Raw genomic sequence first — 288,358 nt, 5'->3', positions numbered from 1 at the left:
TATAAAACTGAGTCTGCAAGGGATGAAGAGGAAGCAAAAAAAATAAGTCCAAAAAAGTTTTCTTGGAGATCCCTGGATTCTCCCTTACCGAGAATATAGCAATTTATCCCATAACAAGATCCTGAAGTAGAAGGGCCATAGCATGATCTAGTTGAATTTGTCATCAGAATTGTTACTTCCAATCTTATAATGATATCCAAGGCTGGTGGCTAATAAACTTATCAATATTTCCATATAAAAACCAAAGTCAAGAATCAATTAAAACCATAGGTTTTCATCCTCAGGTTCAGAATCATTGGAACCATTGATTTTCATTCTCACACTAAACCTGTGTTGCCTGAAACATACAAGAACCATGCAAGGGTTTTTTTTTTGGAACAAAACATTTGACCTATTTTCTTTCTCCAAGTTAAGTTGTATAAACAACTACAGGGGCTGCACACAGAATCTCCAAACAGCATTTCTTACACATGCATAAGCACAATCATCCAATAACAACTAAGTCCTTCCCCATTCAGTAAGAATTTCCCATATGTATTGCAACACCTTTCCACCTCTTTAAATTTTAAAAAGAAAAGAAACATTATTCAGTTGTATGAAAAGTAAGACTCCGGAAAATATTTTTCTAATTGAAAAATTCTAACAAATATTGAGGACAAATTTATTATTTGAGACTTCCCCTGTCTACATAAACATGGTTTTGTACCAACATCCTCTATTTGTTTTCTTGCTTTAAGAAACAAAATCATTTCACTAGTGCTGTACTATGTTGCTTGGGCTTGAGTGCAAGCATCCAGTATGGGCATGGATCGAAGTGCCTAACTTACATATTCATAGCAACAGATATGGGGAGTTGGTTAGAAGGAGTCCAAAAATTGGTTACAATTACTTCAATTCTTTTGATATAGGAAATAACAGAACTCATATAAGCCTATAAGAGGCCAGGGCCATCTCATGTATACAACAAAATACAATCTTTAGCACAAACCAAAAAAGAAAGATACAGATTCATATATAAAAGAAGATGAAAAGAAAATATTGATACGAAATTAGTAATACAACAAATATAAGAGAAGATGAAAAGAAAATGTTGACACAGAATTAGTAATACAACATATATTAAAGAAGATGAAAAGAAAATATTGATACAGAATTAGTAATACAAGTGGTTTAAGTGTGTCTTGCACAAAAAGATCCAAAATTTAGACATCTGGTACCCAGTTTTTTCATTTTTATATTCTTTTTGAAGTCCTAAACTAGGAATCTTAATCATTTAATTGACATTAATATATATATATATGTACATATAATCTCCAGTTTTATACCATCATGTGACTTGACATGCACATCAAGTATCGGAAACAAATCTCATATCCCCAAATATCTTGTGTTCGACACTAGTATGGCACTAAAATTACAGAGGCTGAGCAACATAGGTTCCATATTAACATTGCAAAGAAAAAAGGAAATTTGTGCTGAAGATATAAACCTGATTGATGTGTCCATCAATAATATGGGTAGATGCCATCCCATGTGAGAGGTCATTAGCAGACAATATATCTTTCAAAATGTTGCTAATGTTAAGATCATAAAGAATCCTGAAAGCTAAAACTGAACCAGAAGAGAGTTTTGCAAGTAATCCAATCAAACCCTGCCAAATTAACATAGAGGGGATTATCACTCTTGAAGGCAGTAAGACATAGAAGCACTAACCTTATAAATAAGGTTCCAAGAAAGTAGCACACATTGTAAATTAACTGGGATACTGTAGTTCGGCCATTCAAGTTAATAAGATGTGTTGTTTGCTGAATTAGCCCATGCCTGCAAAGTTCATCCAGCATCTCTGATGACTGGCTGACTTGATCTACTATTTTAATCAAGCAAGTAACTACACTTTCAACCAGCTGAAAAATTGAGGAAAAAGAAAGTCAAGGTTTTGAAACTTAATTGATCATCTGAAAAGAAGGTTTTACTGAAAATTTCATAGAAAGCATAACTCCACAAAATTCACACCTGTCGATCCTCATACTGGAGTAGATTGCAAAATATTGGAACAGCCTCCATGAAACAGGAAGAGCATTCAGAAGGAAACCTCTTGCATATGTTCACCACAGTGGAAAGTGCAACTCTCTATTGCAAGAGAGAAATATAATTAAATAAAATTCTTGTAATGTATCATAATGCTTGAAGCTAGAATAAGAGTTCTTTTTCCGGGGAGGAAAAAAGACTCAAACATGTCTAAAATGTACGAGCACGTCTCTGTCGAAAAAAACATGAGAGTATACCACATATATACTAACCTGAACACTTGTTGAGAAGAAATCAACAAAACTCAAAACAGCCTTAATTGCACCAGCCTGTAAACATGCTAATGGTTGCTCCCTAGATATTTTCTCTAATGCTTGTAAACACTGCAGCAATAACATGAATATATACCATCTATTAAGGTCTTTGCCAGCATGATAAATTACTCACTCAATTGGAAGAAAAATTAACCATATTTAACAGTACACCTGCTCTGCAACATCTAGGTATTCGATAGCCATTAACCTTTGACAAAGAGTAGGAACTGCATCATGTCTAACAAGGAAAGCTGATGATCGAGGAAATACATCACATAGATAAGTTATAGCCCTAATGGCTAGTAGCATCACATCTGCATTATTCTCTTGCTTTGCTAGCTTTACAAGAACTGGAGACAACAAGTCGGCCATCATACTCGAGAGCGAATCCTCTGTACAGAATGACAACACTTCACATAACTCTGAAAGTGCAGCTAACTGCCCAGAAACTTCAGTTTCTCCACTCAAACTTGACAAAATACTCTTCACTTTTCCATGATCCCCAGACGACCTCCGCCTCTGAAAATCACGAAGGCTTCTATGTCTTGGCTCTTCATCATCAGAGTCACATGACCCAAATGCCGAATCCTTCTCTGGCTCTTCCTCTGACCGGGTTGAGGCGGAAACAGATGATGAGGTTTCCATATCAGCTTCGCAAGTTTCAGCTGTGGAGTTTGTAGAATTGATTTGGGATTGAACCGATGAATTAGATGAACTCGGTCTAAATTCCAAGGAACTACAAGCTCTCTTATCAGCCGGCAGCTCGCCCATATCTGTACGCTTTTGGCCTCGATTTCCCATTAATTAATCAGTCACCCTAAGTTTTCAACAGAGAAATTCGTTAAGACCTTCCATTCAATAAAACAGAGCATAGAAAAAAGTTTTCTCAACCAATAGATTTGATAAAAACAAACAAACAGTTCTAGTTATCGAAAGCAAGAAAACCAAAATTTATCATCAGAAGGTAAAATGAAGATTAAGTCAAATGAAATTGTTGTACAGTCATGCTTTTCTAGTCAGACTAAGAATAAAAAGGAGAGGAGGAAAAGAGGAGCAAAAAAACCGACATTCTAGTGAATTATCAAAATCCGTAACTTCCACACTCATCAGAGACAGTGCCTCAAAGTACACACTCCGGAATTTCAGCCGAAACCAAAACTTTAACACTGGAAAAGAGACCAAAAGATATACGTTTATACATATACACCGCAAAGAGGCTAGGGTTACTACGAGATCAACCGACCGATTAACAAAAATTCACCAATATACGCAAAAGTATCCCATTCCTCAACGCTTAGGAAAAGCTTTAGACCAATCAGAGACACTCACACACGAGAACTTTGCAGGTAAGACGCATAGAGGAAACAAATAACGAAAACAAGCGAAATGATATCATGATCACATTGAAAATACAAATAACATTTCTCTCTTCAGTTTTAATGGACCTTTTATCTTATTATGATTGACGATGATCAGTCTCGGAAAAATCCATCGAAGAGCTGAAAACTCAATTGAAGGAAACCTAGGGCTTACTTTTTTGTTTAGAGAGGGAACTGTTATCTTCTTCTATTTCATAATTTCTTCTTAGACGAGACCGATGTTGATGGCAACTGTTTCTCGGCGATTAAATTATAGAGTCGCAGTAGAAGAAGAAGAAGAAGAAGAGGAAGAAGCAGCAGCAGGAAAGGTGAGAGTGAGGGTGATGATATAGCGGTGGTGAAAACAGGGGCGTGACTTTATATAACTTTGTTGTTAAATTCTACCGCTGCCAAAATCTGCCATGTGGTCGGGATTCGGTGGATGTAAACTCCATCAGAAATGATAAACCCACATCCATCAAGGATCCCAGCCGTTGGATTAAGTGACTTTTAGGCAGTCACCACCGCCTTATAAGTTCGTTTTGGTGGGCCTTGATCCGGGTCGGGTAAGTAGGATCTCGTTATTCAAATAGATCCGAGTCCGATTCCACTTTCAAAATACATCAGATTTATAGATGAAATTTTGCTGGTAAATTTGAAACTAGCGAACTTTTCTAGTAGTTATCTTCTTTTTCCTCCTCCAGAAATTCTGATTGTTATCTCTATACAGAAAATTTTGTTAAGAATTATCAGCTTTATAGTTATAATAATTTTTTTATTTTAAAATTTATTAATTAACATGGAAAAACATTATAGAAATATTATTTATTTTTATATTATATTACTAAAATAGAATTTAAATTTACTAAACAAGTTATTAGATTTTTGTATCATTTATATCATATTATTGATTTATTTTTTATATAAGTTAATATTTATTTTATTATTTAATTAAAAACATTATTTATAAAAATTTCATAAAATATATCTAAATCTAACTAATCGTATTCATATCAAATCAAAAATATTATATCTGAAACAGAAGCGTTCATGAACCCGTAAAAAAAAAAAAAATCTGCACGTTTTGTATTAAATATTATAAATTAACACACAATACTTTAGAGTTCTCTTATTAATTTAATATTTTTACTAATTTAATATTTAATTAATAAATAAATTTAATATTGTATGATAAAAATATGATGATTAACACATTTTAAAGATTTTAAGTTGAAGATAAATACCAGTTGTTAAGGTATTAAGTACCCATTCCATGACATATCTTAATTAATGATGATTAACATGCATCATTTACATATTTGATTTTCTCTTATTACTGTTTCATTTTAATATTATTTATTATTATTACTATTTTTTTTATTTACTCCTAATGTGAGATATGTGATGTGACCAATCCATTTATCTTTAATTTCCTACATACTTTTACAAATTAAAAGGGAATGAAAGATTTAAAACACACCAAAATAAAAATAATAAAACTAAAAACTAAAGAGAAAGAAGGAAAAATTACAATATAATAATGTTTCCAAATGCTTATTTCCTTCAAAAAATCTCCACCATTTCGAATTCACGATAACATAATCATCATATAAAATTTAAAAAATATCTTTTATGATCTATATAATTTTAGTTTTGTCAATTTTTATTATATATATATATATATATTTTTTTTTTTTTTTTACTTTTACTTTTATTTGACTTTAGTTAAAATACAATAATTATCTTATTTATTTTCAATTTGTCGTACAAACAATACATTTTCATCTTTTGTTAAATTTAGAATAATCGTCATTAGATATTTTTCCTCTTGCCATAGGAAAATCATAATCCAAATGGTAAACTCTAAGTTAATGAATTTGAATGTGAGTTATTTTGTCGAAAAGGAGTAACCCGTCATATCTTTTTTATAGTATCATAAAAAATTTATAACTATATAACAGAATACTAGAATATATATTGGTTACAACCTTAAATAAATTACTAATATCAATATTAATTTATAATCTTAAACATGCAAAATTCAAACACCAAATAATAGATAAACTAATTTTTTAACACTATTATTTATGAATTTTAAACATGTATAACTATCTATTTCAATATATTATGCATCCTAATCCTATTTTCATCATAGAAGAGGCTTTCTTCTTTCCTTTCTTCCTCTTTTTTATCATTTTCATTTCTATTGCTTCTTTTTCCTCCTCTCCATCTTTTTTTTTTTTTTTACATTTCATTTCATTCCTTTTTAATTCATTTTTAACACTCTCCATTATAAAAAAAAATTATGTACAAATAAATAAAAACAAATTAATTTAACCCCTAAATTATAATAAAAATAATAAAATTAACAACTCCAAGAATAAAAATAATAATATTTCTCGTAGTTATAGGTTAATTCGATTCAATTTTTTCAATTATCACTCACTGAATTTTAACATTAATGTTATTATAATAAAAATGATATAAGTGTTCTCCCTCTTTACTTGAAACTTGCCAAAAAATACAAGTAAAAACTAAAACTACCCTAATATGTCCGTAAACTTCTCAGCTTTGCTATGAATCTCACTTGTAATATCCTTAATTAATTTTAAAATATTTAAAATTAGAGTATAAATATAAGTTTTAAATTTTTCAATTTTTTATTTAATGTATAAAATTTAATTTTTAATTTTATAAATTATTAATTAATGTAAAAATGAAGAAAATTAAATGGGGCATGAAATTGAAAATAATTTTGAGAAAAAGTAGTGAAATTTTGGGTTCTGTGGGTATTTTTGAAAGAAAATTTAGAACTAAGGATCGAAATGCAATTTAAGAGAATTGTGCCATGTAGGATACCCAGTCAGCAGACTCAACGAACCAGAGCGTACTGTGTGGCAAGGGATACTAACACGATGCCACGCGGGCGATCTGCATGACCACAATCGGAGGGTTCATATTCGTTCCCGTGCGCATAGACGGTCAAATTTAAACGTGATGAACGGTCCAGATCTATTTCGTATTTAAACGCGATCGGACAGTCCAGATTAAATCGCAACGGACGACCTAAATTCATTCCCTATTTAATCGCGATCGGACAGTTCAGATCAAACACGATGAACAGTTCAGATTAAAAGATGATGAATATAAATAACCATCTTCACACTAAACCTTAACCCTAGCCACCAGACACCTCATCGGAGAAGAAGAGCCAGCTGCTCGCCGCCAGACCGAAGCTACTTCCGACTGTCAAAATAGGTAAAAATTTTATAATTTGCTCGAAATTTGATTTTAAACACTCCCATGGCCAAATGAGAGTAAAAGGACAAGTGGATTGGCCGAAAACGTGGGAAACTGCAAAAAAAGCCTTCGATGAGACTCTACCCGATTCCCGTTGTGCGTAATTCTTTCACTATTGTAATCACCGTTTCCTTCTCTACAGGTTTATTGAAGCAAAACACCAAACCGCAAATGTGAGCTGGTGGAGCCACTGCACTAGAGAACCCCGTCGTCGGTAAGTTTTTATTTTTCAATTTTTTTCTGCTAACTGAGACCCCTTAATGTATTTTTTTACAGGAATTGATACAAAACTGGCCGAATTCGGCCGAAAACAGCTGACCCGAGGCAGTGGTGCCGCTGCTGGAGCACGGCAAAGCTGCCATGCTGGAGTTCCAGAATTGGCCAAAAAGAGTTTCTAATGTTGATTTTGGATTTTTTTGGGATATTTCTAAGTAGTTAAAGCGCGTTTTAATCTCCAAGAAAAAATTCAGGAAACCCGAAAATGCTAGTAGGCGCAGTTAAAGGTTTAGCATTTTGGACATCAATTTGTGTAAGAATCTCTTACCTTATTCTCTTTTATAGAATTGAAGTCTAATTAATAATAATACGGTATTTTGTGTAATTTAAAAAATATCCATAATTAATTACAGGTTACTAATGAAGCCAGAACCCGAAAGTTATTCATTGTTAATTCTGTTGATTTATTGTACAGTTTAAATGCATGATAATACCTTATTGATTGATCTTATAGTTTGCATGCATGTATTCCTTACTTTATATTATTACGGTTGAATTGAGAAACTTGAAAATAAAAGGTAATCAGGAGATTGTTTGATTAAGTGAATAGATAAAACAACAGTTTTACTGGATATCCTAGGAGATGGTGGACGGACTGGGTACATAGAAAACTCTACCGTGAACATTGACTCATACCGGAAGTGGTATCGAGGTTTGGTAATTTAGCACTCATACCGAACGGGGTATGGGGACGACCCTTTCACCCTCATATCGGATGAAATATCGAGATTTAATAATTTGGTACTTATACCAGACGAGGTATGGAGACGGCCCATTAATTAGAAATGTAAAGAAAAGGGTTTATGCGTTGCAGGAACATCCTTATGGACCCCCATGGATACCAGTAGGCTAATAAAAGAGAAAATTATTGTTCCAGCCGATTGCATATGAAATTATGATATGTGTTATATTATTGCCTCTATAGGTTATTTTTTTTACAAATCTCGCTACGGTAAGTATATGGTAAATGGTTTTATTTATGATAAACGACTTTGCTTAATTAAAAGCTCCATTAGTTATTTTTTTGATTTTTACCAACCTTCATTTCTGTGTCGATAAATAGTGTGATATTCTTACTCGGCTAGTGTGACTCATTCTTTCATTAACCATTTCATATCAAAAGGACCAGGATCCAAAATCCGATCCACAAGAGGGTTGCGAGTAGGATGTTCAATTTGTTTACTTTTAATTTATTTCTTTGGTTATTAGTTATTCTTTTAGAAGGATTATTCCCGTAAGCCCTATTTGGTACTTTCAGTTATTGTGTAAGGAATGTAAACCCTAACTATTTATCTCGCTTCTACACTAAATTTATAATTTATCTCCTTTAGAGTTCCGAAGTCGTTACATCACTCATGCCATGTTTGCATAAAATTTAAAAAATGAAGTTTACTTGAGTTCAACTATGGATTTCATTCACAAATTACTTATGTAAAATTGATATTGACTTGAGCTTTTGTAAAAGATCAAAAATAGTTAGATAAATAATATTGAAATTTATCAGTTTTACGGAAGCAGTTTAGGATTTAGGGTTATATTCTATGCACAATTTAATTGAAATGCTCAATAGGATTATGTGAATGCCCCTTAAGAAAATTAAAAGACAGACAAGTGTCATTCAGAAAACCTATGTAATCAACATCTGTTGCGCAACTGGGGAAATATGAGGCAACCTCTTTGCTAATTTTCTCGTTGTTCAGGATATAAGTTTTGGTCGTCCTAATCTAAAATGGTTAATAATAAATGGGTGAGTTATACTATCTCAGTGAGAATATCAACACTTTACTACCGATACAGAAAATCAAAGGTTTGTAAATCGTAAATAACCAATGCAGTTCATTTTTAAATAAACTTATTTAACTAAGAATGTTACTTTCTTAACTTAACTATAAGTTTCTAAATGTCATTTATGAATATAAGAATTAGAATAATGTTCCACACTGCACATTCTAAACGATCAATAGTAATTAACATTTATCATTTTCACTTACTTACCGGTACCTCTAAGGTTCTATAGTGGTCCCCACTACACATAGACCAAACATTCATTCTAATAATCAACTGGTCATCCCCATACCCTGTCCAGTAATGGGCACTAAATATACAACCACCTCAATATCTCGTCTAGTATAAGCGTAATCAAAATAATTCTCAACCCCATCCAGTATAGAACTTTTCAGTCTCATTCGACTGAGGGTAATGTCTACGGTAGGGCTTACCCTATGCACCAAGTCCGTACACTCTTTCCTTGAGCACCCGGTAAGCCCTGTTTATTAGACACTATTATTCATGCATATGCTCTCCATTATCTACTACTTAGCCTTAATGGGCCCATATGTCACAATCATACGAACGTACATTCTTAAGATAGGTACATGAATTAAGGATGCATCAAACCAATAGAAATATATTATACACATAATATAGTGATCAGACAATATAGATTGAGGAACCTTACCACGTTAGTAATAGATTTAAAGCAAATAAATTACAGTAAGTGATATAGTAAATAAATTAGAAAAATAAACGACTGAAGAAATAAATACTGCAATTAAAACTCAAAACAGGTATAGACTGACTGGTTACTTGCTCTATTGGCCACTTGTACTTAATTAATTAAGGGACTATATATTAACTAAAAACTCTATTTATTATTAGTTTAGCTTCAATTTAGCCATAACAAGGGAAAATGGTGAGAGATTCTTACCCCAGGTCAGCGTCTAGAATACTGTCTTTTTTACTATACTTTCCGGTAGTTTGTGGTTCCTGGATTTCTTAGGTCTTTTTACTAAAACAAAATATACATCAAATATCACAGAAATACGTGAAAAAGGGCCAAAAAGGATCAAAAATCTCACCAGGGGCCGATTTAGGGTTCTGGCATAGTGGTGCTATCGTGCTCTGCCACTGGTTCCACTTTCTACGGCAGCTCCTCCTCTCAGTCAGGCCAGTTTCAGCCGGTTCTAGGTGAAAACTTGTGCAGTTCAGGGATAAGTGGCTTCTGTTAGTAGAAAAAAGAGGAAAATCGAAACTTACCAGTGGTTCTGGTTTTTTAGTGCGGCGGCTCCGCCGCTTCTTCCTCATCATCGCGGTCCTCTTTCGATTGCTTTGCACCGAAAACATGTTAGATAGCCTATGGTCGAGAAACGAAAAGGAACGAAAAAAAGATTCGAGCTCACTAGAGAAGTTTTTCGATTTCAGTTTCAGCTGAGCTCCACCCTCCATTTCTGGCTTTCCCTTAGCCTTTGCAGCATCAATAAGGGTTTTAGGTAGTTTAGAATAAAAAAACAAAACAAACAAAAGAAAATTTCACTTCTAGCGTCGATTTGGGTTACCGGTGGGGTAGTGACGGTGTCCGGTCTTCTTTTACTGCGACTGGTTTGCTTTCCGTCTGCCCTTCTTCTTTTTCTCTGGTGATCCTTGGAGGCTAAGGTTTTGGAGAGTTCAGGTAGAGAGCTTTAAATACCTATTCGCTTTCGATTTGAGTCGTCCGTTCGTGCCGCATGAACCAATTTTGACCGTTGGATATCACCTATTTAGAAAGCAAATTATGATCGTCTAACTGAAAGCACATGGATCTTTCGATCGCACCTATTGGGAAAATGGATCTAGGTCGTTCATGTGCGCAAGAGTGAATCCAGGCCGTTGGATCGATTAGCACACGAATTGACCGCGTCGCCTCCTGTGTGGAACGCATACCAGCGTGTCTGCAATGTAACGCATGGGGAATATTCCTGCTACTGACGTGGCCATCATACGTGGTCAATTTTTTTATTTTTACACTTTGGCCTCAATTTTTAAATTTTTATTTCAAATGAGTCATTTTTTATTTTCAGTTTGGCCCCTCCCTTTTAAAATTATTTTCAAATATATCTAAAATGCATATTTGTTCAAAAATTCTATAAAAAAATTAAAATTAACAATTTAAAATTATTATTAAAATAAATTTTGTCATCCCGAGCCTAAATTCTGGGCTCAGGATGTTACAACTCTCTCCCTTTAAGAAAATTTGGTCCCTCAAATTACTGTCCTCGCACTAGTCGGACAATTGAGGATATCGGGCCTTGAAGTCTGATTCCAACTCCCAAGTGGCCTCGTCCTGCGAGTGACTTTGCCATCGGATCTTGATAAAGGAAAATTTTCTATTGCGAAACATTATACTATTCTAGTTCAAAATACTAACTGGTACTTCCTCGTAAATAAATCCTTTTGAAATGGAAGTGACCTATAATACAAGATATGTGAAGGGTCGAGTTATACTTGAATAGCATTGATACAAGGAAAAAGTTATGAACTCTGGATAGGTCTTGAGATAATGCTAGCCTATAGGCAAATATCCCAATTATGTTCAAAATCGTAAACAGTCCGACGAATCAGAGGTTCAACTTCCCTCTCTTTCCAAACCTGGTGATACCCTTAAAAGGGAGTGACCTTAAGGAACACTCGATCACCTTTTTCAAATTTTAAATCTCTCATTCGGGTGTCCGCATAATTTTTCTGTCTACTCTAGGTTATATGGATGTTTCTACTGATTTTAACAATCTTTGTTTTAGTCTCATCTATAATATATATACATATTAATTTCTTATCGCCCACCTCTTCCCAACAGATTGGCGATCTACAAGGTCGAACATACAATACCTCATACAGAACCATATCAATACTTATCTAATAACTGTTATTATCGGCGAACTATATCAGGAGTATATGGTCATCCCAGTGCCCTTCAAAATCTAGAACACAAGCCCTGAGTATATCCTCTAGTGTGCGAATGATTCGCTCTGACTGTCTATCTGTCTAGAGGTGGAATGTTGTACTAAGAGACAATTTCGTCTCCATTACTTGTTGAAAACTTGTCCAAAATTGAGAGGTGAACCTGGAGTCCATGTCTAATACTACTGTTATCAGAACTCCATGTAATCTGACTATTTTTTGAATATAGATTTTAACTAGTTTGTCCAACGGATCAATCATTCTAATGACCAAGAAATGAGAGGACTTAGTGAGTTGGTTAACAATCACTCATATCGCGTCATGTCTTGAGTATGCCCTAAGCAACCCTATTATAAAGTCTATGGTGATATGTTCTCACTTCTACTTTAGGATTGGTAATGGCTAAACTAGTCTATCTGGACGTTGATGCTCTGTCTTGACATGTTGGCATATAAGGCACTTGGAGACAAAATCGGTAATTTTCTTTTTCATCATGTTCTACCAGAATTGGGGTCGCATGTTTTGGTACATCTTAGTACTTTTCAGATGTACGATGAACTTTGAACTGTGAATCTCTGTCATGATATCCTTTTTCAGTTGGCTATCACTAGGAACACATAACCTATATTGGAACCTGAGCAACCCATCAGCAGATGCTCAGAATTCTGAGTTTAAACCTTATTCTGTATCATTTCTAAGAGTTACTAGAGTGGGATCGGTCAATTGAGCATCCCTTATTCTATATTAATTCAGGTTTAATTGCTAGATGGGCCAGACATGTGGTCTTTTGTAAATTTTAGAGCTTTATCTATTGCGTAGCCTTTATCATCCTGCATTTAAAAATCATTATGTGAGCTAACATACCTGCATTCTTCCTGCGGAGGGCGTCAACTACCACATTACCCTTACCCAGGTGATACAAAATCTTACAATCGTAATTCTTGAGAAGTTCTATCCAACGCCTCTAATGCATATTGAGATCCTTTTAGGTGAATATATATTTTTAACTTTTATGGTCTGTATAAATTTTAAATGTTTTCCCAAATAAGTATTCAAGGCGTGAAAAATAGCGGTAAACTCCAAGTCGTGGGTGGGGTAATTCTTTTCAAGAGTTTTCAACTGCCTGAACCCATAAGGTATGACATTCCTGTGCTGTATTAAAATGCAACCCAATTCTTGGTAGGACGCATCACTATATATTGTATATCCACCCATTCCATTCAGTAAAGCCAAGACTGGCATAGTAGTCAGTCGTTCTTTAAGTTTTGTAAGACTCCTTTTACATTCATCATTCTACTCAAACTTGACCTTTTTTTTATAAGTCGTGTCAAGGGGGTGGCTATACTTGAAAATTATTATGCAAACCTACAGTAATAATCTGTCATACCCAAAAACTTCAAACTTCCTTAACCGAAGTCAACTACTTCCAACTCATCACTTTATCAATCTTATCGAGATTTACTAGCACTCCATCCTTTGATATTATGTGCCCCAATAAAGAAGTTTGTTCATACTAAAACTCACACTTACTCAATTTTGTATATAGTTTCTTTTTCATGAGAACCTGTAAGAACTGAGTCAGATGTTGAACGTGTTCTTCTCTATTCTTTAAGTATACCAGGATATCATCAATAAATACTATAACGAACTGATTTAATAATGCTCCGAAGACCATCTTCATCAAGTCTATAAAGATCGCAGGCCTATTAATTAATCTGAATGGCATGATAAGGAATTCATAGTGTCTATATCAAGTTCTGAAGCCCGTTTTAGAGATGTCTTCTGCCTTGATCTTCACCTGATAGTATCTTGAATGCAAGTCAATCTTGAAAAAAATCTGGGCATCCTGTAATTGATCGAAAAGATCATCAATCTTGGGAAGAAAATACTTGTTTTTTATTGTAATCCTATTCAGTTCTTTATAGTCAATACGCAACCTCAAAAACCCATCACTTTTTTTGTGAACGTGACCCTGGCATCCCAAGAGAATATGCTATGTAAGATGAACCCATTATTCAGCAACTCCTTGATCTGTTTTCTCAGTTCTTCCATCTCGACACGGTTCATTTGGTATGGGCCAACCGAGATGAACTATGTGTCAAGCTGAAAGTCTATGGCAAACTCGACTTCTCGATCTACTGGTAATCCTGGCAGTTCATCAGGAAATAAGTCTGAAAAATCTCAGACAACAAGAATATCTTGAATACAAATCTTTTTTTTAGGTTTCTCTAACATGAAAAAGAATAGTTGAGTTAAGGGCATTTGATAAATAATACAGTTACCACGTATGAATAATATCTAATATTTTTATTAATTTGTGAAAAACTCTTCATTAGGAATGTTGAATATAAACTTCTTATAAAAACAGTCTACAGTGGCATGATACGCTGCTAAGTAGTTCATTCTCATAATTACATCAAAATTTTCTATGTTAAGTGCTATCAGATCTACGCTCAATTTTCTACCTATTATTTCTATTATACAAGCTTTATATATAACATTCCTCAGTAGTGTCTCGTTATCAGGTGTAGACACAAATAGTATAGAATAAAAACTTTTAGGTAATACATTTAAATTTTGAGTAAAAGTATGTGAAATAAAAGAGTGTGAAGCACTAGTATTAATTAAAACATGTATAAGGTGGTTACAGACAGTGTACGCACTCTGTATTAGTCTAGGTTGGCTTCAGCATCCTATTTTGTGAGTGTACAGACTATGTCCTTGATTGCGGGTCTTGGCTGATTTTGATTCCGCGGACATTCTCTCGCGTAGTGTTGGGCACTTCCGTATATGCAGCAGATTTTGTTGAGACGATAGTAAGGTCAGTATCCATGATCCTTGCCACAGTGCTGGCAAATCTTGTTGCATCCTATTACCGGGGCCTGAAAAAGAGCTTGAGTTGCAGATTTTGGTCTCTTGTTCTGCTGGTTCAGTGTAGTAGGTGCTAGTATGCAAAGTGGAACCAGGGGCCTGAAGTTGCCCACTGCTATAGAAAAAATGCGGAGGTTTTTTTCTATCAAATATGCATTAGTCAAAACTACTGAGTAAGTGCTGAGCTCGAACACATACAATTACTATCTGATTTCAGGATAAAAACCCCATTCAAACCTTCTTATCTTTTTGCCTTCGTCTGTCATGCTCTCAGGAGAATATCAACCTAACTTAAGGAATTTTCGAGCATACTCTGATACTAATAAATCCTCCTGGACCAGGTGTACAAACTTCATCTCCTTCAGCTGTCGGAGGTGTTCTGAAAGGTACTCAGTATTGAAGACTGTCAGGAACTATTCTCAAGTGACTGGAGTGGATAGAGTAGCCTGCTTCAGTTGCCACCAACGCCTTGCCTCACCCACGATTATGTAAGTGGTAAGAATAATCTTATATTCGGGAATTACTCTAAGGGTTGCGAAGGTCTTCTCTGTCTCTGCTAACCAGTATTCAGCTTGTTCAAAAATGGATACCCCTGCAAAAGTATATGGATTAAGTCTTTTGTACCTCTCGATGTAGTTTGCGTCCATCACGGCTGGAGCAAGGTCTTGCTGAAGGGGAACTAAATTATGCAGGGGAGGGACCGGGTGGCCCTGTGACGGCACCTGATTATATGGTGGGGGCACCAAATTATACTGTGGCGGTACCGAATGATACGGTGGAGGAATAAGGTTGTATTGTGGTGGCACTGGATCCTCTCGATGTGGAGGTGGCTCATACTGTGGCGGTGGTGGAGGGGGATCAAGCAACTCCTTTTTCTCCTCCCTAGCCTGCTAGGCAGAGATGAGCATTACCAGCATCTCGAAGAGCCGATCGACATTCTCCTGAAGTGATCCCTCCCGGGCTGCCCTATTTAGCGGGGGTCTTTATCTCCTCATGTCATTGTACCTATATTTTACAACAAAATTTTAAGATTTGGGTTATATTGAATTATTCTAATTTTATGTGCAATGAATGGTTCTAAGGAATGCAGCTCTGATACTAACTATAAAAGCCCAAAAATAATTAGATAAATAATCTTAAAATTTATCAGTTCTGTGGAAGTAATGTAGGATTTAGGGTTATATTCCTTGCATAATTTAATTAAAATGCCTAATGAGGCTACGGAAATGTCCCTTAAGAAAATTAAAAGATAGAAAAATATAATTCGAAAAACCTATATAATCAACATCCGCTGTGCAATTAGGGAAACAAGAGGTAACCTTGTTGCTAATTTTCTTACTGTTCAGGATCCGAGTCTTGATCATCCTGATCTAAAATGGTTAATAATAAAAGGGTGAGCTAACGAGTTTAGTGAGAATATTGACACTTTACCACCAATATGAAAAATTAAAGATTTGTAGTAATCATAAACAACCAATGGAGCTCATTTTTAAATAAACTCATTTAACTGAAAATGTTGTTTTCTTAACTCACTTGTAAGTTCCTAAATGTCATTTATGAAGATAAGAATCGGAATAGTATTTCACACTATGCATTCTAAAAGACCAACAGTAATTAACTTTTATCATTTTCACTTACCTACCGGTATCGCTGGGGGTCCATAGGGGTCCCCACTACACGTGGATCAAACATTCATTCTAATAATCAATCAGTCGTTCATATACTCCATTCGCAAAATGGGCGTCAAATATACTATCGCCTCAATACCCTGTCCGGTATAAGCATAATCAAAATAATTCATAACCCCTTCCGATGTGGAACTTTTCAGTCTTGTTTGACTGAGGGTAACGTCCACGGTAGGATTTATCTTATGCACCAAGTCTGTATACTCTTTTCCTGGGCACCTGGTAAGCCCTGTTTATCAAACACTATTGTTCATGTATATATTCTCCATTGTCTACTACTCAGCCCTAAGGGGCCCGTACATCACAATCATACGGACGCATATTCTTAAGATAGATACATGAATTAAGGATGCATCAAACCAAAAAAAAAAAACATGTTATACACACAATATAGTGGCCGGACAACATAGATTGAGGAACCTTACCACATTAGCCATATATTTAAAGTGAATAAATTACAGTAAGCAGAATAGTGAATAGATAAGTAAAATAAACGATTAAAGAAATAAATACTGCAATTAAAACTCGAAATAAGTATAGATTGACCAGTTACTTGCTCTATTAGTCACTTGTACTTAATTAATTAAGGGACCGCAGATTAACTAAAATTTTCGTTTATCATTAGTTTAGCTTCAATTTAGCCATAACAGGGAAAAATGGTGAGGGATTTTTACCTCAGGTGGGTGTTCGAAATACTAACTTTTCTACTACGCTTCTTGATAGTTCCCGGTTCTTGAATTTTTTGAATTTTTTTACTAAAATCAAAACATACGTCAAATATTACGGGAATATGCAAAAAAGGCCAAAAAGGGTCAAAATTCTCACTAAGGGCCAGTTTAAGGTGCCGACACGACGGCACCGCGTGGTCAGCTGCCCGCTCCGCCTTCTATGACAGCTTGGTCAGGTCGGTTTCGACCAATTCTAGGTAAAAACCTACATAATTCGGGGTTATGTGGCTTATGTTGGTGGAAAAAGGAGGAAAATCGAAACTTACTAGCAATTCTAGTTTTTCGATGCAACAGCTCTGTCGTTTCTTCCTCGCAATTGCGATCCTCCTTTGGTTACCCTACACTGAAAATATGTTAGATAACCTATGGTCAAGAAACAAAAGTGAATGGAAAAAGGATTCGGGCTCACCAGAAGAGTTTTTCGGTTTCGAGTGCAGCGACTCAGCCGAGCTTCATCATTCGTTTTTATCTTTCTCTCGGACTTTCCGATGTCGATAAGGATTTTGGGTAGTTTAGAATGGAAAAACGGAACAAACGGGAGAACAATTCACTTACCAACATCAATTTAGGTTTCTAGTGCGGCGACGACGGTAGCCGGTCTTCTTTTTTAGCTACGAGTTCGCTTTTTGGCCGCCCTTCTTCTTCCTCTCTAGTGATCCTTGGCAGCTAGGTTTTTGGAGAATTTGGGTAGAGAGGTTTAAATAGTTCTATGCTTTCGATCTGGGTCATCCGTTTAAGCCCGTATGGGCCAATCTCGACCGTTGGATCTCACCTATTTGAAAAGCAAATCAGGATCGTCCGATTGAAAACAAGTGGGCCATTCAATCGCGCCTAATGGAGAAATGGATCTCGTCGTTCGTGCGCGCGGGAGTGAATTCGGGTCGTTGGATTTATTGGCACGCGGATTGCATGCATGGCCTCCCGCGTGGAATGAGTATTGGTGTGTTTACCATGTGGCACACGACGACTGGACATGCTACTGACGTGGCTGTCTTACGTAGCCAATTTTTTTTTATTTTTGCACTTTGGTTCGAGTTTTCAAATTTTCATTTCGAATGAGTTATTCCTTATTTTCAGTTTTACCTCTATTTTAAAATTGTTTTCAAATATATTCAAAATGTATATTTCTTCAAAAAAAATTAAAATTAACAATTTTAAAATTATTATGAAAATAAATTTTGTGATCCCGAAGTTAAATTCTGGACTTAGGGTGTTATAGCTTTAATATACAGTTCACTGCCTATTCATGCCAAATTGGAATTAATTTAGATTTCGGTTGTGCATATATCTCACAACCTATTTATATAAAATGGGAACTAATTGAGTTTTGCTATGTATCTCACTTATAGTCAGTTCATGAGAAATTGAAATTAATATAAATTTAGTTGTACATTACTCATGTGAAATTGAAAGTGAATTGGATTTGTTCTCAATCTCACTCATAGTCTACTCGTATAAAATGAAATTTCATATAAATTTTACTACATTTCTCACTCATCACCTGTTCATAAAAAATTGAAATTGAGTTTAATTTTACTATGCATTTCACTCATAGCCTAATAATACAAAATTTGAAGTGAGTGGAGTCTTACTCACAACCTACTTATGTGAAATTGAAATTGAGTTGCATTTTGCTATGTACTTCACTCATAGCCTAATCATACAAAATCTAAAGTGGGTTGAATTTTACTATGCATCTCACTCACAAGATACTCATGCAAATCCGAAATTAAGTTCGGAGTCTTAAAGTCCATCCCATTTGCAGCTTATGTGAAATTTAAATTAAGTTGAATTTTACTATACATTTCACTCATAACCTAATCATGCAAAATTCAAATTTAAGTTTGCTGCGCACATCACTCTCACAGCCTATATATAATATATAAATAAACAATTGAAAAATAATATTTTAATTCATAAAAGGGTTAAATTATTATCTTTTCAAAACAAAAAGATATAGTAATAATGATATCTAATAATCAATTACCCACGTTAATTATCTTTAAATGACATAAAGTACATAACTTTGAAAAATTGAGTCACTTTCTGATTCATTAATCTAAACTTACGGTCACACTCATGACCAACCACGCCGAGCTGTTGTGACAAAGCTCATAAGACTACAAAAATATACCAAGGTTATGTTTGTAACATATTAATAAGTAACTAATTTCAATTAATTGATATTTGGTTCAATTATTTTTTTTTTAAAAAACTATAATTTATCTTTCGATAAGAAAACATTAAAATATATATATATATATGTGAAATTTAATGTAGAATTACAACAATATCACAAACTATAATTTCATTCCACATAAAATACTGTATAAACTCCATTTTCATCATTTTAAACAGAACTTCTGTTGTCTTATATTAAATAAGAATAAATTTATAAACATGCTTATACTAAATCCATTCCAACGTGTCATTGTGTTTAAACTAGAAATATATTGTATTAACTAATATTGACTGAAAGAAAAAGAAAAGTCAAAGTTTATAGAAACCCCAGAACTATCATGTTTGCTTCTGTAAGGAAAAAAAGTATATTCTAAGAGGTTTTTGGCAATACCTACCTTATAACAGGGGTTGCAGATCTCCAGTAACAAGGGCAAGTACCAAGGTCTAGCAATATCTGGAGACAACTTTGACAAACACCCAAAAGAAAAGCGGGCTGGGGGGACCTCCACAGTAACGAAAAGTTGATATTTCCAACCATGACTGGTCAGATCAACCAGTTTTCGATAAGTCGCTTGGGTATTGATCCTGCTGCAAGCTCCTCCTCAGAAAAGCAGACAACTTTGAACTTGCAGCTTGCCCTCGCTCTACACAATAAAAATAGTCGTCCACTACAACACAAATTAATCAATAACTTTGTTAGGAGGAGATTGAAGCCTCAGCGAAGAGAAGCATGCATTCAGGAGAAGAGAATATTCTTTAATCTTAAGATTTTTTCTTGTTTAGAAGTGTCACCTCAAAACTGTTTGATTCAAGGGCTATGCACCACTAATAACCAGTTGGCAGACTTCATATTGGTAATCATTTTAGACCAAAATAGAGTCCTGTCCTCTGTGATTTGAACTTCTTCGAATTCAAACCCTTTTTTTGGGAGTTTAATACCGAGAGTTTGTAACTTTGTTTTTTTATATAAACAATTTCTTGATTTTTCTAAATGTATTTATCTTTAAACTTACACGTATACGTTTTAAAAAACTCAATTACTGGTATACCTTTTCAAAAACTCAATCACGCGTATGTCCTAATAGTGTTACATAAAATGACTAATAGCAAAAGTAGAGATATTAAACCTCACAAAACAAAAAGGTTTGAATTTGAATAAGATCAAAGCACAAGGGGTTAATCCTAGAAGTGTTATGTAAGACAATTGATGGCTAAAATACAGGGACTGGATTTTCACAGAAGTAAAATACAGGTTTGTATTCTGAATACACAAGTAAATTTACAAGTTGGCCCTAGTTTTACACAAGTCTAACCATCTCAAAATCTTGTCAAGAGAGAAGAAATCAAGCATGGAAAAACTAGCTAGTATTCTTCACTAACTTCACTACCATTCTTGTTAAGTTGGATACAACTTTATATTTAAAAGCTAAAATTTCAGTTCTTTATGATTTGTGCCAGAAACTAGAACATTTCCTATATAGTCCATTAAGAAGGAAAGTTATAACCCCATATAGTCATGTATAGTAGGTTTTATTATAGCCAATGTCATATTTCATTGGATTCTATTCTTAATTTTTCTATTATTATTCACAAGCATGTCCACAAAACATGAACAACGTTTCACTATTGTTTTAGAATTATATAAGAGAAATAGGTTACAAAACTTAGAAAGTCCTACACTCTAGATCTCTAGTTTCTATTTTCTGAATTTAAATGTTTATGTTCAAGAAGGTATGGGGATGATGTGCTTGTGAAGTAATCAAGTCAAATGAAAAAAAAAAAATCTATAAAATACTAAAAATTATATTTAAAAATTTTTCAGACTTCATTTCTACCATCATCTTTTACTTGTTATTAACACGTCTTTAATGTACAAAATATATGAAAACATAAGGAACAAAAATTAGAAATATTTTCATGTAGCAAATGGAACCCTAGTATTTTTTTCCCCACTACTCCTAGCCATTACTAACCATCAACCATGAAAAAGAAAAAGAAGTAAGAAACAAAAACAGCCTTGCTTTTCTTCAATCGCAAAAAATGTAGCCATCAACATTCTGTCTTTTTCTTTCCTTCAATTTATGGATAGGCTGATCTTGCGTCAATTATGGATAGGTTGATCTTGCTTCAATATGAGTTAAGTAATAGCTATTTTGTTAAATTGCATCACTCTAGCTTATAAATATATATTTTTTAAAATATAAATGTTGTATATGCCATTAGATACAAGCACCAATAAAGTGTTAAACCGTTATACAAATATTTTTGCATGTCAATTAAAAAGTTAATAAGATCCCCTAAATCCTCCAAAGAAGATATAGGATGACCCATAGCTAAAACACCCGGGCCTGAAACCATCTTTTTCTACTCCTATCTATATTCTCCTCCACCTCTTCAAAACTCTCATATTTCTCTCTTTCCATACAGCAAGAAGATAGCAAAGGGAATGAGGGGCACATGCTTTTTCACCCAATAAATGTCCTTCTAAGCCCGGATCTCATCCTTAACCGTACCAGGCATAACCCAACTAATCCCTAAGAAGCCATAAGATTATACACTACTGAACATACAAGCAAAATATGATTACAAGTCTTCTCTGCCCTCTTACATAGAAAAAAATCATTCATCATAATCTTACCTCTTTTCCTTAACTTATCAATAGTGAGAATGTAGTTTCCACCAGACTCCCAAGCAAAGAAGAAGATTCTAAGAGGTGCATTTATCTTCAAGATTTGCCGGTCAGGAAACTTGGTCTAAATGAAGTCATTTTTGGTTAGGTAATTATAAAACGACATAACCATGAAAGTCCCTGCGGCATTGAGGCTCCAAATTGGTTGGTCATCACTCTCAGTCAAGGAAACAGAGGCAAGTAAACTCAGGAGAGTTCCATAAATCATCAACTTCTCAGCTGTTGAGATTTCTTATTACCTCCACATCCCATTCCCTTACCCCCTTATTGTCTATGCAAAGACCATAGACTAAAATATCTCTGTGTCATGCAATTGCAAAATTCTGAGGAAACTTATCTCTGAGTGCTCCTTCCCCAAGCCAAGAGTCCTTCCAAAAGCATGTTCTCATCCCATTGCCAACATACCACCTGATGCAACCCTGAAAATTATGCACGTTTGCACACCCCTTTCCTATGCGTTCTTGACACTTCTCAAAGACTTATAAATAAAACCAGAAAAACACTAAATCAAATAAAATTTTAACTTATTCTTTGAGAAGTTAAAAGCTTTATGAGTTCACAAGTCTTACCTACTTATAGGCTAAAAGTAAATATAACATATTAAACAGCCCTACTTTTGTGAACCTTAAAGCTTTTAAATCAGAGAGTGAGGACTTGTTGTCCTATAAAGTTGGGAATTAGAACTTGTTGCTCAATGGGTATTCAGGAGTCTTGTCTTACTTTAAAGAAGAGTTTTTTTTTCCTAAAAAGAATCATTTTTTGACAGTTGTTGAAGTTAGTGACAAGTTGTTGCTAAGGTTTGAGGTTGCTTTTCATGGAAGGTTTGTAATTGTTGTTCACGCTAGCTGCTGGTAACAAGTATCAAGTTGATACTTAGACAAGCTATCGCTATTCAATTGAGCTGCTGTTCAAATATTTTTGTTGAAAGCAAGTTTTAGGTTCAACTTGTTTCAAGAGATGACTAGTGCAAAATAATGTCGTTCCAAAGCAGTTCATGGAATCTGTCAAGCTACAATTTCAATTATCTGTAAAAAGTTTACACCATATACAAGTTTCTCTTACCTATAAAGAATTACTAGGGAACCTCATTGATATTTTGTGTTTATAGTCTAAACTAGTGAAGTTTCTTTTGTACTTAGGTAGCACCCCATTCATGCCTTGTTATTGATCCTCCTACCTTTTTCCTCTCAAAGAAAAGCTTATCTAAGCTTCAGCTTGAGCAGAAGCGTTAGAGAATTTATATAGTCTATTAGAGAATAGTAAGTTATTTCTCATATAGTCATGTCCAATATATGTCATATGACATATAGCCAATTCAATGGCTATCCCAATCTCCATCACAAGTATTTAAATATAAGAATGAAGGGATACGGAGAGGAAAATTTTAGGAAAGGATGAGAAAATCAAGTCAGAAAAATACCTGGCATAACACCATGGGTAATAGATGTGATGAGCCCATGTTCCAGGGGTTCACCTTCTCCCAGTAATGATCCTTTACCAAGAATGGAGAGAATGGAGTTTGGGAACACTAAATATGCAAACGCCTTCATTTGCTGCATAAGCCCATTCTTGGACATGAATTAGAGGATAAATCATATGAATCTAGTTAACATTTTTTGACATATCCATGGTTTAGCTGCTAGTCCCAGAAGAATTTGTTTGATGATAGGTTTGAAGAACCTACAATAAGAAAATGTAACTAACCTGCTCTTCCAATTTGGTGGGATCCAGTATGACAAAGCCATTTTCTGTCAAGCAACAACATGTTGCCACTGTACTACCCAGTATATAAGCAGTCAGCAAACACAGTTATTATCATATAGAGCCAAGAAAAATATAACTTTAGTCTTAATTCAGTACCGGCCATATGCTTCATAGGAATTCCGGCGTCTACAAGGGCAACACATGCTGCATTTATGGCACAGGGAAGCAGCTAAACAAGATTAAATCAAGGAATTTCTAGTATCTTGGTACTTAGAAGTGAAAAAAAAAGGTTAATAAAGAATGAGGAAAGGGAGAAACAGACACATCTATTGCATAAATCAAGGCAATGGGTGCATATTGCATAGCATTGAAAACACAGTGTTGTTCTATATCACTGGTAAGAACCAAAAGGAGAATTCTTGACACAAACTTAGAATAAAATTAGTGGCCATACCTCAGATTCTGTATACCTAATAATTCTGGTAGTATATACCAAAGCTCCCCGAGATGTATATCACATGCAGATTGAAGCATAAAATTGGGAAGCAAACATTTGAATAACTGATGTTTGCAATGTTCTCACCTCTCTTTGCTAGATTAAATGCATTATATCAAAATAAATCATTGTAAGGATACAGAACCATCATCATGAACAACCTGCACAAAATATAAAAAATTCAATGTCAGACCTGCACAAGGACAGCTGTATAACTATAATCTAATTTGCAGAACACAATAGCCAAAAGCTAGCAACTATTATGCAAAACGTATGAACGCCAAACAAAAGTATAATGCCTCAGTATTCTTCAAGTACCAAAAAGGCCAAAGTTTCTAACATATAGATATATTATGCATACACAAAACAACTCACCTGTACTATAACTGAGGTCGTTGTGTTTGGATTAACGGTTAAAATGCAGATGCTCTGCAAAGTCCTCTTCAATATCATTTCATACTCCTTTTCAAGTTTCCCTAGATAATGCAGAAATATTTTACAAAATTAGAATAAAAAAGTTTTCAACAAGCCACATTTCTATCAAAAAATCTATCCTAAGTACTTCAGATGTCATCATAGTGACCTTCATAAAGCCAAGAAGTTATATATATATACACACACACACACTGATGGTGAGCCTTCGAGTGTGAAAATGGTTAGCTGCTCTCCACCTAAGTGTGGTCCAGAAGAGAGTGGAAATATCGATGTGAGGGTGGTGGCCGACGAGGATGAAGGAAGAGAAGAGGATAGCAGAAATGGGGAGGAACTGATTCCTGCTGGAATGTTCGACAAAAACAGAACTGAGATGAAATGTGACCTTTACGGAGGAGAGAAGGAAGTGGAAGCAAATGGGTATAGGGAAAGTGAGGCAGGCGAGGTTTTCTTTACTGTTAGCTCCCAAGCTTTGGTTCAGATTGAGGAGGACGTCCAAACTTTAGATGCGGTGATGTTAACTGAGCAGGGAGAGCAGTTTTGTTCCATACCCAGAAAGAGGAAGTGGACTGTGATGTGGATGATGGATACTCTGTGGGTTCTACAAAATATTCAAAAATTCAACAAGATGATGAGTGTCCCTAGATGGCATGGAAAGCCAGGTACTCTTTTTCTTTACTGAAATTTACAAAAGGTGAATGACGAAGAAAAGGAAGGAAGAGAATGTCCCTAAAGGGAGGAAATCTGGTGGATCGGGTATGTTGAGAGAACTGAAAAGACCGGAGTCGTCGATCAACTATGAGGGAAGGAAGAAATTGAAGGAAGGAGGAGGAGATAGGGAGATGAATACTGTGTAATGATAGACAAGATTATTTTGTGGAATGTGAGTGGGATTAATGACAGGAATAAGAGGACTGTCATCAAGGGATGCCTGGGGAGATGGAAGGCAGATCTTGTGTGCCTTCAGGAATCCAAAGTGGATGCATGCGATGCCATTGGTGAAAAGTCTGTGGAAAACGCAGAATATTGGGTACCACTTCTTGCCTGCCAGAGGTACTGCTGGGGGAATTGTGATGATATGGAATGAGAATCGATTGTAGTGCATGGACGTGTGGTATGGGAAAACTTGTATTTCGAGGAAGTTCAAGTGCACCAGGGGAGGGGAAGAGTGGGTTTTTTCTGGGGTGTACTGCAGGGTAAATAGTGGTGAGAGGGATTTACCATAGAATGAGTTAAGAGCCTGTAAAATGAAGTGGAGTGGGAATTGCATTGTGGGGGGGACTTTAACATGTTTATGGAGAGGGATGAAAGAAATGGAGGAAACTTTAATGCGGTGGTGGCTGAGGAATTCAGAGAAGCTGTGGAGGAGTTAGAGCTTGCCGATCTCCCATTGATTGGGGGCTCTTAGACATGGACAAACCAGAGGATTAATCCATCGTGTTCTAGGATTGATCGTTTTCTCATCTCACCTGATTTCTTGCTACAGCTTGCAGGGGTGACTCAATGTATATTTTAGCACCCCATCTCTGATCATTTTCCTATCAGTTTGACTTTCGGTGGAATCTATTGGGGGCCGGTTCCTTTCCGACTGGATAATAGGTGGTTGAAGGTGCTGAAGTTCAAAGAATTGGTCGAGGAAAAATGATTCTCTTCCAGTCTCGATGGGACAGCTTCTTTCAGAGTTGCAAGCAAACTAAAATTGCTGAAAAATGAAATTAAAGCTTGGACCAAGGAGGAAATCAAAAAGGAGGGTGAAGAGATGGATTGTTGGCTTAGTGAATTGGTGTTGTTGGATGATATGGAAGGCAGGGAGGGATTGGGGGTTGTTGATCAGCTTTGTAGCGATGAGATCAAGTTGCTGATGGCCAGAAATTCGAAGATGGAGGAAGTGAATCGGAAGCAGAGGTCAAGAGAGAAGTGGTTGTTGGAGGGTGACAGAAATACCAAGTATTTTCCTGCTTTAGCAAGTCACAAGAGGAGATGTAATTACATTGAAGAGTTGGGGGTGAATGGAGTGATTTATAGAGGCAATGACCGGATGAGGGAAGCTGCCAAGATTTATTTTGAGGATGTGTACATGGAGGAATTTAGGCTGAGACCGAAACGGGATGGCTTAGACTTTAGAAGAATGCTGTATAAGCAGGCAGAATTTGGAAGCGGTGTTTACTGAGGAGGAAGTGCATGCTGTGTTGATGCCTTGTAATGGAGATAAAGTCCCTGAACCGAATGGTTTCAATATGAGATTCCTCCAAGACTTTTGGCATGTGATCAAAGATGATGTGATGATGTTATTTCATTATTTGCGTAATAATGGTAAGTTTTTGCGGGAACTTAATTGTATCTTCCTCGTATTGATTGCAAAGAAGAATGGTGCAAAGAACATACAAGACTTCCGACCCATTAGCTTAGTTGGGTGCATATACAAACTTATTGCAAAAGTGTTGGCAGCGAGATTTACTAGAGTTTTGGGGGGAGGTGGTGGGCGAATGTCAACATGCTTTTGTGGAGGGAAGGCAAATCCAAGATGCTATACTTGTGGCCAATGAGGTTGTGGATGATTTGGTGCACAATGGAATGGAGGATTGATTTGTAAACTTGACATGGAAATGACTTACGACCATGTTAGTTGAGATTTTGTGGATTACATGTTATATAGAATGGATTTTGGGATAAAATGGAGATTATGGATGAAAGCGTGTTTGACTACTACTTCTTTCGCTGTTCTAGTCAATGGCGGACCTTCTAAATTTTTCAAGGGATCTAGGGGGCTGAGACAAGGGGATCCACTCTCCCCGTTATTGTTTATTGTTGTGATGGAAGCTTTGAATGGCTTGTTGGAAAGGGCTAAAAAACTGTAGCTGGTTGGCATGCAGGTGGGAAGAGGTGATAATTCTGTTGAGGTATCTCACTTATTCTTTGCAGATGACACGTTATTATTTTTGCAGCCAAAAAAACAATACTTACTGCATCTTAAGTACATCCTCCTTGGCTTACAAGGAGTTTCGAGACTCAACATTAACTTATCTAAATCGGAATTAGTAAGGATGGGAAGTGCGGGTGATGATAGCAGTTTGGCTAAGATCCTTGGGTGTAGGACTGTGCAGCTTCCCATAAAATATTTAGGGATGTTGCTAGGGGCGAGATACAAAGATAAATAAACATGGGAACCGGTGGTTGAAATGTTTGAGAACTGGCTTGCGACTTGGAAGAGGAATTTCTTATCAAAAGGTGGAAGATACACTCTAATCAAAAGTACACTTGTTAATCTCCCAATATACTATCTTACCACCCTAACTATATCGGTTAGCATTGTAAAAAGATTGGAATCAATTCAATGTCGCTTCTTATGGGAGGATGGTATCGAGAAAAGAAAGTATCACCTGGTGAGATGGTCGAAAGTTAAAAAACCTCATATCATGGGCAGTTTGAATATCAGATCCTTGGTTCATATGACTAGGGCTCTTCAAGGCAAGTGGCTATGGAGATTCTTTAAGGAAGCGGGCAGATTTTGGAGAAATGTTATAGTTGCTAAATGGGGCAGGCTTGATTTTGCTGAGGAGGGTTTCCGTGACTGCAGGGGCCATGGCCTGGCTTTATGGAAGAATATCAAACAGGGCTGGCCGAGATTTAAAGAGTGCATCAATTAGAAATTAGGTAGGGGAAACTGTATTAGGTTTTGGCATGATGAGCGGCTGGATGGGGGATGCTTGAAAACCAGATTCCCTAGAATATATGCCATTGCACAATCTAAAAACATGAGAGTTGAGGAGGCATATGCAACGGAAAATGGAAGTTTGTCTTGGACAGTGAACATCTCTAGAAATCTAAATGATTGAGAGGTCTTTAATTATGAAGAGGTCTTGAGGCTGGTCTCACAATGTCAAATTAGTGGTGAAGCTAACCAGATTCATTGGAAACCATACAAAAAAGGTGAATTCACGGTTGATTCGCTTTATCGGCAGCTGGTAGGGACTGGACAGGAAAACATTCCCCTTTTCCCTTCAAGACAGATATGGAATTCCAGGGGCCCGCCTAGAATTGCTTTTTTCGCGTGGGAGGCTTGTAAAGGAAGTATATTGACACTTGATAAGCTGAAGATTAGAGACCAGATTGTGGTTAATGAGTGTTTTATATGTAAGAGGGCTGAGAAATCCTACTGCAACTTACTCCTTCACTGCGAGGTGGTCCATGAGTTATGGTGCCAGATTTATAGACTGATTGGTATCAATTGGGTCATCTCTGTTTCGGTTTTTGATGAGATCTGGGCTTGGAGTGGGATTGACCTGAAAAAAAATATTGTTAAAATTATCCCTTTAACCTTTTTTGAGGCCATTTGGAAAGAAAGGAATAAGAGGGCGTTTGATGGTATTGAGAGGGATATTAATAAACTAAGAGAAGTATGGTTTAATTATTTTGGTAACATTGTGTTGGGTCATGACATCATTAGAGATGAAAATTTTGGGAATGTTATTGTCACCGTAATAACTTTGTAAATTTGTATATGATTGGTACCTCATTAGTACCTTGTTTATATATATTTACATTTTTTATCTCGAAAAAAAAAAATTTATATATATATATGGATAACAGACATTCTGGTGCAGGAAATAAGTGAAATTCGACCATTTGTCAAACATTACGAAAATGTACAGAGAAAAGAGAAAGGAAAGCTGAATAATACATAATTATATTCTCTTTTGGCTAATGGTATCCAAATAGTTAAGTCCAGCATCATAAAGGTTTATGCAGTAAGGTAAAAGGCTCACCAATCTGCCCGGTTTTAGGCTTCCAGATGACTTCAATGCAAGCCTTCTCAGGGTTCTCATTCTTCTTTGTTCCAGCTTTAGGTCCATAAACAGCAGCAAGCACTTTTGTGTCTCCTAAAACCAATTAAAATACATCTATAAACATGATTTTCTTATTGAATGGAAAAAATACCCAAGCGCTCACTGGATCTAACTATGCAAGCAAACAAAAACTCAAAATTTATGGAAACAAGAAACCAGAAAATAAAAATAGCATCAATACTATTTGGAAACACAAATATAAATGAGGGGATGAAACAACTTAAAACACAAAACCACCTAAAAGTAATGCAAATCTACTCACTGTGAGGACAAATTAAAAAATAAGATCACAATTTAAAACGAAAGAGAATATGAACAAAAGAATTACAATTATAGTTACATGGAGGAGAGAAAGCCAGATAGACAATTATTGAAAAATACCTTGTGTCCAACTAGCTGACCCATGAGCACGGTGCAGTATGTTGCGAGAACAAGCAAGTGGTCTCAGCTGATTCGGTGTACGTCCATCTTCCCTGTCGATCTCCATTGCTCTCCCAAAAGGTAGCCCGTGATTTTCTTTTCTGCTTTTCCTTTAAATCAATGCCAAGAAAGTTGAGGTTTTTGTCGATTAATGATAGGAAATTATGAGCTCTTTATAATTGGCCAAAAGCCCTAATCTGCCATTCTACTACTGAATTTTAAATCAACCCTCCATAAAATTTGCATTCAGTTAGGTCTAAAACCTTGCGGTTGCATTCAAATTAACCCCCCTGGGGAGGAAAACCATTGTGGCCATTAGTTTATAGTTATGTGGCAGATGACATGAATGTTTTGCTTATGTGATATTTTTGTGCATGTGGCGGCTGACAGAGGCAGCAACATACAAAGCCAAGCTAAGTATATGAGCATTTGAACTCCGTTTGTTTGAACAATGTCAAGATCGAGTTAAGATCAAAGCTCAAATCAAGTTTTATTTTGGGCTCAAGCTCAGGTCATTTGAAGCAATACAAGGTTTAGGCTCAATTGATTCGGAAAAAGCTCGGAAGAGACCTAGCCCCAACAAACCCATGCTCAGAATCAAGATTGAACAGGCTCAAAAATGACAAATCCAAGCTTGATTGAGCTCAACAAAGAGCTTGATCAAAACATTCCTTATTACCTAATTTTTATCTATAATTTTATACCATAAATATATCGGAAATATATAGTTAGAACATAGTCATCCACAAAACTAAAAATCCATCTTATATACATAATGATTTATAGAATCACCTAAACTTAGAATCTAATTACATATTGAACGGCTACATCTAAAAATTGAACACTAAACATAAACTTGGAAATATAAATTACTAATCATCATCCAAATCAACACAACAATTTCTAACATATGCTAATCTTGGTGAGTCTTTGTCCTGTGTTCTTTCAACTTTCAACCCTCTTCCTAACCTCTACACTGCTTCCCATTTCAGCTCTTCGAGCTCCCAAGATAAACTTCAGAAATTAAAGTAAATGTGATATTTTAACAGCAAATTTAAAGATCAACATCTAACAGCTGTATCAAACAGCAAGAACAAACAAGAAACCATGGCAAGAAAACCAAAGCTTGATATAACTCATCATACAAGTACATTTACCAAGCAAGAAGAAATAAGAGAGTATGGCAAAATAAGCAAACCTCGACAAAAATATTATGCTGGTAACTAATGCCCCTCCTTAGCTCAACTAAACTTTAGATTTTAATTTCTTATAATACCCAACAAACGCCAACCTCATAATAAAATTTGTCATCTTTTCTATCACTTACACAGCATCAAGACAAAAATAGAAACATAAACCCACCATCTTAATCATACAAAATATAATCAAAATAAATAAAAGCTTAATAATAAAAAATACAAAAGCTTTATTCACTCAAACTCGCAAGCCGTATGCCATCTGTTCTTTTATTTTTTGAAAGACAAATGAATGAATTAATCACCAGCCAAAGACTGGTATAATACAACCAGAGCAGATCAAATCCTCATACAGAAACAACTTCAAGACTGCAAACAAGGTCCTAAAAAGCAGAATGCAAAATCAAACATCAGCGCACTGAATATATTTTCACCTGATTCAATATTAATAACTATAAAAAATATGGAACATAAACACAGGAAGAGAAACGCAGCATTGCTTCGGCATTGAAACAAAAAAAAAAACATTACCAATGCTGACCCGTCAAAAACACCTACTCACAACCTTATTCAAACGAACTCCATTAGTCGATCTCTGTTCTCTAGAGATATGCATATATAAATTAATAAAAACCAGAGCAAGAGAGATCAGTACCTTGAGTTGAAATCAAGATATCGGAGGAGAGGACTTCTACTTCTATCGTTCTAGTAAGCAGTTGGCACAGAAAATCCTTGAGCAGACAACCAAGGACAGCCACGCTTCGCAAAACTATAAATGAGTTCGTTTAAGATGATACAAAGTTTTCCTTGTATCGGTGAGCAAAATCCAAACACAATCCTTAATTTTTCCCACAATTTACATTTTACACACTAAATATACTATATTAAAATGGAACCGAATGGGAGAACCACAAATTAAACAAAATAAACACAACGGAAAAACATAAGCACATTAAAATTTAAAAATGTATTACCAAAATGGAGAAGCACTAAAGCAGAAGCTAGGTTTCTGAGAGAAGCAGAAGCTTGTTTCTTCCTAAATGTGAAGGAAGAGTCGGGAGAGCGGAAAGAGAAGCTCGTCGGCGCCCAGCCGGAGAGGTCTGGAGGAGTTGGCTGCGCCTACTCGTGTGTGGCTGCGCGCTGCCACGTGGTTGGAGTTGGAAGAATACCGGAAGACGTGGTGGTCGTCCCGTTGTGGCTGACGGCCTGGTGGATGAAGACCGCCGGCAGCGAGGGGGAGCTGCTGAAGTCTCTGCTAGAATATCGCCCGTAGCCGAAATACATATTCTATTTAGTTTCTTCAGTTTAAATACTTCAATTTTTTTTTATTTTTTTTTTTTGGGTTATATATTAGCCTTCATATTTTCAAATTATTTATTAACGACTATTCTCATTTGACCCTAAAGTATTTACTTGCTACATAGTGCTGACGTAATAATTGTTTTTTTCTTTTTTGATTAAAATTAAGAACTTCAAAGTAATATCTTTCGCATCTATCTTTAATGTGTATTTTATCAACAACTTATTCAACTTGTACATTTTTGAATTTCGTATTTTTTTAATTTAATATTTAATTTATTAACAGTAAATTAATTTTAAAGCCAGAATAAATCAAAATAAATAACACAAAATTTTATCTAAAAAGTAGTATAAAACATGATGGTACAAAAGTTTAAATTCGCAAAAACTAATTGGTGTGGGAGCTTGCACTGCCAAAGTGTGGCAGTTTCTGCGAGAGTTTGTGATGTGGTTTGGATGTTGGTTGATTGGGACCTTCTTGGAGTTGGCAGGGGGTGCCATTGTCAACCATTGTTGGGTAGTGGATGATGAACAGACTTGATGGATATTTTAGGGTTTCTGTTAAATTTACTTTTGGTGATTTTTTTCATGTAGACCTCAGCCCATCTAAGTGTAGGGTTTTAAAAGTTTGTGTGTAGGATTCTCTTAGCTTTGACATCAAATTGATGTATGACAAATACGATTGGCTTGTCCGACTAGGGATTTGACATTAAACTTTGGTTTTTATTAGACATCACGTGCGAGAAATCTTAAGCATCGTGTTGAAAAATTTGATTACGGCACAATTAAAAAATTGAGAAACATTTAAAATATTATTGAATAATTGAATTTTTAATAAATGAAATTATAAAATTATTTTTTTACTTGGTTTTTAGATTTCCAAATAGTATAATAATTTTAATTAATATAATTACAAGCTGTTAATTATTTAAGAAATATAAAACTCATAATGATTAGATGAAGGCTTTTTGAACTAATATTCCCAATAAAAAAATTACCCTAAGTTGGATTTGGAATTTGAGATTAAAAATAGAAGAGATTTTAATTTGGAATTGGGTTTCGGCTTGCTGAAAAGGTTAATTTGAGTTTAGGAATTTGGTTGGAAAATATTGATTGGAATTTCATTTTTAATTTGAGTTGGGGATAAAAATAATAAAATTAAAGGATTTAGATGATGGAATAATAACAATATTTTTTAAATTTTAAAAAATTTCTAAAAAACTGAATAAAATTAAACTACTAGGCTACTTTTAATTTAAAAAATTAATTATTTTATATTTTTTAATCAAACTTATATTTTCTTAGAAGTGAAGTAGAAATCTTATTAACCAAACACTGAACTAATGTTGTTAAAATAAGTTTTGTTGTGCAAGCCAAATTCTTGATTACTACAAATTCACGAAAAAGAATCCATCAGATGAGATGGAGATTATAGATCTACACTTACTCCGGCACATAAAAGGAACAGAGGATAAAATCGTTTGAAATGAAAATCAGGCAAATGTTCAATTATACAAAGGTGCTTCCGATATCGAGTATGAAATATGACTATTTTAAGTAGAAAGCTCCTTTCAGTTTCGTATTTACATACAATCAATTTGATAAACTGTTTTATTTCATGATGCATATAAAAGTTGTATGAAATCAAACCAAATGACTGAAGTAACTAGTTAGGATCATGGTGCATTGATTAAATATCCCATGAAACCGAAGTGATAAGACCAGGCAAGTGCTTAAAGCAAGCTGTGCCTGCCCCTGATTGTCACAAGCTGTCCCCAAGTTCACAATTCCTGTCTCGTTCAGAAAACACTACTCATGCCATTTCACAGGAACTTAAAAGATACCAATGGCACCACCAGACAGTAGCACATGAAAAATTAACAAATCCGTTGGGACAAAAGAAGACGTACTAAACAAAAAACTGGGCAAAACAAATACTTCCAGTCCATTCATCCTTACATTGTCCAAAATCATATTCAAAGTGATATTGAACATGCAGTTTCAGAACAGAGTATTAGATGGCTTGCAAAGTGCCCGTCTACAAATCCTAGGAAAAGAAATCCTCCCAAGATGTACAGCACTTCAAATTTTCATCCTATAAAGTATAATATACATAACTTTACCAGTAATGAACCTGCGGACTCAACCAGAGGACAGAAACTGTCTAGGACGTCAGCAGCGAACCATATCAAGATTTGGATACAATATTTGCTGTGGGCACTAAACAAGCTTCTTGAATGGGATTAAGTAATAAAATAAGCTGGAGGAGCAGATTCTACTCTGTGCCTTGCATAGGAACCATAAGATGTTGCGCCTGCGACTACAACCACCAGTCCAGCAAATAGAATATCAGAATTAATAAACCAGAAAAGAACATATCTCATTAATTAAATGTCTTCAACAAACACAAATCAAACTAATAAAGCAAGAAACAAACGTCCAAAGAGGAAAGGATACCAAACACAAATCTGAAGCACATTCATCAGAGTGGCCTTCACAATCAACATATGACTCATTTTTCTATAGGATAAAAAATCTTATGAAGAGTGAGAAGAGATAAAGTACAATGGCAGAGAATAACATATCCACCTGGAGCCATCAATAGGAGAACTCCAAACAAAAATGCACTATAAAATTAAGTGACAACTGAACTCCAAGAGATCAAAATATTATTGTCTCAAAATCACAATACCGATCATAAACCATCAATAAGACAGTTTCTTATATTCTTAATTTTTAACCCAATTGAGGACCAGTATGCATGCATGGAACTGCAAGACATCCTCATATTAATATAAGGCATGTTACACCCGGTAGATCTTTGGTAAGGCTATGTTTGCAACAAATGAACTTGATTTACAGAATTTATTTGGAAATCAATCATTAGTTTAATTATAAAAGGATGGAATCTCTTAAAAAAATTAAGCAAATTAACATCCTCAAAAATTTTAAGCAGAACTTAAACAATACATTTCAAATTCCATCAACAGATTTCAAAATTAATATCACATGTGTTCATTTGTTACAATGTCACTGCAAGACATCATAAAATAAACCACCATAGTCCTTATATCTCACTAAGTCATCTCATCTTTCACAATTTTTTCCCTGAAAATTATAATGATATTGGCACTCAAAATTCTTTCTAGTCAGCACACTCAATAGCAAAGTACATAATGGTGAGAAGTTGCAATAATGATAACAGCAGAATGGTGGTGAAAGATTTAGCAATGAATCGTGGCATAGTGTGACGCGGTCTGCAGAATCAAATTCATGATGAGTGTCCTTCATTTTTACAGCAGATTAATAAACAATAATCAAGCCTCAGAGCATGCTCTCCAAACAATATATGGGATCCATAGTCATCCTAGGTCACTAGCCAAAAGGAATGCTGAAAACTTGAACTGTTCAAAAAATATGGATAGGTAAATGTGAAAAATATGATTACATGTATATTTAATGAGTGTGACACTAGCAAGCAATCACAAATTAATATGAAATACAAGTTATGAAAGCATGATATCAGGCTAGGATAAAACTGCAACATCATTTTCTCTGACATCATTCCAAATCAAAAGACTCAGAAACTATGCAGACTCAGAAAACTTTAAGCAGAAGAAAGTATTTGGTAAACTTATGAATTAAAAATTCCTGAATCTAAGAAAACTTAGCAGTGTTATGAATTCATCTGAAACTAGGTGATTTTTTTAACATCAAAAGATGCTCTTCTGCACTGCCTATACTGTGGTAATTCTACTGTTCACATTGAACTTCTAAAAGTGGAAACTAATAATTGCTTACCTGGTCTGTTACATTTTTTGTTATTTCTTGCTTTGGTCATATAAGAGTGCAACAAAACTTCTGTTACCCCAAGAAAATGCCCATTAAGAATTATGTATGACTTAGATTAAAAATTCATTGGGATAGCTTCCTTTAAGCACTAAATTGGATGAAATTATAGTTTCCTCATATTACCAAGCAATATCCATAAACTGCTAGATATTACAAATTACTGGAAACTGCCTACTTTCAACTTTATCACACGTGATGTCCCATAACACGTGTCCCATGATATCATATCATGTTATGTTAGAACTGCATGGATACAGACCAAAATAGAAAAAAAAAATGAGACTCAGGTAACTTCCTTCAAGTTGCAGGAATGAGAAGAAAGAAATAAAATGTATTCCTGAATAGCCACCGATCCTTTTATCATCATTCTGTTGGAAAAAGAAAAGAAGAACTCCAGGCTGTGTTAGGGTGCAACTAAGATGTACGTAATAAGGAAAGGAGAAGACTTTCTGAAATTTGTCAGAATATTCTGTCTTTTTTTGGTATTTTATTTCCAAAAACAATTGTAGGAATGTTAAGTGAAATACAGGTAGTTAGTAGTAAGAAATTAAGGGGATTAGAGAAGGTTTTTTTTTTCGAAATAAAGGGGATTAGAGAAGGTAGTTACTAAATTCTGAAAATAACATCTAGATAACTACCCTCTCATTGCAATAAAACCAGAATTGCTGTCTTTACGACAGATTATGTATGAAGAATAATTTTAAAGCAGAGTACTTTCTTACTCTAGAGATTGTAGGGTCTCTCTTCCCAACGAGCTCTTAATTTCAATCTACAAATAGGTAAAGGCAGAAAATCAAAGAAGAAGGTTGTTCTTCCTACTGATTTATGTGTTAATCGTCCTATAACTAGATCCATTAGTTGGGACTATAACAGGCTGATTGTGACCTTATCCCAGATAGTACTCCATCCCAGAAATGATAGCATATAGAGAAGTATGACAGTATCAAGATATTAGAATGTTTAAGCCATGTTATGCATTTATATCAGCTCTTGAAGCGAAATATACAGTGTGTAAAAGGGGATGTGAGCACCAGGGAGCGTGTGCCACATGCATAAGGAGAAATCTAACCATCTATATAAGTGTATACAATATATGAGAGAGACAGAGAGAGAGAGAGAGAGGTTACTTGGGAATTTCCATAATTAACACCTTGTGAGAAAGAGGCTTGATGAGCAAGCTGCAAGAATTACCAGAAGTGCAGAAAAGCACGTGTTAGGATTTTCAGCTGCACACATTTCCAGTTAAAATAGCACAATGCATAGCTCAATAAAGTAATTATCTTGTATATGGGTGGTACCTCCTTGATACCTATGTTTATAATAATATACTTCTTTTTTATTTCCAAAAAAAAAATGCATAACTCAATAAAAAATTCATAACCAACCTGTGTGTTCGAACTTGGTTGAACATCTTTCTTAATGGATGAATCACCACCCTTTGCAGATCCCTTTGTGTCACCCTATTGAACACATTAAATGAGTATACCACCAAAAGAACTTAGCGAGTTCCATAAGAAAAATGGAGAAGTTTATCAAAACATGAAGCATAGAAGATATATTAAGAAAAGCAAACAAGTTAAGAGGGGAAGAATATTCACTCACCTCCATCTGCAGCATGCCAATCGACCAAATACACAACCAAAAAACAAAACAAGGAAAAGAGAAACATCAATTAATCAATGGAACATAATTCAACCAAACATAACTATTCCTCTACAAAATCTCATAACTTTGACATTTTAGTATAACCAAAAGAACGTAATTCAATTTCTTAATTTTCTCCCACTCTATGCTACTGTTTCAGCAATGAACCAGAGCAAACATAATGGAGTAATGTACTTCAAATGCAAAGAGCAAGTAAGGCACCTCTCTGTATCTAGTGAGGTAAACCTTGAGTGGATCAATATAATCTTCGAAACCTAAAGTCACCATGGCCCAAAGCAAGTCATCCCCATTAATTGTCTTCCTCTTCTCTCTCTGGCACTTATCACTTGCCCTGCAATCAGTCAGCCACCCAAGTCCTCCATTAAGACTCAAAAACAGCAATCAGAAAACAATTAATAACATAAATAAATAACTAAAAATTGATATCTGATTGTTATGTGGGAAAGGATGTAGATGGTTAGTTAGGGGTTTGAGATAGTTAGTTAAGCAGTTGGTAGCTGATGATTGTATTTATAGGGATGAAACCCAATTGTAAAGGAATGTCAGGCATAATAGAAATTATTCACTCCTCTTCATATCTGTCTATACTCTCATCTACCTCTCTTCTTTTGTATTTTTTTCGGTCTTCTCTTTGTAGTTCTTTCTCCTCCTTTACACATGAATAGTATTAGAGCACATGATCCACTTTCTTCCTTGAAGAAAAATGAAACAAAACTTACCAATCATTAAATACTTCTTCTTGTCTCCATAAATTTTTCCTTGAACCCTAAACTCATCTCAGAAAGAAGAACTTAAGACACTAAAAGAGGACATCAAACCCTAGCTGAGTGTTTTGCAGCTTTGGCCGATAAATTCAACTGAAGATTTGCAAGACAATTTGTCCGAATCAAGTGTATCTTCGGAGAAACCACCAATGCTTAAAGAGAAGTTGGCTCCCACCAACTTGGCGCCAACAACAATGAAGATGGTTGGAGCGTACAAGAAGCTGTGGATACAAAGAGGGTACTTAATATGTATCTTGGATCAAATCTTGGCAATTCCTATCTTTAATAGGAATTTTCTGCTGTCAGACCTAACAAGACCTGTCGAACAGTATCAGAGATCAGAAAGGTTGTCTATAGAACTTGGAATAGGATGAAGAAGATGGTGTTCAATGAAGGTTCAGGCTTGCCTTTCCAATCAATCATTTGCAAAAAAAAAAAAAAAAGAAAAAAAAAGGTTCTCTGTCTCAGTTTGCTTGGAGTTCCTTCTGATGCTTCGCTATATAACAAACTTCATCCAAAAAATCATTTGGTCCAGCTACTAGTTGGATGCTTTGATTAGGCACAGTAAAACACAAAAATGGCAGATTTGAAGCTGAAGGCAATTAAAATTTTTCAGTATGATTAGAGAATTACCAAAAAAAAAAAAGTTTTTTCAGTATGATAGCATACCTATTTTGATTTGATTCAATTTTATGGGATGTCCACAAGAGGACCACTTTGATCTCCCTGAAGGTGACTTTTAAGCGCAAGTATTGAAGATATGTATGAAATGATGAAATAGCTGGTTAGTTACGGTTCTGAGATAGTTACAGGCAGTTAATAGCTGACAATGGTATTAATAGGGATGGACCAGTAGAAAAGACATGTGAGAAATGATAATTATCAGTCTTTCTTCTCCCAGTATTTCTTTCTTTTTCTTCTCTATGTATTTCTTTCTTCTCCTCCTTCACAAATATACTTGCGGATAATGAAATTAGTGACTAAATATACGTTTAATTCACCACCAGAAAGTATTTTCTTTTTCCAGGGCAAGCGGGATAAATAGAACATACTGAAGCTAATAACGAAGCTAAGAAATTAATAACCAGTTCTCAGAGCACGATCAATAAATTTGATAACCAAAAGCGTCGAGGTCATTAAAACAGACAAATGAAACCAAAAAAAAAAAGCATACTCGCTGGTGATAAAGCTAATGAACTCAGAAACGCATTCCTGGACGGTCTCCTTAGCATCCTTTGCAATCTTGCCGTTAGCAGGAAGTGCCTTCTTCATGATTCGGCTGATGTTAGCAATAGGCAGGTACCTATCCTGCTCGCGCACGTTCGATCTCGGACTATGGTCGCCGCTCTCGTGACTTCCACCACCGGGGCTCGCCGGCGCCCCTTGTCCCTGAGCCTGCTGCTCCGCCATCTCCCAAAACCTGCATAACCACAATAACAACAATAAGGAAGATTCGCAAATCCATAAACAGAAACCCTAGGTTCACTCAAAAGCGAAAGAAAATTTTTCTGGAGAGAGAGAATCGTAAGAAGGATATGGAGAGAGTGGTTTGATTTGAAGGAAGGAGGTGAAGAGTGTGGTACTGGTGGTTATTTACCTGGTGATTTGTAAAAGGGCGGGAGAGATTGGGATTGGATTGAAGAGGAAAGAGAGGGGATCGGACGCTGGAGAACGGATATGGGGGAAGACGTCTGAGATGAGAGGATAGACTTTATCAACACCGTTGGTTTTTGTTTTTTTTTTTTTTTTTTTTTTTCTTTCTTTTCCTCTTTCTTCTCTGATCTGATCTGATCTCAGACTCTCTTTTTTACATATATATTCGTTTTTAATTTTCTTTCTTGACCGGCTTTGTTAGATTGCTGCTTCTTGGTTTTATTGGAGCAATCCCATTGGACCACGTGTTGCAATCTTCTCTTCCCACGACGTCGTTTTGTCTTTCTTTTTTGTCTTTTTGTGTTTTGGACTTTTTACTCCGTGCCAAATGTAGGCTTGACAGCTTCATAATGTTTCGCCCTTAAATTAATTGAAAATATATTATAAGTCTTCTCTTCTCACGACGTCGTTTTGTCTTTTTTTTTTTTTTCCTTTTATTTCGTGTTTTTGCCCTTTACACTCCGTGCCAAATATAGGCTTGACATCTTCATAATCTTTCACCCTTAAATTAATTAAAAATATATTATAAATCTTTATTTTTTCATATAAGACAATAATAATATAACGTTATAAAATAGAAACAATTGCCTTCTTTAAAATCCCAAGCATTCAATTTGTGTTTTTTTCCTAAATAAATTTCACACACATATATATGTATATATTTTAAACTGATGAATCATTATTATTGAACAAGCTTATTGTCCATAAAACAAGTATGTACTGGGTATCCTTCTTCCTAAACCTCGAATTTTATGTTCAATTAAAAGTTATAATATATTTTTTTTCGATTTTGATATTTTGATGTTAATTATTTCTTAATATTTTTATTTGTCATATATCAACTTTGTCTGACAAAAAATAAAATAAAATAACAATAATAACAACAATAATAATATTACTAATAATAAATAATTAAGTGATATAATAAAAATAATAATTAGATTAATAATAATAACGATAATCCGTTGTTAACTGAAGATTGAGATTAAAATCACTTATAATTGTAAAATTATTGTGACTTTTATTATTTATAAAACACATTAATCAATTTATTAATTTTGATAAATAATATAAATTTATCTTCACGTTGACAATACCACATAAGCGTTTGACTAAATATGAAATCCATGACTAAAGAAAGTTGAACATTCATGGAAGATCGTAAGAGCATTAACAATAAGAGAAACAAAATGAAGACTAAAAGTAAATATATTTTTAGATTAAAAAGATTAGCAAACTCATGATTGAAGATTAAAAAGATTTTATTTGAAAAATCTCTTCAAAATTTTTTTTTACTATTTTAGAAATTAACTTTTCATCATTTTTAAATGATAACTCTATCAAAATAATTATTAAAATTATTTTAAAATGAGTTTTATATATTGGAGGAACTTAGAAAGCAAAAGAGCTTAAGAAAATATTCATTTTATGTCAGTAAATATAATTCAAAGAATCATTTATATGTATTTATAGTATAGTATCTTGAAGAATAGTGTGACATGAAAGGTGGATCAGAAAAATATTACTAACACATACTTGAATGACACTTTATTATTAAATATAATTGGTTATATGTGTATTTTATATCTCAGTATAAATCACATAATTTTTAAATTAAAATATATTTTTTTTAATGTTAAATATGTTAGAAAAAATATTTTGAGAATATTAGTCAAGTATCACTTAATAGTTAGAAAAAAAAATAATATTTCAAAAAAATTATAATAGTTTTTATAAGTAAATCGGTCTTTTAAGGTTAGTAAATCGGTCTTTTAAGGTTAGTTGCTAGTAAAAGCGATTTTTACAAAAATTTTCTGCAAATTTGGAAAATATTTATGCACCATTTTTGTATATCAAAACTAAATTTAAATTATTTATAATGGTTATTTTGAGACTTCTATATATAATACAGTCCTCCAATAGGTTTTGAGTATGATTTTTTATACATAAAATGAGAAAATACAGAAAAATAAAATATTTTATCATTTTTCTTGAGCCTTCATTATGTCATAAGTAAGTTATTCACTTATAAGTCAACTATTTGAGCAAATCTTTGAAAATTTTTTGTATAAAAAAATACAAGTTATTGGTGAATTAAACATCAAAAACGACTTGTAGATTGGTAAGTTAAATACAACAAATAGTATAACAAATGTGTAAGAAAATTTTTACGAGTTCTTGTGTGACAGATTAACGATTGGTGAATTGGTTATGACGACAACAAGTGTATTACAATACTTTAAAATAAATAATATAATATCAAGTAGTTGACTTAAGAAATGAGATATGACATAAATACTGTGGACAAAATTCTATAAAAGAGTTTATACTCTCGTCCATTTCTTATTTTATTTACTTATCATTATCATTTGGTATTACATCCTCACTTATATTTTATATATACATTTGGATATCTGATCATAAATAAAACATGTTGTTAGCACTTGTTATACTATCATTATCATTATTGAGAATTTAATCAAAAAGTGTAAATTTCACCATTACTCGATAACTATATACATTTTAATTAATTGAGATATTGATACGATAAAATTTTTCTACCACAGGTCGAATATCACATAAAAGAAGAGAAGTTGAGAAATTTGTTTAAAAGTCTAAAAACTTAAAAACTCAATTAAACTCTTCTTTTAAATTGTCTTCGACTTTGAACCCATATTATTATTATTATTATTATCATTATCATTTTTGTTATTTATTATTATTATTATTGTTTTGTTATTGAATGTTATTTTTAATAAAACAAAAAAAAAAAGAATGGGTTTGGGTTCAGTACAACCCAAGCCCAAAGCTCAGGAAGGATTAGCAGCTTCGGAGCTGCCCAGTTCACTGATGCTCGTGGTCCAACCGCCCAGTGCCCAAAACGATGTTGTTTCAAGCCAACCAGTTAGAAATGACGTCGTTTTATTCACTAATCAAAACTACGTCGTTTAGATTAAGATACAGAAGAAAGAGGGAGAGAAAAACGTGCACATCTCTGAGGAGAGGCGATCACGCACTGATGAGGATAAATATACTCTGATAGGATTTTCAGTGAGAAATATCGTCTCTCTTTGCCTATAAAGAAGGCGAAGCCGAAGACGGAAGTAGAGGGAGGAGAGCTCGCACAGGGACAAGAGAGAGAGGGCTGAAAAAAGGAGGAAGCTGTTGAGAAAAAAAAGCTTGGAGATGGGAGTTCTCAGAGAGAAGCAGATAAAAGAGAGATCCCACGGAGATGATGAAGCTTAAGGCCGAGAAAAAGAACAAAAAATTTGCAAAAAGGAAGAAGAGTTCACTTTTAGTGGAGTCCAGTGAAGAAAAAACGAAGAAGGTGGATATTAGATCCTTCTATTGTTTTCTCTTTCCTCTTTGTAATTATAAAAGAAAATTAGACACAACATTGAATTTTTGGTAGTTACAGAAAGTATTGAATTTGTGTTGCAATTACAGGAGGAAGGAATATCTGGGTGGTTGGAGTTGTCCAGTATAAAAGATGTCATATATATAAATATACACACACACACACACACACACACGTACACACATATATGTACCCACCATTTTATCAATTGAAATTAGAATGAGAGAATTACAAAATTACAGAAGAAAATTAGAGATGATGATAGGATAGAATATTAATGAACTATGCTGCGACACATTGGGCAAGTTTTGTGGTCTTTCAACCAGCAGAAGATGCAGGAGTCGTGAAAGATATGGCGGCAGGGCATGTCAATGAGGTCTTTGCAGGCCGACATATCGTTCAGACAAATGGCACAGATACCCACGTCACTACCATCAAGATCCTCAAACCTTCTTTCTCTTTTCAACTTCTTTATTATCCTTGCTGAATCTTCTTCATCTTCTTGATCTTGATGATCTTGATCTTGAATAAGTTGATCTTGACGATGATGATGATCTCGATGCTGAGAATAACGCACAAACCAATTATTGAGCCATTCGTTTATATGTGCATCTTCGACGATATCAGTCCATAACACCTTCGCGTCAACCGAAACCAGGAAGCTGGTGTGGACGGAGGCAGCAAGCCCGCGTGCATAAGAGTAGATATTGTTTGCCATGAAATTGCAGAGACGAATATCGCCATTAACGTAGATGATCAAGTGATCTAGAATGTAATTCCAAGCACTGGCTTCAGAGATGAGGAAGTTTATTGGAACGTGGAAGGAGAAGACGATGGGTGGTGCCGCTGGTATGCTATTCCAGATCGTCTCACGACCTTGCATATCACGTCTTAGGATTTGCCTGATGTTGGTCACTCGGATGGTCACAGATGCAATGTTTTGGATATGTTGCGGCCATGGTCGTGCGCTTATGCTCGTCTTTGCCTTCGTTAAACCCGTATTCATCTTTGAGGAAAACAGAGAAATAGCATAACAGAGAAGAGAGCAGCTAGATTGCAGAGAAGAGAGAGCAGAGAAGAGAGAGCAGAGAAGAGAGAGCAGAGAACAGTGTGTTTGTAACAAGGGTTGATGTTGCCGGTCTTTATTTATAGAATAAAAACCAAGGTCCATCCCTACAAGGAGTCGGAAAACCAGGTTGATTCCTGAAAAAATTTAGGAAAATCATATTCGATTTTAATTAATTACAGGATTCCGGCTTTGAATCCCGGCAGGGTTAGGAAAAACAAAGTTTCGACCGTTGGATCTTCTTATATCAGACATGGGGTTTCCTGGTAAATTCCTAATATTGCCTTAAGGTAAAGCAACAAGACGACCACATAATTTTAAGTGTCAGCCAATTTTCCTTTTACGTATATTTTCCATTTCTGCTGTCTTTAGGTCTTCCATAATGCAATTTTCCATGTTATGAAAGGTGGAAACAGAAAATTAGGGATGATCACTAAATTTCATTGGAGCATGATAACTACTACTTCTTAATTCACATCGGCAACTAAAAACTTCTATAAAGTTTTATGTAACAAAACATTTCTTACACAATAACATTCTATCTATTCCTTGTTTTTTTTTTCAATCTTAAAAAAAAATGCAACAAACTTAAAGTTAGATATTTTAAATTTTTTTTATGATATTATATTTAGATTCAGTTATAAAAAAATGAGATAAATATATATAAAGTACATCATCAATATATATATATATATAAATTATAGTAACATCATCATTATCTTATTTCTTCGAGTCAAGCATGGGCTCATGTTCACTTTTTTTTAACCTTATTGTTGAAAAATATGAGTCAATTTTGTTATACCACGCTCGTGGAGCTTATTTCAATACGTATAGTAGTTTCTAAGTTTGTTCACCATTGCTTCTTTGTAACTAGCCATAAAACCTCGAGGCAGTGTGATGTATTATATTTTAATCATATTTTTAATATCTTTTTTTACTTAAATTTTAAATAATTTTGAATTAAAAATAAATTAATAAATAAAATTTAGATATATGTTGAATTGTTGAAGAAAAGAGAAAGAAGGCCAAAACCCACATCTACAGCACCCAGGCCCAGATCCATTCAAATCCCGTTCCTGCCCTCTAAAACGGCGCCGTTATAAAAGCTGGGAACCAAAACCCAGCAATGATCAAAGCGGCATCGTTTTGGATAATGAAAAAGGAAATTTGCAGTAAGCAGAAAGGGGATGACTAAAAGGGAAAAGGGGAAGCCTAAATAGAAAGGGCGCGCAAAAATCCAAGATACATTCATGCTTCCGCCTACAAAAATAGAGGAGACCTGAGAGAGGAGGAGGGAGAGAGCTAAAGCAGAAAATCAGATCTGTAGGAAGCAAAAAAAAAACAAAAAATGCAGAGGTCGGTAGAGATTCAGAGTCGCATGATTGCAGAGTAGAATTACAGAAGCAGAGAAGAGTAACAGAATGAGCTTATTTGAAAGGAGAACCTGAAGCGGAGAAGACGAAAGCGCTGGTGGAGAAGCAGATTCAGTGCGACGCCAAACACAAAAGAAGAGAAAGGGAGAAAAGCTGAGAAAAATTAATAAGGTAATATAATTATTGAAATTTCAATTACAAATAGCTGGATATAAATTTTCACAAGATTTTTTTATGATTTAACCGAATGCTAGGTTTTTTTTGGAAAGTTTCATAAATTTATTTCTTTAAACCTCTTCAACCTTAATATGGTATTTGATTCAAAACTACTTTTCTGGGAGAAAATTCAAAAAATATGTTGAAGCTGCAACTTAATATGGTTAAACCTCTGGTAGTTGATTTTCTTTCTATTTACATTTGGAATATTAGAAAAGAACTGAATTTTCCAAATTTTAATTTGATAGAAAATTATATCATCTATTATTTATATACTAAGTTTGAGTTTTTTTTTTCCCCCCTCAATTTTGTGGAATAAAAGTATGATTATACTATAAAGAAGATAGAAATTTTAATGAAACTAAATTTCATTTTTAATTCAATTCAATATCTTATTTAATTTTGCTTCAGTAAATTATTGATGTACTATAAAAAAAAAAAAAGAAGATAAAAGTTGAAGGAGAAAATTTAGAGCAAGTGAAGAATACCGTCAATGTGTTAATTAAGTTTTTTAAATTTGCTCTTCTCCAGTGGACGTAGACTTGTGAGTCATACCATGCAAATCCATGCATGCTTAATTAAACGATTAATTAATTAATCATCTAATGATGGATAAATCCATGATTAATCCATTTATTTATTCATTTTTGCTTTAAGAAAATTGATGATTAATTGTTTTTTTTTTTTTTTTGTGCCATTTAGTTTCAGCAGCATTATATCGCGACGGAGCAGATGATCAACTTCAGGAAAAACCCACGTGTAATATAAGAAAATCGAACGGTCGAAATTCTATTTTCCTAATTCGGGATTCAAAGCCGGAAACCTGTAATTAATTAAAATCAATTCATAAACTCCATAGCGTCGAATATGATTTTCATGAACTTTCCAAGAATCCACCCTGGTTTTCCGACTCATTCCAGGAATAAACCCTGGTTTCCTTTTTTGATTTCTTCTATAAACAAAGACCGGCAACGAAAACCTTTGTTTCCCAACGCTTTGTTCTCTACTGTGTCTTCTCTGCAATCTACCTGCTCTCTTCTCTGTTCTGCTATTTCTCTGTTTTCCTCAAAAATGGCGACTGGTTTAAGAGAGGTAAAGATAGGGTTGAGTACATTGCCATGGCCGCACAATATCCAAAACATCGCAACTGTAAGCATCCGAGTGACCAACATCAAGTTAACCCCAAGGCATGAGACGATCTGGATTATCCAACTAATGGGACATCCCACCATCTTCTCCTTCCACGTTCCGATCATCTTATTCATTTCCCAAGTCACTGCTCAGAATCACATTCTGGGGTCACTTAATGTTCAATGTTAATGGAGACCTTGATCTCTGCAACTTAATGGCGCGTAATATCTACTCTTATGCACGCCGCCTTGCTGGCTCCGGCAGCAACAGCTTCCTCGTTTATGTTGACACGGAGGTGTTGTGGACTGATTTAATCGAAGAAATTAACTGAGACAACCGATGATCTAATCGACTGGCTCCTGGTGAATCCTGATTATGAAGATCAAAATCATGACCATCTTCAAGATCAAGATGAAGATCAAGAAGATGGAGGTGCAGAGCAGGAGAGGTTTATAATCCATTGGCTCCATACGTCGGTGATGCATCCTGATTATGGACATCAACATCATCATCATCAAGGCCAACAACTTCAACATCAAGATCAGGATCAAGATTCAGAAAGGGTAATAGAAAAGTTGAGAAGAGACAGAAGGTTTGAGGATCTTGATGGTAGTGAGGTGGGTATCTGTGCAATCTGTCTGGATGATATGTCGACTTGCAAAGATCTCATTAACATGCCATGCCGCCATATATTTCACGATGCCTGCATCTTCCGCTGGTTGAAAAACAAGAAGACCTGCCCAATGTGTCGCGGCATAGTTCAGTAATGTTCCATTTGATCATCATCTGTAAAGTTCTTCTGTAATTCAATACAGCTAGGTTAGGGTTAGTTTGAAAAATTCTTCTGTAAGTTGGTCTTGTAAGGAAAAGGGAGATCATCCCGATTTTCCAGTTTTGTATTTCTCTCATTCTAATTGAAATTGATATATGTGTATGTGTGTATATATATACATGTCTTTTATACCGGACAGCTCCAGCCACCCAGAAATTCTCTCTTTCTCTCATTCTTGTTTTGTTTGGTGGCAGATGATGGGCTTCAATTAACTATCTGCTGGGACAGGCTTTGATGAATTTGTAAGTTCTCGTTTTGAAATTACTTGGTTTTGATTTTTTGGGCATGGGCCTTTTTCTATTTTTTTCCCAGTTTTCTTTTTGAAAAACCATAAAAATACTATAGTATAATAAAAATAATAAATAATTTTACTTCTTATGATTCAAAAGAATGAATTATAATTATAATTATAATAATTAATATTATTATAAGTTAAACTATATTAGCCCTCATAATTTATTCATTTATGCGTCCTATGATTGGATTATGTCTCTTGATACAACTCTAGTTTCTCTTTAAATGTGTTCTTAAGAGAGCTGTGTTAAGTATTATAGAAGTATGCGGAGATGAATAATAAAATATAACTTCTGTTATTTATAATATTAATGGAAGAAATTTTTATAATTTTAATATAATCTTGATCTAGAAAATCAAACTACAATTAGACCAACTTTTGTTTTACTAAACAGAATTCTTGAAACGCAGGACGATTTAACTCAATCGGTATGTCCTCTATATGAAGTTCTTAATAGCTCGTTTTTAAGTTTCTACAACGGCCTTTTCAAGGGTTAATGAAAAATAGAATTCATTTTTATCTTGTGGAATCTAATAACAAGAATCAATTATAATTTTAACAGCTTTGTTATCAACAATTTCCCAATTTTCTTTATGTTCCAACTTCAAAATTCCAGCTACAACATAATCACATAACAATAAGTCAAAAAAAAAGAAGAGAAGAACAATTTTGCCCTTTTGAACAGAACGTGATGTTTAGGAGGATAGAAACCAAAAAAAGGTTGAGCAAAGAACTTATCGAGCAGTTGGCCGGACAATAGACTCATCGAGCGACAGGTAATTCTCAGTTCCAACCAAATCCAATGAACCCATGTTGAGTGAAGAATGAATAGAATTCCTTGACATATCATCTGAGTTACCTTCTCTTGCAGCTAAGGCTTCCTTTTCAATTGAGATTGCATCCTGGATCTCCTTTAGAACATCAGATATTGATGGACGCATGTGTCCATGAGGTTGAACACACATCAAGGCTTTCTCGGCTATCTTCCACATGGATTGGATATCATACTCATCGTGTAACGAAGGGTCAATTATTCCCTGTATGTCACCACTTTCAATATGTAACTTTGCCTGCAACAAAATTACAGAAGGAAATTTAACAGGTGAGACTAAGTTCATGCATGTAATAATACCAGATTTCAAAACCATTATTGCATAAAAGCTTGTAATTAACAGTCCACATAGAAAATGGTACTATTCTGAACTTTTACACAACCTACATCATTTCAGATTCATGAGCTCTAGTTTCTTATTTGACTAACATTGGAATCTTCAGATAATCAAAAGACAAAACTTCGAGTTAGAAATTTCATCCTGAGTATTTACTCTAGAAGAAGTTGTTTAATGAACCTTTATGGTTGTATTTACTATATTTATACATTTTCTAGTTCTTGAATTCTGAATTTATATATATTTTTTCACATGAAATCATATTAGTTATGAAATGAAAACAATATATAGAAAATAATAGTGAAACTATAAGTTGTTTTCTTCATCATGCCATATCCTTGCTATCAGTTTCAAAACCTTGTTTTTGTTTCCAGAGTTGCAGTGCATAAACATATAGAGAAAAAGAACATATAAATTCATATAGTAAGTAGAACCCATAATTCTTTGGATTTGTAACCAAACTTACCCATTGGACAATGTTGCGGCAATTTACGCCAAAGCTTTCATTAGATATGGCTTCTTGACCAGACATCAGCTCAAGAAGAATAACACCAAAGCTGTACACATCACTCTTGTCTGTTAATTGCTGTGAGATATAATACCTGCATACCATATGAAAATTAATCAATTCAATGCGGACAGGGCATTTGATTCACTTAGCAAATCTTTTATGAGATAGTCTCCTGCTATTTACAACTAAAGTTTCACAGAAATGTATACAGTATGACGTACTTGGACTATCAAATAAGTAAATTAACTCAGCAGTGAAAAGTCCAACACAAAAAGACAAATCCCGATCCTATCCATCTATGGTAGAAAAAGTGATCAAATAATAAAAAACACTAATCACAACTCAAATGCTCCTAACTTAAAAGAACTTCTCTGGAAGAAGAATAGAATGACAGAAGAACCGTTAGTTTTTTTTTTTCAACTTCCCTCTTCTTATGAAGGGTGGTTGATCATCTCAATGTAATGTTATATTTTACTTTTCCTCTAAGCATCAAATACAATACATATTATATAATCAGAATCAACTCTTATTTTAGCCACTCCCTTTTGGTGAGATTTTAGATGCCTAAGCCAAAGTTCGAAACCTATATTTTACATAACATGTCCATAACTTCAGAAATAGAGAAGGCGGTGCCAAGAGCGATATGTGCATTATGGACAGAATCTCAGAGTAAAAAATCATGTATGCCCATAGTCATTTTTTTCCCCATGTGTAGATTAACAGTAAGTACAAGAGGTATCGTATATACATAGAAAACTGAGAAACACAACACAATTTAGTCATATCAATTGCAGCCAATAGCTTTAACATTAGCAAAGTAGGAGGTTTCAGTAGAAAAGTAGCCTTACTCAGGGTCCAAATATCCTACAGTACCCCGAACTATGCTTGATACATGGGAAGCCCCATCTACTGCAAATTTTGAAAGACCAAAATCTGAAACCTTTGCCCTCATATGTTTGTCAAGAAGAATATTACTAGTTTTTAGATCCCTGTGGATAATAGCTGGGACACAACCCGTATGAAGATACTCAATCCCTGAATAAGCAGGAGAAAAGAATTAATATAATTGCTCAAAGTGATAAACCTTTGTATAAAAGAAGATAATTTATCCTTCACATACCTCTTGCAGCATCTTCAGCAATCTCAAGGCGTTTAATCCAGTTGATACTCTGCTCACGTGTTAAAGGACCTAACAAAAGATTTATGAATAACTATTTAGAGTTTATTCAATTTTTTTCTTGTTGGTGGGCTCACTTGCGTCCAAGCAGCTGGTCTTCGGTCTTGCTGTGAATATTAAATTTACTACGAAAAAGCTTAAATTTCATATTGCTTACATTTAGAAACAGAGGACTTACCATAAAGATGTTCTTTGAGAGTCCCATTATGCATGAATTCATAAACAAGTATACTTCTTCCTTCTTCTTGACAGTATCCAAGAAACTGAACAAGGTTCTTATGATGTATCCGTGAAAGCAGTGTCACCTATATCAAACAGGAGAATATTTTAATTCCCTAGATTGTCAGGGTCTATTGCAACTATAAACAACTCTCAACCATGAACAGCATATGAGTTCTTCTACTTGTTGAAGCAGCATATGCAAAACAAAGGGTCTTTACTCCAATTTATTCTACTGTTATATTAATTGCTAGATTTAAAATGTTATTTTACGGTTTGCATTTTGATTCCTAATCTTATCATGATAGTTCTAGAAAACTATTCTTAAATACTCCATTCATCCAAGTTTTTCAGACTAATTCATAACTTTATTGTCCTATCTACATAATCAGTCCCAGAAACTGACAGAATTCTTGGAAGCAGTTAGAAATGGTTTTGTTCTACAGAATTGCCTGTGAAGAAGGTAGAACTGCTAAAAAGATTAACGAATTTAATCTTAACTGACTTTACAACGACTCCAAGTGTCTATATCTGAGCAGTTCTCCTTTCAGAACTCTTTAGAGGGAGAAAAACTGTGACCCAAGTTTCCTGTAGAATATAAATGCAAGACATGATCTGGGTTCACTTTTTCTTTAAAAGAAGATTTGGAACTCAGTAGCTAGTCCAGTAAACACACTTTCAGTTCTTCTCTACTTCACTGGTTAAACATCTCCAACTAGTCTATTGAGTATTTTTTATTGCTATCATGAAATAAAGTCTTAAAAAGCACTTAACTCTCTCTATCTAAGTCATAAGTATATATGGAATAATACTGACAAGCTAGAGAACTTAAGCTTCCACAACGAGGGCAAGAAAAAAGAACATAAAACCAAAAAAGGACAGGCTAGGATATATTACAGAAGTAGGTAAGCTTACCTCATTAGTAAACTCCCGCTTTCCCTGGTAAGAATTACTTGTAAGAACTTTCACTGCAATTTCCTTCTCATCTTTCATTTTTCCATAATACACGACTCCAAATCCTCCAGAACCAATTTTCTTCTCAAAAGATTTTGTAGCATCTTCAATCTCATACAGCGAGAAGCAATGTGCAGCTTCTGCAGGAGCGTCATTCAAGGTAGAAGCTAGGCTTTGAACTGGCAAGGAATGTCTAAGTTCATCTGAAATAAATCAAAGAAAAAAAATGTTTGAGCGAAATGATAGATCAATGTCTGCAACATAAATATTAAAATTATTAAGAGCCATACCCCGATTATTATATCTCCTCTTCCCTTTGCGCATAAATATGCAAGATGCAATAGTAGCTATTAGCAGAACAGCAGCTCCAACTGACGAGCCAATGATGATACCAATGTGTTTCCCCCTTCCACCACCTTCACGAAGGTTAATGTTCCCAGAGTAGCTGTTGGAGACAAAAGATGAGGGAAGAAAAAATTCAACGTAAACATGCAGGAGTGCCAGGCCAACATAGAAGTGCAAGTTAATAAACAAATGAGAGATTGTAAATTCAGTATAAATTTATAAATTGATCTAGAAACAAAATTTCAGCTGAAAAAACTAAAACATCAACTGAAATTTTCATTTAACAGTTTTATTAAATAATTCTGGATTGTGGCCCTTACATAATTAGGTACAAACTAATATTATACTTCCTCAAAATAAAGAATTCATCGGAGCTTCTGCATAGCCTTCAATTGCTGATAAACAAATAGAGATTTCAATAACGTTATTTATTTCGTCCTATTTTTCTCTCTGTGGTCCACCAAGTGAATGAAGTCAAGGATAAAATACAGTTTGATAACCTATACTTGGGATATTTTCAGATTCAACTCATGGGGTATATTTTTATCAGTTTCAGTACTTGTGGTTTGACCTTTATTCACGTAACATAACAATCTTAGTTTAAAAACATGAACGGAATGGATTTTGCATAACAGCTTAGTTAAGACCTAAAAGATTAAAAACCAAAAAAGAAATTGAAAGTTTTATTAGCTAAATTTAATATAAAACTTCCCTAAAACTTCTCTAATTTGTCTTTCTTTTCTCCTTTTGATATTTCGAGTTTTATTTTGTTTTAACTTTTCGACATTTTTAAATATCGGTTTTTCTAATAGTAGAAAGTCTAACTTGAATCATTCACGTGTCAAACATTTTAACATCCAGACCATCCATGTATAAAACCAACAATGTTACATTGGTTGATTAACATTCAATTACGAGTACCAAAAAAGCAAAAATTTGAAAAACCTCAAACTACAAGGTACTAAAATTTAATTTGTGCTAAACTCAAAAGCTAGACATTAGTTTCCATCAACAGACACTCTCCAAAAATCTCACTTGGACTTACAAGACCAAAATAGGGTGCTATATAATATCTGTATAATCTGGAACAAATGCATGCAGTAACATGTACTGCACAAAGCAACAAATATACGTGAGTTAAAATTGACATAGACATTTCCACTGCACCACCGTAACTGAAAGTTTTGTATAGCTTGTAAAGTAGAGTCTTAATCGCTTTCGCCCATTTTTTAACACATATAATGGGTATTAATGCTTTTAAAAAGGATACTCACTTCAGAACCAAGTTTTTACTGAGAAGACCAGATGGTACTGTTCCAGATAACATATTATTCTGCACATAACTGCAACCATCAGATGCATCAACAATATAAGGTGGAGGATGATTGAAAAAAGAATCGGAAAGAAAAATACATAATAAACCAAAATTCTCACTTATGCCAGGTTTAGTTCATTTCCAATTCTATTGGTAGTCAATTCAAGTTCTACTCCTCTTATCAGTCCCAATATGCATAATCAGCTTGTAATTTGTTGTGTTTGAGTTACCAACATCCCCAACTTGAATTCTTTGATGGTGAAAATCTAAGTTCTAACCTTGAAGAATAGGAATTAAATTTCCACCACCAAAGAGTTGAATGTGGGCCTGGTACTAAAACACAACAAAAAAATTACGTTCTTATTATGCATATTAAGAATAATATTAAAAGTGCTTTTTGAAAAAAAAAACTAATTTGAAAATTTGGAAAAGAAATTGAATAGGAAATTAACCAAATGCATCCTTGGAGTAATAAAATAATTAGTGGTCATTGCTCATCACTTTCAAGCATTAGTTGTAATTAGGAATATATTTGATTTGTGCTCGTACTGATATAAAATCTTCTTAGAAAGGTACAGCAGTTACTGTATTCATACTCGGATAACTTACAGTTCCCTCAAATTTGGTAGATTCGATAGAGAGGAAGGCAGTTCACCCGTCAACTGATTGTTCTCCAGATGACTATTTCAGAAAAGATTTTAAGTCAGTATATTTATTTTAATAATATATATATATAATTATGAAAAATGGAGGAAGAGTTTTACATGATCTTCACATCGGGGCATCCAGTAAAATCAGGTATTGGGCCGGTCAGTGAATTCCCATCAAGCCATCTGCAAAGTAATAAATTGAGTGAAAATACAACATGCTTAAGCAATTATAAATGTGACTTACATTAATTATAACTTACATTTCAACCAAACCGCTCAACTTTGTAAAGTCTGCAGGGATATTCCCTGTCAAATTTTTGTAAGACAAAAAGCTGCCAGATACCAGGCACACAAAAGTACAGGTATCAGTGACATTTCTTTCTAGATATAGTCATTATTTACATCTGAACATAAATAAGGAAACATATCATATACATGATATAGAACTATGAAGTGAAAGAATCTTTACATTGAAACTATCCTTGGCCGCTCATCCTGGTTGCATTGCACCCATGACCATGGAACTGGCAAACAGGGGTCACCACCCTCTTGTGCCCACTCTGATGACGAGTAAAGTAATACCACATCATTAATGACATTTCCTGCAAAACGTATAAACTTAGTGCCAGAAACAAAAGAGTCAGAAACTCGAAACATTCAGCTAATTGCATAGTTGTGAAGGAAGAATTAACTACCATACACCAAAATGCATAATAAAGACCCGTGAGGAAAAACTTAGGACTCAAACTAAAACACAAATTTCAATTATAGTATGCACCGAATGAGCATGCATCTTACTTACCATCTAAAGTACCATCATTCTTCTCCAGATATTTATTTATCTCCATAGCATTCAGAAGCGGCCCCCTAGAAGAATCAGATGTCTTCACAAATTTAAATGACAATACAAAGGGGAGGGATATGTTGGGATACCCAGGCTCATAGACACGATATTTCCCTTGAGCATTTTCTTCAATGTTAACAATAGGTTTACTATATTCGGGATCATTCTGAAGAACTAGCCTGAATTTTCTGGATTCATCTGGAGCCAGATCTTCTATTTCTGCAAAATAGGAGAATGCCCATCCAAAACCAGGAAAACCATCCAAGTTCACCCGATAAGTTAGTGAACCATTTGTACCAACTACAGCAGTCTGCATCACCTTTTCAGGCGGTCTATCATCACTGTTTATAATAATAGGCATTTTGGTCGACACCTTCTTGGTGCCAGCAGCAACATCAACAAGGTAATTTGCCTTTTTTATAGAATCAGACTCCCATATTCTATCAAATGGATCATCTGGATACCTGAGACAATGGAATATAGCACATTCTTATTTCCAAATTAAGGAAAGATTTGTTCCAGAATAGTAGCAGTTAAGTTAACAAGACAACTGATCTAATTCATTCTACAGCTTTTCCAGCTCAACTTCTTTGATTATAATACTTGAAAGGCATTTCAACTCATGAACCACAAATAACATAAGAGTAATGCTATAAACACACATGGTTCCATCGAAAAGTCATTTACAAACTGATGTGACAGTATAGATACGCAATCCATATCAATTATATGATCACATTTAACTGATATCCGCAATATTCACATCAGCTAGCATATTAGTTTGAACAAAATTTTTTTAAAACCTTCTTATGTTTAGCCTTTTTCATTACGTGGTTTGTTTCTCCCTTTCTTTTCTCTTTTTATTCTTAAAGCTTTTAATTTTTATGGTTTAAAGTTCATAAAGATCACAAATATATGCCTCACTTAATAAGATTGTTTAGGCAAACCTGATTGGAGCTTCAGAATCGGCACCGAAATTAATCCTTGCAGAGACACTGAGAAAAAAACGATCTTCAAATGGAGTATAATAAATTGAACCATTGAATTGTCGGAGCTCAAGGGTAGATATGAATGGTTGCCCAATTGTAGCATTTGATAAACACACACTGATAGTTGGACTTGAAGCCAGGAATATTAGCTCTAGCACCTCCACAGAATTAGCATCCGATATGACAATAGTGGACCAGTGAGTAGCTCCAAGAGAAATATCAAATTTGGGATAAACGTTATTGTTGTCAAAATTACCATACAAGAATGTTGCTCTCACAAGATATCTAGTCCTACTGGTGACATTAAAATTGTAGCAGTACTTCTTTGAATCAGCAGGAAAATGTCTAAGTGTCACATATTGCCTCCTTGTCTCATTAGAAACAGATATTGTGGCTTTTTCTCCATAAACAAGATGATCATCAGGAACCCATTCAAGTCCAAGTTCATCAATATAAGTTACTGTTCCCCCGCAGTCCAGACTTACAAAACCTGTATTACACATTGAAGTTTTGTTATTACCAATGAAGTAATTAATAGCAACACCTTACAAATCCCAACCCCTGACTCCATATAAGTTCTATGAGGAAGCAGAATGTCTAAAGAGATCTTGCTGCAAGAGGGGACTGATGAAGCCATTTTTGTAAAATTTTGATCTTAACAACCTCATTCAAAGAACAACAATTTCTGCTCAATAGTTGCAGAAAGTTGGAATGAAAATTTTTGTACTTTAAATCTCTGCATGACCAACAATATGATAAAGCTGCAGAAAGTTAGAACAAAAGTTTTGAACTTAAATGTCTGCATGACCAACAATATGATAACTGAAACCAGACACAAAGAACTGGCAGGTTCCATCAATTCTGTTGTTTGGTTCAAGTTGTCCATCAGATAGTATAAGAAATATGAATATTTGATCTTTTTAACCCAATTTTTAGTTCAAGATTTAAGTTTAGATTATCCTTGAAGGTGGAAAATGTCAGATACATTGTAAGGACACGGGTCCAAGCACCACTAGCCTAACAACATTTTAAATTCAAACTATTGGCCCTTAAAAGTTTAAACTCGAGTTATTAAAAGTTCGTGACTTAAACTCTTGTATGAAGTTCAATAATCATATATCATTCTTATGTGGGACAAAATATCCACCACTTAAATCCTTAATATCTTCATCAAGACCACACATCAACAATCACAAATCACAATTCCAAATCGCACAAGTTCAATAATCATATCAGCCGAACACACCAAACTGACATGTGCTCTGAAACCATTTGTACCAATATCTCCAAGCACCACTAACCCTAAGAACATTTCAATCTCAAACCACTTGTGCTTAAAAACTTAAACTTAAATTATTAATAGTGTATGATTTGAGCTCTTATATAGAACTCAACAATCACATATTTTTTGGATGTAGAACTGGAATATCAAATACTCACTCTCGAAGAGAGGTATATTTTACTTAATAATACTCTCTCAAGCCTTACTTTCAGAAAAAAAATACTCTCTCAAACCTTGTTGGTTTTTCCACTCTTTTCTCTATTTCTTGTTCTTGATCCTTTTGGGGGGGATATCTAGTAGCCTTCTGTTGTATCTACCATTTCTTTTCTAATAACAATCATTTTTCAAAATAATAATACTGACAAATATTATGTAAGTATTAACAGTTTTAATCAGATATTATTAAAAGAAATTAGCAAATGACAGAAATTTTTTTTCTTTATTTCACTAACTCTACTCCTCTTGACTTTCATAATTTAGAAATATTTTTATCTTGTTAATTATGTCATTTTCTTAGTAAATATTTTTTATCAGTACTCAAATTATTAAAATTAGTTACTGGTATAAACTTATTTGATTATTATCATGAATAAAATTAAATCTAACTCATTTTAGCGGTAACATGAGATTTTTACTTTTATTTCTCTGTAATCTTTTTGACAAATCAAATATAATAATTAGATACTCCCAGTATTCTCATCATTTTAACCAAACACTAATTATGGTTTCTAATAATCACATTCCCTCAAATCTAGTTTTTCTAGTAATATACTTATTTGCAGAAACAAATCTTGAAACAAAATAGAATCTAAGGTACAACCATATCCTGAAAAGGCAGGGCATTTGCATATGCACCACCAGCCACTCGATATCTCTCATCAAGTCTGTAGTCATGATCTATTATACAAACCAGCATCCCAAACAGCAGAATTATGATAAGTTGACAACCTACTTGTCCCTAGCCTGATTCAAGAAACTAGATGAACACCCAAAGACAAATTATGAACTGCATACGAAACTGATCGCTGTCCAAAATTCAACCTTGTACTCCATGGCAGTGCCCCTCCAAAAAACAGAAATACCTTACTAGTGTTCAGTGAACCTCTATGATTTTTTCAAGGAACTAAAAATCTCTATCGACAATCAAAACATTAGAAGGTAATTGGAGACTAATTTACCAATTTCAAAACAAAATACTGTCACTAGTCACTACAAAGACATTTAAGTTTCTCAACTGTTCAAGAACCAGGGTTTTCGATTTTGGTTCTACAATTAGGTTGAATATACTGATTGAGGTTGCTTCAGCTTATTCTGTATTGGGCCAAAACAATTTCACCCACGAACCTTACTTAACAAGCCAAGGAAAAATTAAATGCTCCAACTTGGATGTTATCTTTTGCCCCTTCACTTTCATTTTCTATTTCTTCATCTTCTCCTACTTTACACTTAATTGCCAGGCAAAAATTCTCGAAAATTTCTCAACTAAGGAGAAAACAGATTAGAACACAAGGACTGTTTTTGGCTATAGCAATTACCAAACACAAGCTCAGAGGAAAAAAAGAAAGAGTTACAAAATATAAAAAGGTCTTGATAAGTTAAGAAGTAACGAGATAGGCCATAAGAAGCAAAGCGGTTAAAGATTATCACAGATAAAACCGTAAATAAAAGATCCCCAACAAAACAGAGCAAGTTTACATGCCTCAGTTACATATAGATATTTTTCCCACATACACATATCTATGCATATATAGAGGCAGAGAGAGAGAGGGTACCTGGCATTTGAGCTGAGGAACATCTAAAGAGAAGAAGAAGAAGAGAGAATACGAGAAATAAAAACGGGAGGGAGAAGCTTCTCTCCATCTCGTGGGTGAACTTGTGAAGAGGAAAATCGCTGGTAGTTCAGAAGATGAAACCATAAAAATGGTGACCCAAAAGGGAAAAGAAAAAAGAAAAGCCAGAAGATGAGAAAAGCCCCTCGTGTAGAGAAAGTAAAGTAGAGATACCAGCGAGGCCCAGAACAGTGGGTGGACACAGAGGTTAGAATAAGAAAATGAAAAAGCAGTATATAATAAGTATATATATTTTACATGGATTGAAGAGAAGAAAAATGGTGATTTCAGTTGTAAAGAGATTGAAAAAAAGATGTAAAGTGTTCGTAGATGATGGAGGAGTCTGTAGATATGTATAGTGTTTGTATACGCGCTGCTGCCTGACTGATATTAGCTTTTTCTTTTTCACATTTTGGAGAGAGAAGGAGAGGCAAAGTGTGGGACCCACAAGATAATAGTGGCAAGTGCTTTCTGCTTTTTGATCAAATCAAAAGTTTCTAGCACCCCTTTTTTTTTTTTTTAATTATTTCAAAATATTTATTTATTTAAAAATTTAATTAAGATAAACTTCTTAATCACTTATAATTCTACTAATATATAATTAAGTTAAGTAATTAGTGATAAATTAATGATCTTTCTAAACAGAGTGAATCTGACGGTTAAGATTCGTCCACCAAATACTGAGTTGTTTTTGGTGGGACCCACGGGGTGGTCTTATTCTTGTTTTGTTTTCTTACTCTTTTTTCAAGACGTAGCACATTGCACGTTCTTTTTTGTCAGCGGGTTGGTCCACTCGGGTCAATGTGGTCTTATTAACTTATATGTTTATTTAATTAATAAAATAATAAATGGGTAGTTTAAAGTTTTGAAAATTGTTTAATTGTGGATTAGATAAATATTACCTCAAAAATTCCTAAATTTTTGTGTTTATCTTTTTTTTTTTCAAATTTTTGGTAGAATTAATCGTTTTGATTTGTATTATTTATTTTAGTATTTACACATTTTTCATTTAGAAATAGAAAAAAAAATTATAAAAAAATAGTTTGTAAAATAATTCTCTGTGAAATTAAGATAATATAATTTAATTATTTATCAAATTGTATTTATCTAAAACTTAATTTTGATATCTATAAAAATTTTATATTATCGTAGTTAATATAAGTGTGATTTTTAAATTATATTTTACGGATAAATCTTATTTATTTTAAATAGAGTTTAGGAAAAAAAAATTGTTATTTATTATAAGCGTATTAACTATTAAATTTATTGAATTTTTAATAGTAAATAAGCTGATATTGTTTAAAAAAATATTGTTAAAGCTGAGTTTATAAGCTATCAATTTTTAAAAAATAATCAAGAATAAATTTGACAAATCTACAAGTGTATAAGTTGGTACGATCTAAAATTTAATGATAAATTTAAATAACATAAGTTTATAATTTAAATTAGTTCATTTATATATTCAATAAATATATAACTAATGATAATATTTTATTGACAAATTAAGTGAATGATAACATTTTATTTTGAATCTCTTACTAATTAATTTATTTTAATTATTGTAAATTTATTAATATATTATTAAATTAAATTATTAATTTTATTAAATTAAATATTATAAATCAATTATTATTAATTTATAATATATTTATAAATTGATAAATTCTATATATTTAATAAAATTTGAACCGAGTGAATTTCAAAAAAAAATATATAAAAATCTTAACTGTTACTATTTTTATTTTATTTTTGTACTTATTTGACTTAATTATTATGTTATAATAATTTGAGAAATATATTATTGACAAGATAAAATAATAAAAATAGTACCTATCACTTACTCAAAGAGTGATTTCATTTGCAGTAAAAAGTGAAAAAAAAAGGATGGATAATAAATAATTAGGGGTTATGCTTTATGAGAGAGAGAGATATATATATGTATGTATGTATATATATGTTATTAAGTGATAATTCAAGCTTTTATCTAATCAATAATATTCTTTGGAGAATTTATAACCTTTTAAAAAAAAAGGGTCAACTTTTTTTGGCAATATTGTTATAAGAACTTATAAGCTATTTAATTTTTAAATTTCCACTATTTACCACAAAAACATATATATATATATATATAACATTATTACAAAGCTTACAAGCACACATTGACAAAAAATATATATATATAATAAGTCAAAGACTCTTTGGTTTTACAAACTATAAAAATGTGACAAGTATATGGATATATTCTTCACTACATTAAGTCACTGGTAAAAAAATGTCAATTATTCTTGTAATTAGTTTCACATATCCATAATATACATATAAATTTATTAAATAATATATTTTTTATTTAAAATAATCTGACAAATATAAAATATATTAAATATATATTGCACGTCGTATATTTAATTATAATATTTTAATATAATCTCATTATATGTTATACATAGTTGTCAATGTTATTGAATTTAATATCTTAAAAATAGATGTTCAGCGATTGAAATTTGTCATATTATCTACCGCTAAATATGACTCTGAATTTATTTATGTCATCTAATATTACAGAATCTTACTGAATCAATAACTCGACATAATATTTAGTTTGATTAGATGATAAGGTAACGACCTGATACACAGACTAGCAAAAACAATGAGTTATTATCTTAATGTTCGAGTGAGTCCGGAAGTCTTTATCTCTGAATATTAACATATTACTTTTAAAAATTTTAATAAAATTAGTTATTTTTTTTTAAAAAAAATTATAACGTTTTAATAATAATAATAAGCAATAATAACATTTTAATTATATAGAGTAATGTATATGCACATTACTCTATACATGTACATTGTATATTTAAATTATAAGGCATTTAATAAAGATTAAACTATCTTTTTGAAAATAATAATATTTGAGAAATGAACCTTTCATATCCAACATTTGGAACCCTAATAATACCATCTTCGTTTTTAGTTAGTCTATAGTAGAGACTTGATCTAACACTTTTTTTTTAAGATTTTTGTTTACACCCTAAAAGGTTGAGGAGTGAATGAAAATTAACTCATAATTGGTTTGATGATTCCATAACCGACCTTGTATGGGAATTACTCTTACGTCAGTCAATAATTAGGTTATTACGACATTATCATGTAATAGTTTTAAAACTATGATTTTGATAATAACAATATGCATTTGATTTTTTGTCATGACTTGCTCATTGGGTTATGTAGCAGCCCCGGAAATTTAAATGGAAATTATATTATAAATATCAAATGCGGAAGCGAAGTCAAAATTTGAATAACATCCCTTACACTAAAACCAAAAACGTGCTCATAAAATATAAAAGATTAAACTACCAAAAGGAGAAACTTGAAAGTAAAAAAACTACGAATGTGACTAGGGAGTCTTTAGGCGTCCCCTTCGTCGTCCTCATGCGGAACCGGCTCGGGAACGATGTCCTCTTGATCTGAAATGATTAAATAAGGAATGAACTACACTAACCCAGTAAAGACATCACGATATCTCACTGTCACGGAGGTAAATGTGGGTACAAAAGACAAAAAGACCAATGGAGCATAATTTACAACAAATCCTTTTATTAATAATAAAACATTTACCATTCACTTACCTCGGTGAAATTCATAAAACAATATACGAAAGCAATAACATCATCATCATCATGAAAACATATATATGAACTGTATAACATAATACCTATCAAACTTTTCGTAATTCAATCGTTACACAACATATTTTCCTGATTCACCAGCCCACTAGTATCCATGGGGATCCATAGGGGTCCCGCTACCCGTTAATCCTTAACACTTGAAATCCATTCCAGGGCCGTCCCCATACCCCGTCCGGTATGGGCGCCAAACCATAGACCTCATTACCCCGTCCGGTATGAGGGTGAAACGGGCCGTCCCCATACCCCGTCCGGTATGGGCGCCAAAACATAGACCTCATTACCCCGTCCGGTATGAGGGTGAAATGGGCCATCCCCATACCCCGTCCGGTATGGGCGCCAAAACACATAAGATCTCCATACCCCGTCCGGTATGGGAGACCACAATCCCGGTAGGGTTCCCTACGGATCCGGTCCGTCCACCATCTCCCAGGATATCTAGTCAGGCTGACCACATTATACCATTACCCATTTACATAATTTTTTATTCTCTTTTTCCTCAGTCAGCATCATTAATCCACATACAAGCAAGCAAACAGTAATTTATGCTAAACAGGCAACATACAGCATCAATATCCCGGTCATTTAATCCATAATCAATAAAACAGTAAAATATGCATACGAAACTATAAAATGAAAACATCGAACCTCATGCTGCATTTAAAACTGTAAAACAGGCCAAATAACAGTTAACCGACAAATACACTAGACTTGGGCTCCATTAGCGACCTTAAGCAATTTCACACATTCGTTGATTCATGAAATACCGTTTTATCATTTATTGAACTTTAAAACCGTGATAGGAAATAAGGTGAGGGGTCCTTACACGTTTCGGGGTTCGAACACGGCTTCACAGTGCGCCTACAGGCTATCCCTAATTTTCCCTGATTTTTTCTCGGGAAACTGAAACGCACTACTGGTACCTGCACGTGTTCCAAAAAAATCCCAAATTAGGCCCAGGGCCCCTTTCGGCCAATATTGCAACTCCGGCACGGCGGCTCCGCCGTGCTCCAGCGACGGCACCGCCGCTGGCGGCTGTGATTCGCCTCGGGCTAGCTGTTTTCGGCCGATCTGGCCGAATTCGGCCACACTCGCATCGGTCCCTACGAGAAAACAACCCTAGGGTCCTCGGGGGGCAAAAAAATCACGAAAAAACGGAGCTTACCGGCGGCGGCGCTCTCGGGTGCGGCGGCTCTCCGGCGAGGTTCGTGTTTTGGTGATTCGGCTCTAGTCAACCTGTAGAGAAAAGAGTGGTGATCACGGTGATATAAAAATTGCATCAAACGGAGGCCGGGAAGGGCCTCATCAAAGGCAAAAACCGAGAAGGGGCGCGGCGGCGCTGCTGGGCTTCGGCCGTGTATTCCGGCCGTTTGGCCAGGATTTCGGCTCCGATTTGGCCACAGGAGGAATCAACGTGGAAAAACGAGTCGGAAGTACGAAATTTACCTCGATCGGCGGTCGAAAATTTCCCCGGTGCGGCGGCGGGTGGCGGCGTCCGGCTTCTGGTTCGTCTTCTCCGGCGAGTGGCAGGCGGCTAGGGTTTGTGGTCTGGTGTGGGGGTTCTATTCATAACCCTTTGCCTTTTGATCTCAGCCGTCCATTTTGTTTTAATCTGGGCCGTCAGTCTTTGATTGAATCTGGGCCATCCGTGCGATTTCATCTGGGCCGTCCGATCGCACGCTTGATCTGGGCCGTCTGATCTCGCCTACGTGGATCGCCAACGTGGTCCGTTCCAGAACGACGTGGTCTTGCCACGTGGCAGGTCCCGGTTGGCCGGGACTGCTGACCGGGCCTGCTGACGTGGCTGCCGACGTGGCTTTTGTTTTTTTTTCTTTTTCGGCCCCTTTCCGGGCGCTACAGGTTATGTAATGACCCCGGAAATTTAAAATGGAATGTATATTAAAAAATATCAAATACAGAAGCGAAGTCAAAAATTCGATTAGCATCACTTACACTAAAACCAAAAACGTGCTCACAATATAAAAGATCAAACTACCTAAAGGAGAAATTTGAAAGTAAAAGTTACGAATATGACTATGGAGTCTTTAGGCGTCCCCTCCGTCGTCCTCCTGCGGAACCGGCTCGGGAACAATGTCTTCCTGATCTGAAATGATTAAATAAGGAATGAGCTACACTAGCCCAGTAAAGACATCACGATATCTCACCGTCACGGAGGTAAAGGTGGGTAGAAAACACAAAAAGACCAATGGAACATAATTTACAACAAATCCTTTTATCAATAATAAAATCTTTACCATTCACTTACCTCGGTGAAATTCATAAAACAATATACGAAAGCAATAACATCATCATCATCATGAAATCATATATAAACTGTATAACATAATACTTATCAAGTATTTCGTAATTCAATTGTTACACAATATATTTTTCTCATTTACCAGCCCACTAGTATCCATGGGGATCCATAGGAGTCCCGCTACCCGTTAACCCTTAACACTTGAAATCGTATTCCAGGGCCGTCCCCATACCCCGTCCGGTATGGACGCCAAAACTATAAACCTCATTACCCCGTCCGGTATGAGGGTGAAACGGACCGTCCCCATACCCCGTCCGGTATGAGCGCCAAAACACATAAGATCTCCATACCCCGTCCGGTATGGGAGACCACAATCCCAGTAGAGTTCCCTACGGACCCGGTCCGTCCACCATCTCCCAGGATATCTAGTCAGACTGACCACATTATACAATTACCAATTTACATAATCTTTTATTCTCTTTTTCCTCAGTCAGCATCATCAATTCACATACAAACAAGCAAAACAGTAATTTATGCCAAACGGATAACATACAGCGTCAATATCCCAGTCATTCAATCCATAATTAATAAAACAGTAAAATATGCACACGAAACCATAAAATGAAAACATCAAACCTCATGCTGCGTTTAAAACTGTAAAATAGGTCAAATAACAGTTAACCGACAAACACACTAGACTCGGGCTCCATTAGCGACCTTAGGCAATTTCACACATTCGTTGATTCAAGAAATACCGTTTTATCATTATTGAACTTTAATACCGTGATAGGAAATAGGGTGAGGGGTCCTTACTCATTTCGGGGTCCGAACACGGCTTCACAGTGCGCCTACAGGCTGTCCCTAATTTTCCCTGAATTTTTTCCGGAGAACTGAAACGCACTACTGGTACCAGCACGTATTTCAAAAAATTTCAAATTAGGCCCAGGGCCCCTTTCGGCCAATTTTTTTTTTTTTCTTCTTCAATTTCCCAGGCGCTACAGGTTATATAGTTGATGATTCCTATATAAGAAAAGATCCTTAGGACTTTAGAATAAAAATTAGTGTTGTAATAGAAATCATAAATTTTAGACTTAATTTCTAAGTTCTTGAAATGCCTAGCACAAATTTGGAGCATTTATGATCCATATTAAATATATATACAATATGGTTAATCTTAATTAACCATATGCAAATATGGTGCATTATGAAATGTATGATGAAGCATTTTAATGAATTAACCCACATGGATCTTAAGCATAGAAAGTTCCTCGTCAAACTTATCAGATGTATCCTTAACTAATCCTTATACTCGAAGTTTATCACAAGTCACCTTATAAGTATTCCATCATACTTCGGTATCACTTACTTTTACTATTAAAATTTATTGGATCCATCATTAATAGGTGCCGAGTTAATTATTGGACTCAATGGTTATCACAAATCACATCATGAGTGTTTCATCATACTTTTAATTACTTATAGCTAAAAATTAGTTATACGTAGGTAATGGTGGATTATTACGGTCAATTTATGAGCATTTAAGATTTTTGTTTTTCTATCGCACGAGCATAAGAGATTATTACATAACTCATACTTAAAATTTATCTAATGTTTTCATTTCAAAATATTTTTAAATTATAGATTTATGAGCTTATTATTATTTGTGATACACATTAGTAATTTCATAATATTTTTTTTTTCCTGAAAAAAGGAAGAAAAGTGTTTGTAAATATTACTTTATAGCAAATATATATGTGGATATTTATACACATACTTATAGTTTCTATCTCTAGCCCTTATGAAAAGATAAAAGCTGGTGTAACAAGAGGAATGGAGAACCCACCATAGCTAGTGTTCTTAAAATTATAAACTAACAATTTATATTGAACTAAATCAGAGGGTGATTTGCCAGGTGGTTCTTTTGTGGGATTTTATTTAAGGCTTTTTTGGCTTTCGGCTTTAGCCCAAGCTTTTCAAAAAGCAATTTTTTTCCAAACTTGAGGAATGCCCACTCTTATATTTTCTTTTATTATTTATTTATAGGTCTCCATTATTGAACATGACTTTCTTAATGCTTAAGCATAGTGAGGTCAAACAATTTGATTCTCCCATTCTGCCATCTCCCTTGCACTGCAAAAAATCAAATAATAGCACCAAAAGTTATGTGGGTTCTAATTATATTTCAAGTTTAATTTTATTTGATATTTTCAAATTTTATATAACGAATAAAATTTAAACTCGTAATTTTATTTTTATATAAAAAATTTTAAACTCGTAATTCTGACATCTTCTTTGTGTCGTAAAAAAAATTGAATAATAGCACAAAAGTTTATGTTGATTCTAATTTTATTTCAAGTTTAATTTGACATTTCCAAATTAATTTTTAAGAGAAAATTTAAATCACAATTCTTAATACATTAATAAAGGGATGACTTTCGTATTTAAGTGAAATTCAAATTGGCGATGTTTAAATTAAATATAATAATTTTAATTATTAAATTATTAGATTATTGATAATTTAAAATTTTTATTTAAAATATGAATTTTTGAACAAAAAAATAAGAATTTTTTTTTTTATTTTTAAATCTTAAAAAATATGAAATTTCCACATATCAAATTACATAACTACACTTTCTTTTTATAAATTATTCCAACTAATTTATTTTCTGTATCATGGTCTGTCTCTTTTTTTTTTTTTTTCTTTTTATCCCTTTTTAAACTATGAACATTCGTTTGTTCATCTTTTTTAGATGGCAGAGTTTGTCACGTTGTGTAGCTTCTGTATAGAACCATAATTTCATGTCTACGTGTGTGTGTGTATAATATATAATATAATATATATATATATATGTATATATAATTTCCCTATTTCTTACCCACATTTTTATCACATGCCGCTCTCAACATAATTTATTGTCCTGGATTTTATATACATCTTTCCTTGTTTACAACAAAACATAAAATGATTAATTGAATATGCAAATATATATACATAGTGTTTGTAGCATAATAGTAATTGCTAAAGTTTTTACAATAAAAATCTCTTAGAATTTGTTCTTATGAATTTTAAACAGATAAATTGTAGTTTATTTATGTAACGCCTCGTTTTTTTTTTAATTTCTAATGGCGTAGTTTACAACAAATCAATGATCAAATATGAAAATTTCGTTTCAAGTCAATCATGCATATAGAAACACTATTACAATCTATTGTTCATAGTCAAAATAGTCTGACAATCATACATGTAACATCACGTGAAATACAACCGTATACACTATCAACAGACATACTATCAACTCTACTACCAACTTTTACACATTCAATTTTGTCAATAAAGATCCCTATTCTGTTGCTCCATACGCTAGGCTCAGAAACCAGCAACTCCGATCCCGACTCCATTCCTACATCGTCTATGAATAATAGAGGGTGAGTTCATATAACTTAGTACAGTAAAAATTAAGTTACAAATATGATATGCACAAATATGAAATCCAATATTTCTATATGTACCCCATCACCCAACCTAAGCCTACCTTGTTATCACTATGGGACTATGCAGGACTAAAACGTACCCCGGTATCTTAAATATCATACATACCATATGTGACCGTCCCCCAACGTCACCCCAAGCATACAAATATTCACACCCGTCACCAGTATCGGCAACCACCAATAAACCGCCTATCTCTCGACCCCTAATAGGCCACACACACACATAGATACCATTCTTTACCATCATCAATATCGGTGACCAAATCCATTCCCGTCGGAGTCTCCCGACCATCACCATCATCGACGATCAACTTATTTTTTCCTAGGTAGCGACAACCAATATCGGCGTCCCCCGATGCTACCGACTCAACACAATATCATCTTGTTCTTACTCTCCCACCTTATCTTGAAGCTTTCTTATACCTTTAACCTGTATACCTAAACTACACTCGTCTCCCCATAAAACATGCACTAACACTTAACACACTCACACCTGTAACGTTTCCTTGCCAACTGCAAAATTTACAGTAGTTATACCAACCTATATACAACCCACACCCTCACACCATACAGCTACACCACTCATCCCCTCGTCTTACACAAAGACACCCCCACACCTCTATTCTAACACTTCATTCCTACGGTCTACGGCCTCTCTTTCCTCTTCCCAAATCTTCTACATCCACACGTACTACTTCCTCCCTTACATACATCTACCTTACTCACCAAATCCCTTCTTTTCTCCCCCTCCACGGCCTACACTAGATACTCCACTCTCAAATCCCGAAATCACCTCACTATACTCCCGTGGTCCCCTCCGCAAACCTCCATTTCTACTCACACAACATCTCCTTCCTCTCATGAACCTCACTCACCCTCTACATATCTTTTTTTCCCTTCTACCGTGGCCTAGCCTCCTCCATACGCCCCCGTTCACACACAACATCTCCTCTCCCTCACAGACCACACTCACACACACCGCACTCCTTCCTTTCCCTCTTCCCGCGGCCTAGCCTCCTCCATACGCCCCCGCTCACACACAACCTCTCCTCTCCCTCACGGACTCTACTCACACACATCGCACTCATTCCTTCCTCTCCTCCTGTGGCCTAGCCCCTCCATATGCCCTCACTCACACACAACAGCTCCTCTCCCTCACAGACCGCACTCACACACACCACACTCCTTCCTTTCTCTCCTCCCGCGGCCTAGCCTCCTCCATACGCCCTCACTCACACACAACAGCTCCTCTCCCTCACAGACCGCACTCACATACACCGCGCTCATTCCTTTCTCTCCTCCCGCGACCTAACCTCCTCCATACGCCCCCGCTTACACACGACCTCACCTCTCCCTCACAGAACTCTCTTCCACGCCACATTTCTTTTTCTCACTCATTCTGCGATCTAACCTCCTCCATACGCCTCCACTCACATTCACACAACTCCTTCACTTACAGCAAATTTTCAAATCTACATCAACTAACAGGAACTTAAAATTACTGTACCTCCCATTTCCATCTTCCTTCCTCCCGCTGATCGCATTGTCACCGTCCTCTTTCTTCTTCTCTCTCCCTTCTCGTTCCTCTCCGCTCCGATTCCTCCCTCTCTCTTTTTCGAACCTTCTTTTCCCTCCCCGCTCTATTTCTTCTCTGTTTTCTCTTTTCTCTTTCTTTTTCCTCCCTGCTCTCTCTCTTCTCTGTTTTCTCTTTTCTTTTTCTTTTTTTTTCCTCATTTTTTTTTCGTCTTCTATTTATACATCACCTGCCTCTCAAAATGACGTCGTTCCCCCCCCCCCCCTTTTTTTTCTTTCTTCAGTTACTACAATTTAGTCATTATTTTGAATCATTATAACTCTTATTAAAATTTTTAAAAATATTAGGCTTGAATATATTTTGGTTCATGTACTACTTCATTTTATTCAATTTGGTTCTTATGGTTTTTTTTTACTCTTTTGATGATCATACCTTTAAATATTATGCATATTAGTTTTTTTTTGTTAGTTTATGCTAATGTTGTTAAGACATTTACCATGTACTACTAAACTTTATAAGTAACATTATTTGATTAAGTATATTTTATGTCAAATGTAAAAGTCCAAACTCTTATTAGGGATTCCGAGCATATAACTCAGTAATAGTAAAATAAATAATATCAAAATTTATCATTTAGCGGAAGCAATTAAAGTTTAAAAGTTATATTCCTTACATGTTTACTTAAAATGCACAATAGGGACTATAGGAATGCCTTTGAAACTTAAACGAGAAAATATAAAAGCAAACAAATATGGTTTAACTCTATTTGAAACTGACGAAGTGGAATAGATAATCTCTTAACTAGTCTCTTACTGTTCAGAATCCTAGTTTTGGTCATTCTGATATGAAATAGTTAATAAGAAATTGATGAACATAAATAAGAATATCAATGCCTTATCACTAATGTAACGGCCCCGTAAATATTAAAATGAAATGAGTATTTAAATATATCAAATGCGGAAGCGAGATCAAAATTTCAGTTAACATCCCTTACACGAAAAACCAGAAACGTACTTAAAATATAAAAGATTAAACTAACTAAGAGAGAAACTCGAAAATAAAACTATGAGTATGACTACAGAGTCTCTAGGTATCCCCTTCGTCGTCCTCCTGCGGAACGGGCTCGGGAACCATGTCTTCCTGATCTGAAACGGTTAAATAAGGAGTGAGCTACACTAGCCCAGTAAGAACATCACGATATCTCACCATCACGGAGGTAAAGGTGGGTAGAAAAACACAAAAGACCAATGGAGCATAATTTACAATAAAACCTTTTATCAATAATAAAACTTTTACCATCCACTTACCTTGGTGGAATTTATGAAAACAATATGGGAAAAAAAAACAATAACATTATCATAATCATTGAATAATCTAAGCTGTAAAACATAACACTTATCACGCCTCTTGTAATTCAATCATTGTACAACATATCTTTTTCTCATTTACCAGCCTACTAGTATCCGTGGGGGTCCATAGGGGTCCCGCTACCCGTTAACCTTTAACATTCATAATCAGTTTCCAGGGCCGTCCCCATACCCCGTCCGGTATGGGCGCCAAAACCATGAACCTCAATACCCCGTCCGGTATGAGGGTGAAACGGGCCGTCCCCATACCCCGTCCGGTATGGGCGCCAAAACCATAAACCTCAATACCCCGTCCGGTATGAGGGTGAAACGGGCCGTCCCCATACCCCGTCCGGTATGGGCGCCAAAACCATAAGATCTCCATACCCCGTCCGGCATGTGAGACCACAATCCCGGTAGGGTTCCCTACGGACCCGGTCCGTCCACCATCTCCCAGGATATCTAGTCAGGCTGACCCCCATAATACAATTATCAGTCTATACAATCTTTCATTTTCCTTTTCCTCAATCAACATCATCAATTCACATTTAAACAAGCAAATCGTAAATCATACCAACAGACAACATACAATATCAGTTTTTTTTCAGTCATTCAACCCATAATTAATAAAAACGTAGTACATGCACACAAATCTGTAAAATGAACACATCAAACCTCATTTTGCATTTAAAGCTGTAAACAGGCCAAATAACAGTAAATCATCAATCACACTAGACTCGGGCTCCATTAGCAACCTTAAGCAATTTCACACATGCGTTAATTCAAGAAATACCGTTTTATCATTTTGAACTTTAATACCGTGATAGGAAATAGGGTGAGGGGTCCTTACTTGTTTTCGAGATCCGAATACGATTCACAGTGCGCCTGCAGGCCTTCCCTAATTTTCCCTGAATTTTTCCCGGGGAACTGAAACACACTAACAGTACCTGCACGTGTTCCAAAAAAAAAAATCCAAATTAGGCCCAGGGCCCCTTTCGGACCAAATCGCAACTCCGGCACGGCGGCTCCGCCGTGCTCCGGCGACGGCGCCGCCGTTGGCGGCGGCGAGTCGCCTCGGGTTGACTGTTTTCGGCCGTTTTCGGCCGAATTCGGCCACACTCGCATTGGTCCTTGTCAGAAAACAGCCCTAGGGCCCTCGGGGGGCCAAAAAATCACGGAAAAACGGAGCTTACCGGCGGCGGCGCTCTCGGGTGCAGCGGCTCTCCGGCGAGGTTCGTGTTTTGGTGATTCGGCTCCGGTCAACCTGTAGAGAAAAGAATGGTGATCACGGTGATATAAAAATTGCATCGAACGGAGGCCGGGAAGGGCCTCGTCGGAGGCAAAAACCGAGAGGGGGCGCGGCGGCGCCGCTGGGCTTCGGCCGCATATTCCGGCCGTTTGGCCGGGATTTCGGTTTCGATTTGGCCATAGGAGGAATCAGTGGGGAAAAACGAGTCGGGGGTATGAAATTTACCTCGATCGGCGGTCGGAAATTTCCCCGGTGCGGCGGCGAGTGGCGGCGGGTGGCGGCGGTCGGCCTCTGGTTCGTCTTCTCCGGCGAGCGGCTGGCGGCTAGGGTTTGTGGTCTGGTGTGGGGGTTCTATTTATAACCCCTTGCCTTTTGATCACAGCCGTTCATTTTGTTTTAATCTGGGCCGTTCGTTTTTGATTGAATCTGGGCCGTCCGTGCGATTGAATCTGGGCCGTCCGATCGCGTGATTGATCTGGGCCGTCGGATCGCACCCACGCGGATCGCCAACGTGGCTCCTTTTGGAGTGACGCGGTCTTGCCACGTGGCAGGCCCTGGTTGGCCGGGACTGCTGACTGGGCCTGCTGACGTGGCTGCTGACGTGGCCGCCCTCTTTTTTTTTTTTTTTTTTTTTTTTTTTTTTCTCCTCCTTTCCGGGTGCTACAACTAATATGGAAAATCAGAGAAATATAGAAAAAATATAAAATAACCAATGGAGCCCATTTTTAATAAAACTCGAATGCTAGTGCTTATTATTTGTTTAACTGAAAATGTTAGCATTTTCTCGACTAACCTGTAACTTTTCAAATGTTATTCCTTAAGATAAAATTAGAATAATAATATAACGATATACATTCCAAAAGACATATAATAATTGACCCTTCGCTTTTTTCTAAAATCGGATTCTTTACCATATTTATCTCTAATCTATCATTTTACCATTTCATACCGATGTCATTGAGGGTCTACAGGGACCCCCACTACACATGGACACAAATATGTTCTTTGTAATTAAACAAGTTGTAATATCCTAGCCCGAATTTTAGCTTGGGATAATTTAATATTAACAAAATAATAAATACGATTTATTTTTCTATTTTTTTGTTAATTTTTGGAGAAATATGGATTTGAGATGAAATTGAAATTAATTTTAAAAAAATAAGGTGAAATTGTGAATAAGGGAGGGTGTGTTTAAAAGAAAAATTTAAAACAATGGTCAAATTGTAAAAATGAGAAATATGGCCACATGGGACGACCACGTTAGCAACAATAGCAAGACAGAAAGTGCTGCGTGGCAGACACGCTGACACCAGTTCCACACGGGAGCCACGCGGGCGATCTGCATGCCTGGGCAATCCAACGGCCCAGAGTGCATCTCGCGAGCAAGATGTTCTAGATTCGTTTTTTCTTCAAACGTAATTGGATAGCTAGATTTGATCGCATGTAATGGCCAAGATTTGCACACATACCAGCCTAAACGGGTTTCAAATCAGATGACCCTCCTCGCCCCACGTCGACGGGAATAAACGACCAGGATAAGGAGAAGAGAGATATTTAAACATCTCATCAATTGGCTCCCAAAACCCTAGTCGACTGGAGAAAAAGAATGAGGGTGATCGAAGGGAAGCTCAGTCACTAGAGGTACACCATCACCCGGAGCCACTACCGACGCCGAAAAAAGTAGAATTTTTTCCCTTCCACTCTGAATTGAATTTCGAACCTTCCCACACCCATATCGGAGCAAAAAGTGAATCAGATAAGTATAAAATACGAGCGAAGATCAACTGAGCCGCTGCAGCCGCAACCCGAAAACCTCTTCGATGACCCCCTTCCCGTTTTTCGTTTCCATTGATTTTTTGACCTTTTTATTTCTTGTTTCTTTTTTGTGTATGTTAGCCGAAAAAAATCCAAACCGTAAAGGAGGAACGACGGAGCAGTCGCACCCGAAGACCCCTCTACTAATAGGGTCTTAATTTCCCCCTTTTCTAGCCGATAAAGGCCCCTTAACCTTGTTTTTTGTAGGTTTCAATACAAAATCAGCCAAAACTGACCAAAACTAGACGAAAACGGCCAGGTTGAGAGGAACCACCGCTGTGGGCGGCGGAGCCGGCACCGGAGCATGACGACGTTGCTGTACTAGAACCCTAAATTGGTCGAAAAAGTTCAAAAACACTTATTTATTCCTTTTTGATGTATTTTTGGATACGTGACGTGCATTCTTAATTCTTGTAGGAAAAACTCATAAAATCCAAGAACCGCCAGGAGGCACAATGAAAAGAACAGTGTTTCAAACACCGATCCGGGATAAGAATCCCTCATCATTTTTTTCGTTATGGTAAATTAAAATTTAATAACTAATAATGGTGTATTTTGTAAAAATTAAAAAATTCTAAAATTAATTACTGGTAACTGGTCAATACGAAATTACCCATTTTGTTTATATTCTTTATCTATTGTTAGAATATATTTATTGGTTTGCTGCGTGCACTTTCATTTATAGATTTATTTGTCATCTTGTTATTGATTACTTAACTATTTCTCTTATTTGTTCATTGATTGAAATAAATGTCATAATCACGTTTTATTGATTTACGCTTTAGCTATTTGCATGACTTATTATTGATTGGTAAAACTGAGGTGTTGGTGTGTGATTGGTGATTGGTTGATGATGTGGAAAATATGAAAGGGTTATTGGGCACCCTGGGGAAGGGTGTACGGACCAAATGCATAGAAAAAATCATACCGTGGACATTATCTCAGTCAAACAGGGTTAAGATATCTCATACCAGAAATGGTTGGGAGGTATAAGTCACTCTCATATCGAATAAGATATTGAGGCGATGACATGTTTAGTGCCCATTACAGAACATGGTATGGAGTTTGTCGGTTATATTGGGTCCATGCGTATGGGATAAGCATTGATGGAAGATGAAATTGAAAACAATTTTGGGGAAAAAAAGTGAAAATTTAGTTCTGAAAGTATTTTTTTAAAAAAAATCAGAAAACGGGAGTCAAAATATAATTAAAAAAACTTGTGCCACGTAGGATGCTCAATCAGAACCCTCGACAAACTAGAACGCGCTGCGTAGCAACAGACGCTGACGCGGTGCCACGCGGGAGGCTATGTGGGCGATCCATGTACCCGCGATTGAAGGGTCCAGATCCGTTCTCGCGCGCACGGTCGACCTGGATGCGTTCCCTCCCCAAACATGATCGGACGGTCAGATTTAAACGCGGTCGGACTGTTCAGATTAGATCGCGATAAACGATCCACATTAGATCGTGATGAACGGTCCAGATTCACTATTTATTTAATTGCGATCGGACGGTCTAGATTAAATGGAGACAAATATAAATAACTCTCTTCACACCAAATCCTAACCCTAGTCGCCAGACACCCTCACCGGAGAAAAAGACCCAGTCGTTGGGAATGAGAGTCGTGGCCACCCGTTGCCACGCCGGAGCTACTTGCGATCACCAAAAGAGGTTAAAAAAATTTCTTTGCTCGAAATTCAATTTTAAACATCTCAATGACCAAATCAGAGTAAAAGGGTTGGCCGATTAGTCGAAAACCATGGGCAAAGCCCGACGCCGCTGCTGCGGGGAATTTCACAAAATGCCTCCGATGAGGCCCTTCCCGATTCTCGTTCTGAGTAATTTTTTCACCATTGTGATCACTATTTCCTTCTCTACAGGTTGACCAAAGCAAACCACCCAATAGCAATGTGAGCCGGAGGAGCCGTTGCACTGGAGAGCCCCATTGTCGGTGAATTTCAGTTTTTTTATGTATTTTCGGGAAACCAAGGCCCCTTAAAGTATTTTTTTGCAAGAGTTGATGCAAAATCGAACGAATTTGGCCCAAAACAGTTGAAAACAGTTGACCCGATGCAGACCGCCGTCGAAGCATGGCGGAGCCACGATGCCAGAATTTTAGAATTGGCCAAAAGGGGCCTAGGTCTGATTTGAAATTTTTTTGGGACACGTGCAGGTACCGGTAGTACATTTCAGTTTTCCGAAAAAAATTCAGGAAAATTAGGGACAGCCTGTAGGTACACTGTAGAGTCGAATTCAGACCCTGAAACAAGTAAGGACCCCTCACTCTATTTCCTATCACGGTCTTAAAGCTAAATAAATAATTAAAATGTACTGTGTGACTTTATAGATGTATAATTGATTTAGGTTGCCAATGGGGCCCGAGTCTGATACAGTGTTGGTCTGTTATTGTTTGATCTAATTTTCAGTATTAAATGCAACATGATGTTTGATGTAATTATGTTGTGGTCTCGTATGCATGAATCATGATTTCTTTTATTATGGTTTGTATTATGGTGAACCCGATACTGTGTTGTTTTCTTTGGTGTGAATTAGTGGTTTACATGTTGTGTATGATTGGATGATTGAGACTAAGGAAAAAGGGCAAATAGGTTATATGAATTGATAAGTAAAAAATGTAAATAGTCTGACTAGATATCCTGGGAGATGGTGGACGGACTAGGTCCGTAGGGAACCCTACCAGGAACGTGGTCTCTTATACCGGACGGGGTATGGAGATCTTATGTGTTTTGGCGCCCATATCGGACGGGGTATGGGGACGGCCCGTTTCACCCTCATACCGGACGGGGTATTGAGGTTCATGGTTTTGGCGCCCATACCGGACGGGGTATGGGGACGACCCTGGAATCAGGTTGTAATGTTAATGGTTCACGGGTAGCGGGGACCTCCATGGATCCCCATGGATACTAGTAAGCTGGTAAAAGAGGAAAATATGTTGTTTAATGATTGAAATGCAAAGGCGTGGTAAGTGTTATATTATACAGTTTATATGATTTCATGATGATGAAAATGTTATTGCTTTCATATGTCGTTTTCATGGATCTCACCGAGGTAAGTGAACAGTAAAGGTTTTCATATTAATAAACGAGTTCGTTATAAATTATGCTCAATTATTCATTTTTGTTTTCTATCCACCTTTACTTCCGTGGCGGTGAAATAGTGTGATGTCTTTACTGGGCTGGTGTAGCTCATTCCTTATTTAACCATTTCAGATCAGGAAGACATTGTTCCCAAGCCCGTTCCGCAGGAAGACGACGAAGGGGACGCCTAAAAACTCTATAGATATATTTATAATTTTTATCTCGAGTATCTCTTTTAATTAGTTTGTTCTTTCATGTTTTGAGTACGTTTTTATATTAATCAAAATTTTTATTTCGCTTCCGCATTTGACATTTTTAATACATATATTTCATTTAAAATTCCGGGGCCGTTACTTGTTTTGATTTTCTAACAACCTTCATTTTTATGTCGGGAGTGGCGTGATATTCTTACTGAGCTAGTGTAACTTATTCCTTATTTAACCATTTTAGACCAAGAGGACTAGAATCCGGAGCCTGATCCACAGGAGGGTTGCGAATAAGATGCTAATTTTATTTAATTTCCGTTTATTTTCTTATTTTTTTGTATTTCTTCAAAAAGGATAATTTTCTTAACACTATTTGGTACTTTAAGTTATTGTATAAAGAAGTAAACCTTAACTATTTATTTCATTTCTGCACTTAATTCATAATTTATTTCCTTTAGAATTTCTGGGATCGTTACATATCTCATACCAGAAAGGGTTGGGAGGTATAGTTCACCCTTATATCGAATGAGGTATTGAGGTGGTGACATGTTTAGCGCCCATTACTGGATGTGGTATGAAGTTGGTCGGTTAATCGATAAATTGGATATTAGGTCCACGCGTATATGAGATCCCTATGGACACTCAGAGGTACTAGTATGCAGCTAAGATTGTAAAGTTATTGTTATTGCTCATTTTAAGTATGTAATCAAAATGTTATTCGGGTTATTATTTTCATAGGTCGGTTTTGGAAACTCATAAGGGTAAGTATGAAATAACACTTTTAAGTTAAATGAATTTATTGAAAAAGAAACAAGGGCTCCATTGGTTGTTTGATAATCTTTTATCAACCTTTGGTTTTCTATATTGGTGTTGAGTGTGATATTCTTATTAGACTAGTGTAGTTCATTGCCCTTATTTAACCATTTCATATCAGAAAGACATAGATCTAGATCGTGAACAACAAGAGGGTTGTGAATAAAAGTTACCTTCGAATCCCATCAGAATTACCCAGCGGAGGTTAACCTTATAGGATTTTTTTTAAATATTTTGTTTTGATTATTTCATTATTTGAACTCCTATAAGGGAATATTCTTATATCCCTATTCAGTATTCTGATTTACTGTGTAAGGAATGTAAACCCTAAATTCTAAATTGTTTCTGTTTATAGTTGATATAATTCGACATTTTTGTTTCCTCTAGTTTTGGGCTTTTATATGACCGTCCCCATACCCTGTCCAGTAATGGGCGCCACAACATACAACCGCTTCAATACCCCATTCGGTATAAGTATAATTAAACTAATTTCTAACTCCGTTTGGTATAGGACTTCCTAGCCCCATACGGCTGAGGGTAACGTCTACGGTAGGGTTCACCCTATGCACCAAATCCATGTACTCTTTCCTATAACACTTGTTAAGCCCTTTTATTCAATACCATTAATTCACGTACGTCATTTCTTTTATTTACTATTTAGCCTTGAACAACACGTATATCAACATCCCAAGCAATATAAGAGTACAAAATTCATATTTCAAAATGCGTGAGCGAAATATAATGCATTACGCTGACTGAAACGTGTTATGCAGACAATAGAGCAACGTAAAATATAGATTAAGAAACCATATTATGCTAACCATATATTTAAAGCAAATAAATTGGAATAAATATAATCGTAAATAAATAAGCATAATAAAGCGATTGGAGAAATAATTAGCACAATTAAACTAATAACAAGTATAGATGAACTAGTTACTAGCTCCATCAATAACCTATACTTAATTAATCAAAGGATCGCCAATTATCTAATATTTTTATTTAATATTAATTTAGTTTTAATTTAACTGTAATAGAAAAAAAAAGTGAGAGATTCTTACCCTAAATCAGTGTCCTTTTTTATTGCATTTCTTGATGGTTTTCGATTCTTGAATTTCTTGATAAGATTGCAACATATGTCAAAATGATATGAAAATACACGAGAAACAACAAAAAAGGACAAAAAATCTCACTAGGGGTTGAGTTGGGATTCCAGCGCAGCACCGTCGCCGTGCTCCGCCGCCTGATCCTCCTCCTCTGGCGGCTCCTCCTCTTGGCCAGACTGATTTGGATCGGCTCTTGATGAAAATCTCTTTCCATCATGGTTAAAGGGTGTTTTTTAGTGAATGAAGGGGAAAAACAGGTGTTTACTAGCAGTTTTGGTCCTCTGGTGCGGCGGTCCAGCCGAGCTCTGTTGTCCCTTTCTTACGGTTTATAGCTTTTCTTACGGTTTATCCTGCACTGAAAACACATTAGATGGCTAAGGCGGAGAAATGGGAAGAATATTTCGGTTTACTGAAGTATTTTCAGTCTCCAGCACAGTGGTGCCATCATCCCTCCAACGGTTGAGCTTTTTTTCGGTCGCCCTTCTTTTTCTTCTCCGGTCAGAGGCGTCAGCTAGGATTTTGCGGGTCATCCGAAGCGATGCTTAAATATCCCCCTCCCATCAATCTGGGTCGTCCATCCAGGTTCGCGTGGATCATCCTCAGCCGTCAGATCTCGTTTATTCGAAAAATAAATTCGAGCCGTCTGATTGAAGACATGCGGACTGTTCGATCACCCTGGCACGTGGATATGATGCGTGGAGTTCGTATCAGTGTGTTCACCACACGGCGCATCTTGACTTGTCGTGCTGCTGATGTGGGCGTCCTACGTAGTCAGTACTTTCTCTTTTTACGATTTGACACATGTTTTCAAATATTTTTTTTAAAGATACCCCTTTATTTAAAGTTTAACCCTAACTTCTTAAAATTGTTTTAAAAACACTCAAAGTGCATGTTTCTAAAAAAATAATAATAATAATAATAAACATATTTAAAGTTAAAACTCTTTAATTTTTATTATTAAAAAATACATTAAATTTCACCATTCTGAGTCAAATTCTTATATTCGGGGTGTTGCGTTATATATCACATGTAATGTGATATATAAAAATAATCCAATTTTTAATATTTTTGATTAAAAAAAGTTAAAAATTAATAATACAAAATAAAAGAAATGAAACAAAACAAATATTTTTTAAGTCCTCTTATTGAAGATAACTTTATAGAACTTCTATATTAGAATTTACTTGTTTTTATACATTAGATATCATGAGATGTCTGATATATAAAAATACTCAATCAAATCACATTACATGTTGTAAAGTCTAGTTACACGTGATAAATGTGTTAATAACATTAGCAAAAGTTAACAAAGATGAACTAAATTGAATAAATCTTAAAAGTACAGAGACAAAAAAAATTTAAAAAAAAAAAACTAATTAGAACAAATCGAATAAAATGAAATATTAGGGAGACCAAAAACTAATTATACCATCAATTATGCACAAACCTAAACTCTTTTCTGTATTAATTTATTTTTTTTGACCTTAATGCCCAAATTTAATTCAAGTCTAAAGTCTAAATTTTAAGACCCAATTCCCAAACTAGATTTAAACTTCAACCCATTTCTTTACAGCCCATTTTTGTTCTGAATTTCTTAAAACCCATCTCCTCTTTAGACTTAAAAAATCAAAATTCTAAATCAAAGTTGGCCCAGCCCTCCCAAATTGTCGACTATGCACTCCCTTTTCCCCAATTTTCTCTATAATTTTGTGCATGATTTTGTAATGGAAATTCATAATGTAAACTCTTGATTTGAGCCAAGATTCTGATTTGGAAATTCATTCAAATGAATCCAGAAGTGTGCGCGGGGAGAGTCTCCCATACATGGAAAGCAGAAAACTGGAAAGCCTCTCTCTAACAAGACAACGGGCTAACTGGTTGCAAGAATGTTTAACTCAGGACACCTTGATGTCCGGTGGGAGTTTAAGAATGGTTCTGCAATTCTCAACTAGAAAACTATATTCTGAGCAGTCTTCCTCTTCAGTCGTCAACCGCTCCGCGTACCATCTTAGCATCTACTTTAACAGTACCTGGTCCCGGACAGTGGGTAGTTCAGGGTATTCCTGTACGCAATGAGCTCTGCAAGATAAGGGGACCTGCAGTCAGAGAGTTTCCAGGATAATAAAGCTATCGACAGCCCGTCCTTATGAATCTCTGACAGCCGCACCAAACCCAGCATCGCCAGTCGAGTTGAAAATGGTTCCGTCTACACTGCACTTCCACAGACCCCGTTGCGGAGTCTGCCACCTTTCCATATTGTTGTGAAAGAACAATCAATACGCACGATGTTTGAGTTTGAATTAAAATAAAATAGTTTTGAAATGTGCATTAACGAACTCAATTTGGTTTTTTAATAAAATGGAATTCAAATAGTAATTGAAAGAGTTCTAAAAAAATGGGGTTGGTTAATGTTTAATTAATTCATATAATGTTGGAAAAATTATTTTGACATGTTCAAGATTTTATTTTAATTTTAAATATTGCAATATGTTTATTGTTTTAATAATTTTGAAATCTGTGCCATGTGTGAAACATTTTTTTTTTTAAAAAAAATAAATGAATAAATAAATAAAATTGTGAAGAATGTTCAAGTGTAGAAGCTCACAGATATTTTAATCTCATTTTATTTGTCTTCTCACTAATTCCCACAACCCAAAAAGTTAGAAACCATTGATTACTAAACTTTTATTATGAATAAATGTCATAATTACATGCTTTGACAATAGTTCAAAGTTACTAAAATATGCATGCAAATAGATTATTCCTTATTTTTCTTTTTATGAATTTTTGTCTCACTTCACTGATATCATATTTAATAATTGGTGAGAATAATATTCTATTGAGTTTATTATGTAAAAAAAATTATTAATTTAATTAAATTTGTTTAAAAATAATTAAATGAATGTTGAGTTTTAATATATTAAATAAAATGTAAACTTTTTATGTACAGAAATTAAAAAAAAATATTATTTTTAATTTTATAATGAGTTAAATTAAAAATAAAAAAAATTTAAAGATATAAAAAAATAATTATGCTTCCCTAATTATATGAAGATTTTTTTTTTTTAATTTTGTTATTTTATCATAAAAAATAAAGAGAGGGTAAAAATTTCGAAAAACTACATATTGATTTGTAAAATTTACCGCATGATTCGATAGTATGTTTTAAATTTAGACCTACTTTATTATTAAAATTCCTACATATTTTTACCCCTTGAAATCTTTTACGTTCTTAACAAAATATCCAATTTATTTCTAAAAGTTGGCAAGATCGAATTCGTGCTATGAGTGGATTGAATTTTTCGAGTCATTTAACCTTGTTAGATTTGTAATAATAAATTCACATCTAAAACAAAAAGATAAAAGTTCAGTTGATACATTTTAATAAAGAATAAGAAATAAAGTATTTGTCTTTATTTTTTTGTTAACATAAAAAAAGTTCCTCTGATTTCTATCTCCTTAAGACACTCTTAATTCAATGATTTAAGTAATTTTGTTATTCACTTAAAATACTATTAAATACTTAATTCTTTTTTTATTAACTAAGTATCTTTAAATGATTTTAAGAAAGAGAATTTTGATCCTTAAATAGTGCTTAATTTTGTTTAAAATGTCTAAAGTAGATGTTAATTGTCGATTAAGCAAAATATTTTTGGTTTTTTTGAAAGGCTTGGAAAGAATACACAAAATTAAGAAGAAAAAAAAATTGTTGTTGTTTTTTTCCGTTGAATACGAAGATGAAGGAGAAGACTTATTTTTACTTATGAGACGAAGACACGAGGGAAGAAAAAAAAAGTTAAATCTTAAGCTCTTATTGTTGTTAAGACAAATTGCTCTTTCTTACTCTTTTATATAATTATCGAACATGGAATGATAAAGAATTGACATATTTGAACTTATAATGAGCGCACACAATCATTGAAGGCAAGAATGAAGATGCAGAGACATTTGAAGAACCAAAACGAAGAGAAAAGCAAGTTATTATTCACCCAATAGATAATAAGCACCAAGCTAAGGAGTACCAAAATGAGTGCACACAATCATTGTCTCAGACCAAAAAGATAATATTTTCCCAAATAATCCAAATAGGAGAAATTAGATGGAACACCCACTTCTTCCTTTTCTCTTTTCCCTTACTCAGCATCTGCAAATCCAAGCTCTGACAGCTTCAAATGAGCTTCTGCGTAATCTGCAAAGAAGGCATCCTCATCTGCAGCATACTTCTCCACAAGGGGACGGAAGACAGGATCCTCAAGAAGAGCCTTGTCTGATGGCAACTGAAGAAGATCTTCTTTCTCTCCACTTAGAAGTTCCCTGTTTGAAAAAAAATGATAAGAGTTAGATGGTTGCTCCTGTCTTTTTCTTTTGTAGATTTTACTTATATATAGGTGCAAAACTATATTCAGAACCATTCATTTCGATTTAGGCGAGAAGAACTACAAGAAGTGATGATCTTACTTGAAATAGGAGTTATCGAAAATGAGAGGGTTGGTGGTCCATGGTCCCTCAAATCCAGAACGCTCCTTGTGGCACCTACCCTGAAATGGTAACCAGGTAGGTTGATCAGCATGGCAAAGAAAAACCCAGAACAATTATAGGATTTTATTCCAAGAAATAGCAATTTAAAAGGAACCAGCTTTGTCAACTCACCAGAGTGTGACCACCAGATAATGCAACAATGTCTTTGTCGCTAAGACCCATGTGGCCAAACACATCCCTCAGGTGATCAGAACCTATTAGCAAGATATTATGTATATAAGCAATTCTGAAGAAGAGTTGAACGGTTGACTTCGGTATTTCTGAACTACAGCAAATTAACTTACCTTTAGTAGCATCTGGCAAGCGGCCCTCTGGAGGTGGGTCTTTCTTGTCCTGAAGCAAAACTGAAAATTCAGAATTCTTGAAGAAAGAATTTATAGAGATTGAATAAAACCTATTAGTTTTTGCTCTTTCCCCTCTACTGCAAGTTTTACATGTTTTGTTTTAAGGAATGGACAGCACATTTCAAGTATGCACAAGTAGAACTGATAGATGCTTAGCGCTTCCAAAGATAGTTAACATCGTAGCAAAGGGAAATTTGAATGCTAGCAGATTTGTTCTTTATTCCGGTCCAAGCAAGTGAAATGTTGCTTATCCTCAAAAACTTAAAAAGATTAAACCCTATTAGTTGTAGAAAACTGTGTTATGTAAATTTATCACATAACCATATACATATACTTGTGGAAAATGAAAACAATTGAAAAACGACAAAATAAAAACATAAGCTTTAAAAATATTCTTTTTCCCAAAACCATGTTGCATTTTCACTATCACCTTTCAAATCTTATTATCATTGAATCAATGTGTGTATAACATATACGAGTTTCTGAAAAACAAAAAATTCCCGTAATTTCAGAAATATAAAGGATCCCATCTTATACATACATACCCAGGAACATAATAATAAAAAAGAAAGAAACATTATCTTAATTTTATCAAACATAGTTGTGCTAAAGCTTCATCTAAGGTTCACATGCAACATTTTCTCAAGTCCTACCGAAATTAACGTAATCACAGGCAACAATTTTCCTTTCCCAATATCAAGATAAGTATCATCCGATTTTCCAGTTGAAAATACTTTTTTTTTTTTTTGAAAAATTTCCTGCTCAAAAGATAATACATAAAGGAACAAAAGTAAGGAGAATCACTGACCGGTCTTCCTGGGTGGAAAGGAATCTCAGGTCCTCCGGTGATTTCAACGGCAACAACTCCAGCCAACTTCACCCATCAAAGACAGAACCCAAGATCATTTTACAAAACCCCAAAAAGTAGCCAAAAAGGGAAAACAGAGGGAAAAAGAAACAGAACTTCCATTGATGAATAACAATGATAACAAATTACCTGATAGAAATCCGCATAAGATAAGATCGGGAACTGCTCCTTGATAGGCTCCAAAAGCCTGACAGCAATATCAAGACCATTGTTGGCGGCATGAGCAAGTTCTGCTGGGTGCTTCATCGTCCCGAACGGCCCACCTGTCTTCGTCTTCACATCGAAAGTCCCAGCTGAATGCCATCTGCAAAACCCAAAAAGAAAAACATGAATCCATGAAAACCCATAAATGGAGAAAGAGAAATATAGAGAGAGAGAGAGAGAGCGTACGCTAAACGAAGCATTAGGGGAGCACAGTTCTTCTCAGCGATCAATCCTCTAAGCTTCCTCTTACATTTCTCCACAGCCTTCTGGTACTCTTCACTCACTTGCGGATACGCCTTCACCATGGTCAACGATCTCCTGCAAACCCATTTCGATTCATCAAAAAACAAAACTTCCCAACGATCGAACCAAAATCAAACGAACTCAACACAAACCCGTGAAAACCCAACCAGAAAAAGCCCAGCACTCACCTTGAAATTACCAGATGCAAAGAATACAACTCACAGACACGTTCTAAACACAAGCCTCAGAAAATGGCATATGCGGCTGGAACGGCATCGTGTCTGAAGATATAGGGGTTTAGGGCTAGAAGATTCTAGTACGCTTCTATCAGCCGTTAGATTAATCCAATCAAACGGTGGATATGAGCCCTATCGTTCAGAGTGGGATCCATATTGACTGACCGAGGAAATGACATCATGACAGCGCCCGCCTGAGTATACGCGACAATATAAACCCCATATCAAATAGAATCTCGCCACGTGTACGATCGGCGTCTGACAACATAAATCCCATATCCAATATCATTTCGCCACGTGTACGGTAGCGTGGCGTGGCACGTTCCCACCCAGTTTTTGATTTTTTCAGTCGCGGTCAGAGTTTGGACTAATAGACGTCTAATTATTCTTCAACTAAAGAAACGTTTCTTTTTTTCCTTGTCGTTTTTGGTGGCATCTAGAAACGTCCGATGTAAATCGAGTTTTTCCCATGGAGATAGGGGAAATCTAAAAATTTAATAAAATTCAACTTAGAATATTTAAAAATCTTGTAAGTCAAGAAATTTCATTCAAAAGAAGATACTCTTCACATGGTATGCAATAATATTACAATAATTAGAGGATATATCTACGGGTACAAAAGAACTTTAATTATATTGTATATTTAAAAGTTCATATTAAATATTTATTAACATTATATTTAAAATTAATAAATTAACTTAAATTTTGAAGATATTTTATCTATATTTTGAAAGATATTTTATATTTATCTTAATAAATATTTTATTTATATCTTTTAAAAAAATATATATTTATCATAAAAAATCTCTCGTAATCTATTTTTATATATAAATTTAGTAACTTATTGGTGATATACTATCTTTTTTATTATAATAAAATACTTTATTATCAATTTTACCTGTGAGTGTAGGCATACTAACAAACCATATTAAATTTTATATTTTTTTCTTCTATACTTTGCTTTATTGTGATTGTGCATGGTTTGTGAATTAATTGTTCCAACAAAAACAAACATTATAAAATCTTAATTTAAGTAACTATTGATATTTTTTCGTATAAAGAGTTTGCCTCTATACTCACGATAAACAATTTGTTTATAGAGATTCACCTTAATGGTACCCTATTGCAAATGTAACCTTTTTAGCTCATCTTTTTGTTTCTTTTTTCATTGATATATGCATTAAAATTTATCTTCAAGCTCACTTTTCTACTTTCTTTAATTGGACACAAGGTTGAAAGTAAGTAAAAAATGCACGTATAACTATAATTGAATAGAGAACATTTTTCCTTCTAATAAATCTGTGTATATAATTTATTGAACGGATAGTTATAAATAATTATATCAAATTTTTTTCATCTTAACTATTAAAAATATTTTCTTTTGCTTGAATTAGTAATGATTTCATACATTACTAGTTTTATATTATTTAAAATTTTTATGTAACAGTCCGTGAACTCCAAATGAGATAAATTATAACTTTAGTGCAGAACCGAAATAAATAGTTAGTGTTTATATTTCTTACACAATAATTCAGATCACCCAATAGGGTTATGAGAATGATCATTTTAAAAGAAATAACGAGAAATCAAAGAAATAAATAGAAAATAAATAATTAAGCATCCTACTCGCAATCCTCTTGTGGATTGAGATATGGATATTCGTCATCTTGAATTGAAATGGTTAATGAAAGAATGAACTATACTAATCCAGTAAGAATATCACGTTACTCACCAACACAAACATGAAGGTTGGTAGAAATCATAAAAAAAAATTAATAGAGTTCTTAATTTAAATAAATTCGTTTGTCATAAATAAAATTATTTACCGCATACTTACCGTATCGAGATTTTCAAAAAATCAACTTATAAAGTTAATAACATAAACAATATCAACATCTTATATTCAATCAGTCCGAACAACGACTTTTTCTTTTATCAACTTACTGGTATCCATGGGGTCTATAGGGATGTCCCTATTACATGTGAACCTTTATTCAATATTTTTAAATAACGGACCTGTAACGGCCCCGGAAATATTAAAATGAAATGAGTATTTAAATATATCAAATGCGGAAGCGAGATCAAAATTTCAGTTAACATCCCTTACACGAAAAACCAGAAACGTACTTAAAATATAAAAGATTAAACTAACTAAGAGAGAAACTCGAAAATAAAACTATGAGTATGACTACAGAGTCTCTAGGTATCCCCTTCGTCGTCCTCCTGCGGAACGGGCTCGGGAACCATGTCTTCCTGATCTGAAATGGTTAAATAAGGAGTGAGCTACACTAGCCCAGTAAGAACATCACGATATCTCACCGTCACGGAGGTAAAGGTGGGTAGAAAAACACAAAAAGACCAATGGAGCATAATTTACAATAAACTCGTTTATTAACATGAAAACCTTTACCATCCACTTACCTTGGTGGAATTTATGAAAACAATATGAGAAAAACAATAACATCATCATAATCATTGAATAATCTAAGCTGTAAAACATAACACTTATCACGCCTCTTGTAATTCAATCATTGTACAACATATCTTTTTCTCATTTACCAGCCTACTAGTGTCCGTGGGGGTCCATAGGGGTTCCGCTACCCGTTAACCTTTAACATTCATAATCAGTTTCCAGGACCGTCCCCATACCCCGTCCGGTATGGGCGCCAAAACCATAAACCTCAATACCCCGTCCGGTATGAGGGTGAAACGGGCCGTCCCCATACCCCGTCCGGTATGGGCGCCAAAACCATAAACCTCAATACCCCGTCCGGTATGAGGGTGAAACGGGCCGTCCCCATACCCCGTCCGGTATGGGCGCCAAAACCATAAGATCTCCATACCCCGTCCGGCATGTGAGACCACAATCCCGGTAGGGTTCCCTACGGACCCGGTCCGTCCACCATCTCCCAGGATATCTAGTCAGGCTGACCCCATCATACAATTATCAGTCTATACAATGTTTCATTTCCCTTTTTCCTCAATAAGCATCATCAATTCACATTTAAACAAGCAAATCGTAATTCATGCCGAACAGACAACATACAGTATCAGTTCTTCAGTCATTCAACCCATAATTAATAAAACAGTAATATATGCATTCGAAACTATAAAATGAACACATCAAACCCCATAATGCATTTAAAGCTGTAAAACAGGCCAAATAACAGTAAATCATCAATCACACTAGACTCGGGCTCCATTAGCAACCTTAAGCAATTTCACACATGCGTTAATTCAAGAAATACCGTTTTATCATTTTGAACTTTAATACCGTGATAGGAAATAGGGTGAGGGGTCCTTACCTGTTTTCGGGATCCGAATACGATTCACAGTGCGCCTGCAGGCTGTCCCTAATTTTCCCTGAATTTTTTCCCGGGAAACTGAAACACACTAACAGTACCTGCACGTGTTCCAAAAAAAATCCAAATTAGGCCCAGGGCCTCCTTCGGCCCAAATCGCAACTCCGGCACGGCGGCTCCGCCGTGCTCCGGCGACGGCGCCGCCGCTGGCGGCGGCGAGTCGCCTCGGGTTGGCTGTTTTCGGCCGTTTTCGGCCGAATTCGGCCACGCTCGCATTGGTCCTTGTCAGAAAACAACCCTAGGGCCCTCGGGGGGCCAAAAAATCACGGAAAAACGGAGCTTACCGGCGGCGGCGCTCTCGGGTGCAGCGGCTCTCCGGCGAGGTTCGTGTTTTGGTGATTCGGCTCCGGTCAACCTGTAGAGAAAAGAATGGTGATCACGGTGATATAAAAATTGCATCGAACGGAGGCCGGGAAGGGCCTCGTCGGAGGCAAAAACCGAGAGGGGGCGCGGCGGCGCCGCTGGGCTTCGGCCGCGTATTCCGGCCGTTTGGCCGAGATTTCGGCTTCGATTTGGGCATAGGAGGAATCAGTGGGGAAAAACGAGTCGGGGGTATGAAATTTACCTCGATCGGCGGTCGGAAATTTCCCCGGTGCGGCGGCGAGTGGCGGCGGGTGGCAGCGGTCGGTCTCTGGTTCGTCTTCTCCGGCGAGCGGCTGGCGGCTAGGGTTTGTGGTCTGGTGTGGGGGTTCTATTTATAACCCCTTGCCTTTTGATCACAGCCGTTCATTTTGTTTTAATCTGGGCCGTTCGTTTTTGATTGAATCTGGGCCGTCCGATCGCGTGATTGATCTGGGCCGTCGGATCGCACCCACGCGGATCGCCAACGTGGCTCCTTTTGGAGTGACGCGGTCTTGCCACGTGGCAGGCCCTGGTTGGCCGGGTGCTGACCGGGCTTGCTGACGTGGCCTTCCCTTTTTTTTTTTTTTTCCTCCTTTCCGGGTGCTACAACTCTCCCCCCCATAAAGAAATTTGGTCCCCAAATTTGCCTCATTACTCTTGATTAAATAGATGAGGATATTGGGCCCTAAATTCTGATTCCAGCTCCCAAGTCGCCTCCCTAGGCGTGTGGTTCTGCCACAAGACTTTTACAAATGATATTTCTCGGTTACGGAGTATTCTGCTTTCTCGGTCCGTGATACTGACCGGTACTTCTTCATAAGACAAGTCCTCTCGGAGTGAAAGCGGTTCATGAGCCACGACATGAGAAGGGTCCGGATTGTACTTGCGCAGCATAGATACATGAAACACATTGTGAACCCGGGAGAGCTCAGGGGGCAGTGCAAGTCTGTAGGCAGTGGTACCAATCTTGTCTAAGATTTCAAAGGGTCCAATGTATCTGGGGTTTAATTTTCCCCTTCTGCCGAACCTACTGATTCCCTTGAAGGGGGTGACTTTAAGAAACACACGGTCACCTTTCTCAAAGGCTAGGTCTCTCCTCCGGGTATCAGCATAGCTCTTTTGCCTACTCTGAGCTGTCTGGATGTTCTTCTTGATCTTAACTATCTTGGACGTGGTTTCTTCCACTAAATCCGGGCCAAACAATCTTCTATCGCCCACTTCCTCCCAACAAATCGGTGACCTGCACGGACGCCCGTATAGCGCCTCGTATGGGGCCATGCCGATGCTTGCTTGGTAACTGTTGTTGTAGGCAAACTCTATCAGGGGTAGATGGTCGTCCCAATGGCCTCCGGAGTCAAGGACACAAGCTCGGAGCATATCCTCCAGCGTACGGATTGTCCTCTCTGATTGTCCATCGGTTTGGGGGTGGAAGGCAGTACTGAGGGACAGCTTTGTTCCCATAGCTTGCTGGAAACTATTCCAAAACCGAGAAGTAAATCTGGGATCCCTGTCGGATACCACTGTTACTGGGACCCCATGCAGTCTGACTATTTCCCGGACATACATTCTTGCCAACTTGTCCAACGAATCAGTCATTCTGATGGCCAGGAAGTGGGAAGACTTAGTGAGTCGGTCAACAATTACCCATATGGCATCGTGTCCCGATCGTGCCTTGGGTAGTCCCGATACGAAGTCCATGGTGATGTGTTCCCACTTCCATTCTGGAATCGGTAAGGGCTGAAGCAACCCCCCTGGGCGTTGATGTTCTGCTTTGACCTGCTGACATACCAAGCACTTAGATACGAAGTCGGCTATATCTCTCTTCATCCCATTCCACCAGAATCGGGGTCGCATAGTTTGGTACATTTTTGTACTTCCTGGATGCATGGCGAATCTTGAACTATGGGACTCTGTCATGATGTCTCTTTTTAATTCATTGTCGTCTGGGACACACATTCTGTCCTTGAAACGAATCAATCCGTCGGCAGAGATCTGAAATTCTGAGTTCACTCCCTGTTCTGCATCCTTCTTGCGGTTTACTAGGGCGGGGTCGATTGACTGGGCTTCCTTTATTCTTTGGATTAACTCGGGTTGGACTGCTAGGTGGCTCAAACATGTGGCCCTCTTCAGATCTTGCAGTCGAACCTGCTGCGTAGCCCCAATGGACCTGCATTCCGAAACCATCAGATGGGCTAGGGTGCCTGCACTCTTCCTACTGAGGGCATCGGCTACTACGTTGCCCTTACCTGGATGGTATAGGATGTCGCAATCATAGTCCTTGAGGAGTTCCATCCACCTTCTCTGACGCATGTTGAGATCCTTCTGAGTGAAGATGTGCTTCAAACTCTTATGATCGGTGTAGATCTGAAAGGTCTCTCCATACAAATAATGGCGCCAGATTTTCAAGGCGTGTATGATTGCGGCAAGCTCCAAGTCATGGGTAGGATAGTTCTTCTCATGATTCTTTAGCTGTCTAGACCCATATGCTATAACCTTTCCATGCTGCATCAGGACACAACCCAGGCCCAGATAGGAGGCATCACTATAAACTGTATACCCTCCTGATCCACTCGGTAGAGCCAGCACGGGTGCAGTAGTCAGTCGCTTCTTCAATTCTGAAAAACTCCTTTCGCAGTTCTCATTCCAATCAAACTTTGCATTCTTCTTTGTGAGTCGGGTTAGAGGGGCCGCTAGACTGGAGAACCCTTCGACAAACCGGCGGTAATAACCCGCCATCCCTAGGAAACTGCGAATTTCCTTAACTGTTGTCAGCCTTTTCCAACCAAGTACCGCTTCAACCTTTTCGGGGTTCACCGACACCCCTTCCTTCGATATAACATGTCCTAGGAAGGCGGTTTGCTCGAGCCAAAATCCACACTTGCTCAACTTTGCATACAACTTCTTTTCCCTGAGTACCTGGAGGACTTGGGCAAGATGATGAGCATGTTCTTCTCTACTTTTTGAGTAGACTAAGATATCATCAATGAACACGATGACAAATTTATCCAAGAACTCTCTGAAGATTCTGTTCATTAGATCCATAAAGATGGCCGGGGCGTTGGTTAGCCCAAACGGCATAACCAGGAACTCATAGTGTCCGTACCTGGTTCGGAATGCCGTCTTGGGGATGTCTTCTGCTCTCACTTTTACCTGATGGTAACCTGATCGTAGATCTATTTTAGAAAAGACCTGTGCACCCTGCAACTGATCGAAAAGGTCATCAATCCGGGGGAGAGGGTACTTGTTTTTAATTGTTACCTTGTTTATCCTTCTATAATCAATACACAGCCTCAACGTTCCATCTCCTTTCCTTGCAAAAGTAACCCCGGCACCCCATGGGGAAATGCTGTGTCTAATGAAGCCACTGTTTTGTAGCTCAGTGATTTGTTTCCTTAGCTCTTCCATTTCGATGCGGCTCATTCGGTAAGGAGCTACCGAGATGGGTTGGGTTCCTGGCTGTAAGTCTATGGTGAACTCGACCTCTCTGTCCCCTGGTAGACCGGGCAGTTCATCCGGAAATACGTCTGGAAAGTCTCGGACTACTGGAATCTCTTGGATACAAACTTCCTTCTTGGGTTTACCTAGTTAGGGAAAATACAATATCAACGCACTGGGAATTAAGAAGAAAAGAATTTGTCATTAGGGAGAATCAGTACCGAATAATTTTATTAACTTGTAAATGGCTCCTCGTTGGGAGGATTAAATACAATCTTTTTATTAAAGCAGTCTATGGTGGCGTGATACGCCGCCAGCCAATCCATTCCTAGGATTACATCAAAATCCCCTGTGTCTAACCCTATCAAGTCTACCCTCAATTTCCTATCTGCTATCTCCACGGCACATGCCCTGTAGACAACCTCTCCTAGTAATGTCTCCCCCCCAGCGGTAGATACAAACAATAATGAATCTAGTCTATCAGGTGATACACAAATTTTGGAAGCAAGAACATGTGAAATAAAAGAATGTGATGCACCAGTATCAAACAAAATATGAGCAATGTGGCCAGAGATAGTATACATACCATGTACCACGTCCGGGTCTGCATCGGCATCCTTCTGGGTAAGGTTGTAAACTCTGCCCTGGATTGGAGGCCTCCCTTGATTCTGGTTCCTAGGGCACTCCCTCGCATAGTGCTGGGCACTGCCGCATATGCGACAGGTGTTGTTGAGGCGGTAGCAGGGTCGGTCCCCATGATCCCTGCCGCAGTACTGGCAGATCTTCCCACGAGCTGCCCCCATAGCCTGAGGAGGGCCCTGAACGGCAGGCCTGGGTCTCTTACTGGGTTGGACAGGCATGGTAGGCGCTGGCCTGCGGAGCGGGGCTGAAGGTCGGGAACTTCCCGTTAGCTGAGGGCGGGTGTCGAAGCTCCTTTCTATGATCTGCGCCTTTGCCAGGACTGCCGAATATGTCTCGAGCTCCATCACCAACAAGTGCTGTCTGATCTCCGGGCGGAGACCCCACTGGAATTTCCTGGCCTTTCGGCCCTCATCCAACAATGTCTCCGGGGCATGTCGACCCAGCTCCAGGAACTTGCGGGCATACTCCGACACTGTCATATTACCCTGGACCAACTGAGCAAATTCAATTTCCTTTAAATGTTGGATGTGCTTAGGGAGATACTCCGCATGGAAAGCCGCTAGGAACTGCTCCCAAGTAACTGGTACAGGCAAGGTGGCCCGCTTGAGCTCCCACCAGCGTACTGCTTCCCCTACCAGCATGTAGGAGGCAATGGCAGCCCTCTGCTCAGGAATTACTCCCAAGGTCTCAAATGCTCTCTCAGTCTCCGCCAGCCAGTATTGGGCCTCTTCGAAAGAGGATCCCCCTGAAAAAGTAGAAGGGTTCAGTCTCCTGTACCTCTCTATGAAGCCGGGGTCGATCAAGGAGGGAGCGGGGTCCCGAGGTAAAGGAACTGGGGCCGGCTGAGGGTGAACTGGGGGACCCTGTGGTGGCGCCTGCTGATGGGGTGGGGGCACTGGAATATGCTGTGGCGGTACCTGTTGGTACTGTGGCTGTGGTACCGGGTCGTACCGCGGCTGTGGTGCCGGGTGGTACTGTGGAGGAACAGGCTCCTGCCGGGGTGGCTCGGGATCAGCCTGCTGTAACGGGGGCTCAACCTGCGCTAGCGGAGGAGGTCCGGGTAACTCCCTTCTCTCCTCTTGCCTTCGCTGGGCAACTACGAGAGCTTCCACCATCTCATATAATCTGTCCAAATCCTCCCGAAGCGAATTATCTTGGGCCGCTCGGTTTAGTGGGGGCCTTCCTCTCCTCATTTCTGTGTACCTGCATTTACAAGGAATGGTTGAGTAACGACCCATCGGTGAGTATTTTTTTAAAGGACTATAGTGTAAGGGATGGGTCCGAGGAAATGCGGCTCTGATACCAACTGTAACGGCCCCGGAAATATTAAAATGAAATGAGTATTTAAATATATCAAATGCGGAAGCGAGATCAAAATTTCAGTTAACATCCCTTACACGAAAAACCAGAAACGTACTTAAAATATAAAAGATTAAACTAACTAAGAGAGAAACTCGAAAATAAAACTATGAGTATGACTACAGAGTCTCTAGGTATCCCCTTCGTCGTCCTCCTGCGGAACGGGCTCGGGAACCATGTCTTCCTGATCTGAAATGGTTAAATAAGGAGTGAGCTACACTAGCCCAGTAAGAACATCACGATATCTCACCGTCACGGAGGTAAAGGTGGGTAGAAAAACACAAAAAGACCAATGGAGCATAATTTACAATAAACTCGTTTATTAACATGAAAACCTTTACCATCCACTTACCTTGGTGGAATTTATGAAAACAATATGAGAAAAACAATAACATCATCATAATCATTGAATAATCTAAGCTGTAAAACATAACACTTATCACGCCTCTTGTAATTCAATCATTGTACAACATATCTTTTTCTCATTTACCAGCCTACTAGTATCCGTGGGGGTCCATAGGGGTTCCGCTACCCGTTAACCTTTAACATTCATAATCAGTTTCCAGGACCGTCCCCATACCCCGTCCGGTATGGGCGCCAAAACCATAAACCTCAATACCCCGTCCGGTATGAGGGTGAAACGGGCCGTCCCCATACCCCGTCCGGTATGGGCGCCAAAACCATAAACCTCAATACCCCGTCCGGTATGAGGGTGAAACGGGCCGTCCCCATACCCCGTCCGGTATGGGCGCCAAAACCATAAGATCTCCATACCCCGTCCGGCATGTGAGACCACAATCCCGGTAGGGTTCCCTACGGACCCGGTCCGTCCACCATCTCCCAGGATATCTAGTCAGGCTGACCCCATCATACAATTATCAGTCTATACAATGTTTCATTTCCCTTTTTCCTCAATAAGCATCATCAATTCACATTTAAACAAGCAAATCGTAATTCATGCCGAACAGACAACATACAGTATCAGTTCTTCAGTCATTCAACCCATAATTAATAAAACAGTAATATATGCATTCGAAACTATAAAATGAACACATCAAACCCCATAATGCATTTAAAGCTGTAAAACAGGCCAAATAACAGTAAATCATCAATCACACTAGACTCGGGCTCCATTAGCAACCTTAAGCAATTTCACACATGCGTTAATTCAAGAAATACCGTTTTATCATTTTGAACTTTAATACCGTGATAGGAAATAGGGTGAGGGGTCCTTACCTGTTTTCGGGATCCGAATACGATTCACAGTGCGCCTGCAGGCTGTCCCTAATTTTCCCTGAATTTTTTCCCGGGAAACTGAAACACACTAACAGTACCTGCACGTGTTCCAAAAAAAATCCAAATTAGGCCCAGGGCCTCCTTCGGCCCAAATCGCAACTCCGGCACGGCGGCTCCGCCGTGCTCCGGCGACGGCGCCGCCGCTGGCGGCGGCGAGTCGCCTCGGGTTGGCTGTTTTCGGCCGTTTTCGGCCGAATTCGGCCACGCTCGCATTGGTCCTTGTCAGAAAACAACCCTAGGGCCCTCGGGGGGCCAAAAAATCACGGAAAAACGGAGCTTACCGGCGGCGGCGCTCTCGGGTGCAGCGGCTCTCCGGCGAGGTTCGTGTTTTGGTGATTCGGCTCCGGTCAACCTGTAGAGAAAAGAATGGTGATCACGGTGATATAAAAATTGCATCGAACGGAGGCCGGGAAGGGCCTCGTCGGAGGCAAAAACCGAGAGGGGGCGCGGCGGCGCCGCTGGGCTTCGGCCGCGTATTCCGGCCGTTTGGCCGGGATTTCGGCTTCGATTTGGGCATAGGAGGAATCAGTGGGGAAAAACGAGTCGGGGGTATGAAATTTACCTCGATCGGCGGTCGGAAATTTCCCCGGTGCGGCGGCGAGTGGCGGCGGGTGGCAGCGGTCGGTCTCTGGTTCGTCTTCTCCGGCGAGCGGCTGGCGGCTAGGGTTTGTGGTCTGGTGTGGGGGTTCTATTTATAACCCCTTGCCTTTTGATCACAGCCGTTCATTTTGTTTTAATCTGGGCCGTTCGTTTTTGATTGAATCTGGGCCGTCCGATCGCGTGATTGATCTGGGCCGTCGGATCGCACCCACGCGGATCGCCAACGTGGCTCCTTTTGGAGTGACGCGGTCTTGCCACGTGGCAGGCCCTGGTTGGCCGGGTGCTGACCGGGCTTGCTGACGTGGCCTTCCCCTTTTTTTTTTTTTTTTTTTTTTTTTTTTTTTCCTCCTTTCCGGGTGCTACAGGACCATCCTCATACCTCGTCTAGTATAAGCACCAAAAGATACCATCACTCAATACTTCGTCCGGTATGAGCGCCAAATTACCAATTTTCGATACCCCGTCCGGTATGAGGCAATGTTCACGGTAGGGTTCCCTATGTATCTGGTCCGTCCACTATCTTACAAAATATCCAATAAGACTGTCGTTCATCCATCCACTTAATCAAACAATTTTTCGCTTACCTTTAATTTTCAGTTTCCCAATTTAATTATAATAACATAAAACAAGCAATACATGCATCAAGAAAACACAATCGCATCATCATACAAATTCTAGTGTTTTATTATGCATTCGAAACTGTAAAATCAATCAATCAGTTAAACACGATAAATAGTAATAAATAACAGGTTCCGACTCTATTAGTGATATGTAATTAATTATGAATATTTTTTAAACCACACAAAATAACGTATTATTATTAATTAAACTTCAATTCCATAACATGGAATAAGGTAATAGATTTTTACTCGAATTGGTGTTCCAACGTTGAACTTTTGGCTGTACCTATTGGCGGTCGCCAAGTCCCTAAATTTTTTTTCGGGGATTAAAACACACTCCAAGTACTTTAAAATACCCAACAAAGCCAAAAATCAGTATTAAAAACTATTTTTGGCCAATTTTGGAGTTCCGGCATGGTTTTTAACACTGATTTTTTCGGTGACGGCACAGCTGCCCGCGGCAGCAGTTTGCCTCGCGTTGAAAGTTTTCGGCCGATTTTGTACCCATTCCTACGATAAAAGACGTTAAGGGGCATCGGTTGGTCAAAAAAGTCAAAAAATTAAAGTTTACCAGCAACAGAGTTTTCCGGTGCGTCGGCTCCCCCAAGTCACTTTCACAGTTAGGTGTTTTGCTTTGGTCAATTTGTAGAGAAAGGAATAGTGATTACAATGGTGGAAAAGTTACACGAAACGAAATTTGGAAAGGGTCTTATCAAAGGTAGTTTTTGTTTTTTCCCACAGCAACGTCGCCAACCTTTGCGCGCAGTTTTCGGCTCATCTGTCGGTTCTTTTGCTCCAATTTGACCATGGGGGTGTTCAAAATAAAATTTCGAGTGAATGGAGAAAATTTTACCTCTTTTGGCGGTTGGAGGCGGCTCTGACATGGCAGCAGGGGGCGGTTGACTCCATTCTCGACGACTGACTTTCTTCTCTGAAGGGGGGGTGAGCGGGGGAAGGGGGGGTTTGGCGGTTAGAGTTAGAGTTTGGTGTGAAGATGATTATTTATATTCGTATCCTTTTAACCTGGGCCGTCCATAGTATATGATTTGAACTATCCGATCGCGTTTAAATAGGAAGTGAATCTTAACTGTTTATCGCGATTTGATCTGAACCGTTCGAGTGAGTTTAAATAGGAAGTGGATCTGGACCGTTCATCGTGTTTAATCGTGACCGTCCGATCGCGTATGAGGAATGAACGGATCCGGACCGTCTGTGTGCACAGGAACAAATTCGGACCATCCGATCGCGTATACGCGAATCGCCAGCGTGGCCTCCTGCATGGCACTGCGTCAGCGTGCTTTGCCATGCGGCGCGCTCCGGTTTGTCGGGACTGCTGACTTGACGTCCTACGTGGCACAATGTTCCTAAATTTCTTTTTGACCATTTGTTTTTTATTTTTCTTTTAAAAAAACCTGCAGAACCCAAATTTTCATCCATTTTTTTAAAAATTGTTTTCAATTTCATCATCCATTTAATTTTTTTTTATTTTTACATTAAATAAAAATTTAAAAATTATATTTATACCCTTAAAATTAATTAAGGGTATTACATTTTAAAATTTGAAAATTGTAGGTATAAAAATAACTGACATCTTTAAAGTTTTTATTTAATGTTATAAAACTATATTTGGTTGAGATTTATAGAATCTGTGTATTTTGTTTTACCGTCTTAAGAAATTTGTGTTATCGTTATTTTTATGCGATTTGGGAATGCAAAGAATCCATTTGATTTAATTATTATCTTAATGATCGACCTAATTATTACATTAATTTTTATAGATAATTATTACATTGGTTATTCCTTTTTACCCTTTTAATTACATTTTACTTTATTTATATTTATATTTATTTTACTTTTATTTTATTTTGTTCAACTTCCATTACATGCCCATAAAAAAGAAAGAATTGACTCAGTGAACAAAAAAAATGAAGAAAAAGAAAAGAAAAAAAAGAACGAAAAAGAGTGAAAAAGAAAGAAAGTAGATGGGCGGCCTCTTAAATTGAGACCCAAGCCCATCGGCCCAGCCTCAAGTTTGGCTCCTCAAAATGACGCCGTTTTGAAGAGCTTAATTTAAGTTTCCTCCTCCTTGTTCATCAATGAAAAAGGAAATTCTGGGAGTTGTTTGGGGCGCAGCCATGACTCAAGAGATCATGGAAGAGAGGTGATCGTTCCTGCTTTTTATGATTCAGGAACTGCTTTATGCCGAAAGAGAAAGATAAGTGATGAATCTTATTATACGTATCATTTATGATGATAGTAACTGTTGAAGGTAAATTTATACGTACCTGTACTGTACATATATATGATAAGAGAGTCTCTAAATAAAATATATGTTACTCACTGGACATTCACATTCTCGGTTGGAAGAAATAAGTTAAGCTCCATTGAAAAAACTGCTGTAACAAGAGCAAAAGTCAGTAGTAAAGTTTGGGAGTAGTTCAAAAAATGATGAAGACAAAAAAGCAAAGCAAAAGGTGAGAGGATCCTAAAATTTCCAAGAGGATATTTATGGGACCCTCTTATATGGGTTTAGTCTATAACCCAATGAGGAAACTACTAGCTCACTGCACCTCCACCAAACCCAATAAGACAAAAACATACCCAAAATTTATTTACTGCACCATTTATATATATATATATATATATGATGTATATTTAAAAAAAGTAAGTTTGGAAAAGTCAACGAAAACAAAAGTACATTTACTGTTAGAAACATACAAAAGTATGCCAGCCTTTTTTATGCTCATCATCATCATCTTCTCTTTGTTTTGTTCTTGGGAAAGTTCCTTAAAACCAACGGGGGGAAACTGGGACAGAGCCTGCAATTCCTACACGCTCGCTTTATGAAGATAAAGAAAGAAACCTTTCGACCAAGAATGACTACTATTTTCCATTTATGGTTTTCATTCAACATATTTTCTATATTTATTTTGTTGGAAATGTAGAGTTTGATGTTTTATATTTATCATAAAAAATATTTTATACATACTATAAAAAATTTTATGACAAAAAAAATCATCATAATTTTTTTATATAAAAATTTACAATTTTATTGACGACGTATTTTCGTTTTGTCATAATAAATTTTGTATTTTTTTTAAAGAATTTTTTGTGCTATATCTTGTTATAATTGCGTGCATGATGACAGTTTGTTTTCTCAACCCTGTTACAAAATGAGCTAAAAATTCATAGAAATTCTACTCAGAAAACCGAAGTTAAATTAAAAATAGCATTTTGTAAATTGATTTTCACTTAAATCTCTAACAGCCTTTTCTCTTCTTCACTCGATTGAAAGGCAACCAAAAGGAAAGCAAGCAATTCTACTCGTGCCATTACCACCCATGGACAGGTTTAGAAAAGGCTTTACAAGACGTTCTCTACCTCTCAGCTACTGCAGTAGTAGAAGGACACATTAGGGTTGGTAGTATTTGCCGGAAGATTTACTGGGTGTTTGCGGTAGACCGTCATCGTTGTTGCATTCGGATGATAAACTTGATTAGCAGCAGTTGGTGGTGTTATACTTTTTGAAGATAAGAATCCTGATGATGCTGCAGCAGAGAAGAGTGGCACTGGATTTGATCCCAAACACCGAGTTTCGAGTTGCCATGTCCAATTTGGTACCATTCTCTTCTCCATTGCTCTTTCCTGTAATATACAACACAAACATGAATATATATATATTCTTTCTGTAATTTCACATTCATGGCTTCTGCCAGGCCTAGTTTTTGTGGTAGTTTCTACTACAAGGTCAAAGATGTCTGAGATGCGCAGTAAGCACTTCGTGATCTCACAGAGACCTAAGATGATCTAGTTTTCTCCTTCAATCAAAGTCGTGGTTTGGAGAAGAGGAGAATTTACTAGGTCCCAGATAATTCAAAATGGAATTTATGTGCATGATGAATTAAGAGCTTATAATGCTGAATTGAAAACATCAATCATACTAGTTGAACTACATACAGAAATGACCTTATTGTTGGGAAAGAAACTGTTTGGACCTCCCCAGTTTGGAGGGTGATCAGATACCGTTGCAGGGCCATGTGGTGGTTGCAACTTTCCTGATACTATCACCGAGTTTTCAATCTGCACGAAAACAGGAAGGGTTTCTAAGGATTAAGTTTAAAATCTAAAGCTTTACGTAATTCCAGAAACAAAGGAAATTGCAACAGATGATCTCCATTTTACCCTGGCTCTCCTGTCATTATGCATACTATTGCGACTGCTCTGGAAACAGAAATCATTCATGTCGTTACTCTCTTTTTGTGCAGTGCTCGAAGCAATTCCCAAATTCAGGTCAAGAGTCTGATTTCCATCTGCAAAATAAATGCTAACAACTCAAACTATAGTGATCCACAAAAGAAGTAGGGAGTTCTTTGCTTGACACCCAAAACAAAAAAAAAGCCAACATTAGATCAAACGAGACAGCAATTTGTACCTTCATTTTCAGCTTCTAATATTATCTCTCCATCATACGAGCTTGGCTCAAAGTTCGTCACAGCTTCTTTCCCGTTGCACTTAATGGCAGCCTTGTCATAAGCCCTGAGTTTCCAAAGAATAACAACACATAATTGAAATGGAAGTCGATAGGTGTGAAATTTAGACATTTTAGACATAAAGAATGAAGGAATTCATGATTATTAGAACCTTGCAGCGTCTATCTCGCTATCGAATAGTCCAAGATATACATACCTGCATGTAAGCAATGCATACAATCCAATAAAAACCAATGTCCCACTTATTTTCATAACTAATTCAAAATTTCATTTAGTTTCTGAAATTCAAACCAATATATATAAACTCACATCTTAAGAAAATTAGAACAGAGAAATTCAATTAAATCTGCGTTTGAAACAGAAGAATTGGCCAAAACAAAAATTGATTACGGAAAGAGTTTCTCACTTTTTGCCTGGAAATTGTCCCATACGAGCTTCCCATCGCCCGCATTTGTGCAGTGTCACTCCTCTATATTTGGAGCTTCCTCTCGAAAATCCAGTACTCTGGCGACGCAGGATATGCACAAATTCTTCCTTCGTAAAATTATGCATCTGCACGAAAGACATAAAAGCATCACAACCATAAAGAGAGGCAAAACAGAATCAATAAACTGAACCAAATTACATTGATGGTAATTCTAAAATCATCAAGTGGACCTACCTGCTTAATGTCTTCAGTATAATCACTAACATTAAAATTAATATCGGCATCAACCCCACGAAATTTTATAGCTGCTTTATCATATGCCCTGACATAATAAACTACATAAGAACCCAAAACAGGAGGAAAAAAAGAAACAAAAAACCAAAAACTCCATGAACTTCTTCCATATATTTACTAGTATTAGTACCTTGCTGCAGCATGAGCAGTGTCAAAGCCACCTGAAGCATGGCAGATTAACAAAATTATAGGATTTTGACAAACCAATCAGAAAATCCAAGTCCTAAAAGATTTTGAGATCAACCCAGAGCTAATCACAAGCTTAATCTACTCACCTAAATATACTTGTTTTCCACAATCCCTGAAACCAAGCACCCATCAGAACCAATACTAATTAACTCCTCAAAAGGAAAGTAATCAAAGAATCACGGTGATCAAACGTGTCATGGATTTTACTAACCAAATATGCGATTCCCATCTCCCAGTCCGCCGATAAAACGTGACTCCACGATACTGTGAGCTCCTTGACCTTGGCCCACGCCTGCTCTTCTTCGCTGGTTGCTGCTGGGTTGCAATCCCCTGCTCCAACGGTATACCGTATTCCACCACCCTGCAACCGAGATCCAGCAATTGCCGCGTGTTTGAAGACAATGAACTAGTTCCGCTAGCACCGATTCCACTCACTGGGAAAAACTGGATCGTCCGATCGTGAGTATCATCAGCTTCATGTGCGTGAACTCTCACTGTTTTCTTGTTTCTCGTCGTGGAATCCTGGTATTCATCGTTGGTTTTTAAGATATCGAAGGAGTAAACTAGAGGGTGGGTGTTGGAGCAGGAGTCATCGTCTCCGGTTGCCTCGGCATTGACAATAGAAGAGTTGAAGCTACCGGAACTCTCCATTTGGGTGGCGGGAGAAAGTTGCAGAAGCTTATCACTGAACACGTCAACTGAATCGGAGCTGGAGGCAGTCCCCAGATTAAGATCCAGCATCGTAGAGGAAAAGGAGAAAAAGTGTAATCGAAGAGAAGAGAAGCAAGAAGAAAGAGTCTTGTTGTTTGTGGTGTTGTCTTGTTGATGATGGTGCTTGGCAATGGAGCAACGAACAAGGAAGAAGAAAAGAGCGTGTGTGGGTATTTTGGGAAGAAGAAGAAGAAGGGACCCTTTGTAAAAGAAAGGATGGGACGTTTGAAGGAACAAGTAGCTGCTAAATTGTTACCATTTTAGATCATTTCTCAAAAAACTTTTTCAATCAACTTAATTTTTGAGAGCTACTACCCAACCCGTGATTTTCTTTTTCTTTTGAATGGATTTAGGGTTTAGGTGGAGAAAATTGAATGGCATAATAAGCAGACAGAGACAGAGAGACAAAAGATAAAAGGGGTAATGGAGAGGAAGATGATGATCGTAAGAAGCAGAGTGTCATTGACTGAGAAAGGAAGATGGTGGGTTTGGACTGAAGGTGTAGAAGCTGTTTTTATTGTAAAAGCCTGCGTTCTTGGTGTAACTCATGAACCTCCATTTTGCCTGACAGATTTTTTCCAGCTTTCACCACCATTCTGTTTGTAATAAACTCAATCCTTCATTAAAAAAAGGAACTCATTTCTGTATTTCATTTTATTCTGATTTTTGCAATAAAAAATACTGTTGAAAATGATTATAAAAGATAATATTCTATCACAAATTTCACATAGAATTTAAAGCATAAACTCCATTACTACTATTTTTTAAAGAAGATTTCTAGATGATATTTGCACACTAACAACAAGATAACCAACACCATTGGATACGATTATTTAATGAATACTTTATTTGAAAAGTTATGAATTTGAACTTCACTAACAATATAAAATTTATTATTTTTTAAGTGTATTATGAACTGATAATAACTGATTTATAATATTCGAACGAGATCAAAAGTTTAATTTATTAATGTATATTGGTGTAGTTATAATAATGAAATTGAGTTTTATTCCAACAAATTATGATGTACTCAAGTGGGGAAAGAAACATCTTGTAACAGTTAGATTCCTTGTTATGGTAGCTAAACACGAGGTAAAAAAAACTCAATCTAACATTTTTACTTAAAAAGATAATAACATATATACATATAGAGTGAAAATGTTATAAGTTATAATATAGTAATCCAAAGTCCCTAGGATTAGTTATTAGTAGAGATATGACATTTAATGAATTTGTTTCACTAAACAGTTAGAATGAGAAAGCAGTAATACAATCAGATTACGTTGTCAAAGAACGAGTAGATATAAAGGTTGATAGTCTAGTAGTTCAATTCAATAATCTAGAGAATGAGGCGTAAATTCTTAATCAAGAAGATGATAATGTATCTAATCAACAACCATATAACATTACAATAAACAGAGAGAGAAGAATGATTAAACCACTAAAGAGATATAAAAATCTAGTTACACAGTATTATCAGTTACATGGATAATCGATTTGTAGAAACAAAGTAATTTAGACGTAGATAAATTGGTTTAGGGTATAGTGAAGAACTTGATAACAAATATCAATTCATTTGAGACATTATATCATAGGGTATTAAAGTTATACAGAAGGAGTATACACACGAGGATCCTATAGATATGATGACCAGAGCGATTCCGTTTAGCAAATTTAGGTATTGCCAATACTTAATTAAAGTATGCAATACTTAATAGTGTCCTTGTAATGGCATGTTGGCAAGACAACATAATGAGATAATTATTTTTGATGTCAATAGAGATAATTCAAGCTAGTATATGTCGATAGAAGTAATTCAAGCTAATATAAAATTTGTTAATGTGACTTGATTATGAGAATGTTTTGTGTATATTTTATACTATTTAAGAAAAAAAACTTTTAGTATTTTGTCTATATAAGATTTTACAATTCCATCAGTAATGTACTCTCAATTTTTATCATAACAGAAATTTATTTTTAGTTTTACTCATGAAAGTAAATATACTTATCGAACTATGTTAAACATTGTGTGTTTTCTTATCTTATTTTTTATTTTGTGTGACTGTAAACATATTAGAAATTTATTTTTTCAACAATAACGTTATTGGAAGACCCTTCATTAGGAATGACTTACTTACTTTTTGAACTCGTGATCAAGTATAAGAATTATCTAAATCAAATTAAAAACTAAGAATCTCTCTCTCTCCCTCCCACATTTAAAAAAATAATAATAATTGTGTTTCAAATGCTATGATCAAATTTATATAGCTTTGTAGTTGGTGATAGTAAAATAACCATTTAGCAAAATTTTGTTAATAACCCACAAGTCTCATGAAAAATTTTATAAATTTTTGTCCATTGTTATTTATATATATTGTTGTTTCTCCATATATATATATATATCATAGTATATAATATAATATATTATTAGTTTTCTAATCAATTAAAGTGAGTTGGTTGTATAATATAATTTTTTTAATAATTATATTAAAAGCATTGCATGAAAAGAGGAAGCAATGATGGGACATATATAATATATATATATACACACACACACACACACAATATATAAATGCGATGAAGATCATAGATGGATAAATAAAGTTTTTCTTGTATTAAAAAATGTGCAAAATTGGGTGCTACGTCGTAGGTTTGAGCGGGGACTATCCGTACACGTCGACCCACCTACCTTATTAATTAAAGCTCTTTAATTTTTTTAATAATTAATATTTTATTATTATTGTAATTTTAATTTTAGTATCTTTTAATTAATTATTATTTTTAACCCATTAGCTGTTAATTAATCAGAGTTAATTAAAGTTTAATTTCCCTTCGATTCCAACTCCACTAAACCATCAACTGGAATGTCTCAAGAAGAACTGCGATGCAAAAATTGGAAAAATGTTTAACCGATGGTTGTGGTGAGTTCATGTCTGAGGGACGAAGGATGTTCGACCGAAGCCTCTGAGAATGCGCCGAAGGAAAAGACAGAGACTTCTTGGAGATGAAATTTTGAAAAATTGCGAGAAAAGAATGACTTCGATGGCTCCAAATTTTTGTTGTGTGGTTTTTATACCAGAATGGTTTTTAGCGGAAGAGATTGAAGAAGATAATAATTACAACTTTCATTTTTCCTTCATTTAAAAACTTATGTTAAATTTGAAAAACTCAAGAACTATTTTATAACCAAAGACATATTTAGATTTAAATGAAACATGAAAATTATCACCTGATGGATCCCTAAGATCAAAACAAGATCCTCCATCTAAACTATAATCCCTGCTCAACCTTCTGCAATCAACGAAAAACTCTTCGATATGCAAAAATACAACTTTCAGAATGCGAGAGCTGGCAACTTCGAACTAAAATAATAAGCTGCTAAATTTGTTTAAAGTCAAGACCCCTGGATTCCCATCAAGTAAGTTGGAATGTGATATCTCTTATCACATACATGTAATTTAATAATGTCACCAAAAATCTAAGCTGCAAAATCAAAAATGAGACAGAAGAAACAAGCATGGAACTTTCTGACTCCTTACATTCATGAACACCCCAAAATAAACCAAGAAAATTACTGAGAGACACCCAACCATTTGGAGAAATTTTCAAACTCAGTGTAATCACTGTCGCTTATCATAGTTTTGAACCAATTCTTTCCAGCAGCCTTGATTGCAGCTGCTTCCTCCTGAAAGAAACAGAAAAACATAAATAAATTTACATGAACAAACATATTAACCTACACCATTTGTTAACAGGCATACAATTGAGCCAAACAAGTTAAAAGACTCCATGACTCGACCGCAATAATATGTTTACAGTTACAAGTTATACATGCAAACTAAATCACTATTTAACCGAAACAAATACAAACTAAAAGTGAAACCATACTTTAAGATATGTTTTCAAAGTAAAGCAAGATTCTTTTTGTTTTCATTAGAGATAATGTTAAGGCATGCAATCATCAGTACCAAAACAGGGTAAAACCATCCGTACATTAGTATAACAAACAGATATAATATACTTCAACCCTCAAATGAAAATAATAAATTGAATTACATACAAGTTATTCTTGCAAATAGGAGCTGCTACTCCACTAGAAAGAATACTTACAGCTATACATACAGATATAATAATTCAAATGAAATCCTTTCAAGCTAGAAACTGAAACTTCTTCATGTTATGTTCATCAAATACAGAAGCATAAATCATTCGACCACTAAACTAAAGAAATTGGATTAGCAACAAGCAGAACTAAATCAAGAGACAAACAATTTCAAGAAGCGAGACCAAACTTTAACATCCAAAGTAATATAATAATGACGAATTACAACGTATTCCAGACATATAGAATTCCCAGTGTGCAAAGTTATAAAAGAAATGAAAAGACGACAGCTCAAAGTAAAGCGAGATACCTTTGTAACAGGTTTCCTCTTCTTCTCCAGCTTATCCTTCTTAGACTTGACGCGCTGGGCCTCGGCCAAAAGAGCCATCCTCCTCGCTGTCTTGGCGTAAGGGTTGAGTTTGAGCATCACATTGAGGTTCTTCAGTGGGTTCTTCTTCATCTGCGCCCTCTTCACCTCCTTCTTGATCGGCTTGACGACTGACTGCACCTCGTCCGAGTTGATGATTCTGGACAAGTCTGCATTCACCATCTTAGAACGTGGCAGCACGTAACCCTTCTTGCTCTCCGATGGCTTCTCGAAGGTACCATAAATAGAATCCAGCATCTCAAAAGCAGATTTCGTCCAGATCACGAACCTTCCCAAGTGCCCACCAGGAGCCAACTTCAGTAGATTCAATCTCTTCACATTCGCCACCTCCACACCCGGAATATTCCTGAACGCTTTCACCAGCTTGGCACCTTCAGTACCATACACGATCAGTGGACCCTTGCGCGAGATATAACGACGGTTCCTCATCTTACCTTTTCCAGGACGAATGGCGTGGCTGTCCTTCGCCTTCTCCGCATCAGGATACGCACCAATCTGCTTCAACACCTTGATAGCCGCCGAAGTCTTCTCAACCCCCTCCGCTGAGTCACTAATAACCAGTGGCATTTCCGGCACAGATTCAATGCGATGGCCACGAGCCATCACCAAGGAGGAGATAGCAGAGGCGGCGATGGCCGAAACAACTGCGTACCTCTTCTGATTCACATTGATTTTCCGGTGCCAGCGGCGCCAGATCTTCGTCGGAGCGAACATACGCCCACCACGGCACATGTTCCCGAATGCACCCTGGCCCGCGCGGTGTGTACCGCCACCGGGAACACGGGGGATACGGGAAACGGCGCGACCAGTACCCCAGGACTCGGCCGAAGTCTGGTGACCGGCACGCTTCGACACCGCATATGGCTGGCGGCTATTCTTTGAGATATTGGCGTGAACGAAGTTCACGATATCTGGGCGGATTGAGGCTTTCATGACATCGGGAAGGGTTACAGTGGCAGCTGAATCAGTAGCCATGTCCCCCTCCAGGGGCTGGACGGTGACGAGAGGTCGGGATGCTGCGGCGGCCATTTTCTTCTTCCTGGTTTTGCAGATGAAGAAATGCTGCGAAAGTAAATATATACCTAGGGTTTAGTCGGAAAAAAAAAATAATAAACCGAGGGAGTAGGGATTAGGGTTTTATTTCTTTTTTCTTAAATTGCAAACATGATCTTCAATTTTAGATATTGTTCAATTTTGTCCCAACATTTAAAATTATTACAAAACAGTCCCTAAATTTTAACATTTTTTTTTTTTTTTTTTTCTAATAGCATCTTTTTCAAGTTAAATTAACTCATATCTTAAAATAAATTTATTTGTAACTTAATTGATATGTACCAATCATATTGTAAAAGAAATTATTAAATAAACTACACTTATTAAAACTTAACTACAATAAAAAAATAAGTAACCAAATTAAAAAAACAAATAGTGAAATGATTAGGAATTTTTTTTTGTATAATTAAGCTACGTTCTTCTATTTTAATGTCTTTGATTAATAGTTTAATTTTAATCTACCATGAGTTTTCTTTTGTATTGGATCGAAGATTGAGATGCTTAGTTCTTAATTTTTAATTTATTTAAGTGTTTAGCTTTATCTTTTTAGTTTAATATCATACTCTTAAAAAAAATAAAAAAATTTAAGTGGAGGACATCATTAACCCCATATGGTACTTAAGGAGCTTATTCACTTGGAGTTCAAAGGAAACTTTTCCTTTCTCTATCAATTTTGATTTTTTATACTTAGTCTTTACTTTTAGTTTTATAAATCGCGAAAGAAAAAACTCAGAATAAATCATGCCCTTTATGTTTCGTAATTTCATACGTTCTCCTCCTCCATCCTTTTTCTCCATGTACACTTTTGCATAGATCATATTTTAAGAAAGCTTTTAATTTTAATTATTGCGTTTTAAAAATATACTTACAGTTATCATATAAAATAAAATCTATTTTTAATAAAAATTAAAATTTAATAAATTTAAATACAAGTTTGATCGGGTTCTTACTTGAGAGAATATTGAATTCTCATATAATAAGTCATTAAAATTAAACAAAAGATAGATAAAAAAAAAAAAATTCAATTATATTCTTAAATTTCTACTTATTTCTTTCTTCGTCTTATCAAAGAAAACTAAAATACTTGACAACCCTATTAATTTTTCTTTTCTAATTGATTTGTTTAATTTTTAATGTTGTATTTAAAATGCAGGACATCTGCATATGTTCTCGTAACGAGTCTTTCGATTAAAAAAAAAAATTTACATTACAGTTTGACTAAATGACATTAAAATTGTTACCATTTTTCTTTAAAAATAAACAACCATGCCCACACTACAAAACCTATATCAAATTGAGATAGATGACAATACATTTCAATGAGCTATTAGAATCATCTTAGTTTAAGCAGGAAAATAAGCAACTCTTCATATGATGGCTTGCAAACAATGTTGTCTTTTGATTAAAAATAATAACAAATAATGTTATACTACTCATACAACAGTACAAAATTTGGGCACAAGACAAGTAATTACACGCACAAGCCAGAAGTATATCACTTGCAATGGTTTATTCAAACTCTCATGGTTACATTGCCCAGGTAGCACAATGCGCAATTAGATATTTTTGGGTATATCTCAAAAACAACAGTGGAACCTCCATTAAAATAGACTTCATAAAACTATTCACAAATTTCTCGTTTTGAGTGATTGTAATCATTTCTAACTGAGGTCATTAGATCTGGATATCAAAACAGACCATAATATTAGTTGAAAACCTTCAAGAACTCCCTTACATCTCTCTTCATGGCTACGACTGGATGTCCCCAACTTCCGACTTTCCTGCCATTCTGTGCAAAGAATCATTAGTTACTCTCAGTTCATGGATTGAATATCGAAGGCTTACTACGACTATGACCAGAGATCTTAGACAGAGTGAAGGAAAAAGGGGAAAGAGAAATATAAAAGAAAAACATACTTGTCAGTAATTCAAGCTCAACATGATACATCATTTGTCCCGACACCCATTCCCACTGTTTTTGTATTAACATCATATGATGAGAGGACCTTCCTCTGAACAAACCAAGAAGATCACCTAGCTTAGGTTAGAGAAACATCACTGGAAATATATATGAACCTGGGCAATGACCAACCAAGATCAAAGATGTTAACTAGAGTAATCTTACATTGTCATTCTCCAGTCTTAAATCATGAAAAATGAAACAAACTATGAAAGCATTCTAGAGGTAAAAAAAGAATCCAATAATCATTATATTTATCTGGTGTTGATCTTTTCTCTTTTCTCTTTTACCCGCAGTAGTTATTGTGTCCTAGAAATTAAGTTATTTTCAAATAATAAAAAAGAAAGTTTCCTAGCAAATTCTATTTTTATAAAATGTATTCTTTAACCTTTGGAATGTGAAACTTCCTTAGAGATTTTATTCTTTTCAAGAATGTGGATGGTTCAAATTAGAAGTAGCTACCAGAATTCTTATGGATAGTTAGAAAAGATCTTGTTTTTCTTGAAGACCAAAGCAAATGTCAAAAAACTTAATGATATCAGATTCATATAATTTTGCAATTGAACTTGGAAAAAGAAAATGAGGATGGAAATACAAATACATGCTTCAGTTGAAAACTGTTCCTCGCAACAAGTGCACACATCTTTTGCAACTAAAAATTGAAACAAATTATTGAAAAATAAGATACTTACAATTGGCTCAAAATCGGGATTACACAGGTTAAGGGTCATATTCCTCATCAATAACAAAACCTGCACACAGGTTACAAAAAAATTGCAATTATATACAATAACTTTTGAGAACTTAAAATGAGGGAAGTTTTAAGCAGCACCTATGACATGAACACAAAATTTTTTTTTTGAATAAATTGTGTTGTTAGGTCAAGTTATGACTAAATATAATCATTGAAATGTAGTCAGATATTAGAAAAGTACATCATGCCATCTGGAAATTCAGAGACATGAAATTATCACAAGTACTAAATGATCAAGCCATGAATTATTTATTTATTCATTTAAGTTCACTTACATACATCTTGATTTGATAAGGAATTAAACAAGCCACATTGAATCACATGTTGCACAAAACGAAGTCACAAGCTCGTGTACGAGGCTTGTGATATTTAGGTACTACAATGTGTTTATGTCAGCCAATTTGGGAAGGCTTATCCTCCATAAACTACTGTCTGTGCTATTGCTTCATTTTGTTTTGTGCTTTTTTTTTTCCCATCTTCTGAGAAGACTTATTTGTCATTGTTTAAGTAATATGTAATTGATCTAGAAATGTATGAGAACCAAACTCATAGTATGTCAATTGGCACCATTAATCCGAATGTTTAGAGTAGAGACCATCTAAAGTGCCATCAGGTTAAGTGTATTTTAACTCACAGTTTCAAAATTTATAGGATCCATTTCCTTCAGTTTTTGCACATGACCTTTGGTGTCTGGATCAAAGACGCTCCCGATGAAGCTATACACTTCCGCAAAATCTGGTAGACCTACAAAAACAAGGTAAAGTTAGAGAGCTCACCTTTTCACTAGAGCACATAGAAACACTTCAGGCAATGGACAAAAATCCACTGTAATCCAGATGATCACCATGGAGAATGGGAGTTTGTTTCCCCTGCTTTGGCATCTCAGAACCAGATATCAATCTACTTGTGCTTCCAAAACCAGTAATACCGGTGTTACCAATTCTTGCTACACCCTTTGATCCAATATCAGCTGAATCAGTAATGTTATATGCCATAAGAAATGCTGGAAAGTTCCTTTCAGTAAAGCTACTCTACGGATAACAAAACACATCCACATAACACATAAAGAAGTATGCACACCTTCGGCTCCACGAATATTGGTAAATTCATCCTGCAGTGGCATGATTTTGCTTGAGGCTGTATGTATAATCAAGGAAGCTTCATCCCATGAAGCATATCCGGGTGAAACAGTGTTAAGTGAAGAAGGATAGGCCATGGATGCTTGCAGAGGCATTAGAACTGATAATTAGATAGGAGGTCAGATTGTTGGCATTGACAGGCAATTTATTCAATTAAATGAATTATTTTATTTGTGAGATAGCCAAACCATTTTCGGTGTAAGATAGCCAAACCATTTTTCGGTGCCTTTTGAGGGTAAGGATGGGCAGCTTTGCGCTTGGGGCGAGGAGGAGGAACATGGGCGATTGTCCCATTTTTCTGGACCTTCAAGAAATATTTTTGGGCATGACTCCTGATCTGCAAAGGCAAAGATTTAAGGGAAGAATGAGCGAGAAACAAGAAACAGAAAAGGTAACCAACCAATCTGGAGTATTGCCTTCTAACCTGGATCACTGTCTTTGAACCCACAAAATCTTCAATCTTTTTCCAGTCTCGATCGAACCTGATCAAAGAGGAAAAACACCCAAATGTCAAGCTTAGGATATAGTTCCAAATATGACACATAAAAAGGTAAAAATTCCCCACTTCCCGTTAAATTACACTTTTAGCAATCATTTCAAACTAACTCTTCTCTGATACAAAGCCTCAGAGTACTATTTGGAAGGATTAACAAAAAAAATGATTAAGAAAGACAACACATGGCTAATATAGAAAGCTACTTCGGCAGTTGTTAGATTGATATTCAAATTGCCAACAAAAAAATTAGTTTTTTTTTTCTTAAGTTGAGAATTGTCAATTGAATAGTAAAATTCAAAACATAATTCAGTGATTAAAATTTATTGTCATGTATATATATTTAAAAGAATAAAGGAAATAAAACAATTCAAGAAATTTATATTAATATTATAAACAGTTAAGAAAATATTTGTTCAAAAAGCAATTTGTGGAGGTATTATAAGTTATAAATAAGCATCTACATATTTGATTAATTTAATTGGAACTAAAATGGAGTGAATCATAGAACTTTTGAATCAAATCATGGAGTTTACTATCAAATTCAACAATTCACTTATGTATCATGGCATATTATAATTGACCCATATAATTTAGATCTTTTTATTAGTTAATAGAATTAAATTTTAAAAATACAACTCATGAATTTATATGCTAATAACAGTGACTCCTCCCACGTTGGTAGGTGGCACCATCCCACATATGTGACTTCTTATCCTCGGTTTCAAGCCATTGAAACCAAAAAGCTGTTAGGCTAATTTGAATTTAAAAAAAATTCGAAGATCATTAATTATCGACAATACAATCTGCAGGAGAAACACAAAACAGTCCCTCCTAAAGGGAATTTTTTGCTAACTTCAGTCAAAACAAGGTTAAAAACTCTCTACTGAGACACAAATTTCTAAATATGAAGAAGGCAGTAGTCTAAACACATCTACTTTCATATCCTTAACCTTTCAATAACGATTTGTCCCGAATGGACGGCATAGTCAATTTTATCAGAAACCTAACAAAAGATGTTTGACTCAAGTCAAAATATGACAAACTTATAAGTTATTTCGATATCCTACAAAACTTTTAATATGAAACTATTAAATAATTGATTGAAAGATTTTCTATCTTTGTTCACATTCAACAATTACAGGCATTATGTTTTTTCAGTCCGATCATTCCTAAACAAATTGCGTTTCAGAAACTTTATGATCTCCAGCATTTCTTGAATAATTAACAGCAAAATACTGAATGAACTTCATGCCGACACCAAAAAAACCCCCAAACCACGAAAAAGAATGCGCTGATCATCACTAAGTACAACAAACTAGCAGAGTAACAAACGATGGGAAAAATGATATTAAAACAAAAAGGAAGAGAGAGAGAGAGAAGGTACGGTACAGTTGAAGAGCTTCGAGGAACTTGTCGTGCTCCTCTTCGGTCCAGCTCTCACGAGACTTGGTGATGGTGTAGGGTTTCCTTACCTTCTTGCCAGAGGCATCGGTAGGTGTCGATGATGAAGAAGTGGACGGCGTTGACGACATGGACGGAGGAGGTTGTGAAGCAGGTGGAGGATTCGGTGATGATGAGGAATTCATAGTTCTGTGGTGGGAGAAGAATTCCCGAGGGAAAGTCCTGTTTTCCACCAATGGTCGGCAGGGGGTGACTCGCCCACCACCACAATAAATGTCTGGTTCCTGACGAGTGGAGATCGTCGACCACGTGTTAGTGTCTAACAGATCCGCAACCGTTCCATGGGGCACAACTAGGCACCAATTAGGCCTACTCTCTCCTTGGATCTTTTTTTTTTTTTTTTTTTTTAAATTTATATCTTATTTAAAATTTATAAACTCAAATGTTATTAAAAAATAAAATTTATTATTTTATTAATATATTATAAATAAATAATTATTAATTTATAATATTTAATATAATAAAAATTAAATTTTAATTTATTAATATATTGATAAAATTGTGTGACTGAATTAGATGTAATCATATTCAATAATAATATATTTGAATTTTTTTTTTATTGAAGAAAAATAAAAAAAAGATACTTTGATTTAAATTTAAAAGTATTAAAATATTTACCGGTCAAACTTGGTGAAGGAAGTGTTTTCTTACTATTATTATTATTATTATTATTATGATAAATGTGAGTCTTGTTTTGGTAATTTACTCTTAATCTTATTAGTTTAGCGCTCTAATTTGATTTATTTAGTGATTTATGTTTAATTAGGTTTAATTGTTTAATTTGCTAGTACCACTGTCAATGGTCCCACCAAATGAACAAAACAATTGAGTATGTATGATTTGTTGTTTAAATTAAATTGAAATTATGTAAAAATAAAGTTTATAAATATATTTAATTGGGACAGAATATGTTTGAATTTATTTTAAAAAACTCGTTAAACTCAATTTTATGCTATTTGTTAATTAAAAAATAATATATATATATATGATATTAAATATACACAATAAAAAAATTGTGGGTTCATCACCAATTATCTCTAACTAATAATATATGAATTTTATTAAAAAAAGAATTATTAATCTATACTATTACTGGCCTTATCCATCGAGGACAATCCACGTGGCAGAATCTAGGGCTTTGTTAGATAAGATTAAGATGAAGATGATGAGCAAAGAGAAGGTCTGTGCTTGGACGTCGATGGATATTCAAGCTCGAATAGGAAACCTCACATGTTACGGCTTTTCTTCAACATCTTCCTCCTCACCTTCTCCCTGTAGATTTCTCTGTTCGCGTAAAGACTCTGAAAACTCTCAGCAAAATGGTGAGCTTCTCATCTTATGATTTGCTTGATTTTGGATTAAGAGTTGATTTCCTTTATGAATGTTAAGTTCGTTTTATCTTATCAGGAAGGAAATAGGAAGCTAGCATCATGTTCTTCATAGTTATATTCTATTTCTGTTATGGGTTTAAGGAAATAGGAAAGTAGCATCATGTTCTTCTTAGTTATCTTCTATTTCTGTTATGGGTTTTGTGCATTTGCTGGAAATGATACGTGCCTCATGTAAAATTCTCTAAATTAGTGCTAGTATCAAGTTTATTGGATTCATTACTCTTTCCACTATCCAAAGCTAATACTAGGAGGAGACGTGATATTTCTTACCACTTCAAATTAGGCATAAACAGGAAAAGGAAACTATTTTTTACGATGCCAAATTGACTGAAAGATGCTTATGATCCATGATTGAGGGCAGTTGAATGAAATTTTATAGTAGTCATTGTTAGATTTTAACACTAATAGAGTTGCCTAATAAGTATATAAATTACTTGAGATTTTTATATGACCCATGATTGAGGTAATAGTTTAGAATCACCTCTGATAGCATGATAGATTGTTATTGATCAAAACAGTAACCAAATATGAGGATCAAAATGGTTTATTTATTTTTTGGGCCATTTTCGTAAGCTACATAATTTTTGTTAGAATCTGACAGTCACATAATCTTTTAAAACGTTTTAGACTCGTAATATCTTTAAGTCAGAATCTTGCTAACGCAGTCAAGTTATGATGCTTATGCAAGCCTTAGCGACAGACTCTTCTCTTGTAACTAGAGGGGATTGAGAGAGGGTGCTTATGAGATGATTAGTAATTCCCTCCTATTATATATTGCCTTTGATTGTATAGAGAGCTAGTACATGACCCTTGTGTCATGTAGAAAATAATTGTCTTTGGATGATATAGGTATACCGATATTATTTTTTGTCGACTGGTTCATTGGAATTGTCATTTTTCCCTTATTTTGACTGAGAAAAGGTTAATGGAATCTATCATTTTGAATTGCTACAAAAGTCAAGTAACTTTTCGTATATCTCAGGTGATAAGTTCTCAACTGACTGGGATAAAGCATGGTCAAACTTCAAGAAACAAGGGAAAAAATCCCTCTTCTCTCAGTTTTCTCCAGATAAATATGTTAGTTGGAATCCAAGGCGTTCGGAATACCCACTATCTGAGGAGGTCGATCCTATTAAGAGGACAGAACGATCGAACCTACAGCTGTGGACAAGTCCAGAGTTTACTCTCGGAGGAGCTATTGTAATACTAACATTTCTTCTGATCTACACAATTCTTGCACCAGTCAAATAATCTGATATAGTTTTTGTTTCCCTACGAACGACTAAATGGACAGAGGGAAGTGGTTTAGGAAAGAGAATTGTAAATTTAAGTCAAGCTAATTTATTTCACAACGATTCTAGATTCTCAAGTGCAATGATCTTTACAATGTTAGACCTAAGTTATTTGTAAACATAGTATGTAAGTATTTTAGGACAGACTGTATAAATCTTGAATATAAATAAATTACTTATTAAAAATTAATAAGAATACATATTTGTTATCAACTCTAGAGAGCCATGACTAATTCTTTCTTTCTTCTCTTTTCTAGAGTCACAAGAAGATGACTTAGCCATATGCAAAAATACAGTTCAATTTTTCCAACTAAATCACAAATTCCCAACTAAATCATGACCCACAAATTTTTTTCCGCAACCAACTATTTTGAGATCCTTAGTTTTAGCTTCGATCCTCTATGTTTGTTCTTGAACTTTTTTCAAATTAGCTGGAGATCATTTGTAGGTTGATCTCAACTGTAAAGATGAATACATGTAGACTTGATCTGCGCGTTTTTCAGACTAGAGCTTTCGAGGATTTTCTCAGCTTCCAGAAGATGTTTTACCAACCAAATAAGCTGTATATCCAAGTGTTAGCAGATTCAAAGCTCATACACTTGAAATGGGAATTCATTTACATTTTCTTTGCTGTTTTCTATTCTATGTGGACCTTTTTGTCCTTTAATAATTGCTCGTCATATGCAGCAGCAATATCGGCTAGAGACTGAAAAAAACATAGTGTTTAAAATAAACCAAGTGATGAAGGTTTTCTCCGCGTGTTAAATGTCTTAAATCATGGAAGTAAATTAAAAACTGATTTGATCCTCTTCAAAGTTCCACTAGCAAATTCTTATTATATGAAGAAGACAGACAGTAAGTTTGTCTGGTTAATTTTCCTACGAGTCTCTTTAGAGTCATTTTCATGGGGGGACATCATGAACCCAACATTGAAAAACATAAAGAGCATGACTCAGAAGCTGGTTTGGTCATGAAAGTAAATCATGGACTTTGACTTCCTTCTTGTATTGCATCAAAGTGATTTAATTACTACAGCTAATTCTCCTTAATCATAACCACAAGTCATCTCTTCTCTCAATTTATGTAGATTCGAGCTCGTAATCTCTCGTGACTATCTCACCAAATCGATTTTACTTGGTCTCTCTTTTACCATCTTATTTTTTCAAATTATGATGTGTTTCAAAGATTTGTTAATTTAAAAAGATTGAAATGTCAAATTATGAATTAGTTGTTGGAAGGAAGCCAAGAAATTATGGGTGGACATAAAGCTTTGAAATTGACTATATATATATTGGGTATTTGAAGAAACAAAATCCAAGTTTATTGAAACTATGTCGAGAAAAGCATATTATGATCACTTCTGCGAAACAGTGCCAAAAAAAATTTCAACCCAAGAAAGATGGCCATGTCTTCAAAGAAATTACAATATAATATATACACACACACACACACACACACACACACGTGCCCATTACACCCTATTATATATGACATTACCCTGTGTCCACTTCATTTCATGTTCTCTTCTTTATTCTTTCTTTTCACCATTAGAGACAAAAGTGAGCTTAACTTGTATTTTTCTACTTGAAAATTTGGGCAATGGCCATAACCAAAGTAGAAGGCAAAGCAAGGGAAAAGAAGAAGAGGAAGACAAGGTTGCCTCCAAAGAGAGGAGAAATCAAGCTCAAGATTATCTCTTACATTGCAAAGTTGGCAAGAGAAGTAGCTTCAGAAGCAGGGAGATTACTTAGCAAAAAAAAAGAGGTTTGATGTTGAAGGATACAAATGAATTTTCCGCCACAAGTTGTAATCTACAATCAAATAAAAGTAAGAAAAATATTTCGATCTATGTTGGAGATTATATCTATTTCTACATTCAAGATTTGACCTTTATTTCAATAAAAAAAATTATTCGATTCATTAGTTTACGAATTCTCTGTGTTGTTTAGTATACTTAATAGTTATAACATATTATATCATTATAAATTAGTTAAATTTATTTCAAAATTTGTCAAGAATTATGAAAAAAAACTAAAATGTATAAATTATATTTATAGTATTTGATAATTTATTCGTACTATTAAAGCATTCATAATAATTTTTCTTTTTACAGTACCTATTAATTAAAACTTATTTTTTATAAGTTTTTGTGCAAAATTTTAAAATGAATTAATCATATTTTTAACCTCCGTCGGCTAATATACGTAATAATTAATCGAAAAATTATTAATTGTTTTAGGAAAAAAAAAAAAAAACTAAACACATTTATAAGAATTGTCAACTTATTCATTCTCTTGAAATAGTTATGCCTAATTTGGCTGGAAATTTGAGTTTGATTTTTGCGTTTCATAACTATTTTACAACCGAATAAATAAAACTTAAAGTATTTTTACAAAATAAGAGTCAAAATACATGTTTTGTGAGTTTAAACACAAAATAATTATTTATATTTTTTAGAAAATGACTTTGACTATCATTAAAAATTTACATTTAAAATTTCAAAAATTATTTTTATTAAATATACAACGTTTATCATTTTGAAGTGACAATATTTTATAAAATTCTTTTTTTCAGACACTAAACTTAATATAAGTCAATTCTGTGATAAAAGTTATAAAATTATATATTAATCGTGCTATTATTAGTTATTAATTAGCTAAATCTATGAAAATATTTATCTTATAAATCTTGATGATACGCTCACTTTACATCAAACTTATTTGGCATTTCTCTGTGAGGATAGTGGTAAGCTTACCAAAAATAAAATTACCAAAAAAAAAAACCCAAATATGTAGTCTCCATATCTAGACCACTTCAACTCCTCTATTTTGACTTATTTGGATCAATTAGGACAATTAATTCGGATGGACATAAATATACATATGTTATATATTATTGAAAAAAATTCATATCATATAAAGATGGAATGAATAAAATACTCACAATATTTTGTAAAAGAGTATAAAAAGAGGAAGAGACTAGTAATCATTTATTTTGTAAAAATCAATTTTTAATCATTTATTATGATGAAAACGACGTTAAACCCATATTTTTATATTCTATAATTTAAAAAAAAAATTAAAATGTGAGAAGAAAGAATAAAATAGTAGAAAAAATAATAAGAAAATATTTATGTGAATTAAATTAATAAAAAAAGACTCTTTATGAACTTTAAAAAGATATAAAATTCGATAGTGATTAATTTAAAATTTTTGGGTGTAAATAATAGACGCTAAATAATAATAAAAATAATTTTAAAAAAATTTAATGTCAAAAGAAGGGTATATTTTTAAAATATCGATATATAGTAAGATTTATAATAATAATAATATTATTATAATTAAAAATTTAAAAATTATTGTTATTAATTACACGTGAAGTATTTAAAATATATAAATTATTATTTTTAAGTACTTTTTAGTTAAATAAATATATGGGTTAAAAGTTTAGGTTAAATTAATAGTTCATAAGTTATTTTATTTTAATGTGTTCGTATATCTCCCAATAAAATTAAGAAAAATTAATTCTAATTCACCCGATTATGATGCAGAAGAGCTTCAATCTCCTCCACACTATCAAACACAAGAGGTACTTACACGCATTTTACGATTTTTTTCTCTTCAAATTTTGTAATTTATCCACGCGTAAATAATTCCACTGCATTCGCTGATTAGAATTGACAAATTCTAGGTCTTGGATTCTTACTCTTTTCGATTGTTGAATGGATTGAGCAAAGCAAAAAACTCTTTCGATTTTTCAAAATTTTCTATTGATATTTTGATAATCTTTCTCGTTATTCGCTACTTGTTTAGTTCATTGAAGTCGATGCAACTGCGTGTTTTTTTGAGTGTTCTGGAGCGTAAGAAGGTTTATGGTACACATTGAAATTGATTTGTTGTTGTCGCAAAGTTTAAGCTGTGATATGAGGTCTAACGTTTTCAGTTTGGTGTAAAAAAAAAGTGAGCAATGGATAGTAGAAGAATTGAAATTCTCTCTGAATTATGCTGTTATCCTTGTTAAGTAGGCGCTCTTTGGAGATTGAATCCAGGTAATTAAATTGCAACAATCGTGATCTCGATTTTGATGATACTCCGTGGTTGGTCGAATTTGTGACTGGATTTTCTTTTCTTTATCTTGTTTTCTAGTTTGTGATGCAATGTTGAAAATGCTTATATTAGGATATTAGATATTGGGTGAGCTTCATCTTTTATCATTCCTATTTTCGGGTAATCTGAAAAATCATGATTTGAGATTGATATGGTAGGGACGCCTATGGATTTGCACTGAGACCTCAACATATTCAAAGATATAAAGAGTACGCAGGTATCTACAAGGTAATTCCGGCCTATGCTTATTTTATTCCTTTTAATCCTGTCTGGTTTCCTGTTGTAAGTATGGTAGTTATACGGTCATGTCATCTTTCTGAAATGGTTTAACATCCAAACTGGCAAGAGGAAGAATAATCAAGCAATTTTATTTATGCCTATCCCCGATGTAATGATATATCAAATTAAACCAGGAGGAGGAAGCAGAAAGAGTAGAAAAATGGAAAATCTTCCTTGAACGGGAGGAAAATTCTGCTCAACAGTGCTATTCTGTCAAGGAACAAAAGAAGGCGGTGCAGGCCGAGGACAGTGAGTTTATAGAAGCAAGTGCTTCTGAGAAGGGCAGCGAAGGGAATGATTCCATTGGGGAAACATCTGAATCTGACGGTTCAAAGGAATGTGAGTCAGAAGAGTTGCTACTTCCAAGTGAAAATGAATATGAAATTTCAGGAGAAAGTGAATTTAGACAAGCAGTGCAGCTTCCAGAAGAAAGTGAACCCAAAAATGAGGAGAATCATCCTGAAGAAAGTGAACTCAAAAAGGAGGTGCAAGAAGGTGAACCTGAACTTCAAAAAGAAACTGGACCAGAAAAACAAGTCCACCTTCCAAAAGAAAGAGATGAAAGTAAGATCCGAGAATGGGCTCAGATTAGACCATCCCTTGCTGCAATTGAAATTATAATGAGTTCTCGTGTTAAAAGGGGAAATAATATAAAAGAAGAGCAAGAAGTGGAAAGTAGAGGAGACCGTCTTTCCTTAGTAACAGAAGTCAGAGGAAAATTCAAGGAGGAGACATCAGCTGATGACTTGAATGCCTCCAGGGAAGAAACCACTGCAGGGATAGAAGTTGCTCCAGAGCCTTTCATTCCTTGGAAAGATGAGCTACAGGTTCTTGTTCGTGGGGGAATTCCAAAAGATCTCAGGGGAGAGGTTATATTCACAATATCAAGTTAATTTATCTGTTATCTTTATTATGGTTGTATCATATTCTAGGGGAAGTAATATACTATACTACTTCCACTTCAGGTATGGCAAGCTTTTGTAGGTGTTAGGACTCGACGGGTAGAGAGGTACTACCAGGACTTGCTTGCTCAAGTAACTAATGCAGATGAAAGCAATGATCATAATAACGCATCAAGGAAATGGAAAAGGCAGATTGAGAAGGTCATTAGATGCATGCGCCTTGGACTTTATCCTTCAATCTTTTCAATTTGTAGGTGCTACTTCTTTTGCCTTGTATTGCTACTCACATTTCTCACTAGACTAATCTTATGTTTGCATTACAGGACATACCACGAACCTTCCCTGGTCATCCTGCTCTCAATGATGATGGTCGAGATTCCTTGAGGCGTTTACTTCTAGCATATGCTCGACATAATCCATCAGTTGGCTATTGTCAGGTGATTTGGTCTGTGAATATCATTCAGCTAGCATTTTCTTTTATTTATTGGCTTTTGCAGATGTCTCAACTTTCAGTTGTCTCCACAAATTTGTGAATATTTCTGATAGTAGATAAAGCCCATTGATTTGCGTTATTGCTGTCACCAACTTTGTGGAATGTTTACTAGATTTGGTTAATCACTTACAAGTAATCTCCTTGTTACTTAAATTTTGCTCCTAAACTCCACGCATTCAGAAACTTCCTGTGTTCTTGTCTTTCTTTCATATTTATGATCCTTTTCTCTTTAACCTTCCTTGCTTCCTTTTGTCTTTTGATGCCTTTATTCACTCTTCCGCATCTATTTTCAGCATCTCTCTCAGAATTTCTTCTATCCCTTCTGAGTTTTCATGTGTCTTATATGATTGAGACTTGTAATTAATTGATCCTTTAGAAAAAAAAAACAAAATTAATTGTGGGGCCTCATCATTTGATATTTGAAATTGATGTAAATTTGATTTTTAAGTTGCATATTGATGTTTTGAAAATCCAGGAAGTCGTTGAACAAATTACTGTTGCAGTAGATAATAAATTGGTGGTGACCAACAATGGGTAACCTAATATGGATAGGTCTCACTCTTGGAACCAATTAATATTTGAAAATGATGTAAACTTGAATATTAAGTTGCTTGTTGATATCTCAAAGTTCTTGGAAGTCCTTATCCACATTCCTGTTGCAATTTTTTTTGATAGTCTTTTAATTTTCTTCAAATTGTTGGCAATCTCCAGATTGACATGGTTAACTTAATTACATATAACTTGGCATTCAAAAAAGTGCAGGCAATGAATTTCTTTGCTGGTTTGTTGCTACTTTTGATGCCAGAGGAAAATGCATTCTGGTAGGTCCATGTCTCTCTCTCTTGCTTGCTTGCTCCAAAAAAGATTCTCTTGAAGCATTTTGAGGACCTATTTCTCTTTGGAAATTATTTGCAAGTTTGCATTCATGATTTTCTTTTGTGTTTTGGGATGAGGAAAATGTATGAAATGCAAGTTTTTATCGCATTTCTGCAAGAATCAATCTTAAAAGATGTCTTTGGTTGCAACAGTTTCATATTTCTAAGCACAATTAGATTTTTTGTTGTATCAACATGCATTTCACACTACATTATGTATGGTATTCGTCTTAACTAAATCATTCTTAATATTGCACTTTCTCAGGACTTTTGTGGGCATCATCGATGAGTATTTTGATGGATACTATGCAGAGGAAATGATAGAATCTCAGGTGCATTTTCCCATCCAATGTTTACAGAACAAACATTTCTTATTGGCTTGCAATATTAAACATGTATTTCAAGTTGATTTGGATGCTGATTTAGTCCTTGTTTTATAAACAATTAATATTCATTCAACTGATCTTTTTTTTTTCTCTTTTTAGGTCGACCAACTTGTTTTTGAGGAGTTGATGCGTGAAAGATTTCCTAAATTGGGTTTGCCTGCCTTTATTATTTGTTGTTTTTTCTCTTCTTTTAATTCATAGTTAACTCGGCAGTATGAATAGTTTTTCTTATTCCAATTATTCCTCTGCTGCAGTTAATCATCTAGATTACTTGGGAGTGCAGGTGGCATGGATCTCTGGGCCATGGTTCCTTTCCATTTTCGTGAATATGCTTCCATGGGAAAGTGGTAAGATTTCTGGTGTCATATAGCAAATTAAAATTGGACCACTAATTTAATTGTTAACAATTTAAGCTAATCTTTCCTTGGGCTGAAAGCTCTTTACTGTTCACAGCTGGAGTTGGTATATTTTATTATATCATTAGTTATGGTTGCTTTTGGTTTTATTTATGTCCAAGAAATTTCCGATTTAAAATTATTAAAAAGGAAATAAAAAATACAGAAAATTATTTATCTTAAGTAAAAGTAATTTACAATTGTAAAGCAAACTTAAATATAAGATATAAACAAAAAAGAAAAAATCTATTGTAACTTCCACTAAATAACCTATTTTAAGGATTATAGAGAAACTGATTTAAGTTGAAATAAATGCAACCTAAGATTGATTTTTAACTCTATCTTAAATTGTTTTACCATCTAATGGGTTATCTTGTCTTCAGTTCTTCGAGTTTGGGATGTGCTTCTATTTGAAGGAAATCGTGTTATGCTATTCCGAACAGCACTGGCTTTAATGGAATTATATGGTAATGGTTACCTTTTTTTTCCAAAAAGATAAATGCTTCATTTATTTACTTGAGAGGATTGAGTGTATTATTAACTATGCAGAATGAGTTGGACTCTATTATGATTTTTTAGTTAGAAAATTACTTCATTCACATGTATTCCAATAGGTCCTGCACTAGTTACAACCAAAGATGCTGGGGATGCAATAACTCTGTTGCAGTCCCTTGCTGGCTCCACATTTGACAGCAGCCAGCTTGTTCTAACTGCTTGCATGGGTTATTTGGCTGTAACTGAGGCTAGATTGCAAGAATTGAGGGAAAAGCATAGGCCAGCTGTCCTAGTGGTGGTCGAGGAGCGATCCAAAAGGGGTAGAGTCTGGAAGGATTCAAAAGGACTTGCATCTAAGTTGTACAGTTTTAAGCATGATGCTGGATCTGTCCTTGAAGAAAAAAGAGCTACTGAAGGATGTGTTAATCCAAATGCAGATAGGAAAGGAACTCATGAGCCTCGTTCCTCTAATCTAGATGAACTTCTTTGTGGCATAACTGTTGAATCAGAAGCAGATTCTGTACCAGATCTTCAAGAACAGGTGGCCTTATTTTATCTTTTCAAAGAAGTTGTGTTTCCTTTTCGAGTTTGTAGAGTCATTGATCGTAGTTTGATCTTTTTTTTTCTGGAAAGATCAAAATGTGGAAAATTCCATAATTTTAACTGATTTTGCAAGGGCCATAAGCAAAATATTTTCTCCTAAATATTCTTTTATCTTTCAGTTTTAGCTTAAGCCTTGGTTTTCAGGAGCGTTTTTGTTTAGTGATGTGAACTCAGATATACAAAATCTTAGATTTTACGAAACGCCTCTTATTCTAGTATTTTATTTCATATGGAAGAAGGATTTGTTTAAATATTTTTGTTCTATTTTGGCAGGGATTTTGTAACTCTATTCACCTTGTGATCATAACTTCATAGCTTTCTCATATTTTTTGGCCGCATATATAATTAGGGGTTTTATTAAACTTGTAGTTTCTCTTCTTTCCTTTAGTGGGCTTGACTAAATTTCTCTGAGTCCTAGCTATGGATAATTGTCGTTCAGTTCACAATTCCAGAAACTTCTTTTGAGTTATAAGCAGTTGCCGAGTTCATTCAAGATAGGGTCTTTTTTATCAGAAATAACGTGAGCAACCACAGCACAACCCTTTTTAAGTTTCAACTGTTAACAGCTTATCTGCAGGTTGTTTGGTTGAAGGTCGAGCTGTGTAGAATACTGGAGGAGAAAAGATCAACAATACTCAGGTTACATTCTATCATGCCTAGTTTCTTCGTCATCCTTTAAGGATCCACATGCAGTGTGGCATAATTTTATTCATTAAAGATACCAGTACCAAGCGATATTTTCTGAAAGACAAGAAGTACATATCAGTAAATTAGATTGCTTACTTGCGCACATGCACACATAAGCACAAAAGTACATACCCCCCTTTTTGAAACAGACAATTGACTTCTGTAGCGATGATATTGTTGTTCTTTGGCCTATTTATCTTAATGTTCTTCTGCAGAGCTGAGGAATTGGAGACAGCACTTATGGAGATGGTGAAACAAGATAATCGACGACAATTGAGTGCACGGGTAAATCTTCCATTTGTGCAGAATTAAGTTTCTTTGCTATTATAAACCTCTTCTTTTCATAAATATACACGTTCCATCTTAGTGCTGTTTCTCTCTCTATTTCTTTAGATCTGGAAGTCAACACCCTGTCCTTAAAATATCTGATCTTTCTAAGTACATGGTCATGAATGGCATGATCCAGCATCTTGTTTCCTAGTTGTTGTGTGGATGTGTACTCTTTGCTCCCTATAGATCTGGCAACATACGTCACAGATCTGGAATGTTAAAAGTAATACTTTAGGATTATGCAGAGAAATACTTCGAAGGCCTTCTCTGCAACATGGTTTATTGGCATGAACAGAAAAATTATCTTAGGTTCCAAAACTAAACTGTTATTTTGCTATTCTAAATGGTGATTGGTCATCATATGGTAAGCTACTCTGGAACTTATGGTCACATTTGAGGAGTGGTTTAATCTTTTTCAAATAATTGCGTCCAAATTTTCTCCTTGTTCACTTTATTTATCCAAGGAAAGAAACAAAAAAGCGATAAAATCATGAGCTAAGACGTTTATTTAAACTTGAGAAAACTTATAACTCACTTGTGCAAAGATTTTTTCTCCTTTCTCTTTACTTCTATGCTACCAAAATGGTTTGCCCCTTTGATGTTGTGAACTTTGAGTTATGTGATTTATTTTGCTCTTAAAAATTCAATTACATTCTGCAGATTGAACAATTGGAGCAGGAAGTAGCTGAACTACAGCAACTCCTTGCTGATAAGAAAGAACAAGAAGCTGCAATGCTTCAGGTTTAATCTGCTTCTGTGCTATTTCTTGATATCTGTTTTTAGATGATACTCTGCATATCTGTTGTAGATCCTATTGGAACAGTAATATGTACCTGTAGGTCCTGATGCGAGTAGAACAGGAGCAGAGGGTAACTGAAGATGCGCGTATAAGTGCAGAGCAAGATGCAGCTGCACAGCGATATGCAGTTCATGTGCTTCAGGTTCTTTTCTTTATTTTTATTTTTAATTTTTATACTTTTGACCCTAAAAAGAGGCAGCTTATAGGTATTTTATTGTGCATGGGAGGAAGTATGCTTCCTCCATTTGAAAAAAGCAGCAATAGTTTTTCTAGCTGGATATTAGGACAAACATCTCCGTCTTGAATGCTGATATTCTTTATGTTGTTTCTGTTTGCTTACATGCCATAAGATGTTTACAAGAAGAGTGTTGGAAGCATAACCTAGGTACAAAGTCGTTAAGCGTAGATAGAAGTGATCCTTAGCCTAGATTTCCTTTTTATGATCTGCTTCTGCTGTCGGGATCTTAGTCATGATAATACATTTTGCCTCTTTATGGGTATAATTCTTTTTGCCAGAAACCTGTTTCTTAATCTACACATCGATACTTTTCCCGGACTATTATATTGCCATGCTCCAATAGAAAATGCATGGACCGAAAACAAAAAGAAACATGTATATTTACTTGATGAAACATTTGGATCCACGACCTGGTTTTTGCACTGGATTCACATGAAAATAAACATTGTATGAATAGGTTCAGCAAAATAAATGAATAAATAAAGGAAAATATCTCTTCTTAACAAGAGATACATGCAGGAAAAATATGAGAAGGCTATGGCTGCAGTTGCTCAAATGGAGAAGAGGGTGGTAATGGCAGAATCAATGCTGGAGGCCACCTTACAATATGAATCTGGCCAAGCTAAAGCACAATCTTCTCCAAGGTATGTATGGAATGTTATTAATCTCTTTATTACTTTTGTGTATGGTCAAAATCTTCTCAAAAATTTTCTTAATGTTCTAAAATCATTTAGGAGTCTTATTTGAATTAGTTGAACTGACGATATGAAGTTAAAAATTTATTGACATTCTCAATTCTAAAGGAAGGGCTTCATATAGATCTAATAGAGAACTCACATTTCACATTTAACACCTGATAACAATCTGGGCAACTTGGCATCCTCATGTATTAACAGGTCCCTAGGAATTCATTTGAGACTGTTGAAGTACAGTCCAATATTAAAATTAGTTGGAGTTATATGTGTTAACTAGCTCTATCATAAAAGATTTACACACTCATCTTTTTCAATCCTGAAGGTTATGTTTCCCTTTTTATTTAAAAATTTCTTGAGGTAAAATTTACATTGCCCATGCAAATTTGCCAAATATAAACGTGTAACCTTTCTCAATAGCAACCAAAAACGTATGTTTCCTTTTTTATTACTCCATAGTGAGATTTGGAGATCATCTTAGATTCTTAGTATTTTTGGGGTTAGATTGTTTATGTCATTTATTGATGATTGTACTAGAGTCACATAATTTTTAATTTAAATACAAATAAGATGTCAGCTAAATAATACCCCAGTTTTGCAATATGATTAAAACCCAATGGAACCTGCATACAAAGATTATGCGCTAACACAACAGGCTTTTTTAGTCAGACACTCATCTTTTTCTCACCAAGAAGGAATTCTTTATGAACAATCTTGCATCCATACTCCACAACAAAATGGAATAGTAGAATGCAAGAATATTAACCTTCTAGCCATCAATAGGGTCTTCGTTTTCTAAAATAACATCCCAAAATAAAATTGGAGTGAAGTAGGCGTAGGCCTTACAGTCTCCTACATTATTAACTATTTATCTTCCAGTGTTCTAGATTCAAAAGTCGTCTAGAAGCACTTTTTAAGTTTTATTTAGAAGTGTTACAAACCATCTGGTGCCTCAGGTATTTTGGTGGGCGCCTCAGGTATTTTGGTGTGTAGCCTTCGTTTATATTCACCCCTATCAAATGGAAAAACTTGATCCCAATACCTTGAAATATCTGTTTCTAGGATACTTATCTTCTTAGAAGGGGTACTAATACAAAAACTTTATGTGTATGCGGATGTCACTTTTGTTAAAAAAGACCAAATTTTTCATCAAACCTTATCTTTAGAGGGGTTTGTATTAGAAAATAAGAGTATAGATTTCTATGACTGACTTTTGCCCACCATTCTTGCCACGTACTCAAACACCATTATCACCACCACTAAAAGCAAACACACATAATCCACTAGAGAACTTATCCAGTCAATAAATCATATCTGACTAAGATTCACTTAGGTGTATATAGGGAGGAAGCATTTGAGTTCTCAGTTTAAGCCAATCCAAGCATTCGATCTTAATTCTAGAACTGAGATAAGTCTTGAGAACCTTATACAGTCTGATAATGATAGGTATATTATATTTTGTAAAAGTAACAAGGAATGTACTAAACATCATTTTTATCCTATCCACGCAGTTTGTATCATTTGATTAGTGTTTATAGCCTCGAAAATTGTTTTTACAAGTTTGAATATTGAGCTTATCTCTAACACTTTATCTGAGTTATTATCTTGTGAGAAATAAAAAAATGCTATAGATGTAGAAATGCAAATACTAGAGAAAAATTAGACATGAAAAGTGGTGGACCTACCCAAAGAAAAAGTTGTAGGATGCAAATGGGTGTCTAGAATCAAATATAAGGCATATGAGATAATCAAGAGATATGAAACGAAATTAGTAGCAAATAACTTTACAAAGACTTATGGGATAGACTACTTAAAAACAGTCATTCCAGTAGCCAAAATGAATACAATGCAAATTTTTAGTTGCTCATTTTGATTGGCAACTGAAATAATTCGGCGTGAAAAATGTTTTTCTACGTGGAGATCTGGAAGAAGAAATGTATATGGAGATTCCATGAGGTTTTGTCAAAGAAGCATAATCAAATAAAGTTTCTAAATTGAAAAATGTACGCTAAAGGCTTTAGCAATTGCCTAAAGCATGGTTTGACAGATTTGCACGGATAATGATAGGCTTGGGCTATAAGCAGACTTAGGGAGACTATACTTTGTTTATTAAACGCTCAGAGGCAGAGAGAATTATAGCACTCCTAGCATATATTAATTACATTATTGTAATAGGAAATAAAAAAAAAAAGAAAAAATAATGCTAAAGCAATAATTGACCAGATAATTTGAAATCAAGAAGTTATGTAAGTTGAAGTATTTTTTTGAAGTTGAAGTTGTCTGCTCAAAATTCAAGGTATTTTATATCTCAATATAAATACATTCATTACTTGTTAAGAGATACTAACAAGTTAGTATGTAAACCGGTTAATACTTCTATTGATCCCAATCATAAATTGAGAGGGGCAAAAGAAGATACACAATAAATAACGAGATGTATCAGTGATCTGTTAGGAGACTAATGTACTTGTCTCAAACAAGACTAGACATTACTTTGTTACGAGTAAGTTCGTGGACAATGTTAAAGAAGTCCACATACGAGCAGCCTACCTAATGTTGCATTACATAAAGGGTTACCTAAGAAAGGGATCTCGTTAAGAAAAAATGACAGATTGCTATTAGAAGACTATATATATGCAGATTATGCAGCGTTAATGGTGGACGTAAGATCTACTGCATATCATTATAGATAGATTCCTTGGGGGTAACCTGGTTATTTGAAGAAGTAAGAAACAAAATATAATTATAAGATCAAGTACAGAATTAGAGTTTCAAGCAATGACCCAAAGGATATGTGAATTAATATGGCTGAAAAGAATTTTAGAAGATTTGAGATCAAATAGAAGAATTTATACGCCTATACTGTGACAATAAATCAACCATAAGCATTACATACAATTTGGTACAATATGAACGGACTAAACATATTGAGATCAACATACACTTTATTAAAAAAAAGCACGAGAGCGGCCTAATATGTATTTGGTACATGCCTACTAGTTCATAGCTAGTAGATGTGTTGATCAAAGACTTGAATAGTCCAACATTCTGGACTATTATTGACAAGCTGAGGATAAAGAATATCTATTCTCTAGTTTGAGGGGAAGTGTTAAGAAGAGTGTATTGTCCATAAATTAGGTTATAAAATATAACCTATATAATGAATTGTTTATTTCTTTTTCCTGCTCCAGAGAACCTATAATGTAGGATTATAATATTTAATAAAATATACATTCAACGATTCTTAACAATATGCATTACCATTATGCTTGCCACTAAAGATATGATCAAGTAATGCTTAAAACCTTTCCACACGGAGGGAGTATTTTCTTTTTTCTGTATATTTATTTATTTTTCATGGTACCCTAGAGGACACAGGACACTAAGTGACTTCTATCTACTTGCTACAAAAGGCTCATGCGAAAAGTGACCCTTGAACATGGTAGGTTTTCAAAATGACTTTTTGCTCTATGTAAACTCTTCTGTTTGCAGTCACTTTAAAAACCTATGAGTTTAGACTGAATTTCTGTTTCCTTTGCTCCAATCATTTTCCAGTACTGGGCCAAAATCTTTAACGGATTTGAGTCGAGTATTATGTGCATATGTTGTAAATTGCTTCAGATTAATAGACCATTTCTCTGCAAGTGGTAATATGCTTCAAGAAGAATTTGTCTTATGAAGTCATTTTATAGGTCTCAACGTCAAAGCTTTGGACAGGATAGCCCCAGAAGGAAGACTGGTCTACTTTCATTTGGTTTGGGTTGGCGTGACAGGAACAAGGTAAAGTTTGTTAAGCTTGCACACTTCCCTTCTGTATCAAGGAAAAGAAAATTTGTTTGCTGTTGCACAACCAAACAAGAGTTCCACTGAGTAGAGAGATGTAGTAAATCCTACTGAAAGAGTCACTACTCACAAGTAGATTAGGAAGTTTTTGATTGGTAACTAAGACACTAAACACTGGTCGATGATTTTGGGCAGTTACTAGAGCCATAGACTCCCTGTTCAAGTCTTAGTAATTCAGTTCACTGGTCCTGAAATTGTTGACTCAAGCAATTATGCAAACTTATCTTTTGCTAATGTTTCATAAAAACTCCATGTGACAGGACAAACGATCTGAAGAGTCTTCTGACAGTAAATCCCCCACTGAGGCAATAGACCCAAACACTTGTAAGCAGGAAAGTGCTGCCGAGAAGGAAAAGTAATGCCGAGCTGAGAAGCTGGAATAGTAATGGCAGATCAGAGGGTAGCCTCAGTGCCATGTCATTTGCGGGAGATCCTAGCACTGAGGCAGGCATTTTTTTATGGTTTTCTGCTGCCCGTTTTCGTGTTTATATGCACCCTGGAGCAGAGGTGTCGGCAGCCCCATTTATTTGTATAATTTAATTATTTTATTTTTTCTCCTTGTCCTCTTGACAATCTGTTGTAAATTTCCATCTTTAGGATGATTAGAAGAAAACCATTTTGAATTTGGAACATCTGTTTTCATTGAAGTGTTTGATAGCCATCTTTTGCTCAGAACAGTAGTGTCCAGAGGTGAAGTTTGCTAGTGCTGATGCTACTGGAAGATGGTTTTACCTTTTTTAGTTCTTCTGTTAACTCATTAATACTTTCCTGTAGTATTTAGAAGAAAATTTTAATTGAAATATCTTACCTGTAAGAATTAGCTGATGGCTGCTGATAATATGCATCTTTGTTGTATTTGTAAAATTTAAGTTATTTTATTGAGTTTTGCTACGGCAGCTGGGATTGAATCCTGAGGTTGTTTAGGCAGCCTTCTTCCTCATTAGCATCATTCCACATCTTCTAGTCAAAGAGCTTATATAATTTTGTTCGATAACAAGATGATGATACCGAAATCACAAGACACTGATAAGTCTTAATTATTTTTCTTGTATTTTTGTTATCTATTTATTATCCTTCTGCATGCGATTCTCAATTTCTTGCCGTTTCAGATTTTGTAACTAGAGCTGCAACCAGTAAATCCTAATTTAGTAGCAAGTAGTCCTTGTCAAGAAAGTAAATTAGAAAATCAAAGCAGAATTTTTCAAGCAGCTTGGAATACAAAAATTGCTTCTTGTTTCAGAAGTAGATAGTGTTATTTTAACGCTGATGTAAAGTTTCAAGATACAGAGCTAAGAAATTGAGGACCCAGATCTATACTATACAAAAGCAGTATAAATAGTTTGCTTAAGCACCCTGGATTGATAAAAAATATATATATATATATATATAGAATCTAGAGACACAAAACCATAGCCTGGACAGAAATCAGGCAACATATCTTTAACACACTTCTAAATTCAAAAAATAATACAAGGCTTGACAAGACATCATGTCTCTATTTCTATCTTGGAGCATTCCAATTAAAATTTGGAGCCATCTCTCACATAAATTTTTATCAAAACGTTATATTTATAAGACATCTATGATCTTGCTAAATTATATCCACAGTGCGAGTCTAAGAGAAGTCAATGATCGTTAGAAATTGGAGCAACTGGGCAACCAAAATCTTAACTTAACCTTTTGTTTCGATCTTTCTCTAATCCATTACTGCCATTAACCTTTCTATCCCTGTCCCTCTTTGTTCTAGGAGGAGTGGCCGGGAGATAAGTGCCCTGGACCGGCTGTGTCTCAGGTTCATACTTCTGTGAAGCCAGGTATGATAGAGCTGTAACAACATCAGCAATGACTGGCCTCATATTAGGGTGCTCCTGAACACACATTGCTGCCACAGCAAGAGCTTGGTACAAGCCTCTTGAAGGATATTGACCTTGGAGCATCGGATCGGCCATTTGAGAAAATTTTCTTCTATCTTTGAATAAAGGTCTCGCCTGCAATGAAAACATAAAAATAAACACTCAAAGTTCTTGCTATCACACTCCTTAGTTACTAATAATTGGTGACTGAGTGAGTCGTGGTCTAGTCATTCAGAATAATAGACTTCGTATCTCCATAAGTATTCAGCTTTGAAATGATAGCCCGAAAAATTAATATGAAAATATTTGAAAGTGATACTCTTATGAATCAATTGCCTGTCGTCTGCTTCTTACCCATGCAACCAGATTCTGCTCTCCAGCAGCTTTTGAATTGTCAATTGCTTTCCTCCCAGTTATGATTTCCAGAAGAACAACGCCAAAGCTATAAACATCTGACTTCAAAGTCAGTTGGCCTGTCATTGCATACTCTGGAGCACAGTATCCATAGGTACCCATAACTCTTGTTGATACATGGGTCATATCCCCAACAGGTCCAAGCTTGGCCAACCCAAAATCAGATAGCTTGGGATGATATCCTTCAGCAAGCAAAATGTTGGAACATTTTAAATCTCGATAAATAACAGGGGGGTTAGCTTTGTCATGCAAATGCTCCAATCCCTTTGCTGCTCCAGCAGCTATTTTCATTCTTGTATTCCAATCAAGTCTCCTCTTACCGGGAGAAATGTCTGCAAAATGCACACAACACTAAGACACAGCAAGTTGAAACCACAAAAGAAACTTCTACTGATAAAAGTGTGGTATTCCTACCATGTAAATGGTCTTCCAAAGATCCTAAGGGCATATATTCATAAACCAGAAGCCTTTGATCTCCATCAGCACAATAGCCAATCAAATTAACAAGGTTAGGGTGGTGTAGTAGACTTAGCATCAATACTTCAACTAGGAATTCCCTGTTCCCTTGCAATCCATTACGATCAAGCTGCTTTATTGCTACAACCTGCACAAACCCAAAAGAAAACAAAATGGTCGAAGATCTATTGGCAGCATCATTCTTCAATAAGAACAATTCTTAGTCTAACATCGATTAGACTCAAAGCATGAGGTCACTCAGCCAAAGCAGAGGGGGGCGGAAAGGCTCTCTTGAGAAAAAAAATTTTAATGCACAAAATCCAAAAGATCTAATAGTATCAGGACAACCAAGAAGAGACTGACTTACAGAAGTTGCTCTCAGTTTTCTCATCTTCTTGTAAAAGAAAAGAGTTGACTAACCTGATTAAGGTTTTCCAAACGCCCTCTATAAACTCTCCCAAATCCTCCCTCACCCAAAAGACATTCAGCTCTGAAGTTCCTAGTTGCATTTGCCAACTCACGGAATGTGAAAGTCTGGGCTGCAATGTGATCAGATCCTCCATTATTAGCTGCCTCCCTGGCACTCAAGGAGGAATTTGACCTCAATTTCTCTGGAAACATGTAGTAGACAATGAATTAGCAGGAACAGAAAATACATGGCTAAACATATAGTACATGGTGAATTAGCATAACCTAAAATGAAAAGCTGTGAAATACAAAGTAGTATCCTAATCCCTTTATAGGATAGATAAAGAAATTGACCAAAAAGAAACTTTGTCAACAGAAAAGGAAAAAATTATCATCCTCTTCCCGAATGGCATCAAATGATTGACACTTTTGCATAAATATTCTAGCGCTTCTATTTCCAAAAAAAAAAATGTTCTGGCACTTCTCTGTAACCAAAGGACATCTATGCCAGCAAAAGTAAATCCCTCCTCAAATCAAATTATGATCTCTACTCAACCAATAAAAGTATCAATATCTTTTCCAAACCAGGGAAATTATTTTGTTTCTCCAGCCATACAGACAACTTCAGTTAAAATGTCTAGTAAAAGTTAATCCTTCTCGTATTGACATTACAGTTCCATAAATGACATAACTATATTAGATCGAAGACTGGATATAGTTATATATAATACAAAACCAAATTTATCAACCCATATAAAACTTTGGACATTTCTGGCTCCCTTCATATGTTGGTTTACCAGTTACACAGTTAGCAGCAGAAATCAATGGTCAAGCTTTGCTAACATCGTCCTATCCTAGCTATAACAACATTCTGTTGCAGTGAGGATATGATTTTGTATAAATATGATCGTTTTCCCCATAAGAGTACTGTTTTGGAGTTTATCAGCCGGGTTAACTTGGAAAGAAAACTCATAACTATAGCTACTCCAAAGTTTCAATTAATAAAGCCAAGTATAAAAATATCCATTCCAAAGTACCAAAACATTTACACAAAAATTTTCTCCCGGGTTTCTGATAACCATCACTAAATAAACATATTAATTCAACAAATCAAGCAGTTAACAATATGGAAATCAATCCCAATTACTAAATCTTGATCGAAATGCAATAAACCCAGATAAGAGAAAGTGAAAGACCACATAAAATCATAGAGAACCAAATTTGCTCGTTAGCAGATCATGATAGGCATTAAAATGAAAGGATGGTCGGATTCATAAGGGTTTTTCCTTTTCCAACTGCCTTGGACTTTTCCATTACTGCTTTTACACACACTAAACCTCCAAAACTATACACATACATATACAAAAATATTATACCTGAAGTTGAATTGATCTGATCAAGATGCTTCTGGTTCACTTTCTTATCATCCTTCTTGCTCTTGGCTTTAGTGTTTGATTTCCCAGAGCAGGGAATCCACCCCATGGTTTCTTCTTCCTCTCCTCACTCTCTTGGTTAATCTGCAGAGAAACTGCTACCAACCCAGATATATCAATTGACAGGAAGAAAAGGATTACTGGATCAAAATAATTTCCATCTTCACACGGAGAGAACAGAAAAAGAAGGAAAAAAAAAAAAAGAGATCTTTGAATTGTAAAGAGCCAACCAGCTCTCTTGTTAATTTATCGTTTTTGTTTTGTTTAACGTTTACTTTTTTTCTCTTTTTGTAAATTCCTGATTGGCTTTTTGTAAGACTTTCTTCTGTCAAAACGGTGACGTTTAATTCCCTCGTGGTCTTCCCGGCACGATGAAGATGGGTCCCACAAAAGGATATTTCTTTTTTTTTTTCCCACTATAATTATCAAAAATTATTTATTAACTATTTCGTATATTTCTTGAAGATTCCTAAATATTTTAATTATTAAAATATAATAAATTGTGACCGAAATTAACTAAATTTTTATCATAAGAACTTTTCTTAAGCTAATTTTAAATACTATATTAATTTTTTTAAAAATATTCCTTTCTAATTAGTTAAAAATCCATTAGAAATTTTTTTAACTATAATATTTTTACATTTATTAATCATTCTTTGATAACTTTTAAATAATTTTATTTTAATGAATATAATTTTAAAATACCTAAAACAAATAGCTATCATTGCAAAACAAAGTTGAATAAATAAAACGACACATGATGAATCACGTTTTGACTATTCTCGATACAGATAAATTTTTAAATAAGACATGAAAAATTAAATTATAATTCTTATAAATTCAAAAAAAAAAAATCAAACTACATAAAAAAAAAACAGAATAAAAATATATACGTGTCTTCCATAAGTAATCAAAATCTAAAATTGAGATATAAGATAACAAATAAGTTGTTATAGATTATATAAGAATTTCTTTCAATTATAATATATTAAGAACTTATACCATACACAAATTCTACGTAATAAATAAATATTTAAATTTCTACTAGTTCAATAGAATACAATAAAAGGATTTGTCTATATATAAGAATTCTCTCTGTAAACTGCGACCTACTACTTTTATACTCATTCGCTTGTTTTTTTTATAAAAATGTCTTAATTTTAATTTAAATAGGTACTTATTACACTTTTCTATATTATAATAGTAATATATTATATTTCTCAAAATATATTATATATAATATATATAACTTAAACAATCAATTTGTTAATCTTTAAAATAATTGTTAAAATAAAAATATAAATTCTTGGCATATTAGAATTAGATTTATCTATTTGAAATTGTTAAATATAAAATATAATTTGAATAATATATGAAATCTTTAATCTGATTAATATATACAACAAATTTTAACTTAATTAAATGCATTAGGATTACGATTGTTTATTTAACAATTTCAATGTCAAATTATAATTTTAAGTAATACACAATAATTCTAAATGAAGTAAAAAAAAAAAATCAATAACTTATAGTTTAAAGGTAAAAATATGAGTAAGTTGAAATGAAGATAAAAAATCAAAATTATAATTATTTATTTCTTCCCAAAACCTCCTTCACCATTCATCTTCTTCCTCAACTCTCTCTAAAATTTGAAACCTTCACCAAAAAACAAAAGCCCAGATTGATGGAGAACATAAGGTGAAATCTATATATATATATATATATATATATATAGACACACACACACACACACACACACACACATATATATACATGAAACATATATTTTCTTTCCTTCTGAAAATGGCATGGTTGTTTTTGTTTCTTTACCACAAAACATATATATATATATATATACACAAACTTATATATATATATCTTATTCATTTTTTAATTCCGGGTTTTTATGAAATTCTGAAACTTTTTCTGTAAGTAATAATTAACTCACATTTTGTCATCTTCCCAATACCAAGTAAGAGAAAGAGAAGAAACATTTATTTCACTTCTTTTTATTTACTTTTTCTTTTTTTTTATTTTATTGATTGATTTCTTGAAAAAAAATAAATTAAATTATTATTTAATAAAATTTAAGTTTTAATATTTTTTATTACAATTTAATTTTAAACGTTACATTTATTAACTTCTTTTTAATATTTTTTTATCAAATATTTAATCTCCAAATTAGAAAAAAAAAAAGCAATTATATATAGAGAAATAATAATGTAATTATAAAATAAAGTTTATTAGGATAAAAAAAAATTAAAGATGGTTGCTTGGAAATCACGGGTCTGGTTTAATTTCAATCAGTGAATTGCTGATTAAATTGGTAAAAGATTTTCCAACATGAGGGACCACATTAGGAATCATTGTGAAGAAAACATATATTATTTATGTACTTACACATGTATGTATATATGTAGATTTGAATTATGGCCACCACATTTATTAAGTATAAATAAGTAAATTGGGTTGACGTTATTCTTTTCTGCTATAATATCTCCATGCTCCCTAACAACCCTTCAATCATGTACTAAACAAAGGGGGAGTTGAATAGTTTAAAATTATTTAATTAATTAAATCATTTTATTAATTCTACCTACGTGGTTGTATTCATAGGTAGGAATTTTTATACTTCAAAGAAAAGAAAGCTCATGAGGAGATTTCATAAATTGGAAAAATAATTGCAAAATCATATATATATATATATATATGATAGTGTATTCTTGGAGTACAATCTTGAAAAAATTGCCATAATCTTTTTAATTTCCTACCTATATATCATATAATTAACCATTCCTAAAGCTTAAATGATAGAAAAGAATACAATATATTTCTATATACATTAATAAACATAAAACTATCCACCCTTCCTCTAGAAACAAACAAACAAAAATAATAATAATAATAATAATAACTATAATTACAATCACTCTCACAATGAAATATTAAAATGAAACTGCCTATAAAATATGAGACCCTAAAAGTGAAAGAAACTTTAGGCGCTTATGTGTCTCATAAATTGAGATCAAGGCAGGGCAAAATTCAAAATTCACTAATTATGTGATGTCAAATTGAAACAGAACCTCAGCTGAAACTTAAACAACTTTATTGTTAAATACATTTAACTAGGCAGAAACAGGATGAAATTTAAACTGAAAGATATCATTTGATGCATGCAAAAACTCTCCTCGTTAAGATGCCTCCACTGCATAACCTTACCAAGAATTACCGGAGCAATCCAATAGATTACCGTTTCTTCATCTTCAATATATATTATCTTCAAAACCTTTTTTCCTTGATGAACATGCTTTGGGAGATTCAATGTAAGGTATAGAAATGGTTTAACTGTAATGAAAAATCAAAGGTTTTGATTACGAATCGGGTTCAGAGGCCACTGGATTAGTTGTGTTCCTCATTGGCATGTCATGATTGTGTTTGCCTTCATATGTTGTGATAAAAGCTACCGGATCATCTGACGCTCTTTCTACATGCTTGCGCACATTGCACTTTAGGCTGGTACATCGGTAGTAACTTCTGCAAACACAAGAGATAGTGTTAAGCCCAGAAAAATAAACCATCAATCAGACAGACTATAAAATGATATGATGTGAAACAAGAACAATTTATAGTATGGAAAAAGAGGTCAATTTGAGTAGGATACACTACACCATTGTTTATATTCAACAGGCGAGGATAGAGTACTAGCATATAATATAGAGAGCAAAAATAAGTCATTGAGGTTCAACCTGGGATATGGATTTCCCTTGACATGCTTTTGTCCATATTTTCTCCATCGAAAGCCGTCATCCAAAATCTCAGAATCAGTGGAACCGTGCACAATAACATGTGGATCTTGGACACTTTCCCCCAATAGTCCTGCTTCATTTGATTGGTTCTCATTCTTCCTGAAGAACACAGCACAAATTCCCAGATGATTTTACAGCATTCAACATCAAAAAAGGCCATACCTTTTTGAAGCATGTGAGTGTTACTTTGCAAAGTGAAGCAGCATCAGTGATGAATAGAGATGCTTCGCATATATATTTTACCTAGTTTCTTACCTTCTTTTGCTTCTGGGTTCATCATCATCTCCCTCCACTACCTTGCTTCCTTCCTCACATTCACCACTAAGGCCAAGAGAATTCTCTGAATTTCCAGTACCTACATGGATTGTCCCAGCTGCAGTAGGCTCATAAGCTGGTGGATATCTTCCCTGAAAACATGATAATCCCATTTCATTCTGATTTTCTACTCTACCTTCAGAGCCTTCAGTCCTTTCATTCAGTTGATTATTCGGCAAACTGATGTTGCCATCTTGAGCTGATCCTTCAGATGCAAGCACAAGCCCTTGTGTCCCAGATGAGCTTCGTTTAGGGGGTGGTGGTTTTGGATGATTATGTTCACCCTTGTACACAATTTCTGCAATCTGCCCATCAAATGATCTTTCAACTTTCTTCTTCACTGGGCAATTAGGATGTGTGCATTTGTAGTAACTTCGTGGATATTCACTTCCTTTAACTTGCTTTTGCCCGTACTTTCTCCAGTTGTAACCATCATAAGAAGGTCGATCTGAACTGACCACCACAGATGAGGTTTTTTGATCTTCCTCCAAGTTCTGAGCTGCAGTTTTTGAGTTTCCAATTGTCAGTTCTGCCTCAGTATGCGATGGAATACACTGGTGCATGTTTGAACAAAACCTGGACATGAAGTTATGTTTATCTTGATTTGAATTTTGAGCACGAGCATGAGCCAACTGCATTACTTGATGCGAATTAGTACTGAAATTTCCCTGCTCAAGATAAAAGGTTAATTGTAAACTCTTAATCAGCCAAGAATACACGCAATCTTGCCTAATGCCTGGCGAATCAACTACTTACCATATTTGCCAAAAGAGAAACAGTTGCCTTTGACACAAGCTTAGCCTGTGGTTTATACAACACATTGGTTTTGCTGTCTGTTTTTGTAACAGACAAATTACAAACTGCTGTTTCAGAAAAGTCAGCCTGAAAATTTCAGACAACAAAAGGATAAGAGAAAAATAATTAATCCCCAAAGGACAAACATCCAAAAGAGATAGAAGGCCACCTGGGAAGAGTTATCCCTTGATGGAGTATGATTCACTATCGGCTTGAACCTAACAGTCTTTGGTCTAATTGCAGCAATTGTATTTTCAGAAGATGTGGTAAAGGGAGAAACGTTGATGGCACCTGCAAGGAGCTCTGAGAAGGACCTAAAACTTGAGCAAGTAGGCCTTGAAGGTACTGGTTTTGCAATAACTACCCTTTCTGCTTCTTTGATCTCCATTTTCAACTTATTAATAAACAGCCAGCTTAATATTAGTAGAGCAATGTTACGGGGAACGTGGAGCACTGATCATATTAATATGCACCATTGCCAGAACAGCCACAGCAGCAAAACATATTTTGTTAGGAAAGGAAGTCTGATGTAGGACAAACCCAAGATTTGTTGGAAGGCAGTTTCTTCTGTTTTGACTTCCAGATGCAAAATGAACTTTATGGAATTAGCCTGCATTTACATGGGTTAACGTGATTACTAATTCAAAGACAAATACATTACAAGTATATATATGGTACAAACAGAGTAGTATTTCAGAAGTACTAGTATGAATTTGTTGAGATATTCCTCTAAAACATGCTGACATTTTCATACCCTGCTTCAGCTACATCGAGAATTCCTTTAACTTAGTCAGGGAATATTAAGTGAAGCAAGAGATGGGAATTTGGAGTCATGAGCAGGGTAAGAGCAGGGCAAACTGATGCCACAATTGACTTAATTTTCCAACTACCAGTGACCCTCCCAAATATCATTTTGGCAGCATACTATTCCATAATTAGAAACTATCGCAGAGGACCTCAGGTGTAAAACAATGGCAAAATAGGCAGCACAGAGTAACCAAGATATTTCCTAACTTGCACATGCTTAATTATCTCTGCAGATTAAATCTCTCTTAGTGCTCTGGATTTAACAAATTAGAGTTGACTTTTCCACAAGAGTAACCTCATTTGCGACAACCTCAGAACATTTTGCAGCAACTATTGCATTTCATTGCCATCCCGGATATTGCTAACTATTCAAATTTTCTTTTAGGAACACTTGATCGCCATGTTCTTCATCAGAAACATATACATTGCCATGAATCTCATTTACTTGCTGAAGATTTTTCAGAAACATATAAGTCCCATTAAGGAAACCACTGTATTCCAGATTTTACTGCACAAGTCATTACTCAAATCAAACCTAGCTTCCCGATTCCATAAATTATCTCCATCTTCTAGTACTGAGCATTTTGAATCTTGAAATCGTGGAAATGAGATTAAATACGCCAATTTCTAAACTTCTTTTCCCTCGATTTACAAGACAACCAAACATAGATAGAAGAGCTTTACATAATTAAGATAAGTAAATGCTAAAAAACAAAAATGGAGTATACCATGCTATTCTACTTAAGACGTAATTTCCTCATGGAAATAATTCAGTACTTTAGTCCCGTAAATACCTTGTAACAACTATACTTAGCTTGAAATTCCAAGAGAAGTGGAAAAAATGAGGATGGTGTAAAACCTGAAGGTTGTACAGATCATATAAGACCTGTAGGAATCATGCCTGACAATAGAGAAAAAATATTGCAAAATAAGTCTACAACAACACATTAAGCTCAAGGAGTTCTAAAAGAGGAAAAGTAAGAAGTGAAAGGGGCAGTAACCGCAGTTGCAACGAGTGGCAAAACAAACAAAGCTTATCAGCTTTTCAACCATTAAGTGCAAGTCATCGTACAGCTTAAAGTCTGCAATGATGAAAAAAGAATGCAGAATTTAGTGAGAAAAACGATAGATAAGGTGCAAAAGAGAATCATAAATTAAAGAAGGAAAACGTGACTTAAATGCAGAAAACAGGAACCTAGAAGGAGGAGAGAAAGAAACCTTAACCAGCTTCAACAAAACAATTCTTGAGCAGGTGGTGCAAAGAGAAATTTCTGATGAGAAGAAAATGAAAAAGAAAATCGTATTGAAAAACGTTTTATGATTTTTGAAAATGATTTCGGAAATTTTGTATTTGTTTGCTTGGGATTTTGGAATCTGGTTTGGTCTGACAAGAAAATGTGATTGGTGGATTACAGCACGAGAGATGGAGGGGATGAGAGAGGTGTACCGCCAACTAACTGTCTCTGCTTCTTCGTTGACTCTCTGATAGGATGCATTTTATTTTATAACACAAAAACGGTGCGTCTTGGGGCGCGTTTAACGCACGCGAAATCACCGCAGCATGTGGAGATGTTGTGAGATATTGATGCAGCGGATCTTTTAAAGTAACACGTGGCGTTGCTTCATTGCTTGAAATTTCAGCGTTGCTTCTCGCATGTGAGTAACTTGATAAGACAGATTTATCAACGCAGTAGAAGTAAAAAGGTAAATTCAGGTTGGTTTAACTTCTCCTGCTTTGATAGATGGATAAGTAGCAGCAATGATTGTTCCACAGTAAAAATAATATACAGCTGTGTTTTTGTGTAAAAAATAAATAAATAAACAAAGGAATTACCAAAACTACCCCCCTTTCCCTGGGATTCTGGAATTTTCTCTTTTTAAATTAGATAGATAATATAATATTAATAATTATATTTGTATATTTTATATTATTATTATATGTGTAAATATTAAGTTATAAATTTGGTTTAAATCAGTTAAAATTACATTTAAGATCTTGATTTGTTAAGTTTCATAAACTAATTATTTGCCATCAATATTGAACAAAAATGCAAAATTTGTCTGGGGCAACATTCAAAAAAAATATATATATATATATATTCGTAAAATACATATACATAAATAGTGAAATGTTTATACAATGAACCTAAAAAAAAATTAGCAATTTTCAGAAAATTCTTGAGATTTTTAGAAGAGTATTTTATAATTTTTAATATCACATAAAGAGTTAAAATACTTGATTTTTTTTAATAAATAAAACAGTTAGACTTGGTGATAACTCGTTAAGATAAAATTTAATTTATCTAAAATAATTTTATCAAGATTAATAATAACTATACCTTATATCGGTTGAATCAAATATTATTTATCGACTATTCAATTTATAATATATTCAAAAAAGTAATTTGATAAATTCCATATTAGTTTTAACTCATTATCTTTTTAAATATAAAAATAAAATTTTATCGTACTAATAATAAAAAAAATAATAATAATAGTTGATTTTGACTTAATGGAGAACTAATTATATGGCCTTTTTCTAACAAATATAGAAAAAAAAAGATATATATTTATAAAACAGATAGGATAGTTGTATCATATACGAAATTAGATTAATCCAGAGGGTGTTAACGCATAGTTTTTTCTTTTTTAGCAATCTCCTAACATTCGTGTTAATGTTGAACTTAAAATTGTCATCAATTTTATTAGAATCAGGGTTAGAATTTTAAAAATTTTACTTGTTTAACTAAAAAATCTTAGTTCAGAACAATAGAAAGTAGGAAGGTGTAAGACATCTAATTCTATATAAGCTAATTAATCAGTATAATTTGTACGTAAAACTAAAATTTTATTTCTAATACAAGTATATGTATATGATATTTTTTAAAATTAAAATACATTATTCACATCACATATGACATCAGGAAATTTAAAATACATATAAAGAAGAAAAAACGACAAAACATTTAAGAATAATCTATTACCGTACTTTGCTCCACAAAATCTTTTTGAGCTCTCATTTTACAAGCTTCGTAACTTTTCCACGTTCTAGGTCCATAATCAGAATATCTTATATAGTATTATTTTTATTTTTATTATATTGATATATGTTTCATTCACATTTTTTATTTCATTCAATAATTGTTTGTTAGTATGCACTAAACCAATGCATGAAAATTTAACTCAAAACACCATTAAGAAAAGCTACATCTAGAAAATTTTTCCTATAAATAAGAGTAAATGAATCTAGAGATAAATTTATTCATTCATATTAACCCTATAAGTCATTCAAACATAATATGAAGTATAATCTAAATTTACATAATTATATTGTCTATGAATTAGGAATAGTAATAAATCATATTTGAAACAGGTTTTATGAAATACAAATTTAAGCACGAATATGTCATAAAACTGGAGCAAGTTTAAAAATATAATTTTTATTCAAATTTGTACGGTTAATGGGTTAAACGCATTTTCCTTACTAGCCCTCCTCCCATTTCCCTACAATAAGTATTAATATTATAAAAATTGAAACTTAAAAGTTTTTAGGTTTTAGTTTATATATATAGAGTATTAGGTTGCGTACAAAAATATTTTTTATAACTAAATTTATATTTGATCTGTCTTGATTATATAAGATTAAAAAATTTACTTATATAGTTTAAATATAACTTAAAGTCAGAACAGATCAATAGATTAGAATAAACTTGCAGGTCATATATATATATAATTTAAAATAATTTATTTTATAATTTTCAACCTTGATTTCTATTTACATGTAAGTTAACAATCCCTCTTGATTTAATTATAATCTAGAACCAATCATGACCATTAATAGAGAATAAATTCATCATCATCTATAGCATCTACAACAATAAAGATTAATAACAAATTTGTTCTTGTTTCATCTCAAATCTGTCATTTTAGAATTACTAAACGTGAAAACTAATTTGATTTCAACTACTTCCATGAGGCCTAAATAATAAAATACATTGGACTACAAACATATTGAATGTAGGTCGAAATTGAAACTAAAATGGTGTACGTATTCATAAGAGATCAATAAACAACACTTCATCGTCGTAGTCCTTTCACATTTATCCGATAAACATAAAGCATTTGCAAACTATATATTTCATATAAAAAAGCATTTGCAAACTACATATTTCATATAAACAAATAACATAAAGCAAGTAGAAGAGTATAAAGATTATACTTAAGCCTTTTGAACCTCTCTCTTCTTTTCTTTTTCTCTAAAAAAAAGAAATCATTTACATATTTGAATTATATTTGTTGTTGGGCTTAAGAAAGCCCGTGGGTCAAGTTTGTGTATAGCTGAGCCCACATCCATGGACGACCCAAGTCAAAACGGCGTCGTTTTATTTAACCAGCATAGGCTGTGTTACGATGTGGCTGCGGCGTACGTACACCCACCTGACCGGAGTATAAAAGCCCTCTTTTTCGGCAACCCTTCTGTTTCATCCTTTTCTCTTTTCTTCTTCTTCTTCCTTGGGACGACAGGTTTCCTCTCGTGGGACGCGACGGTGAGCGCATCTTCGACGGAGCCTAAGGTACTTTTTATACCTTTTCTTGTTTCCATACTTGAGTATAATGAATGATAGAAAGTTTCTGTTGTGAAAATATTATTTTCTTGCAAATTTAGTGTCCAAAAGTTGTATTTCTCACAATCAGAAAAAATCATCACTGAAAATACTGGGAACTTGAATAATGACTTGATTGAAGGAGTATTTGAAGAAGTCCATGTCCAATATCATAACTCCTCCCGTACAGGCGAAAGATGAACGGAGTTGTGGAAGCCGCGGACAAAAATATAAGAAAATCCTAATAATGCTTCCATTCGTCTTGTATGCTTATCGAACCTCTCTGTAAGAACATCGATGGTTGGAGGAAGCTTTCAAGTTTCGGGTATTTTTTAACTAAAAATCATGCCACGTGGCTACATCACCGGCCACGTTAATGAGGATCTTATTATGTGGTTTTTTAATTAAGGGATTAATTTGGTAAACAGAAATTATTATCGGCAAATTTGGACAAAATTAACAGCAAATCACGAAATTAAATATTTAGGGTTTAACGCGGAATTCTTTTTACGTTCTCTTTCCTTAGGTAACACAGACATATAAACATAGAGATGAAGGGAAGTGTCGCCAGGGCCTTGTCAGAAGAGGCAAAGATTGTATTCGCCGAAGGCATCGGTTTGCTTCTCATCCGATGGACTGCTCTCCAGGCTGCTGTGGAGAACGAGTGGGGTGGCCGCGATTCTCGCCGGAAGGCAGAACTTATCGTCTCCGAAATCTTCACTTGGTTCACTCAGTCACCAGGTTATGTCGACTCGATTCACTCCTCGACTCACCTTCATCCTTTTTTTAGTTTTGGTTGTAAGAATTTCCTGTGGAAGTTTTGTGTTTTTTTTGGTCGAATAAGATGTCGTTATAATTGTGAAAAATTGGTTCTGTCTTCTCTTATGATAATTTTGAACTGTGTTAATTTGGGTATTCTTCAAAATTCTGTCTTCACTCGTTTTACTTGATCAGATCGGCAATTAATGTGGAAAGCTCTTGGTGCTTATTTGAATTTTTTCGTCTTTGTATGATTTCTTTTTAAAGTTTAAACTTCTTCTAACCTTATGAATGAAGTACTTTGTGCTGATTCACAAGTTTGTTGTTATTCATTTGATTTTTATGTAAAGAATGTTATGGGAATTGTTCAATTCGTGAGGTTCTGATTGTTTTCTCTTTTAATTTGTTACAGAGCCGCTTTACATTGATGATTTAGAAAATATTCTTGATGAAGGTATGCTTTCTCTCAATACCATGGCAGAGGATGGCAGTGTTGAAGAGGTATGGCATAATTGTTGTACATCCTGAACTGGTGTTTTGCGTTCCTAGATGTATTATTCCCTCTGAGGTCCTTAGGAAGTAAAATTTTAATGAAAATCTGTGACAGCCAATTGAAATATGTTATGATTTTAAGAGTCAATATATTGTTCTTCTACTGCAATTTACCGATTTTTTCCTCTGAAAATTGTAATAAATATTTATGAGAGATGCATTCAGTTGAATCATCACCACAGATTCTTGCAAGTTGGGGTTATGGACACAACTCTTTCCTTCTTTACATAACATGCCCTTTATACTGGATACAATTTTTTCCTTTGTTAATAGTTTTGCATTCTTTATTATCCATTACAGGTGGCAGAGAAATTAATGATCATGCATGAAGAATGTTTGGAAGGTAATTATCAGTCTGTTGAAAAACTGAGGGCAACCAATTCTCAGACAACAGCTTCTGCTAATGTCATAAAGGTACAGCCCTTTTCCTATGAATCTTTATGCTTTGAAAAGCTATAATATGTCCATAAGGTTTGCTGAGAGCAGTGCCTATGATAAGCCCTTTGCCTGTGAATGTTTGTCTTTGACAAACCACAATATGTCAATCAGATTTGTTGAGAGCAGTGCCTTAGAACTTCTCCTTGTCATTGTGAGAATATTTATGTATTACTCTTGACTTGACAGGAAAGTTCATGAGATTAACCATCTGAAAAGTGATTATTTAGCATATGATTTTGAATATATTAAGATAAGGTTGTTTTGTCCGTCATAAGGAAAAAGTAAAATAAAAGAATCATTGAAGAAAACTTTTTTATGAAGTATATGTATTTTTTATATATTCTATGCTATCTAGTTGACTTGCCAGGTAACTTATGGCTTTTGTTGTGGGATATGTGTTTTGCTTACCTGGTTTGATTCCTTTGATTTTCTTGAAGGTATAACAGATTGTTAAAGATCTTTATCTTGTTAGCTTCCAAATAAAATCTTTGAAAATAATGCTGGACATAGAAACATTCTCTTTTGCTTGTTGGTACTTTGGACTGCAATACACAATTTTGCTTTCTTTGTTACAACGAAATGAGTTTTCCATTTATTTTTTCGAAAATGACATGTTTTGACTTGAATGGGTTTCTCTGTAGCCTTAATCTTCTTGTGGAGAAATTTGGAATCATAGTAATGGTCATGATATGAGAGTTTATGGATGAAAATTAGCATTCTGCTGGATGATTTGAATTGGTTTTGTACTTACCTCAAGTTTCTCCTGTGCTTATTAATTTGAGCCAGGCTGCAAATGAAAATGATGAAGATGAAGAGGATGATGAAATTGCTGATGATAGAATGGGGCAGAGCGATACAACAAGCATGATGGTTGATGCACCAACAAGCCAGTCAAACTCTAATTCTGTAGCCATGCCAGTTAACAAGCCAAGATTGGAACAAGCTGCTGAAGCTGGAGATGGTTGGACGGTAGTTTCATCCAGACGGAACCGGAGTAAAAAGAATTAAATTACGTTTGTCACTCATTGCCATGGGTCGATCAGATTCTGTACATGACTCGCCTCCTCCATTCCAACTTATTTCTCTTACATGTGGGTTCTCGAGGCACATATAGGGGTGCAAATTATATTATCTATAAAGGTCTATTATGTTTACACAGTTTTGGTCTGGAAGAATTATATTGTACTACTTGGTAGCTGAATTATGAGGGTTGAGAATCATGTTTACTTTTTGTATTCTTGCCAGTTTTGACATTCCTGGACTATTTTTCTGTGGAAGCAAATCTACAGGTGTTGGTCAATGTTGAATGAATTTGATCTCTAACAAGAAAGTGTTGGACCAATTTCTAACTGATGTGTTCTTTCCCAGAAATGTACTTCATGTTAAAAATTTGGTGATATGTACACACACACATACATATATATAGCAGCCTGAAAAATTCGCAGCATATGAACCTTCTAATTAGCACAATGGGTTGATTTTTCCTCCCTTAGATTTCATTTTTGTCTGAACCAGAAAAGCATTAAGCATGTTTTTATGCTTTGGGTAAACTCAGTTTTTGGTCAGGTTTATAAATAGTTTGATTCTAGAAATTAAAGTGTCTCTCTCTCTCTCTCTCTCTCTCTCTCTCTCTCAAACTTCATCTCAATGAGTTTTAGGATTGTTGGAAAAATGTTTTTAGAGCAGCAAAGTGCTTAAAAGTTACATTAAAATTTTTACTTTTAAAAAACAAGTAGTTATATATTTGATAAAATGTTTATTGTAAAATATAAATAATTTATTTTTGGTAACAAAATAATAAATATATTTCTTATAAACATTTAGTTGTACTTCCTCAAAATTGTTTTTAATAATAAAAATAAGCATTATATTTTTAGAAAATATAGATATTGACATAAGAGTGCTTAAAATTGCTTATAAGCACTAAATAAATCCAAAAGGTCCTTTTAACAAAAACCTCACAAACTTGTTTGCAATCATCTTGATGTCAACACAAAAATATTCTTTCACTACCAACAATTTTATCAAATCCCACAACATGATCCTTTGCTGGTTTAAAAATTTTTATTTTTCACTTAAAAGTCATTATAAGAAACTTTTATATTGAAATTATTTTTTATTGAATTTAACACATTTTTAAAAAAAAGAAAGACAACAACGGGTTAGAGGTACATACCATTATGAGATGATACAATCATAGCGTGAATGAGAGACCCCTTGAAAAAAAAATTTAATTCTCTTACTTTTTTTCTCTATCTAAGTATTATGTACAAAATTTTGTAATTTAGGTTGATGGAAAACATAAATTCTCCTTTTATAGATGAAAAGAGAGGTCAAAGTACATTTAAAATAGTTGAATGTGTTGATAACCGTTTTTATTATTATAGATTAATACCCATAAAATACAATAATTTTATAATTTATTTTAAAATTACTTTCTATATATGTATTTTTTCTTTTATAACGGTTATCTATTATTTTGAGAGTTCTTTAAATTGGTTTCAATCGTTATAAGTGGATGAAAAAATAAAATACTATGTTAGTGAGTCATCCACTTAATTGCTGAAATTAACATTCTCTCACTTGACCCAAAAAATCAATTATGAAAACTATAATATACACATATACATTTTATACTAAAATATATTTATTGGTAAAATAAATTTGATACGTGATTGCAATAAAATCATTCAACAAGTTCAAAATTATTATGTCATAATACTGAAATAACTTACATTATAAATGTAAATCATAACGGTCACATGACTTTAATGTTACATTTTCTTCTATACACCACATACCAATAACCTTTACTAATTCAGTCCACAATGCCAAAATAGCCTCTATATTTTATCTTTTCAAGACATTCCTTATTGATTAAACACTAAATTGTGCACTCATGATTAAAAACAGAAAATAACAAAAACAAACTTTAATGTACAAAATCTCAATTATTCAATCATTGAAATATCCATTGTCATATTATGAATTACTTAAAAGATCTAACCTCATAACATGTTCTGCATATGTCTTTGGAGGTAATCATTTAGTCAGTGGATTGACAATCATAAGTGTGTTACTAATATTTTCAATCGATACTTGTTGTTTCTAGGCTTTTTCTTTAAAAATTAGATACTTTAAATTCATGTTTTTGGATCTAGTAGAATATTTATCATTCTAAGAGAAGAAAATAGTTGCAGTATCATCACAAAATATTTTCAGCGACTATGTAATAGAGTCAACAACACCAAGTTCTTAAATAAAATTCCGCAACCACAAAGCATGACTTGAGGCTTCAAAACATGCTATAAACTTAGTCATCATTGTGGATGAGGCAGTAATAGACTACTTTACACTCTTATACGAAATTGCCCCATTTACTAGCATAAAGACAAAACTTGAAGTAGACTTTAAGCTATTACGACAACCTCTATTGAAAATACTCATAACTTTTTTTTATAGCTTTCTAGTGTCCAATTCCTGGATCACTTTAATATCTTCCCAACATGCCAATAACATAGCTGATATCTGGTCTACTATGAGTTTAAGCATACATCAAACTTTCACAGCAGATGTATAAGGAATGGTCTTCATCTATTCCCTTTTTAAGTCATTTCTTAGACACTGACTTTTACTTAATTGTCACCCCTAAGAATAGGTGTTACACTGGTTGAATATTGCATATTGAATTTCTCCAAAACTCGGTTAATATATCATTTCCAAAACAAACCTAACAATCCTAAAAAACAATATCTGAAGATTTCTATTCCAATAACATAAGTTGTCTCACCTATATCAACCATCTAAAAGTTTTTAGAGAGATATTTCTTAGTTTCATATAATAAACCAAGATTACTACTAGCTAGCGAAATATCATCCACGTATAGTATCAGAAATATAAACTTACTTCCACTAATTTTTAGATATATACACTGATCAATAACTTTTTCCTTAAATCTGAAAGATGTAATGGTATTATTAAACTTTACATATTATTGTCTAAAAGCTTGTTTAAGACCATAAATGAATTTCTTTAATTTGCAAACTAAGTGTTTTTTTCTTTTTTTGCAAATCCTTCAGGTTGATCCATATAGATATCTTCATTCAAATTCTCATTTAAGAAAGCAGTTTTTACGTCCATTTGATGTAACTCTAAATCAAAATGTGCTACAAATGCCATAATAATTCTAAGAGAATCCTTTTTAGAAACTAGAAGAATGTATTTCTATAATCTATACATTCCTTTTGAGTAAAATATTTAACCACTAATCTGACTTTAAATCATTTGATATTGTCTTTAGTATTGCGTTTAGTCTTGAAGACTCATTTACAACCGACACTTTTACAATTATCAGGTAATTCGATAAGATCCCAGACATCATTATGGTCCATAGACTTCAACTATTCTTTCATAACTTCTATCCATTTATTAGAATCATCACTTTTCATGACTTATAAAAACGTAACTGGATATGTTCTTATTCCAATATCATAATCAGATTCTTATAGATATACCACATAATCATTTGATATAACAATTTTTTTTTTCCCTTTGAGGTCTTCTTAAAGGTATTGAATGAAGTTGTTTTATAACATTTTTAATGACAACATCTTCTTGTGGTCATGAATCATTTCCATTATGTAGCTCATTTTCTATAACTTATTGAGAAGGATGAGCAAGAGTTATTTCTTGAGGCAAAAATGGTGGTGGGATATCCACTCTTATTTCCTCAAGGTCTACTTTTCTTGGTTCTTCACTCCCACTGATTTCGTCATTTTCTAAGAATCTGACATTACTAGTTTTAACTATTCTCGTACCATGATTAGGCTAATAAAATCTATACCATTTGGACTTATTTGCATCACCAATAAAATTTTTAGATATTGTCTTTGAATCTAACTTTTTCTCATGAAAATTGAAGATTCTTGCATCTGATGGACAATCTCATATCTGTAAATGTCTTAAACTTGGTTTTTTACCAGTCTACAACTCGAAAAGAGTTGCAGATATTGTCTTACTAAGAACTCCATTCAAGATATACATTGCGGTCTTTAAAGCTTCACTCTATAAAGAAATAGATACAGAAGAATAACTCATCATACTCCTAACCATTTCTTTATGGGGTGAAGCCTTAAAGACCGCAATGTATATATTGAACTGAGTTCCTAGTAAGGTAATATCTGCAACTCTTTTCAAATTGTGGATTAGTAGGAAATCAAGTTTAAGACATACATACATGGGGTTGTCCAACATATGCAAGAATCTTCAATTCTCATGAGAAAAATTTAAATTTAAGGACAATATCTGAATATTTTATTATTTATTCAGATAAATCTAAAGAGTATAGATTTTATTGTCCTAATAATGGTAACAAAATAATAAATATATTTCTTATAAATATTTATTAATTAAAATTTTTTTATATATAGATTATTAATTTTAAATTGAAATTAAAAGAACAATTAAGTAAATTAGTTAAAATACAAACAATTAAAAGCCAAAAAGTTATGATTGTATCATTTATTTGTACTTCCTCAAAATTATTTCTAATAATTTAATAAACATTATATTTTTAGAAGATATAGATATTGACATAAGAGTGCTTAAAGTTGCTTATAAGCACTAAATAAATCCAAAAAAGTTCTTACAACAAAAACCTCACAAACTTGTTAGCAATCATCTTGATGTCAACACAAAAATATTATTTCACTAACATAAATATTATGAAATCCCACAACATGATCCTCTGCTGGTTTAAAATATTTTAATTTTTACTTAAAAATTATGAGTTTAAATCTCACTGAAAATATCAAATTTGTCATTTTATTAATATATTTTTAATTAACAACAATTGATTTATAATTATTAATTTAGTAAAATTAAATAGTTAACTTCTTAGTACATCGGTAAAATTATAATGATCAAATTATGATAAATTTTAATAAAAATATTATATTTTAAAATAAAAACAATATATCAAAATACCAAAACTAGTTAAGAAATCAACCTAACCTTTTATTCTAAAAAAAATGAAATCATGAAAATTACATATATGTCTTGTTTAGTTGCAATTTAAGATTCATGAGACTTTTCAAGGTTACCATTCACATCCCTTGTCTCTTCATTATGATATTTTAACCCTAAAAGTTACCTGACTTTTCTAATATGCATTACTCTTGCGTTACAAATCTTATCTTACATGGACTATTTTTCTCTCATTCACCAACCAACCCCCTTCTTTGATTCTTCATTTCTTCTCATCAACATCATCATCATCATCAAGTTTCTCAAAATCTTCTCAGGCTCATCTCTTATTTTCAGTTTTCTAATCCTCCATAATCGAAAGATCACGATAATGAAACTGTCAATGGAAACTTTGCATGAAACTGTCATTATACCGGCACAGAGCATGCTACTTCTCTAGAACTGACCTTATCCTGAAGTGACGAACATGGTACAATAATCTTTCTCGACAACTTCTAAAGCAGTAATTTACATTATTTCTTTGGTAACAGGTACAGAATCTTCAGCTAAAAGTCTTTTCACTGTGTCCATGAATAAGAATGCATTGAAACACCATGTTAGACATATAAAGGAACAGAGAAGTGCTAATGTGTTATGCAAGTTAAAGAATCTGAAGCTAATTTTTGGGCCACCTCCTCAAAAGAAATTGCCAAGTAGGAAATCCAAAATTATGTAGATTAAAGAACTTGTTAATTACATATTTATGGAGGATTATGAATGTGTATATGTTGATTAATTAACTAATAAAGAAAGAATAAATATACTTAAACATATAAAAATGATTCAGTAGCTTTTCCTGAGTGAAAACATCAAATCAAACTCAGTTTCTAAACTGACAAAATACATTTTCTAGAGCACTTAGAAAAGAAAAGAACATCTTGTGAAACAAATATGGTACCCAGAAATCTGATAGCCTAAGATAAAAGAAATAAGAGAAAAATAGATAGCAGAAAAGATGTATGTGTATATTATGACGTTTATTAGCAACTCAAGGTAAGAATACACTGCATAGAAATTTGAATGTCTAATTAAGTAGTTATTTTCCCCATGACTCAAAATTTATTCCATGAGTAAATTAAAAAGAAAAAGCAGTGGACACCTCAACAACAACCTGCATGTACATTTATATGCATGTATATTTATGAAGACGGAAGCTAGTTGAGGTTAGTGAAACCTAGTTAAGCCGGTATAGCCTGCATTTCAATTTTCAGTTTTGTTTGAATTTCCAATTTATTAATACTCCTAGACAACTCAATAGTTACTGCTGCCAGTGAACATATCTGAATAAAACAAAATTTTCGATAAAAGAAAAACCTCTTCCAGTGTTAGCCTCACTAGCAGAGATGAGTCACAAATGAAATCAACCTTACTGGCCTGCTCACCGAGTTCACTTCAATGCCTTGCAAGATCAGAAGCTGCAGCACTACTGCAGTCAAAGTAATTTTTCATTCTCTGGATACTATCGTAATTTGTCAAGTCTGTCGATGACTTTTTGAGCCATATCACTGTAGGCTTTGGATACTAAAGAGTCGGGAGCTGATACTACAATTGGAACACCTTCATCGCAACCTGTTCTGACATCAACTTCCAATGGTACCTGAGCCCACAAAAGATTCAAAATAAGAACAAAATCGAGTAAGGCACGGAGTTCCTTTTTCCAAAGGCATTCATCAATAGCATGGTTGTCAATACATAAGCATATAACACATTAAGTTTATGATTGGAATAAATCCAAAATTTGTGAAACTCAGTTGTAAGACTACAGAATTATGAGAGAATAAATTGTATTAACATTAAAAAAAATTTATTTTCATATAAAATTTTCACGTGGAATAGGAGCAATACAATTCAAAGTCAATCAATTTTGATAGAAAGAGCATATGGATCATAGAAAAGAGATGATTTCTAAGCATGTTGTCATGACAAGTTAAGACAAAATATCATGAAGTTACGTACTTCACCAACTAAGGTCAAATCCATCTCAGCAGCTGTTCTCCGAGCTCCCCCTTTCCCGAAAATAAATGAAGGTTCACCACAATGTGGACAGTTGAAGCAGCTCATGTTCTCCACAAGTCCCAAAATCTGTACCAAACCAAAAACAGTAAAAAAACCTGTTAAAACAGTTACCAAGTGCATCCGCTGTCATTGAAATTAAAACAGCCAAGAGGGAGACACTGCTCCAGTCAATTCCTATGACCCATGATATACATAGATGCCACAGGAACTGCATACATTTTTTTCATAGAACTGTAAATGTCTGTATATAGTAAGTTAAGCTGTTACAAAATTATGATATTTTCTCTTGCTATATGAAAAAGTAAATTTTACAAAACATGGATGCATCATCTCTAGGATCTAGGTTTCCGTAATACAATTTCAGAATAGAATTCTTGAAAAAAACTAAAAGATGGTAATGGTTATAAAGAAACTAATGTACTTATCGACTATAATTAGCAAGAAACTATAATATTGCCAGCAAGAACACTCAAATATTTCCAGTGGAAAAAACATACAGGGATTTTAACTTTTGAGAACATGGCAACTCCTCTACGGGCATCCATCAGCGCAACATCTTGTGGCGTTGACACAATCAATGCACCTGCAAGACACCAAAGGTTTCATACAATACAGCAAAACTCAGTTTCCTGAAGCTTGCATTACTAGATTAGTGTTATAAAACAAATTACGACCAGTGGCTCCCTCGTTATTCAAAGAAATTATTCTTCACAATATCATAGCTAAAAGAACTAAAAGTGGGCAGTGCTTGAGGAAGGGAAAACTTCAAAGAAGCAGAAAGTAATGTGCAAAGGGACACCACTGTTTTTAGCATCATTAAAACAGAAATTATCGTGGCAAAAAGCATTATCGCCAATATCCTATTATAGATCACAATAACTACATCTATAGATTGTCAAATCTAAGGTCACACCACAAGCACAGTCTATAATGAGTGGTAAATTGACAAGTTAATGCAACTGATCTAGACAAAAACCTATAAATTGCCTTCTAAATCTTAGTGCAACAGATCAGACCAACAAATTTGACATTAAAATGAAAAAAACATGCTAATTATATGAAAACTAAGTTAGTAGAAGCATGTTTTTTCCTCCAATGAGCCCAACATAAAAGGGTTGATGTTAAAAGCCAAGACAAGTGCCGATAATCTCTCCCTTACATTTACACACCTGACAACTGCAAATTCTGGGATATGGTTATCTGAGTATCACCAGTTCCTGGAGGCATATCCACTATAAGAATATCGAGATTTCCCCAATCAACTCCCCTTGACAACGAATGAAGAGCCTTCATTACCTGCAGTGATACAATCAACTATCTTCAAATTAGACGACAATTCCTAAAAGTTGGGTTTTGTAGACTTATCTTTGTAATCTTGAAAATATTGCATCCTTATGTTTTAGCATCGATTTAGGCTCTTACAGCATCACCACTACACTTTACTGCTAATATTGATATTAATGTGGCACTTATGAATTTGTGTAATTTAGTCTTTGTTATAAACCTAAACATCCTACCTCAGACAAAAACTGACACCATGCTTAGACTATTTAATATATAATTTTATAGATTGAAAGACATATAATAAGGCAGTGAACTATTAATTACATGCCTTTTATAGGGAAACTGAGATGAGAGAATAGCTGAAGTACACAACTGACTTCAAAAAGCCTTTTACCTAATGAAGATTGTAATGATTGGCAAATTCATAGGCTAATTGGACCAGAAAAGGAAGCTCCTAGAAGGATGGACAAAAACTATTTGGAAAAGAAGCCTTATCCGTGTCACTCCCCGTACAAGAAGGTTTGACATATAATGAAGTTTAATGTATTTCATTTTACAGGGATCTCATAACAGTTTTAGAACTCTTTTCCCATAATTTAGTAAATTCAGTTGTGGAGACTTATGGAGGATAATGCAAGCTTTTGAAAGAGTGTATTTATACCGAATCTTGGGATGGATCATCTTGTCGTGTCTGTTGGGCTAGGCATTGGAAGTTAGATTTCAATTGTACTGAATAATGTTAGACAGCAGCCACATTAATCAGAAAGATTTGAGCTTGGTATGCCTTCATGAAGCTTAAATAATTCTTAGTTTCCTTATCCATATCTTGATGGTTTTGAAAGTAATTGGCTGGTTGCAAAAGAAAAAATAGAAGTTCTCTCAATGGGGTGTAAGGGCAATATTTTTTATATAAAAGATAGATGGATACACTTTAAACTGAAAAGGGATAACCATATTTTGAGCAAGTGAAAGAAAACGAATGATGGAGAGATGGACAGTAACATACCATAGGACCTCTCCACACAACGGGTGCATCCTTCTGAATAAGGAGTCCTATTGACATACACTTAACTCCATAGCTTTCAACTGGAATCATCTTCAGATCTGGTAAGGATACATGCATACAAAACAAGTCATTTTAACCTATACTGTTACAAAATTAAGTGGTTTTACTGAAAGACTGAAAAAATGTACAAAATTATGTTAACAGCTTGACTGATGTTTGATTAAATCCCATGATGCACTGTAAGAAAGCAGCAACAAAATCGTAGAATAATATGTCTACAAAAATGAACGCCATTAAAAGAGAGATTAAGACAACTTAAGTTTGTCAAACAAATGAAAGAACCTTCCACTATCTTTGGATTGGAAGAAATGGAGAGAAAAGAAAGGAAATATTAGGATTTGGAGTCCAGTTTTATAGGTTGGATGGCACTTCCATCCTCAGGGAGAGTTCTGATAATTTTGGGGCATTAAGATTGCCTTCGCAATCGCCACCGTCAAAATGTCTACTGTTTGGTGACAAGGAGTATATACAAGGTGGACTAGTCCCTCTTCAATTTTTATTTGACGAAGTGATAGCCTATCTCCACAGGTTTAGTTCTACCGTGATGAAGTGGATTCTTTGCAGTACTTACAGGAGTCTTGTTATCACACAGAACTCTCGTAATGGAGTTCGGTGTGATTCCCAAGTTCCTTGATCCTTCTTTAGAGCCATATTCCTTCACATATTCTATGAGTCATGGAATTCTGTTTTGCACTACTTCTTGCCACTATGGACTGCTTCCTGCTTCTTTTTCCCATGCCTAGGAACAATACCTGGCAGTAGACCTTAAGTCTGTCAAGGATCCTACCCAATCAGCATCAGTAAATATTTCAATTTCCTTACTCGAAGATTTCTTGAAGTGGAATCCTATTCTTGGTATTTTCTTCAGGTGCTGTAAGATTTTGTACACAGTTTTAATATGTTTTTCGGTAGGATTGTTCACATAACAACTTTCCACTAATCTCTGGCACCTGTTTTTGTCAATTGGACGGTTTTCATCATCTTCATAAATCTTGCCTACAAGATCTACAGGTGTCTCCACTGAATAACAACTCAACATCCCAGTCTCTTGGAGCAAATTAAGGAGATACTTCCTTTGCAAGACAACAATTCTCTCCTTCGTTCGGCCAAATTCCATGCCAAGAAAGTATCCGAGTTATTCCAGATGTTTGATTCAAACTCACCTGCTAGGAGCTTCTTGAGTTTTATCGCGTTTTCTTCATCATCTTCAATAATCATAATATCATCAAAATTAGGATGTTCATGAAAAACCAGGATTTACAATGTTGATGAGCTTTCTTGGCAGGCACAGACACATTCATCCATGATGCTATGTTGAAAAAAATTACACACTCATCTACTCAGACACTACATCAGGTGCCAAGTGACACTGTTTTAACAAACATTTAACAATTGTTAGGATAAGGGACTTCTTTCGATTTTTTTTTTTAAAGTACATGGACAAAATAGCTTAAAAAATACTATACCATCTTATGGAAGAACGAGAATAGTACAGAACCATTTGGGTATTTAAGCCTTTAATAAAATTATGATTTCTGATATATTTGGGTGATTTATAACTACTCCACTATGCATCAGTTTGAAAAGACCATGAAGAGGAAGTTAGGAAAGCTGTATGGATGTTGGGCAATTATGAAGCTCTTAGACCAGATGGTTTTTGATTTTTTTTTCCAAACTGGTTGAGGTATCATTAAGATAAATTTGATGAAGATGTTCAAGAGGAATTTTATCTGAATGCAAGTATAAGCAAGAACATGAATTTGACGTTTCTTACTCTAATACCCAAGAAAAGACAAACGCAAAAAGTTACATGGCTACCTCTTTGCAAGTTTAGTAATTACTGTACATAAGATTATTTTTAAAGTGCTATCTTTACGACTTAGTGAGCTCTTGGATTTACACCATTTTAGTAAACCAAAGTGCATTTGTCGATGGCCAGAAAATGTTGGATATTTCCCTTGTAGAGAACAAATTTTTGGAGCATATACATAAAATAAACGAGAAAGGGCTAGTTCTAAAGCTAGATTTTGAGAAAACCTATGACAATGTGGAGCTTCTTTAAGAGATTATTGAAAAAGAAAGGGTTTGGGATGAGATGGAGGAGATGGATAAAGTGGTGCTTATCATCAGTATCATTTGCCATTACAGTAAATGGCAAGCAGCGACAGTGGTTTATAGGATCCAGATAAATTTAAACAAGGGAACCTGCTTTGACGATTCTTCGTCACCTTAGTAGTGGATGTAATAAGAAGGATAGTTGTCACGGGGATTAAAGAGAGATTGGCAAAGAGATTCTTCATCAGAAAAGACATAGTAGAGGTTCCCACCTTGAACTCGCGAATGACACTATCCTTATCACACAACAGTAGATTGACAACAACCACACTCAAGCGTTCAAGCATATCTCTAGACTTCATATTAACTTGGCAAAGAGCGGGTTGGTAGGAATTAATAAGGCAGCTGATACACTGAAGGATCTAGTATAAGTAATGTTTTAGGTTATCATCTCCCGATACCTATTTGAGTATTCTGTTGAGCAGTAACCCTGGGAGCAAGTCATTCTGGGATGGGGTGTTTAGCAAAGTGTCTAGAAGGCTGGAATGTTGGAATGAGGTTTGTTCTTGTTAAGGGATAGAATCATTTGGATAAAAGCATGCTTGTCTAGTATTCCATTTTATTACCCATCTTTTTTTGGAATGCCAGTGAGGGTGGTTAAGAGAGTGAAAAAGATTATGAGAAAGTTTTCATGGGCTAGGACAGGGAAGGCGCATAAAGATCAGTTGGTTAATTGGGAAGTGGATTGTCGGTCCAAAACTTATGGTGACTTGGGCATTAGAAATCTCATATAAAAAGATTTGTATTTATTGGCTAAATGGTTATGACGTTTTTTACAAGAACCTAGTTTTATGTGGCATAGAATGATCAAAAGCATTATGGTTGCAACATGAATATATGGGAATGCAATAGGAAGCAACTACATAACACACAAAAGCCCATGAAGCCCATCCTTTTTAGATAGGCAAAGAAATACCATTAGGAGTAAAAAGCACGAAGAAAGGATATGATACCCTCCAGGAGCCTTCACACAAAGTAACTTCAATCAAAAATTAATTACGAAAATTGAATCTCGGAAAATCAAAGAATTTCCCATGAGCCCCTGGTCATAAGGAGGCTAGAGTTCATTTTCTCCCGTAAAAGTTGAATCGGTCGAGAACAAGATATCCTCCATGGAAAGCCATTTCTTGATTGCATCACTTACGCATTCCCCTCACCTGCCTTAATGCAGTATATGGCTCAAGGGTTCTACTTTAGCAAGATCTTTGGGTTCGCCGATAGCACATTAACTAATCACATACATGGTGTAATATTTTTTTCATAGAAAAATAAACTTAATAATAGGATGAAGAAAAAAATAACAAAATGAAAGGATGAGACATCCTCCTCAAAGAATCACAACATCACAAAGTACAAAAATGACTGTTCAATCTTATGGAAACAATTTTATCTCAATTCCAGTGGACCTTTGAGATTGGTCTATCAATAACTTCCATGCGACTTGGCCCAAAATGGCCAGAAAGGCAGCCATACCCCACTTTACAATGCAACTTTACATCTCACACAGGCGGTACTATTTCCTGGACCCTTCATTTCTTTAGAAGCCTAAATGATTGAGAGACTGATGAATAACATGCTAAAAACTTCCATTATTCGCAGCTACTCGATTTCAAGATTTGGATCTTAAACCTATCAGGATCCTACACATACAAATCTTTCTTCGATAAAGTAACCCAAAACCCAACCTTTTATCACATCCTTTTTGCTAAAGCGTTTTGAAAAGCTCCTTAGAAGATGAAGGTGTTTGTGTGGATCATTATTCTAATAGGCACAGGACTAATCGAGCTCTTCACTGAATATTTGTGTTATTCTTTGTAGGAAAAGGAGACACATAATCAGTTATTTTTTCAGAGTGAAGTGACTTGGAAAAAGTCGACAAGGTTATTTGATACATTTGGTTTGACTTGGGTGGTTCCTCCTGCTTTGGAGTGTTTAACGAGTTCGAATCTTAATGAAGAGGGGGTGATAAAAAGCTATTAAACCTCTTCACAGGTACCTTTCTTTGCCAGCCTTCAGACAATATGGTAAGAATGAAATCGAAGAATTTTTTAGGACTGTTCTTATCACATCCAAGATTTGTAGGATAGATGACATTTCTAGGCTCCTTACAGGTGAAGGCTCACGGAAAATTTCCTGATATACCTATATTAGTGTTACATAGGAGTTGGGAGGCAATGGTATACTAATTTTAGGTGGGTATGATTGTAATTGTAACTTGTTTTGGAGCCTTCCTTTTAGAAGGCTCTAGGAGGATATCTTATCCTCCACTGTTGTATATTAAATACTCTTTTTTTAGTAATACTTCTTTTTCTGTCAAAAAACAAGAAAGAAAGGAAATGATAGGATGCTAATCCTCCTTTCACTTGTTTAGATTAAAAAATAATAACTAGTAAATGAAAGGTAGAAAAGGAAATGACTTAAAGCAATGCCTAGCTCGTCATTCCATTGATTATTTCCATACAAGTCCTTTATTTTCATTTATAAAGCCAATCCAGATAAAATATTACAACCATCCTTTTCTTTCCTTTTACTTTTCAATCTTTAGTTATCCAAACAAGGTAAACACTTTTCTTTTGTTTCCTTTAAAAACAAATCTTTTTATTATTTTCTTCTCCATTCCAATACTAATTTTTTTCACATAAAATGTTAATGATAACAAGAAAAATGAGCAACAATGTCCATTTGAATATTATGGGTCATTGTCATAATGAACAATAATGAACAACTTCAAATTCTTTGTGCATGTTGCTATGATTCAAGCAAAAAGGAATTTAAAAAAACAAGGAATTATGAAGTTGAAAAAACCTAGAATTAGTAATTTGCCAGGAGCTCAAATTGCCATTTTAAGACATGTCTAGAGACTACGAAGCCCATTCTAGATTATGCATTCACCCGTTACTAATTGTGAAGATAAATACAAATATTAAAGTTACAACTATACCAGATATTCATTATGAAATCTTAAAACCATTATAGAAGCTTTCGCAATAAAGAAATTCCACCGTGGACAAAATGACTTCTATAGAACCCTCTAGAATTAAAATATTACCTTTATTTGCTTCAGGCTTTTTATGGATGTTCATCATGGTTGGAACAGATGGTCCATATACATCAGCATCAAGCAATCCCACCTTCAGCTGACATTTGTTAGCAAGTGCAACAGCCAAATTAACTGCAATTTCCACCACCATGAAAATCTTAGAGGTCAGTAATGATAAGGCCCTACATATACAAGTGAATAGTAATAATAAAAGTAAACAATACAATTATAAAAACTACAAAGATCCATGATTTTTTTGTTGAAATAATACAAAGATCCATGATATTACTACCAATATATTCTTTAACCTAAAGAAACCCTAATTTGCACTTCTTAACACTCTCCTCAAGATGGTGATAGATATTATCTATTGTCACTTGGCAATAATCTTTTGAAATACAAGATTACTTAATCTTTTAATCAAAACATCGGCAAGTTGTGAAATGGTTTGCATATACAGAATACAAATCAATCCACTATCCAATTTTTTTTTTAATGAAGTGTTAAGTCTACTTTAATGTGCTTAGTTATATCATGTTGTACTAGATTGTGAGTGATATTAATTGGTGACTTATTGTCACCATAGAGTCTTAAAGGTCCACCCATTAAATCTTCAAGTCTTCTAAACTCATTTTCAACTATAGAAACTCATACACCCTTTCGGTCATAGTCCCTAAACTCTAATTTTGCATTAGACCAGGCTACCACATTCTACTTCTTACTTCTCCAAGTCAGTAGATTCCCTAGGATTTCAGTACAATACCTAAAAGTAGATCTCCTATTAACTGGTGATCCAGCATAGTCCAAGTTAGTATATGCTTCAAGAAGCAGCCTGTTGTTTCTTTTAAACATAATTCTCTTTCCCATAGTACCTTTAACATCCTATTTGAATCGTGGTAAATGATAAAATTTTAATGTATGGTACTCCATGGGTATGAAAAAATCATATTTGTTTCAACTTCCAATAATAACAAACGGTATCTGACCGTCTAATTTATAATGAATTTTAAAACCACCGAATCGGCGATATGTGACTAACAGGTTACCTTTTTTCTCCTTATACCCCTATATAATATACTTCATTCCATTTTTATATTCACAAATTATTATTTATTTTATTAAATATAAAAATTTGATTTGATTATATGTAATAATTATTTATTTAAATACAAATTAATTATATTGGTAAACAATTTTTTTTTCATTACATACTTTTTATATTCCATTTACTATTACATATAATAGATAAAAAATAAATTAGTAATTTGACTGAAAATATAACTATTCCATCCTATCATTCAAACAAAAAAATATTATTAACACACATTAATATACAATCATCCAAATATAAAAAAAATTTGTCATTCCCATCCTTTATCATTACCATCCAATCACTGTCATTACTATATATTAATTAACCATCACTAAAATTTATTCAAATAAGGTGTAAGCAATAAAGAATTTTGTAGGTTGTTTGTAAGTGTATTTCTTTAGCCTTGTGCATGAACTATCTCAATATACTAATTGTATATGCAATGTCTGGCTTGATATATAACAAATATATGAATTTCCCTATTAAACGCGTCCCACAGCTTTGAATGGTGGCTTCCGGTGATGTTTGATGAACCCAAATGAAGATATTTACACCACTTCATGTATATAAATAAGGGAATGTAGCTTGAACAATGTATGTACTGGATTCAAGTAATAAATCTCACATTTTCTGCATTTTCTCTCTCTAACAGCTTCTTTCTCCCTCTAACTCACTTATACTCTCTTTCTCTGTTTTCATCTCTCTAAAACACTCTCTATCTCTAAAAATATTCTCTTTCTCTAAAACATTCTCTCTTTCTCTCTCTAAACACTCCTTTCTCTCTCAAACGTTCTTCTTCTCTCTCCCCGACTCCCTCTCTCCTCTCTTTCCAGAAATCTTCTTTTTTCCCTAAAATTCAAATTTTGCCTCGATAATTTCCAAAATTCAAATTCTGCCCCATTATTTCCTCAAATTTCCAATTCTGCCCCACTACTTAATTTTAAATTCTGCCACAATCTTTCAATTTTCTTAGAATTACTCCAAATATTTAAACTTTCATTTTTGCCCTTACTATTTCTTTAATTTCCTTATTATCTCCCATATTTTTAAGTTGCTCCAAATTATCCCAAATCATTTAAACTCAATATTTTTTCCAAATTCCGGTTTTGGTAAATCACATGTCAAAGTCGAGTGATGACAGAATGCTGACCCCATAGGGTTTTTGTGTCTTATTTCAGTAATAAAAGTCGAATAGAGTCTATAAAAGAGTTTAGAGTTTTTTCAACCTAAAGCTCTGATACAATATGAAAGAATGAATATTATGTATTTTATTGAATAATGGTCCTATATATACAAATGAATAACAACAATGAAGGGAAACAATATTAATTACAAAGATTAATGATATATTACCAATAAAACCTTTACCATAATTGATCCCTGATTTCACTTCTTAACAAGTACTAGCAAGGAAGAGAAACATTTGCAAGTGAATATTTTTCTGATAAACAAGAGTACAAGATACAAAACAATACAAAGTCTATTGAATGCCAGGCGATTGTCTTTGTTGATGGTAGAAGCATTGATATAAGCCTACACAAGGGCTGGGCCACCTACATCACTAAATGATATCTTTGGCCAGTTAAGTAGACCTCCTACCATCTTAAAGGACAGCATAACAAAAGCAGACATCTTTAACCTAGTAATAAAACTCAATAACATAACTGCACGTGTACCTATTTTATTCAGTAAAGGGATAAGCCTAGCAGTCACTACCAACTAAAATCTAAAGCTTTAAAAGGTGAGGGGAACAAAGTCCAATCAGTATAGTGCTCAATGTTAATAATTTTCTAAAAAAAGATCATTAACCCACTTCAATTTCATGGTTCTCTTGATGAAATAAGGGAAAAACACAATCTCTTCTTATAGAATATAAAAAAAAATAAAGGGAAAAGAAATAAAAAATTCCATAAGAGAATTCATCATCGTCTCATGAACTGAACATTCATGATCTTGTTCAAACCTCCAACACTTCATTCTCTTTGAACTAATGTAATTACATCAAAAAAGAGTTATTTTTACTTCAAATTGAAAAGAAACTATTTTCCTGAAACTTTCTAGCAACTCATTGGTAAGAGAAAAACTCAGAAATGTAACCAAAAAGAAGCCATCTAATTGAGTTATTTCCAATATTTAACTTCCTTCAAGTCAAAGCATCACATAAAAGCATGATACTTTTCACAACTTTAGCAAAAGCATCAAAGGAAAAGAAGAAAAAATAACCATCAATAACTTTGGACAATCCTTTCGAAACTTGTAACACACATAGGAAACAACAATATACTACAAGCGCCAAATTAAAAAAGACAAAAAAAAATCCAAAATACCTGCAGTAGTGGACTTGCCAACCCCACCTTTGCCAGAAGCAACAGCAATTATATCCTTGACACCATGAATCTGCAACCCTTTATTGCTCAACTCAGCATAACCCCTCACTGCTCCACCACTCTGCCAAAATCTCAACGAATCCACACATAATACTAGTCAACAAATTTTAGGAAACAATATGAAAATACTGAACAAGAGAGGCAAAACCCTTCCAATCTTACTGTGAAAAGTTGCAAGTTCCAGCCTTTCATGAGTCTCGGCAGAGCAGCGAGCGAGTGTTGGAGCTGTTTAAAAATCAACAGAAAGACAAGAAATTTCATATCTTAAGTCCTGTTCTACCTCTAGGGCTTATCATAATAGAAAAAAATAAGAATACCAAAAATACATATTGGTCATAATAAGATATTTAAATTCCAAAGTTATACATCAGAGGAAAATGTAGTCACCTTGTAGTGTAAGGGATCTAATTTTCATTCTATTGTGGCTTAACTATAGTAGAAGTGTGTGAAATTAACATCCATTATTAAAATAAATCTAGTAAGATATAAAAATTTGAATATTTATAAATCATATTGAGAAGAAATTAAATATACAAAGGAAACGAGTTAAACAAATAATAATCTTCAAGAACTCTTCACGTTGTCCCTTCTAACCAGCGTTAGATTCTAAAATCATGCATATCCACTTCATATTCTCACATAATTGAATAAAGAAAGAAAAAAAAATGCATCCGTCTCTGCTTCTAAGACACTACCGCCTGAAAAAAAGATTGAGTATCCTATTCACATAAGACAACAAGTCCATTCAGAAAAACACAAAAATCATCCGGATTGCCCTTTTAATAGGTTATGTATTACTAGCAGAAACAAGGTCTAATTTTTAAGATAAAAGAAGAAGCTTTGTTAAATGAATAGGAGAGAAAAGATTACAAAGATAGAGAATAGGTTATGTATTACTAGCAGAAACAAGGTCTAATTTTTAAGATAAAAGAAGAAGCTTTGTTAAATGAATAGGAGAGAAAAGATTACAAAGATAGAGAATAAGTCATCCTCCTCAATAAGTAAAGAATAAATACAAAAATAAAGAATAAAAGATTAAAATAGTGTAAATTAAAATATCTCCTTTCTCCTCTGTGGATGATAGCATCCTAATTACAGTATAGATTTGAGATGCTTATGCTCGGGTAACAGCCATGCACTTTTGCCCAAAGGGAAACCATAAAAATGATCCTCTCGCTGAGCTCATGAATGCCGTCTCCTGATCAAGAAAAATCTGTCGGTTCCTTGTTTGCCATGTACCCCAAAGGCCAGAAAAATCGCACTAGCCACATCACCTTAGCCTCTTTTCTTACTCTGTTCCCCTGAATATATATATTTTTTTGAAACAACCCCCTGGATACATGAATTAAAAATATCAACTATAGGAGGCACCACATAGATAAGGCCAAACTTATTCATCAGAGCTACCTACAATTTCCACATCATGGTACAATGTAACAACAAGTGGGAGTGAGTCTCACCCTTTCCAGAACACAAAATGCATATATCAGGAAATAAGGCTCGGTGAGGTCATCGGACTAGAAGCATATCATTAGTGTTTAGCTTTTGGTTAATAGCAGTCCATGAAAATATCTTTACCTTCAAAGGGACTGTAGCTTTCCAAAGTATGTTGGCAATAATGAATTGTTTTTACTGGGATTAGAGATAAGGTGCATGAATAAAGATTTACATGAGAAGAACCTAGAAGGTTCAAGAATTCAAGAATGTTGGTCTGGTGGGTTGTTAATTTGAACAGACTCTAGCATATTTACTAAAGTCATGACATCAGGAGTCTCCCTATCAGAAAGGTTGGGATTGAAATGAAAGTTCCAAGATAGTCCTCCCTGGGAATTAGCACCAAAGCTGGAGACATATGTATTATGTGTAGTGGATAACCGGTGACATCAAGAGATTTTGTGGTGAGCAGTTTATTCTCTAGCCATGTATCCTCCCAAAACAAACTCTATATCCATTTCCCACATGTAGTCTTGGGAAATGGATTTCAAAGGACTACGGTGAGTCGTGGACCCTCCAGCGAGGACATTCCAATCACCCTTCTCTCCTCCATGGGTACTGTTAATCACCTTGTGTCATAGAGAGGTTGGTTCATGAGGAAAATGCTATAGCTATTTTGCAAGTAGAGATAAGTTCTTTGATTTGAGATTCCCAATGCCCAAACCCCCTAAATGTTTAGATTGACAACAGACCTTCCTTCTAACAAGGCGAGTCTCCTCTCCTCACCTACACCAGTTCATAGAAATCTTTTCATTCTACTCTCAATCCTTTTAGCTACCCTAGTAAGAATCCTAAATAGAGATAGATAGTAAAGCCGTGTATACTAGACAAATACGCGTTGATCAAGGTTACCTACCCCCAAGGGAGAACAATCCACCCTACCAGCTTTTTAGACGTCCAGTCACCTTATTCTACTCCTCCTCAAAAAATCTTATCCATCGGTTGCCTCCTAATGGAACTCCAAGATATGTAATTGGTCATGCTACCTTCTTACAACCTATTGTCTCCATAAGATGGTTAATGGATTTATCTCCCACGTTAATCCCAATAAGTAATGTTTTCCCCAAGTTGAATTTCAGTCCAAATATTTGTTCAAACACATGGAGGATGGCTGGAGCATTAGATATGGAATTATTGTCATTTTCCAAGAATATTGTCTCGTCCACAAATTGAAGGTGGGAAACCTCTAAATTCTCTATGCCCACTTTTAAACACTTTACTAAGTTTCTTTCTGTAGCTTTTGACAAAATCCTTCTTAATATATCCGCAACGAGAGTAAAGAGGAATGATGAAAGTGGGTTACCCTGTCTAAGTCCTCTTGAGACTCTAAACCAATCTTACTATTCCTGGGAATAGTTCTGGCAATTCATTATCCAAACCCACACTCTACACTGATCCAGTCTGATACAGATACAGAAGACAGAACAATATAAAAAGGAAATTAAACATTGCAATAGGCCGCTAGCTCTATCAACCTAAACTTGGAGCAACAAAAACCTTCCTTCCATTTCCCATAAAACTGAAGAAGATCAAATGACAAGAAACCAGTAGCAAATTTAAGCTAGATGAAATAACCAGGAAAAAAAAAAACAAGAAGAACATCCACAATCATATCAAATACTTGGCATTCAAACATCAGCAACTCAGTGCCATCCATCATCCAACACTCAGGTTCATTGCAGACTAAATGAAATACACACTCAGAATAAAGAGGGGAAAAGACTCAGATTTTACCATCTACAGTAAGGTGTTCTTCCACAGAAGTTTCTCCTTTTCCCCTCCGTTTACATGAATCTCCCTAATTATATATATCTCTATCTCGATACTATCTTTCCACAGTCCCTCGGACTCTATTTTCCCTCGAGCTTTCCCAGGAAACCCAGAAAAACCCTTTCAATTTTAGCTCTCTTTAACGTTTTCTATAGCCTCCTCTGTTTCGAAATCATCAACCCAGCTCTCTCTTTTTATTTTCCCGGCTATTTTCCCCTTCTACCAAGCTTTCTTCTTTGATGCCAGACAAGGCATGCCATGAAGAGGCAGGATAAAATTCGGTTTTACACTTGTGCTTCCTTCTTCAATGAAATTATCACGTCTAGAAATATTTGTTTTTGCTTCAAAGATCAGAGCAGATTTGAGAGACCTGGACGGCACCGACTGATGCTAGAGGAAGAGAAAAGCCAGGGTCTTGGCTTCAGTGGGTTCTGCACTTCCCTATCTTTGCTAGTCTTAGAGGGTGAGATCACCATCTCGTTCGACTCTAAATTAAACGAAGGATGGAAAAATAAAAAAGTTTTATCTCATTTAAAATAAGGATGATAATTAATTTTCATATTTTTATATATCAATATAATTTAATATTTTATTAAATAAAATTATTAAATTACTCTTTTATGTAGTTTAAAATTTTGGCCTATTGAAAATGTAAACGATTTGGTATATAGATTTAAATATTTTATTGCTGTAATATTTTTATATGAAATAATTCGAATATTTAATTATTTTCAATTTGTATTAACATGTGAATACAAATAAATTTTTATCATTTAATTAAATCTAATTATTTGAATACTTAAATTTGAATGTTTAATTATTTTCATAATGATTTTTTTGTATTCTTATTAAAGAAGTAAATGTAATATTTTTAGTTATATAAATATATCCAAATGAATAATATTTTTTTCTCTCATTTATCTTTCTATTTTTTTATAATTATAATAATAATAAACATAATATATAATAAAGTAAATTACTCAATTAGTTATCGAAGTTTGACACTTTTTATTGTTTGGTCTCTAATATTTTTTATTACAATTTAGTCTTCAATATTTTATATTTATTTTAAATATGTAGTTTTTTTTTATATACGTGTTTTATTGGATTATTTGAGATCTTAAACCAGATTGGTATGACTGACCATAGACTGACACTACTTTCAGAACCATTCATGATTCATAATGTGTTCAACGTATCTATGCTACGCAAGTACAACCTAAACCCCTCACATATCCTGTCCCCCGAGCCTCCTTTACTCTAAAAGAATCTATACTATGAGTAGGTACCAGTAAACATTGTAAACTAAAAGAGTAGAGTACTCCACAAATGAGAAATTTCATTCATTAAGGTCGTATGGCAGAACCATAGACATGAAGAGGCCACCTAGGAACTGGAATCAAGATTTAGGGCCCAATACTCCTAACTGTTCAACTGAATGAGATAATGACCAATTTGAAGAACTAAATTTTCTTAAGAGATGAGAGTTATAATACCCGGTCTCGAAAAATAACTCGAAATAAATTTTTTATTCTTTAATTATTAATTTAAAATATTTAATTAATTTATTTTATTTTTACTTAAGTAAAATTTTGAGAAAAAATGAATTAGGGATGAGATTAAAAATAATTTTGAAAAAAAAGGGTGAAAATTTTGGTTTTAGGGATGTTTTTGAAAGAAAAATTAGAAACAGATGATCAAAGTACAAATAGAGAAAATCCGACTACGTAAGACCTCCCAGTCAGCAGTCTCGACGAACTAGAGCGCGCCTATGGCAAGGCGCGTTGACGTTGGTGCTACCAGGAGGCCACGTTGGCGATCCGCGTGCCCTGCGATCAGACGGTCCAAGATCGATCCTGCGTGTGGACAACCCATATCTGTTTTCCCCTTAGGTGCGATCGGACAGTTGAGATTAATTGTAATGAACGGTCCAAATTTATTTCCTCTTTAGGCGCAATTGGACGGATGAGATCGATCGCGATGGACGGTCCAAATCAACGTGAGATGGTTATAAATATTTCGTATCACACGAAAACTTAATCCCTAGTCGCCAGTCCCCTCAAAAGAAGAAAAACCAGACGTTAGAGAAGGAGGTTAACTGTCAACTGCCGACTGCCGCTCCGCCAGAGCAGCTGCCGACCACAAAAAAAAGTAAAGATTTTCCTTATCTGCTCGGAATTAGATTCCGAATACCCTTGTGGCCAAATCGAAGTAAGAGGGACAACAGATGAGCCAAAAACTGCTAGTAAAGCCCGGCAGAACCGCCACGACTAAAACCCCAAAGGCAGCGGTTCGCCTTAGCGCCGAAGCACGTCGGCATTGCCATGCCAGAACTCTAAAATTGGCCGGAATAAGTTTTGGACACCGATTTTAGATTTTTATGAGTATTTTTAGGTATGTGACGAGTGTTTGAATTTTATACGAAAAATTTAAGGAACCCAATACCTGTTAGGAGGTGTAGTAGACAGTTCGACATCTCAAAACATCAATCCGGTTAAGGATCACCCACCATATTCTCCGTTATAGTAAAATGAGGTTTAACGTTGGATAATTCTGTGTTTTTATGAAAAATTAGAGAATCCTAAAAATAATTACATGTTACTAATGGAGTCGGAACCGGTTAGTTCACGATTGTTCTTATTTTCTATTTATTTTCTTGTATTGCTCTATTTGCTTGTTATTATATGATGCATGTTCTCAATTTATATTTTTTATAACCTTATCGATTCATTTGGTTCATTCAGTTATATACCATTATCATTAATATAGTTTAATTGATATGTGAATATAATATGAGATATTGGTGTGCGTGGTTGGTTGTTTGTTAATGAGAATTTTTGTGTGAAAGACTTACTGGGTACCTAAGAAAAGGGTGGACGAACTCGGTACATAGGGAACCCTATCGTGAACGTTACTTCAGTCGAATGGGGTTGGGAAGTCTCTTATCAAGAAAATTTAGGAGATATGGTTCGCTCTCATACCAGACCGGGTATCGAAGCGATGAAATATTTGACACCCATTTTCAAACGGGGTATGGAAACGACCGGTTGATTGTTAAAATTGGATATTAGGTTCACGAATAGGGAGATATCTTTGTGGACCCCCAAGGGGTACTAGTAAGTAGGTAAGAAATGAAAGTTATCGTTTCTTGTTCTTTTATGTGTGAAAATAAAAAATTGTATGAATAGGGATCTTCATAAATTATTTTTGAAAAACTCGTTACGTTAAGTACGAAATAAACGATCTTCTTTATATTAAATGAATTTACTCAAATTAAGTGCTTCATTAGTTATTTTATAATTTTTACCAATTTTCAGTTTTCTGTATCTATTATTAATGTGATATTCTTACTGAATTAGTGTAGTTCACCATTTCGTTAACTATTTCAAATCAAGAGAATCAACATCCAAATCTTAATATGCAAGAGTATTGTGAGTAGTTTACTATACGGTCTCCCTTCAAATGCTAGTGAAGGTTGTCTTAGGATATTTAGTTGTTCGCTTTTCGTTTTATTTCTTTAATTTCTGTTTATCTTTTAGAAATGATATTCCAGTAATTTTATTGGTCATTCAAAATTATTGTGTAAAAAATGTAAACCATAATTTTAATAATCGTTTTTGCATTAAATTCATGATTTTTTTTTGAATTCCGAACCTCTACGATAAATACAAAAATTATTGTGTTTTTTGCTCACTAGTCATTAAAAATATAAAAGATTGTATAACAGATTCCTAAGTGTAAAGTGTTATGTTATTATTTTTTTTAAAAAAATAATAAAGTAGTTAAATGTAAGTTATTGTGTTTCCTTCATAATTTATTGAATATAGAGTGTTATATTTTTTTCTTTGCAATTTACTAAATATGCATGTTGGGTCTTTCATTTGTGAGTCATTAAAAGTCAAATTTTGTATTTTTCCTCCATGGTAAGTAACTGTCAAGTGTTATTCTTTCCTTTTGCATCTCACTAAATGTACTTTCCATCAAACATCATTGAATGTAAATGTTGTGTCTTTCCTTTACAAGTAATTAAGTATTGGATGTTCTGTTTTTCTTCATAAGCCATTAGATATCTGAGTGTTGAATATCTCATTCACTAGTCATTAACTACAGAGTTATTGACTTCCTTCGCATGTCACTAAATGTAAAATGTTGCATTTTTATTTTGCAAGCCATTAAATCTCAAGTGTTATATTTTTTCTTGACAGGCTATTAACATCTTTTTTTTTTTTTTTATAAATCACTATAAATGTGAAGTGTTGTATTTTTACTCTGCATTCCACTAAATATAGTTTATATATATATATATGTATATATTTCAATCAATGTATAGTCTATCAAATATTTTTTAGGATTACTAAGAAAAGCAAAACTCTGACATGCCGAATTCAAACCAGTGAACTAAGAATTGCCAACTTCTGGTTTACCAACTGAACTAAATTTAGAAAGTTATAATGACTTCCCTTCCAAATATGCAAGATTTTCTCCAACTTCTCAAGGAATCTTGGTTATGGCATTATATAATTAGGTTTTTTTTTTCAGGCATTTTAACGACCTCGTCTCTTCAAACATAATCATTTCCTCTCCTTGGCTTTTCTCATTTCATTGCTCTTACGATTTTAGGTACTCATTGTTTCTCTTTTATTTACTTGTTATTAATTTTTTCTGAAGAAAATGTTAGTCCTAATGCGCATTAATCAATCTTGGCTGGTTTGATTATTGAATCTTAAATTAATTGTTTCTTTGTCAAATATAATTCTGGGTTTTTACTTTGTCCAAAGGAGACGTAGAATCTTCCTGCCAAGTGAAGGTTAATGGCGACTATGGCTCGGCTCCATTATCAACTTACAACCAGCAGGTTCCCTGACGCCAGTGAAAATCGCCATTTTCCCAATCCAGCGATTTCGATTTTATTTCGTCATAATCGCTCTCTCTGCCGTCTCCATTCCAATCTCGCCTCTTCAAGGCTTCAACTTTCCTGTATCGGGGGAGATGGGAATAATGGGGTTGGCGGTCGCGGCACCGGTGGCAATGACGGAAACGATGGAGGTTCAAAAGGGGATGGTTACTCTGATGATTCTTCTTCTTCGTCGTTGTCTTCTTGGGGGCCGTTGGCTCTTTTCCTCAACGGATGGAGATCTAGGGTTGCAGCGGATCCCCAATTCCCATTCAAAGTTCTCATGGAGGAATTGGTGGGTGTTAGTGCTTGCGTTCTCGGCGATATGGCTTCTCGTCCTAATTTTGGTCTCAACGAGCTTGATTTTGTATTCTCCACTCTCGTTGTTGGTTCCATATTGAACTTTACTCTCATGTACCTGTTAGCACCCACCATATCTGCAACTTCTCCAAGCTTGCCTGCGATCTTCGCCAATTGCCCCACCAGTCACATGTTCGAACCGGGTTCTTACACCATTCTCAACCGGCTGGGAACTTTTGTATACAAAGGTACTGTGTTTGCGGCTGTTGGATTTGCCGCTGGACTAGTAGGGACTGTCCTCTCCAATGGCTTGATAAAAATGAGGAAGAAGATGGACCACAATTTTGAGACCCCAAACAAGCCACCTCCCACACTGCTGAATGCTGTGACATGGGCCATTCACATGGGCGTCAGCAGCAATTTCAGGTACCAAACGTTGAACGGCGTTGAGTTCATGTTGGCCAATTGGCTGTCTCAGATGGCATTCAAGACGTCCGTGGTGGTTCTGAGATGCTTGAACAACGTTCTTGGTGGCGCTTCTTTTGTGTTATTGGCGAGGATGACAGGATCGCAGAGCGTCGAAGAGGACAAATCGGTTAAAATGGAGAAGCAGAAGTTGGTGGATGAGGGAGAGGATTTGCGGAGCAACTAGTGCACTTCCATATGATTTTGTGTTGTTCGTATAGCTTGGATGTTGTCAGATGATGTAATAATTTGCAAAATGTGCTTTCATTATAGGCTTTCCTTCTTTTCGAAATAGAAATATGTTTTCTTTGAGGTGTTTCTTATAAATGTTTTGCAAGTTATTTTTGGTATTGCAGGGAGAGAATAGTGCTGCTTGAATAAAGTGATTTAAGGAGGGTTTCTTAGTGCCTACCTTTATCCAGATACAAGCAATTATAGCTGCTTGTTATATTGGAAATGGACTCAGAGAAAAGTGTTTCTTATTGTCCCTTGTTCTGTAAGTTTCTAACTTAGCATTTCTCTTGACAAAAGAAGCCATTAGTGATTGTTCTTCTTTAAGGTACTCATATAAGGAACTTTCTTCTCTTTTTGTAAGGGACTCGATCAGTAATCTTGAGATATTCTTAGTTCAGTACTTTCAATTGCTGAACCAACCTCTCAACTCTCGAGTGGGCAAGGAATTTTGCTTTTAATACTGCACTTGGTGTTGATGCCATGCCCAGGCAAGTTATTATTGCCTTTTTTCCAGTTCAAAGTGGAAAATTAAACCATTTAGCGGGCAATGTGATTTGATTTAGCCCTCTTCACATGATTTAAATGCTTACAGAATTCTCTTTGATGAGGTATCATTTTCTTAATTTAAAGGTTTATAGGTTTAATCACTTACTAATTTGTTTGTTCTTTTCTCTTATCTTTGTTCTTGCCTATGGTGATAACTTAAAATGGTGGTCGAAGTCTTTTTAAGTAATTCTGTTATCTTCATGTTTGTTTATGCTGCAATGTTGGAGTTACTATTTTTACTCTGTTGGTGGTTCTTAGTTTTCTTGTTTGTTGAAATTTAGTCCCCTTTTCTTTTCTCTGTTAATAACTTAAAAGAGCAAATAATCAATTTGGTTCCGGAGTATGGTAAACATTTCTCTTTGGTTCTAAATGTTTTTTCGTTAAGAGTTTAATCCCTGAACTTTAATTTCATTTCAAAATCCCAACACTATCTAAAATTGGACGGAAAAAAATGAGATTGAGATTAGGCTGCATTTGGGAAAAAAATTGTTTTTGTCTCTCATCTTATGACTTCTCTTCTCCATCTCTCTCCTCGATGACTCACTGTCTCTCCATCTTCATTTTTTTTTTAAGCGTTCGTACTATATATATACATATATATGTGTGTGTGTGTGTTGAGTATGTTTGTTCTGAAAAAATTATATATTACCCAGTTTTGATTAAAAAGAAAAAGACCATGTTCATCTTCTTCTTCTTTAGTAGAGAGAGAAACTTAAGAAGAGATGGAAAAAGAGAGGTAGAAACTGATTTGAAATATATAAACCTCTGTTGGAATTTAAGGAAAGAGAACTAAAGATGATTTGAAGCAATGTACTCCGCACATTAAAATTTCATATTCTACTTTCTCAGTTTCCTACGCTTTCTAAGCGACCAAACATAAAATATATCTATGATATCCATGTTTTGGTTTTAATTCTTCATATTAACTTATAGATCCAAGCTATTCTCTTCCTCTAATCAAGTTTGAAATGGTGATGTTGGCTTTCAGATCAACAACAAGAAGAACGACGACCGGAAAATTATCAGACCTGCATTGATAAATCGTGATCCTCCACCGAAACTCCAACCATCCTCGCTCTCTATGCATGAGTTATTTCTCTTGCAGATTAATGCGGTAGCATTCTTAATGAGACATCTTGACCGAGGGAAGTTCACGAACGCCGATAGAGTTTCGCTTTTTTATTATTTATGAATTAATTCTGTACTTGATTGCTAAGAAAATGAAGGAAAATAAGGGTGAGAGACAGTTTTGTGCAAATTTTTTTAGGTCATTTTCTTGGCCGCAGACTTATTTTTGGATTAAATTTCTATCTTAAAATGATTAATCCCAAAAGAAAAAGATGAAATAATGATGAAGATGGACAGAGAGAGAGAGAGAGAGACTAAAGAAGAGAGAGTGTTATTGAGGAAGGAGATGAAAGAGGAAGTAAGAAGCTATGTTGATAAATTTGTATGTCTCAAGTAAACTTCTTTTGTTACATTTGTAATAATAACCAAGGAATTGCAATCTTAGTTTAGAGCAATTTAACTTTTGCTATACATCTTTCTTTACGTAAAAGAAAATGATTATTTGTCGATGTTTTAATCATATTATTCAATATGATCAAGAAGGAGAAAAAAACTAAGTAATAAGAAAAAGAAGAAAAGTAAGAAGAAGAAGAAGAAGAAGAAGAAGATTTAATTATTAGCTATCATAATATGGGAGTGACACGAGACTCAGAAAATTTCACTAAAAGTATTTTTAAAATTTAAATAATTTTTTAGTTATTATCAATCTTGTTGAAAATAAAATCGAATATTAAAATATGCACACGAGTTTAATTTAAAAATTTTCGGTTAAAAAAAAATACAAGATAGAAAGATACGTGACACCAACTTCGTGACTTATAGTAAAAATGTGTGTTAGTGATATTTATTTAAAATTAAATACATTAATTAAAATATTTATAATGCATAAGTGATTGGAAAAATTAGAATACATAAAAAAAAAAACTAAAAATCATTGTGACTCTCCTTTTGTAAACTTCATAATAATGAATGTAAATTGAACTCAAAGAGATTAGATGACAATTTACTCGAACATATAAACATAATATATTAATTTTATGTATGTGTGTTTACTTTTTCTTGTTAGCATATTTAAATACTTTCTACAGTTTTTTTTTCTATTTTATTGTATCTAAAAAAAGATTAGTTGGGTGAAAAGAGTAGATTTCCGAGTATTGTGATGTGATTAATAATATAAAAATATTTATTAATAATAAATTTTAATGGTAAGATTTATATTAACTGTTAATTTATAATCATATTTAAAGTTTTAAATGTAAGTTATTAATTAATAAAATCCAGTTGGCAAATTACAAAAACAAAACCCTCTCTGTTTTCTGGTTTGGCCAAAAATGGAAGGAAAAAAGAATTGGGGATTGGCAGAGAAACGAAAGGGAGGGGAAGAACGTGAGTGAAGATGATGAATCCAAGGAGAAGAAGAATAAGAAAAAAAGAGAAACAAAAACATCCAATGAAACTGAGGGTTATTGGAGTTTTGTTAGCCAAGGAAAGATTGAAGTGGATTGCAGTGAAAAAATTAAAGAAGTCAAAGAAGCTCCGCCGAAACATCTGGTTCATAAAAAGAGAAAAACGTAAATAAATATGGAATTTCGGAAGAACAAAATTTAAAAGAAAAATAAATACAAAACGAGAAGATAAAAGGAAAGATGAGCCAACCGAAAATTAAAGAAGAAAAACAGACAGGAAAAAATTGAAAAACACCCAATAAAACCAAGGATATTGGAGTTTGGCGAGCTCGATATAGATGGAGTGGAATGCAGTAAAAAATGAAGAAGTCAAAGAGGTTCCACCGAAGCATTTGATTCATAAAAAGATAAAAAAAAATAAATATAGAATCTCGAAAGAGCAAAATTCAAATAGAAAATAAATACAAAATGAGAAGCCAATAAAAAATTAAAGAAGAAAAACAAATAGAAAGAGAAGGAAAAACATCTAACAGAATCGAAGATATTGGGGTTATGTTAGCTCAGTGAAAAAGAAACAGATTGCAGTAAAAAATGAAAAAAGTCAAAGAGGTTCAACCGAAGTGTTCGATTCACAAAAAGAAAAAAATAAATAAATATAGAATATCGGAAGAACAAAATTCAAAGAAAAAATAAATACAAAATGGAAAGATAAAAAGGAAGCAGGAGCTAGTAAAAAATTAAAGAAGAAAAAAAGACAAGAAAAGAAGGAAAAACACACAATAGAACCGAGGTTATTGGAGTTTTGTGAACTCGGTGTTGATGAAGTAGATTGCAGTAAAAAATAAAATAAGTCAAAGAGGCTCCACTGAATTGTTTAGTTCAAAAAAAGAGAAAAAAATGAATGTGAAATCTCGAAAGCGCAAAATTCAAATAGAAAATGAGAAGATAAAAAGGAATGAGGAGCTAACCGAAAATTAAAGAAGAAAAACAAACATAAAGAAAAAGAAAAATATCCAACAAAACTGAGGATATTAGAGTCTTGTGAGCTTAGTGAATATTAAACGAATTATAATAAAAAATAAAAAATAAAAAAAGTCAAAGAGGCTCAACCAAAGTGTTTAATTCATAAAAAGAGTAAAAAAAAGTGAAATCTCATAAGAACAAAATTCAAAGAGAAAATAAATAAAAAATGGGAAGATAAAAGGAATAAGAAGCTAGTGAAAAATTAAAGAAGAAAAACAAACAAGAAAAGAAGAAAAAATAGTCAATGGAATCGAGGATATTGGAGTTCTGTGAGCTCGGTGTAGATGAAGTAGATTGCAATAAAAATAAAAAGAAGTCAAAAAAGCTCTACCCAAGTGTTTGGTTTGCAAAAAAAGAAATAAAAAATAAATATAGAATTTCAAAAGAGCAAAACTCAAATGGAAAATAAATGCAAAATGGAAAAATAAAAGGAAAGAAGAGCTATCTGCAAATTAAAGAAGAAAAACACCCAATGCAATCGAGGATGGTGAAAATGAAACGGATTACTATAAAAAATGAAAGAAATCAAAAAGGCTCCTCTAAAGCGTCTGGTTTGTAGAAAGAGAAAAAAAAAATAAATGTGAAATCTCATAAAAAGCAAAATTGAAAGAGAAAGTAAATACAAAATGAAAGAGGAGCTAACCAAAAATTAAAAAAGAAAAACAAATAGAAAGAGAAGGAAAAATATCCAACAGAACCGATGATATTGGAGTAAAAAAAGACTGTACTGAAGCGTCTAGTTTGCAAAAAGAGAAAATCCTTGTAGACTCTCCTTTTGCAAGCTTTTTATAGTTATTTTATTGCATCCAAAAAGATAATTGGGTAACAAGAGTAGATTTAGAGTACTATAATGTGATTAATAACATAATAACTTTACTAATAACATATTTTAGAATAAATTTTTCTAATGTTAAGATTTATATTAACTGTTAATTTATAATCATATTTAAAATTTTAAATGTAAGCCATTAATTAACAAAATCTAGTTGATAAATTACAAAAACAAAACCCTATCTGTTTTTTAATTTGGCCAAAAATTAAAGGAAAAGGGAGTGAGGATTCGAAGAGAAATGATAGGGGAAAAACGTGAGTGAAGATGATAAATCCAAGAAGAAGAAAAGGAAGAAGAAAAGAGAAACAAAAACATTCCATGAAGCTGATGCTATTTGGAGCTTTATCAGCTTAGAAATGTTGAATCGAATTGTAGTAAAAAATTAAAGAAGTCAAAGATGCTCCATCAAAGCGTTTGTTTCACAAAAAAAAGAAAAATATATAAATATAGAATATCGGAAGAGCAAAATTCAAAGGAAAAATAAATATAAAATAGGAAGATAAAAAGAATAAGGAGTTAGCCAAAAATTAAAGAAGAAAAATAAAGAGAAAAAGAAGAAAAACAACCAATAGAACCGAGGATATTGGCATTTTATGAGCTTGGCGTAGATGAATCGGATTGCAATCAAAAATTAAAAAAGTCAAAGAGGCTCCACTAATGTGTTTGGTTTGCAAAAAGAGAAAAATAAATAAATGTGAAATCTCAAAAGAGCAAAATTCAAACTGAAAATAAATGCAAAAAGGGAAGATAAAAAAAAAAAGAGGAGACAACCAAAAATTAAATAAGAAAAACAAACAGAAAGATAGGGAAAAACATCTAACGAAACTAATGATATTGGAACTTTATGAGATTAGTGAAGAAGCGGATTACAATAAAAAATGAAATAAGTCAAAGAGGCTCAACCGAAGTATCTGGTTTGCAAAAATATAAAAATAAATAAATGTTAAATTTCAAAAAAGTAAAATTTAAAGGAAAAACAAATACAAAATGCATAAAATTAAGGAGGAGCTTGTCAAATATTAAGGAAGAAAAACAAACAGAAACGAAATAGAAAACATTCAACGAAACTGATGATATTGGAGTTCTGTGAGCTCAGTGAAGATAAAGCGAATTACTGTAAAAAAATAGAAGTAAAAAAGACTCCACTGAAACATTCGTTCTGCAAAAAAAAAAAATAAATGTGGAATATTGGAAGAGCAAAATTCAAAGGAAAAATAAATGCAAAATGAGAGGATAGAAACGGAAAGAAGAGTCATCTAAAAATTAAAAAAGAAAAACAAACAAAAAGAGAAGGAGAAACATCCAATGGAACTGAGGATACCAGAGTTCTGTGAGCTTGGTAAAGAAAAAGCGAATTGTAGTAAAAAATAAAAGTAGTCAAAGAGGCTCCATTGAAATGATCGGTTCGCAAAAAGAGAAGATGTAACGACCCTGAAAATATTCAAAGGAAATAAATGATGGTTAAAGTGCGGAAGCAAAATAAATGTTCAAAGTTTACATTCCTTATACAATAACTTAAAGTATCCATTAGTGTTCCGCAATTCACCATTTTGAAAAAAATACAAAGAAATAAGGAAATGAACAGAAAATAAAGAAAACTAGCATTCTACTCGCAATTCTCTTGGGGATCGATTCTGAATCCTGGTCTTCTTAATCTGAAATGGTTAAATAATGGATGACTTATACTAATCCAGTAAGAATATCACACTATATCACCGATACAGAAATGAAGGTTGGTAGAAAATAAAAAATAATTAATGGAGCACTTAATTTAAACCAATACATTTATTAAAAATAAAACCATTTACCATCCACTTACCGCAGCAAGATTTATAAAAGCAACCTATAAAGACAATAATATAGTACTTATCATAATTTCATATACAATTGGTAACAGAAACACATTATGAATCCATATTCAATAAATCAAACAACAATCTTTCTTTTTATCGGTCTACCGATATCTATGGGGATTCATAGGGATGTCCCCGCTATGCATGAACTTTTTCCTTCAACATTCTCAATTTAAGAGTCGTCCCCATACCCCGTCCGGTATGAGCGTCAAATCATTAAACCTCAATACCCCGTCCGGTATGAGGGTGAAACGGACCGTCCCCATACCCCGTCTGGTATGAGTGCTAAATTACCAAGTCTCGATACCCTGTCCGGTATGAGACAACGTTCACGGTAGGGTTCCCTATTGTACTCGATCCATCCATCATCTCTCAAGATATACAAGAAGACTGTCGTTTCATCCATTTACTTAATTACACAATTTTTTCGTTTTCTTTTAGTCTTCATCTTCCAAATCAACCATAATCATATAAACAAACAAATATGCATCAGGAAATGCAATCATATCTCAGTTTTTCAATTTAACAGTAGTTATGTAAGGCAACAATAAATACATTCAAATCATAAAATCTATAAATAAGATACTATCATGCATTTAAACTGTAAAATAAATCAACAGAAATAACAGAGAACAATTTCTGGTTCTGGCTCCATTAGTAACCCGTAATTAATTATAGATACTTTCTAAGTATTACAAAATAACATATTATTTAAAATTAAACTTAAATTCTATAACAGATAATAGAGTGATTGATTCTTACTCAATTTAGTGTCCGAAAAGCTAAGTTATTTATTGCATCTATAGGCGGTTCCTGGGTTCCCTGATTTTTTTTTTCAGAAATCAAAATGCACTATAACTACTTACAAATGTCCCAAAAAAATCCAAAATCAGTCTCAGGGCCCACTTTAGCCAATTTTGAAATTCTGTCACGGCGTCTCCGCCGTGCTCCAGCGACGGTGCCGCCACCCGCGGCAACGGTTTGCCTCAGGTCTGCTGTTTTTGGCTAGATTCAGTCAATTTCTCATCAATCCTTACAAGAAAACATGTTAAGGGGCCTCGATTGGTTGAAAAAATACAAAAAAACTGAAACTCACTGGTGGAGAGGCTCTCCGGTGCAGCGGCTCCTCTGGCTCACGTTGCAGTTGGTTGTTTTGCTCCGGTCAACCTATAGAAAAGGAAACAATGATCACAACAGTGGAAAAATTACGCAGAACGAAAATCGAGAAAGGCATCATCGGAGGCATTTTGTGGAATTGTCAACGGCGGCACCGCTGGGCTTTGCCCATGTTTTTCGATCAATGGGCTGATCCTTTTGCTCTAATTTGGTCATGGGTGTGTTTAAAATTAAATTCTAAGCATAGGAGAAATTTTTTACCTCTTTTGGTGGTCGGAAAGGGCTCCGATGCGGCGGTGGTCTCTTTCCCGGTGACTGGGTCTTCTTCTCAAGCAAGAGGGTCTTGTGGCTGCGTTTAAGGTTTGGTGTGGATGTGAGTTATTTATATCTGTCCGCTTTTAATTTGGGTCGTCCATCATGTTTGATCTGGACCTCCGATCGCGATTAAATAGGGAGTGAATCTGGGTCATTCATCGCGATCCAATTTGGACTGTTCGTCGCGATCTAATATGGACTGTCCATCGCATTTAATTTGAATCGTTCGATCGTGATTAAATAGGGAGTGAATCTGGACTGTTCATCACGATCCAATCTGGGCCGTTTATCGCGATCTAATTTTGACCGTCCATCGCGTTTGGTCTGAATCATCTGATCGTAATTAAATGGGGAGTGAATCTGGACTGTCCCATCGCGTTCAAATCTGACCGTCTGATCACGTTTGGGGAGGAAACGCATCTGGGCCGTTTGTGTGCGCAGGAATGGATTTGAGTCGTTCGATCGCGGGTACACAGATCTCATGCGTGACCTCTCGCATGGCACTGCATTAGTGTCAACTACCACGCGGCGCGTCCTGATTCGTCGGGGCTATTGACTGGGCATCCTACGTGGTGAAACTTCTCTAAATTACAGTTTGACCCCTGTTTTTTTATTTTTCTTTCAAAAATACCCCCAAAACCTAAAATTTCATCCTTTTTTTCCAAAATTATTTTCAATTTAATCTTCCATCAATTTTACTTTATTTTTACTCTAAATTAAAATTAAAAAATTAAAAAATTATATTTATAATTAAATCCTAAATTACAAAAAATTAATTTAGGGTGTTACAACTCTCTTCCCTTAAAAGAAATTTAGTTCCTCAAATTTGCCTTTCTCACTCTCAATCAAATAGCTGGGGATATTTGGTTCTGAAATCTGATTCTAACTCCCATGTGGCCTCATTCGGTGTGTGATTCTGCCATAGGACCTTAATAAAGTGAATTTCTCAGTTTCGGAGTAATATACTCTTTCGGTCCACAACACCGATCGGTACTTCTTCGTAAGACTGATCCTCCTAAAGTGAAAGAGGCTCGTGGGCCAAGACATGAGAGGGATCCGGGTTGTACTTGCGTAGCATGGGCACATGAACACATTATGGTCCTTGAAAAGTTCTGGAGGCAGTGCTAGTCTATAGGCGGCAGTACCAATTCTGTCTAAAATTTCAAATGGTCCAATAAATTGGAGATTCAGTTTTTCCCTCTTGTCGAACCTACTGATTCCCTTGAAAAGAGTTACCTTAAGAAACACTTGATCGTCTTTCTCAAATTTCAAATCTCTCCTCCAGGTGTCCGCATAACTCTTCTGCCTGCTCTGAGCTATTTGAATGTTCTTCATGATGTTAACTATTTTGGATGTAGCCTCCTCTACTGGATCTGCCGAACAGTTTTCTATCACTCACTTTCTCTTAACAAATCGACGATCTGTATGAGCGTCCATATAATGCATCATACGGAGCCATGCCAATACTTACTTAGTAGCTGTTGTTGTAGGTAAACTCTATCAGGGGAAGATGGTCATCCCAATGGCCTCTGAAGTCAAGAACACAAGCTCGAAGCATATCTTCAAGTATGCAGATTGTCCTTTCTGACTGCCCATCAGTCTGAGGGTAGAATGCAGTACTAAGGGACAATTTCGTTCCCATGACTTGCTGAAGGCTAGATAAAAATTGAGAAGTGAACCTGGGGTCCCTGTCGGACACTACTGTTACTGACACTCCATGTAATCTGACTACTTCCCAGACATACATTCTTGCTAACTTTTTCCAGGAATCGGTCATCCTGACAGCTAAGAAGTGGGAAGACTTGGTAAGCCGGTCAATAATTACTCAGATGACATCATGTCCTGAGTGTGTTTTAGGTAATCCTGTCACGAAGTCCATGGTGATATGTTCCCACTTCCACAATGGGATTGGTAATGACTGAAGTAGCCCACTTGGGCGTTGATACTCTGCATTGACCTGTTGACATACCAAACACTTAGAAACATAGTCAACTATATCTCTTTTCATCCCATTTTACCAAAATCGGGGTCGCATACTTTAGTACAACTTAATACTTCTGGGATACATGACAAACTTTAAGCTATGGACCTCTATCATAATATCCATTTTTAACTCACTGTCACCTGGAACACACACTCTATCCTGGAATCTGAGCAGCCCATCGGTGGAGGCTCGGAATTATGGGTTAACTCTCTATTCTATATCTTTCTTGAGGGTCGCTAGGGTGGAGTTGGTGGACTGAGCTTCCTTTATTCTCTAGATTAACTCAGGTTGGATAGTCAAGACGCCCAAACATGTGACTCTCTTCAGATCCTAAAACCGTACCTGCTGTGTGGCCCCTATATGCCTGTATTCTGAAACCATCAAATAGGCTAATGTACCTGCACTTTTTCTGCTAAGTGCGTCGACTACCACGTTGCCCTTACCCGTGTCATACAAGATGTCGCAATCATAGTTCTTGAGAAGTTCTATCCACATTCTCTGATGCATGTTGAGATCCTTTTAAGTGAATATGTGTTTTATTGAGATTCTTTTGAGTAAATATGTATTTCAAACTCTTATGATCGGTATAGATCTAAAAAGTCTCCTCATACAAATAATGGTGCTATGTCTTCAAGGCATGTATGATTTCGGCAAGCTATAAGTCATGGGTGGGATAGTTTTTCTCATGATTCTTCAACTGTCTGGACCCATAAGCTATGACCTTCCTATACTGCATTAAAACACAACCCAAACCTAGGTATGAAGTATCATTGTAAATCGTATATTCACCCGATCCACTCGACATGGCCAATACAGGTGCAGTAGTCAGCCACTTCTTTAGTTCTGAAAAATTTCTTTCATAGTCCTTGTTCCTCCCAAACTTGACATTTTTCTTTGTGAGCCGAGTCAGAGGAGTAGCTAAATTAGAAACGCTTCCACGAACCTGCGGTAATAACCTGTCATCCCCCAAAAAGTTACAGATCTCCTTAACTGATGTTAATTTTTTCCAGCTGAGCACTGCTTCCACCTTTTCGAGGTTCATTGACATTCCATCCTTTGATATGATGTGTCCCAAGAAGGTAATCTACTCAAGCCAGAACCCACACTTATTCAACTTTACATACAACTTCTTTTCTCTGAGAACCTACAAAACTTGAGTTAGATGGTGAGCGTGTTTCTCTCTACTTTTTGAATAAACCAAGATGTCATCGATGAACACAATAACAAACTAATCCAAGAATTTTCTGAAAATCCTGTTCATCAAGTTCATGAAGATGACTGGAGCAATGGTTAGTTCAAATAGCATGACTAGGAACTCATAGTGTCCGTACCTAGTTCGAAAGGCTGTCTTGGGGATGTCTTCTGCCCTGATTTTTAGCTGATCGTAACATGACCACAATTCTATTTTGAAGAAGACCTGGGCACTTTACAGCTGATCAAAGAGGTCGTCAATCTTGGGGAGGGGATACTTGTTCTTGATTATGACCCTGTTCAAACTTCTGTAATCAATACATAACCTCAACATCCCATAAGCCTTTCTTGCAAATGTGACTTCGCCACCCTAAGGGGACACACTATATCGGATGAATCTACTGTCCTGCAGTTTAGTGAACTGTTTCCTCAGTTCCTTCATCTTAACACGGCTTATGCAGTAAGGCGCAACCGAAATAGGTTGGGTGCCTGACTGAAGATCTATGGTGAATTCGACTTCCCTGTCCACTGACAGTATAGGTAGTTCATCCGAAAATACATCTGAAAAGTCTCAGACTACTAGAATCTCTTGAATACAAATTTCTTTCTTGGGTTTGCCTAGTTAGAGAAAACAATAGGGTTAAAGCACTCAATAATAAGAAAATTTTTCATGAAGAAAACAAATGTTAAACGATTTTATTAATTTATAAATGACTCCTCATTAGGAGGGTTGAATACAACCTTCTTCCTAAAACAATCTACAGTGGCGTGATACGCTGCTAGCTAGTTCATTCCTAAGATTACATCAAAGTCCCCCATATCAATTTTTATTAGGTCTATACTCAATTTTTTATCTGCTATATCTATGACACAAGTCCTGTATACAATCTCTCCTAGTAGTGTCCTACTCCCAAGAGTAGATACGAATAACATAGAATCAAGTTTTTCAGGCAGTACATTTGATTTTGATGCAAAAATATGTGAAACGAATGAATGTGATGCACTAGTATCAATCAAAATATGAGCAAGATGGTTACAGATAGTGTATATACCCTGTACCACGTCCGGGTTAGCTTCTGCATCCTGCTGTGTGAGATTGTAAGCTCGGTCCTGAACAGGAGGTCTGACCTAGTTGTGGTTCCTCAGGCACTCCCTCACATAATGTTGGGCGCTACCACATATGTGGCAAGTGTTGTTGAGGCGATAGCAGAGTCAGTCTCTATGATCCTTACCACAATGCTGACAGATCTTGCCACGTTCTGCTGCTGGAACCTGAGGAGAGCCTGAGTCATCGGCCTGAGTCTCTTATTCTGTTGAACAGGTGCAGTAGATGCTAATTTGCAGTGCGGAGCTGAGGGCCTGAGGTTCCCTGCTGCTTGAGGGAAGGTGCGAAGGCTCCTCTTTGCTAATTGTGCCTGGGCCAGAACAGCCGAATAAGTGTTGAGCTCTAGCACAAACAACTGTTGTCTGATCTCAGGACGGAGGCCCCACTCAAATCTTTTAGCCTTTCTGCCTTCGTCCATCATGCTTTCAGGATAACATCGACCTAACTCCAAGAACTTGTGAGCATATTCTGATACATTATGTCCCCCTTGACCAAGTGTACAGATTTTATCTCCTTCAGATGTCGGAGATGCTTTGGGAGGTACTTTGCATGAAAAGTCGTTAGGAACTATTCCCAAGTGACTGGAAAGGACATGGTGGCCTGCTTGAGTTGCCACCAGCGGTCTACTTCTATCACTAGCATCTAGGTAGCAAGGATGGCATTCTGTTCGAGGATCACCTTGAGGGTCTTGAAGGCCTTCTTTGTCTCAGATAACCAGAACTTGACATCTTCAAAGGAGGATCCCCTTGAAAAAGTAGAATGATTTAGTCTTTTATACCTTTATATGTAGCTTGGGTCCATTGTGAGAGAAGTTGGGTCCCGTGGATGAGGGACTCAACTGGATTGAGGATGGATTGAATGGCCCTGCAATGGTACTTGATGATACGATGGAGGCACCGAATTGTACTGTGGTGGTGCCAGGTGACGTAGTGGCTGGGGCACCGGATCATACTGTGGTGGTACTGTGGAGGAGCATGGTCATATTGGGGTGGCTCAGGATCTTTCCGTTTTAGGGGTGGCTCAACCTGTGGCAACGAAGGAGGGTCAAGTAGCTCCATCCTTTCCTCCCAGGCCTCTTGGGCAGTAATAAGTCTTTCCACCATCTCAAATAACCGATCGACATCCTCTCTAAGCGAACCCTCCCGAGCTGCTCAATTTAGTGGGGGTCTTTCTCTCCTCATCTATTTGTACCTGCATTTTATAAGGAAAAGTTGAGTAACAATTCATTATTTTTGGTGTTCCCTAAGGGTTTTGTGTAAGGAATGGGTCCGAGGAACGCGGCTCTGATACTAACTGTAACGATATCAGAAATATTCAAAGAAAATAAATGATAGTTAAAGTGTAAAAGCGAAATAAATATTCAAGATTTAAATTCCTTACACAATAAATTAAAGTATCAATTAGTGTTCCGGAATTCATCCTTTTGAAAGAAATACAAAGAAATAAGGAAATAAACGAAAAATAAAGAAAACTAACATTCTACTCGCAACCCTCTTACAGATCGGGCTCTGGATCCTGATCCTCTTGGTTTGAAATGGTTAAATAAGGGATGAGCTACAATAGCCCAGTAAGAATATTATACTATATCATCGATATAGAAATGAATGTTGGTAGAAAATAAAAAACAACTAATGGAACACTTAATTTAAAGCAATACATTTATTAAAAATAAAACTATTTTCCATCCACATACTGCAGCAAAATTTATAAAAGCAATCTATAGAGACAATAATATAACACTTATCATGATTTCACATGCAATTGGTGACAAGCACACATTATGAATCCATATTCAATAAATCAAAAAACAATCTTTCCTTTTATCAGCCTACTGGTATCCATGGAGGTTCTTAGGGATGTCCCCGCTACGCGTGAAACTTTTCCTTCAATATTCTCAATTTAAGGGATGTCCTCATACCCCGTCTGGTATGAGTGACAAACCACTAAACCTCAATACTCCGTCTGGTATGAGGGTGAAACGACCCGTCCCCGTACCCCATCTGGATAAGCACTAAATTACCAAGTCTCAATATCATATCCAGTATGAGACAACATTTACAGTAGGGTTCCTTATTGTACTCGGTCCGTCCACCATCTCCTATGATATACAGTAAGACTGTCATTTCATCTATTTATTTAATCACACAATTTTTTCGTTTTCTTTTAGTCTCCATCTTTCAAATCAACCGTAATCACATAAACAAACAAACATGCATAAGGAAATGAAATCATATCTCAGTTTTTCAATTTAATAGTAGTCATGTAAGACAGCAATACATGCATTCAAATCATAAAATTAATAAATCAGATACTATCATGCATTTAAACTGTAAAATAAATCAACAGAGAGCAATTTTCGGTTTTGGCTTCATTAGTGACCTGTAACTAATTATAGATATTTTTTAAGTTTTACAAAATACCATATTATTTGAAATTAAACTTCAATTTCATAACAGATGATAGAGTGATGGATTTACTCAATTTGGTGCCTGAAAAGCTAAACTGTTTACTGTGCCTACAGGCGGTTCCCTAGTTCCTTGAATTTTTCTTCGGAAATCAAAATGCACTATAACTACCTACAAATGTCCCAAACAAATCCAAACTCAGTCTCAGGGCCCACTTTAGCCAATTTAAGAATTCTGGCATAGCGGCTCTGCCGTGTTCCGGCGGTGACGACGCCGTCCACGGTGGCGGTCCACCTCGGGTTAGTTATTTTTAGCTGGATTCGGCCAATTTTGCATCAATCCTTGCGAGAAAACATGTTAAGGGTCTCGGTTGGCCGAAAAAATACAAAAAATCGAAACTCACCGACGGCGGGGCTCTTCGTTGCAGCGGCTTCTCTAGCTCATATTGCAGTTGGGTGTTTTGCTTTGGTCAACATGTAGAGAAGGAAATGGTGATCACAACAGTGGAAAAATTATGCAGAATGGGAATTGGAAAATGCCTCATCGGAGGCATTTTGTGAAATTTTCCGCAGCGACGCCGTCGGGCTTTGCCCACGTTTTTCGACTAATCAGCCGATTCTTTTGCTCTGATTTTCCCATGGGTGTGTTTAAAATTAAAAGCAAGAGAAATTTTTTTACCTCTTTTGATGATCGGAAAGGGCTCCGGCACGACGGCTGGTGGCGGCGGTCTCCTTCCCGGCGGTTGGGTCTTCTTCTCCAGCGACGGTGTCTGACGACTAAGGTTAGGGTTTAGGGTGGATGTGAGTTATTTATATCCGTTCGCTTTTAATCTAGGCCGTCCATCATATTTGATATGGACCGTTCGATCGTGATTAAATATGAAATGAATCTGGATCGTTCATTGCGATTCAATCTGGACTATTCATCGCGATTCAATCTGCACCATTCATCGCATCTAATCTGGACCGTCTGATCGCGTTTGGAAAGGGAACATATATGGGCTGTTCGTACGTGCAGGAACGGATTTGAGCCGTTCGATCGTGGGCACGCGGATCGCCCGTGTGGCCACCCGCGTGGCGCCGCGTCAGCGTCCGCTACCACGCGGCGCGTCCTGATTCGTCGGGGCTACTGACCCGACATCCTACATGGTGAGATTTCTCTAAATTGTATTTTGACATCTGGTTTCTGATTTTTTTTTTCAAAAATACTCCAAGAACCCAAAATTTTACCATTTTTCGCCAAAATTATTTTTAATTTAATCATCCATTAATTTTACTTTATTTTTACTCTAAATTAAAATTAAAAAATTAAAAAATTATATTTATAATTAAATTCTAAATTACAAAAAATTAATTTAGGGTGTTACAGAAGAGGAAAAAAATGTGGAGTCTCATAATAACAAAATTTAAAAGAAAGATATATGCAAAATAGGAAGATAAAAAGAAGGAGGAGCTAGCTTAAAATTAAAGAAGAGAAACAAACAGAAAGTGAATAAAAAACTTCAAACGAAACCAAGGATATTGGAGTTTTGTGAGCTCGAACTAGATGAAGCAAATTGCAGTAAAAAAAAAAAGAAATCAAAGAGGCTCCATTGAATCGTCTAACTCACTAAAAGAGAAAAAGAAATAAATATGGAATTTCAAAAGAGCAAAATTTAAAGAAAAAATAAATACAAAATAAAAAGATAAAAGGAATAAGGAACCAACTAAAAATTAAAAAAGAAAAATAAATCGAAAGAGAAAGAAAAACATCCAATAGAACCGATGATATTTAAGTTCTGTGAGCTAGGTGAAAATGAAGTGGATTGCATCAAAAATGAAAAAAAGTTAAAAAGGCTCCATTGAAGCATCTTATTCGCAAAAAGAGAAAAAAATAAATGTGGAATCTCAGAAGAGCAAAATTCAATAGGAAAATAAATATAAAATGAGAAGATAAAATGAAGGAGGAGTCAACTGAAAATTAAAGAAGAAAAAAAAATAGAAAGAGAAAGAAAAACATCCAATGGAACCAAGAATATTAGAGTTTTGTAAGCTCAATAAATATGAAATGGATTGCAGTAAAAAATGAAAAAAGTCAAAAAAGCTCCACCGAAGCGTCCGGTTCGCAAAAAAAAAAAAGAAATAAATGTGAAATCTCGAAAGAGCAAAATTTAAGAGGAAAATATATGCAAAATGGAAAGATAAAATGAGAGAGGAGCTAGCCGAAAATTAAAGAAGAAAAAAAAAAGAAAGAGATGGAAAAACACCAAACGAATCCAATGATATTAGAGTTATGTGAGCTCAGTGTAAATGGAACATATTATATTCAAAAATAGAAAAAGTGAGAGAGGCTCCATTGAAACATCTTATTCGCAAAAAAAAAAAAAGTAAAATATTATAAGAGCATAATTTAAAGGAAAAATAAATGCAGAATAAGAAGATAAAAGAAAGGAGGAGACAACTAAAAATTAAAGAAAAAAAATAGAAAAAGAAGGAAAAAATCCAACAGAACTGAGAATATTAGAGTTATGTGAGTTGGGTGAAGATGAAACGGATTGCCATCAAAATTGAAAGAAGTCAAAGAGGCTCCATCGAAGTACTTGGTTCGTAAAAAGAGAAAGAAAGAAATGTAAATTTTAGAAAGAGTAAAATTCAAAAGGGAAAAAATATAAAATGAGAAGATAAAAGGAATGAGGAGCCAACCGAAAATTAAAGAAGAAAAACAAACAAAAAGAGAAGGAAAAACATTCAATAAAACCGTTGATATTGGAGTTCTTTGAGCTCGTTGAAAATGAAGCAGATTGTATCAAAAATTAAAAAAGTCAAAGATGATCAATCGAAGTGTTTGATTCGTAAAAAGAGAAAAAAAATGTGGAATCTCAGAAGAGCGAAATTTAGAAGAAAAATAAATGTAAAATAAGAAAATAAAAGGAATGAGAAGTCACCCAAAAATTAAAGAAGAAAAACAAACAATAAAAGAATGAAAAATATCCAACAAAATCGAGGATACTGGAGTTCTGTGAGCTTAGTGAAGATGAAGTAGGTTACAGTAAAAAATGAAAGAAGTTAAAGAGACTCCACTAAATCATCTGGTTCGTAAAAAGAGAAAAAGAAATAAATGTGAAATCTCAAAAGAACGAAATTCAAAGGGAAAATAAATACAAAATGAGAATATAAAAAGAAGAAGGAGCCAACCAAAAATTAAATAAGAAAAACAAACAAAAAGAGAAGAACAAACATCAAATGGAACCAAGGATGTTGAAGTTTTATAAGCTCGGTGTAGATTAAGTGGATTGCAGTTAAAATAAAAGAAGTTAAAGTGGCTCCACCAAAATGTCTGGTTTGCAAAAAGAAAAAAAAGTGTAGAATCTCGAAGGAGTAAAATTCAAAGGAAAAATAAATATAAAATGAGAAGATAAAAAGGAAGGAGGAGCCAACCAAAAATTAAAGAAGAAAAACAATCAGAAAGAGAAGAAAAAACATCAAATGAAATCGTAGATATTGAAATTCTGTGAACTAAGTGAACATCAAACGAATTGTAGTTAAAATTAAAAGAAGTCAAATAGACTCCAGCGAAGTGTTTTGTCTGCAAAAAGAGAAAAAAATAATAAATATAAAATCTCATAAGACCAAAATTTAAGGAGAAAATAAATGCAAAATGAAAAGATAAGAGGAAGAAGGAGCAAGCCAAAAATTAAAGAAGAAGAACAAACGAAAAGAGAAAGGAAAACATTCAATGAAACTTATGATATTAGAGTTATGTGAGCTCGGTGAAGTTGAAGTGGATTGCATTAAACATGAAAAAAGTCAAAGAGGCTCTACCGAAGCGTCTGATTCATAAAAAGAGAACAAGAAATAAATGTGAAATGTCTGAAAAACAAAGTTCAAAGGAAAAATAAATACAAAATAGGAAGATAAAAGGAATGATGAACCAATCAAAAATTAAAGAAGAAAAACAAACGAAAAGATAAGAAAAAACATTAAATGAAATCGAGAATATAATGGAATTTTATGGGTTCAATGAAGATGAAACAGATTGTAGTCAAAAATAAAAAAGTCAGAGTATTGATCAAAGTGTATGATTCATAAAAAGAAAATTAGAAATAAATGTAGAGTATGAGAATAGAAAAATTCAAAGGAAAAATAAATACAAAATAGGAAGATAAAAGGAAAGAGGAGCTAGTCAAAATTTAAAGAAAATAAAATAGAAAGAGAAGGAAAAACATCCAATGAAACTGAGGATATTATAATTATATGAGTTCACTGAAGGTTAAGCGGATTGTAGTAAAAATTTAAAAAGGTAAAGAGGCTCCACCAAAGTATTTTATTTGTAAAAAGAGAAAACAAAATAAAATGTAAAAATCCAGAAGAGCAAAATTCAAAAGAAAAATAAATGCAAAATGTGAAGATAAAAGAATGGAGAAGCCAGCCGAAAATTAAAGAAGCAAAACAAACAGAAAGAGAATGAAAAACACCTGACGAAACGAAAGATATTGGAGTTCTATGAGCTCAGTGAAGATTAAGTGAATTGCAGTAAAAAATAAAATAAGTCAAAAAGTCTCCACTGAAGCATCTCGTTTCGTTCGCAAAAGAGAAAAAAGAAATAAATGCGGAAACCCAGAAGAGCAAAATTCAAAGGAAAAATAAGTGCAAAATGGGAATATAAAAAAGGAGGAGGAGTTAGCCAAAAAATTAAAGAAGAAAAACAAATAGAAAGAGAAGGAAAAAGAAGAAACAGACAAAAGGTGACCGGGTGTTTCTTAAAGTCACCCCCTTCAAGGGAATTAGTAAGTTCGGCAGGAGGGGAAAATTAAACCCCAGATATATTGGACCCTTTGAAATCTTTGACAAGATTGGTACCACTACCTACAGACTTGCACTTCCTCCGGAGCTCTCCCGGGTTCATAATGTGTTTCACGTATCTATGCTGCGTAAGTACAACCCGGACCCTTCTCATGTCTTGGCTCATGAACCGCTTCCACTCCAAGATGACTTGTCTTATGAAGAAGTACCGGTCGGTATCACGGACCGAGAGAGCAGAATACTCCGCAACCGGGAGATATCATTTGTAAAAGTCGTGTGGCAGAACCACACGCCCAGGGAGGCCGCTTGGGAACAGGAATCAGAATTTAGGGCCCAATATTCCCATCTGTTCGATCAAGAGTAATGAGGCAAATTTGGGGACCAAATTTCTTTAAGGGGGGGAGAGTTGTAACGCCCGGAAAATTTGGAAAAAAAAATTGCTTATTTTATTATTTATTATTTTAATTAAGTTTAAAAAAAAAAACGTCACGTCAGCAGTCCTGGCCAACCAGGACCTACCACGTGGCAAAACCACATCGACCGGGGACGGGCCACGTTGGCGATCCGCGTACGCGCGATCGGACGGCCCAGATCAAGCGTGCGCACGGACGGCCCAGATGCAATCTCACGGACGGCCCAGATTCAATCAAAAACGGACGACCCAGATTAAATCAAAATGGACGGCTGAGATAAAAAGGCAAAAGGGTATAAATAGAACCCCCACACCTGACCACAAAAACCCTAGCTGCCTGCCCTCGCCAGAGAAGACGAACCAAACGCCGGAGAAGCCGGCTGCCGCCACCCGCCGCCGCACCGGGGAGATTTTCGACCGCCGATCGAGGTAAATTTCATACCCCCGACTCGTTTTTCCACGCTGATTTCCCCTGTGGCCAAATCGGAGCCAAAATCCCGGCCAAACAGCCGAAAAACACGGACGAAACCCAGCGGCGCCGCCGCGTCCCTCCTCGGTTTTTGCCTCCGATGAGGCCTTTCCCGGCCTCCATTTGATACAATTTTTATATCACCGCGATCACCATTCTTTTCTCTACAGGTTGATCAGAGCCGAATCACCAAAACACGAACCTCACCGGAGAGCCACCGCACCCGAGAGCACCGCCGCCGATAAGCTTCGATTTTCCGTAATTTTTTGGCCCCCCGAGGGCCCTAGGATTGTTTTATCGCAAGGACCGATGCAAGTGTGGCCGAATTCAGCCAGAAACAGCCAAACCGAGGCGAATCGCCGCCGCCGCCGTCGCCGGAGCACGGCGGAGCCGCCGTGCCGAAATTGCGATATTGGCCAAAAAGGGGCCCTGGGCCTAATTTGGGATTTTTTGGAACACGTGCATGTACCAGTAGTGCGTTTCAGTTCCCCGGAAAAAATTCAGGAAAAATTAGGGACAGCCTGTAGGCGCACTGTGAAGCCGTGTTCGGACCTTGAAACGAGTAAGGACCCCTCACCCTATTTCCTATCACGGTATTAAAGTTCAATAATGATAAAACGGTATTTCTTGAATCAACGAATGTGTGAAATTACTTAAGGTCGCTAATGGAGCCCGAGTCTAGTGTGTTTGTCGGTTAACTGTTATTTGGCATATTTTATAGTTTTAAATGTAGTATGAGGTCTGATGTTTTCATTTCATTGTTTCGCGTGCATATTTTACTATTTTATTGATTATGGATTGAATGACTGAGAAACCGTTGCTGTATGTTGTCTTGTTTTACATAAATAACTGTTTGCTTGTCTGTATGTAAATTGATGATGCTGACTGAGGAAAAGGAGAATGAAAGATTATGTAAATTGATGATTGTATAATGTGGTCAGCCTGACTAGATATCCTGGGAGATGGTGGACGGACCAGGTATGTAGGGAACCCTACCGGGATTGTGGTCTCTCATACCGGACGGGGTATGAAGACCTTATGTGTTTTGGCGCCCATACCGGACGGGGTATGGGGACGACCCATTTCATCCTCATACCGGACGGGGTATTGAGGTTTATAGTTTTGGCGCCCATACCGGACGGGGTATGGGGACAGCCCTGGAATCTGATTTCAAGTGTTAAGGGTTAACGGGTAGCGGGACCCCTATGGATCCCCATGGATACTAGTGGGCTGGTAAATGAGGAAAATATGTTGTGTAATGATTGAATTATAAAAGGCGTGATAAATATTATGTTATACAGTTTATATGATTTCATGATGATGATAATGTTATTGCTTGCGTATATTATTTTATGAATTTCACCGAGGTAAGTGGATGGTAAAGGATTTATTATTGATAAAAGAATTTGTTGTAAATTATGCTCCGTTGGTCGTTTTGTGTTTTCTACCCACCTTTACCTCCGTGACGGTAAGATATCGTGATGTCTTTACTGGGCTAGTGTAGCTCATTCCTTATTTAATCATTTCAGATCAGGAAGACATTGTTCCCGAGCCCGTTTCGCAGGAGGACGACGAAGGGGACGCCTAAAGACTCCATAGTCGTATTCATAGCTTTTACTTTCGAGTTTCTCCTTTAGTTAGTTTGATCTTTTATATCTTGTGAGCACGTTTTTGGTTTTAGTGTAAGGGATGTTAATCGAATTTTTGACTTCGCTTCCGCATTTGATATTTTTAATACACATTTCATTTTAAATTTCTGGGGCCGTTACTATAATGCATTCAGACTGTAAAATAAATCAAATAGGAATCGACAGATAATAATGTTCGGTTCGGGCTCTATTAGCAACCGTAATTAATTACGCATACCTATTTAATTTGCATAAAATACAGTATTATTATCTATTCAAACTTCAATTCCATGATAGGAAATAGGGTGATGGGTCCTTACTTGATTTGACGTCGAAAACTAGATTTTCACTGCACCTACGGGCGGTCTCTGGGTTCCCTAAATTTTTCTTCGGGAACTGAAACGCGCTTACAGTACCTACACATGTCCCAAATAACCCAAAAAATCAGACCCAAGGTCTACTCAGCCAATTTCAAAATTCCAGCACGGCAGCTCCGCCGTGCTCTGGCGACGGTGCTGCCGCGAGCGGCGGCGATCCGCCTCGGGTTGGCTATTTTCGGTTGTTTTCAGCCGAATTCAGCCAAACTTATATCGGTTCCTGTGAGAAAATACACCTAGGGCTCTCGGTGGGCCGAAAAAACGTGAAAAACTGAAAATTACCGGCAGTGGGGCTCTCTGGTGTGGCAGCTCCTCCAGCTCACGTCATGGTTGGGTGTTTTGCTCCGGTCAACCTATAGAAGAGGAAACGGTGATCACAACGGTAGAAAAATTACATCGAACAAAAATCGGGAAGGGCCTCATCGGAGGCAAAATCGAGACACCCCGCGGCAGCTTCGCTGAGCTTCGGCGGTGTTTTTCGGCCAATTGGCCAATGCTTTCACTCCGATTTGGCCATAGGTAGGTTTAGAATCAAATTCTAAGCAAATGGTAGAATTTTTTACCTCGTTTGGCGGCCAAAAATTGCTTTGGTACGGCGGCGGATGGCGACGGTCGGCTCCTCAGCGGCTGGGCTGTCTTTTCTGGCGAGGGGCTTTGGTGACTAGGGTTAAGGTTTGGGTGCGGATGAGGTTATTTATACCCATCCGCTTTTAATCTGAGCCGTTCATCGCTTTTAATCTGGACTGTATGATCGCAATTAAATAGGGAATGAATCTGGACCGTTTGTGCGCGATGCAATCTGGGCCATCCGTGCGCATTTTTGATATGGGCCGTCAGTGCGAGCGGGAATAGATCTCAATCGTTCAATCGCGCGCACGCGGATCGCCCACGTGGCTCCCTCCCGCGTCAGCGTCTCTGTCACCTGGCGCATCCTGATTGGCCAGGACAATTGACCGGGCAGCTGACGTGGCATAATTTTTCTAAATTACGTTTTGACCTCCGATTTATGATTTTTCTTTCAAAAATACCCCAGAATCCAAATTTTTACCCTTTTTCTCTAAAATTATTTTCAATTAAATCTCTAAATAATTTTTACTCATTTTTATTATTATTATTATTATTATTTCCATCAAATTAAATTAATTTCTATTAACACTTAATTATATTTATATAGAACACATTAAATTATAATAAAATAATAATAATAATAATAAAATTAAAAAAAAATATTTAGGTGTTACATAAGAGGAATCAGAAAGCTTATTTATTTGACATAGAGAGGAAGTGGTAAAGTTTTTTATTAAATAATTTCACTGGTCAATCTCATGTGGTCACATATACACATTTCATGTCCAATACATGCTCCATTTTTGGTGAAAATATATAATTATGAGGAGTAGTAAATCAGAATTTACATCTAGTTAAATAGAGTAATCCAAATACAAAATTGTTAAAAAAACACAAAAAGTAAAAATAATTAATGGGAGCTAATTAATCCCTAAAAACAAGTCAATTTGCCAAAAAGGAAATATATTTCATGCATATATCAAGAAATGGATAACAGTAATAGGTGCAGCTAGCAAATTGCAGAAGAAATCAATTAAAAATTCATATTTTATAGTCACAGTGTCCGATATATCTGAGGTTTAATTTTCCCCTCCTGCCGAACCTACTAATTCCCTTGAAGGGGGTGACTTTAAGAAACACCCGGTCGCCTTTCTCAAAAGCCAGGTCTCTCCTCCGGGTATTAGCATAACTCTTCTGCCTACTCTGAGCTGTCTGAATGTTCTTCTTGATTTTAACTATCTTGGACGTGGTCTCTTCTACCAAATCTGGGCCAAACAATCTTCTATCGCCCACTTCCTCCCAACAAATCGGTGACCTGCACGGACACCCGTATAGCGCCTCGTATGGGGCCATGCCGATGCTTGCTTGGTAGCTGTTGTTGTAGGCAAACACTATCAGGGGTAGATGGTCGTCCCAATGGCCCCCGGAGTCAAGGACATAAGCTCGGAGCATATTCTCAAGCGTACAAATTGTCCTCTCTGATTGTCCATCAGTTTGGGGGTGGAAGGCAGTACTAAGAGATAGCTTTGTTCCCATAGCTTGCTGGAAACTATTCCAAAACCGAGAAGTGAATCTGGGATCCCTGTCAGATACCACTGTTACTGGGACTCCATGCAGTCTAACTATCTCCCGGATATACATTCTTGCCAACTTGTCCAAAGAATCAGTCATTCTGATGGCCAGGAAGTGGGAAGACTTAGTGAGTCGGTCAACAATTACCCATATAGCATCATGTCCCGATCGTGCCTTGGGTAGTCCCGATACGAAGTCCATGGTGATGTGTTCCCACTTCCACTCTAGAATCGGTAAAGGCTGAAGTAACCCACCTGGGCGTTGATGTTCTGCTTTGACCTGCTGACATACCAAGCACTTAGATACAAAGTCAGCTATATCTCTCTTCATCCCATTCCACCAGAACCGAGGTCGCATAGTTTGGTACATTTTTGTACTTTCTAGATGCATGACAAACCTTGAACTATGGGACTCTGTCATGATGTCTCTTTTTAACTCACTGTCGTATGGGACACACACTCTGTCCTTGAAACGAATCAATCCGTCGGCAGAGATCTGAAATTCTGAGCTCACTCCCTGTTCTGCATCCTTCTTGCGGGTTACTAAGGCGGGGTCGACTGACTGGGCTTCCTTTATTCTTTGGATTAACTCGGGTTGGACTGCTAGGTGGCCCAAACATGTGGCCCTCTTCAGATCTCGCAGTCGAACCTGCTGCGTGGCCCCAATGGACCTGCATTCTGAAACCATCAAATGGGCTAGGGTGCCTGCACTTTTCCTGCTGAGGGCATCGGCTACTACGTTGCCCTTACCTGGATGGTATAGGATGTCACAATCATAGTCCTTGAAGAGTTCCATCCACCTTCTCTGACGCATCTTGAGATCCTTCTGAGTGAAGATGTGCTTCAAACTCTTATGATCGGTGTAGATCTGAAAGGTCTCTCCATACAAATAATGGCGCCAGGTTTTCAAGGTGTGTATGATTGCGGCAAGCTCCAAGTCATGGGTAGGATAGTTCTTGTCATGATTTTTTAGCTGTCTAGACCCATATGCTACCAGACGGGGTATGGAGATGGCCCTGGAATTAAGATTGTTAAGGGGAATGGTTCATGTGTAGCGGGGACTCCTATGGATCCCCATGGATACTAGTAGGCTGGTGAAAATGAGAAACGGTGATAATCAGTTATTGTTAATGAATACAGATTTATGATGTGTTTTATGTTATTGATTTTGCATGAAATTGTGATCTGTATGATGTTATTGTTTTTATAGATTGTTTTCACAGGTTCTCTAAAGGTAAGAAAAGGGTAAGTGGTTTTATATTAAATAATTGTATTGGTTTAAAATTTGTGCTCCATTGGTTGTTTTTAGTTTTCTATCAACCTTTGTTTCTGTGACGGTGATATAGTGTGATGTACTTACTAGGATAGTGTAGCTCATTTCTTATTTAACCATTTCAGATCAAGAAGACTTGGTTCCCGAGCCTGATCCACAAGAAGACGGCGAGTAGATGCTAGATACTTTATAGTTTCCTTTATTTTTCTCATTTCTCGTATTTCTTTTACGTGATATTATTAAGTACTTTTAAGTTATTGTGTAAGGAATATTAACCTTAATCTTTTATTTCGCTTCCACATTCAGATTATTATATGTATTTCATTTTGATTTTCCGGGGTCGTTACATCTTACTTTGAGTTAGAGGCTCCTTCTCTAGGATGAACACAATTCACAGGTTAATTTAAGAGGGGTAAGATGCAAACAACTACCTATTCTATTTTTCAACCAATTAGATTGGATGGGTACTATTACTGCTTACAATGTTAATGTTAGACCAATAATATAATGGATACATGGGATTTTGACTAGAATATTGTCACCAAGCCCAACAATCTGCATGGTCCTCTTTACCAAATTTTCGTTACATTTTCTGTATCTATTATATTATTGGTACGATATTGGCAATGGAAGCAGTAATAGCACTCATCCAATATGATTGATTGAAAAATAAAATTGACAGTCACTTATATTTTACCTCTTCTAAACTAACCTGTGAATTTTGTGTTCATCATGGAGATGGAGCCTCTAACTCAAAGTAAGAGGAAACATAAGTAAGACTTATTTCTTTGAGAAAAGAGGAAGTGGTGAAGTTTTCTTAGTGCAACATTGTTCAACAACTAACTATTTATTTTTTATTATTTTATTAGATTTTATTGCTATTATTTATTTTTTTAAAAGTTAAATAGTAATTAATTTAGTTGATTTAAGTAAATTCATTGATCACACATATAAAAAATTTCGGATTTGTGCATTTACTTGTTTGTTTTTATCTAATTTTAGTGTTTCTTTATGTTTCAAATCATTTTTCACTTGGTAGCGATTACAACATTAAGTTAAGGAAGCAAAAGTTTAATTAATGTCACAATGATGTTAGCACAAAGTTATAGCGAAATCACATAAATCAAACTTATAGCAAAGTAATATCCACTAAGATGTAAACAACTTTTGGCTTATATATATATTTTTTAATTTGGACGTAAAAGAAAAAATGATAAGAACTAACACTCTTATAACAAATTAATGTACATTAAATTGAAAAGATTTATATGATTTTTGAGAAATTAAGAATAAAAGTAATCTTTTTCTTTGGGTCAAACTTCAAATCTCTAAAAAAGCATCTCTTTTGCATATCTACTTTCAGAAAGAGATTATTTGAGATATATATATATTTTTTTTCTGAAATTCTTTGAGTTTTTAAATATTATTCATTTACTTATTTTTTAATATAATTTATTAAGAAATTAAAGATAAAAAAATATTATCTTTTTTTTTTGAGTCATACTTGAAATTGAAAAATGTCTTTCTATTTGTAACATTTATATGAAATAGATATTTTTTTTTTATAATTTCTTTATTAAAAATAATTGAGCTTTATAAAATATTTGCCATGTATTTTTTTTAGAGAGAAAAACACATTGATTCTTTGTCAATCAATTTTTGTAAAAAAAAATAAAAATAAATAATAAATAATTACAAAAATCTCAAGTGGGTTACTTGATTAAAGAAAGTAGACACGAGGTTAGTTATATAGAGAAAACATTCTATTTATATTATTATTATTATTATTTTAGTTATTACTATTTTAAATATTGTTTTATACCATTTAAAAGAAAAAGAGAAAAATGAAAAAAAAAAAAAGAAAATTAAGAAGAAAAAAGAGAATAGAAAAGTAAGAAAATAAAAATGAAGAAAAACAAAAAGAGAGAAAAAAAAGAGAAAATAGAAAATGAAGATTAAAAAAAAAAGAGAGAGAAAAAAGAAGGGAAATTTTCCACTTTTAAGCCATAAATCTAAACAAGAGGCCCATGCCTAGTTTCTATTATATACCAGGCCAGGAAAGTAAGGCCCAACCCGGAACAGGCCCAATATAATATCATAACCCGACCCGTTTCAGCAGAAAGTGGTGCCCGTTCAAATAAGGCCCGTTTCTGTTCGGGGAAGGAGGCTGGCCAGTTGAGGTTTTCTGGTTCTCTAACCGAGGGTATGTGCGGCGCAAGAGACAGGCGCGACGAGGGTGAAGCAGATGATGCGTAATGATGGTTAGCTAGGCAGTGAACAGACGAGACAGAGGAAAGAAAACGGACGATTGAAGAACCCCGGCAATAAGACGACGAAGAAGAGAAGAGAGGAGCAAATTTCTCCTTGAAGCCAGAACGAGGGGACTTGGACAGTGAAAGGATTAATCATTTGAAGTGCTACTTAGGCAATTATCGGTATAAATTACTCTCTGATAACCTGTAACGTTAAATCCATGTTGTGGATGATAATGGGCATGATTTGGTTTGAATCACTATTGAGTAATGTAAACGTTGTTATATTTTGGTTTTTATTTATGCTTCCTGATTAATTCCTCTCGCTAGTTACTGATATAGCTACTAAATTGAGATAATGAAGTCCATTTTGGTCTTGTGTGTTCAATATCATCACTGCCTTGCTGTTACATGGCAATTATTTGATAAAAGATAGAGGCTAAAAGAGAGAGAGGGAATCAGGGATTAGGAAAAAATATCTAAACAGAAAGGGAAAAGGAGATGCTTCTAAGCTCCTTTCTGTTCTTGCAACAATCTTGGTCTCTTCCCTTTTTTAAGAATGTATTTCATGTAGACTGCAATGAACTAAATTGTTGGATGCTGAATAAAATGGATTAAGTTAATATTTGACCACCAAGCTTATGATTGAGGCAGGAGTTACTCTCAGATCCAGCTTGGGTTTTGAATTTTTCACATTTGTTTTATTTAGCTGTTTAATGACTTAATTTTTAGACCTGGCTATTCTTGAACATATTTTCTAAGCCTGTTTATGATTTCAAATCTGTTTAACCTTCTTAAATATTCCTCAAAACCTGGTTTTGGTTCCATTGCAAGTATGTTTGAATCTTCAAATCTGCTTTAGTTCCTTATTTTCTCCCTCAATTTTGGTTTTAGCTCTCCTTAATACGTCTAGGTCTGCTACAGGTTTTTGCTTTGGAACTTCAAATCCATTTTGCGACTTCGAATCTGTTTCCGGCTTGCTACTCTTCTTACTAGGTCATGAATCGTATTGTGATCCCAATTTGTCTTGAAGGTTGAACTAGTCATGGTTTACACATTAGTTTTGTGGGTATGAGAGTTTCAAGTTGATTTGGGTTCATTTTGATATTCAGAACTTCCATTGTCTTTGCAAGTCTATTTTGTCTTATGTGTCTTTTTTAGCATTCCTAAATTGATTTGATATACTTCTTATCTTAAACCTGCTAACTGAACCTTTGATAAAAGATCCACTTGGTATTTATCCTGTTTTTTTTCTCTGTATTGCCTCCTTTCTTACTGATGATCTAATGAAGGTTACTCAGGTTTTTATAGGAAATAGAAGGCATGGTTTTCTTTTAAAAAAATATGTTCTAGAGGTTTTGAGCAAGTCCTGGTGATGTGACTTGAGGATGCAAGATAGCAAGAATGACTTGCATTAATTATAGCATTCTAGTCACATTTGCTTAGTCTTTTTCCTGAGAAGAAAACAGTGGCCAGGTTGACAGATTTTGCTGCCCTTTAAACCATGAATTTACTTATACACTATGTTCGGCACTTCTCTAGGAACTTTGGCATGCTCCATTGGTCATTTTTTAAATTTTTGGGTGACCATTTTGACGGTTAAGGGGTGCATTTCAGCATGTTCTTATGAAAAAAATTCCAGTTCCAAACCCATATGTGTTAATGTTTTCTTTTTGCATGCCTTGAGGGAAAACTTTTGGAGTAATGAAATACATGGTTGTTTGTACCCTTTGCTGTTTAGGTAACTGAACTAAAGAACTTATTTGTTGTCGGGGGCCTAAAATGATTGATTTGATATTTTTTGAGAATCTTAAATTGGAAAAGTGTTTTTTGGAAGCAACAATGTTAGACCTCCATGAAAATACCGTTTCGAATCTATGAGAATTGGGGCTTCAAAGAAAAAGTTGATCTTTTAAAAAGGTTTTACAGTTCATGCTTGGGAACCTTTTGTATGACTTAGTCTTATTCCAACCTGTCTCGTATATGTTGGGTTGTTAGGTTATTTATCATTTTTAGTTCCTTGTCTTTTGTCCTTGGCCCCTAGCTTGAGAATTTGTTAGCCCGGATTAAGTAATCCTAAGCAATTGGCTGAGTGCCTTATCCTACCCATTCAGTACCACTTCTCGAACTTAGGTCCTCTTCAGCAAGAGCAGTGGATGTTTTGGTGTCTAATCTTGTCTTGAATGGATTAGTGGCGACTCCTCTTTTTTTGTTTATGTCTTTGCTGAAGTCTGCCCCCGTGTCACTGTTGTGGCAAGGTGCTAGAAAGAGAAAAAGAAGAGGAATAAGGATGAGCTAGATCTGGCTCTATGACATAGAGAAGCCAAGAAGGAAAAGAAGAGCTTTTGGGAAAGAACAGGTTCTAGGTTTTCTTAGGAGATTAATGTAGAGATCTTGAGTACTTTCAAAGGGGAGGGTTAGAGAGTTAGAGAGACGAAGGGATTGGAACAAGGAGATCTAGAGAAAGGGCTGCTGGAACCCTAAGGAGAACATTATGGGATTTCCTAGTTGGAACCCTTAGGTAAGATTTGTAGGCCTTAAATCCTTGTTTTCTTTTTCTTTGGTTTAATGTTTTTCTCTGTAAGTAGATGTTGGTATTTTGTTTATATCACTGTATTGTGTGCAAATATGCCAATTTATCTTAGCTTTGTTAATGCTGAAGCTTGTTCAAATGAATGAGATGCTTTTTTTTCAAAAAAAATAAAAATACTATCCACTTAGAAGCACCAAGGGAGTGCAAACCCATGTACAAATATAGGTTCATATCAAGTGAAATATAACTAAACTCCCCAAGATCCTCACAGAGTAAAGAGGATGAAATAAAAAAGCTTTGAGTCTGAAACTAATATCTTTAATCCTAACAAAGTTAGCTACAGTGCCCTTAAAAGCTCTTTTATTTCTTTCTTGTCAGGCCATCCAAAAGTAGCAAGGGGAGTTAGACCACCATGCTCTTTTGCTTTACTGGTCCCTTTCCACACCTAAGTCTCCTGCCTCACCGACCAGCCATCGCCCAATTAATACTTGAGAGACTTTAGGCGAGAGTCCAAAGTTTATAGACAAATGGATGCCACAAGAGGACGTGGTTACGTGACTATGCATCCCTTTTGCACAGGAAATAACCATTCACCAGAATCCTACCTCCTCCAAATGAGCTTGTTATGTCAAAATGCATCCTCTCATTATCTCCCAAGCAAAAAAAAAAAAAAAAAAAAAATGTTCTGGGTGATGCTTTAACTCTCCAAATTTGCTTAGAAGGAAAGTCATTGCATTTATATTCTCTCTTTGCTATGTGGTTACAGAAAGATCTAATTGAAAAAATCCCTCTAGTAGCATTAAGCCTCCAAATAGGGTAATCCCTGGCCCCATTAAGCCTAATTCTGGAGAGGGCGAGAAAGAGGGCCTCATACTCCTTAATTTTTCAATCTTTAAGGTTCTTTGTGATCTCTGTAAAACACTCACCATTCCCCATTGTAACTAGGAAGGATTCTTTAACAGAGTCCTCTTTATGTTGGGCAATAGCATAGATGCGAAGAACTAGGACTTAAGCACACCATTATCCAAACCATTTGTCATGCCATAAACTAATGTTGTCACCACTATCCACCTTCCACTTAATACGATTCTGGAACTTCTCTATGCCCATGCAAATTTTCTTCCAGATCTCGTTTCCATGAGACTTAAACGAGTCTCTAGTGAACCAACCTCTACCCACCATACTGAACTTGGCGTAAATCCTCCTCCTCTAAAGGCTACCATTCTACAAAGCTGCTTCCTCTAAACTGCTTTATTAAACTCAATCGACGACCTCAGCCCAAGCCCTCCATGATGAATTGGCTTTTTGGCCTCATCTCAAGCCACAAAATGGTACTTCTTCTCAAAATCCCCCATTAAGAATCTACATTAAATGGTTCCAATCTTTTGGGCACCCTTATAGGCATTTGTCATAAAAAACATGTAGTATATAGGGATGTTGGCTATGGTGCTTTTGATAAGAGTGAGTCTACCTTCATTTAATAGTATGTTTCTCTTCCACCCAGCCAATTGCTGTTTGAATCTCGTGGCAATAGAATCTTAAATCGAAATCTCCTTATACTTCAGCCCCTACAGCAGCCCCAAATATTCGATAGGAAGATTGACATATTTACATCCCAGGATGCTGGAGTCTACTAGAATCCCTCTTATCATCCAATCTCGCCAGCTTTGATTAGTAAGGTTAATGTTAAGATCGGATACTGCTTGAAAACTCAAAAGAACACATCTGGTGTACTGAGCAGAGCCCTATCATTCGGTTCACATAATAACAAGGTGTAATCCTCAAAGAATTAAACGGAATGAGATGCCTTAATAAGTTTGTAAAATGCAGTTGTTCCTGTAAATAGTTATTGATCATGTCTTTGGGTGATGGGTTTTTAATAAGTTATTTGAGTACTTTTGACATATGCAAATGCTAAGAGACTACTTGGGTATGATGATGAAGGGGGCTTTGAGTGAGTTGAAGTTGGTGTGAGTTTTTTTTCCTGTCTTGGGTGTCTTCTTTTTTCTGGTTCTAGGAGAGCAAAAAAAGGGGCATGGGGAGTGAGTGGTTCTGCCTGCCTTGCTTACCTGGTCTTTGAAGGGTGAAATTTTGATGTATACTCAAAAGAGGATAAAATTGTGAAGTGTTTAAAGGGTTCTTTGGTAAAACGGCCCAGAAAATCTTTCTTGATTGCATTTTTAGGTACCCTTTATTTTAAAAAGTCCTAAGGAAAAGCTTCCTTGGTTTCCTCGGTCTTTGATATTGTTTTATGACTTTGGGTATATGCCACAAGAAATTAGGGTTGGTTGATAATTGCAAAGCTGTTAGCCCCTCAGGTATAGTCTCTTATGATCAGTTACCATGACATGCTTTCTTGTTGTTTCATAAACTAATGAAATATCAACTATAATCAGTTGGCATGTTAATTCGTTTGGCAATTGTCACTGTCCTTTGCCTTGATTTCACTATTATCTAGGCTCCAATTAGTGATGTTTGGGGATCCAAATGGGCTAGAAATATAGCTTATAGTTTGCTGCGAAAGATGCATGTTGTCTCTTTTAGTTTCTTAGACGCTGTTTTAGCATTTTTTATATGATAAATGGTTGCTGTCTGGCTCTCCCAAGAAAATAAAGATTGTTGCGTGATTAACACATGTGAAAACCATTAATGAGGATATTCGAAATAGATGATGCTTGGTGGGATTAAGAATGAAAAGTAAAGGCATTTTTTTGGTCAAAATTTTCAGAGATTATGTTTGGGTAACGTCGTGGGTTAAAATTAGGTTGGATGGGTATAGTCTGGGTGAATTGTGTTTAATTATTTAGCATGTTATGTTATGAAAAAATTATTTAGCATGTCATGTTGTCAATTTTATATCTTGGTTTATGTATGACATTAACAATTATAGTATTAAAAACTAACAGAAGACCAAAATAGAAAACACAAAATGTAGAGTTCTAAATTATTTGGTTTCAGAAGTTAGGAACCAAAATATGAAAGGACTAATAGGTGGATAGCAATTATGTGTATGAGCCTCTTTTTTATTACAAGTAATCTCTAATATCTATATTAGCAGTAGAGCAACATAATAATCATTTAATATTATAAGAAGTTTGTCATAACTTTAACATGTAATAATAAATTACTAAATGAAAAATTCTTTATGTAATAGAATAAGATGTTATTTTGATGAGGAAAATATTTTTAAAATTACTAGATGGTTATTACTATGTGTTTCAAATTAACTCAGTTTTGAATTGGGAAATGAAGAAACGTCAATAATTGAGAAAGTAATGAGTATGAGAGACTATTAAGAACACTCTCTTTTGTCTCAATGGACAGGAGTAATGATGAACTTGTCTGAACCCTTAGTTCCATAGGGACCTTTTCGGTTAGGTCTTTCTATAACTACTTGGTTAAGAATAATACTATTGAGATCATTTTTCCTTTTCGGCAAATTTGGAAGGTGAATGCTTCATTGATTATTTTCTTTGCGTGGGAGGTAGGGTGTGAGTGTATTGACACAATTGACAAGTTAACGAGAAGAAAAGTTATGCTGAATGGTTGTTGCCTATGTAACAGGAAGCAGAGTCTTGTAACCACATCCTGCTTTCATGCCGATTGGTGTGCAAATTTAGGACAATGGCATATAGACTATTGAGGATTAGTCGGCTGATGACTGATACGGTTAGGGATGAGATTTGAGTCTGGAAGGGTATTAGTGTTGGGATGGAACATGTGCGTCTTATCCCCTTGCTATATTTTGGGTGGTTTGGAAAGAAAGAAACAAGAGAGCTTTTCAATGGGTGGTATATGAGTTTGAGAAGGTTAGAGATAGATTATTTAGACCTTTGATTTTTTTGGTTAGGAGTCATCTTCTATATTTTATGGAGGATCTTGAAGATATTATTGATATCTTGATTGATATGTAAATAATTTTTTACATGGGTTGGCACCCCCTTGGTGCTTGTTAATTGATGATAGATACTATACTTTTTTATTAGAAACAAAAAAGCTCACTTTTGTATTGGAAGTAGCATGTATACATACTATCCTGGCCCCTTTTAAGCTTAGTCCTTTTATACAAACTTCATACCATATATTCTGTCTAAGAATTGAAATTCCTAATCAGCCAATTTTTTCTCTAGCTTTTTCCATTTCTTTTTTCAAATTCTACTAATATATTCATATATTGTAACATCGATTATTTCTCACAAAATTGTATCTTGGTATGACAAGATATTGGTGATGTTGTTTAGATTATATACATGATTATTTGTTTGTTAGGTGACTGGACGAGTTTTATCAAGGAGACGGAAGATATTAAAGGAAAGGATGCTTCAAATTAGGCTTAGCAAGGGTCCTTCGACGGAAGGTGGTGGAGGGGTTGTCCGGCCCCTGCTGGCGGAGACCGTGACTGTGGCATGTCCTGACCACCTTGTCCTGGCTGATCTTCCTGTAGCCAAAGGCATTGGTTCGATCACTGTTGCTTCTGTTGTCAAGACTGTTGGTCGCAGGTCCCGTCGCCACCTTGGTGAGCGAGTCCATTTCTGTGTTCGCTGTGATTACCCAATTGCTGTCTATGGCCGTTTGGTATGTCCTAAGTACTGCATGCTTCATTCTTCATTTTATTTTTGAAGCTTTTGTATTTTGCTTTTTCTCATTGTTGATTATGCTATCTGAGTTATTCTTTACTTAGAAATTTGCTAGTACAAACAACAGGAGTTGATAAAGAATTGAGTATGATTTTATTTTATTTTCTTCTCCCGTTGAATTTAGTGATTTGTGGTTGAGATTTTCCATAAAAAGTGTAGATTTCCTACTAGGTCAAATATATTTGGATTAGAATAACATAGATACTGGTGATTATTTAAAAATAATGTTGCACCCTTTTAATAGTTTCCGCTTCTCTTTTTAGTTGGTATCTCCTGTCATTAAATTCGCTTTGTAATGGGAAAAATTGTTCCATACATATTGATGAGTAATAGATTTCAAAGTGAGGAACTATTATTGATGCTTCCGGTGGTCTCATCTCAACTGGACAGTTGCCAGTGACCTTGCATGTAGGAAAAATAGTAATTTAGTCGTGATGCTTGGGTGTCACCTTCAATGTCATTAGTGTCTTCTAGTTTATTTAACACTTGATATTTTGGGTGTGTTCTTGTTCAGCTTTGATATTTTTATCATCTTTTAATTTTTATTTCCTTGCAGCTTTTTAAGAAGATCTTTTATTTTAATTTCTTTTTCTACTTTGACCGTTGGAAGCTGTATGGTTTTAATCTTGTGCCTAGTCCTCTTTGTGGTTGATGTCTTTCCTCCTGTAAACACTCTATGAAAGGTTTCAAAGTACAGTTACAAACAATTTTTTCTGCTGATTTTATGTGTGCTAACTAAGGTGTATCATCTGCTCTTGATTGTCATTTTTCCATGCATGCTGCTAGAAATGTTGGAAAATCCCCATACTAATAGTATTGATTTCTTGCAGAGCCCTTGTGAGCATGCCTTCTGTCTTGAGTGTGCAAGGAGTGAATCGATTTGCTATCTGTAAGGCGATATCTGATCTTCATCTATTAAAACAATGAGTTCATTATTTGATGCTATTTGGCTGCGCTGCTTGATATCTATACTGCAAACAGCTCTTTAAAGTGCCATGGAATTCCATCAGTAGCTTGTGTAAATGGCAATGTGCTTTTGGACTCTTACATGATTACTTCAAATGGTATATGTGATTTTTATGCTTTTGGTCATGTTCAAGCTCTATTAATCGGACTTCATGCTCAAGTAATTCCTAGAATTTACTAGGATCTAGGAGCAGATCGTTACAAGTTAAGAAATTAAACCTTTTGGTTCTCTGTGATTTTGATTGAATAGTTCTGTAAGAACAGAAGTCTGGCTGATTTATGACTTTCTGATTTTTGGGCCCAGGAGCTGCAGAGAGTGAATCTGTCTATGACATTAACATTCACAAGTCATTAAGAGTGTGCAACCTTGCACATAAAACCGAGAGCATTTTAGATAACAATGTATTTTTAACAATTAGCCTTGCATTTTCTCTTACATGATTGAAAATATGATAGGAATTTAAGACAAGGATTAGTCTGCTGAAGTTATTGCTGGCAATAGCATATTTTCTTTTATATATCCAATGTAGGTTATATGGAATTTGGTTACAACTCGCAGGTTAAAATTTGTGGCCACACTAGATAGTTTTTGAAGTCCAACTTGATCATGGAAGCGGGAAACGGGGAAACGAAGGATTTTCACCTGTTTGATTTAACTACTACTATATTGTTTTACTTAACTACTAGAATATCCATATTCGTAGACACTTTATATTTCACAAAAAAAAAAAATCTGCGTGTAGAATAGGATTAATTTATGTACTTGACCAGACTCTATTCTTATCTTGAATTTTTTGGAGATGATTTTTATTACTATTTCCACTTACTTTGCACCGAAAATATAATTAGGATACCATTCTCATTCCTTTTCTCATTTATGCCGTACAAATTTTTTAGTGTACGGACCAAATGCAGCTTCAGTGTTCTTTTTTTGGTGCAACACTTCTATAAGGACATAAGCTGACTGCAAGGAATTGTTTCACATTCTTTTGTTTCTTGTTTTTCATGGTACACAGTTGTGATGAACGTATTCAAAAGATTCAGACAATCAAGATGATGGAGGGGATCTTCATCTGTGCAGCTCCCCACTGCCTCAAATCTTTCCTGAAGAGGAATGAGTTTGAATATCATATACATGAGAGCCATGCTGACCTTTTACAGCCCTATGCAGAAAAAGAAGATGGTAAAGAATCAGAGATTCAGAGTGCTAATCACTCTTCTGCTTCAGATTCTACTCTTCGAGCTCCCACAAGGCCAGTTTTCTCTCCAGCTTCAAGTTCACAGCGGCAACAGCCTAGGGAGCAACTACCGCCCAGGCCAATCATGCAGCAAAAAGGACCACCTATTTTTGGGCAAGCTCAGAACTATCCATTGGATACTCAGCTTGACAATAACCGTACCCCAGGCTATGATAGGCTTGGTCCCCATAACCGCTTCCAACAAAGTTTTGATACACCACAGCAAGAATCAAGTCAGTTAACAGACAAGCAGCAAGGAATTTTATCTGAGACGCAGCTTCCAGAATACCCACCTATGCACTCTCAACCACCTAATTATGTTATGCCAACGAATCAAAACCCAGTAATGCCACCTTCATTTGGTCTTCCTTCTTTCCAAACGGATGGAGTCCAACAATTTTATACTGCATCTTATGAGATGGGTAGGACGGATTCAACTCCAGAAGTGGGTTCACAACAAGGTTCATTATTAGGTTTCCCACCAGGTCCAGTGGTTGGTGTTCATTTCTCGGCACAATACCAACAGTCTTGGACTGCTGGAACGGTTGGTGTACCTTTTGAAGCTCCAATGGGGAATCAAGGGGTCCAAGAAGGTTTTGCAAACCTTTCGGATTCTCAGGGAAAAGCTCCATTTTTTCAAGGTGATTTTGGGCGAAATTCAGGCTTACCCATGATTCCTCCACCATCAGGCATCAAGGGAATAGATGTTCAACAGGATAATAGGGATGGGAAGGGCATATTGGCATCACAATCTTTGCAGATCCCACCACCCCCTCCACCACCACCTCACTTGTCTCATCCGAGTCGTGGTCAGTTCTATTCAGGGGATATGGGTCGAGATGGTCAAAGCTATGGATGGCAACATGAGAGCCATGATGGATTTGCAGGCAGCCAAGACCAAAAAAATTAGTACTTCTGTTGTATCCATATAATATAAATTCTTCTCTTGCCAGACTATTCATATTCATTAAGTAGTATGAGTTTGGTGTTTCTTTATTACTTTTCGGCAGCATTCAATCTCTTAGTATGCTTTGTTTTGTTTGTACATCTCAATTTGGCCAGTTGGTGTAAAAACTTTCTATAAATTTCTGAGTCTCAGAGATATACATTATATACCTTTTTAAAATATTTTTAATAAAAATTATTTCCATAACAGGTAACTGTAAAATCACCGACCCGTCATAATATAAAACACTTTTGATGCGACTGCACCGCATTTAAGTGAAAACGACGTGCAACTGTTTAGCAAAACAGATTACGATACATATCACAAAACGATGTCGTTCTCTGAGCCGACTCAGTAAGCCGCTGTCTGGGCGGCGCCGCCTCTTTAAAGAGTTTCCCAAGCCGTGTATGACGTGGCACGAAACTATAAGCTCAGCTGCGTCTCATACGCTATGGTATAATACGATTTTATCAGGATATTGTTTCTCTCTCTCTCTCTCTCTCTCTCTCTCTCTCTCAAGCAGGGGAACCGAATAAAAAGGGGTTGAACATTTCTGCAAGCGTCCTGGTAATCGGAGGAGATTCTTTACTTCTCTATATTCTCTCCTCCTCCTTTATCGATCCCGATCATTACTGTTCGGTGAAGACAACCACTAAGCTTAAGAAGAAATGGTGAGTATTTTCTTTTGCCTTTTTTTAGTAGATTAGTATGTTTAAATTATACTCCATGCTTCATTTGGTTACCAAGAAGTTCGCAGGAAAATTTTTGGTCTCGTTTTTCCTTGAATTTTCTCAGTAGTTTAGCGGATCTTTGTAGCTTTTGCTTTTTCTGGTTTAGCTACTTGGTGGATACCGGCGTTTGATCGGTCTTCGATCCGCTGACCAGAAGTTTATCTGTTGCAGCTGGAATGGATTTTTGGCGGATAAGTTGTTTACGCGTGTTATTTTAGCTCGCAGATCTGATTTTATTTTGTTATGACGTTGAGTTTGATAATCGTGGTTTGATTTAGTTGATAGGCGTCATTCGAAGTCTTGATTGGATATTATTGTCTTTTGTCTTTGATGATTGGAACTAGTGTGGATCTAAGCAGAGGGTACAATATGCAGTTAAGTTCAAGACACTTATTTTATCGGCCCCCTCCCCTCCGACATTTAAGGTCATTTGATGATTGTAATGGTTAATCTTGTTTTGTTCTCGTTATCCATTTTTAGCTAAAATTTATTATCCTGTCTGTCTGCATCATTATATGTTCGTTTTTGACGTTTGTTATTAGTGAGTGACCTTCTGTTTGCTGCCTGCTTGTCTGAGCAAATGCATTGTGTGCATTTTTTTGTATCTATAAATTCTGTGCTTAGGGATTATAGATCATCACTAAAAGGAAGCTCGAGCCTGGAGCAACCATATAGCTCAGTTATATTGGGGTTTGCTTACATCTTAATTGAATGGCAAAGCATATTTAAATTTTTTTGCGGTAAGTTTTAACCAGTTTTGTCATACTGCCCAAAACAGTGTCATGGGATGTAGTATTTAATCACTTTCGCTCAAGGTAGGTTGAAAATTTTCCTTCACTATTGCTATTGGGTACTGCTTGCAAACATGGTTGTGGAGTTACATAGATGTTTCATATTCAATATATGGATGCTAAGCAAATCTGGAACTGCGTAAAAATTTCGGTTTATTCTTTGCGCTCACAGGCCAATGCAGCATCTGGTATGGCTGTGCATGATGAGTGCAAGCTGAAGTTTCTGGAGCTCAAGGCAAAACGAACTTACCGTTTTATTGTTTACAAGATTGAGGAGAAGCAAAAGCAAGTCATTGTAGAGAAAGTTGGGGAGCCAACAAACAGCTATGAGGATTTCGCTGCTAGCCTTCCTGCTGATGAATGCCGATATGCTGTCTATGATTTCGATTTTGTGACTGAAGAAAATGTCCAAAAAAGCAGGATTATCTTCATTGCATGGTATCGTTAATTCACTGTTTTTAGTTTTTATTGCCTATCTCTTATTTGCTGTTGCCAAAATTTATTGTATCTTGCACTATGAAGGTCGCCTGATACCTCAAGGGTTAGGAGCAAAATGATCTATGCAAGTTCCAAAGATAGGTTCAAGAGAGAGCTTGATGGAATTCAAGTGGAGTTGCAAGCAACTGATCCAACTGAGATGGGCCTTGATGTCATTAGGAGCCGGGCCAACTGAATATGATGTTAGGCCTTGTGATTAGGATCCTTGCATTTGGTCTTCTAATGCTGGTTCAATTGTTTATAGGTTGTGGGATGGTGAACTTGGCTAATCATCTAATTTCCAAGTTTTATTATCGTGGACGTTATTTGTTTTGAACATGCAAATCTGCTTTCTGCTATAACCTTTTGATCATTTGCTACTTATAGAACCTATATATTGAGTGTCTTGTTTTAGTCTTATCTCTACAGGCTGATATGTAACTGTACTGTTTGTAGGGGGTTAATCAACACCTTCAGTTCATATTTCTGTTTTGAATATTTGATCTGTGCCTCCTTATTCTGGGATTGTTGAAGGTGCATAGTCACTGCTCTGTCAGGTGTTTGGCTTATTTTGTATATGAAGACGATAACTAATATTCTTACAAGCTCTCCTGTTTCTGGCAAGTTAATTCCATACTTCTGTGGGTGATTCAGGTTACTGCAATATGAAAAAACATGATTTCCTTATGCATGTGCTATTGTGAAATATGTTCATATTCGTTATCATTTGAAATGAACCAGGAATGGACCAGGTCTGTAAGAGATCATTTTCATTTTCCGAACATTCTAAACCAATCAGTCATATGTCTCTTAGAAGTATGAGGATCTGAATGTCGCACTTTTATTATGTTTATCTGTCTCACATGCTACCCGGAACTAGCGCAGGTGCTCTTTCTACAATCTGTTGCCTTGAAAGTGACAAGTTTAGACACTTGAATTCATGAGGTTCCTCCATTTGGTTTTCGCTACATAAAAACATTTATTTACTGAACTTGGCTGATCACCTATTTTTGGTTTTCTAAGACACTTTCTTTATATTAATATGCATGTTGTTAGTTGATAAGCCAAATCAATACATTGGAACAGTATGTATGGTTTCGTGTCTGATTCTCGAAGTTATGATTTATATTGATAAAAACCAATTCAAAGATTCAATTTTTATATAAAATAATTAGAAAATAATATATTATTATTTATAATAAAAGAAATCTATCATATTTCTCTTAAATGTAAATATATCTATCTCACATTCTTTGTGGCAACTTTTATTCGTCTCTCGCATTTGTTCTCTTCTTCTTTGTCTCTCACCCACAAAGATCCTATTAACATCATCTCAGTATTTTCCATTGCTGCTGAAGCAAAGATTTAAAAGATTGTTTCTCCAACATTTCTTTCTCTGATCATGTTTTCATTCCATTTAGCTTTCTTCTTCCTTTCTATACAAGTACAGACTACCCTTTTTGAGGCATCAAGGCCACAAGTATTTGAGTTCATGATCTATTCCATCATATTCAATAGCATTACACGTGATATATCTAAACACTTCACAAAATCTTCTGCAAGTCATTATTATTTTATTTGTTCTTTGAACTAATTAGATGATGTTGTTTGGGTATGTTCTTTTTTGACGGGTCTACATTTTTTGGCGTTTAAATGCCTGAAGTTTCTTTGATCAAAGAGAGAGAAAGAGGAAAGAAGGGAGACGGAGGGAAGAGAGAGAAGCCAGACAAGGTCTAATACTTTTTCGTTTTTTTTTCTTGTCAAAAATTTAATGGAGTTAGTACTTTAAAAATTGTAAAAAATCTGAGGACTATTTTGTTAATGATTAAAACGAAAAATAAGTCAAAATTTGGAGACTAAAATAGTAATTTGCCCAAAAAAATTCTGTTATGTTCCTTCACTCTTCCTAACAAGAAGGGCAGGAAGAAACTATTGTCAAATTGTTATCAAGCAAAGTGTTGCAAAAACCTAATTGCTGATATAAGGAGAAGTAATAGTTGCAAGCAAGAATGTTGCTCCAGCCTCCAAGCACATCATCCAAAATTTTCTAGGAGACTTGTTTAGTCCACACTATATGGTTACCCATCAAGACCAATCAAGTCTGCAACTTCATACAACCAAACATCAAGCTGCAGCTTCCATCTTCACAAACTGTTTTGCATAGAGCAACATCAAACCTCATCTTGACCAGTAACCTTTCTTTGGTTTCTGGCTAGCCAAGATACCATCAAGGGTAGCCAATGCATCTTGAAATTTACGGATTTTAAGGAAACCCCTTATCATGGAAACTTGACTTTTTGAGAAGTTTGCTTTCTCCATTATTGTATCTACAAGGTTGATTAGAGTATCCTCCATTGATAATGTACAAAGTCCTTCAGCCAGCATATAGAATGATGAGAATTCAGGTATGAAACCTTTCTCAATCATCTCAATCAAAAAAGCAACAGCTTCTCCAATTGGTCCTCCTCCATTACAGAGACCACGAAATACAATTTTATATGTGATTGCATCTGCAAGTTCACCCTTCTCCATCATTTCTCTAAAAAGCCTCATGGCTTCAGTACTTCTCCTTTTCCTAAATAGTGCTTGAATTACAGGGTTATATGCCTGTGGAGTCAAAATCATACCTTTCATCTGAATTGATCTAAGAAGCTTGCTCGCAACATCAACTCTACCAGCCTTGCAGAGGCCCAAAATTAGGGTCCCGTAGGTAACAATGTCTGGTTCACATCCATTTGAAGTCATGGTCTGTACAATATCTGCTGCCTTTTTAATATTCCCAGCCCTGCAGAAGAATGTTAGCATAGAACTGTAGGTAAACTTGTCAGGCTTTAATCCCTCCATTATCATCTGGTCCATAAGCTGTGCAGCCTCCTCCACTCTCTTCTTCTTACAAAGTCCATCGATAAGTGTATTATAGGTCACAGAATTTCGTGAAACCCCTTGGATCTCCATCTCATCAAAGATCTCTTCTGCTTCTTCAATCTTCCCAACTTTGCAGAATCCATCAATCAAAGTATTGTAGGTGATAACACTGCGAGCGCAGTCACTTCCTTCCATTTCTTTAAGCAAATACAAAGCCTCTTCCAGCCTGCCCTTGGAACAGAGACTGTCAATCAACATATTATATGTAAATTCATCAGGTATGCACCCTTTATTCTTCATCTCCTCAAATAGTTCCACTGCAATACTATGATTTCTGGTCAAACAGAGACCTTGTACCAGAGAATTGAATGTACAAACATCAGGTAAAATTCCTTTGCTTGTAATAACACGAGCAAGTTCAGTGGCTGTTTCAATCTGGTTCTCCCTACATAACGTGCTAATAAAAGTGTTATAAGTAACAGTATTAGGCGAACAATCCCTAGAAAGCATCTCATCTAGGACCTCCACTGCCTCTTCCACCTTACCCAATCTAGACAACCCAGAAATCACTGAGTTATACGTAAACACATCAGGATCAAATCCCTCTTGCAGCATCACATCCATGATCTCTCGACCATGATTAACATGTCCAGCCTTGCACAAACCATTGACCAAAGTATTGAATGTATAATGATCAGGAAAAAATCCCTCATTGGACATTTCCTGAATAAAATCCAAGGCCTCCTCAACCTTTCCTGCGTTGCAAAACCCATGAACCAAAACATTGACTGTCACATTGGACCAAGGACACCCAACTTCTACCATTTGCTCCCTTATTCTCAAGGCTCCGTCCAAATTACCTTCCTCAATAAACCCTTTCATTATCGTTGTGAATGTTTTCTCATCAGGAGCTAAGCCGTAACTAGGCATTTCTTCCATCATCAAAATTGCAAGCCTAATTTGATGTGCTTTACATAAAGCCTTAATTAAGATATTAAAAGTTGAAACATCTGGTTTAATTCCCCATTCAATCATGTTAGAATGTGCAGTTTCTATTAATTTTAGCTTATTCCCTTCAACAAGAAGATTCAAGGAATGATTAAAAAAATGTGTATCGGGCTCTAGCCCGAATTCTTTACGCATGAAATCAACGACGCCAAGAATCTCATCATACAACTCAAACTTGGCGTAACTCTGGATGAAAATCAAGAAAGTACCTCGGTTAACTTCACAACCAGAGAGTCTCATCTCCTCCAGAACACGCCTCATGGAACCATGGGACCCCACCTTCCCGAGTTTGGCTAGAATCTCTTCGTATATCGAGGCATCGGGCCTGAAGTTGGGCTGCTTTGACGCCCAATCAAACAATCGAAGCACGGAGGATTCGTCGCTCAGGCGACGGAGACTGTCAAGCAATTGAGTAGAAGTGAAATTGGAAGACAGTGTAGAGGAAGAGGTTTGAATTTGGGTGGTCAATTGCTCATGCTGTTTCCTCGAGGCAAAGGAGACGGTGGATTGGGAGTTAGGTTTATGATAGAAAGAGATGGAATTTGGCTGGCTTAGGATTTGACTCTGAGAGTGAGGCCAGAGATAGCATTTGAGACATGAAGAGAAAGCCATTGAAGTAAGCTAGAAAACATATAATATTCCAGGAAGTTCCAGTCTTATCTTCAAACAGAGAGAATGATGCTTGTCGCAAACTGTCTTAAGCTTTGAATTGCTGCTGCAACAGAAGAGCAGAGCAGAGAAGAGAAGAGACGAGATGAAGTGGATATTTTCAAGATGAACTAAGAACGACGTCGCTTTATATACTCATGTTTCCAATTGTATGAGCCCACTTTGTTACAAACAGACCCATAAACTTCTGATCATATCCCTTTCATGTAAGAGGACCCAATTTCATCTTTCATTTGGAATTTCTACCTCTTTTAGAGCTGGAATCATATTGATCAACACTATGAACAATAAACTTTGAAGGTCTTTCAAAATGTTGATGCTAAAAATAAAGGTTAAGTAATTGATTAGTGGTTTTTGGGTCACATGTAGCATATTAAGATGGAATGATAGATACCAACTATGTTAATAATAACCTACTAAGATGTAAGTACGACTGACAATATAATAAATAATGAATATGTTAGTAATAACCTATTAAGATACAAATTCAAGCAGTTATAAATTATCCCGATAAATGAATTAGTACGAGTTATAAAAAATCTTAATAGAGGAAGGAAGCATGAATATGCATGAAGAGAATGTAAGAGTCATCCTTTACTCAGTATCACTTATTTTAGAGAATTGATAACTATTATTTAATATTCTATCATTTATTCAATACTTCAAAGTGACATATACATATAAATGTTAGTCGTGAAAGAGTCTTTATAACAGTTGTTAATAGGTAATAAAGTGCTTCATGTAAAAGTTGGGAGTGAATTGACTCATTTTAGTAGTCTTGTAATTCGTTTCATAACCAAGAGCCCTTTCATTACCACTCGTTACCAAATGTTATATTATCACATGTTCTACAATGTAACCAAGAGCACATGCTAGTAGTCATATATTTACAATGTAATTTTGTGGTTGGATGATAAAAATATAAAGAATTAAATAAATCTAGAATATATAATTAATTAAATAACATTATATACAAAACATGTCTACTTGATTGAATCACAGTACAAGCACATTCTATAAATATATCTCAATTATTATCTATTATAATCGCAATTATATCTTTTTATTCTTAATTTTTTGTAATAAGAATTATTCAGTAAAATAACTCATGTACTTATAGTAGCGCAAATAGAACTCAACTTTCAGTGTTTTCTCATATAAAACCCTTTAATTATAAGCTTCATATTGAGTTACATATGAATTTACACTAAGTCATTCATCCATATGACTTTTAGTTTGACCGCATATTGGTTCAATTTAACTATATCAAATTAGAAGCATGTGACTTTAACTTACCTTTATATGGAGTTAAATAATGAATATCTTTTCTACGTGAGATTGAAGTATTGTGATACGTTTTATTAGATAATCTCTTAATAATTCGGACTATACACTATCATTATTATTTATCTAATCATTATACACAAGGAAATAAGCTAATGACAAACAATGACAAGTTGCGGCCAGCAAGGATGATGAAGGCGAACTCAAACGAAACTAAAAAATGGGGCTTGGGTTTTTCAAATGGGCTAATAACCTAATGACCCATAGGATTAAATTAAGTTGGGCTATAAAACTTTCAATGGGTAGTGAATACTAATGGAAAAACTGGCAAAAGAGATACATAAATGAAAATTGTTTGTATACTTTTAATACTACAATATATAAGTGTGTGGCCAATTTTAATTTTTTTTAAGGTCAAGTAACCACAATATAATTATGTACTTAATAATTGGTTAGTTTAAAATTCATTATAATGCAAACATGACAAGTGTGTGATGAATTTTAGTACATGTTTAAGTAATTGGTGAACTAATTATTTTGTAGACTTTAGTTTCATAAGGAAAAATGAATATCAATTATGGTAATATGCCTTATTATATATTTTTAAATATACAATAAAATATACACCACACATGAATTCTTTAATGTATAAGGCAATTTAATTTTTTAAAAGATGTCAACTTATATACATACCCAAATTTGGAGGATTTAATGGAATCAGGAGTCAACAACCCCATTTTCTCTCCATTATAAAGAGTGTAGAACTCAAGCATGCTTCAAGCACTACATATTGTAAGCTAAATCTCTCGGTTTTTCTCTCTTTCTCTCTCTGTCTCTGCATTTACCTAATCATGGTCCTCGCTACCAGCGAAAACCATCACAAAGCCTCATCTTTTCTCTTGATGACCTCACACCACGTCCATCATGTGAAAATGTTGTGACGAAAGGTGTTAAATCAACTGCACAAGCACCATCTAGTGAGACTCCACCAACCCATAAAATAATTTCATCTCAGGTGACACCACCCATGGTTTTAACTACTACTACTCTAAAGTCAGATGCCACGGTCAATGTGGCAAAAGATCATAAGGAGCCATCCAACTGTCATGTTATTAGGGTTACTTTATGTTGTTTATCTTTAGTATAGAAATAACTGTCTTTTCTATTTAATAAAAGTGTAGTTGTTATGTTATTTTTTGGATCAATATAATTTATCGTTCAATAATTTAGACTTTTGATGAATGTTTTATTTCTCTCTATCTCTCTCTCTTTGACTAAAAAAAACCTTAATTAGATAAAGAACTTATTAACACCATATGATAATAATTTTCTTTTACAAAAACTCGTTTATACCATCAATGTTCTAAGCATGCCTAATACTGTAATCAATTATAATTTGAGGTAAATTATGGTGCAATATTTTTTGATGTGATACATTTCAAATTTAATATATGTTGTTTATTCCTACCAATTTCAGTACAAGTAGTTTAATTGTTTGTTAAATAATATATAACTATTCGTTTGAATATATAAATGATATAGTTTTGAAATGTTATGCATGTATATCTCATTACTTTTTTTCTTTTACCTAAAAACTGAAATTTGAAAAAATATTAATTAAAAATTAAAACATCAGGACTTCGGAAGGAGATAAATAGAGGACGAAACTTAGAGATTATTGATTATTTTGTAAAATAAACAATCATTATTTTGATGAATATAAAATTAGTAGAGACTAAGATGCGATTATGTTGATCTTATATTTGTAATCTTTTTATTACTTCTAGAAGACACACCAATAACTAATCAACAAATGAATTTTAATCAACACAACTTTTTTCCGAAATTTTTTTTAAAAATCTTTGGAAAGTATATAATACTTAACATTTACCTAATACATTTACAAGGTGAGTTGTATGTTGGAATATGCATTGGGGTAGGAGATCATATTGCTTGCAGTCAATAATTATGTGATTAATGATGACTCAAGAGACTGGTTTGCCTTTGACTAGGTACTAATTGCCTTCAAATAACTTAATTATTTGTCATACTAGTTGAGTTGGCAAATACAAGCGGATAGATGTGGAAGTGCCAAAAAAATCATCGATCTTATTGGAGACTATTAAGGGCTTAAACCAAAAGCAAACTAGATCGGGTTGAATTATATCAAATTTTCTTAAGCAATCTAATCGATGTTGGAAGAGTCAAGATTTGCATTTTAAAATCCATATAGACTCAGCCCTATACTATATATATGTACATACACATATATATGCATAAAATATTATCTATTCTAAGATATTAACGTAACAAAAAAAAGACTTCAAAAATATAAAGACGCTAAGAAATCCTAAAAACTTTTAACACTACTCTACCTAACTCAATCTCTACTCCAATTCTCTAAGCCAGTGTTCACTCAGCGGCATAGTCAGCTTCCTGTTTATCTTTGCATTCTTAGCTACCTATTGCTGGGTCTGTATAGCTCTCAAGCTCTACAACGTTCTCACTACAACCACCTTCCAGTTTCCACGCTCCATAGTCCACAAGTGATAGGCTTTATAACATCCTCGCCTTCACCACTCAACATCTTCATCTCTTCGTATGGCTTCTACCACTTTCAACACTTCATCTTTTAGTTAGTCGATCTCGACTCTTGCCTTGTTACTCAACATCTTTACCACAAGGGATAGGCCATGTCCAGTTTCACTAAAAATTCACAGTGTGCAAATAATTTTTTTTTTTCGTATATAAATTCATGTCGAGTTTAAAGTAATTTTGGGATAATGTATTCTGTAACTAAGGTGGGTTTAGCTTTAGTAAAGCTATCTCCAAACTTATCGTGTTGCTATCTATAATTAGTTGAAGTCAAAGAATAATTTCGACTATATTCATTGCCTTATATTTCCTAAGAGATACATAATTAGATTTTTCTTAACTTTTAACATATTATTTTTACATAATTTTCATTCCTAAATATTAACATATTTCACTGAGATGCAACCTTTATAAAGTACTTAATCTAAATGAATGGATAACTTTTTATTCATTTTTAGAAATAAAATAAGTTATTTATCTATTTAATTTTATTTATCTTTTCCCTATCTTTTTCCCCTTCTTTCTTCGCTCAAGCTCTTGACTCTTTAAAAGGTGATGAATCGTAAACTGAGAGATTTCACCAAAGCAGCCAAATCTGGTTGTAGACTCATAATTAAATTCATAGCAAAGTTCAGTAAGTTCTATTAGCAGATTGTTTTGCATTTGGCCTGCAAACAGACCTAGTTTTCAATGTTTGATCTAAATTAGGTTTAGCCATTCAAGAAGGGGCATCAAATCTCTTCCTGCATTTTTTATGTTCATTTTTTTTTCATTGGACACTTTTCTATCTATCTTTTTTTTTTATTACAGTTATTTTGTTGTCCTAACACCTATATTTTTTGGAATAGAAGTTCTTCAATACATTTTATTTTTCACATCAAAATAAATAAATTTCCCCAACATATGTAAGCTATATCTAAAAATATTTATATATTCAAAAAATGTGAACATGAGCACAAGTTCTATTTATATAAGCATATAAATGGGGTAAATTGATGGGAACAATATTGACTCGTCTTGTTAGTAATATACTATGTTCAACAGCCAATTGTATAAGATTTATCTAGAGTATTATGTGAATCATTTCATTTTAATTGATTGTTCTATTAATAAAAGAACAATTATTTAAATTTAATTATGAATGGTTATTGGCCGGGGTTGGGTCGAGTTTCGTGAAATTCGAACTCAATCTGATCATGAATGAGAGAAACTAGAACTCATCATGGATCAGGGACGAGTTTATAATATAATACTCTAATTTTATTTCGCTGATTTTATTTATTTATATTTGTATAAACTTTATGTTAGTTCAAGTGACAAGTGTTTAAATTTTCTTTAGGTAAAGTAACAACAATATAATTATGTAATTAACAATTGGTAAGTTTAATACTCATTATAATTAATACTTTAAAGTTAAGTTTGGTTCGAATTTCAATTTTGTAAAATAAGAGCAAAAGTATGATAAAATATTATTAAATTTTAGATATAAACAACAGAAATCTATTTCCAATTAATTATGTAATTTAATTTGTTTTTGTAATTCTATTATTGACAAGTGTCAATACAAAAAGAATTAAAGATATATATGAGTAAATTTAATTTAACTACATATAAATATATAACATATGAATATTTTTTTTTATAATAAATAATAAAGATATAAGAATTGGATAAAAATATATGAATGCAATATAAATTGCTTCGACAAATTTTAATTTTCTTTATGCTTTCAAAAGTTTATGATGTATCAATTTTCTAGTTAGATAATTTCATGAAGACATATGCAAACGTGACATACCTGTGATGAATTTTAGTACATGTTTAAGTTATTTACTGAACTAATTATTTTATAAACCTTAGTTTTATAAGGAAAAAATGGATAGCAATTATGATAATATCCCTTATTATATATTTTCAAATATACAAATAAAATATACCCCACACATGAATTCCTTAGTGTGTAAAGCAATTTATTCTAAAAGATGACAACTTATTTAATACATAGCCAACTTTATGAGGATTTAATGAAATCAAGAATCAACAACCTCGTTTTTCCTCCATTATAAGGAGTGTAGAACTCAAGCATGCTTCAAGCACCATATCTTGTAAGCTAAATCTCTCTAAATCTCTCTAAATCTCTTTCTCTCTCTCTCTCTCTCTCAAATTATTAAATCAACTGTACAAGAACCATATGTTGAGACTCCACCGACCCATAAAATAATTCCATCTCAGGCGACACCACCCACAGGTCCAACTACTACACCAAAGGCAGATTCCACAATCAATGTGGCAAAAGACCACAAGGAACCATCCAACTAATCATATCGTTAGGGTTACTTATGTAGTTTATCCTTACTACAAAGGTCATTGTCTTTTTCGTTCAATAAAAGTGTAATTGTTGTGGTTGCTTTGTTATCTTGTGGATCAATATAATGTGTCGTTCAATAATTATTATAGTTTACTAGACTTTTTATAAATTTTTTAATCCTCTCTCTCTCTCTCTCTCTGTGGGAAAAAATTTAATTAGTTAATAAACTTTATTAACACTATATGATAATAAAAACTTGTGGATATAAACTCTTTCGTACCATTAATGTTCTAAGCATGCCTAATGCTGTAATCCATTACAATATAAGTGAGTCATAGTTCAATTTTTTTGATGTAAGATATTTCAAATTTAATATATGTTCTATATTTTTACCAATTTCAGTATAATTATTAGTCAAGCAATATATAATTTTTACAATGTTTCACATGTATATCTCATTAATTTTTTACCTAAAAAACTAAAATATCAAGACTGCTCAAGAGCATAAATGGAGGAAGAAACTTAGAGATTATTAATTATTTTACAGAATAAATAACGATTTTAAAAATATTAATTAAATTAATGTGTTTTAAGTTTTTTTTTTCATTAAGATCTCAATGAATATAAAAGTAGTCGAAGTTGAAATTCTATCCTATTGATCTTATATTTGTAATCTTTCGATTACTTCTAGAAAATACACCAATAATTAAATCAACACAAGGTATGAGGGTTAATGAATTTTATTCAATACATCCTTTTACCAAAAATAAACAAAAAAACTTTAGAAAGTATATAGTACTTAATGTTTACATGATACATTTAGATAGTGAGTTGCATGTTGGAGTACGCATTGTGATAAGAGATTATTGTTAGAATAGTTGTTATATTTATTTTGTGTAATTCTGTGTAATTGTAGGGTTATATTTGTAATTGAGCATAAGTTAATCTTTATGTATAAATACCCACATATGTACTGTTTATAATAATTGAAGTAGTTTTTCCAGATTTTTCTTCGTGCTCTCTTCTTTCTTAAAGGCTTCTGATTTCTTTTTATCTTTCTTACAAAGATTGTTAATCTTCAAACTTTTTCTTTGATTATCAGTTCAATTTGTGCAGTAAGTTTAATAATTATAGTGCCTGTAGTCAACCGTTATGCTGTTAACAATGACTTGAGAGCCTGGCTTGCCTTTAACTTTGTACTTATCCTGCTAAAGTAATTTAATGATTAATCATGTTAGTTGAGGTGGCAAATGCAAACAAATAAATGTGGAAATAATAAAAAATTTTGTAACTCACCAAAACTATCTATCTTATTGGAGACCATTGAGGGTTTAAATCAAAGCTGAACTCGATCAAGTTGAGTTATATTGTATTTTTATAAGTTGTTTAATCGATGCAAAATGAGTTAATATTCACATTTTATTAGCCCATACGAACCCGACCCTGTAATATATATATATATGCATATGTATACATAATAAACCTAAAAAAATATAAAGCATTTAAGAAATTCTAAAAACATTTAACAATGCTCTAGTCGGGACAATATCCACTGGAACTCTATAAGTCCAATAATCACTTAGTAGCATAGATGCTTTCTTCTTTGTCTTTACTATGTTAGTCATCTACTACTAAGCCTCTATAGCTCTCGAGCTCTGCAAAGTCTTCACCACAACCACCTTCAAGTTTCCACACTCCATAATCCACAGGTGATAGGTTTTGTAACATCCCCGCCTTTGCTAGTCAACATCATCTTTTGGTATTGTCTCTATCACTTTCGGTCAATCAATCTCGATCTTGTCTTGCCACTCAATATCTTTCCCACAAGGGATAGGGCGGGGTAGGTTTCACCAAAAACTCGCACGGTGCAAATAGTTTGTCTTTTTTTTTTTCTTCTTTTTTTTATAAATTAATATCGAGTTAGAGCAGTTTTAGAACAATGTATTCTGTAACTAACTTGGATTTAATTTTGGTGAAACCATATCCAAACTTAATGTGTTGCCACCTCTAAATAAGTGAGGTTAATGAACATTTTCGATTATATTAATTGCCCCATATTTTGTAAGTTATATATAATTTAGGGAAAAATTGGATAACAATTATGATAATATACCTTATTATATATTTCCAAATATATAAATAAAATATCCAGCAATTTAATTTTCTAAAAGATGTCAGCTTATTTAATATATAGCCAAATTTGGAGGATTTAATGGAATCAAGAGTGAATAACCCCTTTTCTCTTCATTATAAAGAGTATAGAACTCAAGCATGCTTCAAACACCATATTTTGTAAGCTAATTCTCTTGTTATTTCTCTCTTTCTCTTTCTCTCTCTCTCTCTCTCTACATTTACCTAAACATGTCTTACAAAGGTCCTTGCCATTAGAGAAAACCATCACAAAACCTCATCTTTTCTCTTGATGACCTTGCACCACTTCCATCATGTAAAGATGATGTGATTCAAGTTGTTAAACCAACTGCACAAGAACCATATGGTAAGATCCCATTGACCAGTAAAATAATTCCATCTAAGGTGACACCACCCATGGTTCCAACTACTGCCCCAAAGGCAGATTCTGTAGGTGATGACGTGAAAGATCATAAGAGCCATTCAACAGATCATGTTATTAGGGTTTCTTATGTTGTTTATCCTTACTACATAGATCGTTGTCTTTTCCATTTAATAAAAATGCAATTGTTATGGTTCATTTGTTATTTTTTGGATCAATATAATTCTTCATTCAATAATTATTGTAGTTGACTAGACTCTTGACAAATTTCTTAATCCTCACTCTCTCTCTCTCTCTCTCTCTCTCTTTTTACACACACTGAAAAAGCTTTAATTAGTTAATAAATTTTATTAACACCATATGATAATCAAAATTTGTATACAGAAACTCTTTTATACCATCAATGTTCTAAGCATGCCTAATACTATAATCAATTACAATGTAAGTAAGTTATAGTTTAATATTTTTTTATGTAAGATATTTCAAATTTAATAATTGTTGTTTATTTTTACCAATTTCAGTACTTGTAGTTTAATTGTTAATCAAATAATTTGTAACTCTTCATTTGATTATATAAATGATACAATTTTTAAAATGTTTTACATGTATATCTCATTAATTTTTTACCTAAAAAAAAATTTAAAGAAGTATTAATTAAAAACTAAAATATCAAGACTACTCAAGAGTAGAAATGGAGGAAGAAACTTAGAGATTATTAATTACTTTACAGAATAAATAATGATTTTTTAAAATATTAATTAAATCAATGTGTTTTAAGTTTTTTGTTAAGATCTCAATGAATATAAAATAAATAGAAGTTGAGATATTATTCTATTGATCTTATAGCTGTAATCCTTCTATTACTTTTAGAAAACACACCAATAATTAAATCAAGGAAAGGTACGAGGAGTAATGAATTTTATTCAATACAACCTTTAACTAAAAAAAAAAAAAATTGAAAGCATATAATACTTAATGTTTACCTTACACATTTAGGGAGTGAGTTGCATGTTGGAGTATGCGTTGGGATAGGAGATTATAGTGCTTATAGTCATTGGTTATGTTATTAATGATGAATCAGAGGTTGGTTTGCCTTTAACTGTGTATTTATTCAGTTCAAGTAATAGTTATTTATCATACAAGTTGAGGTAGTAAATGAAAGGAAATAAATATAAAAATGACAAAAGATTATGTAATTCTCCAAAACTATCTTGTAAGAGACCATTGAGGGTTTAAACCAATACTGAACTTGATTGAGTTGAGTTACATTAGATTTTTGGAAGTTATCTAATCGGTGCAGGATGAGTTAATATTTATATTTTAAATAACCCATAAAAACTCGATCTTGTTGTATATATATATATATATACACATAATAAACCTAAAAAACATAAATAATTCAACAAGTGTCAATACAAATGGAATTAAAGATATACATGATTGAAGTTAATTTAGTTACATATTAATTATAACATATGATTGTTTTCTTCTTAGTAAATAATGAAGATATAAGAATTCGATGAAAATATAGAAATGCCATATAAATCTCTTCCACAAATTATAATTTTCCTTATGCTTTCAAAAGTTTATGATGCATCGATTTTCTAATTAGATCATTTCATTTAGACATATGCAAACATGACAAACAAGTGATGGATTTTAGCACATGTTTAAGTGATTTATTGAACTAATTATTTAATAGATATTAATTTTATTGAGAAAAAATAGATAATAATTATGATAATATATCTTATTATATATTTCCAAATACACAAATTAAATATATACCACACATGAATTCCTTAATGTGTAATGCAACTTAATTTTCTAAAAGATGTCAATTTATTAAATATATACCCAAATATGGAAGATTTAATAGAATCAATAGTCAACAACCCCCTTTTCTCTATATTTTAAAGAGTGTAGAACTCAAGCATACTTTAAGCACCATATCTTGTAAGCTAAATCTCTTGTTTTTTCTCTCTTATTCTCTCTGTCCCTGTATTTACCTAAACATGTCTCACAAAGGTCTTTGCCACTAGTGAAAACCATCACACAACCTTTATTTTCTCTTGATGACCTCACACAACTTCCATCATGTAAAGATGTCGTGACTCAAGTTGTTAAATTAACTGCAGAAGAACCATCTGGTAAAACTCCATCCACCTATAAAATAATTCCATCTTAGACGACACCACCCATCATTCCAACTATTACCCCAAAGGCAGATTCTGGAGGCAATATGGCAAAAGACCATAAGGAACCATCCAACTGATCAAGTCATTAGGGTTGCTTATGTGTTTTGTCCTTACTACAAAGACCATTGTCTTTTCCATTCAATAAAAGTGTAATTGTTGTGGTTGCTTTGTTATCTTTTGGACCAATATAATTTGTCATTCAATAATTGTTGTAGTTGATTGGACTCTTGATAAATTTCTTAACTCTCTCTCTGACTAAAATTTTTTTTGTTAGTTAATGAACTTTATTAACAATATATGATAATAAAAATTTGTTCCTTTTGTACCATCAATGTTCTAAGCTTGCCTAATGCTGTAATCAATTACAATGTAAGTTGTAGTTCAATATTTTTTGATGTGAGATATTTCAAATTTAATATATATTGTTTATTTTTACCAATTTCAGTACTTGTAGTTTAATTGTTAATCAAGTAATTGTAACTATTCATTTGATTATATAAATAATATAATTTTTAAAATGTTTCACATGTATATCTCATTAATTTTTTTACCTAAAAAACAAAAAATTGAAGAGGTATTAATTAAAAAATAAAATATGAAAACTACTAAAGGGCACAAATGGAGGAAGAAACTTAGAGATTATTAGTTATTTTACAGAACAAATAATGATTTTTTAAAAATATTACTTAAATTAATGTGTTTTGAATTTTTTTATTAAGATCTCAATGAATATAAAATTAGTGGAAGTTGAGATACTATTATATCGATCTTATATTTGTAATCCTCAACAAAAGATATGAGGAGTAATGAATTTTATTAATTACAACTTTTTACTGAGAATAAAAAAAGTTTTTGAAAGTATAGTACTATATAGCACTTAATGTTTTCCTTGTACATCTAGGGAGTGAGTTGCATGTTGGAGTATGTGTTGGGATAGGAGATTAGAGTGCTTATAGTCACCAGTTATGTTGTTAATGATGACTTGAGAGGTTGGTTTGCCTTTAATTGTGTATTTATTTTGTTAAAGTAACTTAGTTATTTATCATACTAGTTGAGGTAACAAATACGAGCAAATAAACATAAAAATGATAAAACATTATGTAATTCACCACAACTATTTATCTTATCAGAGACTACTGAGGGTTGAAACTAAAACTGAACTTGATCGAGTTGAGTTACATTGGATTTTTAGAAGTTGTCTAATTGGTGCAGGATGAGTTAATATTTGCACTTTAATAATTCATAGAAACCCGATCCTGCTCTATATATATTTATATATACACACATATATATACATATATGCACATAATAAACTTAAAAATATAAAGAAGTTAAGAAATCTTAAAAGCATTTAACAATGCTATAGCCAATACAATCTTTACTCTAACTCTCCAAGTCCAATAATCAATAGGTTTTGTAACATTTAAATGATAGAAAGTTTTACTAACAAGATCAATATTATTAGCCACAGCTAGGAGATCCTCAGGAAGTATAAATGAGACTGTAGTTGTTCCAGCTACTGGACATTTAGTTTGTCTTTTGTGTCTCTTCTGGTTCCCTTACAAATTAATTGACACTAACTACACTATGATCTAAAAAACCAGTATGTAAAATTGCATTCATATATAAACATATATAGAGAGAGAGAGAGAGAGATCGTGGAAGTACTATTTGAGTAGAATCAAAATAGTAGATCTCTTTTTCATCTTGTCTTTTGAAAGAAATGGGGATTGCTATCTTAGCCTCCGTCGCAATATTTATTCCTTCTGTAGCTAATAATTCGGCCTCTATGGCTTGATGAGCTTCCTTCTCTTTCTCTTCTTCTTTCACCTTCTCTCTAAACTCCTTCATTATTTTATGTTTCAAGATGGATAGTTTTGATAAATTCTCAAAAACAAAATCAAAACTTTCACATATCTGTATAATCTGGAACCTACCCTGATAAATTTTTGCCCTCGATCAGTGATATTGAACCATTCCATTATGTTTTCGCTTGAATTCTGATACAAATTACTCATTCTTCACCATTTTCTAATAAAATCGACAACATATTATTGAATTCAAATACTAGACAAGAGAGAGATTGAGAAAGAAAGAGAAAAATGTATGTTAGGGGATGAAGAAAGTAGAAAGGTATAAGTAGTAAAAAATGGTTTAATGGTGAGCGGCCATGTGCATTGATTGAGGTGGCCTAGGTGAATTCTTTAAAGGGAGGTGGGGATAGAGATTTCATTTTTTTCATTATATTTATTAGTCCTTTAATATTTTCTTTTAAGTTAGTTAACAAAAAGAAAGAATTTATATAAATATATCAATTTATGTTATCAAAATTGTAATGCCCTTAATTAATTTTAATTATATTGAAATTAATGTATAAATATAATTTTTTAATTTGTTATTTAATGTAAAAATGAAGAAAAATAGGTGGAGGATGAATTTGGAAATAATTTTGGGAAAAATGGGTGAAAATTTGGGTTATGCAGGTGTTTTTAAAAGAAAAATCAGAAACTGGGAGTCAAAACACAATTTAAAAAAATTGTACCATGTTGGACACCCAGTCAGCAGCCCCGACGAATTGGAGCGCTTTGCGTGGCAAGACACACTGACACGGTGCCACGCGAGAGGCCACACTGGCGATCCGCGTTCCCACAATCGGACGGTCCGAATTTGTTCCCGCGTGCACAGACAGTTCGGATCTGTTCCCCTTTAAAAATGCAATCGGACGGTTCAAATCAAATCACGATGAACGGTCTAGATCCACTTTCTATTTAAACGCAATCGGACGGTTCAGATTAAATCGTGACGAACGATCCAGATTCACTTCTTATTTAAATGCGATCGGACAGTCGAAATCAAATCCAATGGATGATCACCGAGAAAGGAGTCGACCGCCACCTGTTGCCGTGCCGGAGCCACTTCCGACTGCCAAAAGAGGTAAAATTTTCTCCATTCGCTTGAAATTAAATTTTGAACACCCCCATGGCCAAATCGAAGCAAAAGAAGCAGTGGATGAGCCAAAAACTATGGACAAAGTCCGCCGGCGTCGCTGTAAGAAAAAGCCAAAACTGCCTCCAACGAGGCCCTTCTCGATTCTCGTTTCGTGTAATTTTTCCACCATTATAATCACCATCTCTTTCTCTACAGGTTGACCAAAGCAAAATACCAAACCGCGAAGGTGAGCTGGCGGAGCCGCCGCACCAGAAAACTCTGCCACTGGTAAGCTTCGGTTTTTTGACTTTTTTCGGCCAACCGAAGCCTCTTAATGTGTTTTCTCGCAGGGATGGGTACAAAACTGGCCAAAATCAACTAACTCTGTAACGGCCCCGGAAATATTAAAATGAAATGAGTATTTAAATATCTCAAATGCGGAAGCGAGATCAAAATTTCAGTTAACATCCCTTACACGAAAACCAAAAACGTACTTAAATTATAAAAGGTTAAACTAACTAAAAGAGAAACTCGAAAACAAAGCTATGAGCATGACTACAGAGTCTCTAGGCATCCCCTTCGTCGTCCTTCTGCGGAACGGGCTCGGGAACCATGTCTTCCTGATCTGAAATGGTTAAATAAGGAGTGAGCTACACTAGCCCAGTAAGAACATCACGATATCTCACCGTCACGGAGGTAAATGTGGGTAGAAAATACAAAAAGACCAATGGAGCATAATTTACAACAAACTCGTTTATTGACATGAAAACCTTTACCATCCACTTACCTCGGTGGAATTTATGAAAACAATATAAGAAAAACAATAACATTATCATAATCATGGAATAATATAAGCTGTAAAACATAACACTTATCACGCCTTTTGTAATTCAATCATTATACAACATATCTTTTTCTCATTTACCAGCCTACTAGTATCCGTGGGGGTCCATAGGGGTCCCGCTACCCGTTAACCTTTAACATTCACAATCAGTTTCCAGGGCCGTCCCCATACCCCGTCCGGTATGGGCGCCAAAACCATAAACCTCAATACCCCGTCCGGTATGAGGGTGAAACGGGCCGTCCCCATACCCCGTCCGGTATGGGCGCCAAAACCATAAGATCTCCATACCCCGTCCGACATGTGAGACCACAATCCCGGTAGGGTTCCCTACGGACCCGGTCCGTCCACCATCTTCCAGGATATCTAGTCAGGTTGACCCCCATAATACAATTATCAGTCTACACAATCTTTCATTTTCCTTTTCCTCAGTCAGCATCATCAATTCACATTTAAACAAACAAATCGTAATTCATGCCAAACAGACAACATACAGTATCAGTTTTTCAGTCATTCAACCCATAATTAATAAAAACGTAGTATATGCACACAAATCTGTAAAATGAACACATCAAACCTCATTTTGCATTTAAAGCTGTAAACATGCCAAATAACAGTAAATTACCAATCACACTAGACTCGGGCTCCATTAGCCACCTTAAGCAATTTCACACATTCGTTAATTCAAGAAATACCGTTTTATCATTTTGAACTTTAATACCGTGATAGGAAATAGGGTGAGGGGTCCTTACTCGTTTCGGGGTCCGAACACGGCTTCACGGTGCGCCTACAGGCTGCCCCTAATTTTCCCTGAATTTTTTCCGGGGAACTGAAACGCACTACTGGTACCTGCACGTGTTCCAAAAAAAATCCCAAATTAGGCCCAGGGCCTCAATCGGCCCAAATCGCAACTCCGGCACGGCGGCTCCGCCGTGCTCCGGCGACGGCGCCGCCGCTGGCGGCGGCGAGTTGCCTTGGGTTGGCTGTTTTCGGCCGTTTTCGGCCGAATTCAGCCACACTCGCATCGGTCCCTGTGAGAAAACAACCCTAGGGCCCTCGGGGGGCCAAAAAATCACGGAAAAATGGAGCTTACCGGCGGCGGCGCTCTCGGGTGCGGCGGCTCTCCGGCGAGGTTCGTGTTTTGGTGATTCGGCTCCGGTCAACCTGTAGAGAAAAGAATGGTGATCACGGTGATATAAAAATTGCATCAAACGGAGGCCGGAAAAGGCCTCGTCGGAGGCAAAAACCGAGAGAGGGCACGGCGGCGCCGCTGGTCTTCGGCCGCGTATTCCGGCCGTTTGGCCGGGATTTCGGCTTTGATTTGGCCACAGGAGGAATCAGCGTGGAAAAACGAGTCGGGGGTATGAAATTTACCTCGATCGGCGGTCGAAAATTTCCCCGGTGCGGCGGCGGGTGGCGGCGGTCGGCCTCTGGTTCGTCGTCTCCGGCGAGCGGCAGGCGGCTAGGGTTTGTGGTCTGGTGTGGGGGTTCTATTTATAACCCCTTGCCTTTTGATCTCAGCCGTCCATTTCGTTTTAATCTGGGCCGTTCGTTTTTGATTGAATCTGGGCCGTCCGTGCGATTGAATCTGGACCGTCCGATCGCGCGATTGATCTGGGCTGTCGGATTTCACCCACGCGGATCGCCAACGTGGCTACTTTTTGGAATGACGGGGTCTTGCCACGTGGCAGGCCCCGGTTGGCCGGGACTGCTGACCGGGCCTGCTGACGTGGCTTTTTTTTTTTTTTTCCTCCTTTCCGGGTGCTACAAACTCAAGGCAAACTACGGACGCGTGCGGCGGTACCGATGCCGAAGAACGGCGGAGCCGCCGTGCCGAAATTTTGAAATTGGCCAAAATAGGGTTTCTAACACTGTATAATAATTTTAAGTCAATTTTATTCTTTCTGTATTTCCAAAAATAAGCATATTAAGAGTTAAAATCTATGTAGCTTTTTATTTTTAAGAGAAATTTTGTCAGAAAGTATTTCAATATAAACTTTTCATATGTTTTACCTTTCTTTTAATCTTAATTTTAAAACTAAGAAGTAAGCACCACCGTATGTACGTGTTTGCATGCATTTGCCTCCATTCGTATGTATGTGCATGCATTTATATATTTATACATATTCATGCACGTCGTATTTTTATTTATTGAAACTTTAAAATTTAAAATCTAATCTAACAATTGACAAATTAATGAAATATTATATTTATTAGTCCTTTAATATTTTCTTCTAATTTTGTTGATAAAAAAGGAAATTATATTTAAGATTAAAAAAAAATATACAGAAGAAAAGTTTGGAGCTGTAAGGTGGAGTTGATTGAAAATCTCTACTATATTGAAATAGTTTATGCCAAAATTCCTCTTAGAAATGAAAAACTATATCATTTTTTGAAATCTAAAAAGAATAAAAGAAAACTTCAGCATTTAATTAACCTAAAATGATTGTACAGTATTTATTCTTTAGTTTCTTACATAAAAAGGTTTGCAAAGCATGTTCACATTTTTGTTTTTCTATTCCCTGATAAGATGAGAAAGTAATATTTTTTACTTGGGTAAATAATTTATAGTTTTTCAAATTTAAACTCTCTTTAGAGAAAGTAATTGACCCTATTCGAATAATCTACCAATCATATAGTGTTATGCACTATATATATCTATTTGGACATAATAGATAAATTTGTATGCTTGAGAAAATTACTTATTAACTATCTATATAAAAAAAATATAGCAATGATTTTACAGAATTGTCAGTTTATAAAAAAAAAAAATTTCTTAAAGAGATTATTCATGAACATGAGGCATAACAGCATTGTCCAAGTATTAAAGTATGATGGGAATAAACTGCTATTAGGTATACTACAGAATAAATGACTTTTATTCACATTCTATTAAGTAGAAATGCAAAGGATTAAAATGGAGTCAATAAGCTTTCTTAAATAAATCTTTACATTTGATAGCTTTCTAAAATATCCATAAAATCATTCCTCTATCTCATTTATTCAATTTTGAAGTATGACAATTTGTCATTAATTAAGAATTAATGAGGTCGTATAGGAAGATGTATATATGTGTGTGTGTATAGATGGTTAATAATTATCTTTCTCAAGTATACAAATTTATCTATTATGTCCAAATTGATAAATATAGTACATAGCGCTAAATGATTGGTAGATTTTTTGAATGAGGTCAGCTACTTTCTCAAAAAAAAAAAGTTAAAATTTGAACAATTATAAAGTACATACCCAACTAAAAAATATTACTTTCTCATCTTTTAGGGAATAGAAAAACATAAAAATATCTGCCCCTATATGTATATATAGATTTCGAAAACAAGTACATTAAGAGTTTAAATTTTTATAGTTTTTTATTTCAAAGAGAAATTTCGGCATAAAGTATTTCAATCTAGCAGAGATTTTCAAACAACTCCACCTTATAATCCTAGACTTTTTTTCTATTTCATTTTTCGTTTAATCTTAAATATAAACTAAGAAGTAGGCACGATCTTATTTATGTGTATGCATATTTTTGCCTATGTACAAATGCATATGAATGTATTTATGTATTCGTACTTGTTCTTGTACGTCATATGTTTATTTATTGAAATTATCAAATTTAAAATCTAATCTTATAACTGAAAAGTAAATAAATTATTGTATTCGTTAATCATTTAATATTTTTCTTTTAATTTCGTCAATAAAAACCGAAAATCTATATGAACATAGTTACTAATGAATTTTTTATTTGTTATTAATCATTTTTTATAATTTATTTGCAGCCATCTGATGGAGATTACTGAAAATCCAAAGATGAGTATAGACTTAACACTTTTTTTATCAAAGTAAAAACTAAATGCTGCAGACTTTGATATTGGAGCTGACGATAAACAAGAACCTTATGAGATGATTTATATTCCTTTAATGCACAATATTTTTCATACATTACAAGGATATATTAGTTTTGAAAATTTAAATAAATATTTTTGTCAAGCAAACACAATCAAAAAACAAAACAAGAAATATTATTTTAATTGCATTAGAAATTTTTATAAAAGGGTATTTTTTTAATTATTATTAAGTGCACACATAAATATATTAACATATTACAAACTTATATATATATATATATATAATATAAGGTTTTCTATGACTAGATTGAATTGTAATTAAATCCACAACATTTATTGTCATTAAATAAATATAGGTTTCTTTACCTTACTTGTTATATATATATATATATGTATATTGCGTAATATAGAATGAGGTATTGAAAGGGAAGAAAAAGAAAAAAATAAGGTTGTAGAAGGCTGATTTTTTATTTAAAAAATAATAATTTATTGAGGATAAAACAAAAAAGGTAAAATGTAATAAAATCTGATTTTTTATGAAAAATAATAATGAAAAAATGAAAACACAATCCTCACCTCCTTAAAAAGAATTCACTCAAAGACAATTAATGTACATGACCCTTCACCATTAAACCTTCTTCTACTATTTATACCCTTTTGTGCTTTCTCCATCCCCCCACATACATTTCTCATATCTCTTTTGTCTCTCTCAATCTCTCTCAATAAGATGTCAATTCCATACGAAATTGAGAGCCCAAAACTAACTGATTGGGAGATCCAACCATTTATAAAAAAAGTTGAAGCAGGAATTGCTGCAGATCCCGATTCAGCCAGAAAAAGAAATGAATGGTTTTGTATTACTGATAGAGTGCGAAAATTCATCGGGGTAAGTTCCAAATTATACAGATATGTGAAGATTTCGATTGTTTTATATTTTTGAAATTTTTTTAAAAGGCTTCATCTTAAAACAGAAAATAATGAAGGAGTTTAGAGAAAAGGTGAAAAAAGAAGAAAAAGAGAAGGAAGCACGCCAAGCTGCACAGACGGAACAATTAGCTGCAAAGGGGATTCATATTGCGGCGAAGGCTGAGTCAGCAATTCCTCTTTCTTTCAGGAGATCGGGTGAACAAGACGTCCACCCTTTTGAATCTTCTCAAATGGTACTTCCATGATCTCTCTCTCTCTCTCCCTCTCTCTCCATATATATATATATGAAATAATTTTTTACATACTGAATTTTTTAGATGATAGAGTTATTAGTGTCAATTAATTTGTAGAGAAATCAACACAAACGCAGAAGACAAAGCAAGTGCCCAGTAGCTGGAACCACTGCAGTTTCCTTTAGTCTTCCGGAAGATCTTCTCTCCCTGGCTGATAATATTGATCTGGTTAGTAAAATTGTCATCACTTAACTCTCTGTGATTGTCTTTTAAGTCAAACGGGTTTTGTTAATGGTAAATTTTCCTATTGGCAGTACACTCCGGAGCATCTCCTTCGACCCACTACAAATCGCAGATACACAATCCAACAAAGAACCGAAGGCTGGACGGTTGAGAAACGGCAACGGGATACTAAAATATGTGATACAGTACGTCTCTTTTAGTTTTTCCAACTTGACAAATTATTTTTTTAGAGTACTATATTCATTCGGAGATAGAAAAAGAAGCTTGATAATATTTACTTTCATGTGGGATTGCAGTACTACATTCATAGAGAATCTAAGGGATCATTTCGATCAGTTATCGAGGTAACTGATTTTATACTCTATGAAATATATCCGAACAAACCCACTCCGACACCAAGAAAGAAGAACACAGAAGAAGAGAGTAGTTCCGTAGTGCGACCGGGAGAAAAGAAGAAGGTAGGAAGGCCAAGGAAGAATAAGGAGGATGGGGAACAAGGGAGTACCTTAGTGAAGAGGAAGGTTGGCAGGCCAAGGAAGGTGGTGGATGGAGAACAAAGCACTTCTTCTTCTGTACGTTGGTTTTGAGTATATATGTGTGTGTGTGTGTCTATTGCACTTAGTTAGAATAGTTCATCGATGTATAGAGTGTCGACTAAAATATGCTTTGCTTTCTTATTAATTTGCAGGTTCTCATAAAAGAGGAATAACTAAACGAGGTGGCAAGGGCAGATCGTTGATGAAGGAAATAAATTAATATAAGAGATTGAAATTAATCATCGAGTAGATTATTAGAATTAACTTATTTTGCCTTGTTGTATAGATGGTGAAGTAACTCATTTAACCTTATTATGTAATATGTAGTTACCTTGCCTTGTGTTGGGTGATTGATGAAGTGAAACAACGAAGAGCATAAATACAGTATCTTTTCTTTTTTGATGTTTACATAATAATGATAATTAATATGAATGAACGTAAAGTCAAGAAGTATGATAAGTGTCATAGTACTTTCTCATACTGACTACGTTAATGGTGAAGTTGATGAAATTAGTCAATTATTCTTTTCTATTTCTTTCAACAACAAAATTTATTTTCATCAAAAAATTTATTGTTAGAAATCATAAAAAATACGGGGAGGTTGGACTCACTTAATCTCGACCTTCATAAATAATAAAAATATTTGAATCTTTTATTATAAATATTATGATCTTAGTAAAAATACAATTGTGTAAACTGATATTAAAAATGAGTAAAATAAATTTGAATGGATAAAACAAATTATGAGAGCGAATATATGAATTACTGCTAAACTGTAAGCTGTAAATATATATATATATGCATATATAAGTCCGTGATGTTGCATCCATCAGAGCAATATTTTCACAATTATTTTGATATAAAAAATATAAAATCAGATAAGTGAAATACTTTAGATAACTCTAATCTAATTAAAAGATAATCTTAATTATAGATATTGGTGCAATAAGGCAAAATGTTTATAGGGGGAGAAGGGGGCTAAATGATTAAAAGGATAACAAAATTTTATCTATAGCCAATAGGTAACTGAATTAATTAATAAAAAACATTTATTATATTTTCTTGTTTATTTGTTGGGCAAATCCAATGAATCTATTTTCTCATATATCATCCTAAATAGGTAAATATAGTGCGTAGCACTATATAGTTGGTTAGATTTTTTTAAATACGGTCAACTACTTTCTCAAATAAAAATCTAAATTTGAAAAATTATAAATTACTTATCCAAATAAAAAATATTACTTTCTCATCCTGTCAACTAATAGCAGTACATAAAAATATTTACCCCTGATCTCAAAAATGTGCACATGTCTTGCAGACCTTTAAATGTAAGAAACTAAAGAACGAATATTGTATAATCATTTATTCTTTTTAAATGTTGAGTGGTTTTCTTTTATTCTTTTTAGATTTCGAAAAATAAACATATTAAGAGTTTAAATCTTTTATAATTTTTTATTTGTAAGAGGAATTTCATTGTAAAGTATTTCATGTAAATTATTTAAAAACATCAAAGTCACACTAATCATTTCATTATATATGTTTCGATCTATGTTTCATTATCAACCTTTTTAGTTTTGTGTTTATGTACGTTTAATTTTATCTTATTCTATCAACTAATTAAGAATTACATAATCATTAGACAATTTCATGATTGTTCATTATATGTCAACTCATGTATCATTCTCTAATCATTTTTATTTGTGTTTATATTTATCTGCAGGTGCATGATTTAATTTAATTTATTTTGTTATTACATTTTAGTACATATGTACAAAGTTTTTGAAAATAAAAATTGAATTAAAATTTTTAAAACTTTAAGATTTTGGCATCAGTCATGACATGCTACATATTGTTCTCGACTTGTGACCAATCACTTTAAAATTTTATTTATTTAAATATTTTCTTAGTTAACTACTCATAATATATATATATAATATAAGGTTTTGTGAATTTAGATTAAATTACAATTAAATCCACAAAATTAGTAATCATTAGATAAGTACAGATATATTGCAGAATACAGAATAAGGTTAATGGTTTATGAGTGGGTAAAGGGCATGTTTTGGAGGGGGAAAAAAAGAGCGTTGTAGATGGACGGGAAAAACATAATAAAATCAGTCCTCTTTTATAAAAAATAAGAATAAAATGAAATTTCTTTCTCTCTCTCTCTCTCTCAGTCTACTTACATATATGTATAATATATATATAATGCACAATAGTTAGATTTTTTCAAATAAGTTACCTCTAATCTCCGAATAAGTTAATATAATGCATAACAGTATATGGTTGACTAAATTTTTTAAAATATGGTCAAATACCTTCTCAAAAGAATATCTACATTTCCAATTATGAAGATATATGATAAAATATATTCAATTGGATAGTGCGACAAATAGATAAAAAAAATATAAGAAATATTTTTAAAATTCGATTACCTACTATCTATAGGCAAATAATATAGCTACATGACTATTTTCTATCTTTATAAATTTATTGGAGCCGCCGTGCCGGAATTACAATATTGGCCGAAAGGGGCCCTAGGTCTAATTCGAGATTTTTTGGGACACATGCAGGTACCAGTAGTGCGTTTTAGTTTCCCGAGAAAAATTCAAGAAAAATTAGGGACAGCCTGTAGGCGCACTGTAGAGCCGTATTCAGACCCCGAAACAAGTAAGGACCCCTCACCCTATTTCCTATCACGGTATTAAAGTTTAATAAATGATAAAACGGTATTTCATGAATCAATAGATGTGTGAAATTGTTTAAGGTCGCTAATGGAGCCTGAGTCTGGTGTATTTGTCGGTCAGTTGTTGTTCGTTCTATTTTACAGTTTTAAATGCAGTATGATGTCTAATGTTTTCATTTCATAGTTTCATGTGCATATATCACTGTTTTATTGATTATGGGTTGAATGACTGAGAACCCGATATTGTGTGTTGTCTTGTTTGGCATAAACTACTGGTTTGCATGTTTGTGTGTGATTTGATGATGGTGACTGAGGAAAAAAGGAATGAAAGGTTATGTGAATTGATAAATGGATGATGTGGACAGCCTGACTAGATATCCTGGGAGATGGTGGACGGACCGGGTCCGTAAGAAACCCTACCGGGAACGTGGTCTCTCATACCAGACGGGGTATGGAGACCTTATGTGTTTTGGCGCCCATACCGGACGGGGTATGGGGACGGCCCGTTTCACCCTCATACCGGACGGGGTATTGAGGTTCATGGTTTTTGTGCCCATACCGGACGGGGTATGGGGACGGCTATGGAATCAGGTTATAATTGTTAAGGGTTCACGGGTAGCGGGACCCCTATGGATCCCCATGGATACTAGTAGGCTGGTAAAAGAGGAAAATGTGTTGTTTAATGATTGAAATGCAAAGGTGTGGTAAGTATTATGTTATAAAGTTTATATGATTTCATGATGATGATAATGTTATTGCTTTCATATGTTGTTTTCATGGATCTCACCGAGATAAGTGGACAGTAAAGGTTTTTATGTTAATAAACGAGTTTGTTATAAATTATGCTCCATTGGTCATTTTTGTTTTCTACCCACCTTTACTTCCGTGGCGGTGAGATAGTGTGATGTCTTTACTGGGCTGGTGTAGCTCATTCCTTATTTAACCATTTCAGATCAGGAAGACATTGTTCCCGAGCCCGTTCCGCAGGAAGACGGCGAAGGGGACGCCTAAAGACTCCATAGCTATATTTACAGTTCTCAGTTCGAGTATCTCTTTTAGTTAGTTTGTTCCTTCATGTTTTGAGTACGTTTTGGTTATTGTGTAAGGGATGTTAATCAAAATTTTTATTACGCTTCCGCATTTGAGATTTTTAATACATATATTTCATTTAAATTTCCGGGGCTATTACAGTTGGTATCAGAGCCGCGTTCCTCGGACCCATCCCTTACACAATAATGCTTAGAGAAATTGTAACACCCCAAGTGTATTATTTTCTTTTATTTATTTTATTTTGTAAATATTGGAATTTTATTTGATTTTTTATTTAATTTAATTTAATTTGATTATACCCTTTACCTTTTAATCTCAACCGTCCATCAAGATTAAATCTGGACCGTTCGATCGAGGTAAATTTTCTCCCCCTTGCTCGTTTTTCGATGCTGAGTCCGCCAATGGCCAAACCGGAGCCAAACCACTGGCCAAACGGTCAGAAAACCTAGCTGAAGCCCAGCGACGCCGCCGCGCCCCTCCGATGAGGCCCTTCCCGGCCTCCGTTCGATGCAATTTTTATATCACTGTGATCACCGTTCTTTTCTCTACAGGTTGATCGGAGCCAAATATCAAAACGCAACTCACGCCAGAGGAGCCGCCGCACCCGAGAGCACCGCCGTCGGTAAGTTTCAGTTTTTCGTGATTTTTTGGCCCACCGAGGGCCCTAGGGTTGTTTTATCACAGGGACCGATGCAAGTGTGCCGGAATTGCGATATTGGCTGAAAGGGGGCCCTAGGTCTGATTTGAGATTTTTTGGGTTACGTGCTGGTACCGGTAGTGCTTTTTAATTTTCTGAGAAAAATTCAGAGAAATTAGGGACAAATCGTAGGCGGACTGTAGAGTCTATTTCAGACCCCGAAACAAGTAAGGATCTCTCATCCTATTTTCTATCACGGTATTAAAGCTAAATAAATAATTAAACTGTACTTTGTGAATTTACAGATGTATAATTGATTAAGGTTGCCAATGGAGCCCGAGTCTGATACAGTGTTGGTCTGTTATTGTTTGATCTAATTTTCAGTATTAAATGCAGTATGATGTTTGATGTAATTATGTTGTGGTCTCGTATGCAAGAATCTTGGTTTCTTTTATTATGGTTTGTATTATGGTGAACCCGATACTGTGTTATTTTGTTGAGTGTCAATTACTAGTTTACATGTTGTGTATGATTGGATGATTGAGATTAAGAAAAAAGGCAAAAAGGTGATGTGAATTGATATGTGAAAAATGTAGACAGCCTAACTAGATATCCTGGGAGATGGTGGATGGACCAGGTCCGTAGGGAACCCTACCGGAAACGTGGTCTCTCATACCGGACGGGGTATGGAGACCTTATGTGTTTTGGCGCCCATACCGGACGGGGTATGGGGATGACCCGTTTCACCCTCATACCGGACGGGGTATTGAGGTTCATAGTTTTAGCGCCCATACCGGACGGGGTATGGGGACGGTCCTGGAATCAGGTTGTAATGTTAATGGTTCACGGGTAGTAGGGACCCCCTATGGATCCCCATGGATACTAGTAGGCTGGTAAAAGAGGAAAATATGTTGTTTAATGATTGAAATGCAAAGGCGTGACAAGTGTTATGTTATAAAGTTTATATGATTTCATGATGATGATAATGTTATTGCTTTCATATGTTGTTTTCATGGATCTCACCGAGATAAGTGGACAGTAAAGGTTTTTATGTTAATAAACGAGTTTGTTATAAATTATGCTCCATTGGTCATTTTTGTTTTCTACCCACCTTTACTTCCGTGGCGGTGAGATAGTGTGATGTCTTTACTAGGCTGGTGTAGTTCATTCCTTATTTAACCATTTCAGATCAGGAAGACATTGTTCCCGAGCCCGTTCGGCAGGAAGACGACGAAGGGGACGCCTAAAGACTCCATAGCTATATTTACAGTTCTCATTTCGAGTATCTCTTTTAGTTAGTTTGTTCTTTCATGTTTTGAGTACGTTTAGGTTATTGTGTAAGGGATGTTAATCAAAATTTATATTACGCTTCCGCATTTGACATTTTTAATACATATATTCCATTCAAATTTCCGGGGTCGTTACAGTTGGTATCAGAATCGCGTTCCTCGGAGCATCCCTTACACAATAATACTTAGAGAAATATTCACCGATAAACCGTTACTCAACCATTCCTTAGGAAATGCAGGTGCAGAGAGATGAGGAGAGGAAGACCCCCACTAAACCGAGCGGCCCGGGATAATTCACTTCGAGAGGATGTAGACAGGCTATTTGAGATGATGGAAGGATTCATAGCTACCCAGCAAGGGCGAGAGGAGAGAAGGGAGTTACCCGACCCTCCTCCACTACCGCAGGTTGAGCCTCCGGTACAGCAGGCTGATCCTGAGCCACCCCGGCACGAGCCTGTTCCCCCACAGTACCACCCGGCATCACTGTCGCAGTACAACCCGGTGCCCCAGCCACGGTACTACCCGGCACCGCCACAGCACGACCCAGTGCCCCTAGCATATCAGCAGGCGCCACCACAGGACCCCCCCAGTCTATCCCCAGCCGGGTCCAGTCCCTCCTCCACGGGACGCCGCTCCTTCCTTGATCGACCCGGGCTACATAGAGAGGTACAGGAGACTGAACCCTTCCACCTTTGCAGGGGGATACTCTTTTGAAGAGGCCCAGTACTAGCTGGCAGAGACTGAGAGAGCTTTCAGGATCTTGGGAGTAGTTCCTGAGCAGAGAGCTGCCCTTGCTTCCTTCATGCTGGTAGGGGAAGCAGGACGTTGGTGGGAGCTTAAGCAGACCACCCTGCCTACACCAGTCACTTGGGAGCAGTTCCTACCTGCCTTCCATGCGGAGTATCTCCCTGAGCACATCCGACACCTAAAGGAAACAGAGTTTGTTCAACTGGTTTAGGGAAACATGACAGTATCAGAGTATGCTCGTAAGTTCCTAGAGCTGGGTCGATACTCCCCGGAGACATTGATGGATGAGGGCTGAAAGGCCAGGAGATTCCAGTCGGGTCTCTGCCCAGAGATCAGGCAACACCTGGTAGTACTGGAGCTCAAGACATATTCAACAGTCCTAGTAATGGCACAGATCGTAGAAAGAAGCTTCAGCACTCGTCCTCAGCTAGGAGGGAGTTCACGACCCTCAGCTCCGTTCCGCAGGCCAGCACATACTACACATGTCCAACCATATAAGAGGCCCAGACTAGCCATGCAGGCCCCTCCTCAGGCTCTTGGGGCAGCACGTGGGAAAATCTGTCAACATTGCGGCAGAGATCACGGGGACCGACCCTACTACCGCCTCAACAACACTTGTCGCATTTGTGGTAGTGCTCAGCATTATGCCAGAGAATGCCCGAGGAACCAGAATCAAGGGAAGCCTCCTATCCAGGGTAGAGCTTACAACCTTACCCAGTAGGATGCCGACGCCGACCCGGATGTGGTACAGGGTATGTATACTATCTGTGACCATATTGCTCATGTTTTATTTGACATTGGTGCATCGCACTCTTTTGTTTCACATGCTTTTGCTTCCAAAATTAATGTATCACCTGATAAACTTGAATCATTGTTGTTTGTGTCTACTGCCGGAGGTGAAACACTACTAGGAGAAGCTATCTATAGGGTTTGTGCCGTGGAGATAGCAAATAGAAAACTGAGGGTAGACCTGATAGGATTAGACACGAGGGATTTTGATGTAATCTTAGGAATGGATTGGCTAGCGGCGTATCACGCCACCATAGATTACTTTAACAAGAAAGTTGTATTTAATCCTCCTAACGAGGAGCCATTTACAAATTAATAAAATTATTCAATACGTATTCTTTGATGGCAAGTTTTCTTAACTTCTAGTGCCTTAATCTTGTTGTTTTCTCTGACTAGGCAAGTCCAAGAAGGAAATTTATATTCAAGAGATTTCGGTAGTCTGAGACTTCCCAGATGTGTTTCCGGATGAACTTCTCGGTCTGCCAGTGGACAGAGAAGTCAAGTTCACTATAGACCTACAGCCAGGTACCCAGCCCATCTCGGTTGCTCCTTACCGCATGAGCCGCATTGAGATGGAAGAGCTGAGGAAACAGATCACTGAATTACAAAACAGTAGTTTTATTAGACACAGTGTGTCCCCTTGGGGTGCCGGAGTCACTTTTGCAAGGAAGGGAGACAGAACGTTGAGACTGTGCATTGATTACAGAGGATTGAACAAGGTCACGATCAAAAACAAGTATCCCCTTCCCCGGATTAATGACCTCTTTGATCAGCTGCAGGGTGCACAGGTCTTCTCTAAAATAGACCTACGATCAGGTTACCATCAAGTGAAGATAAGAACAGAAGACATCCCCAAGACAGCCTTCTGAACCAGGTACGGACACTATGAGTTCCTGGTCATGCCATTCAGGCTAACCAATGTCCCGACAATCTTTATGGATTTGATGAACAGGGTCTTCAGAGAGTTCTTAGATCAATTTGTCATCGTGTTCATTGATGATATCTTAGTCTACTTAAAAAGCAGAGAAGAACATGCTCACCATCTGGCCCAAGTGTTGCAGGTACTTAGAAATAAGAGGTTGTATACGAAGTTGAGTAAGTGTGGATTCTGACTTGAGCAGACCGCCTTCCTAGGACACATCATATCGAAGGAAGGGGTATCAGTGAATCTTGAAAAAGTTGAAGCGGTACTTGGCTGGGAGAAGCTGACATCAGTTAAGAAAATCTGTAGCTTCCTGGGAATGGCAGGTTATTACCGCAGGTTCGTTGAAGGATTCTCCAGTCTAGCAGCTCCTCTAACCCGACTCACAAAGAAGAATGCCAAGTTTGAGTGGAATGAAGACTGCGAGAGAAGTTTTTCAGAATTAAAGAAGCGGCTGACCATTGCACCCGTTCTGGCTTTACCGAGTGGATCGAGAGTATATACAGTTTATAGTGATGCCTCCTATCTGGGCCTGGGTTGTGTTCTGATGCAGAACGGAAAGGTTATAGCATACGGGTCCAGACAGTTAAAGAATCATGAGAAGAACTATCCCACCCATGACTTGGAGCTTGCCGCAATCATTCATGCCTTGAAAACCTGGCGCCATTATTTGTACGGAGAGACCTTTCAGATCTATACCGATCACAAGAGTTTGAAACATATATTCACTCAGAAGGATCTCAACATACGTCAGAGAAGGTGGATAGAACTCCTTAAGGACTATGATTGTGACATCTTATACCATCCGGGTAAGGGCAACGTGGTAGCAGATGCCCTCAGCAGGAAAAGTGCAGGTATCTTAGCCCATTTGATGGTTTCAGAATGCAGACCAATTGGGGCCACGCAACAGGTTCGACTTCATGATCTGAGGAGAGTCACATGTTTGGGCAGCCTGATAGTCCAGCCCGAGTTAATCCAGAGAATAAGGGAAGCCCAGACAGTTGACCCCACCCTGGTAGCCCGCAGGAAGGATGCAGAACAGGGAGGGAGCTCAGAATTCTGAATCTCTGCCGATGGGTTACTTCGTTTCCAAGACAGGGTGTGTATCCCAGATGACAGTGAGTTAAAAAGGAACATCATGATGGAGTCCCATAGCTCGAAGTTTGCCATGCATCCAGGAAGTACCAAAATGTACCAAAGCATGCGACCCCGGTTTTGGTGGCATGGGATGAAGAGAGACATAGCCGACTTTGTATCTAAATGCTTGGTATGTCAGCAGGTCAAGGCAGAGCATCAGCGCTCAGGTGGGTTACTTCAGCCTTACCGATCCCGGAGTGGAAGTGGGAACATATCACCATGGACTTCGTATCGGGGCTACCCAAGGCACGTTCAGGACATGATACCATATGGGTAATCGTTGACCGACCTACCAAGTCTTCCCACTTCCTAGCCATCAGGATGACCGATTCATTGGACAAGTTGGCAAGGATATATATCCGGGAGATAGTCAGATTGTATGGAATTCTAATGACAGTAGTATCCGACAGGGATCCCAGGTTCACTTCTTGATTTTGGAGTAGCTTCCAGCAAGCTGTGGGAACAAAGCTGTCTCTTAGTACTGCCTTCCATCCCCAGACTGATGGACAATCAGAAAGGACAATTTGTACACTTGAGGATATGCTCCGAACATGTGTCCTTGATTCCGAGGGCCATTGGGACGACCATCTACCCCTGATAGGGTTTGCCTACAACAACAGCTACCAAGCAAGCATCGGCATGGCTCCATATGAGGCGTTATATGGGCGCCCGTGCAGATCACCGATTTGTTGGGAGGAAATGAGCGATAGAATATTGTTCGGCCCGGAGTTGGTAGAGGAGACCACGTCCAAGATAGTTAAAATTAAGAAGAACATTCAGACAGCTCAGAGTAGGCAGAAGAGCTATGCAGATACCCGGAGGAGAGACCTAGCGTTTGAGAAAAGCGACCGGGTGTTTCTTAAGGTCACTCATTTCAAGGGAATTAGTAGGTTCGGCAGGAGGGGAAAATTAAACCCCCGATATATTGGACTCTTTGAGATCTTAGACAGGATTAGTACTGCTGTCTACAGACTAGCACTACCTCCAGAGCTCTCCAGAGTCCACAATGTGTTCCACGTATCCATGCTACGTAAGTACAACCTGGACCCTTCTCATGTCTTAGCTCATGAACCGTTTCCACTCCAAGAGGACTTATCTTATGAAGAAGTACCAGTCGGTATCACGGACCGAAAGAGCAGAATACTCCAGAACCGGAAAATATCATTTGTAAAGGTCGTGTGGCAGAACCACATGCCCAGGGAGGCTACTTGGGAGATAGAATCAGAATTTAGAACCCAGTATCCCCATTTGTTCGATCAAGAGTAAGAGGCAAATTTTGGGGACCAAATTTCTTTAAGGGGGAGAGAGTTGTAACACCCCAAGTGTATTATTTTCTTTTATTTATTTTATTTTGTAAATATTGGAATTTTATTTGATTTTTTATTTAATTTAATTTAATTTGATTATACCCTTTGCCTTTTAATCTCAACCGTCCTTCAAGATTAAATCTGGACCGTTCGATAGAGGTAAATTTTCTCCCCCTAGCTTGTTTTTCGATGCTGAGTCCGTCTATGGCCAAACTGGATCCAAACCACCGGCCAAACAGTCGAAAAACCCAGCCGAAGTCCAACGGCGCCGTCGCGACCCCCTCTGTTTTTGCCTTTGATGAGGCCCTTCCCGGCCTCCGTTCAATGCAAATTTTATACCACTGTGATCACCGTTCTTTTCTCTACACGTTGATCGGAGCCAAACATCAAAACGCAACTAACGCCGGAGGAGCCGCCGCACCCGAAAGCACCGCCGCCAGTAAGTCTCAATTTTTTGTGATTTTTTGGCCCACCGAGGGCCCTAGGGTTGTTTTATCGTAGGAACCAATGCAAGTGTGGCCGAATTCGGCCGAAAACGGCCAACCCGAGGTAGAATTCCGATATTGGCCCAAAGGGGCCCTAGGTCTGATTTGAAATTTTTTGGGACACGTGCAGGTACCGGTAGTGCGTTTCAGTTTTCTGGAAAAAATTCAGGAAAATTAGGGACAGCCTGTAGGCACACTGTAGAGTCGAATTCAAATCCCGAAATAAGTAAGGACCCTTTACCCTATTTCCTATCATGGTATTAAAGCTTAATAAATAATTAAACGGTATTTTGAGACTTTATAGATGTATAATTGATTGAGGTTGCTAATGGAACCCGAGTCTGATAAGTGTTGGTCTGTTATTGTTTGATCTAATTTTCAGTATTAAATGCAGCATGATGTTTGATGTAATTATGTTATGGTCTCGTATGCATGAATCATGGTTTCTTTTATTATGGTTTGTATTATGGTGAACCCGATATTGTGTTGTCTTGTTTGGTGTCAATTACTGGTTTATATGTTGTGTATGATTGGATGATTGAGATTAAGAAAAAAGACAAAAAGGTTATGTGAATTGATAAGTGAAAAATGTGGACAGCCTGACTAGATATCCTAGGAGATGGTGGACGGATCGGGTCCGTAGGAAACCCTACCGGGAACGTAGTCTCTCATACCGGACGGGGTATGGAGACCTTATGTGTTTTGGCGCCCATACCGGAAGGGGTATGGGGACGGCCCATTTCACCCTCATAGCGGACAGGGTATTGAGGTTCATGGTTTTGGCGCCCATACCGGACGGGGTATGGGGACGGCCCTGGAATCAGGTTGTAAATGTTAATAGTTCACGTGTAGCAGGGACCCCCTATGGATCCCCAGGGATACTAGTAGGCTAGTAAAAGAGGAAATCTATTTTCTGATGATTGAAATGTAAAGGTATGATATGTGTTATGTTATAAAGTGTGTATGATTTCATGATATTATAAGGTTATTGTTTTCATATGTTGTTTTCATGGATCTCACCGAGATAAGTGGACAGTAAAGGTTTTTATGTTAATAAACGAGTTTGTTATAAATTATGCTGCATTGGTCATTTTTATTTTCTACCCACCTTTACTTCCGTGGCGGTGAGATAGTTTGATGTCTTTACTGGGCTGGTGTAGCTCATCCCTTATTTAACCATTTAAGATCAGGAAGACGTTGTTCCTGAGCCCGTTCCGCAGGAAGACGGCGAAGGGGACGCCTAAAGACTTCATAGTTATATTTATAGTTTTTATTTCGAGTATCTCTTTTAGTTAGTTTGTTCCTTCATGTTTTGAGTACGTTTTGGTTATTGTGTAAGGGATGTTAATCAAAATTTTTATTACGCTTCCGCATTTGAGATTTTTAATAAATATATTTCATTTAAATTTCTGGGGCTGTTACATATAATATAAGGTTTTGTGAATTTAGATTAAATTACAATTAAATCCACAAAATTAGTAATCATTAGATAAGTATAGATATATTGCAGAATACAGAATAAAGTTATTGGTTTATGAGTGGGTAAAGGGCACGTATTGGAAGTGGAAAAAAAGAGCGTTGTAGATGGATGGGAAAAACATAATAAAATCAGTCCTCTTTTATAAAAAAAATAATAATAAAATGAAATTTCTCTCTCTCTCTCAGTCTACTTACATATATGTATAATATATATATAATGCACAATAGTTAGATTTTTTCAAATAAGTTACCTCTAATCTCCAAATAAGTTAATATAATGCATAACAGTATATGGTTGACTAAATTTTTTAAAATATGGTCAAATACCTTCTCAAAAGAATATCTAAATTGGAAAAATTGTAAATTAGTTACCCAAATAAAAAACATTAATTTCTCATTCTTTTCATCGAGCAAAAAATATAAAAATATCTACCTCCTATCTCAAAAAAGTGCACAGGCCTTACAAGTCTTTGTATGTAAGAAGCTGAGGAACGAACACTATATAATCATTTTAGGTTAATTAAATACTCAGATTTTCTTCTATTCTTTTTAGACTTCAAAAAACAAACACGTTAAGTATTTAGATCTGTACACTTTTCCATTTATACGAGGAATTTTGGCATAAAGTATTTCAGTCTAGTAGAGATTTTTAATCAATTCCACTTTATAGTTCTAGACTTTTCTTCTGTTTATTTTTATTTTAATCTTAAATATAAAATTAAGAAGTAGACATGACCATATGTACGTGTCTGCACATTTTTGCCTCTCTACATATGTATATGCATGTGTTTATGCATTCGTACAAGCTCATGCACGTCATATGTCTACTTAATAAAAATACTAAGTTCAAAATGTAATTTTATAATTGACAAGTTAATAAGTTATTGTATTTGTTAATCCTTTAATATTTTCTTTTAGTTTAGTCATTAAAAGTTAGGGAAATACAAATCATCTCATGAGATTCTTGTTGATTGTCGGCACCAATATCAGAGCCTGTAGTATTTAACTTTTGTTCAGATGAAAAAAGTATTAAGTTTGTACTTGCCGTTGATTTATTAGAAATCACCATCAACTATCTGCAAAAATATTGTAAAAATGACTTTTAACAATGAAAAATAATTAATTTTTATATAAATAAAATTTCTAACACATTTTTGATTTTTCTTTAGCAGTATCTATCTTACTATATGAGAAGTCATCCATCACATCTACCTTAAGGAGGTTTGTATTTCAATTATAACTTATATATGTCTTTACTATGTAGGTTAATTGTGTATATGATGATGTTCATGAATATGCATAAATATATAAATGCATGCATATACATACGTATGGAGGCAAATGTATGTAGACACGTACTTGTGGTGGTGCTTACTTCTTATTATTAAAATTAAGACTAAAAGAAAGGTAAAGCATAAGAAAAGTTTATATTGAAATACTTTTTGACGAAATTTCTCTTAAAAATAAAAAAGTAGATAGATTTTAACTCTTAATATGCTTGTTTTTAGAAATATAAAAAGAATAAAATTGACTTAAAATTATGATACAGTGTTTGTTCTTTAGTTTTTCATATGCAAAGGCTTGCAAGGGATGTGGACATTTTTAGTTTCTTATATACAGTATTTGTTCTTTCATTTAATTTTCGAAAAATTCTGTTCAGTTTCACTTTAGCAAGAGAGTATGCTAGAATAATCCTTGGAATATAATTGGTTTTTGGTCGATAACCTGGTTTACTTGATTTACACTTTTTATTATGCAATATATTGCAGATGTTATTAATATATGTAATACCTTTTTTCCCCCATAGATCTTGATGTATGAGTGTGCTCTGACTCTGCCTTCTATTCTGCTTCTCCTCCTGTCTTTTGATGCTAATTTTTCTCCCATCAGTTATATGTTTTGATTTTTACAAATCAAAATTTTTAAAAAGGGGGGAACATGTTAGACACTAACCTTATAGGCTAACACACATTCATACTTTGTTAATTAACAATTAACAATTAACAAAGTCTTTAATAACTATTCATATAAATTTCTTTTTTTATTGACTAAATTAAAAGAAAATGACTAACGAATACAATAATTCATTAACTTGTAAATTATAAGATTATTTTTAAATTTAGTTTTTTCAATAAATAGACATGACGTGCATGAATATATAGGAACGTATATATAAATAGAATATTATAGTTTTCAATATTATATTGAATATTATAGTTAATTGAAAATCTCTACTAGATTGAAATACTTCATGACGAAATTCCTCTAATAAATAGAAAAGGGTACAGATCTAAATTTTTAACATGCTTGTTTTTCAAAATTAAAAAAGAAAATAACGGAAGCTCAATATTTAATTGACCTAAAATGATTATTTAGTTCTTGTTCTTCAGCTTGTTACAGCTTGTGCATGTGCACTTTTTTTAGATATTATAGTTAATTGAAAATCTCTACTAGATTGAAATACTTCATGACGAAATTCCTCTAATAAATAGAAAAGGGTACAGATCTAAATTTTTAACATGCTTGTTTTTCAAAATTAAAAAAGAAAAGAACGGAAACTCAATATTTAATTGACCTAAAACGATTATTTAGTTCTTGTTCTTCAGCTTATTACAGCTTGTAAGGCATGTGCACTTTTTTGAGATAGGAGATAGACATTTTTATGTTGTTTATTCGTTGAAAAAAATAAAAAAATAAAATTTTTTATTTGGGTAACTAATTTATAGTTGTTCCACTTTAGATTTTTTTTTTTTTTTGAGAAAGTACTTGACTATATTTGGAAGAATTTGACCAACCATATACCGTTATGCACTATATTTTTTGTATGCTTGAGAAAATTACTTATCTACCCTAAAATAATATTAAAGTAAAATATTAAGTTAAAAAAAAATTTGAAAATGCCATATTTCGAATTAAGAGGATACATGAGAAAATGAAATATATTAGATGTACACTACCACAAATAGAAAAGAAATTATAAAAAATATTTTTTATTAATCAATTTAGTTACCTACTGGCTATAGAAAAAATTTTGTTGTTATTATAATTATTTAGCCCCATATTTTAAAAATATTTTGCTTTATTTGATTCAATATTTGCAATTGATATTTTCTTTTAATTGGATTAGGGTTAACAAAAATATTTATATTATTATATCTCATAAAATTAATGTGAGATTTCACATATTTTATAAATATAATTTTATATTTAAATAATAGTGAAAATATTCCTTTGACATATGAAAAATTACGAGCTTATATATATACACACATTTATAGTTAGCAATTTAAAAATTGTTCATATATTCATTCTCATTTATATACTTCAATTGCATTAAAATTTATGATTAATATAATAGATAATTACATTAAGTGAGTTCAATCTCTTCATACTTATTTAATGTGATTATTGAAGGGTTTGCTACAGAAGTTAAGAAAGTTGTCGTTTTATCTTTTACCACTATATTGAAATATAACTTCATTATTTGGACTACAACTGTAGCAAGAAAGGATTGCCATCATATATAAATATCGTAATAACCAACAAATTAGGACTTAATGGTGACTCTCATCACCCATTTGTTGAGTTAAGGAAGAAGAGCCAGGGGTTGTCCATTATTTTCAGAAACACCGCCAATTTATATCTTATGTTCCTCCCCACCCTTCTTTCCCTTATTACAATTTTCATTGATCATGATGCTTATATTTGAATGTTGAGACATCATCATATAAAACTCCTCTGGCATCTTGCTTGTACATTTAGTTGTACTTCCCCACTTTTTTTTTCCTCTTGAACAATACAAATTTTAGTACTTGTAACATTATCACATATCAACTTAAATATTTATTAAACACTACTCACCCAATCATATTTCAAAACTTCCTGCGGTTGGGGTAACGGTATTTACGGAAAAGATTTCATCACCTATACAAAAAACAAATCAAGTTTATTGACCTATATAATTTTTAATTAGTATTTTCTTATTAATTACCTCATCAAAGGAATCAATCTCATCTTCCACCCTATCTCCCTTTCCCTTCGTGATCGTCTTCTGTGCACGTACAAAAAATTTAAGTATTACATAATTAATTCATTGTTATTTTATTTTATAGCCACCTACAAATAACTAAATATTATGCAATAAGGTTACATTAGACACTTCACCATCTATACAACACCACAAAGTAAGCAAGGTAATTACCTCATCAATGATCTGAGGCCTCTCTCTTGCCACCTGGTTCAGCTTTTTCTCTATGATAGGTGCCTGCAAATTAATTAACTCTTTTAGTCAACACTATTCTAACTGAGTGCATTATATATATACACTCAAAACCAACATACAGAAGAAGAAGTGCTTTATTATCCATCGACCACCTTCCTTGGCCTGCTAACCTTCCTCTTCACTTAGGTACTCCCTTGTTTCTTATCCTCCTTATTCTTCCATGGCCTTCCCACCTTCTTCCTTTCTCCTAGTGGCACTATAGAACTACTCTCTTCTTTCGTGTTCTTTTTCCTTGGTTTGAGTGTGGGTTTGTTCGGATAGATTTCGAAGAGTATAAAATCAGTTACCTCAATAACTGATCGGAAGGATCCCTTAGATTCCCTATAAATGTAGTACTGCAATCCCACATGAATGTAAATATTATTAAACTTTCTTTTAGATCTCAAGATGAATATAGTACTCTAAAAAATCAATTGTTAAGTTGGAAATACTAAAAGGGACTTACTGTATTACATATTTTAGTATCCCATTATCGTTTCTCCATTGTCCAGCCTTCGGTTCTTTGTTGGATCGTATATCTGGGATTTGTAGTGGGTGGAAGGAGATGTGCTTGAGTGTACTCTTATTAAGAAAATTAACCATTAACAAGTTTTTAACAAAACTCATTTGAACTAAAAGACAATCTTAGAGAGTTAAGTGATGAAAATTTCAATAACAAGATCAATATTATCAACCAGTGCGAGAGGATCTTCTGGAAGACTAAAGGAAACTGAAGTTATTCCAGCTACGGGAAATTTGCTTTGTCTTCTGCGTTTGTATTGATTTCCCTAAAAATTTCTTTATGTTATGATCTAAAAAACCCAATATGCAAAATTATTTCATATATACATATATAGAGATCGTAGAAGCACCATTTGACTGGATTCAAAAGGGTAGACATCTCCTTCATCTGATGTCTTGAAAGAAATTGGGATTATTGCCTCAGCCTCCGCCACAATATTAATATCTTATGTAGCTAATTGTTCTGCCTGTGTGGCTTGGCGTGCTTCCTTTTCTTTTTCTTTTTCTTTCACCTTCTCTCTAAATTCCTTCATTATTTTCTATTTCAAGATGGAGCTTTTTAATAAATTTCCAAAAGAACCCCTCAAAACCTTCACAAATTTTCATAATCTGGAACTTAGCCACAAATTTTTTGCACTCTATCGGTAATACTAAACCATTCCCTTCTTTTTTCAGCTGATTCCTGAAATACAGCAACTCTTGCTTCAACTTCTTCTACAAAAGGTTGGATTTCCCAATCGGTGAGATTTAGGGTCTCAGTTTGAGATGGATTCAATGACATCATGTGTATCTGGGGAGAATTGAGAGAGAGACTGAGGGAGAGAGAAATGTATATGGAGAGGATGAAGAAAGCAAAAAGGTAAAAGTAGACAAAAAAGGGTTTAATGGTGAAGGGTCATGTACATTGATTTAGGTGGATTCTTTTTAAGGAGGTGAGGATAGACATTTCATTTTTCTTATTATTTTTCATTAAAAAATCATATTTTTGTCCTTTTATCCAAAATAAATAATTATTTTATGTTTTTCCCGCCCATCTACAGTCTTTATTTTTTTTTTCCTTACAATTTATGCCCTTTACCCTCGCTCTATATTCTGCAATATATCTCACAGTTAAGGTATAAAAATATATATTTGTTTAATGACCATCATCAATATTTTATATATATATATAAGTTTGTAATATTTTAATATTCATTTTTTTATTGATAATTAAAAAATTCCCTTTTATAAAAATTTTGAACACAACTAAAATAATATTGCTTTTTATTACAAAAAATATCTCTTATATATATATAGCATTCTACCTGACAAGATGTATTCAGTGTCTCTTGGTGTCTATTTTTTAATTTTTAATTGTTTTTGCTTAATAAAAATATTTTTATTATATATGAAGGTCGAAATTAAGTTTAATTTACTATAAATGTTAAGAAAGTTGTCCATTTGAGAATTCATTGCTTTTTTATGAAAATAAATGTTAAAAAAGTAGTATATAGCTAAAAAAAATAATTTCTGAAATTGAATTTTTCGATGAAAATAATTTTTTTTACTATATATATAATTTTTGTAATATTTTTTTAAAGTATAATGAGCTTTTACATCTTCCATGACAATTTACCATTAATATAGTCAGTCATAGAAGATAAAACTGTACCTATCATGCTTCTTGACTTTGTGTTTATTCGTATTTATTTTTCGTTGTCATTATTATGTAAACAGCAAAAAAGGATACGTTGACAAGAAAACCATATAAAAATAAGATTTATTGCATTTTCATTTATTATTATTATTTTTCATAAAAAATCAGATTTTATTACATTTGACCTTTTTTGTTTTATATTAAATAAATTAATATTTTATATTTTTTCAGCCCATCTACAACCTTGTTTTTTCTTTTTTTTTTACCTTCCAATAAATGTCCTTTACCCACTCATAAAACAAGTAACCTCATTCTATATTCTGCAATATATATATATATATATAACAAGTAAGGTAAAGAAATCTATATTTATTTAATGACAATAAAAGTTGTGGATTTAATTGCAATTTAATCTAATCCTAGAAAACCTTATATTATATATATAAGTTTTTAATATTTTAATATATTTATGTGTGCACTTAATGATAATTAAAAAAATATCCTTTTATAAAAATGTTCAACACAATTAAAATAATATTTCTTGTTTTGTTTTTTGATTGTGTTTGCTTAACAAAAATATTTATTTAAAATTTTAAAACTAATATATCCTTGTAATGTACGGAAAATATTGTGCATTAAAGAAATATAAATAATCTCATGAGGTTCTTATTTATCGTCGGCTCCAATATCAAAGTCTGTAGCATTTAACTTTTCCTCTAATTAAAAAAGTGTTAAGTCTATACTCATTTTTGGATTATCAGTAATCTTCATTAGATGGCTGCAAGTAAATTGTAAAAATGATTATTAACATCTAAAAATTTCTTTAATAACTATGTTCATATACATTTTTGTTTTTTATCGATGAAATTAAAAAAATATATTAAATGATTAACGAATACATTAATTCATTAACTTTTCAATTATAAGATTCAATTTTAAATTTGATACTTTTAATCAATATGCATATGACATGCATGAATACGTATGAATATATACATGCATATACGCACGTACAGAGAGAAAAATATGCAATCACATACATATGGCTGTGCCACTTCTTAGTTTATATTTAAAATTAAAAAGAAAATAAAACAGAAGAAAAATCTAGGACTATAAGGGAGAGTTGATCGAAATTCTCTGTTAGATTGAAATATTTTACGACGAAATTCCCCTTATAAATGAAAAACTATAAAGACTAAACTCTTAATATACTTACTTTTCAATTTAGACTTTTCTTTGAGAGTATTAAAAAGAAATCTAACCAACCATATAGTGTTATGCACTATATTACGCATTTGGACATAATAGATAAATTTTTATGCTTAAGAAAAATATTTATTTATCCTAAAATGATATCAATATAAATTAAATTAAATTAAAAATAAATTTAATCTACATTTCCAATTAGGAAGATATATGATAAAATATATTCAATTGGATAGTGCGACAAATAGATAAAAAAAATATAAGAAATATTTTTAAAATTCGATTACCTACTATCTATAGGCAAATAATATAGCTACATGACTATTTTCTATCTTTATAAATTTATTGGAGCCGCCGTGCCGGAATTACAATATTGGCCGAAAGGGGCCTTAGGTCTAATTCGAGATTTTTTGGGACACATGCAGGTACCAGTAGTGCGTTTCAGTTTCTCGGAAAAAATTCAAGAAAAATTAGGTACAGCCTGTAGGCGCACTGTAGAGCCATATTCAGATCCCGAAACAAGTAAGGACCCCTCACCCTATTTCCTATCACGGTATTAAAGTTTAATAAATGATAAAACGATATTTCATGAATCAATAGATGTGTGAAATTGTTTAAGGTCGCTAATGGAGCCCGAGTCTGGTGTATTTGTCGGTCAGTTGTTGTTCGTTCTATTTTACAGTTTTAAATGCAGTATGATGTCTGATGTTTTCATTTCATAGTTTCATGTGCATATATCACTGTTTTATTGATTATGGGTTGAATGACTGAGAACCCGATATTGTGTGTTGTCTTGTTTGGCATAAACTACTGGTTTGCATGTTTGTGTGTGATTTGATGATGGTGACTGAGGAAAAAAGGAATGAAAGGTTATGTGAATTGATAAATGGATGATGTGGACAGCCTGACTAGATATCCTGGGAGATGGTGGACGGACCGGGTTCGTAGGGAACCCTACCGGGAACGTGGTCTCTCATACCGGACGGGGTATGGAGACCTTATGTGTTTTGGCGCCCATACCAGACGGGGTATGGGGACGGCCCGTTTCACCCTCATACCGGACGGGGTATTGAGGTTCATGGTTTTGGTGCCCATACTGCACGGGGTATGGGGACGGCTCTGGAATCAGGTTATAATTGTTAAGGGTTCACAGGTAGCGGGACCCCTATGGATCCCCATGGATACTAGTAGGCTGGTAAAAGAGGAAAATGTGTTGTTTAATGATTGAAATGCAAAGGCGTGGTAAGTATTATGTTATACAGTTCATATGATTTCATGATGATGATAATGTTATTGCTTTCATATGTCTTTTTATGGATCTCACCGAGGTGAGTGGACAGTAAAGGTTTTTATGTTAATAAACGAGTTTATTATGAATTATGCTCCATTGGTCTTTTTGTGTTTTCTACCCACCTTTACCTCCGTGGCGGTGAGATAGTGTGATGTCTTTACTGGGCTGGTGTAGCTCATTCCTTATTTAACCATTTCAGATCAGGAAGACATTATTCCCGAGCCCGTTCCGCAGGAAGACGGCGAAGGGGACGCCTAAAGACTCCATCGCTATATTTACTGTTCTCATTTCGAGTATCTCTTTTAGTTAGTTTGTTCTTTCATGTTTTGAGTACGTTTTGGTTATTGTGTAAGGGATGTTAATCAAAATTTTTATTACGCTTTCGCATTTGATATTTTTAATACATATATTTCATTTAAATTTCCAGGGCTATTACAGTAGGTATCAGAGCTGCGTTCCTCGGACCCATCTCTTACACAATAATGCTTAGAGAAATTGTAACACCCCAAGTGTATTATTTTCTTTTATTTATTTTATTTTGTAAATATTGGAATTTTATTTGATTTTTTATTTAATTTAATTTAATTTGATTATACCCTTTACCTTTTAATCTCAACCGTCTATCAAGATTAAATCTGGACCTTTCGATCGAGGTAAATTTTCTTCCCTTTGCTCGTTTTTCGATGCTGAGTCCGCCAATGGCCAAACCGGAGCCAAACCACCGGCCAAACGGCCAGAAAACCTAGCTGAAGCCCAGCGACGCCGCCGCGCCCCTCCGATGAGGCCCTTCCCGGCCTCCGTTCGATGCAATTTTTATATCACTGTGATCACCGTTCTTTTCTCTACAGGTTGATCGGAGCCAAACATCAAAATGCAACTCACGCCAGAGGAGCCGCCGCACCCGAGAGCACCGCCGTCGGTAAGTTTCAATTTTTCGTGATTTTTTGGCCCACCGAGGGCCCTAGGGTTGTTTTATCGCAGGGACCGATGCAAGTGTGCCGAAATTGCGATATTGGCTGAAAGGGGGCCTTAGGTCTGATTTGGAATTTTTTGGGTCACGTGCAGGTACCGGTAGTGCTTTTTAATTTTCTGAGAAAAATTCAGAGAAATTAGGGACAACCCGTAGGCGCACTGTAGAGTCTATTTCAGACCCCGAAACAAGTAAGGATCCCTCATCCTATTTCCTATCACGGTATTAAAGCTAAATAAATAATTAAACTGTACTTTGTGAATTTACAGATGTATAATTGATTAAGGTTGCCAATGGAGCCCGAGTCTGATACAGTGTTGGTCTGTTATTGTTTGATCTAATTTTCAGTATTAAATGCAGTATGATGTTTGATGTAATTATGTTGTGGTCTCGTATGCAAGAATCTTGGTTTCTTTTATTATGGTTTATATTATGGTGAACCCGATACTGTGTTATTTTGTTGAGTGTCAATTACTGGTTTACATGTTGTGTATGATTGGATGATTGAGATTAAGAAAAAAGGCAAAAAGGTGATGTGAATTGATATGTGAAAAATGTAGACAGCCTAACTAGATATCCTGGGAGATGGTGGATGGACTGGGTCCGTAGGGAACCCTACCGGAAACGTGGTCTCTCATACCGGACGGGGTATGGAGACCTTATGTGTTTTGGCGCCCATACCGGACGGGGTATGGGGACGGCCCGTTTCACCCTCATACCGGACGGGGTATTGAGGTTCATGGTTTTGGTGCCCATACCGGACGGGGTATGGGGACGGCTCTGGAATCAGGTTATAATTGTTAAGGGTTCACAGGTAGCGGGACCCCTATGGATCCCCATGGATACTAGTAGGCTGGTAAAAGAGGAAAATGTGTTGTTTAATGATTGAAATGCAAAGGCGTGGCAAGTGTTATGTTATAAAGTTTATATGATTTCATGATGATGATAATGTTATTGCTTTCATATGTTGTTTTCATGGATCTCACCGAGATAAGTGGACAGTAAAGGTTTTTATGTTAATAAACGAGTTTGTTATAAATTATGCTCCATTGGTCATTCTTGTTTTCTACCCACCTTTACTTCCGTGGTGGTGAGATAGTGTGATGTCTTTACTGGGCTGGTGTAGCTCATTCCTTATTTAACCATTTCAGATCAGGAAGACATTATTCCCGAGCCCGTTCCGCAGGAAGACGACGAAGGGGACACCTAAAGACTCCATAGCTATATTTACAGTTCTCATTTCGAGTATCTCTTTTTGTTAGTTTGTTCTTTCATGTTTTGAGTACGTTTAGGTTATTGTGTAAAGGATGTTAATCAAAATTTGTATTACGCTTCCGCATTTGACATTTTTAATACATATATTCCATTCAAATTTCCGGGGTCGTTACAGTTGGTATCAGAATCGCGTTCCTCGGAGCATCCCTTACACAATAATACTTAGAGAAATATTCACCGATAAACTGTTACTCAACCATTCCTTATGAAATGCAGGTGCAGAGAGATGAGGAGAGGAAGACCCCCACTAAACCGAGCTACCCGGGATAATTCACTTCGAGAGGGTGTAGACAGGCTATTTGAGATGATGGAAGGATTCATAGCTGCCCAGCAAGGGCAAGAGGAGAGAAGGGAGTTACCCGACCCTCCTCCACTACCGCAGGTTGAGCCTCCGCTACAGCAGGCTGATCCTGAGCCACCCCGGCACGAGCCTGTTCCCCCACAGTACCACCCGGCACCACTGCCGCAGTACAACCCGGTGCCCCAGCCACGGTACTACCCGGCACCGCCACAGCACGACCCAGTGCCCCCAGCATATCAGCAGGCGCCACTACAGGACCCCCCCAGTCTATCCCTAGCCAGGTCCAGTCCCTCCTCCACGGGACGCCGCTCCTTCCTTGATCGACCCGGGCTACATAGAGAGGTACAGGAGACTGAACCCTTCCACCTTTGCAAGGGGATCCTCTTTTGAAGAGGCCCAGTACTAGCTGGCGGAGACTGAGAGAGCTTTCAGGATCTTGGGAGTAGTTCCTGAGCAGAGAGCTGCCCTTGCTTCCTTCATGCTGGTAGGGGAAGCAGGACGTTGGTGGGAGCTCAAGCATACCACCCTGCCTACACCAGTCACTTGGGAGCAGTTCCTAGCAGCCTTCCATGCGGAGTATCTCCCTGAGCACATCCGACACCTAAAGGAAACGGAGTTTGTTCAACTGGTTTAGGGAAACATGACAGTATCAGAGTATGCTCGTAAGTTCCTAGAGCTGGGTCGATACTCCCCGGAGACATTGATGGATGAGGGCTGAAAGGCCAGGAGATTCCAGTCGGGTCTCTGCCCAGAGATCAGGCAACACCTGGTAGTACTGGAGCTCAAGACATATTCAACAGTCCTAGTAATGGCACAGATCGTAGAAAGAAGCTTCAGCACTCGTCCTCAGCTAGGAGGGAGTTCACGACCCTCAGCTCCGTTCCGCAGGCCAGCACCTACTGCACCTGCCCAACCATATAAGAGGCCCAGACTAGCCATCCAGGCCCCTCCTCAGGCTCCTGGGGCAGCACGTGGGAAAATCTGTCAACATTGCGGTAGAGATCACGGGGACCGACCTTACTACCGCCTCAACAACACTTGTCGCATTTGTGGCAGTGCTCAGCATTATGCCAGAGAATGCCCGAGGAACCATAATCAAGGGAGGCCTCCTATCCAGGGTAGAGCTTACAACCTTACCCAGCAGGATGCCGACGCCGACCCGGATGTGGTACAGGGTATGTATACTATCTGTGACCATATTGCTCATGTTTTATTTGACATTGGTGCATCGCACTCTTTTGTTTCACATGCTTTTGCTTCCAAAATTAATGTATCACCTGATAAACTTGAATAATTGTTGTTTGTGTCTACTGCCGGGGGTGAAACACTACTAGGGAAGCTATCTATAGGGTTTGTGCCGTGGAGATAGCAAATAGGAAACTGAGGGTAGACCTGATAGGATTAGACACGGGGGATTTTGATGTAATCTTACGAATGGATTGGCTAGCGGTGTATCACGCCGCCATAGATTACTTTAACAAGAAAGTTGTATTTAATCCTCCTAACGAGAAGCCATTTACAAATTAATAAAATTATTCAATACGTATTCTTTGATGGCAAGTTTTCTTAACTTCTAGTGCCTTAATCTTGTTGTTTTCTCTGACTAAGCAAGTCCAAGAAGGAAATTTATATTCAAGAGATTTTGGTAGTCTGAGACTTCCCAGATGTGTTTCCGGATGAACTTCCCGGTCTGCCAGTGGACAGAGAAGTCGAGTTCACTATAGACCTACAGCCAGGTACCCAGCCCATCTCAGTTGCTCCTTACCGCATGAGCCGCATTGAGATGGAAGAGCTGAGAAAACAGATCATTGAATTGCAAGACAGTGGTTTTATTAGACACAGTGTGTCCCCTTGGGGTGCCGGAGTCACTTTTGCAAGGAAGGGAGACGGAACGTTGAGACTGTGCATTGATTACAGAGGATTGAATAAGGTCACGATCAAAAACAAGTATCCCCTTCCCCGGATTAATGACCTCTTTGATCAGCTGCAGGGTGCACAGGTCTTCTCTAAAATAGACCTACGATCAGGTTACCATCAAGTGAAGATAAGAACAGAAGACATCCCCAAGACAGCCTTCTAAACCAGGTACGGACACTGTGAGTTCCTAGTCATGCCATTCGGGCTAACCAATGCCCCGGCAATCTTTATGGATTTGATGAACATGGTCTTCAGAGAGTTCTTGGATCAATTTTTCATCGTGTTCATTGATGATATCTTAGTCTACTTAAAAAGTAGAGAAGAACATGCTCACCATCTGGCCCAAGTGTTGCAGGTACTTAGAAATAAGAGGTTGTATGCGAAGTTGAGTAAGTGTGGATTCTGACTTGAGCAGACCGCCTTCCTAGGACACATCATATCGAAGGAAGGGGTATCAGTGAATCTCGAAAAAGTTGAAGCGGTACTTGGCTGGGAGAAGCTGACATCAGTTAAGAAAATCCGTAGCTTCTTGGGAATGGCAGGTTATTACCGCAGGTTCGTTGAAGGATTCTCCAGTCTAGCAGCTCCTCTAACCCGACTCACAAAGAAGAATGCCAAGTTTGAGTGGAATGAAGACTGCGAGAGAAGTTTTTCAAAATTAAAGAAGTGGCTGACCATTGCACCCGTTCTGACTTTACCGAGTGGATCGAGAGGATATACAGTTTATAGTGATGCCTCCTATCTGGGCCTGGGTTGTGTTCTGATGCAACACGGAAAGGTTATAGCATACGGGTCCAGACAGTTAAAGAATCATGAGAAGAATTATCCCACCCATGACTTGGAGCTTGCCGCAATCATTCATGCCTTGAAAACCTGGCGCCATTATTTGTACGGAGAGACCTTTCAGATCTATACCGATCACAAGAGTTTGAAACCTATATTCACTCAGAAGGATCTCAACATGCGTCAGAGAAGGTGGATGGAACTCCTTAAAGACTATGATTGTGACATCTTATACCATCCGGGTAAGGGCAACGTGGTAGCAGATGCCCTCAGCAGGAAAAGTGCAGGTATCTTAGCCCATTTGATGGTTTCAGAATGCAGACCAATTGGGGCCACGCAACAGGTTCGATTTCATGATCTGAGGAGAGTCACATGTTTGGGCAGCCTGATAGTCCAGCCCGAGTTAGTCCAGAGAATAAGGGAAGCCCAGACAGTTGACCCCACCCTGGTAGCCCGCAGGAAGGATGCAGAACAGGGAGGGAGCTCAAAATTCTGAATCTCTGCCGATGGGTTACTTCGTTTCCAAGACAGGGTGTGTATCCCAGATGACAGTGAGTTAAAAAGGAACATCATGATGGAGTCCCATAGCTCGAAGTTTGCCATGCATCCAGGAAGTACCAAAATGTACCAAAGCATGCAACCCCAGTTTTGGTGGCATGGGATGAAGAGAGACATAGCCGACTTTGTATCTAAATGCTTGGTATGTCAGCAGGTCAAGGCAGAGCATCAGCACTTAGGTGGGTTACTTCAGCCTTACCGATCCCGGAGTGGAAGTGGGAACATATCACCATGGACTTCGTATCGGGGCTACCCAAGGCACGTTCAGGACATGATGCCATATGGGTAATCGTTGACCGACCTACCAAGTCTTCCCACTTCCTAGCCATCAGGATGACCGATTCATTGGACAAGTTGGCAAGGATATATATCCGGGAGATAGTCAGATTGTATGGGATTCCAGTGACAGTAGTATCCGACAGGGATCCCAGGTTCACTTCTTGATTTTGGAGTAGCTTCCAGCAAGCTATGGGAACAAAGCTGTCTCTTAGTACTGCATTCCATCCCCATACTGATGGACAATCAGAAAGGACAATTCGTACGCTTGAGGATATGCTCCGAACATGTGTCCTTGATTCCGGGGGCCATTGGAATGACCATCTACCCCTGATAGGGTTTGCCTACAACAACAGCTACCAAGCAAGCATCGGCATGGCTCCATATGAGGCGTTATATGGGCGCCCGTGCAGATCACCGATTTGTTGGGAGGAAGTGGGCGATAGAATATTGTTCGGCCCGGAGTTGGTAGAGGAGACCACGTCCAAGATAGTTAAAATTAAGAAGAACATTCAGACAGCTCAGAGTAGGCAGAAGAGCTATGCAAATACCCGGAGGAGAGACCTAGCGTTTGAGAAAAGCGACCGGGTGTTTCTTAAGGTCACTCATTTCAAGGGAATTAGTAGGTTCGGCAGGAGGAAAAAATTAAACCCCCGATATATTGGACTCTTTGAGATCTTAGACAGGATTGGTACTGCTGTCTACAGACTAGCACTGCCTCCAGAGCTCTCCAGAGTCCACAATGTGTTCCACGTATCCATGCTACGTAAGTACAACCCGGACCATTCTCATATCTTAGCTCATGAACCGTTTCCACTCCAAGAGGACTTGTCTTATGAAGAAGTACCAGTCAGTATCACGGACCGAAAGAGCAGAATACTCCAGAACCGAAAAATATCATTTGTAAAGGTCGTGTGGCAGAACCACATGCCCAGGGAGGCTACTTGGGAGCTAGAATCAGAATTTAGAACCCAGTATCCCCATTTGTTCGACCAAGAGTAAGAGGCAAATTTGGGGGACCAAATTTCTTTAAGGGGGGGAGAGTTGTAACACCCCAAGTGTATTATTTTCTTTTATTTATTTTATTTTGTAAATATTGGAATTTTATTTGATTTTTTATTTAATTTAATTTAATTTGATTATACCCTTTGCCTTTTAATCTCAACCGTCCTTCAAGATTAAATCTGGACCGTTCGATTGAGGTAAATTTTCTCCCCCTGGCTTGTTTTTCGATGCTGAGTTCGTCTATGGCCAAACCGGATCCAAACCACCGGCCAAACAGTCAAAAAACCCAGCCGAAGTCCAACGGCGCCGCCGCGACCCCCTCTGTTTTTGCCTTTGATGAGGCCCTTCCCGGCCTCCGTTCAATGCAAATTTTATACCATAGTGATCACCTTTCTTTTCTCTACACGTTGATCAGAGCCAAACATCAAAACGCGACTAACGCCGGAGGAGCCGCCGCACCCGAAAGCACCGCCGCCAGTAAGTCTCAATTTTTCGTGATTTTTTGGCCCACCGAGGGCCCTAGGGTTGTTTTATCGTAGGGACCAATGCAAGTGTGGCCGAATTCGGCCGAAAACGGCCAACCCAAGGTAGAATTCCGATATTGGCCCAAAGGGGCCCTATGTCTGATTTGAAATTTTTTGGGACACGTGCAGGTACCGGTAGTGCGTTTCAGTTTTCTGGAAAAAATTCAGGAAAATTAGGGACAGCCTGTAGGCACACTGTAGAGTCGAATTCAAATCCCGAAATAAGTAAGGACCCTTCACCCTATTTCCTATCATGGTATTAAAGCTTAATAAATAATTAAACGGTATTTTGAGACTTTATAGATGTATAATTGATTGAGGTTGCTAATGGAACCCGAGTCTGATACAGTGTTGGTCTGTTATTGTTTGATCTAATTTTCAGTATTAAATGCAGCATGATGTTTGATGTAATTATGTTATGGTCTCGTATGCATGAATCATGGTTTCTTTTATTATGGTTTGTATTATGGTGAACCCGATACTGTGTTGTCTTGTTTGGTGTCAATTACTGGTTTACATGTTGTGTATGATTGGATGATTGAGATTAAGAAAAAAGGCAAAAAGGTTATGTGAATTGATAAGTGGAAAATGTGGACAGCCTGACTAGATATCCTGAGAGATGGTGGACGGACCGGGTCCGTAGGAAACCCTACCGGGAACGTAGTCTCTCATACCGGACGAGGTATGGAGACCTTATGTGTTTTGGCGCCCATACCGGAAGGGGTATGGGGACGGCCCATTTCACCCTCATACCGGACAGGGTATTGAGGTTCATGGTTTTGGCGCCCATACCGGACGGGGTATGGGGACGGCCCTGGAATCAGGTTGTAAATGTTAATGGTTCACGTGTAGTGGGGACCCCCTATGGATCCCCAGGGATACTAGTAGGCTGGTAAAAGAGGAAATCTATTTTCTGATGATTGAAATGTAAAGGTATGATATGTGTTATGTTATAAAGTGTGTATGATTTCATGATATTATAAGGTTATTGTTTTCATATGTTGTTTTCATGGATCTCACCGAGATAAGTGGACAGTAAAGGTTTTTATGTTAATAAACGAGTTCGTTATAAATTATGCTGCATTGGTCATTTTTGTTTTCTACCCACCTTTACTTTTGTGGCGGTGAGATAGTTTGATGTCTTTACTGGACTGGTGTAGCTCATCCCTTATTTAACCATTTAAGATCAGGAAGACATTGTTCCTGAGCCCGTTCCGCAGGAAGACGGCGAAGGGGACGCCTAAAGACTTCATAGTTATATTTATAGTTTTTATTTCGAGTATCTCTTTTAGTTAGTTTGTTCCTTCATGTTTTGAGTACGTTTTGGTTATTGTGTAAGGGATGTTAATCAAAATTTTTATTACGCTTCCGCATTTGAGATTTTTAATAAATATATTTCATTTAAATTTCTGGGGCTGTTACATATAATATAAGGTTTTGTGAATTTAGATTAAATTACAATTAAATCCACAAAATTAGTAATCATTAGATAAGAATAGATATATTGCAGAATACAGAATAAAGTTATTGGTTTATGAGTGGGTAAAGGGCACGTATTGGAAGTGGAAAAAAAGAGCGTTGTAGATGGTTGGGAAAAACATAATAAAATCAGTCCTCTTTTATAAAAAAAATAATAATAAAATGAAATTTCTCTCTCTCTCTCAGTCTACTTACATATATGTATAATATATATATAATGCACAATAGTTAGATTTTTTCAAATAAGTTACCTCTAATCTCCAAATAAGTTAATATAATGCATAACAGTATATGGTTGACTAAATTTTTTAAAATATGGTCAAATACCTTCTCAAAAGAATATCTAAATTGGAAAAATTGTAAATTAGTTACCCAAATAAAAAATTTTAATTTCTCATTCTTTTCATCGAGCAAAAAATATAAAAATATCTACCTCCTATCTCAAAAAAGTGCACAGGCCTTACAAGTCTTTGTATGTAAGAAGCTGAGGAACGAACACTATATAATCATTTTAGGTTAATTAAATACTCAGATTTTCTTCTATTCTTTTTAGACTTCAAAAAACAAACACGTTAAGTATTTAAATATGTACACTTTTCCATTTATACGAGGAATTTTGGCATAAAGTATTTCAGTCTAGTAGAGATTTTTAATCAATTCCACCTTATAGTTCTAGACTTTTCTTCTGTTTATTTTTATTTTAATCTTAAATATAAAATTAAGAAGTAGACATGACCATATGTACGTGTCTGCACATTTTTGCCTCTCTACATATGTATATGCATGTGTTTATGCATTCGTACAAGCTCATGCACGTCATATGTCTACTTAATAAAAATACTAAGTTCAAAATGTAATTTTATAATTGACAAGTTAATAAGTTATTGTATTTGTTAATCCTTTAATATTTTCTTTTAGTTTAGTCATTAAAAGTTAGGAAAATACAAATCATCTCATGAGATTCTTTTTGATTGTCGGCACCAATATCAGAGCCTGTAGTATTTAACTTTTGTTCAGATGAAAAAAGTATTAAGTTTGTACTTGCCGTTGATTTATTAGAAATCACCATCAACTATCTGGAAATATATTGTAAAAATGACTTTTAATAATGAAAAATAATTAATTTTTATATAAATAAAATTTCTAACACATTTTTTATTTTTCTTTAGCAGTATCTATCTTACTATATGAGAAGTCATCCATCACATCTACCTTAAGGAGGTTTGTATTTCAATTATAACTTATATATGTCTTTACTATGTAGGTTAATTGTGTATATGATGCTCACGAATATGCATAAATATATAAATGCATGCATATACATACGTATGGAGGCAAATGTATGTAGACACGTACTTGTGGTGGTGCTTACTTCTTAGTATTAAAATTAAGACTAAAAGAAAGGTAAAGCATAAGAAAAGTTTCTATTGAAATACTTTCTGACGAAATTTCTCTTAAAAATAAAAAAGTAGATAGATTTTAACTCTTAATATGCTTGTTTTTAGAAATATAAAAAGAATAAAATTGACTTAAAATTATGATACAGTGTTTGTTCTTTAGTTTTTCATATGCAAAGGCTTGCAAGGGATGTGGACATTTTTAGTTTCTTATATACAGTATTTGTTCTTTCATTTTATTTTCGAAAAATTCTGTTCAGTTTCACTTTAGCAAGAGAGTATGCTGGAATAATCCTTGGAATATAATTGATTTTTGGTCGATAACCTGGTTTACTTGTTTTACACTTTTTATTATGCAATATATTGCAGATGTTATTAATATATGTAATACCTTTTTTCCCCCATAGATCTTGATGTATGAGTGTGCTCTGACTCTGCCTTCTATTCTGCTTCTCCTCCTATCTTTTGATGCTAATTTTTCTCCCATCAGTTATATGTTTTGATTTTTACAAATCAAAATTTTTAAAAAGGGGGGAACATGTTAGACACTAACCTTATAGGCTAACACACATTCATACTTTGTTAATTAACAATTAACAAAGTCTTTAATAACTATTCATATAAATTTCTTTTTTTTATTGACTAAATTAAAAGAAAATGACTAACGAATACAATAATTCATTAACTTGTAAATTATAAGATTATTTTTAAATTTAGTTTTTTCAATAAATAGACATGACGTGCATGAATATATAGGAACGTATATATAAATAGAATATTATAGTTTTCAATATTATATTGAATATTATAGTTAATTGAAAATCTCTACTAGATTGAAATACTTCATGACGAAATTCCTCTAATAAATAGAAAAGGGTACAGATCTAAATTTTTAACATGCTTGTTTTTCAAAATTAAACAAGAAAATAACGGAAGCTCAATATTTAATTGACCTAAAATGATTATTTAGTTCTTGTTCTTCAGCTTATTACAGCTTGTAAGGCATGTGCACTTTTTTTAGATATTATAGTTAATTGAAAATCTCTACTAGATTGAAATACTTCATGACGAAATTCCTCTAATAAATAGAAAATGGTACAGATCTAAATTTTTAACATGCTTGTTTTTCAAAATTAAAAAAGAAAAGAACGGAAACTCAATATTTAATTGACCTAAAATGATTATTTAGTTCTTGTTCTTCAGCTTATTATAGCTTGTAAGGCATGTGCACTTTTTTGAGATAGGAGATAGACATTTTTATGTTGTTTATTCGTTGAAAAAAATAAAAAATAAAAAATTTTATTTGGGTAACTAATTTATAGTTGTTCCACTTTAGATTTTTTTTTTTTTTTTGAGAAAGTACTTGACTATATTTGGAAGAATTTGACCAACCATATACCGTTATGCACTATATTTTTTGTATGCTTGAGAAAATTACTTATCTACCCTAAAATAATATTAAAGTAAAATATTAAGTTAAAAAAAAAATTGAAAATGCCATATTTCGAATTAAGAGGATACATGAGAAAATGAAATATATTAGATTTACACTACCACAAATAGAAAAGAAATTATAAAAAATATTTTTTATTAATCAATTTAGTTACCTACTGGCTATAGAAAAAATTTTGTTGTTATTATAATTATTTAGCCCCATATTTTAAAAATATTTTGCTTTATTTGATTCAATATTTGCAATTGATATTTTGTTTTAATTGGATTAGGGTTAACAAAAATATTTATATTATTATATCTCATAAAATTAATGTGAGATTTCACATATTTTATAAATATAATTTTATATTTAAATAATAGTGAAAATATTCCTTTGACATATGAAAAATTACGAGCTTATATATATACACACATTTATAGTTAGCAATTTAAAAATTGTTCATATATATTCATTCTAATTTATATAATTCAATTGCATTAAAATTTATGATTAATATAATAGATAATTACATTAAGTGAGTTCAATCTCTTCATACTTATTTAATGTGATTATTGAAGGGTTTGCTACAGAAGTTAAGAAAGTTGTCGTTTTATCTTTTACCACTATATTGAAATATAACTTCATTATTTGGACTACAACTGTAGCAAGAAAGGATTGCCATCATATATAAATATCGTAATAACCAACAAATTAGGAGTTAATGGTGACTCTCATCACCCATTTGTTGAGTTAAGGAAGAAGAGCCAGGGGTTGTCCATTGTTTTCAGAAACACCGCCAATTTATATCTTATGTTCCTCCCCACCCTTCTTTCCCTTATTACAATTTTCATTGATCATGATGCCTATATTTGAATGTTGAGACATCATCATATAAAACTCCTTTGGCATCTTGCTTGTACATTTAGTTGTACTTCCCCACCTTTTTTTTCCTCTTGAACAATACAAATTTTAGTACTTGTAACATTATCACATATCAACTTAAATATTTATTAAACACTACTCACCCAATCATATTTCAAAACTTCCTGCGGTTGGGGTAATGGTATTTACGGAAAAGATTTCATCACCTATACAAAAAACAAATCAAGTTTATTGACCTATATAATTTTTAATTAGTATTTTCTTATTAATTACCTCATCAAAGGAATCAATCTCATCTTCCACCCTATCTCCCTTTCCCTTCGTGATCGTCTTCTGTGCACGTACAAAAAATTTAAGTATTACATAATTAATTCATTGTTATTTTATTTTATAGCCACCTACAAATGACTAAATATTATGCAATAAGGTTACATTAGACACTTCACCATCTATACAACACCACAAAGTAAGCAAGGTAATTACCTCATCAATGATCTGAGGCCTCTCTCTTGCCACCTGGTTCAGCTTTTTCTCTATGATAGGTGCCTGCAAATTAATTAACTCTTTTAGTCAACACTATTCTAACTGAGTGCATTATATATATACACTCAAAACCAACATACAGAAGAAGAAGTGCTTTGTTATCCATCGACCACCTTCCTTGGCCTGCTAACCTTCCTCTTCACTTAGGTACTCCCTTGTTTCTTATCCTCCTTATTCTTCCATGGCCTTCCCACCTTCTTCCTTTCTCCTAGTGGCACTACAGAACTACTCTATTCTTTCGTGTTCTTTTTCCTTAGTTTGAGTGTGGGTTTGTTCGGATAGATTTCGAAGAGTATAAAATCAGTTACCTCAATAACTGATCGGAAGGATCCCTTAGATTCCCTATAAATGTAGTACTGCAATCCCACATGAATGTAAATATTATTAAGCTTTCTTTTAGATCTCAAGATGAATATAGTACTCTAAAAAATCAATTGTTAAGTTGGAAATACTAAAAAGGACTTACTGTATTACATATTTTAGTATCCCATTATCGTTTCTCCATTGTCCAGCCTTCGGTTCTTCGTTGGATCGTATATCTTGGATTTGTAGTGGGTGGAAGGAGATGTGCTTGAGTGTACTCTTAGTAAGAAAATTAACCATTAACAAGTTTTTAACAAAACTCATTTGAACTAAAAGACAATCTTAAAGAGTTAAGTGATGAAAATTTCAATAACAAGATCAATATTATCAGCCAGTGCGAAAAGATCTTCTGGAAGACTAAAGGAAACTGAAGTGATTCCAGCTACGATAAATTTGCTTTGTCTTCTGCGTTTGTATTGATTTCCCTAAAAATTACTTTATGTTATGATCTAAAAAACCCAATATGCAAAATTATTTCATATATATATATAGAGAGATCGTAGAAGCAGCATTTGACTGGATTCAAAAGGGTAGACATCTCCTTCATCTGATGTCTTGAAAGAAATTGGGATTGTTGCCTCAGCCTCCGCCACAATATTAATATCTTCTGTAGCTAATTGCTCTGCCTGTGCGGCTTGGCGTGCTTCCTTTTCTTTTTCTTTTTCTTTCACCTTCTCTCTAAATTCCTTCATTATTTTCTATTTCAAGATGGAGCTTTTTAATAAATTTCCAAAAGAACCCCTCAAAACCTTCACAAATTTTCATAATCTGGAACTTAGCCACAAATTTTTTGCACTCTATCGGTAATACTAAACCATTCCCTTCTTTTTTCAGCTGATTCCTGAAAAACAGCAACTCTTGCTTCAACTTCTTCTGCAAATGGTTGGATTTCCCAATCAGTGAGATTTAGGATCTCAGTTTGAGATGGATTCAATGACATCATGTGTATCTGGAGAGAATTGTGAGAGAGACTGAGAGAGAGAGAAATGTATTTGGAGAGGATGAAGAAAGCAAAAAGGTAAAAGTAGCAAAAAAGGGTTTAATGGTGAAGGGTCATGTACATTGATTTAGGTGGATTCTTTTTAAGGAGGTGAGGATAGAGATTTCATTTTTCTTATTATTTTTCATTAAAAAATCATATTTTTGTACATTTTATCCAAAATAAATAATTATTTTATGTTTTTCCCGCCCATCTACAGTCTTTATTTTTTTTTTCCTTACAATTCATGCCCTTTACCCTCGCTCTATATTCTGCAATATATCTCACAGTTAAGGTAAAAAAATGTATATTTGTTTAATGACCATCATCAATATTTTATATATATATATATATATAAGTTTGTAATATTTTAATATTCATTTTTTTTATTGATAATTAAAAAATTCCCTTTTATAAAAATTTTGAACACAACTAAAATAATATTGCTTTTTATTACAAAAAATATCTCTTATATATATGTAGCATTCTACCTGACAAGATGTATTCAGTGTCTCTTGGTGTCTATTTTTTAATTTTTAATTGTTTTTGCTTAATAAAAATATTTTTATTATATATGAAGGTCGAAATTAAGTTTAATTTGCTATAAATGTTAAGAAAGTTGTCCATTTGAGAATTCATTGCTTTTTTATGAAAATAAATGTTAAAAAAGTAGTATATAGCTAAAAAAAATAATTTCTGAAATTGAATTTTTCGATGAAAATAATTTTTTTTGCTATATATATAATTTTTGTAATAATTTTTTAAAGTATAATGAGCTTTTACATCTTCCATGACAATTTACCATTAATATAGTCAGTCATAGAAGATAAAACTGTACCTATCATGCTTCTTGACTTTGTGTTTATTCGTATTTATTTTTCGTTGTCATTATTATGTAAACAGCAAAAAAGGATACGTTGACAAGAAAATCATATAAAAATAAGATTTATTGCATTTTCATTTATTATTATTATTTTTCATAAAAAATCAGATTTTATTACATTTGACCTTTTTTGTTTTATATTAAATAAATTAATATTTTATATTTTTTCAGCCCATCTACAACCTTGTTTTTTCTTTTTTTTTTACCTTCCAATAAATGTCCTTTACCCACTCATAAAACAATTTTCTTATTTTATATTCTGCAATATATATATATATATATATATAACAAGTAAGGTAAAGAAATCTATATTTATTTAATGACAATAAAAGTTGTGGATTTAATTGCAATTTAATCTAATCCTAGAAAACCTTATATTATATATATAAGTTTTTAATATTTTAATATATTTATGTGTGCACTTAATGATAATTAAAAAAATATCCTTTTATAAAAATGTTCAACACAATTAAAATAATATTTCTTGTTTTGTTTTTTGATTGTGTTTGCTTAACAAAAATATTTATTTAAAATTTTAAAACTAATATATCCTTGTAATGAAAGGAAAATATTGTGCATTAAAGAAATATAAATAATCTCATGAGGTTCTTATTTATCGTCGGCTCCAATATCAAAGTCTGTAGCATTTAACTTTTCCTCTAATTAAAAAAGTGTTAAGTCTATACTCATTTTTGGATTATCAGTAATCTCCATTAGATGGCTGCAAGTAAATTGTAAAAATGATTATTAACATCTAAAAATTTCTTTAATAACTATGTTCATATACATTTTTGTTTTTTATCGATGAAATTAAAAAAATATATTAAATGATTAACGAATACATTAATTCATTAACTTTTCAATTATAAGATTCAATTTTAAATTTGATACTTTTAATCAATATGCATATGACATGCATGAATACGTATGAATATATACATGCATATACGCACGTACAGAGAGAAAAATATGCAATCACATACATATGGCTGTGCCACTTCTTAGTTTATATTTAAAATTAAAAAGAAAATAAAACAGAAGAAAAATCTAGGACTATAAGGGAGAGTTGATCGAAATTCTCTGTTAGATTGAAATATTTTACGACGAAATTCCGCTTATAAATGAAAAACTATAAAGACTAAACTCTTAATATACTTACTTTTCAATTTAGACTTTTCTTTGAGAGTATTAAAAAGAAATCTAACCAACCATATAGTGTTATGCACTATATTACGCATTTGGACATAATAGATAAATTTTTATGCTTAAGAAAAATATTTATTTATCGTAAAATGATATCAAAATAAATTAAATTAAATTAAAAATAAGTTTAAAAATGCTACATTTCCAATTAGGAAGATATATGATAAAATATATTCAATTGGATAGTGCGACAAATAGATAAAAAAAATATAAAAAATATTTTAAAAATTCGATTACCTACTATCTATAGGCAAATAATATAGCTACATGACTATTTTCTATCTTTATAAATTTATTATCATTTTTATAAAATTAAATTTTATTTGTATTTGAATCTATAATTAGTTAAAATAGAGGATTACACTAAGTAAGTCGGATCTTCCCACAGTTGTTTAATGTAATTATTAAAGGGTTCGCTATAAAAGTTAATAAAGTTGTCCATTTGGGATTTCATAAAGTTATATTAAAAGAAATGATTTTAAGCAAATAAATATTTTGATGAAAAGAAACTTTTGTTGTGACATCTAATTTTTGTAATATTTTTTTAAAAATTAAAATAAGTCTTACGTCTCCATGACAATTTATGCAAGTATGTTATGACAACCATTCATGTCATGGTTTATATCAAAAGAAAAAAAAAGGCTCGCTGCACATCTTAATTTCGTAAAATTTCTCAAATTTTTCCATAAAGACCATCCATTCATATCAATTTTTCCTTCTCATCATTCTTTCCCTTGTCGCAATTTTCATTGATAAAAATGCCTTTATCTGAATATTGAGATATCTTCATGAAAAGCTCTTCTAAAAGATTTTTCACATTACCCGAAGATATCTCGTTATTTATTCCACCTCTTGCCATTGAGCTATACTTCTCTACATTTCCTTTTGCCTCCTGCACAACAACATTTCCATTTACCTCATGAATAACAATTTTATTACTTGTAGCATTATCTCAACTTAAATATTTATTACTTGTAGCACTACTCACCACATAATTTTTTGTAATACTATCCTCTGGTTCAGCTAACGATTTCTCCTGAAAATATTCAATCATTTATACAAACAACAAATAAAGTCTATTAACCCATATAATTTGTAATTAGTACATGCTTAATTACCTCATCAATTGGATCAATCTTTTCCCCCACTGTCTTTCTCTTTCTGTTGGTGATGATCTTCTCCATCATCTATAAGTACCAAGAGATCAAGTTATTTATAAGTGGATAATACAAACTAAATATTACACAATAAGGTTAAATGAGTTAGTGCACCATCTATACGATAAGGCAAAGCAAGGCCATTCTAATAAAAATATTATTTTCAATCTTTTATATTAATTTATTTACCTCATCTGTGATCTCAGGCCTCTCTCTTGCCACCTCGTTTAGTTGTTCCTCTTCTATTGGCAGCTGCAAAAATTAATAGGAAAGCAAAGCACATTTTAGTCAACACTCTACACATTCATGAACTATTCTAACTAAGCGCATTATGTATGTGTATGTGTGTATATATATAGACTCAAAACCAACATACAAAAGAAGTCCTTTCTTCTCCATCTGCCACCTTTATTGGCTTGCCAACCTTCTTCTTAACTGTGGTTCTCCCTTGTTCCCCATCCTCCTTATTCTTCCTTGGCCTTCCCACCTTCTTCTGCATTTGAGTAGTGCTTTCTCCCGGTGGCACTATAGAACTACTCTTTTCTTTTGGATTCTTCTTCCTTGGCTTTGGAGTGGGTTTATTTGGGTAGATTTCACAAAGTATGAAATCTGTAACCTCGACAATCGATCGGAAGGACCCCTTAGATTCTTTATGAATATAGTACTGTAATTCTAGATTAATGTAAATATTATCAGGCTTCCTTTTCTATTTCCAGATGAATATAGTACTCTAGAAAACTAATTTGTTAAGTTGGAAAAACTAAAAAGGACTTATAGTGTCATATATTTTAGTATCCCGTTATCGTTTCTCAACCGTCCAACCTTCGATTCTTTGTTAGATTGTTTATCTAGAATTCGTATTGGGTTGAAGATGCTCCAAAGTGTATTGTCAGTAAACAAATTAACAACTAAAGAGCTTTTAACAAAACTCATTTGACTTAAATAAGATCTTAGAGATTTAAATGATAGAAAGTTTTACTAACAAGATCAATATTATTAGCCACAGCTAGGAGATCCTCAGGAAGTATAAATGAGATTGTAGTTGTTCCAGCTACTGGACATTTAGTTTGTCTTTTGCCTCTCTTCTGGTTCCCTTACAAATTAATTGACACTGACTACACTACGATCTAAAAAACCAGTATGTAAAATTGCATTCATATATAAACATATATATAGAGAGAGAGAGAGATCGTGGAAGTACCATTTGAGTAGAATCAAAAGAGTAGATCTCCTTTTCATCTTGTCTTTTGAAAGAAATGGGGATTGCTATCTTAGCCTCCGTCGCAATATTTATTCCTTCTGCAGCTAATTATTCGGCCTCTACAGCTTAACGAGCTTCCTTCCCTTTCTCTTCTTCTTTCACCTTCTGTCTAAACTCCTTCATTATTTTATGTTTCAAGATGGATAGTTTTGATAAATTCTCAAAAACAAAATCAAAACTTTCACATATCTGTATAATCTGGAACCTACCCTGATAAATTTTTGCCCTCGATCAGTGATATTGAACCATTCCATTATGTTTTCGCTTGAATTCTGAAAGGAACGACTTATTCTTCACCATTTTCTAATAAAATCGACAACATATTATTGAATTCAAATACTAGACAAGAGAGAGATTGAGAACGAAAGAGAAAAATGTATGTTAAGGGATGAAGAAAGTAGAAAGGTATAAGTAGTAAAAAATGGTTTAATGGTGAGGGGCCATGTTCATTGATTGAGATGGCCTAGGTGAATTCTTTAAAGGGAGGTGGGGATAGAGATTTCATTTTTTTCATTATATTTGTTAGTCCTTTAATAGGTGGAGGATGAATTTGGAAATAATTTTAGGAAAAATGGGTGAAAATTTGGGTTATGCAGGTGTTTTTGAAAGAAAAATCAGAAACTGAGAGTCAAAACGCAATTTAAAAAAATTGTGCCACGTTGGACGCCCAGTTAGCAGCCCCGACGAATTGGAGCGCGCTGCGTGGCAAGACACACTGACACAGTGCCACGCTGGCAATCCGCGTGCCCACGATCCGACGGTCCGAATTTGTTCCCGTCTGCACGAACGGTTCGGATCTGTTCCCCTTTAAAAATGCGATCAGACGGTTCAAATCAAATCACGATGAAAGTTCTATATCCACTTTCTATTTAAACGCAATCGGACGGTTCAGATTAAATCGCGACGAACGATCCAGATTCACTTCCTATTTAAATGCGATCGGACGGTCGAGATCAAATCCAATGGATGGCCTAGATTAAAAGGAGACAGATATAAATAATCATCTTCGCACAAAACCCTAACCCTAGTACCCAACCCCCCCTGGAGAAGAAGATTCAGTCACCAAGAAAGGAGTCGACCGCCACCTGTTGCCGCGCCGGAGCCACTTCCGACTGCCAAAAGAGGTAAAATTTTCTCCATTCGCTTGAAATTAAATTTTAAACACCCCCATGGTCAAATCGGAGCAAAAGGAGCAGTGGATGAGCCAAAAACTATAGACAAAGTCCGTCGGCGTCGCCGTAAGAAAAAGCCAAAACTGCCTCCAACGAGGCCTTTCTCGATTCTCGTTTCGTGTAATTTTTCTACCATTATAATCACCATCTCTTTCTCTGCAGGTTGACCAAAGCAAAACACCCAACCGCGAAGGTGAGCTGGCGGAGCCGCCATACCAGAAAACTCTGCCACTGGTAAGCTTCGATTTTTTGACTTTTTTCGGCCAACCGAAGCCTCTTAATGTGTTTTCTTGCAGAGATGGATACAAAACTGGCCAAAATCGACTAACTCAAGGCAAACTACCGACACGGGCGGCGGTACCGAAGCCGAAGAACGGCGGAGCCGCCGTGCCGAAATTTTGAAATTGGCCAAAATAGGGTTTCTAACACTGTATAATAATTTTAAGTCAATTTTATTCTTTCTGTATATCCAAAAATAAGCATATTAAGAGTTAAAATCTATGTAGCTTTTTATTTTTAAGAGAAATTTCGTCAGAAAGTATTTCAATATAAACTTTTCATATGTTTTACCTTTCTTTTAATCTTAATTTTAAAACTAAGAAGTAAGCACCACCGTATGTACGTGTCTGCATGCATTTGCCTCCATTCGTATGTATATGCATGCATTTATATATTTATACATATTCATGCACGTCATATTTTTATTTATTGAAACTTTAAAATTTAAAATCTAATCTAACAATTGACAAATTAATGAAATATTATATTTATTATTCCTTTAATATTTTCTTCTAATTTTGTTGATAAAAAAGGAAATTATATTTAAGATTAAAAAAAAATATACAGAAGAAAAGTCTGGAGCTATAAGGTGGAGTTGATTGAAAATCTCTACTATATTGAAATACTTTATGCCAAAATTCCTCTTAGAAATAAAAAACTATATCATTTTTTGAAATCTAAAAAGAATAAAAGAAAACTTCAGCATTTAATTAACCTAAAATGATTGTACAGTATTTATTCTTTAGTTTCTTACATAAAAAGGTTTGCAAAGCATGTTCACATTTTTGTTTTTCTATTCCCTGATAAGATGAGAAAGTAATATTTTTTACTTGGGTAAATAATTTATAGTTTTTCAAATTTAAACTCTCTTTAGAGAAAGTAATTGACCCTATTCGAATAATCTACCAATCATATAGTGTTATGCACTATATATATCTATTTGGACATAATAGATAAATTTGTATGCTTGAGAAAATTACTTATTAACTATCTATATAAAAAAAATATAGCAATGATTTTACAGAATTGTCAGTTTATAAAAAAAAAAATTCTTAAAGAGATTATTCATGAACATGAGGCATAACAGCATTGTCCAAGTATTAAAGTATGATGGGAATAAACTGCTATTAGGTATACTACAGAATAAATGACTTTTATTCACATTCTATTAAGTAGAAATGCAAAGGATTAAAATGGAGTCAATAAGCTTTCTTAAATAAATCTTTACATTTGATAGCTTTCTAAAATATCCATAAAATCATTCCTCTATCTCATTTATTCAATTTTGAAGTATGACAATTTGTCATTAATTAAGAATTAATGAGGTCGTATAGGAAGATGTATATACGTGTGTGTGTGTGTATAGATGGTTAATAAGTATCTTTCTCAAGTATACAAATTTATTTATTATGTCCAAATTGATAAATATAGTACATAGCGCTAAATGATTGGTAGATTTTTTGAATAAGGTCAGCTACTTTCTCAAAAAAAAGTTAAAATTTGAACAATTATAAAGTACATACCCAACTAAAAAATATTACTTTCTCATCTTTTAGGGAATAGAAAAACATAAAAATATCTGCCCCTATAATGTATATATAGATTTCGAAAACAAGTACATTAAGAGTTTAAATTTTTATAGTTTTTTATTTCAAAGAGAAATTTCGGCATAAAGTATTTCAATCTAGTAGAGATTTTCAAACAACTCCACCTTATAATCCTAGACTTTTTTTCTATTTTATTTTTCGTTTAATCTTAAATATAAACTAAGAAGAAGGCACAATCATATTTATGTGTATGCATATTTTTGCCTATGTACAAATGTATATGAATGTATTTATGTATTCGTACTTGTTCTTGTACGTCACATGTTTATTTATTGAAATTATCAAATTTAAAATCGAATCTTATAACTGAAAAGTAAATAAATTATTGTATTCGTTAATCATTTAATATTTTTCTTTTAATTTCGTCAA

The 288,358-nt window shown here is 35.0% G+C and overlaps 17 protein-coding genes, 2 long non-coding RNA genes and 1 pseudogene across 39 annotated transcripts in view; 6 read left to right on the top strand and 14 right to left on the bottom strand.

Moving 5' to 3' along the window:
* UPL4 (ubiquitin-protein ligase 4) overlaps positions 1 to 4,068 on the bottom strand; it is a 23,446-nt gene extending 19,378 nt beyond the window's left edge. The window contains exons 1-6 of one of the 2 annotated variants that reach the window (XM_088210433.1): positions 3,876 to 4,068; positions 2,514 to 3,159; positions 2,301 to 2,411; positions 2,014 to 2,130; positions 1,746 to 1,904; positions 1,490 to 1,651 (exon numbers count right to left, since the gene is read on the bottom strand). In XM_088210433.1, coding sequence (XP_088066559.1) covers positions 1,490 to 1,651; positions 1,746 to 1,904; positions 2,014 to 2,130; positions 2,301 to 2,411; positions 2,514 to 3,143 — 1,179 coding nt within the window. In that variant the 5' untranslated portion in view covers positions 3,144 to 3,159; positions 3,876 to 4,068. The remainder of the gene's footprint in view (positions 1 to 1,489; positions 1,652 to 1,745; positions 1,905 to 2,013; positions 2,131 to 2,300; positions 2,412 to 2,513; positions 3,160 to 3,875) is intronic. The other variant, XM_088210432.1, reaches the window with a different exon arrangement.
* A 15,636-nt stretch (positions 4,069 to 19,704) lies between these two features.
* Positions 19,705 to 32,539, bottom strand: LOC110809864 (Ribosomal protein S5 domain 2-like superfamily protein). Of its 5 annotated transcripts, none has more exons than XM_088209268.1 (10): positions 32,213 to 32,539; positions 31,894 to 32,044; positions 30,004 to 30,152; positions 29,542 to 29,655; positions 24,719 to 24,819; positions 24,484 to 24,504; positions 24,004 to 24,076; positions 23,848 to 23,915; positions 23,564 to 23,711; positions 19,705 to 20,122 (listed from the first exon to the last, which is right to left on the bottom strand). In XM_088209268.1, the coding sequence occupies exons 3-10, from the start codon at positions 30,107 to 30,109 to the stop codon at positions 20,004 to 20,006; spliced, it is 750 nt and encodes a 249-aa protein (XP_088065394.1). In that variant the 5' UTR covers positions 30,110 to 30,152; positions 31,894 to 32,044; positions 32,213 to 32,539; the 3' UTR covers positions 19,705 to 20,003. The 5 variants fall into 5 exon arrangements, with proteins under 5 accessions (XP_088065394.1, XP_088065392.1, XP_088065393.1 ...); XM_088209266.1 differs by having other exon boundaries at positions 31,894 to 32,007; XM_088209267.1 differs by having other exon boundaries at positions 31,894 to 31,997.
* A 1,908-nt stretch (positions 32,540 to 34,447) lies between these two features.
* LOC110809897 (nuclear transcription factor Y subunit B-8-like) lies at positions 34,448 to 40,590 on the bottom strand. 2 transcript variants are annotated; one of them, XM_088209406.1, is made up of 6 exons: positions 40,416 to 40,586; positions 39,993 to 40,238; positions 38,256 to 38,385; positions 37,775 to 37,849; positions 37,517 to 37,567; positions 34,448 to 34,857 (listed from the first exon to the last, which is right to left on the bottom strand). In XM_088209406.1, exons 2-6 carry the CDS (start codon positions 40,226 to 40,228, stop codon positions 34,813 to 34,815), a joined length of 537 nt encoding a protein of 178 aa, XP_088065532.1. In that variant the 5' UTR covers positions 40,229 to 40,238; positions 40,416 to 40,586; the 3' UTR covers positions 34,448 to 34,812. The 2 variants fall into 2 exon arrangements, with proteins under 2 accessions (XP_088065532.1, XP_088065533.1); XM_088209407.1 differs by lacking the exon at positions 34,448 to 34,857 and adding an exon at positions 35,516 to 35,794 and having other exon boundaries at positions 40,416 to 40,590.
* Positions 40,591 to 49,289: 8,699 nt separating this feature from the next.
* On the bottom strand, positions 49,290 to 60,398 carry LOC110809863 (putative LRR receptor-like serine/threonine-protein kinase At1g67720). The gene is made up of 15 exons (XM_022035829.2): positions 59,970 to 60,398; positions 56,874 to 57,405; positions 55,885 to 56,390; positions 55,552 to 55,684; positions 55,343 to 55,414; positions 55,197 to 55,265; positions 55,042 to 55,113; positions 54,392 to 54,460; positions 53,063 to 53,217; positions 52,734 to 52,975; positions 51,778 to 51,904; positions 51,543 to 51,611; positions 51,271 to 51,457; positions 50,378 to 50,513; positions 49,290 to 49,812 (listed from the first exon to the last, which is right to left on the bottom strand). The coding sequence occupies exons 1-15, from the start codon at positions 60,055 to 60,057 to the stop codon at positions 49,477 to 49,479; spliced, it is 2,793 nt and encodes a 930-aa protein (XP_021891521.1). The 5' UTR covers positions 60,058 to 60,398; the 3' UTR covers positions 49,290 to 49,476.
* Positions 60,399 to 84,589: 24,191 nt separating this feature from the next.
* On the bottom strand, positions 84,590 to 87,156 carry APX2 (ascorbate peroxidase 2). Its single transcript, XM_022055975.2, has 8 exons — positions 87,012 to 87,156; positions 86,767 to 86,898; positions 86,506 to 86,680; positions 86,317 to 86,382; positions 85,449 to 85,497; positions 85,276 to 85,358; positions 85,084 to 85,163; positions 84,590 to 84,939 (listed from the first exon to the last, which is right to left on the bottom strand). The coding sequence occupies exons 2-8, from the start codon at positions 86,883 to 86,885 to the stop codon at positions 84,759 to 84,761; spliced, it is 753 nt and encodes a 250-aa protein (XP_021911667.1). The 5' UTR covers positions 86,886 to 86,898; positions 87,012 to 87,156; the 3' UTR covers positions 84,590 to 84,758.
* Positions 87,157 to 90,416: 3,260 nt separating this feature from the next.
* On the bottom strand, positions 90,417 to 91,893 carry LOC148240401 (uncharacterized). Its single transcript, XR_015814023.1, has 2 exons — positions 90,706 to 91,893; positions 90,417 to 90,462 (listed from the first exon to the last, which is right to left on the bottom strand). It is a non-coding gene; the product is annotated as an uncharacterized LOC148240401 (long non-coding RNA).
* A 5,594-nt stretch (positions 91,894 to 97,487) lies between these two features.
* Positions 97,488 to 98,435, bottom strand: LOC148240400 (uncharacterized). The gene is made up of 2 exons (XR_015814022.1): positions 98,058 to 98,435; positions 97,488 to 97,847 (listed from the first exon to the last, which is right to left on the bottom strand). It is a non-coding gene; the product is annotated as an uncharacterized LOC148240400 (long non-coding RNA).
* A 3,495-nt stretch (positions 98,436 to 101,930) lies between these two features.
* Positions 101,931 to 105,426, bottom strand: LOC110809852 (APETALA2-like protein 3). 2 transcript variants are annotated; one of them, XM_022035806.2, is made up of 10 exons: positions 104,327 to 105,426; positions 104,202 to 104,227; positions 104,057 to 104,087; positions 103,867 to 103,954; positions 103,612 to 103,757; positions 103,357 to 103,401; positions 103,148 to 103,251; positions 102,898 to 103,025; positions 102,673 to 102,795; positions 101,931 to 102,360 (listed from the first exon to the last, which is right to left on the bottom strand). In XM_022035806.2, exons 1-10 carry the CDS (start codon positions 104,854 to 104,856, stop codon positions 102,100 to 102,102), a joined length of 1,482 nt encoding a protein of 493 aa, XP_021891498.1. In that variant the 5' UTR covers positions 104,857 to 105,426; the 3' UTR covers positions 101,931 to 102,099. The 2 variants fall into 2 exon arrangements, with proteins under 2 accessions (XP_021891498.1, XP_021891499.1); XM_022035807.2 differs by having other exon boundaries at positions 102,682 to 102,795; positions 104,327 to 105,425.
* Positions 105,427 to 108,189: 2,763 nt separating this feature from the next.
* On the bottom strand, positions 108,190 to 110,419 carry LOC110809904 (large ribosomal subunit protein uL4-like). Its single transcript, XM_022035881.2, has 2 exons — positions 109,239 to 110,419; positions 108,190 to 108,511 (listed from the first exon to the last, which is right to left on the bottom strand). Exons 1-2 carry the CDS (start codon positions 110,343 to 110,345, stop codon positions 108,398 to 108,400), a joined length of 1,221 nt encoding a protein of 406 aa, XP_021891573.1. The 5' UTR covers positions 110,346 to 110,419; the 3' UTR covers positions 108,190 to 108,397.
* A 1,322-nt stretch (positions 110,420 to 111,741) lies between these two features.
* On the bottom strand, positions 111,742 to 116,439 carry RVE8 (Homeodomain-like superfamily protein). Of its 2 annotated transcripts, none has more exons than XR_015813980.1 (9): positions 116,108 to 116,439; positions 114,647 to 114,704; positions 114,436 to 114,559; positions 114,164 to 114,322; positions 113,928 to 114,053; positions 113,718 to 113,827; positions 113,022 to 113,081; positions 112,287 to 112,445; positions 111,742 to 112,158 (listed from the first exon to the last, which is right to left on the bottom strand). XR_015813980.1 is itself a non-coding variant. In XM_022035876.2 (9 exons), the coding sequence occupies exons 1-8, from the start codon at positions 116,302 to 116,304 to the stop codon at positions 112,304 to 112,306; spliced, it is 912 nt and encodes a 303-aa protein (XP_021891568.1). In that variant the 5' UTR covers positions 116,305 to 116,437; the 3' UTR covers positions 111,742 to 112,158; positions 112,287 to 112,303. The 2 variants fall into 2 exon arrangements, 1 of the variants encoding a protein (XP_021891568.1); XM_022035876.2 differs by having other exon boundaries at positions 112,287 to 112,381; positions 116,108 to 116,437.
* Positions 116,440 to 117,320: 881 nt separating this feature from the next.
* On the top strand, positions 117,321 to 118,939 carry LOC110809885 (2,3-bisphosphoglycerate-independent phosphoglycerate mutase). Its single transcript, XM_022035852.2, has 2 exons — positions 117,321 to 117,501; positions 118,553 to 118,939. The coding sequence occupies exons 1-2, from the start codon at positions 117,336 to 117,338 to the stop codon at positions 118,819 to 118,821; spliced, it is 435 nt and encodes a 144-aa protein (XP_021891544.1). The 5' UTR covers positions 117,321 to 117,335; the 3' UTR covers positions 118,822 to 118,939.
* Positions 118,940 to 122,332: 3,393 nt separating this feature from the next.
* LOC110809859 (Ypt/Rab-GAP domain of gyp1p superfamily protein) lies at positions 122,333 to 134,858 on the top strand. 4 transcript variants are annotated; one of them, XM_022035822.2, is made up of 18 exons: positions 122,333 to 122,450; positions 123,127 to 123,196; positions 123,382 to 124,116; positions 124,213 to 124,350; positions 124,473 to 124,586; positions 125,405 to 125,463; positions 125,783 to 125,849; positions 126,003 to 126,054; positions 126,158 to 126,250; positions 126,682 to 126,765; positions 126,913 to 127,334; positions 127,974 to 128,035; positions 128,299 to 128,368; positions 129,074 to 129,154; positions 129,253 to 129,354; positions 129,970 to 130,094; positions 133,835 to 133,922; positions 134,246 to 134,858. In XM_022035822.2, exons 1-18 carry the CDS (start codon positions 122,404 to 122,406, stop codon positions 134,342 to 134,344), a joined length of 2,508 nt encoding a protein of 835 aa, XP_021891514.1. In that variant the 5' UTR covers positions 122,333 to 122,403; the 3' UTR covers positions 134,345 to 134,858. The 4 variants fall into 4 exon arrangements, 3 of the variants coding, with proteins under 3 accessions (XP_021891514.1, XP_021891516.1, XP_021891515.1); XM_022035823.2 differs by lacking the exon at positions 122,333 to 122,450 and adding an exon at positions 122,468 to 122,910; XR_002538898.2 differs by lacking the exons at positions 133,835 to 133,922; positions 134,246 to 134,858 and having other exon boundaries at positions 129,269 to 129,354.
* Positions 134,859 to 135,400: 542 nt separating this feature from the next.
* On the bottom strand, positions 135,401 to 138,745 carry CDL1 (Protein kinase superfamily protein). The gene is made up of 5 exons (XM_022035879.2): positions 138,493 to 138,745; positions 137,129 to 137,319; positions 136,667 to 136,856; positions 136,193 to 136,584; positions 135,401 to 135,973 (listed from the first exon to the last, which is right to left on the bottom strand). The coding sequence occupies exons 1-5, from the start codon at positions 138,596 to 138,598 to the stop codon at positions 135,653 to 135,655; spliced, it is 1,200 nt and encodes a 399-aa protein (XP_021891571.1). The 5' UTR covers positions 138,599 to 138,745; the 3' UTR covers positions 135,401 to 135,652.
* Positions 138,746 to 141,422: 2,677 nt separating this feature from the next.
* Positions 141,423 to 145,745, bottom strand: TTG2 (WRKY family transcription factor family protein). 5 transcript variants are annotated; one of them, XM_088209542.1, is made up of 8 exons: positions 145,468 to 145,745; positions 145,274 to 145,354; positions 145,067 to 145,173; positions 143,635 to 144,075; positions 143,427 to 143,552; positions 142,611 to 143,338; positions 142,296 to 142,454; positions 141,423 to 142,083 (listed from the first exon to the last, which is right to left on the bottom strand). In XM_088209542.1, the coding sequence occupies exons 4-8, from the start codon at positions 143,851 to 143,853 to the stop codon at positions 141,921 to 141,923; spliced, it is 1,395 nt and encodes a 464-aa protein (XP_088065668.1). In that variant the 5' UTR covers positions 143,854 to 144,075; positions 145,067 to 145,173; positions 145,274 to 145,354; positions 145,468 to 145,745; the 3' UTR covers positions 141,423 to 141,920. The 5 variants fall into 5 exon arrangements, with proteins under 5 accessions (XP_088065668.1, XP_088065667.1, XP_021891563.1 ...); XM_088209541.1 differs by having other exon boundaries at positions 144,220 to 145,173; positions 145,491 to 145,745; XM_022035871.2 differs by having other exon boundaries at positions 145,491 to 145,745.
* A 2,952-nt stretch (positions 145,746 to 148,697) lies between these two features.
* Positions 148,698 to 151,974, top strand: LOC110809907 (Pre-rRNA-processing protein TSR2, conserved region). 2 transcript variants are annotated; one of them, XM_022035884.2, is made up of 5 exons: positions 148,698 to 148,846; positions 149,403 to 149,617; positions 150,048 to 150,136; positions 150,488 to 150,601; positions 151,412 to 151,974. In XM_022035884.2, exons 2-5 carry the CDS (start codon positions 149,428 to 149,430, stop codon positions 151,631 to 151,633), a joined length of 615 nt encoding a protein of 204 aa, XP_021891576.2. In that variant the 5' UTR covers positions 148,698 to 148,846; positions 149,403 to 149,427; the 3' UTR covers positions 151,634 to 151,974. The 2 variants fall into 2 exon arrangements, with proteins under 2 accessions (XP_021891576.2, XP_088065953.1); XM_088209827.1 differs by lacking the exon at positions 148,698 to 148,846 and adding an exon at positions 149,067 to 149,201.
* A 4,643-nt stretch (positions 151,975 to 156,617) lies between these two features.
* On the bottom strand, positions 156,618 to 173,421 carry INDH (INDH1(iron-sulfur protein required for NADH dehydrogenase)). 2 transcript variants are annotated; one of them, XR_015813865.1, is made up of 10 exons: positions 172,880 to 173,421; positions 169,814 to 169,876; positions 169,592 to 169,712; positions 166,181 to 166,303; positions 160,957 to 161,054; positions 159,836 to 159,980; positions 159,164 to 159,249; positions 158,607 to 158,732; positions 158,033 to 158,247; positions 156,618 to 157,171 (listed from the first exon to the last, which is right to left on the bottom strand). XR_015813865.1 is itself a non-coding variant. In XM_088209162.1 (9 exons), exons 1-9 carry the CDS (start codon positions 172,880 to 172,882, stop codon positions 158,110 to 158,112), a joined length of 903 nt encoding a protein of 300 aa, XP_088065288.1. In that variant the 5' UTR covers positions 172,883 to 173,421; the 3' UTR covers positions 157,815 to 158,109. The 2 variants fall into 2 exon arrangements, 1 of the variants encoding a protein (XP_088065288.1); XM_088209162.1 differs by lacking the exon at positions 156,618 to 157,171 and having other exon boundaries at positions 157,815 to 158,247.
* Positions 173,422 to 177,274: 3,853 nt separating this feature from the next.
* LOC110825963 (protein RETICULATA-RELATED 3, chloroplastic pseudogene) lies at positions 177,275 to 180,886 on the top strand (annotated as a pseudogene). Of its 2 annotated transcripts, XR_015814088.1 has the most exons (5): positions 177,275 to 177,535; positions 177,694 to 178,815; positions 178,931 to 179,070; positions 179,170 to 179,296; positions 180,343 to 180,886. The product of XR_015814088.1 is annotated as a protein RETICULATA-RELATED 3, chloroplastic pseudogene, transcript variant X2 (transcript). The 2 variants fall into 2 exon arrangements; XR_015814087.1 differs by lacking the exons at positions 178,931 to 179,070; positions 179,170 to 179,296; positions 180,343 to 180,886 and having other exon boundaries at positions 177,694 to 178,925.
* A 25,991-nt stretch (positions 180,887 to 206,877) lies between these two features.
* LOC110825960 (RING/U-box superfamily protein) lies at positions 206,878 to 217,355 on the top strand. Of its 2 annotated transcripts, XM_022056516.2 has the most exons (5): positions 206,878 to 207,165; positions 207,907 to 208,051; positions 213,785 to 214,090; positions 214,983 to 215,041; positions 216,135 to 217,355. In XM_022056516.2, exons 2-5 carry the CDS (start codon positions 208,028 to 208,030, stop codon positions 217,264 to 217,266), a joined length of 1,521 nt encoding a protein of 506 aa, XP_021912208.1. In that variant the 5' UTR covers positions 206,878 to 207,165; positions 207,907 to 208,027; the 3' UTR covers positions 217,267 to 217,355. The 2 variants fall into 2 exon arrangements, with proteins under 2 accessions (XP_021912208.1, XP_021912209.1); XM_022056517.2 differs by lacking the exon at positions 207,907 to 208,051 and having other exon boundaries at positions 206,879 to 207,165.
* Positions 217,356 to 217,765: 410 nt separating this feature from the next.
* Positions 217,766 to 219,906, top strand: LOC110825962 (actin-depolymerizing factor 2). The gene is made up of 3 exons (XM_022056519.2): positions 217,766 to 217,973; positions 218,997 to 219,262; positions 219,347 to 219,906. The coding sequence occupies exons 1-3, from the start codon at positions 217,971 to 217,973 to the stop codon at positions 219,495 to 219,497; spliced, it is 420 nt and encodes a 139-aa protein (XP_021912211.1). The 5' UTR covers positions 217,766 to 217,970; the 3' UTR covers positions 219,498 to 219,906.
* Positions 219,907 to 221,139: 1,233 nt separating this feature from the next.
* Positions 221,140 to 223,928, bottom strand: MEE40 (Pentatricopeptide repeat (PPR) superfamily protein). Its single transcript, XM_088209872.1, has one exon. It carries the CDS (start codon positions 223,784 to 223,786, stop codon positions 221,480 to 221,482), a length of 2,307 nt encoding a protein of 768 aa, XP_088065998.1. The 5' UTR covers positions 223,787 to 223,928; the 3' UTR covers positions 221,140 to 221,479.
* Positions 223,929 to 288,358: the final 64,430 nt, after the last annotated feature.

This window comes from Carica papaya, chromosome 8, assembly GCF_054855325.1.
Source record: "Carica papaya isolate Zhongbai chromosome 8, ASM5485532v1, whole genome shotgun sequence".
Lineage (NCBI taxonomy): Eukaryota > Viridiplantae > Streptophyta > Magnoliopsida > Brassicales > Caricaceae > Carica > Carica papaya.
Note: the sequence above shows the minus strand (reverse complement) of the source record. Positions and strands in the feature narration are given on the sequence as shown.

What these genes read in the sequence shown, in the direction of transcription:
- LOC110809864 (XM_088209268.1), bottom strand. Translation starts at nt 30,109, where the DNA reads ATGGAGATCGACAGGGAAGATGGACGTACACCGAATCAGCTGAGACCA. An exon ending in GCCTAAAACCGGGCAGATTG is followed by an intron (nt 24,820 to 29,541) that starts GTGAGCCTTTTA and finishes TGCATTATCTAG; the next exon opens with GGAAACTTGAAAAGGAGTAT. An exon ending in TTGTTCATGATGATGGTTCT is followed by an intron (nt 24,077 to 24,483) that starts GTATCCTTACAA and finishes AATCTTGTTTAG; the next exon opens with CTGCTTCCCTGTGCCATAAA.
- LOC110809897 (XM_088209406.1), bottom strand. Translation starts at nt 40,228, where the DNA reads ATGGCGGAGCAGCAGGCTCAGGGACAAGGGGCGCCGGCGAGCCCCGGT. An exon ending in ATTAGCTTTATCACCAGCGA is followed by an intron (nt 38,386 to 39,992) that starts GTATGCTTTTTT and finishes GACTGATTGCAG; the next exon opens with GGCAAGTGATAAGTGCCAGA. An exon ending in TTAATTATGGAAATTCCCAA is followed by an intron (nt 34,858 to 37,516) that starts GTAACCTCTCTC and finishes TGGTGGTTGTAG; the next exon opens with TCGCAGGCGCAACATCTTAT.
- LOC110809863 (XM_022035829.2), bottom strand. Translation starts at nt 60,057, where the DNA reads ATGGAGAGAAGCTTCTCCCTCCCGTTTTTATTTCTCGTATTCTCTCTT. An exon ending in AGTAAAAACTTGGTTCTGAA is followed by an intron (nt 53,218 to 54,391) that starts GTGAGTATCCTT and finishes TGTCTCCAACAG; the next exon opens with CTACTCTGGGAACATTAACC. An exon ending in GAGGAGATATAATAATCGGG is followed by an intron (nt 52,976 to 53,062) that starts GTATGGCTCTTA and finishes GATTTATTTCAG; the next exon opens with ATGAACTTAGACATTCCTTG.
- APX2 (XM_022055975.2), bottom strand. Translation starts at nt 86,885, where the DNA reads ATGGTGAAGGCGTATCCGCAAGTGAGTGAAGAGTACCAGAAGGCTGTG. An exon ending in CCCCTAATGCTTCGTTTAGC is followed by an intron (nt 86,681 to 86,766) that starts GTACGCTCTCTC and finishes TGGGTTTTGCAG; the next exon opens with ATGGCATTCAGCTGGGACTT. An exon ending in TATCTGGTGGTCACACTCTG is followed by an intron (nt 85,164 to 85,275) that starts GTGAGTTGACAA and finishes TTACCATTTCAG; the next exon opens with GGTAGGTGCCACAAGGAGCG.
- LOC110809852 (XM_022035806.2), bottom strand. Translation starts at nt 104,856, where the DNA reads ATGCTGGATCTTAATCTGGGGACTGCCTCCAGCTCCGATTCAGTTGAC. An exon ending in TGGAAAACAAGTATATTTAG is followed by an intron (nt 104,088 to 104,201) that starts GTGAGTAGATTA and finishes GCCATGCTTCAG; the next exon opens with GTGGCTTTGACACTGCTCAT. An exon ending in AGCGAGATAGACGCTGCAAG is followed by an intron (nt 103,252 to 103,356) that starts GTTCTAATAATC and finishes TTGGAAACTCAG; the next exon opens with GGCTTATGACAAGGCTGCCA.
- LOC110809904 (XM_022035881.2), bottom strand. Translation starts at nt 110,345, where the DNA reads ATGGCCGCCGCAGCATCCCGACCTCTCGTCACCGTCCAGCCCCTGGAG. An exon ending in AGAGGAAACCTGTTACAAAG is followed by an intron (nt 108,512 to 109,238) that starts GTATCTCGCTTT and finishes TGTTTCTTTCAG; the next exon opens with GAGGAAGCAGCTGCAATCAA.
- RVE8 (XM_022035876.2), bottom strand. Translation starts at nt 116,304, where the DNA reads ATGAATTCCTCATCATCACCGAATCCTCCACCTGCTTCACAACCTCCT. An exon ending in TCAAAAGGCACCGAAAAATG is followed by an intron (nt 114,323 to 114,435) that starts GTTTGGCTATCT and finishes TCTAATTATCAG; the next exon opens with TTCTAATGCCTCTGCAAGCA. An exon ending in ACAAACTCCCATTCTCCATG is followed by an intron (nt 113,828 to 113,927) that starts GTGATCATCTGG and finishes TTGTTTTTGTAG; the next exon opens with GTCTACCAGATTTTGCGGAA.
- LOC110809885 (XM_022035852.2), top strand. Translation starts at nt 117,336, where the DNA reads ATGAAGATGATGAGCAAAGAGAAGGTCTGTGCTTGGACGTCGATGGAT. An exon ending in TGAAAACTCTCAGCAAAATG is followed by an intron (nt 117,502 to 118,552) that starts GTGAGCTTCTCA and finishes CGTATATCTCAG; the next exon opens with GTGATAAGTTCTCAACTGAC.
- LOC110809859 (XM_022035822.2), top strand. Translation starts at nt 122,404, where the DNA reads ATGATGCAGAAGAGCTTCAATCTCCTCCACACTATCAAACACAAGAG. An exon ending in TATGCTTCCATGGGAAAGTG is followed by an intron (nt 126,251 to 126,681) that starts GTAAGATTTCTG and finishes TCTTGTCTTCAG; the next exon opens with TTCTTCGAGTTTGGGATGTG. An exon ending in GACGACAATTGAGTGCACGG is followed by an intron (nt 128,369 to 129,073) that starts GTAAATCTTCCA and finishes TACATTCTGCAG; the next exon opens with ATTGAACAATTGGAGCAGGA.
- CDL1 (XM_022035879.2), bottom strand. Translation starts at nt 138,598, where the DNA reads ATGGGGTGGATTCCCTGCTCTGGGAAATCAAACACTAAAGCCAAGAGC. An exon ending in GTTTGGAAAACCTTAATCAG is followed by an intron (nt 136,857 to 137,128) that starts GTTAGTCAACTC and finishes GGGTTTGTGCAG; the next exon opens with GTTGTAGCAATAAAGCAGCT. An exon ending in TTTGGAAGACCATTTACATG is followed by an intron (nt 136,585 to 136,666) that starts GTAGGAATACCA and finishes TGCATTTTGCAG; the next exon opens with ACATTTCTCCCGGTAAGAGG.
- TTG2 (XM_088209542.1), bottom strand. Translation starts at nt 143,853, where the DNA reads ATGGAGATCAAAGAAGCAGAAAGGGTAGTTATTGCAAAACCAGTACCT. An exon ending in TTTCTCTTTTGGCAAATATG is followed by an intron (nt 143,339 to 143,426) that starts GTAAGTAGTTGA and finishes TATCTTGAGCAG; the next exon opens with GGAAATTTCAGTACTAATTC. An exon ending in GAACCCAGAAGCAAAAGAAG is followed by an intron (nt 142,455 to 142,610) that starts GTAAGAAACTAG and finishes TGTGTTCTTCAG; the next exon opens with GAAGAATGAGAACCAATCAA.
- LOC110809907 (XM_022035884.2), top strand. Translation starts at nt 149,428, where the DNA reads ATGAAGGGAAGTGTCGCCAGGGCCTTGTCAGAAGAGGCAAAGATTGTA. An exon ending in TTGGTTCACTCAGTCACCAG is followed by an intron (nt 149,618 to 150,047) that starts GTTATGTCGACT and finishes AATTTGTTACAG; the next exon opens with AGCCGCTTTACATTGATGAT. An exon ending in CTTCTGCTAATGTCATAAAG is followed by an intron (nt 150,602 to 151,411) that starts GTACAGCCCTTT and finishes AATTTGAGCCAG; the next exon opens with GCTGCAAATGAAAATGATGA.
- INDH (XM_088209162.1), bottom strand. An exon ending in TTGTGTGGAGAGGTCCTATG is followed by an intron (nt 159,981 to 160,956) that starts GTATGTTACTGT and finishes ATTTGAAGATAG; the next exon opens with TTGATTGTATCACTGCAGGT. An exon ending in CCAGAATTTGCAGTTGTCAG is followed by an intron (nt 159,250 to 159,835) that starts GTGTGTAAATGT and finishes GGTGTCTTGCAG; the next exon opens with GTGCATTGATTGTGTCAACG.
- LOC110825960 (XM_022056516.2), top strand. Translation starts at nt 208,028, where the DNA reads ATGGTTTACACATTAGTTTTGTGG. An exon ending in TTGCTGTCTATGGCCGTTTG is followed by an intron (nt 214,091 to 214,982) that starts GTATGTCCTAAG and finishes GATTTCTTGCAG; the next exon opens with AGCCCTTGTGAGCATGCCTT. An exon ending in AGTGAATCGATTTGCTATCT is followed by an intron (nt 215,042 to 216,134) that starts GTAAGGCGATAT and finishes CATGGTACACAG; the next exon opens with TTGTGATGAACGTATTCAAA.
- LOC110825962 (XM_022056519.2), top strand. An exon ending in AGGATTATCTTCATTGCATG is followed by an intron (nt 219,263 to 219,346) that starts GTATCGTTAATT and finishes TGCACTATGAAG; the next exon opens with GTCGCCTGATACCTCAAGGG.
- MEE40 (XM_088209872.1), bottom strand. Translation starts at nt 223,786, where the DNA reads ATGGCTTTCTCTTCATGTCTCAAATGCTATCTCTGGCCTCACTCTCAG.